The 231,722-nt window shown below is 40.0% G+C and overlaps 24 protein-coding genes, 1 long non-coding RNA gene and 1 other non-coding gene across 45 annotated transcripts in view; 14 read left to right on the top strand and 12 right to left on the bottom strand.

Annotated features, from left to right (window-relative positions):
• The window catches only part of paox (polyamine oxidase), a 4,145-nt gene extending 2,809 nt beyond the window's left edge, over positions 1 to 1,336 (top strand). The window contains exons 8-10 of the mRNA XM_086045077.1: positions 347 to 459; positions 534 to 688; positions 767 to 1,336. Of these exons, the coding sequence (XP_085901203.1) occupies positions 347 to 459; positions 534 to 688; positions 767 to 925 (427 nt within the window). The 3' untranslated portion in view covers positions 926 to 1,336. The remainder of the gene's footprint in view (positions 1 to 346; positions 460 to 533; positions 689 to 766) is intronic.
• Positions 1,337 to 1,948: 612 nt separating this feature from the next.
• mtg1 (mitochondrial ribosome-associated GTPase 1) lies at positions 1,949 to 4,731 on the top strand. Its single transcript, XM_086045951.1, has 11 exons — positions 1,949 to 2,166; positions 2,260 to 2,326; positions 2,401 to 2,503; positions 2,777 to 2,863; positions 2,954 to 3,010; positions 3,187 to 3,277; positions 3,346 to 3,407; positions 3,491 to 3,587; positions 3,890 to 3,971; positions 4,060 to 4,172; positions 4,568 to 4,731. The coding sequence occupies exons 1-11, from the start codon at positions 2,064 to 2,066 to the stop codon at positions 4,663 to 4,665; spliced, it is 960 nt and encodes a 319-aa protein (XP_085902077.1). The 5' UTR covers positions 1,949 to 2,063; the 3' UTR covers positions 4,666 to 4,731.
• Positions 4,732 to 4,779: 48 nt separating this feature from the next.
• sprn (shadow of prion protein) lies at positions 4,780 to 7,641 on the bottom strand. Its single transcript, XM_086045952.1, has 2 exons — positions 7,474 to 7,641; positions 4,780 to 6,505 (listed from the first exon to the last, which is right to left on the bottom strand). Exon 2 carries the CDS (start codon positions 6,503 to 6,505, stop codon positions 6,041 to 6,043), a length of 465 nt encoding a protein of 154 aa, XP_085902078.1. The 5' UTR covers positions 7,474 to 7,641; the 3' UTR covers positions 4,780 to 6,040.
• Positions 7,642 to 8,563: 922 nt separating this feature from the next.
• On the top strand, positions 8,564 to 12,601 carry echs1 (enoyl CoA hydratase, short chain, 1, mitochondrial). The gene is made up of 8 exons (XM_086044970.1): positions 8,564 to 8,770; positions 9,515 to 9,712; positions 9,800 to 9,927; positions 10,104 to 10,203; positions 11,586 to 11,690; positions 11,767 to 11,886; positions 11,975 to 12,042; positions 12,133 to 12,601. Exons 1-8 carry the CDS (start codon positions 8,677 to 8,679, stop codon positions 12,196 to 12,198), a joined length of 879 nt encoding a protein of 292 aa, XP_085901096.1. The 5' UTR covers positions 8,564 to 8,676; the 3' UTR covers positions 12,199 to 12,601.
• Positions 12,602 to 15,793: 3,192 nt separating this feature from the next.
• On the bottom strand, positions 15,794 to 17,382 carry LOC147139840 (uncharacterized). The gene is made up of 4 exons (XM_086045964.1): positions 17,358 to 17,382; positions 17,198 to 17,255; positions 17,031 to 17,068; positions 15,794 to 16,316 (listed from the first exon to the last, which is right to left on the bottom strand). The coding sequence occupies exons 1-4, from the start codon at positions 17,363 to 17,365 to the stop codon at positions 15,794 to 15,796; spliced, it is 627 nt and encodes a 208-aa protein (XP_085902090.1). The 5' UTR covers positions 17,366 to 17,382.
• Positions 17,383 to 40,833: 23,451 nt separating this feature from the next.
• On the top strand, positions 40,834 to 43,194 carry msx3 (muscle segment homeobox 3). Its single transcript, XM_086045151.1, has 2 exons — positions 40,834 to 41,316; positions 41,959 to 43,194. Exons 1-2 carry the CDS (start codon positions 40,962 to 40,964, stop codon positions 42,363 to 42,365), a joined length of 762 nt encoding a protein of 253 aa, XP_085901277.1. The 5' UTR covers positions 40,834 to 40,961; the 3' UTR covers positions 42,366 to 43,194.
• A 93-nt stretch (positions 43,195 to 43,287) lies between these two features.
• znf511 (zinc finger protein 511) lies at positions 43,288 to 46,928 on the bottom strand. Its single transcript, XM_086045683.1, has 6 exons — positions 46,667 to 46,928; positions 46,523 to 46,592; positions 45,199 to 45,400; positions 44,934 to 45,058; positions 43,559 to 43,786; positions 43,288 to 43,430 (listed from the first exon to the last, which is right to left on the bottom strand). The coding sequence occupies exons 1-6, from the start codon at positions 46,809 to 46,811 to the stop codon at positions 43,358 to 43,360; spliced, it is 843 nt and encodes a 280-aa protein (XP_085901809.1). The 5' UTR covers positions 46,812 to 46,928; the 3' UTR covers positions 43,288 to 43,357.
• Positions 46,929 to 47,523: 595 nt separating this feature from the next.
• Positions 47,524 to 60,771, top strand: adam8a (ADAM metallopeptidase domain 8a). Its single transcript, XM_086045682.1, has 25 exons — positions 47,524 to 47,623; positions 47,740 to 47,837; positions 47,949 to 48,022; positions 48,121 to 48,199; positions 50,042 to 50,118; positions 50,469 to 50,673; positions 51,281 to 51,358; positions 51,460 to 51,528; positions 52,020 to 52,189; positions 52,273 to 52,354; positions 53,321 to 53,463; positions 53,554 to 53,731; positions 53,813 to 53,902; positions 54,016 to 54,211; positions 55,102 to 55,183; positions 55,269 to 55,446; positions 55,524 to 55,610; positions 55,697 to 55,781; positions 57,391 to 57,499; positions 57,579 to 57,777; positions 58,621 to 58,668; positions 58,771 to 58,827; positions 59,357 to 59,407; positions 59,481 to 59,561; positions 60,243 to 60,771. The coding sequence occupies exons 1-25, from the start codon at positions 47,578 to 47,580 to the stop codon at positions 60,285 to 60,287; spliced, it is 2,607 nt and encodes an 868-aa protein (XP_085901808.1). The 5' UTR covers positions 47,524 to 47,577; the 3' UTR covers positions 60,288 to 60,771.
• A 1,730-nt stretch (positions 60,772 to 62,501) lies between these two features.
• spef1 (sperm flagellar and cilia associated 1) lies at positions 62,502 to 66,756 on the top strand. Of its 2 annotated transcripts, none has more exons than XM_086045299.1 (7): positions 62,502 to 62,692; positions 63,133 to 63,244; positions 63,819 to 63,966; positions 64,039 to 64,084; positions 65,265 to 65,349; positions 65,940 to 66,045; positions 66,446 to 66,756. In XM_086045299.1, the coding sequence occupies exons 1-7, from the start codon at positions 62,584 to 62,586 to the stop codon at positions 66,581 to 66,583; spliced, it is 744 nt and encodes a 247-aa protein (XP_085901425.1). In that variant the 5' UTR covers positions 62,502 to 62,583; the 3' UTR covers positions 66,584 to 66,756. The 2 variants fall into 2 exon arrangements, with proteins under 2 accessions (XP_085901425.1, XP_085901424.1); XM_086045298.1 differs by having other exon boundaries at positions 63,819 to 63,975.
• A 4,872-nt stretch (positions 66,757 to 71,628) lies between these two features.
• erlin1 (ER lipid raft associated 1) lies at positions 71,629 to 79,226 on the bottom strand. The gene is made up of 12 exons (XM_086045870.1): positions 79,075 to 79,226; positions 77,693 to 77,818; positions 76,903 to 76,984; positions 76,633 to 76,679; positions 76,206 to 76,267; positions 75,967 to 76,092; positions 75,812 to 75,885; positions 75,090 to 75,148; positions 74,871 to 74,962; positions 74,687 to 74,776; positions 74,506 to 74,585; positions 71,629 to 73,107 (listed from the first exon to the last, which is right to left on the bottom strand). Exons 2-12 carry the CDS (start codon positions 77,800 to 77,802, stop codon positions 72,955 to 72,957), a joined length of 975 nt encoding a protein of 324 aa, XP_085901996.1. The 5' UTR covers positions 77,803 to 77,818; positions 79,075 to 79,226; the 3' UTR covers positions 71,629 to 72,954.
• Positions 79,227 to 80,106: 880 nt separating this feature from the next.
• LOC147139834 (inhibitor of nuclear factor kappa-B kinase subunit alpha-like) lies at positions 80,107 to 88,365 on the bottom strand. 2 transcript variants are annotated; one of them, XM_086045126.1, is made up of 22 exons: positions 88,098 to 88,365; positions 87,642 to 87,755; positions 87,040 to 87,134; positions 86,850 to 86,967; positions 86,701 to 86,770; positions 86,543 to 86,631; positions 86,368 to 86,457; positions 86,128 to 86,252; positions 85,800 to 85,907; positions 85,595 to 85,730; positions 85,199 to 85,399; positions 84,964 to 85,066; positions 84,678 to 84,801; positions 83,134 to 83,285; positions 82,778 to 82,839; positions 82,585 to 82,694; positions 82,454 to 82,503; positions 82,179 to 82,287; positions 81,949 to 82,096; positions 81,781 to 81,824; positions 81,563 to 81,662; positions 80,107 to 80,639 (listed from the first exon to the last, which is right to left on the bottom strand). In XM_086045126.1, exons 2-22 carry the CDS (start codon positions 87,744 to 87,746, stop codon positions 80,559 to 80,561), a joined length of 2,220 nt encoding a protein of 739 aa, XP_085901252.1. In that variant the 5' UTR covers positions 87,747 to 87,755; positions 88,098 to 88,365; the 3' UTR covers positions 80,107 to 80,558. The 2 variants fall into 2 exon arrangements, with proteins under 2 accessions (XP_085901252.1, XP_085901254.1); XM_086045128.1 differs by having other exon boundaries at positions 87,642 to 87,752.
• A 2,310-nt stretch (positions 88,366 to 90,675) lies between these two features.
• On the top strand, positions 90,676 to 96,432 carry LOC147139832 (urokinase-type plasminogen activator-like). The gene is made up of 11 exons (XM_086045129.1): positions 90,676 to 90,803; positions 91,162 to 91,252; positions 91,365 to 91,419; positions 91,499 to 91,649; positions 92,125 to 92,207; positions 92,281 to 92,319; positions 92,400 to 92,580; positions 92,697 to 92,842; positions 92,917 to 93,057; positions 94,154 to 94,302; positions 95,397 to 96,432. Exons 2-11 carry the CDS (start codon positions 91,202 to 91,204, stop codon positions 95,589 to 95,591), a joined length of 1,191 nt encoding a protein of 396 aa, XP_085901255.1. The 5' UTR covers positions 90,676 to 90,803; positions 91,162 to 91,201; the 3' UTR covers positions 95,592 to 96,432.
• On the top strand, positions 95,113 to 95,184 carry trnaa-ugc (transfer RNA alanine (anticodon UGC)). Its single transcript has one exon. It is a non-coding gene; the product is annotated as a tRNA-Ala (tRNA).
• Positions 96,433 to 99,425: 2,993 nt separating the features above from the next.
• On the top strand, positions 99,426 to 126,734 carry LOC147139830 (vinculin-like). Of its 7 annotated transcripts, none has more exons than XM_086045008.1 (24): positions 99,429 to 100,042; positions 104,496 to 104,566; positions 105,875 to 106,025; positions 106,464 to 106,572; positions 107,691 to 107,813; positions 109,261 to 109,421; positions 112,064 to 112,154; positions 112,235 to 112,382; positions 113,374 to 113,527; positions 113,602 to 113,777; positions 113,863 to 113,961; positions 115,059 to 115,249; positions 115,496 to 115,522; positions 116,264 to 116,463; positions 116,907 to 117,035; positions 117,116 to 117,265; positions 117,550 to 117,658; positions 118,561 to 118,863; positions 118,933 to 119,057; positions 119,437 to 119,622; positions 122,416 to 122,571; positions 123,460 to 123,663; positions 124,253 to 124,357; positions 125,298 to 126,734. In XM_086045008.1, exons 1-24 carry the CDS (start codon positions 99,875 to 99,877, stop codon positions 125,442 to 125,444), a joined length of 3,483 nt encoding a protein of 1,160 aa, XP_085901134.1. In that variant the 5' UTR covers positions 99,429 to 99,874; the 3' UTR covers positions 125,445 to 126,734. The 7 variants fall into 7 exon arrangements, with proteins under 7 accessions (XP_085901139.1, XP_085901134.1, XP_085901135.1 ...); XM_086045014.1 differs by having other exon boundaries at positions 99,925 to 100,052; XM_086045013.1 differs by lacking the exon at positions 122,416 to 122,571 and having other exon boundaries at positions 99,426 to 100,042.
• Positions 104,346 to 106,046, bottom strand: LOC147139831 (uncharacterized). Its single transcript, XR_015088625.1, has 3 exons — positions 105,957 to 106,046; positions 105,569 to 105,714; positions 104,346 to 104,899 (listed from the first exon to the last, which is right to left on the bottom strand). It is a non-coding gene; the product is annotated as an uncharacterized LOC147139831 (long non-coding RNA).
• A 972-nt stretch (positions 126,735 to 127,706) lies between the features above and the next one.
• Positions 127,707 to 135,444, bottom strand: ap3m1 (adaptor related protein complex 3 subunit mu 1). Of its 7 annotated transcripts, none has more exons than XM_086044870.1 (10): positions 135,232 to 135,349; positions 134,026 to 134,094; positions 133,444 to 133,721; positions 132,405 to 132,576; positions 132,188 to 132,325; positions 131,134 to 131,219; positions 130,585 to 130,718; positions 130,126 to 130,333; positions 128,571 to 128,715; positions 127,707 to 128,505 (listed from the first exon to the last, which is right to left on the bottom strand). In XM_086044870.1, the coding sequence occupies exons 3-10, from the start codon at positions 133,714 to 133,716 to the stop codon at positions 128,405 to 128,407; spliced, it is 1,257 nt and encodes a 418-aa protein (XP_085900996.1). In that variant the 5' UTR covers positions 133,717 to 133,721; positions 134,026 to 134,094; positions 135,232 to 135,349; the 3' UTR covers positions 127,707 to 128,404. The 7 variants fall into 7 exon arrangements, with proteins under 7 accessions (XP_085900996.1, XP_085900997.1, XP_085900995.1 ...); XM_086044871.1 differs by lacking the exon at positions 135,232 to 135,349 and adding an exon at positions 135,000 to 135,018; XM_086044869.1 differs by lacking the exon at positions 135,232 to 135,349 and adding an exon at positions 134,707 to 134,952.
• LOC147139828 (adenosine kinase-like) lies at positions 134,691 to 143,201 on the top strand. 2 transcript variants are annotated; one of them, XM_086044875.1, is made up of 11 exons: positions 134,691 to 134,857; positions 137,219 to 137,293; positions 137,854 to 137,907; positions 139,355 to 139,433; positions 139,525 to 139,697; positions 139,774 to 139,882; positions 140,065 to 140,235; positions 141,583 to 141,618; positions 141,704 to 141,818; positions 141,906 to 141,992; positions 142,072 to 143,201. In XM_086044875.1, exons 1-11 carry the CDS (start codon positions 134,763 to 134,765, stop codon positions 142,194 to 142,196), a joined length of 1,119 nt encoding a protein of 372 aa, XP_085901001.1. In that variant the 5' UTR covers positions 134,691 to 134,762; the 3' UTR covers positions 142,197 to 143,201. The 2 variants fall into 2 exon arrangements, with proteins under 2 accessions (XP_085901001.1, XP_085901002.1); XM_086044876.1 differs by lacking the exon at positions 134,691 to 134,857 and adding an exon at positions 135,527 to 135,675.
• Positions 143,202 to 144,479: 1,278 nt separating this feature from the next.
• LOC147139827 (dual specificity phosphatase 29-like) lies at positions 144,480 to 146,042 on the bottom strand. The gene is made up of 3 exons (XM_086045753.1): positions 145,864 to 146,042; positions 145,524 to 145,747; positions 144,480 to 144,712 (listed from the first exon to the last, which is right to left on the bottom strand). The coding sequence occupies exons 1-3, from the start codon at positions 146,040 to 146,042 to the stop codon at positions 144,480 to 144,482; spliced, it is 636 nt and encodes a 211-aa protein (XP_085901879.1).
• A 2,392-nt stretch (positions 146,043 to 148,434) lies between these two features.
• LOC147139826 (dual specificity protein phosphatase 13A) lies at positions 148,435 to 152,397 on the bottom strand. Its single transcript, XM_086045737.1, has 3 exons — positions 152,258 to 152,397; positions 150,563 to 150,780; positions 148,435 to 150,488 (listed from the first exon to the last, which is right to left on the bottom strand). Exons 1-3 carry the CDS (start codon positions 152,380 to 152,382, stop codon positions 150,277 to 150,279), a joined length of 555 nt encoding a protein of 184 aa, XP_085901863.1. The 5' UTR covers positions 152,383 to 152,397; the 3' UTR covers positions 148,435 to 150,276.
• A 1,253-nt stretch (positions 152,398 to 153,650) lies between these two features.
• Positions 153,651 to 154,527, bottom strand: LOC147139825 (dual specificity protein phosphatase 13A-like). The gene is made up of 3 exons (XM_086045736.1): positions 154,337 to 154,527; positions 153,964 to 154,178; positions 153,651 to 153,891 (listed from the first exon to the last, which is right to left on the bottom strand). Exons 1-3 carry the CDS (start codon positions 154,525 to 154,527, stop codon positions 153,683 to 153,685), a joined length of 615 nt encoding a protein of 204 aa, XP_085901862.1. The 3' UTR covers positions 153,651 to 153,682.
• A 956-nt stretch (positions 154,528 to 155,483) lies between these two features.
• On the top strand, positions 155,484 to 166,862 carry LOC147139824 (sphingomyelin synthase-related protein 1-like). The gene is made up of 6 exons (XM_086045735.1): positions 155,484 to 155,622; positions 158,562 to 159,179; positions 159,298 to 159,393; positions 162,386 to 162,503; positions 162,612 to 162,762; positions 165,742 to 166,862. Exons 2-6 carry the CDS (start codon positions 158,566 to 158,568, stop codon positions 166,044 to 166,046), a joined length of 1,284 nt encoding a protein of 427 aa, XP_085901861.1. The 5' UTR covers positions 155,484 to 155,622; positions 158,562 to 158,565; the 3' UTR covers positions 166,047 to 166,862.
• Positions 166,863 to 171,696: 4,834 nt separating this feature from the next.
• Positions 171,697 to 182,687, top strand: npy4r (neuropeptide Y receptor Y4). Its single transcript, XM_086044980.1, has 2 exons — positions 171,697 to 171,786; positions 176,369 to 182,687. Exon 2 carries the CDS (start codon positions 176,442 to 176,444, stop codon positions 177,711 to 177,713), a length of 1,272 nt encoding a protein of 423 aa, XP_085901106.1. The 5' UTR covers positions 171,697 to 171,786; positions 176,369 to 176,441; the 3' UTR covers positions 177,714 to 182,687.
• Positions 182,688 to 183,467: 780 nt separating this feature from the next.
• On the top strand, positions 183,468 to 211,251 carry mcph1 (microcephalin 1). Its single transcript, XM_086044977.1, has 15 exons — positions 183,468 to 183,597; positions 184,019 to 184,080; positions 184,176 to 184,267; positions 185,349 to 185,467; positions 185,577 to 185,661; positions 186,147 to 186,258; positions 187,886 to 188,017; positions 188,108 to 188,179; positions 188,458 to 189,576; positions 190,296 to 190,408; positions 191,954 to 191,991; positions 192,110 to 192,272; positions 192,363 to 192,440; positions 209,494 to 209,734; positions 209,836 to 211,251. The coding sequence occupies exons 2-15, from the start codon at positions 184,038 to 184,040 to the stop codon at positions 209,886 to 209,888; spliced, it is 2,460 nt and encodes an 819-aa protein (XP_085901103.1). The 5' UTR covers positions 183,468 to 183,597; positions 184,019 to 184,037; the 3' UTR covers positions 209,889 to 211,251.
• angpt2a (angiopoietin 2a) lies at positions 193,496 to 204,265 on the bottom strand. 2 transcript variants are annotated; one of them, XM_086044979.1, is made up of 10 exons: positions 204,148 to 204,265; positions 203,820 to 204,064; positions 201,057 to 201,212; positions 199,773 to 199,894; positions 199,431 to 199,669; positions 198,446 to 198,573; positions 197,719 to 197,820; positions 197,446 to 197,612; positions 196,587 to 196,717; positions 193,496 to 195,502 (listed from the first exon to the last, which is right to left on the bottom strand). In XM_086044979.1, exons 1-10 carry the CDS (start codon positions 204,212 to 204,214, stop codon positions 195,342 to 195,344), a joined length of 1,518 nt encoding a protein of 505 aa, XP_085901105.1. In that variant the 5' UTR covers positions 204,215 to 204,265; the 3' UTR covers positions 193,496 to 195,341. The 2 variants fall into 2 exon arrangements, with proteins under 2 accessions (XP_085901105.1, XP_085901104.1); XM_086044978.1 differs by having other exon boundaries at positions 203,820 to 204,259.
• Positions 211,252 to 212,404: 1,153 nt separating the features above from the next.
• agpat5 (1-acylglycerol-3-phosphate O-acyltransferase 5 (lysophosphatidic acid acyltransferase, epsilon)) lies at positions 212,405 to 227,825 on the top strand. 4 transcript variants are annotated; one of them, XM_086044534.1, is made up of 11 exons: positions 212,405 to 212,659; positions 213,861 to 213,930; positions 214,017 to 214,132; positions 214,206 to 214,295; positions 215,933 to 216,023; positions 217,046 to 217,207; positions 219,630 to 219,753; positions 226,853 to 226,935; positions 227,030 to 227,131; positions 227,421 to 227,508; positions 227,608 to 227,825. In XM_086044534.1, the coding sequence occupies exons 1-11, from the start codon at positions 212,441 to 212,443 to the stop codon at positions 227,648 to 227,650; spliced, it is 1,188 nt and encodes a 395-aa protein (XP_085900660.1). In that variant the 5' UTR covers positions 212,405 to 212,440; the 3' UTR covers positions 227,651 to 227,825. The 4 variants fall into 4 exon arrangements, with proteins under 4 accessions (XP_085900660.1, XP_085900656.1, XP_085900657.1 ...); XM_086044530.1 differs by lacking the exons at positions 226,853 to 226,935; positions 227,030 to 227,131; positions 227,421 to 227,508; positions 227,608 to 227,825 and adding an exon at positions 221,018 to 223,686; XM_086044531.1 differs by lacking the exons at positions 212,405 to 212,659; positions 213,861 to 213,930; positions 214,017 to 214,132; ... (2 more) ...; positions 217,046 to 217,207; positions 219,630 to 219,753 and adding an exon at positions 225,950 to 226,061.
• Positions 227,813 to 231,266, bottom strand: LOC147139819 (glutathione S-transferase A4-like). The gene is made up of 7 exons (XM_086044535.1): positions 231,130 to 231,266; positions 230,946 to 231,042; positions 230,261 to 230,312; positions 229,895 to 230,027; positions 228,341 to 228,476; positions 228,143 to 228,268; positions 227,813 to 228,038 (listed from the first exon to the last, which is right to left on the bottom strand). Exons 2-7 carry the CDS (start codon positions 231,030 to 231,032, stop codon positions 227,901 to 227,903), a joined length of 672 nt encoding a protein of 223 aa, XP_085900661.1. The 5' UTR covers positions 231,033 to 231,042; positions 231,130 to 231,266; the 3' UTR covers positions 227,813 to 227,900.
• Between the last annotated feature and the right edge of the window lie 456 nt (positions 231,267 to 231,722).

Here is a 231,722-nt window from a genome sequence, read left to right as displayed (position 1 = left end):
GACACAAACACACATACTGCATATATTTTTACCACAGCTGCAGTTACTGAGTAAGTTGTACGTTTGCTCTCAAATGAAACCCATGAATTAAAAAAGAAGACAAAATGCTGTACTCCAGCTTCCTTCCCCATTCCAAAAACCTGCATGTTGGGTTCACTGAAATTATACATTGGTGTGAATGCGCCACCTGATTTGCTGGTTTAGCCTCCACTTCACCCGTGCCCCGGAAGAGAAAAAACAACACAGAAAATGAATGGAGGATGTCATTCATTTGACGATGACAACATAGAAGGTGCTATTGCATGTTTTGTTTGGTGGATTAAAAAAAAAGTCTTTAAACCTTCAGGTACGGCCATATTTTGTGTGGCTGGATCGCTGGGAATGAGTCAATTTATATGGAGACTTTGTCTGAGCACGAGGTCTTGCACGCCATCACACAACTCGTCCGCAGGTTTACAGGTGAATGAGTAACAGTCTTTTATGGCTTTACTACACAAGCCTGATTAAAAAAAAAAATCTGTGTGTGTGCATAGGTAATCCCATAATCACTCCACGGAAAGTCCTGAGGTCTCAATGGTTTCACAACCATTGGACATGCGGATCGTACAGCTACCCTTCAAGGGGCTGCTCATTGCAGGATTTGGAGAATTTGATGGAGCCTCTGCCATCCAAGCGAGTCCTCTCACAAGTAATGACATTTTAAACCTTAAAAAAAATTGTTATATCAAACTCACAAATCACAAACTGTCTGGTGTGTCCTTTCCAGCCGCTGCAGGTGTTGTTTGCTGGAGAGGCGACTCATCCCTGCTACTTCTCCACTGTCCATGGAGCTCTTCTCAGTGGCTGGAGGGAAGCCAACAGGATCCTCGCTCACTACTCCTCCTCCTCCTCTCATCCTGCACAGCCAACCAAGTCAAAGCTTTAAATGAATGATGCAAGAAGAAGTGATTTCAGTGTAACTTGGACTTAATAAAAGATGAATCTATTTTTGTTAAGAAGGACCATAACATTAAAAACAGCTAATTATTTGTCTAAATTAGGGGATATTGGTTTTGCTTTTTTTGGAGCGCAACAAGTGTTACCTTTTAAAGGAATGGGAAATGTAAAAAAAGTTTACTTTATACCTGCCAACTTCACTCGACTCATCATATTAACTCTAAACATTGGTATGCATTACATAGAGCTACAAGTCTCATTATAAGATGTTTAAATAGTATTTGAAGTCTTGTTTTCATGATGTGCAATAACATCATATGTTATTTCAGACTACTGTAATTTAGTAATTTAGTATAATACAATAAAAAAATATAATGCTCTCTTTTGAGCGTTGAACTTTTTCACGTGTAATTCTGCCAGTTTCCCATTTGAATAATTTGCCAAGTGGTTTCTGCATATCTGCTTCAAAACACAGCCTCAACAGGCTGCAGCACAGCCATTAATGACAAGAGCTATAGAAAATGGATGGATTTTCTTTTACTTCAGAGCTACAACAGTGAGGCCCTGCTTTAAATACACAGGTATAAGCAAGAAAATACTGTAAACCAAAAAAATGAAACTCGTATTTGCTCCCATTTTTCATTGTCTTAAAATCAAAGATCCAAGACTTTTCTACTTACACAAAAGGCCCATTATATATTCTTGTATACATACAGTATATTTCTATTTCTCTCTAATTTGGTTCACAAATCTGTCAAAGTCTTTTGACCCCCGCCCAAACAAACTCTAAAACCTACATTTGTATTGTATTCTATTCATGAAAAATGGGAGCAAAAACAAATGTGTTAGGCGTATATTTGTATTAGACTCCAGCAAATGCTACAATAAAATACCGTTGCCACATTTTATTCGTGGTACACTAATCATAGGTAAACACACGACTCGGTTCAAACGAGAAGGAAAGCGGAACAATTTCAAGTTTATAGTTCTGAGTCGGCAGGTAAATAGTGGTGCACAGGATGTCTATTTGGAATTTTTTTTTTTTTTTTTTTGAATCGTGACTGGGAGAAACACTGACTGAGGTACAGATGTGACCTTTAAAAGTCACCTGCATATTTATCAAGGCCATGAAATTGTATAGGTCACTTTGCGATGTCGCTAAGTTTCGAAGCACATTTGACTTTGGAGGACGGGACGTAGCTCACTGGTTCCCTGGACACATGGCTAAAGGTAGGTACAGTGAATGCTACTAAATGACATATCAAAGAATTATTCCCTAAACACGGATTTGTGTTGCGCTGATTCGTTTGTGATTGTGGGTAGGACTGAAGAAGATGAGAGCCAGTCTGAAGAGTGTGGACTGCATCATAGAAATACACGACGCTAGAATATCCTTACTGATGAAGTTGCGTGTTTGTTCGTGCTCAAACTATTCAGATAAAACATATTTAACTTGAAGTACATCCCCTTCTCTGGAAGAAACCCCGTGTTTCAGGAGACTCTGCTCATCAAACCACATCTGCTTGTTCTTAACAAGATGGACCTGGCTGACCTGTCACACAAACAGGTGCTGTTTGCATTCATTGAGCTGACATACCTGTTATATTCTTACATTTATTTATAGCTCACAGATGAACCCCAAAATTCACCAATTCAATAAATTCAAGTATGACATTAAAATAAACATATTTTTAATAGGCTTTAGAAAATAGGTAGGATATTTGTCAATATTATTATTATTTTTTTTTCATTAAACTTGTGAAATGAATGAACTTTTCTACTTCGGATGCCCTTTTGTGTGGTTTCATTTATATGTCATTTGTCCTGTTTTTCCCTGCAGAGGCTCCTGAAGGAGCTTGATAGAAGTGGCATAAGGAATGTTCTGTTCACTAACTGTTTAAAGCAAAGAGACGACAACGTTACCAAGGCATGCGCCGTTGTCCCTGAATGGCCAATAAATTTGATTACCGGCCTTCATTAATGATTAAAACTCATTGTGCTCTTTCTTTTTGTGCAGTTGGTGCCGACAGTGCTGGAGATGATGACAAAGTCGCACCGCTTTCACAGAGAAGAGGTACACACCGAGTGAAACAGGCAAAGATGCTAAAAACCTCATACACAGTGAGGATGCTGAATTGAAATTGTCACATTTTTGTGATGCACATTGAATGTTATAACACTAGTTAACCATGCTGTCTTGATGCTTTAGTACACACCTTATTTTGATAATCACATGTACATTTTTCCCAGAATCATAATTATTGCCTGATGGTAATTGGAGTACCCAATGTGGGAAAATCGTCACTTATCAACTCCCTAAGGAGAACACATTTGAAAAAAGGTACAGTTAAATAGATACTTTAACCTTTTTTTTTATTATGCGTAACACCAATGAAATGTCTCGTTCAGGCCGTGCGTCTCGAGTAGGTGGAGAGCCTGGTATAACTCGAGCTGTCCTCACTAGGATTCAGGTCAGTGATGTGTGTATTATTTTTTAGTTTTTTTGTTGTTGTTGTTGTTGTTTATTATATATAGTGTTATGTATCATTCTCAGGTGTCTGAACGCCCTATGATGCACCTGTTGGACACCCCAGGCGTCTTGCCCCCGAAGATAGAAAGTGTCGAGACAGGCATGAAGCTGGCGTTATGCGGTCAGCAGGCTAAACAAACTGATTTAGTGATTCCCAGCGGGAAAGATCTAGTCGCTTTTTGTCCCTTTTCATTTTCACAAAAATGCATATGTATTTACTGCAAATAATGTTAATCTTTGTTCATCTGTATCCATGCCAGCGACGTATAGTGATAGGCAGAACGATTAAAATCTTCCATTTACATGTGCTCAGATTTATCCAATGTAAAAAAATCTGTGGTTCAATACAAGTTGGGAAACTGTGCTAAATCAGTGCTTTAATTGAACTGTGCTGGAAAATCTGCTTCTGTCGTCTCTCTCCAGGAACTATCCTGGACCATTTAGTGGGTGAGGATATCATCGCTGACTACTTGCTGTATTCTCTGAACCGGCTTGAAAAGTTCAGGTAGCAATTGTATGTGTGAACCGATTTTATGTTATCAATGTTGCCATTTTACATCTCTATCGGTCCATTGCGTTGCATTTGTGTGCAGTTACGTTGAAAAATACGACCTGCAAGAGCCCAGCGACGACATCCAACATGTCCTCAAGCGCATCGCTGTGAAGCTCAGGAAGACTCAGCGGGTCAAAGCCATCACTGGTGTGGGTGAGAGAGACCACTACTTATAAGCACAACCAGTCTTCTCTTATCGTTTTATTAGGGATCGTGTATACATATGTGTTTTGACAAAAGACTTAGTTTAACATTATCTGCAAAGAAAAGAACTATTATTTCTGTGATGCAAGTTAATGCTGGGGAAAACCATGCCGGATAAAAATGTTTGCTATCAAGAGAAATAAAGCAAATACCAGAAAGAGGACAAGAAAACAAAAAGCTTATCTTGTTTTAATTTGCTTTATTTTTCTTTTTGGTTGCATCCTGCTCATATATGGTACGCTAAGCGGTATACTCAAATTGCAGGCTATTTACAGTCCAGACGTGTGTCATTAACATATTAAGATGAGCCACTGGATTTTAACAGTCCTTTCTCTCTCCTTTAGGCAATGTTAACATCATCGTTCCAAACTACCCAGCAGCAGCGTACGATTTCATCCGAGCTTTTAGGAAAGGAGATTTGGGCCAAGTCATTCTGGACTAGAAGGAGACATCTTAATGGATGCACCTGTATATTTATATATTGTAAGTAAAATAATTCATGATGTGATTTGAATGTGTCTTGCTTTTAGAATGAAAAGGCAGATGTCTTTAAGAGTTGCTTTAAACTTGTGTTTATTTGCATCGAGACAGATAACAAAGGTTTTCTGTACAGTACACAAGTGCTCTATAGATAAGATAAACAAGAGGATGACGCTTTGGGGATACATCACAACCTGTTTGAGCAGCACCACATTTTTTTTACACCTGACTCACATATATATGGAATTTCCTCAAATAGTGTCCGTCCCTCTAATATGACACCTTGTCCCAACTGGTCGTCCACAAAACACAAAGCCTCTAGCTTCCTCACATTAATATGGGTCGTAATTGTCATGATCTCAGCTCAAAGACTTTGAAATTTGAACTCAGTTGTTAACAGCAGCACCTGCCGAGTCACGTGAACAGTCACTCAGCTGAATTCGAGTGTGGAAGAGGGCTGCACAACATATCGGGAAAAATATCGATATCGCGATAACGGCCTATGCAATATGCATATCGCAAAGACATGCAATAATTTTCTTATGGAATTGTATTCTTTTATCTGAATTTGACCAATCAGATTCAAACTTATAAGCACATCGCCACCCAATAATTAGACATTACCTAGGGGAATTACAGTTAATTAACTAAGAACACACACTGAGCTTACTTTTTTTACCACATGAAAAAAAAATACTTCTTTCATTAGATAATTAAAATATCATTTCTTTAAGTACCGGGACATGTTAAATATCACAATAATATCCATATCGCTTTTTTCCCCCAATATTGTGCAGCGATAGTGTGGAGTCTTGGCACGTGATGTAAATGACTTCCCTGGCCATTATATTAAAATATCTTAGACCCATAGACTCTTAGTGCCATCTGTAGTTGAGTAAATAAACCCGTGTCCAATAATTACACACACAAATACTAAAACAACATTTCTGAATGACAATATAGATTATCCTGTGTCGAGATAACTTCTTTTGAACTCATTACCTAATAGCCTAATTGTCATCACCTTGTCAATAAGAAAATACCAAGGAGCTTGTTTTCTGAAAATGTTCAAAAATGACTGAGGCAATTATGCTTTTAGGCTAAGGAAATCATTTTGTAATGTACATTTTGGCTTTGTTTATTCTTCAGTCTTGATCTTTTTGACCCGATGCTCCACAACACTCAAGCTGGCGCACAGCAGTTAGTGCGTTTTAAGTTGACGTAAACAGTGCAGTGTTTGCTTTGTGATCATGAATATATCTTCCCACCAGTCTTTCAAGTTACTTTCAGCCTGTCCTGCAATAGACAGGTCCAGCGCATTTCTCCTTAAAAGTTCATTACAACATGGAGTCCCACAAGAGTATATATTTGGAGGACAGTGTTGCCATGGTGATAGAGAACATTTGGCAGAAAGATGCTCCCGCTGTGCAGCCAGACATATGAGCATCAAAGTAACCGGTCCTGTTGTAATAATCCAGCTCCTCGTCGGAGTCGACGTTGCTGCGGCGGAAAGCAGACGCGTACCATTTATCTGCCGTCAAAGCCACCGCAGCCCCCGCGGCCGCAGCGGCGGCCACCCGCACCGGGGACGTCCGGCCCGCCGCCCTGAAGCGAGAGCGTGGGCCGCCGTAGCCGCCCGCACCGCGGTACGAGCCCGCCGTGGAGCTGCGGGCGGGGGAGCCTCTGGAAGAGCCTCTGGAAGAGCCCCGGGACCCCCCGCGGCCCCCTTTGCACAGGGCAGGCTCGCACAGGAAGGCGGAGAGCAGGAGGAACATCCAGCAGGTTGCGAGCACCTGGTTCATCTGTGCAGGAGGGCAACCATAGAGGAACATTTTATTATGATATAATGCAGGAGTCACTTAAATATTTTAAATGTCGGCTACCAATTTGATGTATAATTTTCAAATAAATGTACTCATATTACCTACGGTATTATTAATAATCTGTGATATTCATATTTGGAGCTCTTGAAGAGATAATCTATTTTTGTTTCAAATTGGCCTAACGTAATGGTTTCATGTGACCACAAATCAAAGACAAATTAATAAAAGCTACTTAATACATCACGACAGATGATTAAAAAAAACAAAAAAAAACATATCACCAGAACCGCTATGATAATCAATGAAATTTCACTGGATGCTTGGTAAGCGCCATGATCCTCATTATTGCCACATCACTGCTTTTCTGGCCTTTGTCTCACATGTAAACAAAACAAGTCCATTATTTTGGAAATGACAGTTGTTTGGACATGGAAAAATCTATTTATCAAGGTAAAATATTTTGCATTTTAGTTATAGAAGACATTTTGTGCCTCATTCTGTCTCAGCATTCTCCAAAAAAAAAAAAAATGTAGTGATGCATCGAGAGCTGATGCACTGTGCACATTGCATGTCGGTTAAATCAAAACATTAAAATGTATTTGGCTTTTTCCCTTCAAATAAACATGATTTAGAAATGATTATAAATTTGCCAGTGTTTAGGTCAAGCCACGTACTGTATACAAAGAAATAGATGTTTGGAAGTACTGAACATGATTGACTGGGACATAGCAATGGCAATCAATATAAATTTGGTGAATTGGACAATATGTACACTCTGCATGCCATATTTTCCAATGAACCATTTTATAATGCATCTTATTCTCACTGTGCTAATTAATTAGCCTATACTCGCGGTCATTGTAGCCTTCGTGTAATGGATTGAAACAACAATAATTACGCTGTTCCCATCCCATAATAACCAGAACATCCCTATGGTTGGTGCGTACCTTGATCCTTGTTTATCTTCAACACAAAGAAGAAGAAAGGTGGTCAAGATGGTCACGGAGGATGCTGGTGCGCATTCACGAGGAAGGGACGCGGGAGCGAGCAAGCGCACTCAAGCGTTTCCATCGTTTTGGTACCACTGAACATAAAGTAGATCCTGCATTGAGCGGATTAGGCGGTTTCTGAGACACGTAGGCGCGTTCGTCATATTGGATGTGTCATATCTGCACAGTAAACCTTACTATACAACTCAATGGCCTGTACTTAAAGCGACAACCTTCATGGTGTGCAAACCTCATGATTACACTGATTTATTTGTCTAGTGATCATTACAGTAACAGTGTTACATATATTGGTAGCTGTAAACATTCACGCAAAATTAGGAAAATGCACTTTATTGTGCGTACCTTCTATACTATCTGAAATAGCTTTTGTAATATCCGAAACACATTAAGTAAATATTTATGAATATTACATTACATATACTGTTCAGGTACTCACTCATACATTTGTTGTTTTTTTTGTGCATGTTTCCCAAACGCACGGACACACGCGTGTGCACACAAACACACGCGCTCATACACATTCAGAAACTACGTCATTAATTAAATTGATGACAAAAGATGTTTGCTCCTAATGTTCACATAGTAGCGCACCAAACCAACCCATGTATTTTGCTGTTTCCACAAGTATGCATATGAAATATTTCTACATAGTTCTTATAACCAGGACCTGTAATATGCACAACACTCAGAATACGTCTTGTAGTTGCTTCCGGGCAATGACTGAAATTGGAAAGACGTCTTAGTTTGAAGTTTGAACCACTACGCCACATACAAGATGGCGACGAGGTTGACGTACGATTCCAAGCCAAAGTAGGGTTAGGTTATAGTTGATATATGTGGTACCCTCGAGCCAGTTCATCCAAATTGCAATGAATATTTACACATCATACACTATCTGTCGACGTGTATTTGTCTATCTAGCTGACAATATGGAAAGCTGTTTGGCTAACTATCACGCTAATTATCTAGCTCGCTGTGTAGTTAATAATAGTAATAACACCTACGTACGCTAGCTGGCAGTAAAGCTAAACTACATTTGAACGCGAACCGCTGTTGGGCGACGAATAAGAAACGTACCAGGAAACACTGCAGCTTTGGTTGTAAATCGCAAATTGACAGCCAAGCAGTCCTGTTGTGGTCATGGCGTTTGTCTGCAGAAATGCTGCCGCACTGCTAAAATCGAGCCGCGCAGCACCCGCCTTGGTCTCGGCCGCCGCCCGCCTGTGCAGCTCAGGTGAGTCTTTTGAAAGACACGTCTGCTCTTCATTCTTCAATGTCAAGTACAGCTACGTCACAAGCCCTGCAAACTCCTCTTCGTTGCACTCAGCTATGAAGTAGAAAGTTATTATTAGTGCACAAGTTGCAACGCGTCCTTGTAACTGATGATAATTTAGCAACGTATGTGTTATGCTATATTAGTACTTGAAGATAGTGGTTGTTTACGTGTCATCACTTACAGTCCGAAACATGTGAGGCATTTGCATAATCTAATGCACTGAACCTTTATTGATCCAAGGTACACGACACCAACTAAAATATGACCTAGAATACTTTATATTATGTAATGAAATAATGATGTCTCATTCACTCGCAAATGTACTTATTAATTGTTAAATCTGGAAATGTTTAGTTAACACAAAGATATTCTGTATGAAATGCAATAGGCGGATACACAGGTTAGACTGTAGTACATTTTACAATATTTCATTGGCGTGGATAATTTGTAGTATTTAGTGAAATTGGATAATTTCCCGCAGCACACCTGTTGAGCTCTCACAGCAGAATAATGTGTGATGTATGTAATGTGTAATGATTAAAAGTATAATATTTTCAAAGCTGTTTTTAAGAAGAATTTTCTTGATTGTTCTTAACGTCTATACAAGTGGGTCACGACTTGGCGCCAATAGGAAACTATATGTCCTAGGGTCAAAACAGTTGAGAACCGCTCAATTAGATAATCTGTTTGCCCTCCCTGCAGGTGTCCAATATGATTATATTGTGGTGGAGAAGCGAGGGGAGAAGAAGAATGTGGGTTTCATCCAGTTGAATCGACCTAAAGCTCTCAACGCACTGTGCGACGGCCTGATGAAGGAGGTGGGCCAGGCCTTGGACGCCTTCGAGGTCGACGGAGACGTGGGGGCCATCGTCATCACCGGCAGCGACAGAGCATTTGCAGGTGAGGGGAATATTAAGAATATGCAGTGTTGTTGCCAAACTCTTATTATTAAGACGCAACATGGCTCGTCTTTTCTGTCTTGTCTAGCTGGAGCAGACATAAAAGAAATGCAGAATCGAACTTTCCAGGAGTGTTACGGTGGGAACTTTCTGGCTCACTGGAACAGAGTGTCCACTGTGAAGAAGCCTGTGATTGCTGCTGTCAATGGATTTGCTGTGAGTGTCTCTGTTTTGCAAGATCAACATTGCAGCAATATATAGCCTAATGTGGCGCAAATCTCATGATCAGAGATGTTACTCGTTAGATCTGTGTCCTTAGAGGATGACGGTAACGCATGTTTAGGCCTTGACAGAGGTTTGCAGTCCCTCCTACCTTTTGTTCACGGTTTCAGTTGGGAGGAGGCTGCGAGTTGGCGATGATGTGTGACATCATCTACGCTGGAGAGAAGGCGCAGTTTGGCCAACCAGAGATCCTGCTGGGGACCATCCCTGGTATGACTGTGGAGAACCTTATACCATTTCTCAAGTTCAGTTTTTATAAAGTCCTCCAACGTTCATACTACATTCATATATATATATATAAAACTATATATACAGTGAGGTTAATATGTATTTGACAACCCTGCGATTTTGCAAGTTCTCCCACTTAGAAAATTATGGAGGAGTCTTAAATTTTCCTCATAGCTGCATATGCACTGTGAGACACAGAATCCAGAGGACAAAAAACAGAAATCACACTGTATGATTTGTAAAGAATTTATTTGGATGTTAGTGCTGAAAATAACTATTTGAACACATGAGAAAATATATGTCAATATCTGTTTTGTTTACAATTACAGAGGTCAAACGTTTTATGTAGTTCTTTACCAGGTTTTCACACACTTTTTTTTTTTTTTTTGGCTCACTCCGCCACATAGATCTTCTCTACATCTTTTAAGAATCAAGGTTGTCGTTCAGCAACATTGAGTTTCAGCTCCGTCCTAAGATTTTCTGTTTGATTTAGGTCCGGAAACTGGCTAGATCAGTCCAGAACATTGATATGCTTACAGAGCCACTACTTGGTTATCCTGGCTGTGTGCTTCGGGATCATGTTGGAAGACCCAGCCACGGCATCTTCAATGTTCTGGCTGAGGGAAGGAGGTTGTTGGCCAAAATCTCGCTATACATGACCCCGTTCATCCTCTACTTAGTATAGTGCAGTCGTCCTGGTGTCTTTTACAAGCTCTTCGGTCTTGCCCATGGTAGTAGTTGGATATTGACTGCATTTGTGTTTTTATGGAGCTAACAACTTCAAACAAGCGCTTCTAATTTAGATTAATAAGTGGATCGGAAGTGGACTTTTTAAAGGCAGAGTAACAGGTCTTTGAGGGACAGAATTCTCGCTGATTGACGTGTGCAAATGCTTATTTTTACCACTCATGCACAAATAACTTCTTGACACAAAAAAAATCATACAATATGATTTCCGTATTTTTATTTTTTTAAAGATTGTTCTCTCATAGTGGACATGCATCTAAGGAAAATTTCAGACCCCTCCATAATTTCTAAATGGCAGAACTTGGACGATCACAGTGTGGTTAAATACGTATTAACCAACTGTATGCCGCAGTGATTTATTAATTATGAACGTTTGCGGGTTGAGAGTTTTTATCTGTTATAGTAGTTCCTATTAAGTTTTATAGTATTAGAACGGCATGCCAGACAGCTCTTGCGGTCTTATTAAGTGTCACAGGTCCCCAGGGCCTGATCTAATCAGGGTATTGATTATGCTCGAATTTGGCTCAATTGTTGATATGTGTGTACTCTACGTTAGACTTCTGAGTCTCTAAAATCCATTGGAGCCACATTTACCATGATGTTTTATCTCCCTGCAGGGGCGGGGGGCACCCAGCGTCTGACCCGTGCGGTGGGCAAGTCCCTTGCCATGGAGATGGTGCTGACAGGAGATAAAATTAATGCCCAAGAAGCCAAGCAGTCAGGTATGAGAACAGTGTGCTACTTCAAACCAATAATCCATTGTCATTAAGCATCAGACTTTTATGTTGCCGTGTGCAGGTTTGGTGAGTAAAATTTGCCCCGTGGACCAGCTGGTGTCTGAAGCGGTGAAATGCGGCGAGAAAATTGCTGCCAATTCCAAACTGGTGTCCGCCATGGCCAAAGAGTCAGTTAATGCAGGTCAGGCCGCATTAAGTGAAACTCGTAGCACACAATGTAATCAAATCATATTGAAATTTATGTCATTTTCCTCCTTGTGCGCTTTTAGCTTTCGAGCTGACTTTGGCCGAGGGGAATCGTTTGGAAAAGCGCTTGTTCCACGCAACGTTTGCTACGGTAATATGGCACACCTGCATGGTCCGCTCTCATATGCGTGGAGACTTGCTTTACTTTACATTACATTACATTAGTGCTGTTGATTTCTAGGATGATCGCAAGGAGGGCATGACTGCATTTGTGGAGAAGAGAAAGGCCAGTTTTCAGGACAAGTGATCTGCTAATAAAACACCAAACAGATCACGTGCAGCAAGTTGAATGACGTCAGGAGAGCGTGGAAGATTTTTTTTATCTCACTGTTCATTTAGCATTAACACAGTGGAATTTTCTCCCAGCAAATCAGTGAATAAATATGATATTCCAGTTATATATCATCATGGACATGAAGTAACAAAGCAAACCAATCTTGCACATACTGCAAAAAGTGGACCTTTGCAATTTCAATGAGTGCCTTATTATTAAGGCGAACATTTGGATTTGATTTTTTTTCACTTGAGGTATTTACAAGACACGGTAATCAGCTGAATCACTTCAAGCATTTTGTTCACTCTCAATGAGTCTGCCTTTTGTCTAAAGTTTCTTGTGTGTGTACATTTTGCAAATAAACCTGATGAATTGATGTCTGTTTTGTTTGAAAAAAAAAAAAAGAGAATGCTGTCTACTGTTGAATCCCAAAGATGTCCACATCAGTCCTTTCTCGATAGTGCTAGACTTCGAATGTCTTTCCCAACTGACTTTGGGCAAGAGGTGGGTTATATTTTTACTTGTTTGGATGGATGTTTTCACATAATTATAATGGTATTCTGAGCTCTTTCAAAATGCTTTTTTTTGTACTTGTGTTGGAAAAGTGCCATAGAAATGTTTTCTTTTAAAGGACTCGTAGCAACTGTTGAGTTACGCCACTAGAGGGAAGTCACATGCAGTTAAAAGGCGCCAAGTGTCAAAGAAAATGCAAAGAAATTGGCGCTATATATACATACACATATATACATACATACATAGACATATATGTATATACATACATATATATATATATATACACAGTATATAATTTGTTTCTCAGTCATGGTAGTGGCAAAGGTTTAACTGAGGCAACTGAACTGCTGAACTTGCTTTTTCTTGTATTTTGAAATATAAAAAGTGCTACGTGACTGTCTGCACTTTAACAGTTAAAACATGTTTTGAATGTTTATTTCGAGCATGAAAACAAATGGAAAACAAAACAATTAAAACTTGTTTTCCATGTTCAAAAAGGAGTCCAAGGCAGACTTGACATCCTTTCATATATGCAAAAAAGTCGTGTAACTCTGACATAAGGTTAAAAATAAAACCAACCACGAGAATGTATCCCCCACTTCCGCATTTTTTTAACGCACTCTCTGATGTTCACAAGTATCTCGCCCTCAAGGCCATGGCCTAATTGATTTTTATTTTTCATTCAATATTCCCCCACAGAGCTGGCTTTCTTGTCATTCACGTGGGACAAAACTTTTGAATGCGAAAGAAACTTGTCTCCTCGCTTGGCGGGACGTACAAAACGTCCGCAGCACCCGAAGGTTCAGAAAAGAAGCGTCCCCCTTTGAGGGCTGGAGAGAGGTCAAAATAATAAATGTCGACTCAATTGAGCTTCTCCAAGCACACAATGAGGACCAAAACGTTACACTGAAGCAGCGCGGACCCTCGTGGCGTGATAAACTCATTTAAAGAAGTCCTAAAGAAAAAGGGAGCAGCATGGGTCCGGACTGGGAGAATTGGGAGGGGCTCCTGGGGGTGGGATCTTTGCTCTCCTGCAAGTCAACCACACTCCCTCTTCTTTTCCCTCTGACTTTCACCCTATTTATTGTACTCTAGTGTCTACTAATGCCTTCTGTCTTTTAACAGCCATGCTCTGCTGTCAGAAATGATTTAATTTGCTCACAACATCACATGGGCCTCCACTATTAGAACTCAAGTACAGCACAGGGATACAGTAGCTTGGGAACATACAGAAAAAGGTTCAAACAGTTACCCAGGAGTCTAATCATGAGTCCTCAAAATAAAGGACTTCTACAGTAACTGTACCCATGCATATTCCTGACAGGCTGACACTATGGATACCCCAGCTCTCGCTGAATAGTACAAATTGCTATCAGTAAAAAGGGACATACTGTATCATGTAAATGTGATTTTAATGGCTTGTCTAAATACTGTAGTTGGTTGCTCTGGAGGACCTGCTCATGTGTCAACTAAACAAGAAAGCACATCTTTTTGTTTCTGAAAATGTATGAGCGAGCCTTTCTGCTTCCCACTTACATTGTCAATGGTTATACATGAAACATTGTAAAAAAAATTTTTTTTAAATTGCACTTCTATAATTCAGTTTAACCAATAAACACAATGGAAAAAGTCTGCTCTAGCATAATGGTACAAAGTATCCTCTCTTTTTTTTTTAACTTTTCAAAGATTTGCAGCACTGCTTTGACCCATCACGTTTGTCTTTTAAAGATCTGGTACATGTTTTGGGCCTGGAATAGGTGAAAACAGTCAACTTTTACATGAGAAGACCTAGATGAATAAAGTGGCCAGAAGATACTTTTTTTGTGGGAGGCATTCATTTACATAGGCATTCATTACATATTATTTAAATAGATTTACATAATGCTGTTTATTGTTATTTTATAATTACTCATCAGGTACGTTGTCCAATTGCCATTTCTGGGCTCTGCGGCAGAAGCTGGGCCTCAGCATGAATGCACATTAAATCATGAATGAAATGAATGGATTTCTACCAACCGTAACCCATATGTGGACGATTCATATCAGACATTAGATTGCATCAGTTGAATAAATGAATTATATTCCATCCTTTTGGGACATTGTTTTTGTTATTGTTGTTTTTTTCAACAGTGGACATAACTGGCAGGCAGTTAATTCAATTGTCTGAATTTGTTTGCTTGTTATGTTATGATTTGGGGAGAGGGGGGCATTTTCATGTGTACTTGGGGATTTTTACAGAAGCAAGATCATGCAGTCACTGAGAGATCTCCGAAACATTTTTGCCATCCAGCTGAGAGTGTCAGATGAAACAAGAAGTGTTTGGCAGGGTGGGGATGGGAATGTGGGGGCTCATCTGACAAATATTTTCATTATCTCACATTCTTGGCTGCAGAGACTGTCAGAATATCGCCACTCATCTCTGCTTTGAATTATGCCCTGGGGGCCAGCAACAACAGGCAGAAGATGAATTGTGGTCAGTGGAATTAATAATATTCATAAGCCTTACATTAAAAAAAAAAAAAAAAAAAAAAACACACTTCAAAAAAATATGTTGCTTACAGGGGAAACGACTCTTGCTGTATTTGGGCAAATGTGTTGCTTTTCATACAAATGCCTCATTAACATTTCATTTTCAGTCGAAAGAAGTGACAAAATGGCCGCTCCCTGAAATGGCTAAAAATGGGTGAATGTTGCTACTTAACTCATATTCCACAACCGCAATATTAATCCGAATGAAGGCGCATAGAACATATTATTGTAAAGAAAGTTGTTGCGTTGACTTCCCCTTATTTGATTGATATTTAAAAAAAATAATTAAAAAAAAGACTATCAGCAATATTAATTACAACTTCTTCTTGGAATACTACAACCTTATTGCAGCCTTACGGATAAGTATTTTCTCATCATTTAAGTAGCAACATTAAAACTTACAATAATTCCTTTAAGAAATAAAGAAAAAGGCATTTGGCATGGAAACGGTTAAAAAACTATTACTGCAACTTTATTGCTTTGTCGAACAATTTACATGATGCATCTTATCAACAACTGCGAATGATCAGCGGTGGTAGAGATGATCCAGATCTTCCTCTGGTTCGTCATAATTTATGTCCAACTGCCAATCAATATGCGCAGCAGCGATGTCGTCTTGGTAACTTGGCATCCAGCTTTGGAGGTCTGGATGGTACAAGTCATCCATGTCGGCCTCAGCCTTCAGGTGACGTCCCAGCTGTTCTTCAGTCTTCTCTGGTTGGGGTTGTACAAGTCGGGCCATTTTGTATTCAGCAGTGAGCGGGGCAAGATATTCATCCAGTTGCGCTCTAGCTTCGTGGTAGACGGCCTCCAAGTCCTGCTCAGGCTCCTCACCAAAAACAACTTCTTCATATTCAGCCCAAAACTTCTCCATAGAAGGATGGTGAACATCATCTGAGTCTATTTCTGCCGCCGAGGCCTGTTTTTCCTTCCCTGCGGCGGCTACATGCTCCCAGATCTTCATTTCGGGATCAATGTCATCGTCAGTTTGATCCATGTCCTGCGGAGGCTCAATTTCCGCACTTAAAGTCATCTTTCCAACTTCTGACCTGCAATAAGCATCACAACATGTCAGAAGGAGAGTTCATAAGATGTGGAAAAATTCCATCAAAGCGGAAGTCAACGCAAACATTTTTTTTTTCAAGAATAGGTTCTATGCAAGCCCACTAGTTGAAACAGGGCAATCTGCTAAATATTGCGTTTGTGGAATAAGTGTTAATACACTCATTTTTAGCCATCTCAGGGGGCGGCTATTTTGTCTTCTGTCCACTGAAAATGACATCACAACCGCTCAAAGCAACCAATCACAGCTGATCTGTTTTCTGAATCTGACCCGTGACTGGTCGTTGTGAGCAGTTGTGATGTCATTTTCAGTCGACAGAAGCCAAAATGGCCACCCCCGGAGATGGCTAAAAACAAGTGCATTTTGCTGCTTAACTTACATCCCACAAACGCAAAATTTCTCAGAATGTTTCAACTAGTGGGCCTGCTGGGAACATATTCTTGAAAAAAATATGTTTGGGTTGACTTCCGCTTTAAATATGCAGAAAGTTCCCAGTAAATCATCTATACTTTGAGTGTTTATTTTTTCTGTATTTTTTTTAACTTTCACTCTCAACCTTAAGATCATTAGTACTTGCTTGTTACCTTTTTCAACCTCCATGGATGACAACACAACCCGAGCCAAGGTTTGAACTCTTAACTTCAGAAGTGTAAGGTGCTAACCATGGAAAAAATATTTAATGGGGGAAAAAATGACTTACATGACTGTGTCCTGCAAGGCATTATCGCTAAGTTTATCCTAAGAAAAGACATCAACATCAATATCAATCAGACATCAAAGATATCAATATTCTATCCATTGCATTTACCGGTATGTGCACATTTGAAGCTGTTTTTAGTGTAATCTTAAAACATTTGGTGTACATACCCATGGCTTATGCGGCTTGGCGGCAATGCAAAATATCAGCGTGACCAAAAGAGTAAACCTACAAGTGGAAAGACTCGAGATCAACAATGCATGTTTCTTTTTTTTTTTTCTCAAGTAAGCACTTTCTAAGATGCATCAAGAATCACTATTAGGTGCTTACCTGAACATGGTGTCCTCTTGTTTGTGGGGAGTCTTGAAATGGTGAGAGAAAATGTGTCTTCACGTCAGCCCCAGTACAAAAAGACAGTCCAAAGTTCTAACAATAAATACACTGACTTGACCTTTGAATCTTTTTCACTACTGCAACATCAAATCTTTATCTAGCCCATGTCATACTTGATACAATGCCAATGTTTATGAAGTCAAGACATTCTCATTTAACATACAATATAAGGCCAGATTAAACCATTAAGATGAAATGCAGATGATACAATTTATTTAAATTAGCCTGTTTAATGCCACAGAATGATTTTGTAATGCCTGCTAATGAAAAAGCTGTCATCTAGATTGAATAGCTGCAATGTTGCAATGAGCTACCTTACCGACAGCGGGCGATTATAAGTTAATAATTCCCAGTGAGATATGTTTGTAATGATCACTTAATCAACTCTATATTACAGTTATCATCATCACTGTGTTAGTTGTGGTTAAAATAACAGCCTCAACGTAATTTTGGTGGCACGCTCACTGGATATGAGGAGAAAATGGTCTTCGTTGTTGCCATGGTGACACTGGGTCATCTACTTTAGTAGTCCATAATACTGATGAACTAGCCAGAACATTTCTCATGTTGTGTGAGTGGTATCATCAGTAGTAACTAACTAACTAACTAAAAAAAAAAAAAACCCTATAATTTTGAGCTTTATAAAAACACAACATTTTGCCACAGTTCTTGCTTCAATTAATGGATATTGTGCTGCTCCGTCTGATGTGTGTGCCTTGACCACCTGGGGAGTATAACACAGACAGCGTTATACAAACTGAATCAGTAAGTTACAATATTCGTCTTTTTTTTTACTCATTTTACTCATCTTTTACTCAAATTACTCATTTCCTCGAATTTCCTCGTTTGAAATGATAAAGCATTTTTTTGCTATTATGTTAATCAGCAAAAGAATGCAGAAGAATGCATCAATCTAAACTAATTTCATTTAACACATGCACTCTTCGGGGATGTAATTTACTTCCGTAAATCTACTGCCGTCGCAAGTGTTGGCAACTATCCCGCCTGACTAGTCCATACAACAGCAGGAGCATCATTAAGTCAACATAGGCTTTATTAATGTCAGCAAGCAAGCGCAGACTTGGATTTTTTTTTTTCTTAAAAGAGCAACAGGAGTCACTTCCTGTCTCGACCAGGGATGGCTCCAGTGCGTCTGCCGGGTTATCTGCCCTCACTATGGGATCCATATGTTTCAGCCCAATGTTTCATCGCCGCGGGTCACACTGTGATCTACTGTCCTCCACTCCCTGTGCAAATGCCAAACATCTTCAACATCATGTGCGATATGTTAACAAGGAAAAGGTTTCTTGATGGTTTGAGACTGAGGCCACAATTTGGCGGCATTGGAGAAGGAGATCCAATACAATTGACTACCATTGATAGCTATTAATTTAACTTTTATAACGCTGTTGCCATACTCATATCAGAAATAGCTCTCAGTAGGATGGATTCACAATAATAAACATAACCAAAAGTAAACATGTGCATAAAAAATAACTAATAAAAGAGTGTATTTTTTGGAAATAGAGTGTACTTAATAAAGTAGCCGGTGAGTGCTTATTTGTTTTTCAACATTTTGGCAAATGAATATTCTCTCATTGAACTTTTAATGAAGGTCAACTTTAAACATATATTCAGGAGCTAATTAGCGTATCTTATCAAGAATAGCAAGGAATAGAAGCAATATCGTGAAATCTGGGTAAAACAATTAACATCAAACCACAACAACTAAACGTGATACAAATTACTATATTTTATAATAATATTAATATATGTATTCATATATTAGTCATTGATCATTCTTTGCGTTACTTATTTTCTATTGTACACAGATACAGTTGGGACCAGTACAAATAAAGTTGAGAGCATTGTCAAGACCTTTAATATTGTTTTGTGGTATTTGTGTTTTGAAAACAAGGTGAGTTGGTCTCACCACATTTCATCCAAATCTTGTTAACCCTTTTAGAGCACTAATCTATATTACTATTAGTAGTACATGTATTTATTTTGATTTCATAATGTGAGCATTCCTTTAAAATGTAATTCACAAACCCATATAGTACACTTTCCTTAATTATTTTCAATGTAATTAATTTTATGACATTTATTTAAACACAAACGGGAAAACCCCCTAGTTTCCATTGCATGAGGCGTGTGGCTCACAGTTATCAAATATGGTTCCTTGCCCTCTAAGTGGCCAAACTGTAAACAACACCTAATTATGTACAAGAAACAAATAATGATTGATGTTTGTATTCAGACATGAACAGAGCTTATGCGGCTTTTCTGTCTTCGCCACACAACCATAACAACAATATCAAACACAACTTCCCCTGAGCTGATCAAACGACTTAAATGAGGCCGCCGCCTTCGACATACTCGAAACAGCCCTCCAGTTACTGTGTCCTCGAGACAAACAGGCTGTCAAAGAGACGTTGAGGCCAGGAGATGTGGCCCATTACGGGAAAGTTCTGTCAGTCTCTGGGAAACCGCAACCTTGAGTGCAAACCCTCAGGTCTGATGGATAAAGTGTGCTGCAGATAGGACCGATGCGGCCTGCCCCCCTACCCGACCCGCCCTCGTGTGTCTCGCACACATCGGGGGAGCGACTTTCATGTGCATGCGGGCCCTCAGCATCTACAAGCACGGCGCAACGGCACGAGCGCCGGGCACCCCCCTCGACTGCTCGGGGTCCCGAATGGCCCGTGTGGAGAAACATGGCAGCTCTAATTCAGTTTAGAAGGGCCCAGCTTAGTAGAGCCTTGAGGCTATAAGAGAGGGTTCGCTTTGTATGGATATGAAGGATTTCTGGTTTATAGAAAAATATGCCATCCAAGTGAAATACAAAAATGTTTAAGGGCAACAGGTAGTCTAAGTGTCAAGACATGAATTTTTCAATGACCGTATTTTTGTTTACATTTTGAGTCACAGTAAAATTGATTTATTTAATAGTGCTCATGGTATTATAGTATCTATTTATCCGTCCATCCATCTATCCTTACTGACTGGGTATAGAAAAATGATTCAACTAGTGGTATGTGGGCTACCTCTAGTGGTATGCTAAAGAATACAATGCCAAAGTGCAATTCAGTTGTATTTATCTTATAAATTTTTTTTCTCTATTTTTTTTTCTTTTTTTTAGACTAAGTTCAATATACATTACTTACAAACATTTATTTGGGCACAAATTGTATTTAAACTTTATGTTCCATATTCTTTATTTGTATCATTAAGTAGCCTACTTTTGTCTAGTTTTATTTTCCTTTCCTATTTAAGCAGAGTGTTAATGTTCAAGCTGTGCATAATGTTACAGCGACTTGTGATTATATGAAGTATACTTTTTACTTGGGATGGGCGACTACAGGTATGGGTATCGTGTACTCGTGGTGTTATCAGTCACCGAATCTTAAGACAAATAAAATCCGACATCAAGTAAGTCCCCCTGCGGCAGACTGACAACCCGGTGAACATCGTCTGCATCAGAAAGAAAGGACTTTGTTCACATTTTTTTGTTATTATGTATATGTTATATATCAAAAGTACCAGAGGTATCGGTACTCTGTATCAGTGAGTACTCAAAGAATACAAGTACTGGTATCAGTTTGCAAAAAAGTAGTATCGAACATCCCTACTTTTTAGGAAACCTTTGTATCATTTCTGATTAACACTTTGGTCTACTGTGCTACTGTGTTTTCATGATGGTCGTGATGGTGGTACTTTGAGAACTACCGTAAGTACTTTTGAGGTGGTACTTGGAGTAAACGGTTTGAGAACCACTTGTATGGTGAAAATGTCCAATAGATATGACCGATTGAGTCCCAGTGGAACTTAAATGTCTTATTTTATGTCATATTGTCAGCGGGCAATAATATGACAATAATAATCTACAATTAAAGTTATAATTCATCACATACCTATATAGATATTTGTCTTGCTAAAAGCCACCAGATACAAATAACTGATTCATAAATTAAACTTAAAGAGCTGTATGAAAAAGTCAGACCTATAAAAATGCACATTTTTATTGTATTTATTTAATAATATGTGAATATTGTGGCTAATATTTGCAGGGGGGTAGACCTGCAATACCTTATAACGGTAGATGTTTCTAATATTTTGACCCTTCAAATTCAGTTGCACTCCAAATGATTCAACCCTACGTATATTTATTTGCAATAGCAACAAACTTACAGTAGATGGGCATGTGAGTGTAAGGACGGAAGCCCTTTAAAAGGACGAGGACGGAATTGGTCGGAGAACACTTATTTTTATGAATAAGGACGGAGGGACGACAACGGAAGATTGCCCGTGGACGGAGGACGGAGCGGCAAAATAGGGTAAAGTGCCCATATCTGAGTTTAACAAAACAAAATAGGTCAACGCAACTAATATTAAAAGTGGTCACTCATCTATTGAAAGTGTCCATCCATATAATGTAAATTCAAAATATTAAAATAAAGGTATTACTATGCATATGGGACTTGAATAATTTTGCGTGCAACTGTAAATAACGATAACAGTCTACCATAACCGACAGAGAAATTAATACGTGCAGCTATTTTTCCGCTTTGTTGCCACAGTGCAATTCTGACATTCCGTTTTTTTTGGTGTGACTGACAAACCTCTTGAAAAACGTGGGGGCAACAACGAAGACCACAGCCACTGAGAGTTGTCGGGGCAAGACTGTGTGCGTTGTGAAAGAAACACTCACACGTTCACACAGTGCTATTGCGCTGAATACCAGCGGGAGCCAAGAATAAATTGCCTGTCTGTAACTATTTAAATGTAGCATTAAGTCTTGATTTACGCCTGTAATTCGAGGATAGGAAAACACGCAGCGAATGTTACAGCTCACAGCGATTTATGGCTGAACCCAACACCAAAATGAATATTTGTCTTAATTGCCGTTTGAGGAAGAATGATTCTGGCTTGACTTTGCATAATGTTTCTGTTGCGCAGATGTTGCGTGTGAGTGTGTGGGCTCGAATGCAAGCAGAGCTGCAAGCAGAGTTTGCAGTTGCGCTGCGATTTCTTTACAAAAGACATTATAGGCAATTATGTGCTTTCTAAACAATACAAATCATTACAGCGATCAATGTCAATGAATTACATTTTATAAAAGCAGTTCATACATTCTCTTTAATTATATATTTTTATACAATAGAGTGCATTTTTTTCCTGATTGAAAACACATCACCCAAAAAATTGCGGTGTTTTTTTTTTTTTTACGCCGGAATGGTTATTTGGCATTTCAAAACATTTTAATGAGGAAAATGTATTTAATATACCATTGAATAAAGTTAAAATCTTGGTCACAACATATTAAACTCGCAAGTCAAGTACCACTACTTCTGACCTTGCACTTAAAGACACTGAAGAGGGAATTCAGAATTTGGTTTCTAAGTACAGATTGTGTGTTTAAAGATAATTGCTGAATGTGAAAAGACTGAGAACCAAGCAGTGTTTATGACCTTTAAAGTTTTATTTATTTATTTGTTTATTTGGACTAAGAAGGTGCCCAGTGACGCACTTGGGCATCTGGCATAAGTCGCCTCTTGCCCAACATACAAGAACTTGAGCGGTTTCATCAGCATCAGTGGCTATCTGCTGCAATTGCGGGTTACACATCTACTCATAGCCTGGCATCCCAATCCTTTTGGTGCTTTGCTCGAGGGCAATTTTCAAGAAGCAAGGCAGTAACTCTCCAGTAACTGGTCCCAAGCTCAACTGGTTCGTAAAAAAAATTCCTCTCCAGTTTTTAAAGCCAAGTCCTGGGCCACTGTCGCCCCAACTGACTTGAAGTGGCAAACCACCGACAAACAATAGTCAAGAGGAGACGAGTAGCTGCCGACACCGCGCGAAACCTCCAAACACGCCGTTTGAAATGTAATCATCTACACATTGTTTGCACCGCATGAAAACACGAACCCTCCCACTTCTAAAACAATCATCAGCTCCGGGCCACCATCATTACTTGCAATAAATCACATGAAGGTTGTCTCAGCATTTGAGGCAAACCGCCGCTCAGTCTCTCCTCGCGTTCTTCCGTCATCTCCCCGCACACTCACAACATTTAGGAAAGCTGGGGTTTTCTAAATGACTAAAATTAACACAATGATCTACAATTAACTTAATTGATGCTTTCACCAATGCCCATTAAGCGCTCATTAGACATCTCTCGGTGGAGTTTGACCGCACAAATTACAGGGCTGAGAGGAAGACCTCCACGGTGGAGAGTACGCAAACACGAACGCAGTGACGAGGGAGAAGCCTGACTTATGGATGCGCCACACAGGGAATCATCTGCTGAACAGTTGTGTGTACTGAACAAAGTTTCAGCCTTGACATGATGTGGGGCTTTGAGTCATGTGAATAGTGAACTCGTTCCTGGGCAGGTGAGTCCAAGGAGCGGGACAGAATGAGGCCAGCGATGAGACAGTCAGTCTGGGCCCTCACCATGTGATCATCACACTTATCCAGCTACAATGGAGCTGGTGACAGCCGAAAAAGAGAGAAGATGAAATACACTCACAACCTTTGTCGGTCATGTATCTGTTCGCCACAGGAATAAATAACCATCCCACAGTGTATGAACTGTTCCCCCACAATAGACTCACTTCACAATAAGCAGCACTTTGGCAAATAATGAACAAGATGTAACCCTAACCCTTAGCCTTTCAGCCCCCTAGCTTAATGCTACTGCTAATTAGCACCTATGTTACAGTGCTAATAACCCTTTAAGCAATGGATTGAACACAAGCGGTGCAGCAACACGTGTATAAAGACATATAACTAACAGTCATATATTCTTTATTCCCCGCGAAGAATGACTAATATTAGTGCCGTAGTGATGAGCTGAGTTGAGATGTCTCAATAAGCAATATATTCATCAGTTTGTTTTATACTGCCCCGAGGTGTGGAGACCAGAAAAAGCGGCACAACGGCCATTCAACAAATTCAGTGTGACAAGAATGGTTAAATTATTTTTTTTGTATTTAATTCAAATAAACGCCATTTTCCTCTTACCCAGTGCTCGGGCGCCATCTTGTGGCATCTTAGATTGCTATAGAAAGAGCACAGAGACAGTAAATAGCTTAGGGTGTTTCTTCCATTTCATCAATTATTGCACCATATTGTGATACCATTGTTATTGTTGGAAAAATATGGCAATATTTTTGCTTCATGAGTAATTTGTGATTTCCAACCCTAATAGAGACTGTGATGCGTCACAGCTATCTTTCTTACATCGGTTATCACAGAATAATTTACTATGGCAACCCACAAGAGGCACGGACATTCACCGTGTGTGTGTTTGAGGGTCAGGGTATTTTCAGTTATGTTATGTGGAGATAAAACTGTTGACTAAACTCAAATTCTATTCCTAAGTCACTGTGCGATTCCCACCGTTAATATCTGGTACAATATCTGCAACGAGGAGGTCTCTTTGAAGGGAAAGATTTGACATGTTCATCCACATCTTGCTATTCCTGTCGCGAAAACTGTCCATTTCTAACGCTAGATGCTCGATTTGTCGAGATGTTCTGTGCCTCTTTGCTTATTACAGGCATAATAATTAGAGGGAAATCAAAAGTGGTCCGCTCAATCCCAACACAAACACGCATCATTATCCACCCTTCATCACGCTCCTCGTAAACTCAGTAAACATGTGGAAGTGGTTAAAGCAAGTTAAATAGCAATTAAATGTGTTTTGCTATGTACTGATTAGCCATATTTTCCACCGTGTGTTTGGGCTTTTAAATGACAGACAATAATGCGCAGGTGGGTCTTTGACAGCGAAACGGCCCCTTTTGGAGAAATCGAGTGACGTGACGAGCAACGCAAGCACGAAACCCCATTAGAATATCATAAAGAAGCTGAAAACTGCACCGACCCACAAGACAAAATTAATTATGGCGTCTTGGATTGATGTCACTAATTCTGTCTGCTACAGTTTAGTCTCATAAATTCTTTTGTCTTATGAGATTTTTAGTCACACAACACAACCATCACTGAGGTCGCCTTTCTTAAGATAATATCACCATAAGACGTCTTTGAGACTTCCTTCTCTCACTCCAAAAAGTTGAGATTTTCTGAAGAACTCCAAATTCATCGTATTAATTAAATGTTATGCTGTTAGAAATGCATTGGTCAAGCTCACTGCCTTTTTTTTGTTATTTTGATAAATGAAGTAAGATGGCAATACCGCAAAATATGTGAGCTTGCTAACAGGACCTTTTTAGCTCATGTTGGCATTTAATTAGCACATGATGGTACACTCACAACACGATTGTGTTGATTAACAACTATATAGTACCGGTAATTAACATTTCTGCATTTTTTAAAATTAATACTTCACTATTACAGAGTGGGTATGTTAATTTAGGAATATCCAAACACACACACACAATGTGATGCATATCCCAGCTGACTTGAGGGGAAATATGGTTCTACACATCACCGGGCACAGTTAAACAACGATTCACACTGAAAATGACATCTATATGTAATTTAGTCTTCTTGGAATCCAACATGCATGTTTTTTTGAGTGTAGGAGGAAGCCAGAGTACCTGGAGGAAACCCCTCGCAACTATGGGGAGAATATGCACACCATAAAGCTGAGTTTTTATCCCAGCACAGCTAACAAATCGGGCACCATGCCGCATTCAATGAAAACCATGTCCAACAATTTGGGGTTCTACCAAAATGTGTCTCCCAAGTCTTGAGTTCAAACCATTATCATGTGTGACATGAGAGAGCAGAGACTTCAGTTTATCTAAAGGATTAACTGCATACATTCATTTTTGTCTTTGGCTTTTGTCAAGTTCTGAACCCATGACGTCTCTCTGTGAGGCAAACATGCGAGTCCCAAATGGAAAACTTATTTTCAGATACAAATGAATCAAAGATAAACCAACAATTTGTGTTCAACCTTGGAGGTTACACTGTACGGTAGTTTATATGCCCCCCTATTTTGTTTCATTTCGGTGTACTATATTACTACTACTACTGTTCTCCCTATGTTCTTGTTTCCCTATTTTTGTTATACGACTCATGACAATGAAGCAGATTCCACGCTCCGTCTTGTGGTTAAGTAGGACTTAATGATGCTTGGTGTCCCAGCTCGAACCAAAACTGTTCATTTGCAAGCTGGGAAAGCAGCGACTTCAAAGTTGCCCAAAAGCTCTGTAAAAGCTGAGAGTGCGACTGCAGAGTCATGCGATAATCGTTTTTCGGGGTCATCACAACAAATGACACCTTTCGCGTAGAAGAAAGAGAGAGAAATGCCTCCAGGATGAGCACATCAAACACTGTGCCCCCTCCTGCTTCCCTCAATGAATGCCTCCTCGCTGGAGTCCATGGCAGCCCTGGTTGCCAGCTGGAGTACCCTCTAACCTTTAACCCGTGACCCCCAGCGGCACAGAATTCATCACAGGGCTGTCAGTTCAACGCACACGGCGGGGAGTACTTCCTGCGTAATGCCGCCAAGACAACGGAGAGGTAGGATGTGCACAGGTGTTGAAAATTCATACAGGTGCCACTGATTGACTATTACACATCATAAAAGTGACCTCCGCGGCATCACAAGGTTCCACTCTGTGTGCACTCGTGAGTGTGTGCATCCATGTGGCTTTGCGTGTCATGCTCCCATCTGTCCTGATGCTTCTGGGCTAAAAAGGGAGGATCCTGCTGTTCCTTGATGGAAAGCTGCCTGCTACAGAAAGATCTGGTTACAAGAACCCAGCGCTTTCATCCTTATTAAAGAAACATGTGCCTGCTCTGTGCAGCTACGTTGGCAAATTTGACTTCCTTATTATCTCCGTCAATGGAGATGCTATCTTGTCTGTGTCAAAACTACCAGGGCGATGAAATTATGGTGGACGAGCAGTGTACTGGCAAAGGAAGTGAAGTCAGTGTCTTGGATCAGGGAGGGGAACCTATGGTCCATGAGCCATAAACGGCCTACAACATCATTTTATGAAGCCTAAAAGCAAATCGTCACTCTCCTGTGGAAAACACAATTATGTCAGGTTTTTTTTTTTTTTCCATTTTTTTAATGTCTGCGTTAATGGGGTTTCCGCGTTACAGACATTCCATTAACGTGCACATTTTTTTTTTTTTAATGACAAAATTGGACATGTGTGTTTTTCATTGGACAGTGACAAAATACAACCTGGAACTGTTATGAAAAGCCAGAAATCATAGAGCCTAAAAACTCTGATATTGTACAGAGAGCCCCCAAAAATGTAATTATTTTAAATGCGATACGAGTTATCCAACTTGGGATTTTTTTTTAAATGAAAGAGTTGTTTTGCTGATTTTTTTGTGTTTTTTTTTTGCTTAGATTGCTGAACTAACTTCACAATAAGCAGCAGTTTGATAGTGACTAATTCTTCAAAAAAGAGGATTCAAGCTCTATATTGCGCCTCCCAGTTGAAGTTTAATGTCAAATTACACATAAAACACATTGTGTAATCAAAACAAACAACTTTGCCTTCCGTTGGGTTAATGCTAACACATAATTGAAAACACCAATAATATGCTAACAAATAGCATCAACTGTATGAAGCAGTGCTATAATTCTTTAAGCAGCACATATTTTAAAACAGAGCATCAACACATGTAGACAGACAATATATCAATACTCACAGCCATAGATTCTTTATCCTCTGTGAAGAATAATTAATATAATTATATGTTTACTGAGTCACCTACAGTAGTTGTGAAAGTCTTCTTCATGTGTGTTTCATGTATTATACTGCCTTCTGGTGGCCAAGTCACGCACACCAGAGGGAGTTGCGATGAATTGGTCACGATGCACACTGTTTAATTCTTTAGATTGTATTTAATTATAATGGTTGATAAAGTACAATATTACAGAGTGGTATTTTCCTTATTAAAAAAAAACATTACAAAAAACTTTGTTGGATTTTGGGAGGAGGCTGGATAAGATTAATGGCATTTCTATCAATTTGAGTGGAGAGAGATAATTTTAGACGCGAGTGTTTTGAGTAGCACACCAGTATATCTGCATAACTACATGTACAAGTGCAAACGGGGCAAATTAAATCAAATGACCTTTATGTTGAAAAATATAATGTTTATCTATCAAAATTAAAACAACATATTCAAACGGATATTGATTTTAAAAAACAATTTCACCAAGCTAAATTTCTTGATCCTTTGTCATAGAATTGGGAACATTTTTAAATGTTTTAAATTTAAAATTTTTTACATATCCCCTTGAGATCATTTGAGTGCGAAGTGACTTATGTTATATATAGTATATTATTAGACTATGAAATTACATTAACTTTTCTGGGGACATACCTCATTTTGATCATTACATTAATATATGGCCCTTTATAAAAACAGAAATGCTCCTAGATAGGAAAAAAGCTTTCTATGCTAGTGTTTGACCTCAGGTCCAATTGACATGTGAATGAATGAAATTGTACAATACAATTTTATAGAAGAACTTGAATCAATTTGAAAACTGGTACGTACATTACCCTACGTACTTGCTCAAGAAGATCTTACACTTCTTACGCACTTACAGTATTGGCCCAGAGCAGGTCTGCCGCCACCGCGAGCCCCTACGCATAACTAATGATAACTTATCTGTAGCAATCGCGCTGAAATGGTTCCATTAACTCTGCTAAAACACTGAATTGAAATTGTGTTTTATTTTTTTATTTTTTTTTAGCACTAACTCACCATTGAGTGATTCATCTCAACAGGAGAGAGAAAAAAATGTGTAACAGCACTATAAGTTGGGTCTTCGGTGATAAGACCTCGGTGGTCGGACGTATTTATATAATGTTACAGATAATGAGCAGTCAAACAGGGCAGGAATGAGAAAAAGAGCAGAAGCACAAAGCTGATGATAAGGAGTAGCGATGTTTACGCTGTATTTCAAAGTGATGTGGAGGTTTGGGAAAGGAGCCTTGTGGAGGACACAAAAGGCAGTGATGATGTATTTTTCTCTATCTTTTCCATTAATAGTTAAGCTGACTCATTCTTATTGTGTTTGTAAATAATCATTCATTTATTTTATTTACAGTGAGGTTTAACAGAATTGTCTGACAAAAATGATGATAGTAAAAGTACTTCAATGTTCTGGAAATCTGGGGTGCAAGCAGTATGTTTTTATAGAAAGACCAAAAAAATGAGTTAAAAGCATTTGAAGCGGATGGCCGCAGTGTTCTTTTCTAATTAGCTTAACCCAATAAGGATACGCGCTGCGTCTTCTTCAGACAAGCCAGCCAACACAAGATGAAACCCCGCTAAAAGGGGTTATTATTACATTATTGCTTTACATAGGCCTATGAACTTATCCCTGCGGAAAGACGCTCGCCAAAATGGGATTTTACTCAAGTCCGAAAATCACTCCCAGCTGGCTCGAATGCAGGAAATGCTGCTTTCGTCTCAAAACCTCAGAGCAAATAGTACATGAAGTGTGGCGCGTTCACGAGCATGTCTGTCCTCGCAACTAATGTCTCTCCTGGATCTTATAGCATTTTTATGTCCTTCAGGGATGCGGCCAGCCATGTGGTGCCTTTGGGGGCCTCCACTTGGCCTAAGCTCGCTGTTCAAACGTGCTCAGTGTACTTGAGAAGAAAATGTCAGACTTAGGAAGGCGTGAGGGATGTAGTACTGCTGCCATAATGATGTCAACAATTGCTGTGGGGTCAGCCACACCGTGACCAGGGGTCCTCGTGGATATTTAAAGGGGCTAGTGGACATCTGAGCAGACTTTGGTCTCATGCTTATGAAAGCAGTTTAGCAATGGCCCGGGGCCAGCAACAACAGAGTGGAACTCATTAAGGGAGGGAAAGAAAAGAGGAAAAAAGGAGATAACGACTGATAACATCTCACCCTGCGCGACGAGAACAGACAGCTTAAGATGCTAAAACGGGGTTTGAAACCTCGTGCCAAACGTAAACAATAACATTAAGGAATATGAGAGAGAACTGTTTTCGGAAATTGGAGTGGAAAATAATAAATCAAAGTCAAAGAATTTCATTTGACTTTTGACACACTATGTGCGTGCAGTGTACAGGGAAGTTACTTCCAAAATGTAACCTATCATATTATACATTACTAGTTGATATTATTTGAAGGTAATTACAAAATGAGGTCTTTTGAATTATAATCTGTTACAAATATAGATAGATTTATCAAGAGATTAAAATGTATATATTCATATTGAAAGATATATATATATATATATATATATATTTTTTTTTTTTTTTTTAACAGACCATTCAACCTCTTCATAAGCATTTCCAGGATATGCACTCACATTTACTGATGCATTACAATGGAAAAAACTGTGACCCTGTATCAGGTTTTGATGCTCAATACACAATGAATTGTATGAATTGATTTTTTTTTTTCAACCACAAAAACATGGCGTGATTGTCAAGGCAGAAGCTGACTGCCACATAGAGAGGAAACGGATAGCAATAAAGACGAGAGGGTGGATTTTTTGAGAGGCTGCTGGCAATGATCAATCACCCCATTCAGTGACTGCACCCGTGCATTTCTGGGGCAAAGACTCTCCACACTTTGCTTTGTAGTCACACGTTAATATGAACTTCCGAATATAGTTGAGTATTTCTGTAAAACATTCATTCGGCACACTCATCTATTGCAGAAAGCGTCTCTTCCTCCTCCTCAAGCTAAACATGATTAGCGACTAGTCAATGCCAAGCTCTCAATGTCACTATGCGGTCGACAAGTCGACAAGACCTCTGGCCAGAATGTGTCTGATATCTTTCTATTCAACTTTTGGTGCTCAGAAAAAGCAACAACTATAAATGAAGAAATCAACAATGAAAAATGTGTACTTGCCAGGCAATATGTGCTACTTATCATGCTGGTCTTGATCATAAAAACTTACACAGTGCTGTTGTCCAATGACTGAAAAGTCAGTCACAACCAGATTCAAAAGCACATGAATATGTTTCGTTGAAATTGCAATGAGCATGATGTTAGTGTTATTGAAATGTTATTGGTACTGCCATACATTACAGCAAAAAGTGAGTACTGTACTGCTCCTCCAACATGGTTGATATGGCAGATATGAGCTGCTGTCACAATTCTTTTGAGGAAGTTTAAATATGAAAGTTGCATTACTTGTACAGTATTATGATGTTATTAGTATGTGATTTGAGATACTTTTAACTATGCAAATGACTTAAAATGGGAACTTAAAAAAAAATGTCTAAAATGTGTGATTCCAGATCTAAGGCTAAACTTACGGCATGAAATGGAACAAGAAATTACAAAGATAGACATGAATTATCACTCTGACTCATTCTCTTAATATTATCATCATAATAAACAGTAATCATTAGAATGAAATTACCATGTAACCACATCGTAATTCACTACTTACAATATTTACTCCCTTTTCCTTCCCTCTCTGCTCCCCCCCCTTTTTATTTCCCCCCACATTCCCTCTCCGTTGCCAGCTCTTCTTGTGTCAGTGAAGGCTGTTGCTAATAAAAGTTAAAAAGCAAATGAAAAGGAGGTGAGAGGGAATGGAGGGAGGTGCATTCTTTCCTACAGGCATGGGAAGAGTGTGGCTAAAGGGAGGACCGGCAATGGATTTGAAGGGAGTAAACGAAGGGAGGTGCCGATCTGAGTGGATCGGAGCAGAGTGTCGCCACACAAAAACGGTGCGGTCAACTTTTTAAAAACACGGCGATTATTTAGGAGACGGGAGAGAGCCAAACAAACTGGAGGGGCGAGAACCACGCCTTCCCAAACTTGACTGAGGGAAGTCATCCTCTCCTCTCTCCTCGACATGGTTATAAGCGACACTATAGCGGCACCCAAAAAGCTCATCTCCATCTTCTCTGTCTCGGAGGAGAAGGCGCCCATTGTGTGCCCGCTCCTCTCTCCCCAAGTCAGTTTCCTATTGAGGCGGTGAAAGGCCCTTTTGAGGGGCCCCCGTTTTGGCTTTGCAGCTCACCTGCAGAGGGGAAACTATGGGTCTATTCTGAAGCCCAGCAGCTGCCAGGGCACAGAGGCTGGCACCCAGTGGGAGAGAGAATAGCGGCCGCCGACTCTTTCAATATGAAGCCACTTAGTAACAGAAGGCATGTGCCAAGCCTGCAAAGGCAGGATGAGGAGTCACCCTTTGAAAATATCAGCAAAGACCCGCCGTCGCCCCTTTCTTCCCATCCTATCTCTGCCTCTGCATCGCTTACGAGGATGATGGAAAAGGGACAGCACGTCGGATCGGAGTCTTAAAGCCGTCACAACAGGCAGGATGGCAGAACCCGAAGCGCTGGAGAGAATTGAGCAACTTCAGAGGCGGCAGGCCGGCAACACAAAAGCCCCTTTTCTGTCTGCCGCCTAGCTCCCACACTGGCGCTAATTTATGATGCCCTCACAGCGATTTCCACAGTCAGAAAAGTTCAATTGTGTTTTCCAGCTCATTAACCATCAACCCAACAAAGCTTTCATCTTCTCCTTCATCCCGCCGCTCTTTCTCTACCTCCACCCATCATTCGCTCTTTATCCCGCTGTCTACTAATCTGCTTCTTGTTTCAAACATCCAATCTAAAAAGATGAAGTGGAGGAGGTAAAAACGGCCATTCTTATTAAAACAATCGTAATCAACATTTGAAGTCTTTTTTTTTTTTTTTTGTCATCGCCAAGTTTGATTGTTCGCCTCCTAAGCGAGAATTTAGTGGTTGTTTATTCAGGGGCCTCTGCTGTGCCCTCCCATCTCTTTCACAGCCCCTTGAGACAACGTGGCATCTATTGTCACCAACCAAGAATCAGCCCAACGTATTTGTTCAGGTTGTCACTGTTCCGAGATCACAGGAACAACCTCGCATTCTTACGCAGACACATGTAGAAGCGCCAAACATTTAAACAATGCTTTGTACGCGGACTCCCACGTCACATCTCGACATTTAAAAGTACAGCAGCGACATGAATGTCCCTGAAGTGGTAGGGTGACAGACTGCCACGCTGCGTCTCAGATCCACTAACAGCCTAATTGAAAGGAAGTGAACACAAAGTGAATCTATTCCCACCATCGAAAGCTAGCACATAAGTGCCCTTGACTAAAGCATGTAACCCCAATTTGTTCCAGTTTTGACTCCTCCAACGCCAACCCTATCACAGCCTCTAAGAGACGCGATACCGTCTTTTTTTTTTTTCACATAAAAGATGGCACCCCAAAGAACGATAAAAATGAATCCAACACAGGAATGTATTTCATCAAAATTTCATCTGTAAGCCCACACAAGCTATTTAAATCTTCAATTAAAATCAGCTTTAGCATTACCCACATTGGAACTTACCTTGCATTTTTAAGAAATGTATTTAGTGAATTCCTTTGTTCTGGCCGACAACGTTGTTGTAGTATAGTTTAGTAATGAGAAATAAAGAAAAAACTACTGGAGATAATCTTCAAAGAAAAATTTAGAGAGAATAAAAGCTGGCAAGGACGTCTGAACTGGTCTGCCTGAGCTAAATGTGAGTGAAATAAAATGTACGCAGGATAAGCGGTTTGGATAACGGTTGGATAAAATGTACACACCTTGCAAAATCCTCCAGCACACACTCCAAAGAATGGGTCAAATGATATGAAGTGCCAATGCAAAAAAAATAAAAATAAAAAATCAATAAATACTACAGGTTGAATAAATACATAAATAAATGCAAGTATTGTTGTTATTATTATTATTATTATTATTATTATTATTATTATTATTATTGTTATCGTTATTTTTGTCATCACTGTTATTAATTATCACATGCAATGAAATGTGAATTGTGATGCCTCTCTCTTTCTACAAGCATGGCAATCAGCTGATGTGCCATGGACATGATGTTTCTCAGTACTTTTTATTTTCAGATGGTTTGGAATTTCATGCTTTAAATACATATCATATATTTTTAGGTTGCGTTGTTTACACATTTAAGCTTTTGTCCAAGTAACCGGTAACACATAAGTAATATACTACATTTTCTGCTGTTTGCTGTATAACATGAAACTATTATTATAATTCCAGCGTCGATAACTTCCTCTATGTTCTTCATACACACAATAAATATCATCACTGCCATGTGGAAACCTCCTATGTCCAAATTTGGTCAATTTCACATTTCATTCACAAATCTATACTATTGGTTAATCATCATGTGCGTATCCTTTTTTCCCACAAATCATGTATCACTCTAAAGTGACTTAGTAACTGCACAATCATGTAATTCCACATCACAGGTCCCATCAGCATCTTATCATGCTTGCTAAAAGCATCTCCGAGACCCTAACTTTTTGCTCATCGCCGCTTACTGTAAGTAGCGGCAATTCCAAAGAATATACTATCCATTTATTTAAATTTAGTCGATTAGAACAGCCGTTTGAGGCGGATCAGCATCACATTCCCTCATCTCCACCTGGGCACGGCCAATTCAAAATTGCTGTGCTGGAATGCGGACTACACTCATCTAGCAACACACCGCCATGCACGCACAATGTTGGTGTCATATATTTAAGACAAATGGGCCTACACACGAGGAACCGAATGAGACTCCATCCATTTGCACAAAAAAAAAAACAGTAACATCTAGTGTCTGTTTATTCCTTGTTGTAATCCATTGTGCATTGGCTATCATTATTAAGAGGTTTTCATTAAAAATGAATTTTAGGACTAAGACCTATGTGCGTCTCCGATTTCTTGCTGCATTAGGTCCAACTGTGCTGTCATCACCCTCAAGCGAACGACGCCAACTTCAACTATCATGGCCAGACAAAAAAGGCCCTGTGATAGTTGGCCATCTCCAACCTTTTCTATTGGCTCATGCTCTAAAGCCTTCATCAATGCCATTATCATCGCTTGGAGTCGAAGTCCCCTGCCCTGCTGTCAGCACCGATCCTGAGCTCAAGCCAGCACCGGGTCCACGCGGGGGTGTCTGGTTCCATTCGTTCTCCTCCTCTCCAGCCGGATCCCAACACTATACAGTATCCGTGTTCACCTGTTCGCACCCGTCGCCACGGAGTCGCCGTCAGTCTAACACTCGGCCCGACGCCATGTGGACCGCGCCTCCCCCACAAAACGCACGGAAGAATAACAAGCCGCTCGCCCCTCACCTGTCAGCACTTTCCGTGGCATCTGAGTCATGCTAACATACAGAGGCTACATGAAAAGCACTTAACCAATCAACAATCCATCAGGTAATTACAAAGCGTATCAGAGTATCACCTGTCACCTTTGTCCCACTAAGTCCTCCTAAAAAAAAAAAGTCCCTAAATTCATGCTACTGCAGCAATTTTTCAAAACTTTAGCCCCAACATCAGGCTTATTGTTGGCTGACAAAAATCAGGAAGTGATCATGAAGAATCTGTCAGAATGTATTATCGTGTAGCCCTTTGCAATTCCACCTGGCAGTTTTACCTGAATGAAAGGTGCACCAAAGTAAATTTGATGCTGTACTTGAAACATTTGGAGTATCGGCATAGTTTTGGTCCCTTTTTGAAGATAACACTTTGAATTTTTCTCCTCAACTGTTAGAATCTTTTTACGTTATACTGGCACTGAATTATGGAAGTTTGAAAACATAAAAGAAGGTCGTGGGTCGGCCTTCTTTTATTTGATCAATTTTGTTTGGTCCAAAAGGAACTTACTTATATTATTTGTCTTTATATTTTTTACGTTTAAATATGTTCTTGTTTTGTACCGAAGTTAATAGTTTTCATTCACATATCACATACAAGCCTATCGGGCATACAATCGATTTTCAGGACAATCAATTGGTGTACTGTGTACTGGTTTGGAGTGCTCCTCTCCCAAGTGACATTGTCAACTAGTGGCCTTCCACGCATACTAACTCATCCTCAGTTGTTGTTTTTTGCAGGTCTTAGTAAAAAAGGATTGTTTTTACAACTTTGTAATTGGTACGTGAACATTTTAGAAAACGAAAAGATGAAAGAAATTCTTTCCTACTGTTTTGTGAACGTACCATCAGTAAACCGACTGAAAGGAAAACACTTTTACTTGCTTTTTATTTTCTTACCATTTTCTTTCTTTTCTCTAATCCTCGTAGGTGTTGGCGAGAAAATATTGGAAAATGTAAAATGTTGGAAACGGACACACTGGGGTCAACAGGTTAGAGGAGACAGTGAACAAGCTAAGATAGAATAGAAGCTCGAATGACTGACAGCAGAACATGAAACAACTCATCAAGGCTGACATGCTGCAGCAGTTCATTTCACAACCCTGATCAGATAAGAAGGACCTCGGGCCCTCAACATCAGTTTACCAGGACTGGCATGACTGAGCAAGTACAGTGCGCTTGACTTTATTATTTTAGTAATTACTATAGTGAGTAACTGCTTAAATAAACAGCTTTTATGGCTTCAGTATGAATGTGACGGTTTGACAGCCGGGGAGGGAATTAGAACAATTTAAAACGAGTTCAGCCAATTTGCAAATGTTTCTGTAGACACTAACTAACTATTGTATTTGCCTAAGAACCTTACCCCTGATCCTTCTAATGTTAGCAGAGGAGTAGTTAGCTTTAGCCACTAGCTGATGGCTTGACACTAAACAATAGCTGATGGAAAATTCCAGTAAAGTTCAACAGGTAGGTGAGGGTCACTGTGGTATTCGGGAGTGCTAAACTAAAGGTCAATATTTATAAGCTATGTTTTGTATGTCGTGAAAAATCGAGAGTATCTAAGGGACGATGCTACCCCCACCATGCTTCACTGTAGGTATGGACATGGCCAGGTGATGAGTGCTGCCTAGTTTCCTCCAAACGTGACATCTGGCATTCACGCCATGCTTTGTCTCATCAGACAACTTTGTCTCTCGTGGTCTGATTTCAGTGGCATGTGAGCTATTATAAATCGCAAGTAATGTATGTAATCCAACATCCTTTCCGACAAGTCAGTGTTGGCACTCACATACAAATGAGATAATGTTCTGCTATGCTTACTTTTAAAGACCTTACACTCTCACCACAAAAACTCCCCTGCCGTGTGTTTTATAAATGTTTATGCCAGATGACTCTGCACCCTCCCAATGTTTGCTCAGGACAAAAGTCTCATGTAAGGGGAAGACTTTTTTTTTTTTAAATGAAATAAAGCCTGCTCTAACATGTTTTGTTTGAAAGGAAAACCAGACTTATCTCATTAAACAATTCTTGCCTCTGGCAAGAAGCAGTACTTGCAGAAATGAGCGCAACTTTGTCAACTCCAAATTGACAGTGTATTACTAATGCTTTAGCTTGAATATTTACAAGCCAAGATGACAGATGTGGAGATGAAATAAGGTCAAAAGGGTGTCTTGCATTTTATTGAGCCAACAACAAATCATTGCATATAGAATAGCACTGAGATATGTTTAGTTCCTACTATTTTTTTTTCCACAAATTGTTTCTCAAAGCAAAATATTCAATGATGACTTTTCAGGAATGTGCGTGCTGCTGTGCGAGAGATAAGAATAACTACAAATACGTTTAAAATAAACAAAACAAGCCCACACAGCCAACCCAGATTCGTTTTCAAAGAGTGAGAATCAAAGCCCAAAGTTGCTACATTCACATTAAGTAGGGAGAATGTAATGTTGAACACTAAATTACAGGCACTGAAATGTTGTCTGGTTACTCAGCAATCTATCAGTCACACACACACACACACACACACACACACACACACACACACACAGAAAAAGCGAGTGTGGGAGGGACGAGGGGGGCGGCGGGTAGCTACAAGGGGGGGCGGGGGGGTTAGACATGGAGCAGACAGGCGCCAGTCACAGCAGGATCAAAGCAAGAAAAGTACCTCAGGGAAAGAAACGGTTAACTCTATTTAACCAATTGTCCCACAGACCGTCAGTGTGCTTGTTGTGCCGCATCCCCCCCCAACACACACAAAAAGTTTCCCATAGGGGGGAAAAAAAGCATATTAGGTTTCTCAGAAAATGATTTGACTTGATTTGAAGTGCAGAGACCCAATTGGACGGGCCTCTTTAATGGGGCCTCTTCAACTTGATTTGGGGTTTTTCACTGTGTCTGTCCAGGGGAAAGCTGACAAAGAACACAATAGGCTGAAATACGGCCAATACGCAGCCATAGATAATTTGATTACCACTAGGCCTGGAGACAGAAACTTTACAGTGATTCCAGTGTATTAAAGTACTGTAAATAACCCAGATTTTTAAAAATTCCTTCCTTAAAGTGGAAACCAACCCTAACATATTGTTTTCAAAAATGATCCCTGAGCATGTGATGTCATTTTTAGTTGACAGAAGTGACAAAATGGCCGCCCGCTGAGATGGCTAAAAACGGGTGGATCTTGCTGCTTAACTCATATTCAACAAACGCAATATTAATCAGAATGCCTTGTTTCAACTAGTGGGCCTACATAGAACATATTCTTGAAAAAAAATATGTTTAGGTTGACTTCCACTTTATTAAAACATACTGATGAAAATGTCTGCATACTTTCAAACATAACTGCTCAGATAAGTAGCCTTTATCAATTTTCTTGAACATATCGCTGCTCGCTAGTCAGTGGGCCTCTATAACACCAGTGACACCAGTTTATCCAGTGTTTAGATGGGAATGATAGCATCGATTTGTTCCTCCGGGAACATTATTTTTATTTAATAACAATTGTGTGTAAAATGCCCCAACGACAAAATACCATATACAAATTAAAGCAACTCTTTGATACTGTACATACAGAATGTGGTTATAAATTCTGTGTCGTTTTTTTTGCTGCAAATAAATAAGCATTTTTGGAGACTTCCGGGTCAAAAATGCAAGTAAACAGTTGTCTATTCCACTGACTCCCAAGCAGTGTGCTGTGTCCAAAAATTAATTACCTATCCCGGCTGACTTCGGTCGAGAGACAGACTACACCCTAGAATGGTCGCCAGTCAATCACAAGACACTAAACGAGTCAACTGAACCAAAAATATAAAACTAAAACTGTAAAGCTGCAATTTTGCAATCACCAAGAGACGACCCTGTGTGGTGTCGTCCCCTCTCAGTTATATTTTGGTTTTGAAACAAAACCTTTCTATTTTGAGTGACCGACCAATCGTTTCCTGTAGGCATCCGTCAATTTTTTTTTCAACGTGTTTAGTAGAAAACCACAACCCGGGTGTGACGTCATTCTGGAATTTTTTCGGAAAAGACTCATATTTTATCTGAAAACCGAGGTATCTGGATTGGAAGGCAGCCCATTAAGGCTGCACATTAACTAGCGGTCACATTCAAGCCACCGCTCTACACTGCTATTTGAAACGGTTGTGCTGCCATGAAGATAACGTGTAAGATCACTCGAAAGCGATATGTTGTAATAGTGGTTAGCACACCTGCCTCACAGTCAAGAAGTTCTGTGTTAAAATGTGCCACTTTGTGGGGAGTTTGCATTGTTTGGGTTTTCTTTATGTTAGTTGATGACTCTTAGTATTAAGTTAGCTCTTAAGCATGGTTGGAGAAGTCACTTTGAAAAAACAAAAAAAAAAGCAATTCAGACCGCAAAGGCCTTTCAGCAAGATGTTAACCTTGAGCCTCTGAACTGTGAGGCAAGCATGAAAACCAGTAATCAGAGAAAGTAATGCTGCTTTTTTCAAAAAATATATTTTATTCTTATTTTTTACTGTAGTCCGCCTTTTGTCTGAAGCCAGCTGGTACAGGCTTCAGCTTCCAGCAACCCTGAACAGGATTAGCAGCAATGAAAACGGATGGATCAATTTATTCAAAGCTCACATATAGTTTTGCATTGCCAACTTTGTCATGTGTGTCCGAATGTATTTTGTATGGGTGTTGTGCCTTCAAACAGTTTTTAACAGCTAAGATTGAAAATGCCCCCAAAAAATGCTAATTTGAGCTCGGTGCATACAATGTATCAAAAGCTCAAGTGGGGGTGTTCAAACTATAGCGCTGGGGCTATTTGTGGCCTGAAGGCTATTTTGGGGCTGACAGAAGACAGCTCTTGTTTGCTTCCATTGTACACTGGCTTGGTTTGCATTTCTTCAATTGTACTGATGAATTGAGTTTCGACTGTTGAACAAATTAAGACTGACGAATGTTGACATTTCAAAGTGGCCCTTGCATCAGTCAACTTTTTTTCTGCAGTCCTTGGAAGAATTTGACGCCACTGACTAAGAGTCATCAGCACAACAGAGTAAAATACTGAATGTAAAATGGCTAAGATACAGTAAGGAATGCCAAATAACAGGGGGGAAACCCTGCTGGAATGTTCAAGGGGGCGAGAGCAAGCAATATAACATTTTTAGGGTCTCAAATTAAGCCCTTGGTTGGGAATTGTGCATCACAGCTTCGTCATGAGGATGGCTGCCCTATCAGAGAAAGCCTGGGTGGAGTCATGGAGGTAAGCGACAGAAGAAGAAAGCGTGTGGTACGGTGAGTAAGGAAAGCACTTAACTGCGTGAGGAGCAAGTTGGTGCGTGGTCCTAGCATTAAAAAAAAACATATTTACTAGGGTAAATAGGGCAAGGAAACAGCGACGGAGAGCGCGGAAGGACATATGGTTGTATGGCACCTCAGCTGTGCGTCATGAATCCTGCGCAGGGATCGCCACCTTCGGCCGCACCGGGGGACACTTCCGCGGAGGAGCGCGCCTCGGGGGGCTCCGCATCCGAGCAGCTCGACTCGTCACCTGTTTCCAGGTGTAAAGGCAAAAGTGTGGATCTGCCTTTCAGCGTGGAGTCGCTCATGTCGGATTGGAAACAGGGTAGAAGTCAACAATCTACGGAGCCCAGCGCGCGGATGGAAGAGGACACGGGGCGCACTTCGCCAGTGGAACTTAATCGGTTCAAAACAGAGAACGTGGATGTCAACGACAAGGAGAGCAGCCCCTGGTTACAGTCTTCCTGCGTATCACCTCCCAGTGAGTGGAAACACTTAATTATTTGTCAACCATGTTAAAGAATTACAAATACATCTATCGGTATTTATTTATTCAGAATAGCGGAGTAGATCAGGGGGCCAAGAAGTAAAATAAGTAGTTTTCCGTACCAGACTTTAGGTACATATGGTAATACTGTATATAAAATAAACAAGTCCGATTTAAAAATAATGATAACAATAAATAAAATAATGTATATATAAATTATACATATTTTATAGATTCTAAAGAGACTTCATGTAGTGAGTGGTTTATAAAACGAATGTATTAGTATTTTAAATAGCTGTATATATTTTTTGTTATAAGCATAAAGCTTGAGTTTGGACCAGTAGAAATGCACTGCCGTGACGTTTCTAATATTTTTGGCCTATCATGTGGCAGAACAGATATCAAAATACTATAGAAACGCATTTTAGTATTATCCAAGACGTCTGCAAACTACAAGACACGAAGTGAGCATATATCTCTATGTCAATTCTAATGATTAGCCAATTAAATAAGTTTCAGGTGTTGCTGTAATGAAGTGTTGACTGAATGCAAATATCTCATTTTCCCATACTGTGCAATTAAAATTGGCTTTCTGGTGAAATTATGAGATATTTAATGATTTTTGTGTCCTGGCAGGACTCCCCAGCCCGAGTCACTGCAACCTGCGCAAACACAAAAACAACAGGAAACCCCGAACTCCGTTCACGAGCACTCAGCTGCTGTCCTTGGAGAGAAAGTTCCGCCAGAAACAGTACCTGTCCATCGCCGAGAGAGCCGAGTTTTCCAGCTCCCTCAACCTCACAGAGACACAAGTGAAGATCTGGTTTCAGAACCGCAGAGCTAAGGCCAAGAGACTGCAGGAGGCCGAGCTGGAGAAACTCAAGCTGGCCGCCAAACCGATGCTGCCGGCCTTCGCCTTCCCCTTCCCCCTGAGCGCACCCTTGGGCGCACCGGCCCTATACGGGGCTGTGAACGGCCCGCGACCCGCCTTACCGGTACCGAGGCTATTCGGTGGACCCTATGGGATGTACTACTTGTCTTAACAACGCATTGACTGGACACTTTGTGTATGAGTGTGTGTGTGCCCTTTGCCTTTAAAATGATCTCCATGACACAAAGCAACAAAAGTCAAGTGTAATGAAGAAATGTATGAGAATATTCATTTAGTTGAAAAAAAACCCAACAACCTTCATATAAAATTTAACAACGAATAAAAACTAGAGCGAATATATGAGCTGTTAAATAGTTGTTATGGTAGGCCTTAATCATTTTACGCTTGACTGGTTAATCAAAAATTTACATTTTTGCAGTGTAAAAAGCTGTGGAAAAAAAGAACAAAATGCATAATTCCAATAAGGTGTTTTCTATCAAACTTCTATTTCTTAAACATGAAAAACAATTGTAATTTTAAGACTGAAAGTAAAAAGCAGAAATTTAGACAATTCTCTAATGCTGGTCATCTGTTTCAGACTTTCTATGCGTATTTATGTACAGAATTTGAACAGGATTTTTAAGCCAAAAACGTATCATGTGACCTTCAAAATTGTAATCCAAAGACATAGGTAGCCAATCCAATAACATTGCACCTAAGACCTATATAATTGTATTCAAATTTAAAATGGACCCTGACCTTTCCATGTGCATGTAGGCTACTCCACATTATTATTAATAATCTTTAAACCGTTGACCTTTAAATTAAAATGTACTTTTTTTTGCAGATGCTTGAAATGATCTTACAAGACAACAGCAGGCACCATTTGTATCTGTAAATAAAAATTGATGACTTATTTTATACTGAAGAGTGATTAAGTGTATTTTATACTTGTTGGCTGAAAAAAACATTTTGGGAAATTAAAGTCTATTACAAATATACTGGAGTGAGTTTCTTTTTTCGTTTTACCACGTCAGTTTTAAAGCCGTAAAATATATGTGTATGTCACACAAACGACTGTCGAGCAAATGATATGCAAGAAAACCATTTTATTTACTGTAATATGAAATAATTGAGCACATATTTGTGATTTCTGAAGATGTTTCATTTCCTCCTCCCTCTGTGACCTTTGAAGCCTCGAATGGAGCCGTGACCAAAGCACACATTCGAGGGAACCCTAGAAGAAAAAAATGATGAAGTGGGATTGTTCAACTTAGAATTGAGTATTTAAGTGAGATTTGAATGCCATGTCGCAAAGCCGAAGTTACAAAATGACTGAAATTTTATTAAAGCGTCCCCACTAACCTGTAGGAGTATCGTGGTTTCAGATGCTCATCGTTTGTGTTGTGACCTGCTGCCAGCTCCTCACGTGAGGCGCCTTTTTCAGACAAGTGGCTCCCTGCCGTGGACACGGGCATCTCCATGGATTCCTCTTGATCTGCCTGTTTGGACTGCTCCTCACAAAGAACCTCAACCGCATTATCCACAACCTCCATTGCTATGTCCATCTGCTGCTGCTTTGTCTCCCGTGGTCTCGGGGAAAAAAGGAAGGAATTTTAGCAGAATAATCTATATAAGGGAATTTACAAAAAAAATAAAAAATAAATAAAGATTGACATAAGTGAAGCAAAAAGTTACAATGGGTTACATTTACTTAAGTAACTTTTCATCAGAGTAGCTTTAAGGCAACATACTTTACTTTTAATTAAGTATTCTCAGGTAGAAGGAATAGTGCTTTTACTCCGTTACATTGACCTATCTTCTGCTCACAACTATTTTGATCTATCTTTATTTCTGGCAAGAAACCCGTGCCTCAGGTGATGTCCCATGACTGATTCGCCAATCCAACTAACAATGTTTGACTCTATTTTATGAAGCAAACGCAGCTAGGCATTCACATGACAACACACAAAGTCTCAGTTGCCACACAGAAAAGTTTTCAAAGTAGACTCATTTACATGAAGCATACTATCAACAGAGAAAAAATGGCTGGGTTAATATCACAGCAGAGCACCTTTTGTGTCTTCATCAGAGTCACTCGGTCATCATGACAATGTAGCAAAATAATGAAACTTGGAGGTCTTCTTATAAGCGGACAAACATTTTCATTAGAAGCCCTCTGATTTTTTCTGTGGCATTGCAACCAACCTTAGGCAAACATTGGTGGGCAATGTCTGAATTTGCACATCCTTATTTTATATTTTTGTCTATTTGGTGCATGTGCTTTAATTAGAAAGAAAGAAAGAAAGAAAGAAAGAAAGAAAGAAAGAAAGAAAGAAAGAAAGAAAGAAAGAAAGAAAGAAAGAAAGAAAGAAAGAAAGAAAGAAAGAAAACAAAAGAAATCTCCTATTCCTCACCAGCTACTCAGTTTTTTCATTCATTACTTATCAGCACTCTTACTCAAATAATTATTTGGAGGACTACTTCAAACTTTTACTTGGGTCATGTTGTTCTATGAAGTAAAAGTACTTGAACACAACTTGATGGCCTACCCACCTCTGAATACGAGTAAGAATGATTTGAAATAAAATAGCAAAGCAGGCCAAAATTTAAAAAAAGCATTTAGCTATCACTAGTATGCTTAAAGACATCTGTAGAACACTATACAATCAAGATAACAAAAAGTACATAGAGAACGTTGCTGCCATCTGTCGAGCAAATTAAGTAAATGCAGTCTCACCCTTTCTCTCGTTTGGGTTTGTCAAATCTGAAGTCTGGAGGGTACTTGTGAATTTGTAGCAGGTGGTCTTTCCTGAGTGTGCTCGTCCTGAATTTGTGTTCACAGCCTTCCACCAAACACTGGTACTGTAAATCATGCATGCCATGTAAAGCCGCTCTATGCAGATTTTTTTTTTTTGGTTGACATGGTGAGGTGTTAAAAGTTTACAAGAATGATGGGATTCCTTCCTTAGAGATTTCAGAGTTTTAATTCTTGTGTTCCATACCATGTCTTGACGCTGTGCCAGGACCATGAAGACAGAGTCGTGCCACTCCTGAATATGAATGTCCAGGAGGTGAGCGGTGGGTAGTGAGCGTCGGCAGATGGAGCATACATGTCTGTGTAAGGAGTTGTAGTGGTGCTCATACTCCTCTAAAGTGCCGTGGACTGTGTTGCAGCCAGAGATGTGACAGGCAAACTCTGAAACGCTGGACAAGACAAAAATGTCATAAACTTTGGAGCCCCTGGAAATGAAGGGACTCTATAAATTACAGTAAAATCTATATGGTAAACGTTCTACATATTGTCGCTGTCCGGTGAAAAACACTTATGTCCAATTTTGGAAAACTGTTCACGTTAACGCGATGTCTGTAACGCGGAAACACCATTCTGTTAACATACAAAAATTGAAAAAAAATGGACATAAGTCTTTTTCACAGGACAGCGATGATATGTGAAACTGCTTGAATAAAGCTGAAAGTACATTGTGTTGGGTTATGGAAGTACATTGTGAGTTATGGCCTACATTAGATAACACAGATATCCTCAATAAGGTTGCGGTTGAGCTGAGGCCTATCCGAACAGACTTTGTGCGAGAGGCCAGGTCTACCCTGGACTGGTCTTCAGCCAATTGCAAGATCTTTTGGACTTTAAATGCGGAAAAATCAGGGACAGCAATGGCATGGAAGAACTGGAACCAGCTAGTAACAGATTTGGAGAAACTAAATATTTCCCATTCATGGCACTATTTAGGAGAGCTGATGTTCTTAATTCCAAGACTGATTCATGGAGAATACGTTGTGTCGTGTGCCCTACAGTAAAAACAAAAAGCTAATAGTGTCAAAGAAAGACTATCTATAATTTAGGGGGAAAAAACATGCAAGGTGTATTCTTTCAGTTACTACCATTACATTCTTTATTGGGAAGTCAGTTAACAAATTTAGCAAAGAAATGGGAACAAAATATTGTTTTGTCCAGTGCCCCCTTGCCCTTTTTAGTATTAAGTTAAATGAGAGTTGGCAACAGAGGGACATTGGGACCCTATGTGCAAATAAAAAATGTTTTCACTGTGCCAACTTATCAAAAGATGGTTTCTACATAGGCCTAATTGACCGTTTTGTTTTGTTTTTAAACTTTTGTTCTTAAGTACATTTCAGTCTGTATTTTCTGTGCAATTAGGGAGTAGAATCATTACAAGACTTATATTTGACCAGTCTTTTTTTTTGTTTGTTTTAACACATGTATCTGTCCTTCTATGTAAAATCCGTTGTTGCCACCTCAAATTAAAGGCTACTGTCAGTAGGAGATGCATGTGTGTAAAACTGTCAAACCTGAGGGTTTGTTTGTCGTCTGAAATATAAAGGTCTTGAAGATACATGTGTCTTTCAACGTCTCCATCCTGAAAATAGAATGTCCACTGTATCAAATAAGAGTACGGTACATTAATTCAAAAGTAGTTGATGTTGTCATTATCTCAAACAGCTCATGGTCCTTATGAAGGTAGATGAGCTGAGGGCTGAAGTTAAACGGGTTTTCCTCCTCCCGCGAAATGTCGTCAGTCGTGCAGCTTTCATTATAGCGGTTCTCTATCGTAGTCGGAAACGATCCTGGTCGTAACATTCCTGTTTCTTAACATCCACGTAGTCTAAAATGATTTATTTTTTACTGTTTTGGTTGCCATTGCTCGTGTCGCCGAGTGATGACGTTAAAGACTAAAGACGGAAAATGGCGCCATCCTGCGACCATCCCAAATCAAGATGATGGTGACGGATTTCGTTTCTTTTTCTGTTATTGCCATAAAAGTAATCATTTAATGTTTACAAGTGTAAGATATAGATTTTTTTTATTTTATTTTTGGTTTTACAAGTGATAGAGCGATAACTAACTAAGCACCAGAAGTGTGTTTTCTAGTTTTACTTCTGGTGTATGCAGTACAAAAGGATGGCCAGCAGGTGGTAAAAAACATGCTGCTCAAAAACTTTGGCCATTCATTCGTTGCTTAAATTTGATTTGACATTACGCCCCATTAATGTGTCAGAATGCAGTCCTATATATATATTGTATTTCTTATTTCATTAGATGACCACTCATTTTAAATAATTTGTGTTTGTATTTCTAATGTTTTGGTTTTATAGATAGTTTGTGAATTTTTACCGAAAACAATCATACGAAAACAAACCTATCCGTCTTAATTTTAACCTACAAAATACTTAATGGGTTTCTCAAATGCACTGTTGGAGATCTTTTTTTTTATTAATTCTCTTGTGATTTCTGCGCGTCAGTGTCAGTTTGAGGAAATTACAACATAGAGGGGCGGAGATACGCATAGTCTTCGGCATTTTCTCAGACCATTTCAGCTCACAATGACTGAGTCCGTCCTAGCAACATGACCCACTTTGGATATTTGATATGGATTTTCTTTTCCGCATGGGGTATTTCTTTCTTTCTTTCTTTCTTTCTTTTCCCCTCCTTTTCTCTCGCTTTCTATATTCTTTCTTTGTTTCTGCTTTCTTTCTTTGTTGGCTCATTGGGATATTCCTATTTGCAGGGAGTGTGTGGACTCTACCTCATGTGATGAAGTATCAAACAGTGACACCTCAGAAGCTGAAGAATTCATCTCACATCACTAATGGTGCCTCCCATCAGGTAAGTCACCTTCCCACACACACAGTCACACACGCCCAACAGCATAACCCCACATACTAACCTCTGAAACCACTTACAGTATGTACATGTAATATTGTGTGTGTTGTGTAGAAGTATCCTGATGTACTGCAGTACTCTGTGATGATTGCAGGACAAAATTGCACACTGCATCTGGAGAGAAACAAGTAAGAGGGGCTTACTGTATATGTGTCCATTTGAGTGCATGTTCATGTACATACTGTATTTACATTTGCTGAACTTTCAACCAACCTCATGATTTCAGGGATCTTATTGGAAAAACCTTCTCTGTGACACATTATTCCGAGCAAGGCACCCAACTAACAGCAACGCCTGCTCTTGAGGTATGTGTTGTTTAATGAAGATTGTGTACAATTTGGAGCGTATATACGATATATATATATAAACTGTATGTATGTATATATATATATATATATATATATATATATATATATATATATATATATATATATATATATATTGTATGTATATATAATCTGTTCGTATATAAATATATGTATGTATATATATATATATATATATATATATATATATATATATATATATATATATATGAGGTTGAATTAATCCAAGAATGCCTCTATGAGCCTTCTTTTGTATAAAACGGGCATCTCCAAACAATTCCCAAAGTTGGAACCTCACTTTGGTCTGACATGTCTGGATAAGATAAGGAATTTAGATGACTAAGGGGTCTATAATCCGGAGGTTCTCAATTGGTCACCCTTTGGGACCCACATTTTCCCATGGTCTTTAAGTTGTGACCCACTTTTGTAGAAGTCAGACAAGGCAAATAATTGTTTTTCAAAAATAGTGGTCATAAACACGTGATTGCAAGTAATTACAAGTGCAATCTTTATTTTAGACAAAATGATATTTACATGTGTAAAGATTAGTAAATAAAAGTCAGTTCCAATGTTGGGGGTTCAAATTCAGGCTTCCTGTGCGGCATTCACATGTTCTCACTGTGCTTGTGTATTTTTTCCCCGCTTCCTTCCACATTCCAAAAACATGCATGTTAGATTAATTGAAGACTCTAAATGTGGCGCCGAATGTTTTTTTCGTCTGTATGTGCTCTGTGATCGGAAAGTCATCTGGGATAGCCTCCAGTTCACCGGCGACCCCAACGAGGACAAGCGCTATAAAAAAGGGATGGTTGGCTGTGACCCACCAGTTGACGATGACTAGTGTAGTCTAACCCTGGATTGATTAAAGTGGAAGTCAACCCAAACATATTTTTTTCAAGAATATGTTCTAAGGAAGCCCACTAGTTGAAACAAGGCATTCTGATAAATATTGCATTTGTGGAATAAGAGTTAAGAGTCATTAAAATGATATGACCACAAAGTATTTGGACACACTCTCAAATTAATATTTAAAGCGGAAATCAACCCAAACACAATTTTTCCAGAATATGTTCCCAGCAGGCCCACTAGTTGAAACACAGCATTCTGATTAATATTGCTGTCATTTTGTCACTTTTGTCGACTGAAAATGACATCACAAATGCTCATGGCTCAGGTAACGACCAATCACGGCTGACCTGGTTTCTGAAGCTGAGCCATGATTGGTCGTTACCTGAGCCCTGAGCATTTGTGATGTCATTTTCAGTCGACAGAAGTGACAAAATGACCGTCCCACGGGATGGCTAAAAAGGGGTGGATTTTTCTGCTTAGCTCATATTCCACAAACGCAATATTAATCAGAATGCTGTGTTTCAACTAGTGGGCCTGCTGGGAACATATTCTGGAAAAAATGTGTTTGGGTTGATTTCCGCTTTAAATATTAATTTGAGAGTGTGTCCAAATACTTTATGGTCATATCGTTTCAAGTGTAGTGGTTTCAACACAGGAAAGTGTTGCAGGTTTTCATCAAGTACAGGATATCCTGTGGCATCATACCCATACACATTGTACTTTGCTCAAATTTGCTTCATATCCACCCAAGTGGTCCACGTTTTCACATGTGAGCTGCCTTTGATTACTCAATGACACAGTTCCTTCATCTAATGCTCATACAGGAACTTGATTAGTAATGCCAATGTATGTTCTTGATTCATCATTTCCCTCTGACCATGACTCATAAAGTGCAACACATCAAGCTTGGGCTCGTGTTATGCTGTCATTGGGATATCTGTGTTCAAATCTGTCTTTTCCTGACATGTTCAGAATCACTGCTACTACCATGGACATGTCGTGGGAGTGGACGACTCCTCCGCCAGCATGGAGCTGTGCTCGGGATTAAAGTAAGTCCCCCCCCCCCCACTCCCCATTCTGTAAAAGTGATTCCAAACAGGTTATTGTTGCCACAGCACGGCATGCCAAATTCACTTAAAGCCATTATGGCTTGAGATTACTCACCATGACTCATGTCCAGCATGTTACTTACATACAGACTCCACCGCAGCCGGTTCCTCCATTAGAATGAGTATTGAGTATGACTGTGTCTGAGATCCAGATGTCTCAGTCTTAACCTTTTGTTATATATTGCATGCAAGTATTTTCTATTAACAAGACTTGCAAAAGGGATTTCAGTTTGACATTAGGACCATGCTGGTCTCTGCCCCCTCTCTGAAGTTCCTGTTTTTCCCTGCAGGGGGTTTGTGCACCTCCAGGATCAGACGTACCTGATAGAACCCCTGGCCTCACAGCAGGCTAACGTTCACAGCGATGAGGGTCTTCATGCAGTTTACAACTACAAACACCTGAGAAGGAAGAGGAGCTCCTGTTCCCATGGAAACACAACCATGTACTATGATCATGGCGCTCGTCCGTCTGGACTGTTCCAGCTCAGCAGTCTGGTAAAGACCCACACAGCATGGACACATACATACACTCTATCTATCTATCTATCTATCTATCTATCTATCTATCTATCTATCTATCTATCTATCTATCTATCTATCTATCTATCTATCTATCTATCTATCTATCTATCTATCTAGCTATAGAGATATCTATCTCGATAGATAGATCTATATCTATCTACCTATAGAGATATCTATCTAGATAGATAGATCTATATCTATATATCTATCTATCTATCTATCTATCTATCTATCTATCTATCTATCTATTTATCTATCTATCTATCTATCTATCTATTTATCTATCTATCTATCTATCTATCTTTCTATCTAGATAGATCAACTTCCCATTACTGGCATCATGTTGGTCTTCTGAGACAGCAAAGTAGCTAAGAGTCAACAGTGCCTCTGCTGATTGCAGCCTAGTAGCACACTCAATTTTACATTAAGACAGACACAATTACTCAGTTCTGTCAAAATTCTCTTAATTTATATATAATCCCCATACCTGGAAGACAACCATTACAAGCATCCTACTGTACATTTCGAATGAAATTACAGGTAATGTTTTCTCCCCTTGTAAAATGTCTAACTTCCTCAGAGAAGCAGAGGCCAGACTAAAGACAGAGAAAGAAAACCCAGAACCGTGGAGCTCGCCGTAGTGGTCGACAACACAGAGGTTTGATTCCTCTTTCTCATATTAGTTATACATTTGATTTTAATCAACAATATGTATTCCTATGTAAGGAAATTGTACTAATGTAAATCGTTTCCTTCTAGTACAAGAGATTTGGCAATAAAAGGACAGTGGAGGCCAGAGTGCTTGAAATAGCAAACAACGTTGACAGGGTACGTTTCTCTCACACATACAGAAATAGTCATTCCTGTGAAATAGGTTCATTTTAAAATTCACACAACTCTCTATTTACTTGATGTGGTCTGGGAATATTTCCTGCGCACGCACGACATTTCCTTTGCGTCTGGATAGCAGAAATTGAGGAAAAAGTGTGCTGATACAGTCTGTTCTCGACAAGCGATTAAAAGGAGAAGTTCTCTCGCTTTAACTGTGAATCTTAACACCTAAGCAGAGGAGTTTCACACATATCACACTTTGCAAGTTTGCATATTCTCTAAGAATTGGGCCAACGCTTGTGACTCATCAGACAGTAGACCCAACAGTGGTGGTCTGTGACAGTATTATAGCCCCGGTACTCATGTGGTTTGTAGCGTCACGTCTGACTCGCTTTCGCCCTTTTCTCCACATACTGCATTAAGTTATCCGACTTATTTGCTCTCCCTTTGAATGTGCATCTAAAGTTAACTCCGCTATTGTGTTGCAGCTGTATCGTCCTGTGGGTGTCCGCGTGATGTTGGTGGGACTTGATATCTGGTCGTACAGAGATCAAATAGAGGTCAGCTCCAATCCCGAGGAAACGCTCAAGCGCTTTCTCGAGTGGCGCCAGCGGAACCTCCTGCCGAGGATGAAGCACGACAATGCACAATTCATCACGTAAGACTATTTCTTGGCTCACGTGAAGAGGCTTTCATCTGCTCTGACTAGTATGTGAAAAATGTTCTCTTTTTATTGTTTAGAGGCTTGGATTTCGAAGGCACCACGGTTGGTCTCGCCAACACAAATGCAATGTGCACCTCAAGCTCGGGAGCGGTCAATGAGGTGGGTGCTTTCTTTTCTTTCATGCAATTATTCATAATCATCGGAAGACCTTTAGAAACTGTCAGCTGTGAATAGTTGGGCCTTGGACAAAATGTCCTTGAGCTATAAGTTGGACAAATTTACAATCAATTCATTGATTAATTATTGATTATGGTTAGATTGACTGTTTATATTTATATTGATTGATATGAGACCACGATGGAGTAGTGGTTAGGACTCACATGAATCTCGGCTGCATTGTACTATGGGGTTTAAATTTTCTCCCTGAATGGGTTTTCTCCAGCAACTCCGGCTTCCTCCCACATTCCAAAAACATGCATGTTTGGTTTATTGAAAAATAGCTGTCCACGGGTGTGAATCCGAGTAGAATGGTTGTGTCTATTTGTGCCCCGTGATTGGCTGGTGGCCAGTCCAAGGCGGACCCTGTCTTTCACACAAAGTTGGCTCGGTAGACTCCAACTCACACTATATATATAATTTATAAACAATACAGTATATTGATCAGAATAATGTTGTGCAGAGGAGTTGTGCCATAATGGAGGTATGGATTTCCCATAGCTGACGCCATGTTGTACTTCTATAGACAGCAACTTGCTAGTTAGGACTGACTCATCAGTTCATTTTGTCTATACTGTATTGCTTCAAGATCAGATTAATCAAGAACAATCAGTTTCACTCAATTGAGCAATTAATAGCAAAACAAAAGGCAAAACAAAAAAAAACCTCCACTTTCGAACATATTGTATTTCTTTGTTACACGAGTGTTAAAGGTAGGTAAACAAAAAAACACGCCCATGTTGAAAATCAAGTCTGCTAAGTGTCCACAAGGCAAAAATAAGAAAAAGAGTAACCGTAAATACACTTGACAGCAGTTTAAGCCCTCCAGAGGTGTATTTTCTGTATTTTTCAAGGCTTCCACTGTGTTTCTGTTTCACTTGTCTTGACACACCTTTTCTGTGCACACAGGATCATAACAATAACGCAATAGGAGTGTCCTCCACAATTGCCCACGAGATGGGTCACAACTTGGGCTTGTCTCATGATACGGAAAATTGTATCTGTGGGTCTTTCGCATCGAAAAAAGGCTGCATTATGGCAGAGAGCGTTGGGTAAGCGAATTAATCTCCGACTAAGCCTGATTTGACGACGGTATTCTCGACCACAAAGCAAACGTCAGGGCATCTTGAATGCTCCTCTAGTGCCGTGCCTCCAAAGATGTTCAGCAGCTGCAGTCAGCAACAGCTCAACAGGTTCCTGGAGGAGATCAACCCAGCCTGTCTGTTGGATACCCCCTCCACTGGCCGCATTTACGGTGGGCCAGTTTGCGGCAATGCCTTCCTGGAGCCTGGAGAGGAGTGCGACTGCGGAACTGTAGAGGTATTCCACGCTCACACAAACATTTACATAACCAAAGCTCAACAAGCAAGGCCGGATTGTAATGTAATGCTCACTTCCAAGGAATGCACGAATCCCTGTTGCAACGCTACTAACTGCAGACTTAGCGCAGGAGCCCAGTGTGCTGAGGGTGAATGCTGCCACAACTGTCAAGTGCGTATACACTCCCCGCGTGAGACTCAGTGCGCGACTACGCGGCTGTGATAATTTGCAGGCTCGTCGCTTGTGTGTGATTAGTTGCGTTTGTGGTCCTTCACCATTTGCAGCTGAAAGCGTCAGGCAGCGTCTGTCGGCCAAAGACAGGAAACTGTGACTTGGCAGAGCACTGCACTGGACTGTCCACCTCCTGTCCTCCCGACGCCTACGCTCAGAACGGCCTGCCGTGCAATCGTGGGAAAGGGTACTGCTACAACGGACAGTGTCCGTCGCGGCAGCAACACTGCAAGAGACTTTGGGGACCAGGTAGAACACTCAAATGATTTTTTGGGTCTAAATCCCATAAATTCAAATATATCACCCTTGCACTGGGTTGCTGTGCCTAACCTCAAAACTTAAAGTGGAAGTCAACCCAAACATCTTTTTTTCAAGATTATGTTCTATGCAAGCCCACTAGTTGAAACAACCCAATCTGATAAATATTGCGTTTGTGGAATTTGAGTTAATCCACCTGTTTTTAGCAGTCTCAGGGGGAGGCCATTTTGTCACTTCTATTGACTGAAAATGAGATCACAACTACTCAGGGGCTCAGGTAACGACCAATCACGGCTCGCCTGTTTTCTGAAGCTGAGCCGTGATTGGTCGTTCCCTGAGCCTTGAGCGTTTGTGATGTCATTTTCAGTCGACAGAAGTGACAAAATGGCCGCCCCCTAAGATGGCTAAAAAGGGGTGGATTTTGCTGCTTAACTCATATTCCACAAACGCAATATTAATCAGAATGCCGTGTTTCAACTAGTGGGCCTGCTGGGAACATATTCTTGAAAAAAATATGTCTGGGTTGATTTCCACTTTAAAGACGGATCCGCACCATCCTTGCAGTCTGTTAGCTCCAAATTGTGGAATGTACTGCCATTAGAGTCTGTAGACATTTTTAAAAAGCAGTTAAAACACATCGTGTAGGCAGTCATTCCAAACAGACTTGATTGTTTAGTTTAATTAGATTTATTATATTTATTTGTGTTTTTCTTTTATTAACGGTGAATGTAAAATGTTTGTGTTTCTATATTTCAACCCAATGAAACGTTCTGTGACACATGCTATATAAATAACATGTCCTTACATACTTACTAAAGAACGACAGAATTACCTTTGATTCTGTATCAGAACTTGTCAATAAACTTCGGCTTTGTTTTTAGATGCTGAAGTCGCCGCAGATGCTTGTTTCTTCCAGTATGGAGGTTGCAGAAAGAGCCTGTTTATGCGTAGATGTTTTGGCCAGTAGGTTTTGACACAATGACATATTAGTATATCAGCGTTGCATTCTTGACTTTGTGATTTATCGCTTTGTGTTGTTTGGTTGCAGAGAGCAATCATGCGGTACACTTTTCTGCTCGGGCGGATGGGAGTTCCCAGTGACATACAAGAAGTTGTCATACAAAGTAGGAAATGAGCAATGTAACGAGGCGACCATGAACCTTGAAGACAACTACCCTGCAGACCTGGGCATGGTGCCCACTGGCACCAAGTGTGGCAACAATATGGTAAAACTAAGTGTTGCTTGTGATTGTAGCCTCCCTAGACTACATGCACTAAAATTTGTATTGGATCCATCTTTAAGGTATGCTACAACCAAAAGTGTCATGACGTCAGAAACATAAGAGCATATGGAAGCAGTGATTGCTCCGCCAAATGCAACAACCACGGGGTGAAAATCTTAACCGCTCACTCACTCAATCACTCACTCACTAAATATTTCAAACATCCCAAACTGACCGAATTGATCTCCAACAGGTTTGTAACCATCAGAGCAATTGTCACTGCGATCCTGGCTGGGCTCCACCTTTCTGTGATGTGCTGCAATCGGAAGTGTCTGAAGGTATTGTACATAATCATTTTTGTGTGCTTGCATACAGTTGTAGGATCAACCACAGGAAGCTTTAACTTTACATTCTAATCATACTCTTTGTCCACATAATCCATTTACCGTAATTTAATTTGATTCGACTTTTATTTATTTTCATGATATTTTTATTGTACACAACAGAAACAAATATAATATTTTGGTTCCTATCCCTCATTTTCCATTGTTTATTTCAAAGAAAGAGAAATGTGTTTAAATTGGAATTAGTAATGTAAGAATACAATAATTGTCCATCACCTAAATGTATGCAGGGCCAATTAAAAAGTATAGCATATGCCACAGTAAAAGCAATGAGAACATTCAAGATGCCCTGGTGTTTGCTTTGTGTCTGAGAATACAGTAGTCAATTCAGTCTTAGTCAAAGCTTGAAATAACTTACCCAACATTCTAAGTGCAGTTTATTATGAGGAAACATCTTCATTAAGAACTGAAGTGAAGATACCTGTATGCTCTAATGTGTGATTTCTCAAATAGTGGCCATTTTAAACACCAGGTTCATCGTGCGTCATCCATTTAGAAATACAAAACTCTCCCTCAAATAGATTCGTAAAAATCACAGGTAGTAACTTTATTGATCTCGAATGTAACAGTATTTTTCAGACAGACGTTAAAGTGGAAGTCAACCCAAGCATATTTTTTTCAAGAATATGTTCTATGCAAGCCCACGAGTTGAAACGGGGCATTCTAATAATTATTGCGTTTGTGGAATAAGAGTTAATCCACTTGTTTCTAGACATCTCTGGGGGCGGCCATTTTGTCACTTCTGTCCACTGAAAATGACATCATAACTACTCAGGGCTCAGGCAGCGACCAATCACGGCTGACCTGTTTTCTGAAGCTGAGCCATGATTGGTTGTTACCTGAGCAGTTGTAATGTCAGTTTCAGTCGACAGAAATGACAAAATGGCCGCCCCCTGACATGGCTAAAAAGGGGTGGATTTTGCTGCTTAACTCATATTCCACAACGCAATATAAATCAGAATGCCGTGTTTCAACTAGTTGGCCTGCTGGGAACATATTCTTGAAAAAAATATATGTTTGGGTTGATTTATCCTTTAAATATTTCAATGGAAATTATTTTTGCAATAATCATGGTCGTAATAGAAAATGGAAGCACAAAGGTGCTGGGTGTAAGATTTTACAAATAAAACCACAAAGATGATGCATTTTTCTCTTTGTATAAAAGATACAGAAAGAAAAAAAAGAGGAGTAGAAGTACAAAAAAAGAGATGAGGACAAATACAGTGTGGCTCCACATGTATAATCATGCATGACCTTGATATGATAGTCAGTGTACTGTACATAGAGTACATGCCAGTGGGTGAACTTGTTGAGAATGTGCTTTACATGATGTGATTTTGCCTTGTTTTCTTCTACACTTATTACTTGGAATGTATTCCACGTGGAGTCGGACAATTGTGCTCTTGTGATCAAATAGAGGCACCAGTATTGATGATTTCATGGAATTCCCCTTCGCAGATACAGTAATGATGTTAACTGGGATTTACTGTTGCTTCCCTCAAGCAATGAATGGAGATGGATAATGCGATGTGTGTGTTTACAGGCGGGGGACTGGGGCTTTTTGTGTCACTGGCTGTGAGCTCGCTCATAGTCGTGGCCCTTCTCATTGGAGGTTTCATGTGCTGCAGTCAGAAATTACATCCTTCAAAGAGGTTTGACATTCGACTTTCTTGACCTTGACGGATAATCGTGTCTTTTTATCTTAGTTGCTGTGTGTATTTTATTTTACAGATGCCTCCAATCTACCTCAGGACAGACAAATCCTTTATTTCGATCAGGCAATGCACGGGGCAGCCCTCATCTTCGCTCCACAGCCATCAGCCAGCCAACCTTTGTGGAGTCTTCAGCCACTCAAGTGTGTAAACCGCTTTCCTTCACTGTGGTTGGACCATCGAGTGCGGCGTTCAAACCCTGCAGAACAGCTCCTGAGGTTCGTCACGTAGATCGCGCAGTCCCTTCGAAATGTTTTAAAAGCCACTGAGTTTTGCCCAGTTCATATTATGAGAAAATCCACTGAGGGAAATGGTCCCGTCAGTACTGAAATGGTGTAGTAGTCAAAAATGGTCAGTAAATGAAGCATTTCGCATTGGCTGCAGTGTAACTGAGAAAGGTTCAAAAGGAACTCATCTATTCCCACAACATCACGTGAAGTGAATGAATTTGTTCCAGCTGTCACCATCATAAAAACATAATTGTATGTGCAGGTAATGTTGTACTGTAAGCAACATTTTCACTTTTCGCATTTACTAAAGGTCACGCAATTATAAAGACAAGTTAAAACTGTAGAAAACTAAAATACAGTAAAAACACTTTCTTTGGAAGACACCTAATGTTGGAATTGAAGTGAGGGTTAGTTGTATTGCTCATAATGGATCCAAAACACACGCATGGAGTGTATCCTTTTCCCACCGAATTGAAGTCTGACAACACACGAGGGTGGTTTTAATTTCCAAGCGCTGTTAGACTTTGAACTTTCTACTGTGCTTGGATTAGCATCCCATGCCAAACCCAACTGTAGCTTCCAATTGATCCCAGTGACAGGCAACTGGCAGGAATGTAACGCAGTCATATAGCGTGTGTATTCTGGGGAAATTATACATATTTTGGGGGTCCCAGACACAATCCTTCAAATTGTCTCGGCAGCATTGCCCCCAAAGACCCATAATGTGTCTGGAACTTTTTACTTTCCAGTCACTAAGCCAAGTCTTTACGAAGTCAACTTCCTAAGGAAACACTCATCATGCTTTTCTTTCCGCTTTGTTGTGTCTTACAGCCCCCCAGAAAGGAACCAACTGTACCTCTGTCATCAAAGATCCAACAGGTAACGTGATCCAGACATTAGTACAGAATCCCCACAAGAGCCGCTCTTATCATCCTCAATGTTTACATTTCTACTTAAGTCTCAACTGTGTTTTTTTTTAAGGGTCTAAGACCACTCTTGCAACCACCAGCAGTGCCGAGCAAGCCAGTCTACTCTGAGGTAATATATAAAATGCTATGGAATCAAATCTTAGCAAAATGGCTAATCGTTTTAATAATACTCTCAGTTCATGAGGAATATATGGATCAACAGCAATGCGAGTCAAAGTTACTCCAAAAAAATTTAACCTTTTTGGGCATGATTTTAGAGTGTGTGTGTTTGTTGATAACAGAGAGGTCCAAACAGTGGCAAAAACGTGGATGTTGAACACTATTATAAGGAAAAAGGGTGGGCGTTGAACCCCCCCACATCCCCCACGGGTGCTACACCCCTGCTTAATAACTCTGCTTTGTTTTTGTATAACACAAAGTAAAGTCTGGAAAATAATTCCTCAATGTTTTATTTGTATCAAATCTGCAAAAGTCAGATAGCTTGGTAAGGCTGGAACAAAAAAGGGACTTCCCCACACTGTTCCTGCACTATGAGTCAGGCGAAACGTCAGGATCTATCAGCCCTAGGTTATCATTAAGAGGTGTGTCCCAAAACGTGTAATATGAGTTGTCACATATTGATTTGTGATTACTTTCAGGCTAGGCCACTACCTCCATCCAGACCTCTACCGCCACTTACGTCCAAACCAGTAAGTCAGCATTTAATCATACACTTCAGTCAATGTATTTGTTGTTTTGATGTAATCATTTGCATTCTCACAGGTCACAAAGTCAAAACCCGTCACGCCTCCGGTAAAGCCAAAGCCCGCCGCCGTCCCACTGCAGCTGCCTCACACTCAGCTGGTACGTATTGATACCATAGCGGTGCTTCCCTAACGCCGCTATGCCTCACAGTGTCAGACTCTCATTGTTATCCTGAGGAATCCACAAGTAATATACAGTATCTAAAAAAGAGATGGGACATCTACACAATGTGGCCAACTACTTTGTTCACAGTCAGCTGGGATAGGCTCAAGTTTACCCGTGACCCTCTCATTAGCGAAAATGGACGTATAAATGGATATTATACTTAGTTGGATTTGACTGTGATTGTTGAACTATTTAAAGTTATAAAGAAAAGAAAATATTTTTTGTCATTTGAAAGGGAATTCATGCATGTTTTGAATCGCGTATCAAAAGCTGCTAAAGTTTTCCTAACAAATTCTAACAGTAGCTAAATTTGTTGCCAGGTGCTTCTGGGGGTAAGTTGCTACGGTTGTCTGAAAAGTTACTAAATCTAGCATAAGTGCTAAGTGCATCACTGTCTACACAATATGAGGAGATTGTACTGAAAGATACTTATCGTCGCTGTCCTGTGAAAAACACGTACGTCCATTGTTTTCATTTTTTCTATTTTTACGTGAATTTTATTTCTGCGTTACAGACAACCCAATAACGTGAAAATTATTGAAAATTGGACATCTGTGTTTTTCACAGGACAGCAACGTTATGATGCGTGCTTGCTGATTGTTTTTATTTCTATAGCTTACAGGGAGAGCTGCCCTGACTCGACCCATTCGACCCAGATGACCGTGGGGAATCATTCCACTTCTGAAATTCTCAGACATTGATGCTCTTATCTCACCTACAAGGACTTAAAAAGAAAAAAAAAAAGCTCTCAGGAGACGTTGGTGTTGGTTCATGCAGGGACGAGATCCATCTTGAAGGATCAACAACAAAAATAAGCGAAAGTGCTTCTTTTTTTTTTCGCCGTGAGGATTACCGCCGTCTGCCTTGCTTCTTTTTAAAACTGTAATTGACAGCTCTTATGACTGCGCCACCATGATGATGACGATGATCTGTTTGAAGGGAAACGTCTCTCCTCCTCCTCGATCCTGAGATATGTGAACACTTTATGATTGCACTTCTGATGCTGTAACTCTTTTCTTATTGTTTTGGTACTAAGAGAAGTTTAGGGATTTTCAAATATGGCACCAACAGAGATGGAAAATTCAGGTCCGGAAAGTAAAAACCCTGCCACAGTTTGTCTTGAGCCACAGGTGCTTCTAATCAACTGAGCTCGTTTACCTGCCGGTTGAGTAGAAGCACCTGTGGCTAAAGCCAAACTGTGGCAGTGTTTTTACTTTCTGGACCTGAATTTCCCATCTCTGGGCACCAACGTGGGCACTTTAAAGATTTTTGTGGACACAATGTAGACCAGGGGTCTGCAAGTCCGGTCCCTGGGAGACCCAAACCAGCCTATTTGAGATGTTTCCCTAGCTCCAACATACCTGATGCCAGCAAGCTTTTGCACATTAGCCTGTTAACGATCGCTCCTTTGAATCAGGTGTGTTGGAACTAGGGCAACATCTAAAACAGGCTGGACAGATGTTCCAGAGGACCAGATTTGGACACCCCTGACATAGATAATATGAATTTGCCTTGAATCATTTTGTGGGACTGTATGAATGTATGTATTTGTGCTTGGCAATTGTCTTTTTCTCATTGCAGCACACATCGATTTTAACTTCTCAAGGGATTTTTTAGGATTGTATGTTCTATGCAGTAGTCATCGTCACGTTGCTTATGAAAGTAATAATAATAACTCATTCAACGAGGACTCAAATTTCAATTTGAGTTTCATTTCTATTTATAAAAAACATTATGTGTGCATGCTTGTGTTTAAATAAAATTACAGACAACCTGATGATTCTTTTCCTCCTGTGGAATTATTTGAGGACATTAATAGTATATCACTATACATCACTGCATACCATAGAAGATACCACTTGGTGGCTGTGAGCAGGCTAGTCAATGAAATCAGTGCAATGCCATTAGATGTTAACTAATTGATTTCAAGCCATGCGCTAGCGTTCACTTTTTTTTTCCTTTTATAAAATATGCTATGTATTAGATGCAGAATTTATCTGTCTGAAATTGTCAGATTTTTTTTTTACAGTAAGCATGAAAAAAAATCCTTTTTAGTCAATACACTAGGCTATGCAGTTTTATTTATATAGCACATGTCATACACAAGGCAACTCTATGTGCTTTACACAAGCAAAGACACAACTAGCTACAAGCATTTACAAACACAACAGTTAACATTCAAAAGCAAAGCAGAGAAAACGTGACCCAAGACTGCAGATCTCAGAGCCCTACAGGGTTTATATTCAATCAGCATTTCATTAATGTATTCAGGACGCACACAAGTCAGTGATTTATAGACCAGTAGAAAATGTTTTAAATATATTGTACAGTTAATTGGGAGACAGTGTGAAGCCTTTAGGACTGGAGTAATATATTCCGATCTCTTTGTTCTGGTAAGAACCTGTGCTGCAGCGTTCTGAATGAGCTGCAGCTGTTTGATGCTCTTTTGAGGGAGACCAGTTAGAAGACTGTGAAAATAATCAAGTCTACAGTAGATGAAAGCATGGATGTTTCTGCTGGTCTGCTTGGAGCATGCAACCCTTCAGTCTCGAGATGTTTTTCAGCTGGTAAAATGATTCTTTAGTGGTTGATTTTATATAATTGCTGAAAGTCAGGTCTGAGTCTATCAGAAATTACCGTTCAAAAGTTTGGGAGTCACTTAGAAATGTCTTTATTGTTCAAAATAAATAGTACACATATTTAAGTCACAGTGAAGTGTGTTACTTCGTTGCCACATTAATGTGGTGTGTATTTAATTATAAACGTCGGTAAACCATGCATGACACACTGAATTAGTACACAACGTAATACGTACGTATGCTCACGTAATGGCCCTTCCGCTGGGGCCCTTTACGCTGCGTTGCTTAGCAACCGTTTAAAACAAACCAGCGAAATCGCCTGTTGCTTGAAACGGTCAAAATTGAATTCATAAAGTATACAGAAAAGCGAATAGCGAATGGAGCGAGAGTTAGACGAGGACGAGTTGCAGGATTTGTACGCGTGGATAGATAAAATTCGTCTTTCAAGACCTAAAAGAAACATCGCTAATGACTTCAGCGACGGAGGTATTTAAAGCTAGGCTAAAGCTAAAACTAGGACATCAATGATCCACATTATGGATACCTGCGCAGTCTAATGAAAATCATGTTAGAGCGGTCTCGAACATTCTGCTTTTACAGAGATAATAATTCTTGATTTTGATTGACAAGAGACAGACATAAGAGTGTTCAGGTGTGCATAAATAATGATGTGGTCAGTTCCTACTCGCTATGTATTCTGTGTTTATTGTACGTTTTTATTGTTAATTTTATTTTCTGAAAATATCTAAATATTAATAAATGTTAGATACAAACATGTAAAATAATCTAATGAAAAAGAGTACGTACAGTGGTACCCTGCGCATGTGCCCAATGTACACTGCTGTGCATTGTGTGCAAATAAGTTAATTGTCTGCCATTCGTATGAGTTGTAATATTTCATGCATGTATTGGCTTTCTGTCTGTAGTGATGGTGGCTGAGGTCGTCAAACATTTCTTCCCAAAGATTATTGACTTGCACAACTACACTCCTGCCAGCTCCACTCAGCAGAAGCTCAGCAACTGGAACCTCCTTAACAGGCGAGACGCAACACATCGTCCATGCATTCATCCATCAAATAAAAAAAAATTAAAAAAATGCTTTCGCAGGGTGTACACAGCCCTCAGGATGTAGGTTTCTCACCCATGCGCAAGTTGTGCAAGGGTAACTAATGAAGTGAGTGCCCAGTGAGTGTGTATCCTAAACACACTTGACTTGAGGGCTCCTGTGCTGTCTTTGTTTAGCTACGACTGAGGAACAAATTCACACAGCGTAAATATTTTTTACAGTATACCTCATAAACTGTACTGATGGAAAATAAGCACAATGGGAATTCAGCGTGTATAGTATTAGTGCCACCCTACCACCACTCCCAGAGGACACGTCAACATATTCAGTGGCTGAACTTAGCTTAACTCTCTTCATTTGGCCGTGAGAACCAGTCCAAACACTGTCCCGGACCATTTAAATGGCACATAGCCAGCCCTGAGGATCCCTGTAGTGTTTATCATCACAACAAGCAACATCAGTATAAAACGCCTTCCATCTGCTGCTCGTTTCCTAATTGCAAACAGATGTGTGTCTGCGTTGTTGAGCGTCGTCTTGCATACACAGGAAGGTGTTTTCCAAGCTGAACTTCCACGTGCCTGAGAAGTCGGTGAAGAAGATCATACTGCGATCCGCGGGGGTAATCGAAAGTGTGCTGAGCGGCCTCAGGGAGAAGATAGAACAAAAGTTGGACCACAAGGCACACACCATATCAGTATGTGATGTAAGCCTACCAAGACATGTATTGCGTGCTATGTGTGTTGCTTAATGTCTATTTTCAATGCAGGATTTGGAATACTATGACACCAGGAACCCAGAGAAAACTCTCACAGGTAACTACAGCCTTGGTTATTTTCCCACAGTAGAATTCCTGGAATCTAGGACCCACCCATTTTCTATAGTGCTTATCCTCATTAGGGTCGCGGGTGAGCTGGAGCCTACCCCATCTAACTTGGGGCGAGAGGAAGCGTACGCTCTGATGGGTGCAGATCACCTGTTTTCTGAAGCTGATCCATGATTGGTCGTTATCTGAGCCCTGAGCGTCTGTGATGTCATTTTCAGTTGACAGAAGTGACAAAATGGCCGCCCCCTGAGATGGCTAAAAACGGGTGGATTTTGCTGCTTAACTCATATTCCACAAAAGCGATATTAATCAGAATTCCTTGTTTCAACTGCATAGAACATATTCTTGAAAAAAAAAATATTTGGGTTGACTAACACAGCGACTATTGATGCTAACCGTTAGCATGTCAAAGGCCATTTTCATAATTCGTTAGCATTAAGTTAGTTGTTGTTTTAAATAGAAAACATGCCATTCTCTTAGTTTGATGAGAGGGGCATTAAACAGCCTGAAGCCTCTTTTTTTCACGAATTGTTCATTGTTTGCCAATCTGCTGCTGTTTTTCAAAATTGCAGCCGTTGCGATTTGAAAATTGCATTTTTCTACATTGCGATGTCGATTTGAATTTGATTCATTGTTCACCTCTAAATATGATACACTTTTACATGCTGATTCTAGAGGATTTTCCCCTGCTCCTCTCAGCTACCCGCCCTGGAAGAGCATGTCTTCTTATCGACATCATAGTGACCACACGCACACACACGATAAGCAATGTCGCAACCTTTTGGGCGTCAGTCGCTGACGCGGCTCCCTTCCAATTCTCACACCTCATCCGTCCACGCCAAATAACCTTGTAAGATGACCTCAGACCAGCCCCTCTTTCCTCTCCTCCCCTCCACCTCGCGTGCTATCACAGAGACACAGAGCACACATCCTTATATCAGCAGATGGCCTTATCACTGACCAAAAATCAACATGGCAGAACTTCAAGGCCTTCCCTCCCTTGTTCTGCTTCTCCTCATCACGCTCATACTCCGTTCTGCCCCCATTGTTTGTGCTCTGCAGATTTACTGGACTACTTGGAGTGTCCAACAACAGCAAACTATTCATCTCTTTAAAAGAGTCGACGTGATTGTGGAGGGAGTGTCACGTTTTTCTTCTCTTTGCTTCAGAGCTTAGCCAGAGTGAGGCCCGATATCTGTCCGAGATGGTACGTGAGGAGGTGAAACGGGATGACAAGTTAAAAATGGAGACGAGGTAACAAAATAAAGCTTAGGAAATAGGAATGCGGTGCCCCCTCACCACCGCTTGACAGAAAATACTGTTTTATACTGTTAAATTACAGTTGTTTATTCATAAAGCATGAACTGTTCATTTATACGTCGGGGATGAATATTTAACAGTATTTCACAAAGTAAGATACTTTTCTAACATCAGAAATATACAGCAATCCATATTTTTATGTTGTTAAATTACAGTTATCTACTGTTCTTGTTAACTGACTGATTTAATTGTAAATGTATGAATTATGTAAATGTGATTATGAATGAATATTTAACAGAATTTACAATTATTAAAAAAACAAACAAACAGTAAGATACTGTTGTAAATTCACCGTAAATATACAGAATTTCATTACAGTGTAACTGATGAAGTGTGTACTAGTCACCCCTGAATGATTTCATTTTGCGATTGAATTGTTTAGTTACAGTTCACATTGTAGGTGGAAAAATGTCTGACATGATTCAGCTTTCTCTCTATTTTTCCATTTCATCATTTCAACTGGGTGTGTAAACTTTTTGTATATCCACTTTGAATAAACTTTCTTTCGGTCTTTAATGTTGCAGCAAACTACAACACACAGCTCAGTTTTACTCCAACTTGGACCCAGCTGTACGCCAAATTCTAAAGGAAAAAGAGCATGCGGCAATGGCTTTGCAGGAGACAGTGGAGGTACTCGCACGCACGCACGCACGCACGCACGCACACACACTCACACACTCACACGCACACACACCAATCTGGGAAACACATCGCTTGACTTGTCTTCCTATTTTCATTCTCTGCTGGGAAAAAGCAGGTCATATAGACATTTTGCAGGTGTGTGTGTATGTGTGTGTGTGCACGCATATATGGCACAAGCTGTGTCAGCAGTGGTCAGTGAGTCAGTTTCACCTCAGCGGATATAACTCTCAATGTGTGACAACATCTGCATGTGAGGCAAGAGGCTACACAAGGACACAAATGTGCAACACTTCCTCTCTTTTTTCATCACGCATCGCTGACTTTGTGTCAATACACTGCCTGTTGTTTTCCCATCTGTGTGTTGGCGTGTGTATGTGTGTGTGCGTAGATCCTGCAAATGAAGGTGAGCAAGTTGGAGCGCCTGGTTCAGCTGAAGGACATGCGGATAGATGACCTGAGGCACGATCTGGAGATGTGTACCTGTCTGAAAGCAAAACACACAGATTCTAAACCCAGCAGCATTTAACCACTTAAAGAGAAAATCAACCCAAACATATTTTTTTCAAGAATTTTTCCCAGCAGGCCCACTAGTTGAAACACGGCATTCTGATTAATATTGCCTTTGTGGAATATGAGTTAACCTGCAAAATCCACTCGTTTTTAGCCATCTCAGGGGGCGGCCATTTTGTCATTTCTGTCGACTGAAAATGACATCAGATGCTCAGGGCTCAGATAACGACCAATCACGGCTCAGCATCAGAAAACAGGTCAGCCGTGATTGGTCGTTACCTGAGCCCTGAGAAACTGTGATGTCATTTTCAGTTGACAGAAGTGACAAAATGGCCGCCCCCAGAGATGGCTAAAAACGAGTGGATTAACTCTTATCGCACAAACGCAGTATTTATCAGAATACAACTCGTGGGCTTCCATAGATCGCATTCTTTAAAAAAATATGTTTGGGTTGACTTCCTCTTTAAACAAATCCTTGGTTGTTAATCGCGATACACACTTTGAATTATTTGCTTGGATTCTATTAATCCCTTACAAAAAAAAGAAGTAAGGTTCGTGTATATTTCAAGGTGAAATCAAGATTTTTTTTCCTATTGGAAATAATGGAAATCAAAATAATTTCTTCCCCTCACACAAGTGTAAAAAGCAGTTACTTTCAAATAGCATAATTCGCCAAGTGACTGCCCGTGTAGTAGCAAGTCAGTCAGCAGCTAGCAGGTGGTAGTAGCTAGCTAACATTCAACAGCTGACTTTTAACCTCCACTCAGCCTTATAATCTTTTCTTGTTGAGTTTGGTTGAGGATTTTTGGAATATATATTTTTAAAAAGCCTCAAAAACAACAACAACAAAAAGGAACATCATTTAATGCTAGCTGAACTGAACAGAAGTGAAATTTGCCAGAATCTTGGCCAATATGAATTTAATGCACTGCAATTCATATGTGCCATAGCATTGTCTCCTTGAAAATTATGAGAAAATGTACCCATGAGAACACTGAGAATTTTGAAGGATTTAGTCCAAAAGTATAATGCAGTTAGTGGAAAATTGACTTCCTTTTTTTTTTTTTTAAATCAATTTTACAAAAAATATTTGATATATTCAAGTTATATGTTTAAAAATGAATGGGAAAAAACCTAAAATATACTGTTACTGACTAGATTGTCACGAGAACACTTGTTCGATAATTCTTAGGTCTAAATTGGCCTAGCTTGTTTGTAATTAAGTCTAAATTTAAGTATCCCATAACTATATAACAATAATAGACTTACCGTTAGTTTAAATTTTGGGGGAATTGCACTGTAAAATATAGCAAGCTATCCTGCTTTATAGTCACTTAAAGTATTTCTAAGATATTGTAGTTAAGATCCAACAATAAAAAAAAAATATATATAGTCAAATTCTAGATCTATATACTTAGATAATTTCTTTCAAATACATGCCTTATTCATCCATAAAATGGTGAAAATAATTTTTAAGTTAAAATTAATAGTGAATTCTAATAAACATCTTTTTTTGTAAGGGAAGGCTATGAAATACACGAACAAGTTTATACATTGTGTATGCTTATCTATGTTTAAGTGTCAAACGAGGGGGGGTTTCTGTACATTATGTATATTTATATGCCTTTATTGTGATTTACTATGTGCATTTTTTAAAATAATGAGGTTCTGTTCTGTGTAAAGTGTTAATGTGCTTGTTTTTATTAAACATATCTGCAATCCTTTGTACAGCTTGTAACGTCTGACCACCCCGTGCTCAATAAATTGTCTAGCCACTTTATGTGACTTGGTGAATAACGAATAGGACACTTAAGAAATAAGCTGCGAACACAATGACATGCAGTGTTAGGTTTAGACACAAGCACTGTTAGTTCCTAGCACACATCTAAGAACGCAACAACTTATTTTTAAAGCAATTCCTGTTTCCGTCTAAGTGTGACTTTTGCTTAAAGATAGCACATTTTTCACCACCACCGTTAACAGTTAAGATGAGGCTGACGGGAATCAGAATAAGTAATTGCTGATTCAGCATCACGGCCTGTCCTAGTCTAATGATAAAGCATTAGCTCATGTTAGAAAGCTGACATAAGTAGGTCAGTTTTGGAACAGGACAGCTTGAACACAGAAATGTACTCAAGACTGAACCATAAAAACGGTCTCGATTATTTAACATTTTACAAGCAAAACAACATCTTAGCTATCTCAAAGACATAAACAACATAACTCAGATACTCGCTGTGCCCCACATTTGCACAAGATTGTGTTGCCAGGCAGAATTTGTGCTGCCCATTGCCAAAGAACACAGACATACTGTATTTCACAAGTCAACCTACTACGCTGTTTTTTTGGCAAGTGGAAGTGCTGCCTCCATGAGTGAAAATACAAACAATGCTGCCTTATTAGAGGCTTACTTGTACTTTACAGTTCACATTTGCTTCTTTAAATGAATGTTTCATTCGATTTCACCATCAAATCACAACTATGAGAGAAAAAAACCGAGTAATTTCCCAACTGACATGAATGGAAATGCCATAAATCATTTCCAACCCCCAAAAAGAGAACGATAGCACAGTATAGTTTTTCGAAATACGAACCATCGCTCAGTCGTTTTTTTTTTGTCTTGATTTGCAAGCAAACACAAACTGCAGTAACACATGGAGATAGACATTATAACAATACTCATGGGTATATATTCTTTATCCTCTATGAAAAATGACTCATTATGTAGCTTACTGTGCCACATCTTCAAGTATTTATTTGGTCTGTATTATACTGCCCCCTCATGGCCAAGGCATGCACACTACAAGGAGCCACATACCACATTGTTTTGCATTACTGTAGTGCTATTCTTTATGAAGAAAAAAATCTTACAGAAGTTTTTGTTGGTGTTTTGGAGGTGCTGGAATTGATTAATGGCCTTTTGCATTCATTTCAATGAGAAAGATGATTTGCTACACAAGTGCTTTGGAGAGTGGTCAGGAACTAATTAATCCTGTAAAATAAGGCACCAGTGTTCTAAAACAAAATGCTCTGTAACAAGTACGAGTTGATCTTTACAGAATGAAGCAAAAGTAAGAAGTTTAAAGTAATGAGTAGTTATACCGTAGGTTGAATGTGGCTTGTGAGAAGTCTATTGTTGAATGACAAAGAGCTGAGTAAAGGGCAGAAAACAGTGTGAAAGCTCAGTAAAAAAGAATATATATTCGGAAAGGTCATGTTTTTAGCATGAGTGTGAAGCTCCAGCACACAGGATTGGAATGTAAGGGAAAACAAGCGGAGCACAGAGCTGCACTGATGATTGAGTGAATCACCCTATCACTCTTCTATTTAATATAAGCATCATTCCAGATCTCTACACCAGAAGCCACACCCTAACGCTTGTGGGCTTCAGCAGACAGGGACTTGACCTCTTGACCTGACTTCCTGACAGCACCAGACCACCCATTTGCATTTTCATTTGCAAGGTTTATTTATCTTGCTCATATGTTGGAAAAAAAGTAATGGAAACGGGGTCAGACCCTCGCTATTTTTGAAAATATAATACACAATAACAAGAGTGCCAAGCAGAAGGGGGCCAAGTGAGATATTGGTCCATGTCAGTGACACAACTGGAACTCCATCGACGTTCTCCCCCCGTAGGGGCCCCTTCTAACAGGTTTGTTTCTTTTAAGCAGCCTTTGCTTGTGACAGGTATTTAATAAAATATATCTTTGCTTCTCCATCGTAGAGTTTTGTAGGGGGGCGGGGCGGGCGGCAGTGACCTTTTGGCTAGCTGGTAGCGGCCTTCACAATGATTAAGAGGAAGCCGTGCCTCACATGCTCACACATGTTGAGACCTTCCTGAGTGAGCAGCTGACCCTCCTCAGGACTATGGAGCCGTGTTGATGCGTTTACATGGTGCTCAATGCTCATGACACACGAGACGTGAGTGTCACCAACTTGTACGTTGGTCCACTCATCCACACGTGGACACAGACAACGGTCACGTGTCAGAATCCCAAAATTTGTATTGTTGCTGAAATAAGTATTTGTCATTTGAGATCTTTTTAACATAGCTGAGTATAAATGATGTCAGTGCTCCCCTTGTTGGAAGCTATTGGAACTACACTTCCGCGGCTCTTCATTGCGAAGTAAATAATGTGTACCACTAAGAAACATATGTTCATGAATGTTGCATGTCGAAAATTATGGTAACTATCATATTAGCACTTCTGCCTTACAGCTGAGAAGTTTTGGGTTCAAACCTTGATCACATTTCAGGGTACTCAATGGTGCTTTTACAGGGGTTAAAAACAGAACTGGGCACTTTACCCTTTTTTTAGCCGGTCCGTCCTCCGTCCGCGACCAGGGTACCCTTCCGTCCTTGGCACTTAACCCGGTTATAGATGGTTAGAGGGACGTACGAAAACCAACCTCTGCCCTTGCTTTGTCCGTCCTTTTAAAAAGAGTTCTCGTCCTCCGTCCAATCGTCCAAAAGTGGGTGTCCGTCCATCCTGTTACATCCCAGGGATGGAATGCCCACCTCTGGTTAAAAACTTGAATCAATGCGTCCCAACCTTTATTGAACTAATTGTCCCAAGGAGAACACTTGGTCTTTTTCCCCCTCTACATTCAGACTATATTTAAATACTTTAAAATCTGCGTTCTAGTGGTACTCTTATTATACCGTGGTATCAGAATCTCCCCATCCTTCACTTGCTTAAACACACAACAGCAAATCTGATTTCAACTTATGAGTTCTATTGTAAAAATAGAAATTTGAAAATACATTATGTAAAGGCTCAGACTGTTTCACATTTTGTTTTCGGCATCTGTAGAAATGTTCACTTTTATAGATAAGATACAAATAAACTAAAACAGTTTACATATCTGCTGATGTATTAAAAATACGTTTTAAAAGCATCATTAGCAGAACTAGATTTACAGTACGTGTACTGGGAGACTGTAGCCAACAAAGAGTTTTCAGTTAACAATCAAAACAAACTTGATTTGATTGACCAGTTAATAATAATAAGAATAAAGAAGATGAATAATTGTCAATCAATGCATGGAGAAGAGAGGTACCAAAATAGGCTTTATTTAAGAACATTGTCAAAACATTTTTTGCATATAAACCCTTTAAAAACAAGGAGAAACAATTTTGGAGAATTTCACAGATTGTACAAAATCTCAACGAGAAGAAACAAATAAATCATGTTGAGTGATTTATACCCCTCATTTGCATGGTCATTTGCAGCCGCTGCCACAGCAAGCGGAGGAAGAGTGCAGCCATTCGGCGGTCACGTAAACATCAGCGCATGTCTCTCTGAACACAAGTAGTGTCTTTCTCTCGGCTCACGTCGACGCTGATGCACCACAGCGTGACTGGCCACCATTATGAAGCCTGGCTAACTCGCGTTTTCCTTAAACAAAGCCAAGAAGAAAAAGTCAAACTAGCCCCTGCCACAAGCACTATTAATTAACTGCATTTTACAAAAAACAAAAGATGATAGTGTTATTACAAGCTTTATTTTGTTTGGCAAAAACCGAGACACTGTGCAGTTTGTACGCAACATCACAATCTGCTAACTGTTGAGCGGTTGTGTTGCTTATTTTCTCATATCACAGTCCCACAACTTTCTTCTGATCCTAGAACAGTAAACTTGAGCACAACCCCAAGTGAACGTGAAAGGGATTTGCATTCAGATCCAGTATCAACATAAGGAAAAAGTCCTTGCGAGTATCTGACAAATTGTAATTTTCCTGAGATATCTCAATAAGCTCTAAACAGAAAGTGTTTTGGCAGATATGAGCAGGCACTACTTTCATCATCAGCACCAGGCCACAACAAGACAAACCAGCAGACCAAATAAGAACAGGAAGCTCTTCCGCTGGAGCGTGGTTTGAGTTCTCTTTAGAAATTTCAAGTCCATTCTCTTCTAGCAGCTGGCGAACGCCACAGTGCACTGTTTGACCCACAACCAAGAAAGACCCAACCAGACATTAAAGAAATAAAGAAGTGACTCATCTGCCATTGACTGAACATCCCTCACACAAAAAACAAATCCCCTCTTGTTTCTAATTAGTGTCACCCGCTGCATTCCAGTCCAGATAGCCCGTGTCAACAATCATCTTTCCATACAAGGAGGTTAGCAAAAAGCATTAAAAAAAAAAAAAAGTTAAACAAGCAAATTAGAGCGACTCCTTGCTGTTGCCTTACAGGCAGATAAGCTTTTAGCAGGCTTTTCATTCTTCCCCTTAACCCCCCCCCACCCTGTAAAGAAAAAAACATTATTCCCTTTCATTACCTTCTTCCTTCTGCTTTTTAATCACCTCAAAAATCCTCCCAATCTCCCTTTGCTGTTTTAAGACTCAATGCAAACGGCACTTTTAAGATTTCAGCAAGTCCTACTCTGGTGCCTTGTGACTGCGTTCGGCTTTGAGGGGGCCGAAGTTTCCCTCCACGAACATGTTGGGGATGTCCTGGCCGAAGTAGATCTTGCTATTGGTCGCTATGGCCTGGTACTTCATCAGCTCCAGGTACTTAGGGGTTAACTTCAGCTGCAAAACAGAGCACATGTGATTGTCAAGCCAATAATCTGAATTTCACAACTCTATTTAGTTCACCTTGACACTATAAGCGAGTGAATTTGAGTGTGAATGGGTGAATGTCAGTCAGTTTGGATAATTTCAAGCTCATCGACTAGCCTAATAAGGACATGTGAGAAAATGGCTGGGTGAATAATGTGAAGACTGGTTATCTTCTGCTTATACTTGAATGATAATTAACAAGGTTCCTTACATCATTTCCTTTACAGATAAAAAAGGTTTTCGGAATAGCTTGTGGTCGACATTGAAGGTTCCCCTTTCTGATGACATTGTTGCTAAAAAATGAGTGGTCTGTACACCGAACTCAACTGTGCTTAGTCTTGAATGTGAAAAGACTCCCCTCTCAGGCACATGCCTGATGGCAATGCTCCCTCTGCACGCTTGTCACTGCATCATCACAGGTAGTTGACGAGCCCACAACGGTTTCTTTTCGTACTTCTGCTTACACTTGATAATGGTTACGAATTATAAGTGTGACGTGCGAAGTTGACTGCATTCAGCAAGACTCGTTCCACATTTCTTTGAAGGCGACACCTCAATGCCTTCGAATAATCGCTCATCATCACTCACTCATTCCGGTCATTGTATTTCAGGGTAACAAAATGATCACAATTGGGCTCTTCTGGTTGTCCAACAATAGTCGTTTGGGTGGAATAACTCTTGTTTGGATTCCATAACAATGGTTGTGAAGGCATCTGAAGTTCTAACGTGGCTGTGTTATTTGTTAAAGACTAAAATACATCTCAAATCGTACCCTATTGAAGAGTGAGCTTTTTTTAATTATACAGTGGGTAGTGATAAAATGCATTTTATAATAATTTCGTTACATATGTCAAAGGATTATCAAAGGTTTTATGATAGCCAGAGTTTGATTTTGGGATGGATTAGTCCTTATTTCAACTGTTTCCTATGGGGGGAAAAATGATTGACAACTATTTTCTGTTTAAGCAATCAAGAGACTGCAGTGACTCCACCCTTTAACGGGAAGTCAACCTAAACATATTTTTTTCAAGAAAATATTCTATGCGGGCCCACTAGTTGAAACAAGGCATTCTGATAAATACTGCATTTGTGGAATAAGCGTTAATCCACTCGTTTTTAGCCATCTCTAAGGGCGGCCATTTTGTCACTTCTGTCTACTGAAAATGACATCACAACTACGCAGAGCTCAGGTAACGACCAATCACGGCTGGCCTGCTGGGAACATATTCTTGAAAAAAATATGTTTGGGTTGATTTCCGCTTTAAGAACATTACTACTGAGGTTGTTACTAGAAAAGAGGGGTGCCAAAAAGTTTACAATACTACCATGTGTGTGTGTGTGTGGGGGGGGGTGTACAATGTCTTATACCTGGTTTGCTTCAGCAAACTTGGCAGCAGTGTAGTATTCTGCATCTGCCTTGGCCTTCTCCCTGGCCAGAAAGGCGGCATCTGAATGAGACACATGACATGACAAGACACAGAAATAGAATAACTATCGGTCTCAAGAGGTGAACAGGAAGTACAATACGTGATGAAGCAAAGCAGCTGACCCTCAATTTCTGAGATCCTCTTCTCTGTCTCTTTCTCCATCACTTTCTGCTGGAACTGGATCTCGGCTACCTGGGCCACCTTTTGAGCCTCTACACACAAAAAAGAAAAAACACAGCAGGTGGGCTTTGTGGTGAGCGGAATAGAAGAGTGTGCAAGTGAAACCGGCAGCAAAAAGGCAGTTACCGATAATGGCTTTCTTCCTCTCAGTCTCCGCCTCCTTTTCCACCACCTTCTGAGTCTGAGCAGTAATTAGGAGACGGGTCTTCTCTGCTTCCCTACGCACACACATACATGCGCACACAATTTTACGCATACTACACGTTTGTCTTCATGCTGTTGAATTCACTTGCAGGGTCATTGGCAAGAAATGAATGATACAGAGCAACTCGAAGTCAAACTCACATGAGTTCAAAGTTCCTCCTGATAGACTCTGGAATCTTTGGCTTGGTTACACGGACAGCCTGCATCCGGTTGAGTTAGAGCGGGGAGAAAGAAAAAGGCCTTTGAAACCACCACAAATTAATTTCATGCATCACGCGATGACCTATGATTGTCATGTTAAACGTTTAAGGCCAGTGTGAGGGACGCATACAGATCACGGACAAGTTTGATGGCACCTAACGCCACGAATGACTATAATGTTAAGAGGAAGGAAAACATTTTACGTCACAGATACACAGAATAGACATATTGATGAAAGTGGAAACATTGGTTCATTTCTGTATGCAAAAAAACAGAAGTTATTGAAGCAATTTATAATCCTTGACTTGAACTGTATTATTCTCGATAAGGCAAACATGATTCTTGAGATTCTTGATTCTACAGAGAGATTGTGTATGTTTCTAGCCAACGGGCAAACTTGTTTACATTCAAACATCAGCGCAAGTGACATCGTGCACTCTGTTCTGTGTTGGCAGTGACTTCAACGATGTCCCTCTCTCTCCTCAACACACCACTTCACTTCTGCGTGTTATGTTTGACTATGTACACCAATTAGTTGCAGCTGCGGTTGTTTTTTTTTAAAGCGCTCCATGAATAAAGTTGAGCATGACTAACAAACATGCATTCAAATTGTATTGAACTGTAGTAACCAACTGGCCAAGTGACATTTGTTCAAAAGGTACCTGTATGGTAAGTCCAGGGGCCATCACATTAAGATCTTTCTGCAAGGCAGTCTTCAGGTTTTCATCAATTATATCTATGCAATAAAAACACCATTATTTTATTGCACATTACATGACACCTCCCCATTTATTTCAACATTTACGCAGAGACGGACCAAAGAGCTCTATGTAGACCTCCTGTAGTGTGTGCACACTGCAGAACTGGTTTAATTCGTGGTGAATCTTGTTGAAAATGAGAGTTTTGTCGTAGTCGGCCGTGTAATTCCTCACTATGTCCACCACTAGAAACACATCGGGAAGACAAATAGTGAGAGTATTGTGACGCCAGGCAGCTGACAACAGTTCGATGCGAAAACAAAAGGAACTATTCAAATTGATTCTGAACATTTTGTACCTGCTGAGGAGACCAGCATGTTGACGACCTCGATTCGGTCAAAATAGATCATCACCCCGCCACTGTCAAGGAGATACAAAATGTGTTAATATCTCTCTGAAAAACAAAATCAGTATTGAGGCCACTTTGAAAAGTAAACACGGCAAAATTATGAGGAAATATATAAGAATCGGAATCTATTTTGTGACCAGCAAAAGTCTGGCGCAAGAAACGGGCTAAATCTACCGCAGGGTGGGCTCAAATTTGTTTTTCTATATTCGCAGATACCCGCAACTTGCCGCTATTTAAAACGGGCATTTTACTTGAAATACTTTTAATTTTATTCTCATAGTCCTTTGACAACACTCTAAAGCTATTCCTTTTTTCAGTTGCATAAACGTTTAGGAGAAAGAAGCAAAAAAAAAAAAAAAATAGTGTCCTTTTGTACCTTGTTCCACAAGGCACATTCTTGATCTCATCAGTCTGAAGTGTAGTCTGAAATCCAAAGAATACAACAACAAAAAAATGACCACAATTGTTCAGATATACAATGATTAAAACTATCTTTTTTTCCACTTTATGTTAAATGTAACAGTGAGATGAGGAGACAATTCTTTGTATGAGCATTTTATAGGTTCCTGTTTTGTTTGTGTGGATGATGAAACACACTGTTGACTAACTTCCTCATTCTTGTGAGAAAGATGCCAAAAGAGATTACCTGGACTGATCTGTAGGTGGTAATGAAAGGCAGCATGATATGATATCCAGGACCATTGGGACCCGTCAACAAAGCCCCACCCCTAAAAAGAGATTTAAAAAACAAAAAACAAGTAAAAAAAGATGAAGAAGCTTGTGGAATGATTTCGTAATAGCTGATTATATGCTGATTACAGTGTAGGAGGGTGGAGAAAGGCAAATCGCCTGGAGGGCACAAAGTTAAGAAATGGGTTCACAATGAAGGTTGTACAATAGAAACTCCTAAACTGAGCATAACTGTGACACCAGTTACCGGTTTCCAAACACATTTTCTGATTGGAAAAAATGTAAAAGTCAACCTGAAACTTAAACTACCATCACAAAATCGTTTTTAATAACTGTCAAGGACAGTGTTAGGTAACATTGTATTTACCATTCAATTGTTATACAAGTATTAAGAGAGACATGAACCACTGCATAATAAAACTAAAACAAAGTAAAAGCATTCACCATCTAAAGCATAGTGTTTAAACAGCAGACAGTATTATTAAATGGTATTTTTAGGAATAAAAACGCTGTCTGTTCTTTAATAAACACAACCTACTGCTACGGGCTTACTACACTACTGTATCTTTCGTCATTAAGGTGGTACTTGGAGAGCCAAGTATTTTCTGAGGTGGTACTTGGTGTAAAAAGTTTGAGAATGACTGCTTTAGTGGTTCCACTGTATGCAGACAATGTAATGATGAGGCATTCATGGGCTTTAATCACACGGTAAGGAACTTAATCTTAAGGCTCAGTGTTAACAATACCTGTAGTAGACAGCAAGGTGGCCTTCCTCTATTTTGTGAATGGAGGAGTGCAGCAGGACAGCCGTCACCCCTGCTATTGCTGCAAACACAGCCCCGACATGCGGCATCATCCTCACTGGCTCTCACCTGCGGACAGACGACCATTATTCACAAATTATTCACACATCTATAATGTTTAAACAAATATATTAAATGGCATGGAGCCGCTTTTCTGTCTTTTTGTTGCAAGCAATTAAAACTACTAGTGCAGCCAACAGGATCGCTGTTAAAAAGGTTCCTGTGAACAACTCACCAACCAACATGAGCAAAATAAAATAGACCATGTTTTCATTATGTCTGTTGTTGTGTCAACATACTTTTATTTCATGCATATTGTGTTTGACGGTTCTGCTCAAAACGTATTTGGTGATCCACTTCGCCTTATGATGTATTTTCCAATGACCATTTAGGTTTTGATGACTGTCTATGTTAACTGTCTACTGCAGTTATTCCCCACCACATTAGGTGTACTGCAGGAAATAATCCTATTCACTTAATTGGTCCAAAATGTATCATTTTAGATCTCTCTGTGTGTCTTTCCGCAATTCCTGAGAGCGTTTCAGTTTTTAGTGTTCAGCTAAACTGTCTCAGATTTCATACTGAGCAAGTAAATTTGTGTTGGTGTGTCATGAGATTTTTCTAATGTAAACTATGTGGATCGGCTCAATAAATGTTGTGAAATACTGCTGTTATGTCATTGTTTTTTGTTGGAATGTATTTTAAGTACCGCTGTCTCTTGTCTTGTTTTGCCTTTGGGGCATTTACTACGACGTTTCTCACGTATGCAAAGAGATACTCAAGGGGTTTATCCTCATTAAAAAATAAGATGACACTATATGTGAAGTGCTTTGTTACAGCTGTAGCTGTTGTGAAATGCGCTTTATGAATAAAGTTGTATTGTATAGTATAGCATAGTCATGACCACAGGCACAGAATACGTTCACTTTAAATGCGTTAAACGCAACAGAACCAATCAACATTATAACGTCCACAACTGTCTCGATGGTTCATTTTACAGTGACAGGTGACAATTACTACACAGCTAATAAGCATTAGCACACGGTCTGGCTTTATGACGCAATGCGTTCCGTAGAACGAACATCAACAAAAAGCATTTTTTGTGATCCAACATTTAGAACGCAAGAAAGACGCGTTGCTGGCAGGCACACGACGTTCGTTAGCCACAGTTAGCCGTGTAGCTATGCTGCACTACCGGGGGCGGATTGATAACGTCCGCTAGCCACCTAGCGAGGCGTAACTTGCTCAGGAATAAAGCCCCACCAAAACGCGTTACAAAGTGCGAATGCCGAGTTGAATAATTAGTTGTAGTAAAATGAAATTACCACTATCTCGAACAGTCACCTCTCCTGGTGTTCATTCAACGATTTAGCCCCCCTCAACCGCCTCCCACAGCTTTGGATTTTGACTCGTTACAGTGCTGCATTCACGGGCTGTGGGGATTATTTTATGCTTCTAGAGGTGGATGGTAGCTCTGAAACTTTTTATACCAAAGTACCACCAAAAAATACAAATAAAATAAAGTGGCTACACAACTATCACATTCACGGTCAACTTTAAAAAGCAGTAGTTCAGAAGGCCCAAGTGTTAATCGAAAGTGGCGCAGAAGTTTTATAAATACCGATTCAACTGACATGTATTTTACATAACATCTGAATAAAAAAATGCACATAATAAACAAATATACGCTCAACGAGAGACCTTATGTAGTCAGTGTACAAACATCACCCTACCCTTCTTCTACGGGTTTGGTTTGGTCTCTTCGTGTGCTGCTCTTAGGGACCGTGTGAATTATTTTAACTTTTGAATTTACCATTTTCAAATCTAGAGATATGCTCACTGGCCACAAAAAAAAAAAACACAACCAGCCTGAAGGTATGTTTACTAATAACTAAAAATACCTGTAATCAATACACCAATGCAAGAGCTGTAAAAAAAATCCTACCATTACAAAGATCCTACCATTCTGATAGTGACAATCAAAAAGTGGATTCATTTACAGTCACATTGTTTATTATTGTAGAATTTTACTGGCTGGCTGTTAGGGGTGTCTACATTGCCAATGACAGTTTCAATTAAAGTTTATCACACTGTGAACCACTGACAGATTAAATTCTGGTTAGCATTCAGATAATGTTTGTAAGTTTTGCTGAAAATTATACTTTAACTACAGTTATTGTTTAATTCACAGAATTATTTAACTAGCACAGTGAAATAGTGGAAAGCATGACTGTTTCATACTTCTGTGGTTCTGGGTTTGAATTTCAGTTAAGTCCCTCCTGTGTGGGGTTTGCATATTCGCTCCATATTCCAAACACATGCATGCTAGGGTCAGTGAAGACTCTAAATTGTCCATATAGGTATTCAATGTGATTGATGTATTTTATTCCAATGACATTAAGTCGTGAAGTGCAAAAAATACCTTTGTGTCATATTAAAAAAGCAAAATATTTAGAATACAAACATATCAAAGTGGTGTCCTTGTTAACCGTAAATTGTGTCTAGATTATGCTGTGAAGGTGGATTTGGCACACACACATAGCCCTTGAAGACACTGTTATATCACTTTCTTGTCAATACTTCACTCTGCTCAGTTTCACTAGTAAAATAAATACATGTTATCTTACAGGCTGTAACACACTTAAAAACAAACCTAAAAACATATATCTTATATCATTGCTTACAGGCTTTAACATAAAGTCTGTCTAATACATCATTCTGTGTAAGGCGAAGATACAAAAAAAAAAGCAACCAACAACGCGTTCCAGGCAGCGTACATATTCTAAGGCACCAATAATAAATCTTTGACTCATTGAGTTGTTGGTTGGCTGCTCAAAGCCTTTTGGTTAGGTTTCGCTGCACCATTAGGGATCCAACTCCAGTCTTGATCCTGAAGAGAGAACAACGAGATGAAACATGTCATTACAAGACAGGAAATTAATTGCTACAATCTTGTTTGGAGAGCAAATTGCTCTTCTCTTCTCAAAAGTTCTTCTTTATAAATGATACATGATTAAAATCTCTTCACTAACATTTGATATCAATATGTAGCTGCAGGATTTTGTAAATGGAGGACTTTAAACGTTTTACTTTTCTCAAAACTGCTAAAATGCAGTGAACCGTCGGCTAAATGACACTTGAGTTTACTGAACTTCAATGAGAGAATCACAGGGGAAAACATGCCACCATGTGGCAGAAATGCACAAAAGCCATTATTCATGAATTTTCATCAGGTCCGTGCAGTGATTCCCAACCTGGGTGCTGTGGCAGCCTTGCGTGAGATCGACTAAATTTGTCCAATTGGCTCTTGCTGAAGGCGAATGGGTGGTGAAGTGCTGGGAAAATGTAAAGTCTAAAGAGAGCACCAGTGTTATCACATTTGATTGTAATTTTATTATCTTGAAAAATGTGTGTTGTGATTGAAATAATTCAGACATGGACACGATTGATTTGTGACGTGTCAATGACGTGACGTCTTTAATTGACGTGTCCATATGATGACATAGACGAGCAGATGTCTCATTTTACCCAAAATTTGTCCCTCCTCCCTCCTCTTTTGTTCTCCTCGACGGGATTTCTGGTAGGAGGAGCTGCTTTAAATAGCGAGGATCACAAGACAAAGGAGATTGCACTAAAGAAATAAGATTTAGACACACACTTGCTCGACTTGTAAAACTACTCTGAATAAATGATTTGATGGGGTGCGTGGGGGCACGTGGGAGGTGTTGCAATGCACGCAATTGGTCGATGTGGTTCTTGTGTTTGTACGTTTTCAACCATAATGACCAGAAAAAAATGCTCTGTAAAACATACCATCACACTTTGCTCCCTCTCATGGCTGGCATCCTGCAGCAAAGAAGTGAGCTTACTTAGATAGCGCCAGTTGTCATCCAATAACTGGGAAACTGTCTCACTGCAAGAGACAAAAAAATATTAGTTTAACTTGTCTCTGTCTTTTGCTGCAAAGACAATGAAACAAAATATACACAAGAGTTTGTACAAATCATGTATTTCTAATTCAAACACATTACCTATCACTGGATGGCTGAACACAAATCTGTGTATCGTTCTGCGCCTTAAGACACAAACACACAAGGTTTCAACTACAGCATTACTGTTTTTAAGTTTTTCCTTGACCTCCTAAATATCATGGCTAGTGAATATTATTTTTATACTCTTTACTTATTACTATTACTCACACAGGCAATCTTAAGAAGGTACCAGAACTCTTTCTGCCGCTTTGTTTGCATCTGCATTACAGCCGCCTCTGCCGTCTTTATGCTGTCAACTGCCTTTTCCAGCTTTGGGAACAAATCGACTATGCGTTGCTTAAACACCAGAATTGTACTGCAGAGTGAGACAGATATGGATAAGTTGAATGAGACAACAGTCGTGCTGCATTTTCCTCGGTTGTTCCTGAATGAATTACCTAAGGTGAGTGTACAAGTCTTTCAGCACTCGGTCTTGGTTCTGAACCATTTGTAGTATGGCCTTCACCATGCTCGAGCTGTCACTGTAACCATGCGGCGGGTCGGTGTCTGTGCAATCAAACAAAAATATGTTATTTTCACAAAAAATGGCTGGCATTTATTCATTCGCCTTTCTAAAACAATTACGGGGAAATGAGTGAAACACATCTCCTTAATTACAGTATATTCATAAATATAGACATTTATAATAACAAATGTTAAGATCGTCACTAACTTTTGCATTTAGCTTTTAGTTGCTTGTAGAGTTCAATAGCTTTTCCCTCACTGTGGAAAAAGCACATGAAGTTACTTATTGTGCACGACACAGCACTGATATGATCGTTACGCCATTCCAAGTATACTGACAGCTGTTCCATTAAGTCGCCTTGTCGCCTCAAAAATGGACTCCGCTGCAATTCCACAATTTCAGAATGAAGCGCAACTATCTCTTCATCGAGATATCCCACCTCAGCGACCTGCAGCAGAAAATATTTGTTGAATATTTCGATTCTCAAATGGAAGTATGTCTGCGATAATGACTTTGTATATTTTGTCCTACCTCTGTAAAGCCATCAGCCTTTGCTTCATTTTCATGCCACGTCCTAAGCATCTTCTCTGAAGCTTCGCATCAATACACAAAAGCGGATCATTTGCATTGGTAATCATTTTAAGTACAGTGAATATAAAAAGTCTATTTTTATTTCCACTCTCTATAACTTTATTGTTTTGAATTGAGTAGTACACGTTTTTAGGTCACATGAATGGCGAAAAGAGCTTTCAAAAGATTTATCTTGGACCCATTTTCTTCAAACACAAAAATCAGGCATTTGATCAGGGGTGTGTAGACTTTCTCTATCGACCGTATGTACATGGATAGATGCGTAAATAGAATAGGACCAAAGGAAAGACACTCACAGATGCCTGTGTGTGTCTGCTTGGTGTATTGTTCTAAGTCATGCTGGATGCTGGTTTTGAAGAAAGCCAGCTTGGCTTGCAGCTGCTGTGACTGGGAGAAGAGCACGTTCTTGTGGCGTGTTAAGTTGGTGTTGTAACGCAGCAGACTCAGCCTACGCACAAACAAACAAAGGAAAGGAATGCTTTTTAGGAGCAGGTGCAGCTCCTAGCTTGCCCTTCCTTAAGCTAAATGCAATAAAGTATATACGGTGGAACCATTGTTTGTTTCACAAAACATTTCACGTATGATATCACACAAGAACACAGAAAACCTTGGGGAGTATCATTGGATTAGGTCTGGGCTTATGTTTTGCTTTTCCTGTGGCTTTTTTGTAACACTTTTCCTAAAAGGGCACTCAAGGTCATTCAAAGCAGTAACACTGCCAATGGTAACAATGGTTAAGTTATTTTTATACTTGTACAGTATGTTAATAAAACATGGAAGTAAAAAAAACAACTTTGCCTTCCCTCGCAAAAACGTTGCGTTCCCTCGCAAAGAATGCGTTACCTCGCAAAGATTTGCGTTCCCTCGCGAAGATTTGCGTTCCCTCGCAAAAATTTGCGAGATAACGCAAAGTTCTTTGCGAGGGAACGCATTTTTTAACATGCGTGTTTGTGTACTTACGAATCATTTTCCGGGAAAAAGAAAGCAACAAAGGGAGCGTTTTCAGCCGTGGGTGGGTTTAATGGAATTGCTTTGAAATTCGCTTGTAATACAAAGACCTAAAATCAGTTTTTGATATTAAGCACGGTTTCTCTCTGACGTACTGTCGTCTCTCAAACAGCCGCGCATTAGAGGCTAGGCTAGGCGCTAAACTGACCCGGAAGTACGTAAACACGCATTTAAGACAAAATGCGTTCCCTCGCAAAAAACTTTGCGTTATCTCACAATTTTTGAGAGGGAACGCAAATCTTTGCGAGGGAACGCAATGTTTTTTTTTTTTTTACTTCCATGTCACCTTAGGAGCTCCGTAGCATTTGCATTGTCAAAGTAACAGTATCAAAACTACAAAGTTTCCCGACCGGACCATGTCAGCTCTCCACATTTATGCCACCAGTGAAGATGTTTTACATTGAAAGTTTCCCCGCCCCATCAACTGTTATTAGAAATGTCACACCAAGAAGCTGCGACAGCTCTGACGAAGGCTGAAACATCAGTTGTGAGCTAGGTAAGAGAACTTCTCTTTCCCTCAAAAATACGTCCGGACACAAAAAAATGAAAAACCTTTCAGAAGAGAAGACATGATGAATGCCATAGATGTAAGACTTATGGTAAGCGTTTTTTTGTTTGTTTTTTTATTTTGTTTTTACACAACCCTTTACAGCAACTTAAAAATTACCCATGAAGTCAATCAAGGTTTTATGATGGTGACAGTTTGACCATGGAACAAATTACTGCTCTTCCTATTATTTCCTTTGGGGAAGGTTTATGTGGATATGGATTCATTCATTAATATTCTTGTTTCCAAAGAGCAATAAAATTGCAATAACATAAATGCACTTACATAGCAGCCCTTTGTCCCTGGTACAGGCGGGTGTAGTCCTCTTTCAGTCCACAAATGTAGCTGACTGCTTCTCCCCATACCTTCCTCAATGCAGCTAGCGGGAGCTGTGTCTTCGTCTCTCTGACTACGAAAACAAACATTTGTTCCCAACCCTTCGAAAATGACTTTTTTTTCGATTGGAGCCAAGTCCTACAAGACCATCTTCGAAAAGTTCAACAGTTTAATTTAAAATGAAGAAAGAGGCAAGAGGAACATTTGAATCCTATTTCAAAAGGAATATTCTTACCGATAAAGTTGACACTCTCAGGCAAGGGTCTGGCAGTTAGGGGTCCTGAGTACTTGGATAGGCTCTTATCAAACAGAAATACGATGCAGGTGTCCCAGCCTCTCTGACAGAATAGCACAACAAATATTAAGGCACAAAGTGCGTACGTATTGCAACAGTTTTGTCACCAGTTAGGACAGAGTGCCTGCAAGAAGATCAATTCATACAAATGTACTTCTGCGTAGGCATTACATACCAAACCATCGGGCAGACAGTGCGCAGGAGGTCTGCGTGGGTCCAGGGAGATTCCCGTCTCTAACAGCAGTTCCTGATTCAGAGGGGAGATGTGTGTTTGTGTGTGTGTCTCCAGACGAAGCTGCAGGGAGTGCAAGCTCTCTTCGGCCTCCAGGATCAAAGAGTGCAGCTGGGCTGACGTCATGTCCAAAACATGGATCACCTGAGCACCAAATCTGGGAATTATTATCTTGATAGAGGCGCATTTATGACACAGCGAGCTTCTGTATGACATCTAGATTGAGCAAGTGTACTTAATGGTAGTTGTCGATGAATGTATAGATAGTGCAAGACTTGATGCATGACTAAAAACCTAAAAGTGTGTCGTAAATAGTGTAAGGCTGTTGTTATTATTGACCTTCATGTTGAGAATATTCTGGAGCGTTCTGTAACAGTTTGCCTTATTCGTAACAGGATCCAACCCTCCGCCACGTGCTGCGGGGTCCCACAGTAGCAACATCTGCAGCAAATTCTCTACTGGCGCCAGCAATGGCCTTAACACAAACACATGCAAAGATTTTAAATTAGCATAAAATTAGATACTCGATTTATTGTGTAATCACCTGCTGAGGTTATTGGGATATGGAAGATGTGTTGAAAATCGAACTTCTCCATTCATGTCCTCCACTGCCATGATGTCTTTGGCACCTTTATTCTTAACTTGGCTTGTCCTATTAAAAAGGCACAAATATTACACTTACAACAAACAATGTAAACATTCATCAATAGGTGTTCTAAGTTGAGGTCTTACACCATTTACGAAGTCACCATTTATTTGCATTTATAAAGGTTAGAATTTTACAAAAAGGACGTTTTTGGCCTTTTAATTTTTTCCAAACTGTACGTTTATATATACTGCAAATACAATTACGAAGCATTTGTCAAACTCACCACTGTACGGGCTGCATGTGGTGTAGAAATGGGCGAAAGCCACACGTGCATTCAAAGATCACTGTTCCGAAACTCCAATAGTCCACAGTTACCGTGTACGGTTTACTTTCAAACAGCTCTGGAGCCTGGAACATATAATATAGGGCATGGTTCAAAACATAGCAAAAAAGTACGGTAGTGGTTTATAATCCAGAAAATACGGCACTGCACTGCATAGTAACATATAATTTGTGCACTTACGAGATACTGGAGAGTTCCGACGAATGACGTACAGACACTGCCCTGGTCAAGATCTTTCGCATAACCAAGATCTATAATTTTATGGACAAGCTAGAGGCAAACAGTATAATAATAATCACCGGCAAGTAGAACATTACAGATGGCGCTTTTGTATACATGCAAGATTGTGGTTTACCTTGCCATTGATCTCTTGCAGAACTATATTCTCTGGCTTTAGGTCTCTGTGTATTATCTTATTTTCATGAAGGTACTCGATACCGCGTCCTGTCAAGAAATTAAAATGTCTTAAAACTGCGTCATCACATGAGGGCTTTTAACAGCGAAAAATCTTACCGATGTCACGGAGCAGGGTGAGCACTTCACTCTCCTTCAAGCCACAACAATTTTCTGGTTTACTGAGAACCTAAACAGGGTTTAATGAAATATATGTAATGAGAATTGAATGTTTAAAGCATTGATAAAACACTTAAGTTCACAACTACTTTGCGTAGGTCTCCTCCAGAGCAGTACTCCATAGCTAGCAGCGGTAGGTCATTCAGAGCAATCAAGCTCAATTCTTCTGGAACTTCGCTGGCCTGAACAACATTCACGTGGTTCAACCTGAAACGGATAAACACCACGGTAAAAATCTAGGATTTTCGTGCTGTACCACGGCTGATTATCCATATTCACTTCTTCATGATCTGGATCTCTCTGCCCCAGCGTTCCTTGTTCTTGGAGCTCAGTTCGAGACGGCAGATTTTCACAGCTAACTTCTTCCCCGACTTCTGCTCAACACATAAACATAATAACATGTCACTTAAGAGCAAAAATAATGATGCACTCTAATCTCTTTGTTCTAAGTAATTTTTTTTCATCTATTTTTTTTTACCAGCCAACACAGTTATGAAAGAATCTGGCAGAAAGTTGTCACAGCAATATCACTTGTGTTGCATTTTAATATTGATTTTTTTTAAATTCATTGTTTAAAAAGTGAAGGTTAAGTCACTTGTATCTCAAGGCACCACTTTATTATTAAAGGTTAGGTAATCTTAGATCTTCTTTTTTTTTTTTTAGAAGTGTACATTAAACTGGTAACCTTTGCATCAGTATCCAAAAAGTAGCTTCCAGTTTCCAAAGTGTATCTACAGCTCAGGAATCTATGAGAATGATGGCTGGAATTCTGGCCAACTTGTCATCTCCGACAGCGACTGTACACCATCTCAGTTCAGGGTGGTCGTAATGTTCATGATCGTATTCTCCTGTGTAGTGACAATGTGGATGGGAGCACTTACATGATTCTGGTACAGGTAGACGTGCCCAAAGCCTCCCATCCCAAGCCTCTCCTTCATCTCCCATGGTCCACACAGCTGGTTTTGTTTTATGGAAGCCCGCTCCATTGTCACCTGCTGAAGACACAGCAAGTACGTCGCAGGTAACGTAAGTCCTTTACACTTTTGACATGAGACAAACAATCATTACAACAGATACAATAACAAACAATTTGTTCCCACACTGTTACTTTTAGCACCCTAACATCGTTGCACATTCTTTCAACAGTCCTGCCACTAACATGTTGGTGTTTAACGTGTTTTGGGTGAGAATAAATTTTTTACATGACGTATTTTCTGCACACAAACACATACACTTATAAGCCAGTAGTAACTACAGAACTAACTGTCAGTAGTCAAGAGATAGGATCATCTGTAGAAAGAGTCCTGTACTCGCAAATACGGTGTAATTCGTCTTACCTATTTAAGACGCCAGTTTTGCTATGCCATGGCGTAATCACGTCACAACATTTTAATCGTACACAAGTAATTAGCCTTCCTAGTTAGCTATCAATGACGGTCCTTTTTTTGTCACTGTTTACGGCCAAATCTTAATGTAACAAAACCGTAACCGTCCCTGCTCTTTCGCGCTTGTCACTGGAGATATTTATGATCTAGTTATGCTGTCGGTGAGGGTATATTGATCCTCTTGAAGGGAGTTACAAACAAAGTGAAAGTAATGTCAACGCTAAAGACCAGCTGCGCATGCGTGAGAGGATCGCCTCGGAAGAAGGGAACATGGAGGGGAGTTGTTGTAGGCTGCTTGCACTACTAGTAACTTTCTTTGCCTGCATTAACATTTTTGGGGAGGCAAGAATGTATTGCAGCCAATTTCTTTTAATTGATGTTACCGACCCTGCTCCATGAAAAGTCTCATTCAACATGGCAGGGTTTTACTTTTATATTTGGTCTGCAGATGGCGTCATATACGCAGCTTTAGTTACAGTATGTTGGTTTCATTTCTTTTTGCAATTTGTAATTCTTCCGCTTACCTTTGCGGTAAATCATTTGTCTGACTTCAAACGCTTATTTTAAAGGTTCCATCCATCCACCCACCCATCCATCTATCCATATCCATCCACCCATCCAAGTATAATGGCACACTTTACACACCCTATTCTTGTCTTGCTCAAATCAGCAGTTTGTGAGGGTATTGTGGTCTTTCAGAAAAACCCTGCAAGATAGTGCCAAAGGCCTGTCTGAAAAGTAAAGTAGTACAGAGGATCTAAGTAAGTATTGTATGTAGAAGTGATATGCTTTGATGGAAAGACAAGCCTTGTTTGTCGACAGTAGCTTTAGCCTGGGTTGTTATGGCAACAGGTCTGCAACAAATGCCGTGCACACAGAAATTGTTGCTGCGTATACGACGCCGCATTCACTTTTTTTGATTGGTCCGTTACGTCACATGTAGCAATGATGTACACTTTTCCCCGGCTCGGTTCTTTGAGGGTAATTTATTTGTCACCACGGAGGAGAAGATCTACACGAGCACGTACCCCCTTCGCCGCCACCTTCCTGATTGACTTCACAATACAATTAAGCTCATCGTCTAGTCATCTAGGTCCCTAAGGCACGATATCCATTGTTGTCGCTGTCGTTGCTCTGCAGTAAAAACCGGAATTGGCCATAAAAGGAAGAGACATTTGTCTTTTTATTCATTGTTTAATCGGTATTACCGCTCTACTGGCCGCTCTAAGCTATCTTCCATAAATAAGTACATTTTCCATAATATGTCCCTTTAAATGTTCGTTTTAATAAGTATTGAATCTCACAGCATTTCTTTTTTATTTCCAAAACATATCTGCCATCTCTGGAAAGGTCAACTGTATCAAAACCAGTGACCAACAAGGTAGACTCTGTTAATTTGATCAGATGAATAACATTTGAATACATGTCTGAGTTGTTCATACTGACAATTAACAGTGCCCAGAGTCTGAGGCCTCCAGGATGAATAACTTCATTTGTGATCATGCCAAGGAGGGAATCAGCTTGCATTGTAAAACAAACAAAACACAAGGTTGAGTGCATGCAACCTTGAAGTGACTGTCCCTTATGGAACAACTGCAAACAATAAGTAAATGAATGTTTTCATTATTGTTCCTGTTTGTGTTTCACGCTTCCTGCCTTGGTCATGATTTAACTGTAGCATGTACCGTAGTCATCCCTAATACACTGATCATCAGGAAAGCGGAAATGTGACTAACAAAGTCGTCACCTATGAGGTAGTGTTTTGGAAGGGAATTTCAAAGACAAAATCCCCTGTACTGTATATGCCACCGCGATACTACAAACAATTGCATTATTACATAAAATGTGGTCAATTTATTTATACAGCACTGTAAGATTTGCCTTATACATGTATTCTTGTGCAAACCGAGGAGTGTTTTTGTCAGTTTGGATGTGTCCAAACCATTTTTGGGGTGTGCCAATGACAAATAATTTCATCAAAACTTGTTTCTGTGCATAATGTAACTATCTAACCACTACAATTCAAACAATTAATTGTTGGTGCACACCTTTAAATTAGCATTCAGTCTTTAAGTTGTGTCGGCCTCAGTATTCATATAGATACAGATCCTTCAGTTGGAATCTATCAGCGTTCATTTTGCACTACCGGTATATTGTACTTATTGTATTGTATGCACTACAGTATACTAATGCATTTGATATACAAACCTAAACTATGAGAAGCAATTGTCAACAACCAGCCCATTAAAACCAATGTCCACATTGTAAGATTAATGTCAGCCATGTAGACTTGTTTTTGCTTCCTATTGTACAATAAATTGTCAATGTGGGGTTGCACTCGTCTTGGCAAAAGCGTGGGTGCCTGTTTTATTACCAATTTTGGATATACTTCTTCTGTTCGACAGTGCTGATGTCACACATCATGAGCAATTCTTTGGTGATGTCAATCGTGATGGTCAGCTGTTTTGTGTGACTGACGTTTCGTGGGCCTCGCATTAAACTCCTCCTCCCAGCTTCTACATTTATAAATGGGAGGGATGCAGGGGAGCTCAGGACTCAAAACACAGCAAGAAACAAGACACGTGGAGGGGAAAAAAAACAACAACTTCAGAAAAAATCTCTTCATCAGGATTGTTTACACTGTCTTGCAACAGAAAGGTATGCATCTCCAATCAAGCAGTTTTTATTCTATGTTTAAGTTTGTATTTTGTGTTGTAAGAAAGTGAAGAGAAAGTGCAGTTCTGAGCATGCAATCGTGTATTTTCATTGCAATCACATTGATACTGTGTTGTGTTATGAGAAAATATTTAGATATTCTAAGTTCGTCTGATACTGTAATAAATAAAGACATGCAATTGACACAAATGTGTCTACAGTAGACTGATGTACTTGATCACCTTGTCTTCACCGTCTTTCCTAGTAATCACATGTGCGTCTGTCCTCTTGTATCTCTTCAGATAATCTCCCTATAAGGGCATTCTGTATTGATATCTTCTATTCCCCTTTTTTTTTCTAGTTCTTGCCCAGACCAAAATATCACGAAAGCAGAAGTAAAGATGAACTTGTTAGTCATCCTGTCTATCATTGCAGTTGTCAGTATTGAAGTTGTAAGTACATTTCAAATGCAAGATTTCATTTCATTCTCGGCCACTGAGCCACATTATTATTTTTTGTGTGTTTTGTTTTTAAAATACATTAGTAAATCTTTTTCTTTATCAGGCAATTTCAAAGAAGTGGATTAAGCGGTCACCAAGCCATACACGCTCGCATCAAGGTGAGCTTACTGTTCTTCACTTGTGTATTTTGATTTTCTTTTGTGTGGATTCATTCACAATTTTTCACTGTTTTCAAAGATGATGCTTCAGAAGGGTGTTGGTCAGGGGATGGGAGCAGTTACAGAGGAATTATTTCCAAAACAACAAATGGGCGACGGTGTCTTAACTGGAACAGGTTCAAAAACCCCTGGGGCGCCTCATCTGGAATCGGGAATCATAGATACTGCAGGTAGGCATGAATTGACTTTGCTGAATTGATACTTAATTTGAGCTTCGACACGATTTTAATTTCAAACACAATGCATTCAAAGCAAATTCCCATTTGAAAACTGCTGTAAACGTGTTCCGAATGCACACGATAAGCATCATAAAACCTTTATTACATGTACAGGCAATGCTTAAACTAACATTTAAACATTTTAACTTGCATAAAAGCAAATAAATGCAAAATAGGAACATTGGTATTTCTTACATTTTTTTGTTATAATGAGTTTAAAGTTTGAGTAGTGAGTGACTTGTCTTACTGACTTAACTTATTTAGTACATTACAGTGCTGTTGCAAAATTTTGTGTTGATGTTTTTTGGGGCATTGGAACAAATTATTGGCATTTCCATTCATTTCAATAGGGAAAAGTTACGAATGTGGTCACAGAACGAATTAAACTTGTACGTTAAAGGCACCACTGTAAATGTTTCACTTGTAGGAATCCTGACCAGCGCCTGAAGCCCTGGTGCCGCGTCAAAAGAGGGAAGAGAGTCGTGAGAGAATTCTGCGACGTTCCCAAATGTAAGACATTGAAATCAAAAAACATATTCTCAGTTTGATTTGCACTTTCTAAGGTTGTCATGTTGCCCTCCAGGTTCCACAACAGTAAAGCCTCCTGTTGCTGTGGATACAGGTAGTCCCACCAACTTGTCACAATAACATCCCCTGACGACGCACCGGCACTGATGATTCCCTTCCTTACCGTTCTTGCAGAACTGACATGTGGCAAGACATCTAAGCGAAGGATGCTCAGAATTGTTGGCGGTTCGTTCATAGGCGTGCGGTCGCAGCCGTGGGTCGCCGCCATTTTTCATCAGCGCCACAAGTTCTTTTGCGGCGGCTCCCTCATAGCTCCGTGCTGGGTTCTCACGGCTGCGCATTGCTTCCCTGACGGGTGCGGCCAAACACGCATCAATTCTGCGTGTTATCATTTCCTCTGCTGCAATTCTCACTTGATAAAAGCTCTGACTCATTTTGATCAATGTGTGTGTGTGTGTGTGTTGGGTTCAGTGACGAGACCAACATCCAGCGTTTGTCTGTGTTCCTGGGGAAGAGTGCCATCAACGAAACGGATGAGGTCAACGAGCAGAAATTCACTGTGGAAAAAATGATCCTCCACCAAGCATACAATGAGACCAACTACAACAATGACATAGGTGAGCCCAAGCAAGGCTTTGTGTAAAAAGCTATCTCCGTGCACTCTGTGAAGAGCTTTTGTCTGTCCTTTCAGCCTTATTGAAGATCAAAAGCAGTGATGGGCGATGTGCTGTGCGATCAGAATCTGTTCGCACGGTTTGTCTTCCTCCACCTCACACTCAACTTCCTGTTGGCTTTCAGTGCGTCATCGCAGGATTTGGCAGGGAGAGATCTGGTAGGTACAACGTAATGACCAACAGTTTGGTATGTTTTTCCTCTACAGTCATGGTAAAACAATATACTGTTGCTACAGTATCCCCTATGTAGCTATAACAGCAACAAAGTGCCTTTGTCAGTGGGAAAAGAGGCGTGGCCTAACAATTTCATTGACACGATTACTTTATGTGTAGATGTATGTTGTTGTGTGTATATATATATACACGTGTATATACACATGGTTACTGCGTATATTTAGATTGTTTTTTTGATAACGGCTACATTATGCCGCTGTCTCTGTGTGACCTATATCTTTCCTGCTGTAATGAGGAAAATCTCCCCACTGTGGGATCAATAAAGGCCTTCTTATTCTTATTCTTAAATATAGGGAAAACCCATTTTTTGTACTTATCCTCATTAGGGGCATAGGTGAGCTGGAAACTATCCTCGCTGAATTTGGGGGAGAGGCAGGGCACATACAGATAGACAACCATTCACACACACATTCATACTCATGGACAATTTACAATAGTCTTCATTGAAGCTAACATGCATGTTTTTGGAATGTGGGAAGAAGCCAGAGAGAACATGCAAACTCCCTACAGGAAGGCCGCACCCCGAATTCGAACCCCTCAGCCGCTGAACTGTGTGGCAGATGTGCTAACCACTAGGTCACTGCGCTGCTCGGCTAGAAAGACCATAGAAGAATGTTTTTAAAACAGTTTTACCCTTCCCATACGATGTAAACACATTTATAACTTTTTCAACACATTGTCAATTTGAACAAAAAAATAATTAACTTTAGAAATTAAAAAAAATGAAAAGAAAATACTGTACAGTGCTGATAAGTGCTGTGTGCTGTGAATCACCCCCAGATGGCAGTAATGCCTCAGGCCAGCTGCACACATGAGGCCATACCTGACTAGACTGTTATATTTACGTAAAAACTGTCAACAAAACCATAAAAATGTTTGCGATGTAGGAGGGATTTCCGTGACAGATGGAATTCCACACCAAAATCTGTGACACAGTGAGTCCACAGTGGATAAACTGTGAAATAGTTGTGGACACTACAGATAAAAATCTAGCATTTCTAACAGAAGTCTTATCTGCAGGAGCAATGCAGTACTCTCAGTACTTGAAGGAGGCCCGTGTGAATCTTCTCTCCCAGTCTCACTGTAAGAAAAATTCCATGTATGCAAATCTGCTCACTGACAACATGTTCTGTGCTGCGGGACCCAATTGGAGTATGGACGCCTGCAAGGTGAGTAAGCCCGTCCATTCCAAGAACTTAAGCACATTGCATCCAAAATTTAGCCGTGTGAACAAAAGCAACTATAGGAAATACAGTACAGTATTTCCCAACTGCAAAGGGAATGTATTTGTTCCAGACTCAAACCGTCACCTTCATAAAAACTGTTAAATGTTAAGATCATGTTTTAACCTGTTAATAGTTTAACATTGTGAACTGCCATACAAGAAAGGCAAGTTAATCACTGAAAAATTAAACAAAACAAAAACAGCAAAAGTAATCACCATAGTAGGTTTCTCAAATCATTTGCATGTTAGTCAATAGCCATTATTCTTTCAGCTAAATGCTATTTACATTAGCATTTACTTGGTAAAAATGAATTTGTGCATGCAATTGGTTTTTAATTGGTTATAAAGTATTGATTGTTGTCTACCTTACCTTTTTATTACATGTTCACATTACAGTAGATTCTTTTCTATGTTGCAGTAAAATTATTTTCCTGTTGTATTCTGTCATGACACTTTAACTCATTGCTATCACTTGTACAATTCTGTGGTGACGTCACACACAAAGAACTAAGAAAAAGAAAAAGACAATAGTGAAATGAATCCTTGAGCCACTTAGTGAACTGAAGTCTCGTGAAATTTGCTGGAGCCTCACATGACGATTATTTTGTAGAACCTCTGAGTCTTCTCGAGATGTCTTTTGTTGAACTTCAATGTTTAGGACTTTAGACTCTGCACTGCTGTAAAACTGTCATTGCTGCTGCTTCCCCTAGAGGGCATAAGTTTGTTGCCTGAATATAGACTGCGGGTCTTGTATGGGGATGTAGCTCAGTGGTAGAGCGCATGCTTTGCATGTATGAGGCCCCGGGTTCAATCCCCGGCATCTCCATGTTTTGTCCTCCTAAATGGTGAAAGTATAACTCAAGTTCACCCGTTATCTATATTGCTTATGCTCATCATGAATTTAGGTGAGCTTGGAATGAATGTAACTTTGTTCATGTGTAATGTTTGATACAACTCTTGTGTTGGACCATGGATGGATGGACATGACTTCTCACATTGCGCATGAGGCACTGATTGACGTGTGTCTTCTCCTTACAGGGTGACTCAGGTGGTCCACTAGTGTGTGAAGCCTCCGGTCGGCTGTTTCAGTTTGGGATTGTGAGCTGGGGCATTGGCTGCGCTACGGAGAACAATCCGGGGGTTTACACTCAGCTCACCCAATACAACAAATGGATTGCAGACAAAACAAAACTACCGCAGTATACAGAAGGTGTCATGTACCCCCAAAAATGAAGGTGGGCTACAGAGAGACCCTTGTCGTAAAAATTAAATTCGAAAAGGAATATTTAGCAGCAGAGGGGAAGGCTCTGGGTGCATTTTGTTGTTTGCACTGTGCACGGAGCAGTGGCGGAGCTATGGGTGGGCCTGGGTGTGCACAGGCCCACCCAGATTGACAGACTGCCCACCCGTGGAGATTCATGAAAAAAATATGCTTTTAAATGTTTTGTAAATTATTATGAAATTGTTTTTGAATTTGTGTTTTTTCGTTGTTTTTTTTATTGTATTGAATGTTAAGAATGGCATAATTGTGGTTGTCTAAGGAAGATCTGAACTTCATATTATTCAGTCTGTCATTTTATTTGAATATATGATGTGTCGGGACAGGAGGATTGTGCTCAGTGAGGGAAATATTCAGGCCCAGCCTGATTTTTCCAGGCCCACCCATTAGCCATGTTTTGGCTCCGCCCCTGGCACGGAGAGGCAGCTAACGGGCATTTACTGCACATGGACAGAGACAGTCATTCTAGGATTTACTGTCATCTTTCTAGAGGAATGTTTTTTTCATTTTATTTATTGTATTGGATGTACAATAGCTTTATATACCTATCTTTTTTTTTTTTTTTTTTTTTACATATGTAACAGTCCTGTTTTGTATAATTTAATGTACTGAATGCATTTTCTGCTAAGCATATTCTGGAGGAGGGTTGTCCCTCGATATTTTAAATAGATTGAAATGTAAATACTTTACTACTGCTATTTTCATACTGTGCAAAAGAGAATGTGTTAATAAGTGGAATGATCCACCCTACTGTATAAATTCACTGCAAAAAATAAATAACAACACTGTACCATACATTGGACTAAAATTCACACAGAGCACTGGAGGGTGCTATTATGGGATGTAGGGAATCCTGATGTGACTCACAAAAATAGTATGCACCAAGTCATCTGAGAACAAGAAGTACTTTTGTATTTTTGTTACTTCTCAAAACACTTTTAGAGTGATGTGCATCCTGTTAGATATTGATGCAAGCAAATAATCGCTATCATCAATTATGTCACTTGGTTTTATGAAGTTATTTTGATATCACATGCACAAACATATTTACACAGACCTTAATACTGTATTGTGAATCATAATCCTTCATCTTACCTAATGTCATTACATATACGTACAGTAAATAGGTAACAGATGGTATATTGGGTAGCATGCCTGCCTCACAATTCTGAAATCAAAACCACTAGAAAAATTAATTCATTAAAGACTACATTATCCTTATATCTGAATGAGAGTGTGAATGGCTGTTTGCCTATATGTGCCCTGTGATTGGTTGGCGACTAGTCCAGGGTTTTCCCCACCTCTGGCCAAAAGTCAGCTGTGATAGGTTCCATCTCTCATATGAGCCTAATGAGGACAAGCAGTCTACAAAACAAATGGGTGGGTGTAGATACAATCAATTAAAAATGCAGTTTTTGTGCACTTGTTTTTAGTTGAGCTCAAAACATTGCGTGAGTTTCCGGAGATCCTTTAATTGAGCCAAATATACAATATGAGCAATACGCTCAAATAATCAAACCCTGTAAACATAAACATGCTTTGTATATCGCAGAGGGACTTTTTTTTATGTGCAGGATAAGCATGGTCATGTTCTTATTATTATTATTTTTAAGCTTCAAAACATTTCCAATCAGCTGTTCTGACAAAAGTCTTTTTTTGTTTAATAACAAATACCAAGCCAAAATAGTTTACAACAGCACCGCTGTGGCCAATCACAACTGTAGCTTGTCCACCTACACACAGCTAGTCACACAAATCTGTTTACTTTATTACTGTGCCTCAAACCATACATGGCTTTGAGATGCAGCAAGAGTACGAGTCTCACTCCCCTGAAAGGACATTTCCGAGGAGAAGGTTGGGATAGATCATGGTCAAAGATTGGTTGCCTCGCAGCTGGAAGCGTTCAGGTTAGATCCCCCGCTTCCCACCCAAGTTACTCCTGGTGCTTCATCATCAGAGTGGGGATGAGACGGTTACTTCCCTTTCATGGAAGTTTACACAGGGTACAGAAACTGAAAAAGCACATTTTTCTTATGTGAAAAAAAAACGAGACCAGAATAAATAATTTTGAAACTTTTCAGTTGTATAAGTCAATTGAGAGAAAGTTATCATAATGTCAAGAAGCATATGTACAGCTATACAACGTATAGCTATTTTTGGTACCATAGTACCACTGCACGCAGGCTCCCTATAGTGGTACTGTATATGAAAAAGTTGTATTTAACTTTTTAAAGCATTTTATCTTTAATAACTGTTTTCTCTTTGAGCTTTTATTCAGGTACAATTTAATGTTTATTAAACTTTTATATGGAACACATTTTAATTGGATAGGTACTGTTTTTTTCATACAGTTACATGCAGTGATGTTCAAGCTGGGCATAATGTTCCAGTGTCTTACAGTAGTATTAGATATATTTTTAGGAATGAAACCTCAGTCTTGTGTTTGATGAACACGTGGGTCTACTACGCTACTGTTTTGTAATGTCGGTGATACTTGAAAAGCGTAGTATTTTTTTAAGTGGTTCATGTGCAAAAACTTCAAGAACCACTGGCGTTTTATAAAGAACAAAATAACCAATCCCATTTCAAAAACCCTCAATATAATAATGTTCAGTCAGTGAGACCAGTGACAATATTAATGGTCACTTAATTTGACGCTCTTTATGTGTCATTGTTGCTCTGAATCACACAAGAAGATGCACTACTTAAGTGACCTTCCAGTTAGATGAGAAGAGCCCCTTGAAACCTCTCAGTGTGATTTCATTTAAGGCACCTTTTATCTTCGCAGTGGCAGCCATTTTAAGAGCTCTTGTAATAAATGTGATTGGATTGAGTATCTAAATGCTGTCCATTCAAGAATAGTAGATGAGAGCCTCTTCAACCAGGTGGACCAGAGTGTCTAGTCTCTCCAGTCCGGATGACAACAGCCTCTTGTTCACACACCCACACATTCACATATAATCACACACGCACACCCACGCACACACGCACACACACGCACACACACAGCTTCAGGCACTGTGGTAGTGAATGTCTCCAGGGTATAAATACTGCTGTTTTTGCCTCCGACGTCTCTAGTTTCCTCGGCACACATTGAGAGTGTCCCCATTCCAGCAGCACTTGCAGGGAGTCGCTCACCTAATACCGGCAATATGAATGCACCATTACACCCTTCTGTAATAAATTTATTTATGCACGGAATTCAATGTGAGGTTATAAAGATGTTTGTGCCCCACGGAGGGACTCTCTTCTTCTTTGGTTTACAACAAAATGAATTCCTGGTCTTAATATAGACTTGAACGGCTTGGCGATGTGAACTCCTGACCCAGCATTTGATGAACGTGGATCATGTGTCAAATGTAAGTTTGTAGCTTCATAAAAAAGAAACCGCTGTTTCTTTCACATGGGTGCATTTCATCTACGGTGTCCTCGACACTGGAGGCTCGGGACCTAAAATTGGTGGCCACGGGCCACTTTCATTGGGTCGGTGAGTGAAACGTTATTAGCTAGAAGAGCAGTGATTCTCAAACTTGCTACAACAAGAATCACCACCTGTATCTTTCTGAGTACCAGCATAATGACCAACACAAAGATACAGTATCAAATAAGGTTTGTGTTCATCAAAAAAAGGAGACAGCGGTTTTATTTCTTTAAAAAAATCAGTTGTGTTGGAGGAGGAAGACATCGAAAGCAGACTGGAGCGGTGCTCCCGAGAACCGGACTTGGGTACCCCTGGTCTAAAACTGACTTGTGGAGAAGAGACTACAACTCATTGTGGTGCCAAATTCTTCCTGTTGGCGGCACTACGCTCAACGTCCTCATCCAATCGAGGAATCCCCACCTCTTCTCATTAATTTTGCCCTTTCCTTTTTCGGGGGGCGCACACTGGCATGCGTGCATGACGTAACTTGGAAAGAGCTGTCACTTGCACGGTGCTGTGCTCGTGCATGTTGCCTGCAGCGTGAGCGCGCACCATTACCGAGTCTCCTCCATAGCACAGGCACGGAGCAAGCTGCGTCTTCGCCGTGATTGGGCGGAGGGCGGTGATTCCTTCCGGCACGACTAGGGTAGACCCACCGGAGGGACCCGGGTCCAGAGCGGACGAGGTTGTTGCTCCTCCCGCGAGTGAGGAGAGAATAAAAAGCAAGAAAGGAGGGCTTCTTTGCAAGGAAGCCAGCGGCCACCTTTTTGTGTGTGTCTGTGTGTGTGTTGGGGGCTGCGGTAAAAGTCGTTGACCATGCCGGTGTTTCACACCAAGACCATCGAGAGTATCCTGGAGCCGGTGGCCCAGCAGATCTCTCACCTGGTCATCATGCACGAAGAGGGCGAGGTGGACGGGAAAGCCATCCCGGACCTGTCCGTACCGGTGCAGGCGGTGCAGGCTGCAGTCAGCAACCTTGTGCGGGTGAGTCGATGTGAGTTTATTCGACCAGTTTGATTTCTTGACATTCATCATGTCAACGTCAGTTCGTGTGGCACAGTCAATGCCAGACAAGACATTCACATTTTGACCAAAGAGACTTTTTTTTTTATGGTGTTTGATCTTTGCACATCATTAAAATGGTGTAAAAGTGACGCACACAAACGCAACATAAAATGTTCAACTTTGCCCTTCCCGCTAATCAGATGGACACTCAGCGCTCAATGGAGTTTGTGGGGCGGAAGATTGATTTGACACACACACATACACACACACACAAACTGGTCATCTTTAATTTAAACTGAGATTACACAGTGGGTCACTTTGTCTGTGTGCACTGACTGGCAAAATCAATACGAGCCCTGCAGTCAAGAGACAACACTCGAGACACTCACGGACATCAGTCATTTGCTTTCGCTTTGACCTGCTATGGGACATATTGGATCACAATCAAATTGTGCAACTCATAAAGAGTCACCCACAGCGTGAATTTTGTTACTTGAATACTGCACTCACAGTTAAAATGGAAGAAAATGTCAAATAATGCACTGTAAAAAAAAAGTGGCAAAAGCATCCTGGATACCCTTCATCTTTATCCTGATCTGCACCAAAATTTCATAGCAATGTTAAAAAAAAAACTTGGTTGATGTTTTATTGAAGATCGAAAGAAAAATATAAACACATTGGCAAATTGTTCCTCCTACTACAGACAGAAGTACTGCAGTACTCCTTCCAATTAATTGGCCATATACAGCCCAGAAGCTCATTTGATCCGACCATCTCTCTATTTTCTATAGCACTTGTCCTCATTTGGTTCACAGATGAGCTGGAGCCGATACTGCTTACTTTTTTGTCGAGATGAGTTACCCTGGACTCGTCGCCAGTCAATTTCATGGCACAAATAGACAAACAATCGATCACACCTATTTTTCAGAATCCTTAATAAACCGAACATGCTTGCTTTTGAAACTTGGGAGTAAGACAGGTTTCCCAAAAGGAATTGTTGAAGAGAGGCCAAATGTAAAATACAAACATCTTTTCAGCTGTTACATTTAATTTTTTCATGTCCTTCAGATGACTTTATAAAAACAGAAATGTGCATTGATAGGAACATGTTTCCCCACCCTTGATGTAATAAATAATGTGTAGTTGTAAAGTACAGTCCATGATGTCCGATTATTGCATCTCTGTCTCTCTGCTTGTCCTGATCATTTCAGTAGATTCATCCAGACGGCGAGCAGAGGGAGGCTAATAGCACCCCCGGGCACGCCTTTGTGTCCCTGATGCGTTTGTTGAGAAGACAAGAATGGGGAAGCTTTTTCGGATGTAATTAAGGATTTAAGATTTGGGGGCTCATTTTCATCTCCTGATGATGCCTGTTCATTCTGCAGCAATGCAACTGAATAAGAGACAAGTGGTGGTTAATGGATGAGAAAGATGGAGGGAAGAGTTGAACGAGCGCACACAGCTTGCTGGTTGCCGGGTAGAAAAACTTAATTGGGCATGATGGAGCCCCTCATGTTTTGTGGACTTTATTTTAGCAAGCAGAGTCAGTTGATGCAAAAAATGTAAAAGAGTCCCTCTGCACACTGATACGGTTACACCGTTAACTCCCATCATGGTGGGCCATGTATATAAAAAGTAGGTCACTGAGATTCTTCCAGACGCAAACAAGATGGTGTCAATCTGTCAGAGACGCTTGCGCGTGTGTGATGACGATTCAACTAAACATTTAGCTGGTGCATTTGTTTGGAAAAAAACGTGAGCTCACTGGAGTTGTGCTTATGACGGAGCCGCTCTTGGAAGTTTGAGCTCCCTAAGGAGGCGATGTCGATCTCATTCCTGAGTATGTTTGGGGGGGCAGGAGGATGGAGGAATAAATAGATTTACTGTTGAGAAGTGAGCAGAAGAGTCACCTGCTTCTGTTTGGGATGTAATTCATTGGATGACCCTGGATTACCTTTCCCACTGTGTCTTCCTTACTCCTTCCGTGTCCTATTCTGTAAACCCACTCAACAGTCGTGAATTGATTAGAGCCAGGACCCCAACTTGGTATTTTCACTTACTCACACGCAGACAGAGAAAATATTGTGAAAACCTTTTTTTTTTTTTAAACCACCGTTTGGTGGAAGACAATCAAGACTCTATCACTGAAGCCCTTCAAGTTTAAACTACCGAATCACCGAAATGCAAAACATGATGAAGCGTTAACATTAGCATCAACCATGATAGTACTGTTTAGCTAGTTTGTATTAGCAGCTTGCTAAAAGAAAAGAATTATGTGTTGTCCTGACAGTGGTTTTGTATAGTTGAAGCAGAGTCGAGACAACTAAACCCATGATACCAATAGTAAAAATAGTATCCATCTGTGAAAAAGAAGATAATTCCACTTGACAGCGACGATATGTGTATTCTTCGTCCATTTGAATTGAAAAACATCATCTTATTGTGCCAAATCTTTTTGATTAAATTGTTATTGTGTTTAATTACTAAACCTCAAAATAATTGTCATTGCTTTAATGCCAAATACGGGCAGCACTTTTGCCAAGTGGTTAACATGTCTGCCTTATAGTCTGATATTCCTGATATTCAGCATTTTAATCTTCCTGTATGGAATTTGTATGTTCTCCCCTTGTATGTAAAAAGGAAAGGCAAAAACATTTTGAAATGTAATGGCTCTGATTCAGCGGTTTTGTCGGATCTCTGTGTAAGAGACCGATCGTGGTTTGGGCTTCCTCACTTATGTTGCCCTGGATGAATAGACAAAAAAATCCTACAGGCACACTCCAGAGTCTTGTGGAATGTCTTCCCAGATGAGTGCAACCTGTTGTAAAGAAGCGCCATGCTTTATTCAATTTTCACTAAGTTACAGGCGGTGTAACTGCCATTTGTCCCAAAACTTTTGTTTGTCCATGTAGTGGAGCAAACCTCTGCTCAGTAGGTTTGCTTTTTCTAAAAAAAAAAAAAAAAAATTGTCAGACTGCTTTTAGAGAAATTCAAACAACCATCATTCTAAGTGATTATAAACCTGCTCGGGGGAGATTTTCCAGTTTCAATTTGTCTTAATTTGTCCTGCTGAACACCTTTCCAACAATGTTCCTGTGTGGACAATACAGACAGGGGGCCACTTAACCGCACATTAACCATGCAGCGATTGTACATTGAATAATCGATGCTAAGTGATGCCAATTACAAGAAGCGCTTGCACTCAAGCAGGTTCTTTGTCTAAAGTTTCATCACGACTCGCTTGCTATACTCGCAGAGCTCCATTCCTGCAAGTTTCAAGGAACCTTTTGCAGTATGATTGGATGCCAGACAGTGTTCATGGTTGCTTCTCGCTAAGAATGCATCTTCCCGTGACACTCTGGGGGCCACAATGTCTATTAACTGAAGTCCACCAATGCGGCACTGAGAGTCTGATGTCATCATCTTCCTGAAATTGCATCTCCACTGTGTGTGCGTGGCCACGTTTGCATTTTCGTGTTTGTGTGGAGGGCATGCGCATGTGTGGCTTCTCTGCCAGCCGTCTGCATCTCTGTTGATGAGAACATCAGCAAGAGAAGTTAGCATTCTCCCTGCAGTTTTATTATATGTATACTCCCAGTTTGAAATGTACTGTCAAACTAAACATAAAATAAAGAGAATTGCACATTGTGTATTTAAAGCAACCAAACAACATAGCCTTAAGAATGCCCCCGCTTGCTTGATGCTAACACATAATGGAAAATGCCAGTGAGAGACCAACAGGTTATGGTTGTGTTGTTATAACCGTTTTAGCATCGGAAATTTGAACACAAATGGAGGAGAAACACATGTAGGCAGACAACATCACAACACCAGCAAGCATATATATTTCTTTATCCTTTTCAAAAAAACGACTCTTTTCAGTCGCTTACTGAGTCACAGTACCGTAGTTGTGAAACTATTCTTAATTTGTGTCGGCATGACTGTATTATTATACTGCCCCTTGGTGGCCAAGGCAGGCACACTCGTAGGAGCAACGCAATGTATTGAATCAAATCATGAAATCTTGATGCACAAACTGTTTGATTCTTTACATTCCATTTTTTTTTATAAATCACAATATTTTACAGTGCCACTTCTTCTATTAAAAAAAAAAACGTTTCACATTTTATTTAGAGGGGGCAGAAACTGGAAGTGTCGGCATTTCTATTCTTTCAATTGGTAAAGATGCTTTTAGATGTGAGTGTTTTGAGTTAAGAGCATCATCACAGAACAGATTATGCTCCTATCTTAAAGAGGACAAGTGGTAAAGAAGATGGAAAGATAGATTCAAAGAGCTTTATTCAACTCTGCACCAAAATGTTCTTCACTCAAATAGTTTGTGTGAAAGCTTTATATCATCCAAACCTAAAATAGTTTCTCTTTCGATGGAGTGAATTACACAAACATTTAATCGTCCATTTATGTTTTGCAGGTTGGGAAGGAAACGGTTCAAACCACCGAGGACCAGGTGCTGAAGAGAGACATGCCGCCTGCATTCATCAAGTAAGCTTGTTTATCATTGACTATCTGCGATGGAATTCATCCACTTCATCACTCAGCCGCCAGAGAACTTGTTTTGAAAAATACGGAAGAGGATTCCGAGCAGTTTAATGTTAGGAAATATGGCAGCGTGCCCAGCTGCAACAAAGAGCCACTTCTGAACTGAGTGCTCATTCAGAAGCGACCCACGGGTGACTTGCCCGCCATCAAGCATTCATCTGGCCGAGAGGCTGTTTGTTGTGTTCCAGCATGCTTCCAAAGGTCTGTTAGGGTGGCTGAAGGCGCCGACTCAGCAATGCTGCACCTCTGACATCAGGCTGCATTGACTTGAGTGTCCTGTAGAGACCAAATTATAGAGATCGATGCCCTAAGTGCAGCAACATAACATTGGTTTTGGATCATGAATTATCAGCAGCCTTTGTCTGTCTTCAGTTTAAAAGCGGAAGTCAACCCAAACACATTTTTTTTCAAGAATATCTTCCCGGCAGGCCCACTAGTTGAAACGGGGCATTCTGATTGATTTTGCGTTTGTGGAATATAAGTTAAGCAGCAAAATGCACTTGTTTTTAGCCATCTCTGGGGGCGGCCATTTTGTCTTCTGTCGACTGAAAATGACATCACAACTGCTCACAACGACCTATCACGGCTGACCTGTTTTCTGAATCCGAGCCGTGATTGGTCGTTGTGAGCAGTTGTGATGTCATTTTCAGTCGTCAGAAGACAAAATGGAGATGGCCAAAAATGAGTGGATTAACAATTATTCCACAAACGCAATATTTATCAGAACGCCCTGTTTCAACTAGTGGGCTTGCATAGAACATATTCTTGAAAAAATATATGTTTGCGTTGACTTCCGCTTTAAGTGCAGAGTCCAGATCTTAAATGGATATAGATCTGCAAAGTGCTCCCCAACGCCCCCCCCCCCCCCAAAAAAAAACACCTCCCCCACACACACACAAACGCATTCGTGTATACGCATACATACACATCGTAAATCTCACCCACCAGGCAAAGGAGAGGGACATGTGTAACGTGAAGCTGACTAAATATAGATGAACTAGCAGCCATCGATACCCTGACCGGCGGGGCTCAGAAGAAGGAGGAGGTGCCTTGGCTTCTTTCAAGCACTTAACTTCATCACCTTATGCAACCTAAGAAAACATGTAATATCTAAGCATTGGGGTACACAAAAACAAAACATCCAATGTTGTCGTGCCTTATGTGTAGATGTTCGCTCAACAAGGCGTGTTTTTTTTTTTTTTGTTTAAAATATAACCGAAAACAAGAAAAACATGTTCCGGGTGTGTGCAGGGTGGAGAACTCGTCTTCTAAACTGGTCCAAGCGGCTCAGATGCTGAAGACGGACCCCTACTCAGTCCCCGCTCGGGATTACCTCATCGACGGATCCAGAGGGATTTTGTCGGGCACGTCTGACCTGCTGCTTACGTTCGACGAGGCCGAGGTGTGTTCGTGTTCGTCTGCCTGAGGATATCTTTCAGGGGAATCAAGCTTTTTATAGCGGCGCACGAGAAGGAAGTGAGCTCAGAGCTTCAAGCAGCTCAGCAACGGGAGTCTCAGTTAGATTTAATCAGTCCGATCAAATGACTTTCCTCTATCATAATGCATAATCAGTGCGTGTGGGTGTGTGTGTGTGCGTGTCGGATATATTTGAGGCTTCTCCTTCTCCCTAAGTGGGATCACATTGAGCATGTTATTATGGTCACCGCGCTTTATCACTAGTTTTCAAGGAGCAAACCTCTTCTAGTCACAAGCCAGACATCACAAGACGGCACACACACATACACACACAAACACAAACAGGGGCCACTTGAGGAAGAGCAATAAAAGGCTTCGTATGTTCGTCTGTGACGCCACTCTCTGCATCTGTATTGTGTTCCAGGTGCGTAAGATTATCCGCGTGTGCAAAGGTATTCTGGAGTATCTGACAGTATCTGAAGTGGTGGAGACTATGGAGGACCTTGTCACGTACACTAAAAACCTGGGACCAGGTCAGCAAGAGTGGTTTCTGAGCACTTTGCAATGAAAAAACTTTGAATCACAACATTCATAAAGATTTAGCTCAGTTGAGCGATAATGGCCGTCAAGGTATCAAAGTATCATCATTTGCATAAGCAACAAATTGTACACATTCATGCTTAGTTCTTACTTGGTACCTGCCCAGGTTTTGTGGAAATACAGTAAATGGCCCCTTTTAAAGGACACATCTGCATTTTTTTAAAAGCAGTTTGCAAGTGTCTTAATAAAAGGTCTCTGATATTTTCTCATCAGAATACACAAACGATAAAATAATTACAGCACTCTAAAAGAAAAGCACTCCTTGCCAGTTAAGATAAAACGATATAAGCTTTATTAGTATCACAACGGGGACATTTGCATTGATTTATGAGCAATAGTGTATGCGAGAATACAAAAATACGAAACACAAAAAATGTAACCGCTGTAATGTGCTCTAACCATACTAACATATGAAGTGATGGCAGAAAATATTTAAACTTTGATTCAAAGTGTAATCTCATTTGTTAGTCTCTTGTTAGAAGACATTTTCGTTTTCTTTTATTAGACGTCGAAACTCCTATTTGCTATTACGCTACATTAAGAAATGATTGTATAAACGTGCAAGAAATGTAAAGAAGGGCATCATAAAGTTGAGTACGGCAAGATCCATGTTTGAAGGTTTTGTGTTAATATATGAAAATACTGCTGATGTAAATGAGCAGAAAATGAATTCAGCACGCAAACAAATTTAGACACGCCGTAAGCCGATCGTCACTATTGGTTTTACATAATGACCCGAAACGTACACAAATGTGTGACAGAGTCAGTTAAACGGTAAAGCGCAAACAGTCTCCAGGGTTAAAGGTTCCGATAAGAACGTTTTCACCTCTCTGATTCCTCGAAGATTATTTTGAATCCTATCATCCTCACCTGTTAAATTCATCTTGTCAACACAGATAAAAATGTTAAGCTGTGCACATTAGTCTGAAATATGATAGTGAGGCTATTCAAACGTCTGGTGTTTACTCTGTATGAGATCAGTGGTTTGCGAACCCCCTATTTGCTGTGACTAAATTCCTCAGTTGTTTAATAATTGTTTGCCTTGGCTCAGGGATGACCAAGATGTCAAAGATGATAGAGGAGAGGCAACAGGAGCTGACACACCAGGAGCACCGACAGATGCTCATCAACTCCATGAGCACGGTCAAAGAGCTGCTGCCTGTCCTGATATCAGGTGAGTGCGCGTGGACCGACTGCGCCACAAAAAAGCCAAAGCGAGCAGGTCACTGAGCATTCCGCACGGTTGTTATAGCAACCCTGATCATTACAGTCATCATTAGTTGCGTTGTACTGTAAGATTGGCTGCAAGTACACGCGCAAGCTGCTGCCTGTTGTCCTGGATCGACTAAAAGAGCTGGGCAACGCTCTATATGATAGAGACAAAAGTATTGGGACGCCAAGGCCATTACGGGGAAGTGAAAATAAGGGACAGTGGATTTAAAGCGGAAGTCAGCCCAAACACAAGCAGGCCAGCAGGCCCACTAGTTGAAACACGGCATTCTGATTAATTTTGCGTTTGTGGAATATAAATTAAGCAGCAAAATGCATTCGTTTTTAGCCATCTCTGGGGGCGGCCATTTTGTCTTCTGTCGACTGAAAATGACATCACAACTGCTCACAACGACCTATCGCGGCTCAGATTCAGAAAACAGGAATGCCGTGTTTCAACTAGTGGGCCTGCTGGGAACATATTCTTGAAAAAAATATGTTTGGGTTGACTTCCACATTAACAGTAAAAACAGTTTCTATACTGTTCATTAAGAATCTCCTTTGGTTGTTCTTGTGATTATCTTAATCCTTTTTATTTATTTTGTTACATTTTAAATTTTCACCTACGGCATGCTTCACACATGCATGGTTCTATTTTGATTTTGTGAGTATTTGTAAGCTCATTCAGTTATATCAATATTTGTATCGTATCATGATACAGTACATGGGGTTTCCCCAAAATTTTAACATCATTTTGTAGTCTAAAAACAGTCAATTCTTAATCTCAAATATTCATGAGATAGGTGAAAAGGTTAGCTAAAAAAAATGTATTTTTCAAGGTGGAGAATCAGGCACGGCTCCAGGATTTTTTTCTCTGCCGGGTCTAAAGGGGGGCTTGACCGAGAAATAGGGGTCTGAGGAAACTAATTTGTAAATATATTTTAAAATGTCAAATAAAATGCTGGACGGGGCTTTAGCACCCACTAGCCCCGGTGTACCGCCATCCCAGTTAAGAATGCCATTCAGTAGTGATGAAAAGATTTTTTGTGTGTTGTGCTTGAATACAGTCAAACACGAGAGTGCACAAGGAAATTGAATGAAAATACACTACACGAAGCGAAGGCAAAAAAGAAAACGTGTCATGTCACAGGGGCTGCGCATATCAAACATTTGTGAAGCTTTATGAAACGGGGGAGGGGTCTGTGGATGCCCCTCGCCCCTTTGTGGTTGCTCATGGCTATCTCCATCTCAGCCACGCTACCTGCATGCCACTTTTTATATATTATTCTTTTTTTTAATTCAGAATGAATTTAAATGAACCTCGATACACATAAGTGGGTCGTTGTAAGTGAAAATATTCACTCATTTTTGATGACGATCCCGGTCATTATAGCTCGTCTTTCCATCCTCAGCGATAAAAATTTTCGTGGCAACCAAGAGCGGGCGCGGCGCTGGCGTGGAGGAGGCCGAGAGGAACCGCCGCTTTACCTTTGAGAAGATGAGCGGCGAGATCACAGAGATCATCAGAGTCTTACAGCTCACCACGTGGGACGAAGACGCCTGGGCCAACAAGGTATCCCTCAGCTGACTATGCGGATTCTCATTTTAAACCCTCTCACGTTAATCCCCACACACTTATTTCATTTGCAGTTTTGGTGTGGAAGGCCTGTTCACACACACACGCACACACTCCTCCACACGTAGTCAAACAATGTTAGCCACGCAAGCCTCTTTGCTGCCGAGGGCATCTTTTTACCTTCTGTGATTCACTTTTTCTTTTTGCTTGCTGGTGTAACCCCCTTCTCCTTTTTCTTTCCGTACCTTCCTCCTCCATTATTTTCCCTCCTTATAGAAGGTAAGCCTGCTTCTCTCCCCATCTGCAGCCACCAGTGCACGTGTGTGTGCCACTTGGTTGAACACATTTTAGTGTAAATGCCGTGCTGACACTGAACAGCCTGTATGTCCCGTGGTTCAGTCAGCTGATGTGATGATGTTCTGTTTATATGTAACTCATCACTATGTGTATTGTTTTTATGTGCATCTGTTTGTGTGATTTGAGCAGAGGTGACAAAAATACCTGCGCTCTGTCTTCAATTAAAAGTACCGATTCAACTCATTTAAGTAGACTTTTGGAAAAAAAAAAAGCCATTTTTGACAAAGTAAGGAATCGAAGGTACTGACATTTGATTTCAAATGTAGTGAATAGAAGTAGAAAGTTGTCAAAAATAAATACTTGGGTAAGGTAAAGACATCCTACTTATAGGGAAAATCAACCCCAAAATTTTTTTTCCAAGAATATGTTCCCAGCAGGCCCACTAGTTGAAACACGGCATTCTGATTAATATTGCGTTTATTGAATATGAGTTAAAGCAGCAAAATCCACCTGTTTTTAGCCAGTTCTGCGGGTGGCCATATTGTCACTTCTGTCGACTGAAAATGACATCACAAGTGCTCAGGGCTCAGGTAACGACCAATCACGGCTCAGCTTCAGAAAAGAGATGAGGTGGATTAACTCTTATTCCACAAACGCAATATTTATGAGAATGCCTTGTTTCAACAAGTGGGCTTGCATAGAACTTGAAAAAAACATGTTTGGGGTGACTTCCTCTTTAAGTATAGTAACAACATATTAGTTGACACTACTTTATGATGTATTCTTATAATGGAATGTAACCTCATTTAATGTATTTTTCTCTACAGCTCATACGCTTGTGTGTTACACAAGATGTTGTTTTAAGTCAAAATGACTTCACTCAGAAATGATTCTCATGTTTTTTTTCCATGTATTTATTTATTTTTTACAGCGTCAGGGATGATAAGATAAATTTCCCTTGTCCAACTTGTCGCTCTGCATGTTTCAACACACATAACCGGTCCACACAATGATTTGTCTTTGTGTGTCTGAGTGGTTGCTGTGCACATATTGTGGCCAGTCCCAGTCATCATGAGGGGCAAGTGCTGCCCTCCTCTCGGGGTCATGAATTATATAAAATAAGCTGGTCCAGACACATCCGTAATACATGACCTATTGAACGGTTCCACTCAAGCGTTTTATCGTCCTCTGAGCTGGAAGTTAAATGTTTTTCTCTATCATTTGGAAAAAAACGAGGAGGTTCTTGAAACAGTTTTGAGTTCATTTTGACCTAGCTAGAGTTTTGTGATAACATAATCGCATGTTTAATGGCATGTAATGTTTTAATGACTGCTGTGACTATGTGCTGTATAGTAATCATATATTACAACAGTTAATGTGACCTATAAATGAATTGATGTTTTAACAATTGTATAGATTTTGTGGAATTAATTTGTATATATATATATATATATATATATATATATATATATATATATATATATATATATATATATATATACATATATATACATATATATATATATATATATATATATATATATATATTGGAAACTTTTTCAATTTTCACTTTATTGCGATTTCTGTAACGTGGAAACATGATTCAGGTAAAAATAAGAAAATGAACATGAATATACATATATATATATATATATATATATATATATATATATATACATATATATATATATATATATATACATATATATACATTATATATTATATATTTGAGTTGAGCCAACTATATTAAAAAATACCAGCAAAATCCTTCGTCCAAAATTGCGTCATTCAGTGAGGCATTGTTTTGATGAACGTCATGCTCTATTTTTATAGGTAACTATGACTTCTGGGTACCAAAGTGGTTGAAGTCGTTCATAAAAATGATTCACTAACAACTAAAAATAGTCTTGTATGTAAAAGAATAGTTGTGTAAGGTTTGCTTTAAAAAGAAAAAAAGACTCAGCTATTTCATAAAATTGCTGTTACCTACACATGTATTTTTAAAAATGAGAAGAACATTGCAGTTTAATAAAAAGCATGCACAGTTTGTCAACACTTTGATTTTTTTTCCTTTTAATCAGAAAGCAGAGCTAATAACATTGTTTGTTTCTATCAAAGTCATTGATTATAATTATACATTAGGCATTTTATTTATTCATTTAATTGACTTGATTCTAAACCCCGGGGTTTGTCACAATCACATTTTAATGATTTAGTAGCAATCCAAAAAGCTTTTGGAGACGATTGCAAAAAAAAAAAACAAACAAAAAAACTGTTTTTCCTCATTATTACCATATTTCAATTTAATAATGAATATTTCTTCCATTTTAATAATTTATTAGGATATGGAAGCACTGAAGAGATCTTTGGCCTTGATTGAATCGAAGATGATCCAAGCGAAATGTTGGCTGAAAGACCCGTACGGACAACCAGGTTTGTAGCTGAGGGGTCTATGTTGCCGTGCGCTTTTATTGATATGATAGAACAATGTTGTGGCATGTCACCCCCACCAGGAGAACCGGGTGAGGTCGCATTGCGTGTGATTCTGGACGAGGCGGGAAAGGTGGGAGAGCTTTGTGCTGGCAAGGAGAGGAAGGATATCTTGGCGACACACAAAGCTTTGGGACAAATGGCCGACCAGATTGCAGATCTTCGAGTCAGGTATTGCACACTTGTTAGGAAAATGCAGTGATAGGATGTAACGCAGTACCCAGACCTTGTTACTGTACTTTACTGAATTATTCACCGTTTTTTATGACAACTTTTTACTTTCACTACCTACATTTGAAAACACATATCTGTACATCATACCCCTTACTTTTTTCAAAATCCTTTGTAGATTTTGACACAATGTAGAATAGGTATAAATCAACAAATTATAAAGAAAAAAAAGGAGGTGGATTGCGTCAGAAAGGGCATCCGGTGTAAAAACTGTGCCAAACAAAATTATGTGAGTGAGCCACTGTAGGGTTCCCCAAGTGGGACAAGCCGAAAGTCGCAACAACAACTTGGGAAACCAACCCAAACATATTTTTTTCAAGAATATGTTCCCAGCATGCCCACTAGTTGAAACAAGGCATTCTGATCAATAGTGTTTTGGTGCAATATGAGTTAAGCAGCAAGTTTTTAGCCATCTCAGGGGGCGGCCATTTTGTCACTTCTGTCGCCTGAAAATGACATCACAAATGCTCAGGGCTCAGGTAACGACCAATCATCGTTCAGCTTCAGCAAACAGGTCAGCCGTGATTGGTCGTTACCTGAGCCCTGAGCAGTTGTGATGTCATTTTCAGTCGACAGAATTGACAAAATGGCCGCCCCCGGAGATGGCTAAAAATGAGTGGATTAACTCTTATTCCACAAACGCAATATTTATCAGAATGCCTTGTTTCAACTAGTGGACTTGCATAGAACATATTCTTGAAAAAAATATGTTTGGGTTGATTTCTACTTTAAGTACATGTTCGAGTACATACTTTTCTACTTTAACTTACTGTAGTTACAAGAGTTATATCAGAAGTTCTACTTCAACCAAAGCCATTTTTTTACACAAGTACTTCAACTTTTATGTGTGGAGTGTGAGTACTTTTGCCACCACTGGACAAAATATGCATGTATTTACATATACAAATTCATTCGTGTTTATTTTTGGCAGAGGCCAGGGTACGAGCCAGGCGTGTGTGCAGCGTGCAAGCCAATGCTCTCAGGGCTTAGACTTGTTATTTGGCAAAGTGGACACCGCTGCCCGCAAACTGGAGGCTCTTATCAATGCCAAGCAAGCCATCGCTAGGAGACTGGATGCTGCACAGGTCTCGTAAAGCAACAACACTTTTAGCACTCTTTTAACACAAGCTGGCATTTATCATCATGTTATTTTATTCAGGCATGGCTGGCTGACCCCAACGGCGGTCTGGAGGGTGAGGAGAACATCAGGGTGTTACTCGCAGAGGCCAAACGCATTGCCGACCTGTGTGAGGACCCCAAAGACAGGGACGACATCCTGCGTTCCATCAGTGAGATTGCAGGCCTCACCTCCAGACTTGTTGAGCTACGCAAACAGTATGTTTATTTTGTTTCTTTCCCCTCCTCCGACATTAATAACTACACTGTATTTTTATCTAATTCCAAGACCCTTCATTCCCAGGATCAGAGTGCAGCCTTGTGTCACCAATACCTGGCACATTGTACCTGCATGGAGGTTATGTTGTTGCTTGTCAACTTTAGGCAGCCGTCCTACAATAAGGTTGCTAAAATGTTTGAATATGTTGAAGAGCTAATGGGGCTATTTATTTAGGTGGTTTAACAAAAAAAAGAAAATGAGTGCAGAAATTAAAGGGAAGTAGCACATTGAAGTTTGAGAGCCCAGTGAGTCATAACAACATGAATCATTATTTCTCTAGATTCTGAATTCAATGACCATAAAAGGAAACGCAACATAAACATGTTGAGTAACTCTTTTGTCCAATGACATGATTTGACACATGAGCGCATAAATTGCCCAATACATTTTTTTGATTGGCTGCACTGCTAGAAAGTCTGTACTGACGCTCTGTTTATTTTATATATTGGTCATATTGTGTTTGTGTTTTATTAATTCAAAATATGGATTCTATCATTGGCTGTGTTAATAATATTAAAAAACAAAAAAAAGTGCAAGAAGACTTATTTACCTAAAATTCTGTCATAAAATATATAATATTTGGTAACAGGCCAATCAAAAATCTCAATCTCATCTATAATCTATAAAATAACCCTAAAATCACAAATGATTCTAAAAAGCTCATGTTAATCATAAACATTTTCAACACTATTGTCATATATTAAGATATAGATATCTTCAATTATAATTTTAGTGTAATGTACTGTTGCCTCACACTATACATGGCTTATAGTGATATGTATAAACCATCAGTATCTACTGTACATGCCAGAAGAAACCCATAAGTAATCATAACTCATAATTTCTAATATTTAACCAATGCATCACGTTACGCACGGGTTCCAAATACTAGTCACAAAAAACCTGGCATTTGAACAGGGGTGTGTAGACTTTTTATATCGACTGTATGTTCGGAATTCTATGGTATAGTAAATATTGACTAAACAAAACAAAAAAAGTGGCATCAACATCAATGGTATTTCCCTTTAACGATGATTGTCTAACCACGGGTTAATGAGATGTCGGGCTTCTAACAAAATAACAAAAAAACTCATTTTTTCCGCTTTAAAGGTGGAGAAGACTTTGGATAACTGAGCACCTTATTTCCCTTCTTATTCGATGCTCCTTTTTGTGCACATCATTAAACAACATTTTCTCTCCGTGTTGCATTGTTGTTTCAGAGGTAAAGGTGATAGTCCGGAAGCCCGTGCATTGGCAAAACAAATTGGGGCGGCCCTGCTGACCTTGCAGGCCAAGACCAACCGAGCTGTGGCCAACATGAGGCCCGCCAAGCCCGCAGTCACTCTGGAGGGCAAAATGGAGCAAGCGCTGCGCTGGGTCGCCAACCCCGGAGTGGATGACAGAGGTGTAGGTGAGTGGGTTTGGAAATAAGGAAGTGAGGGCTTCTGAAAAGGCTGACAGACACATATTGAGGAAATAACAGCAGTAGTTGCCATTCAGAGAGGTCGAGAAGAAAGTTCATCCACCTATTTGAGCTAACACTATGTAACAAGCTGAAGACATTAAGAAAGAAAAAAACATGTTTTGTATTCTTAGTTTTGTGTGTCTGTTTTTTTAATTGCCGCCTGTTCCCTCCCACGCTGCCTCTCGGGGACAGAGTGTGAGAGACTGGAGTGGAACACAGGTACTGTCTTCCACTTTTTTACTTCCACTGAAGATGCACCCAGACTCTTTAAATATTCATGACTTCAGGACAATGACTTTCAAATAGTGGTACTGCTACAACTCGGGGTACGCCGGCTCTCCCTAATGGTCCGTGAAAGAATCGCTGCTTGAATACAGTTTAGTCATATGTAACTATTAAATAATGTTTGTTTTTAAACCTTTGATTATTATTTTAAGGGTAAGTCAACCCAAACATATATTTTTTGAATAATATGTTCTATTCAGGCCCGCTAGTTGGAACAAGGCATTCTGATAAATATTGCGTTTGTGGAATAGGAGCTAATCTACCCATTTTTAACCATCTCAGGGGCCGGCCATTTGTCACTTCTGTCGATTGAAAATGACATCACAGTTGTTCAGGGCTCAGCTCACCTGTTTGCTGAAGCTGAACTATGATTGGTCGTTACCTGAGCCCTGAGTAGTTGTGATATCATTTTCAGTTGACAGAAGTGACAAAATGGCCGCCCCCTGAGATGGCTAAAAAGGGGTGGATTTTGCTGCTTAACTCATATTCCACAAAATTTTAACATTTATGTCCAATACGTTTTAATTGAATCATTGTTTAAGTATATATATTTTTTTTAATGTTCCCTCCCTCCATCACCTCCATAGATGTGTTTGTTTTTATCCAAGAGCAAGCTGATAGCCGGTATTTCAATGTGATACATGGGACGACCTGTGACCATTTTCGTGTCCTTAGGTCAGGCGGCTATCAGAGGGATGGTTGGAGAAGGCAGGAGGCTGGCAGGAGGCCTCTTGGGGCCGTACCGCCAGGACATGATGGGACGCTGCGACAGAGCAGAGGCTCTCATGACATCCTTGGCAGACATGGCTGGCAGGGGGGAAGCTGAGGCCCCTCACGCTCGAGCGACTGCAGCACAGCTACATGACAGCCTTAAGGTTGCTCATATAAGCATATAAGGTTTTATTTCACTGAACTATTTTTGATTTCGTTGTTAGTCTGGCCTCCGGGTGGCTGAAAAACAGGGATTGATGAAGAATGGGCCGCGGGCCACATAATGCCCACAACTTACTATAAAAATAAGTGAAATAATATGGTTACCCTCTTATAACTGGAATTCGACTTGCTTCAGAATTAACTAATCTGACTCAAACTCTTGTTAAATGGGAGACAGCGCATATGTGTGGATGTGAATAAGGAAAATATTTTGGGTGTTTCTCATTTGTCTGTTTTAAAAATCAAAAGCACAAAAGTGTTCCAACTCCCAAGTGTAAACTACACTATTGCAGCCTACTGTGTGAGGCATGCTTGTCATTGGATTGAATGCGCTGGTGGAGTGCGCCACCCAGTGGACTGACAATGGAGTATGTGTCCACACCAGGACCTGAGGCAGAAAATGCAGGAGGTGATGACCCAGGAAGTATCTGATGTCTTCAGTGACACCACAACACCCATCAAATTGCTGGCCGTGTCCGCGACCGCACCCCCCGATGCCCCCAACAGAGAGGAGGTTGGTCGTGGTGTGCACAGATTTACAGGAGAAGAATTGTGTTGAGTAAGATGTTTGAGTCCTCCATGTCCTCGCTGTAGGTTTTTGAGGAGCGTGCTGGGAATTTTGAGGCCCACGCAGGTCGTCTGGGGGCAACAGCTGAGAAGGCGGCTGCCGTGGGAACAGCCAATAAGAGCACGGTGGAGGGGATTCACGCTGCTGTCAAACATGCACGTGAACTCACACCACAGGTGCTTGTTTCTTTTTTACTCACCACATTTTAAATTCAAAATAAAACAGTAAAATACTTTTGGGAGGATTATTATGTGTCAAGTGAATCATCCCCACACTTTTACTGTAATCAATAAGAACAGTAATAGTAGTAGTAACATTTTGGGGTGAAACTCATAATCACTTTAAATGAAAGAAAACTCTATTAATCAACTTCTATGAGACCTTTGGAGCCCCCCTGGAAATCCAGGTGCCCCAGGAATTTGACTGTGTTTGCCTAATAGTAAATCCGCCCCTGGTCCAGGTAACTTCTGCTGCTCGGATCTTGTTGAAGAATCCTGGGAACAAAGCAGCGTATGAGCACTTTGACACCATGAAAAACCAGTGGATCGACAATGTAGAGAAACTCACAGGTGAGATGCCTTTAAAAATTTTCCCCCCAAAACTGAGTATTTTTTCATTATTATTATCCGTGTACAGTATATAGGTATGATGCAACGAATGATACTGAATGAGAATTTATTGATTTATATTTTGGTTTTTTTAGTTTAAAAAAAATGTTGTAATTTTTAGCTTTTAGTGATGACCAAACTGTTTCATCTTTATTTTTTAAAGTTATCATTTTATAAGGCTTAAATGTCTAAGGTAAATCACTATTATAGATATTTGTGGTGGGTTCGAGATTCATATACAGGTGTTTCAAATTTGCAGATGTTATGAATGCATTTGCTTAGCTGTACTGAGTAATGTTGGCTATACATATATATGCAATGATTATTTCATTTTATTAAAAATGAATGATTATAGTACACTATATAGTATAACAGTAGAGTAATTAATTTAGATTTTTTCCCCGTTATGATAGGTCAGATATTATTTTATGTTTTTTATATATTAGATGAGACTAGATTAAATGTATGTACAGTATTAGTTATACTATAATGTCAGAGAGTCATGTCATTGCATATTATTTTACTGTACAGCATTGTATACTAGTACAGAAGAACAGAAAATACATTTTTAGCCTATGAGTTAAGTATTACTATGATCTGATTAAATTTAATTCATAGCAAGATTAACAAATACAAATATTAGAATTCAATTTATGTTTTTTAATTAGAATAATAGCTCAGTTTTATATAGGGCAAGAGTCAAGGGACCCGAGGATGTTTAACAATAACTCATGAGTGTAATAAATATATGATTTACATCAATAGAATTTTCAACTTGGATAGAGTTCATTGCTCATGACTCTTGTCAACTTTCTTATATTGTGTATGTTTGTACGTCTATGCGTGTGTGTGTCCGGGTCCAGGTCTGGTTGATGAGGCAATAGACACCAAGTCACTGCTCGACGCCTCCGAGGAAGCCATCAAGAAAGACATCGACAAGTGCCGAGTTGCCATGGCGAATGTTCAGCCCCAAATGCTTGTTGCCGGGGCAACGAGCATCGCGCGGCGAGCCAATCGGGTTCTGCTGGTGGCCAAAAGGGAAGTGGAGAACTCGGAAGACCCGCGCTTCAGGGACTTGGTGAAACACGCGTCAGACGTCCTATCGCACACCATCTCCCCTATGGTCATGGACGCCAAGGCGGTGGCTGGTAACATACAAGATAAAGGTACACACACTCAGTTCAAGACATAAACAATCTCCATATTCTACAGGATGACCTCTGACCCTTCCACAGGATTGCAGAAGGCCTATTTGGACTCCTGTCTGAGGATCCTGGCTGCTGTGGGAAAAGTTAGAGAGGCCTTCCAACCTCAGGAGCTCGATTTCCCCCCTCCACCACCTGACCTAGATCAGCTCCAAGTGAGTCTTATTTGTAGTTTGGATATGTCATCTTTTTAGGGCAAAAAAAACTTTAAAAAAATTATCAATAAGTAATACGTAGTTCTTATCTGCACTGTTCGCATATTTATTGTCATAAAAGAACTTTTGAGTTTATTGAGAATCACATTTAAATAACATCTGTAAACAAATGAAGAAAATATAAACATATTTATGTAAATAAATATCTTATTAAACAATACATTTGAAATATATATTTTTAAATGTCTTTTCATGTACAGTACCACAATAATTAATTTTAATACAAGTTAGTGCCTCTTAAGTCAATAGTAATATTCCACATTTTTTAAACTGAAGCACTGGGAATGGAATTTGCACCTATTTTATGTTTTCCATCCAGGTAAGTGACGAGCAGGCTCCACCCAAGCCGCCCCTGCCAGAAGGCGAGGTGCCGCCCCCTCGTCCTCCTCCTCCCGAGGAAAAGGATGAAGAGTTCCCAGAGCAGAAGGCTGGAGAGGTCGTGAGTGAGCCCATGATGGTGGCTGCCAAACAGCTGCACGACGAGGCTCGCAAGTGGTCCAGCAAGGTCGGTCCACATATGCGTATTGGCCTCAATTTATAATTTGTGGTTATGGAATATGTTCTCCCTGTTTACTGTGAATTCATATGTTATGAGTCATGTTGATGCTGAAATATGGAGATCAGGGACTTGATTCCAATTTCAGAAGGAAACTGGAAACTGTCATCTGGTACACTAAAAAGAACCAAAAAGTGGTGCGCGTGCAAACATACACTTACCGGGCAAATCATTATGTACACTTGCACAATCCAAAAAGCCTGAAGATTGATAATGGATAATTAAGTTAAGTTGTGTTTTCTTTTTTTTCAAGAATATGTTCCCAGCAGGCCCACTGGTTGAAACACGGCATTCTGATTAATATTGCGTTTATGGAATATGAGCAGCAAAATTCACCCCTTTTTAACGATCTCGGGGCCATTTTGTCACTTCTGTCGACTGAAAATGACATTACAACTGCTCAGAGCTCAGCTCACCAATCACCAATCACGGCTCAGCATCAGAAAACAGGTCAGCCGTGATTGGTTGTTACCTACGCCCTGAGCAACTGTGATGTCATTTTCAGTCGACAGAATGCAATATTTATCAGAATCCCTTGTTTCAACTAGTGGGCTTGCATAGAACATATTCTTGAAAAAAAATATGTTTGGGTTGACTTCCCCCTTTAACATTACGTTTATTTTTGCAGTTTTCAATATTATCGAATTGCACGACATCACACTGTGAGCTGTTTTTAACATATTGCCTTCTGTATGTAACTAAATGAGGTAACCGGGTTTGGTACGGTGCAGTTTTTAACTAGTGCGAATTACAACCGTGATAATATACATATTGTTAAGTCATAACTGTCAATCAAAACTGGCTCTGACTAGATTGTGTAAGTGTACCTAATGTAATGACCCTTCATGCATCTAGCATCCATTATTCAGTTGCAAAGCTGATCTAGTAGTTGTATAGATTGTATGCCTCACAGTCAGGAGATTTGAGTTTCAAAGTCCATTTCTGTGTACTTCGGTTTTCTCCCACATACTTTATTAATTGAAGACTTCCAATTGCCCATATGTAAGACTGTAAGTGTGAATTTTTGTTTTTCTAGATTTGGCCTGCGATTGACCAGTCAAGAGGTTTGCTTGGCTTTTCATTCATGTTACATACAAAGATATTGACGTCCAGTTTTTATTAACACTTTCACAGCGGTGTGCATATGATAATATAGTAGTCGTCCCTTTAGGTACGAGTGACCCGACTTGTTCGTTGTTCGAGATTCGAGCCATCATTCAGACAATTATTTTGCTTTGACTTGACTGTGTAGTGGCAACTAGGTGAATTAAGCCTTGCACATTTCCTCATGATTAATCTGTGCCCTACCATGTCTCTTTTTAAGGTTATATGTGTATGCGTTTGTGTATATGTGTGTGAGTGAGTGAGTGAGTGAGTGAGTGCAGGTGTGCTTGTGGATGTCTTTCTTTTGTATACTGCGAAGGGAGGAAGGGAAGGTGGGAGCGGGTTCTCTTTTTATGCTTTATTTTGATGTTTTTAAATGTACAACACTTTGAGTTGCATCTTGTGTGTGAAAAGTGCTATATAAATAACATTTGATTTGATTTGATATTTAAAACAACCAAACAATGTTACCTTAAGAATAGCCCGATAGCTTAATCCAACATAAAATGTAAAATGCTATTGACATACTAATGGTAGCACCGAAATTTGCGGTTTTAGAACTCTTTAAGCAACTGACATTTGAACAGAAACAGTGTAGCAACAAATGTAGACAGCTAAAATAACTACTCACAGGCATATATTCTTTATCCTCTATGAAAATGACCAATATCAGAGTATCTTACTGAATCACTTAAAATAATAGTAGAAGTATAATGTATTTGTGTCTGCATGACTGTAATAAGGCGGGCACACCAGAAGGAGTAGCGCAATATGAAATTAATTGCAGCTTTAAATCCTGATAATTTGTAATTCTTTACGTTCTATTTAATTACGTTGCTATCCTTTGTTTTATGATGTACAATATTATAGATTGTTATATTCTCTTATTAAAAAGCAAATACAAACATTACATTTGTATCTCAAGGCACCGCTGTAAATATTATTGAGATGGTTCGCGGTTCTAACTCAAAGTAAAGAGGGTCTGGGTTCAAATCACGTGCACGTTAGGCTCCTTAAAGTTTCCATATTGTCCGTTATTGTGAACGTGAGTGTGAATGGTTGTCTGTCAATATGTGCCTCGTGATTAGTTGGCGGTCTCTCACCCCAAATCAATACAGATACTCCAACTCACCTGCTAACCGAGAAGAGGTCTCAAAAATAGAACTATCTTCCTTTGGAGTTTAAGTGTTGTTTTCACATTTTTGTTTTTTCATGTAGAGGGGGAAAAAAATCCTTCCAATTTCGTTTGTGATATTAGATTGAAGAAGTTGTTGTTAGTTCTTGTCTATGCACATCTGCCTTGGAAAACCATGATGAAAACGTCACTTTAGTTGCATCCCAGTTGTGGAGTGAGGCCTCATTCCTGTTAGATCACAACCTCGGGATCACGGCTGCAGTCCAATTTTTTTTTTTCCCCCACCTCACCTGCACTGCGCAGTCCCGCCTTCCCTCCCTGCTCCCCCATGATGCCTGTACTCCTCCTCCTCAATTCCTCTGTTCTTACACCCCACTGCTTCTCGTAGTGTACTAAACGCCTCCTGGCTCTCTCCCCCCTTCCCCCCCCCCGTTTCCCCTCCTCCCCAATCAATCCTCCGCCAAACGCCGCCAATACACTCCTTCCCCTCCTTGCCCTGCCAGGAGGCAGTAGAGGTAGACGATGAAGATGAGTTTACTGATGGTGAGGATGACTATGAGCCCGAGCTGCTGCTGATGCCCTCCAACCAGCCTGTCAATCAACCCATGCTGGCGGCTGCCCAGGCTCTCCACCAGGAGGCGCGCAAGTGGTCCAGCAAGGTCTGACATGATGTCACAAGCGCATTTTTGGCGCTGGATTATTTGCCTCCACCACTTCTCTCTACGCACGCATGCAAAAACAAATAAAGTGTCACTCAAACAAATTGCATCAGCTGCTACCATGACAACCTCCAACCAGCTGTGGCTGCTCAGATGGTGCTAAAGTTGTACTAAAGGTTGACACTTGATGGAATGGCTTTTTTTATTTTTTTTTATTTAATTGATTCACAAACTAGCTTCAGGATTTCCCGCCCTTATGTTGGCGATTTAAAGAAGGAGTCTCGCTGTTGTCAATCACTCGTTGTCAGGGCAACCTGTGATGCCAAGGATGACAGTTTCCCAAAGACGTCTGGGTGATGTAGTGTAGTTGCAACCTCATGGTTGCTTACTAACCTTAAAGCACTGAGAAACGGGTCAGCATGCGTGTAAATTCCATAATGATATTCTGTGTGTGTACACTGCATGCCATTTATTGAATGGATGCTTGTCATTAGCATTCACTGCCATTTTCATGATTTTAACCCTCCATTAAAATGAACAGAACTATGCTTGGAAACCTCATGGACAAAAGTATCGGGACAAAAGGCCATTATTGACAATGGAGACTTGAAAATTATATTTCTGGAGTGGCTGCTGACTAACTCTGTTGTAGTTCTTCCTAGGTTTTCTAATGAGATCAAAATGATCAAACCGTGCCTACTAAAAAAGAAAAAGGCTACTACTAACTACTCTCACAAATTTGGAAGCAGCAGTGAAGCCGTGCCAACATTTAGTAGATTTGTCCCAGTACTTTTCTCTATTACAGTTTCTCCACCCCGTTCCCTCAATCATGAAAATTCCATCCTCCTTCTCCTCATGTCTCTTATTCCCCTCACGTCCTCGTCTCAGGGCAACGATATCATCGCGGCCGCCAAGCGCATGGCTCTGCTGATGGCTGAGATGTCCCGGCTGGTGCGCGGCGGCAGCGGCAACAAGCGAGCGTTGATCCAGTGTGCCAAGGACATCGCCAAGGCGTCAGACGAGGTGACGAGACTCGCCAAGGAAGTGGCCAAGCAGTGCACGGACAGACGCATCCGGACGAACCTGCTGCAGGTTTGTTTTTTATGAGAAATTCTATCGAGCACCACAGAAAACTATGAGAATCTTTCTCATTGTATGATGTGTTTTCATAAGCTGCACAGACAACAAAATGACATTTTTTTAAAAATGTGTTTGCTGGAAGTATTTGCAAACGTGGGCATTCCGTCAGACAGACGGACGGGTCTGTCAGTCCGTCACTGACGGACACCCGTTTTGCTGATGATTGACGAATGACGGAAGTGGGTTTTCATCCGTCAGTATAATCGTCACTAACCGCATCCGTCAGTGATGGTCTGTCGGCAGACACCCGTTTTTCTGACTTTTTTTGAGGGATCGACCGACGGACCAATGGACTTCTGACAGACTGACAATGACAATTCGTTTTGTGACGAGAAATGACGGACTGACGAATGATGAATGGGTGCTCTGGCCGCTGATGGATGACAAATGACGGACCAGCAAAATTTTGTAAAATGCCCACTCTCTCAATCACTCTCTCATGAGAAACCATGACGTCCATTTGAAAATGAAAAATCACCGTTGGATGATATTCCATCCACTGAATTCCAAAATAATATGTCTCTTCTTTTTCTTGTTGAAGGTTTGTGAGCGGATCCCCACCATCAGCACCCAGTTGAAAATCCTCTCCACTGTGAAAGCAACCATGTTAGGTAGAACAAACATTAGTGAAGAAGAGTCCGAGCAGGTAAAATTATCATGTTGTCGTTTGTCTATATGGGACCGATATATCATATTTCCTGAAAAACAGCCTCAATTATGTCCGCCATGCTTCAATGAACTAAACACCTCTCCGCAAATATACAGTAGGCTACATAGTTTGGATTTTATTTTTGTATACAATGGTACCTCGACCTACTAGGTTTTTGACATCTGACATCTGCTGAGTTTTTGTCTGGAGTTGCTAGCAAAAATTTGAGGTACAAGCGCTAGCTATGGTGGCAGCAGTTTGGCAGATAGTAAGCAATTCTTCAAAAAACAACGGCAAATACTTGCTTCCAGATTTTTATTGACACTTTTAGTTGAGGTTTACTATAAAATGAAGCATAAAACAAAGATAATTATGTTCTGTGTGTTTAACCAAACCACATTTGGCATTGCCTTCCGACTGTCCGCTAGCCTAATGCTAACACACAATATCAAACACCTGAAACCAATTAACAAAACTAGCATCTCTGTCTTAGTGTAGTCTGTTTGTATTTATTACACTGCCCCGACACACACCCCAGTTAATCTTTTATGAACTTTTAGTTTGAAAAAAAAAAAACAACAACATTATTTTTATGCCACACTAAATGGGTGGACAGGCACTAGAGAAGGGGTCACCAAGTCCGGTCCTCAAGAGCACCTATCCTGCATGTTTTCCATCTCTCCCCGCTGCAACACACCTGATTGAAATGATCAGCTCATCAGCAAGATTTTCAGAAGCCTGAAAACATGCAGGATAGGTGCCCTTGAGGACCAGACTTGGTGACCCCTGCACTAGAGACTTTACTATTTCCATACAAACATAAAAAAATAAAAAGATTTTCCATAACATGTCCCCGTAACAACATTAAAGAAAAAATTCAATTTGTGCCTTCTCTGTTCGTATTTCTTGCTTCCCAATGTCTGGTTGCTTTGTGCAGGCCACAGAGATGCTGGTCCACAACGCCCAGAACCTGATGCAGTCCGTGAAGGAGACGGTCAGGGAAGCTGAGGCAGCCTCCATCAAGATCCGCACGGATGCAGGATTCACCCTCCGCTGGGTGCGCAAGACCCCTTGGTACCAGTGAACGCAGCAATGACTTTGTGAACAGTGGGACACACTACAGGGAAGGGGATAAAATGAAGTAGCAACACAGACAGATGGTTTTCCATCATCCACTGTTCATTTAAAGCTCTTCATGTCCCTTTTTAAGTGGACACGAAGGAAGCGTTTTTATTATTAATATATATTTTTGGTATGTTGATTGCAGGTAGCTATATATTTTTTGCATGAAGATGTTTTCTATTTTCTAAAAGGCAACTTGAGACATTGTGATAGGACTTTTGTGTTTAACAGAGATTTGTTTCTTAATAATGACGTGTTGTGTGCGCGTGATGTGAGTGTATCCACTCAGCTGTGAGAGACTCTCACCAACCTTAAAACGCTTAAGGACGGCACACTCCTCCGCTCATGTTTACTTTGATGATTAACGCTGCTGATTGAAGACCTGTGTGTCAATTCGAAGGGTGTGATGTCATCGCCTACATTTCGCTTATACTTGAACTATAAAGTCTTCTGGATTGGAAGTCCTTGGCGATGAAATGTGTAATTATATAAATGAGTGACTGCCGAAGTAACGGAGTATTTGCTTAGCATTGCCTGCGTGTGTGACAACTCATGATTATTTGTAGGGATGGGCATAGTGATTGATTTTAATTGTGTGATGTAATTAGCCATTTTAATTGATGCAAAATGGAGTGCACTACTTGTTGGCTCAGTGTCAACCAGTTTGCAGTCTAAAGATGTTTTTATGGCTGCTTATTTTTTTTTCATTTAATTTTGAAGCCAAAAGTTGCATTTGACATTACAGTACATTTTAAAACTATAATAACTCAAATAGCCCACCACCACCATACATTTTATTTTGTCTTATTTCACATATTTCTAGCAGTGTATAAAATTCATTTTCCGTAACAGTTGAACTGTTTAGGGGTCATCATTTATTTGGAGTGGTGGCGTCACAAGTTAAAATTACATGCAACCAGCGCCGCTCTCAAGAAATTTTAAGCTCTTGTTTCGCTTTCACTTTATGGTTTATACAATGTTTTGTATGATTGCTGGGCAAATGTAACTTTTAGATGGAAAATCAGTGTGTGTGCGTATACGAGAATATAAACAAGCACGCCATTTAAAGGGACAGAATGTTGTGAGCATGTAGCAGCCGCTTTTTGAGAGCGACAGCGTGTATGTGCATTACAGTATATGTACACGCGTGATGTGTCCCATGCACCCTGAATGTATCCTGAGAGCTCATGGCCATGCAAACACATGCGCTGTTTGTGCCTGGGAAGAATAAAAAGACTGATTATGAATGACATTCTACCTGCAAGTTTGCCTTTTACTGCTTTTGGTATGGCCTCCTGAAACTGGACCTCAGCTCTTAGCTGCAATAAGTGTACACACCCCTGTTCAAATGCCATGTTTTTAAAAAAAATATAAAACAAGATCAAGATAAATCTTTTTTTTTTAACCCACTGTAATCTGTACAACTCAATTGAATTAGAAAGGGTAATGTCATTCAATATCATTCCCATGCATGCCATCATTTTAATTGCCTCTGATTATACCTAAAATGAAGTTCCGTTTTTCTAGTAGGCTTTTTCTGACATTAAAGTCATATCATGGCACACTGTGGTCAGCAGTGAGCTACCGCAGCATCAGAGGTTAAAGGTATCAGTCAGAAAGGTACAATAGAATTTCCAAGGCATTTAATACAGTATATTTCTCACAATCACACCTGTGGATCATTTAGTGTTCATTGAGTGTGAGTAGGACTGAGTACCCATGTAAATGAATAGTGTATTAATTGTCATATATAGTACTTGGATTAATTAAACATGTAAAATTATCTTCAAACTTTACTGCAGTCATCACATTTCACACTATTGGATTTGGAAATGACTTCAGTTGTTCTGGAGTTAAAAAAAATAAGAAACATCTTAAAAAGGTGTAATGTTCTTTTTTTCCCCACTTATCCCCAACAGTAGCTTAAGAAAGGAAGCCCAGACTTGTAATATTGTGAGGTCATAGTCACTGAATCACATCAAGTCATAATTACCCTATGGCAGAATTTCACAATTTTATTGAATTTAATTTGATATACTGTAGAGAATATCAGAATGATCTAATAGGCATCACTTCCAGATTTCTGCTAAAAACATCCTGGTACTTAAATTGGTTAATTCACTCTATTTTATTCTGTAATTTTGACTTCTGTTACTGATTTTCAGGTGCATTCTTAATATCGTTTCATGCACATTAACGTAAAAGAAGAACACACACACACACACACAAGTAGAGTACATTTTATTCTTGCAAAAGTTTTTATGAGAACTCTTGTGCACTGAAGTTCAGACTGATAGAGGAGTACTTTCTTTCCACATAGAGAAAGGGTTGTGCATATGCTAGGCTAAGACAGGAAGTTGTGTTCCAGGCACACATCAAGGTTGTGCATATTTCTAAGTAGGTGTTCCCCACAGCCAATCACAGCCTGACATAATAGGGAGCAGATAATTACACGGGGGCACTTATCTTACTGCTCCACACTCTGTCTATAAAGCATCCATCCATTATCCAGAGTGCTTTAAAGTCCTGAAGGAAGCACCTTACAAGGCCACATTACAGAGTCAAGGTGTGCAAAGACATTGAGCAGTTTGTCACAATATAAGTAGAAAAAAATGAGACGCAAAAAGGCAACAAGCAAGCGATATTTCAAGAATGATTGTGTGGGCTCAGTGCCCATTTACAAAGCAACATATTCCCTTCAGCAAAACGACATTTGGAGGAATTGGTCACATTGGAGAATTATATTATTATTGTTATTATTAAGGCTTCCCTTCAGAGGACGCTTGATATATACAGAGTCTGTAATGCCATAAAGTGTATTTCATAAATAACTGTTAGAATTCAAAATTATTTGTTAATAATGCTGAGGTTTGGGTAGATTCAGCGCTGTGTCTGGAGCATGATTGTCGAGCGGTGATTGAGTCAGGTCCTCACTTGGAACTTCCCAGCTTTGGTGAGGTATTTCACTCCTTTAAAGGGTTTGTACTTCTCCCCGTACATGTCCAGACGGTTCACCTTCAGGCCTGCAGAGAACAAGTGTTCATTGTTAGAACAACATATTGTGACATTCACTAGTTGTTTGTATTACCTGATATGGCCAGCTGCTGAATTTTCATGTCAATGTTGAGCGAGGGGTTCTCCTCGGGTTTCGGAGCACCCGACTGCACGATGAGGCTGCCTCGCAGGTTCGGAAGCTTCTGGGGGTTCAGCTTCCCCACATCCCAAACCAAAACCTCCACAAAACATACATGGATGCTGTCAGTGACACAACTCAAACCACGTGGTAGCAAATATACGACATTTTTAGATAAGCAGGGTGAAAAATATAACGTTCATTTTTGTTTTCTGATTTCTGACGTATTTCCGATGTGGGGTGCACAAATCTTCACCCGGTGGCTGCCGTTGTCAGTTTGTAGCTCCTGTTCAATGCAAGAAATAGGGCCGTGGTGGGGCGCAACATTCAAACGGCCCAAGCTGACTGTAACATCTTTAACCCATTAAGGCCTAAAGGGCCTGGCTCGACAGCTCCCCAAAACCTAAGGTCGTCTTTGGAATTACCCTTGAGAACCTGAAGTTTTCCCATAAATTCAACACCAACAAAATAATTAATATCTCAGCCCCTGTAGCAGAAAAAAACATAATTCCAAAAGATTACAGTATGAGACCTTGTATGAGGCCCGAGTTAACTTTACTGTTTCAATCGAAGATGTAAAAATAAAGTGTCATTGTGAGAGAAGCACTATTTTTAATTTTGAAAATCGAGTGGTAATTACCATCCTCTATTTTGTTACAAAGACGTCGATATTGTCATTGTCTACAAACATATATCTTAACTATATATCACGTTCGACCGGTTCTACTGGTTCAAAGCGCATCGTCTATATCAGTGCCGTTACTCATTTCAAAGCTGCTGCGATCGATGGCGTCCGCCATTATGACTCGAAAGACCGTCACCTATATATTCTGATGCATTTCATTGGTTAAGAGAACAAAAATTGGATAAAAACAAAAAATGGGGTATACGCTCTCCAGGCTTTAAGGTTAGAAAGACGGTTATGCACTAACATCCTTAATGGGTTAATCATGTTTATTTGCCTGTAGAGATGGTTTCTATATTTCAAGTTCTTTTTGTAAATATGATCATATTTTAAAAGAAATGTAGCATCGCACTCTGCATCCCACAAGACATTCTCCAGAGTACGGAGTAAACCGAGTAATGAAAATTTCCCCACTGTGGGATCAATAAAGGCATTCTAAATTTCCAACAATAGGGTTATTATCAGTTCGCGCACCTACTGCTTCATCATAACTGGTCTAAAATTACTCATTAACTGGCCACATTTTGAGTCAAAATTCTTATTTTCATTCATCTTTTTAGCTGAAAGTGATGCATGAAAATAGTAAAAGACAAAAAGCTCCCTCTACTGGCATTTCATGTTAAATGCTGAGTTGAGACTACAAGCTAAAAGCTAATGTGAGCTTTTCCAAAGTAAAACTATAAACTGTGTTAAATCAAAATGTGACGATGTCAGCCAAACAACTGCATCCAGTGTACCTTTCTAAGTGGAATACAATGACTCCTCACCCTGATTCGCTGGCAAAACCCAAAAGTATGGCATCTTGTGAGACGAGTGGTCACTCACCTTGGTGGCGAAGTCGTACGTGTAGTTCCCCTGCGTGGCACTGAGGTTGGCACTGAGCACAACTTTGGGCATGTGGATGGTGACCAGCAAGGCCTCCACCGTCTTCCCCATCGTCTGCTTGGGCCCGATTGTGATGTCCAGACGGCCGCAAGAGCCTGTTTCCATGAAGCTGATGTTCTGCTTGACGTACACCGGAATGGCCACCAGACTGAGGGGTTGATTTTGATCATCAAAAAAAGGACACGGAAGGACTTTTGGAATACAGAAACAGACAGCGATTGTGACACATCTTTTTTTTTTTTACTGGAAATAACACAAGAAAGTGACAAAGAATAAAAGCTACGCGACCCTTCACACTCACATTCACACCTACTGACAATTTAGAGTCCCCGCGGAAAAGTGACCTCAACTGTTTTGCATCACCAACAATACTGTACACTCAGTATTGTCTGCGCTTACTTTTGTGAGCTGACGTGATAAGTCATGAGGGTGAAGTTGCCATCGGGCGGGATGAAAGAGAGGACGCGCTCCGACTCCCAGCGCTTGAACCGCACACACGGGTGAAAGCTGACGTCGTCCAGGAGACGGGGATTCTTCGATGCACAAAACAACACGGGACCAATTGCACACAAACAAACCGCAAAGTCATTAGAAGCGCAGGTGTACCTCGACTTACAAGTGACAAAACACCATAGACAGGCTAACAAAACTAGCACTGATATTGGTATACTTTTAACAATGGGGAGGAAACAACTTATATTTGAACACAATGAAAGTACAAATAGTAACAAGACAGGCAGACAGACAAATACATTAGAATACATTCTTTATCATCTGCAAAAAAAAAAAACTTAGTATGACTGCAGCTCAGTTGGAACAATATTCAGGGTTTCATGATAAAATTTGCATGTAGTATGTCTCTCTGTATTATACTTCCCCAATGTCCATTGAATTAACGCACGAAATCATGCAATCACTGCAGTCTATCTATCAAAGTTAAGCACTCACCATGAAGGACAGCGTGAGGTCAGGCATCCCCGTGAGTCTGACGCAGGCTTCAATCACACCTTGAATCTCTGCAAACACTGTGGAACCTGAACAACAAGCAGTTTACACATCATTAAGCAAGACCTCTTAGGTACCGCCAACATCAAACACCTTAAAGCTGGTCAAATTTGGATTTTCAATGTTTGAATGTGTTTTCTTTGTTGTTGTTTTTTTTTTTTTAAGAGGAAGTCAACCCAACATTTTTTTTCCACACTATGTTCTATGCAGGCTCACTTGTTGAAACACAGAATTCAGATTAATATTGCGTTTGTGGAATATGAGTTCAGCAGCAAAATCCACCTGTTTTTCGCCATCTGTGGGGGCGGCCATTTTGTCACTTCTGTAGGGTAACGACCAATCATGGCTGACCTGTTTTCTGAAGCTGAGCCGTGATTGGTCGTTACCTGAGCCCTGAGTAGTTGTGATGTCATTTTCAGTCGACAGAAGTGACAAAATGGCCACCCCCTGTGATGGCTAAAAAGGGGCCGATTTTGCTGCTTAACTCATATTCCACAACGCAATATTAATCAGAATGCCGTGTTTCGACTAGTGGGCCTGCTGGGAACATACTCTTGATAAAAAAAAGGTTTTGGTTGATTTCCACTTTAAGAATGGGTAACTTCAGTTTATACTTGAAAGACAATTATTATTCAAATGTTTCTTAAAACATTGACAGCACGTTAGTAAAGGTTTCTTGACGGCGACAGTGTGGACTCTGAAACACCCCATTTATCCATTTTGGTTAGAGCCTATCCCAGCTGACTAAACTGGGCAAGCACTGCGTAAATTTTTGTATTGCAATACAGATTATGTCTTCTGTTTGTCCAAAAGTACATAGGAAAAGGACTTAAAAAAAAAAATCGCATAATAAACCATAATCGCAATATTGGGGATTTTTGTTGTTGTTATATTTTTCAATATCATTCAACCCTACTCTGAAATAGATTTTATGTAATATAATTGAGCTCAGCGGAAAAAAAGATGGTTGATATCTCAGTAGAGAGCATCTTCAAACCTGATTTGTCCAAAATGGCATCTATTTCCTCAATGACATCGAAGTATGCTTCATTGTTGGTGTATTTCACACCAGCGCGCCTCCAAGGGATATTGGACAACTGACCCGTGGGGAGCGTGTCGCCAACATTGCTCCCCCCTGAGGAGAAACGCAACTCACGTGTTGGATTATGCTCCCACACATTTCGAGATCAAGTCAACATCCTCCGTCTGTTTACCCGTGAGAGTATTGACGACCGATCGGAGGATTGTGGGAGGCCTGATCATCTCCTTCAGGACGTTGGACTCGGTTGCCAGTGGAAAGCCGTTGTCGAGCATCTCTTCGAGGATTTCGTACACCGTTACCAGGTTGTCTTTGATCACGCCTTCGGAGCATTCTCCAAAGTAGTCCTGTTGTACGTAAAGCCGTTTGAGCATTTGGTCGATATACTTATATGCTGCTCATGTACTAGTATGCTCTTTGTATTCATTAGCAAGACTATTCAGTGCAATAGTAGAATTACTGTGTCTTACTAATAATACTTTTAGGAAGCAATCAAACTTTAAACCTACTGTGATGTCAATGTTGTCGTACTAGTAAGGACAAAGAGCATACTCTACATGGATCTTAAGATGGACATCAAGGATAGCGAAAAAAAAAAAACGTTCAGCTTTCTTCAGTCAACTTTATAAAAACTGAAATGGCCCCTGCAAGGACTATACAGTGGATATAGTTGATATAAAAGGTCTGCACACCCCTACTCAAAAGCCAAGCGACCAAGTTAAATAATTTCAAAACATTGCATTCATTTGAAACCATAAGACATTTTCTCACAAATGTTGAGTTGATTTTGGTACAGTCTGTTGTTGGTGTTGAAGTTTTTCTCTATAATTAAAAAAGGTATGCTTGATTCAAGGTATGCCTGATGCAAATATAACACTGCTCATCTGGGGCCTTAGACAGTGGGGGAATTATGAAGAGTTTGAAATAGAAGTCAGTGTTAGCACAAAATCCTCAGGCTGTTTACACAAAAAAAAAGCAGTAAGATGTGTGCTGACTGACTCCCATGTAACATCAGTTTGAATGTGATTTAGGTGCTTATTTTTGATTCGTCTCTTGAAAATATATATTTTTTAATAAACTGAGGTGTACATATAAGTCACACTAATGAGAGAAAATGTTTTGAAATGATTTATCTTGGTCTCATTTGGTACTTGAAGAAGGGGTGTGTAGACTTTGATATGCAATGTAGTTTCCCCTCCTATGTTGTGTCTTACCTGAAGTGTGTCTGCAACCCTGTGCAGAAATTCAATGACAAACAGAGGAGGCACTTCAGTCTGAATGACGGCGAGGAAGAAGAGTTTCCCTCTGTATATATTAATGAGATAGTGGTGCGGGGTCTGCAGGATGGGAGGCACATTTTCGGGTTCTAGCGCTTTCTCCCTGGCTTCGAAGAAGTAGTCGCACACGCTCCGGTTGATGACGCTCTTCCAATGTTTCTCCAGGAAGATGTCTCCCGTGTAATTAATGAGGAACACACTGTGAATCATCTCAGCTGAAACAATACGGTGATTGTTGTTGATGATGTCAACAAAGCAGAGCATAAAGCATCATACTGACTTATCATTCTATTTTCTGTATTGATTCAAAATTGATGGTGTCAGAAAAGAAGTGTCACATGATGGTACCAAATCTGAAGAATTCACTCAATAAACGGAGCAGTTACTTCAAGCAGTTCCTGAACTTGTAGTTTATGGATTCGTGAAAACGGCAAACAACAACGATGCCACGAATAGCTGAATTGCGTATAGAGAAAATCTTATGAGTAGAAAAGTTCGGTGTAAGATTTCAACTTTTACCTGCTGACAGTAGTTTGGTGGACAAGCTGTGATGATGTTGCCACTATGCAGGAAAGATCGAGAGGATGCCTGCTCCAGCGAAACGTAAAACCAACTTGAGTTATTATTTTATGCCAAGAGATTGAAGAAATTAGAAGCAAAATAAAACGTATGTTTTTAATTCCCTAAAATAGTAATCTAATGATCTATGGGTTGGACGGGCTACAAGGCAACTGTTCAAACTTTTTTCAGGCACATGTGAAGGCAGCTAACCTTTCGTTGCTAATAAGATTTGTATTACCTCATTGCCGTCTTTCAGGATTTTTGTTCCATAAAACATAGACGGAAGCGACCAGAAAAGAGTAAAATGCACTGATTTCAATATTTGTGCAATTCCCCCTTTCCCTTGTTATGCATTACTGCTACTTTATTAACTGTCACGCTTTAAGTGTGTTGAGAAGCAGTGTTTTTTTCTTTCTTTTTTTTCTTCCAGAAACTTGCATTGAGATACATTTAAAACTTCGTTTAAGAAGAGTGTAACTATAAAAGTGGGTTGACTATTGTTATTATTTCTAATAACCCTCAATTCAATATAATAAGCATGTGACTGATGGAGCAGCTCCATCAATCACATGCCCTTCTTTAGCAGCCTGCGAGTCCTCAGTCAGGGTGAATTTAGTAATTTCATTATTTGCGGGATACCTGCACGCTATCTCGCCGGTAAGACGTTGAACGGAACGTTCCTCGCTTGACCAACAATGGCCACCTCCGAAGAACCCAAAGCTAAGAAACTGAAAATTTCCGCACAAGAGAAGACGGACTCTGGAGCTAAAACATCTCCTGTGAAACTAAGGTGACCACAGTCCTGCGGTGGTGAAATGCGTGGTACTGCTAAATTGTTATAACAAAATGTGAGCTTCAATTGCAGTCGGATTTTTGTCTTCAAATTTATGAATGAGGAGAAATGAGGGAAACGATTGTGTGTAACCACTAACCTTAATAGTTAACCTAGTTAGTTAACCTGAAAGTTTGATTAAAATCTGTACTAAAATTTAAATACAATCCTCCTCAAGTAGTGCTATTACAACGTGTTCCCTTGTCATTGTCCACTGAGTTGCCATTGCCGGTGCAAGGTGACCCTCGGTATATAGAAAAAAAATAGTTCACTCTCCGTCAGTGAATTGCTGTCCCGGTGCCAGGTTTGTTGGAGGTGACACCTGAACTCACCGCCGGCGGCCCGCAACAACGAGTGGCACGGCAGTCACGTGGCCTCGACAAGACACTGTTTTGGTAGCCAGTTTCCCACTGATTGCACTTGAACGCACCGCAATGCGATTCTTCACGCTTAATCCAGCTCATTTGAAGTGCTTATCAGTACGCCTCTCACGAACTTCTAAGTATCTTTCACAAGAAATGTGTTGAGGGGAACCGAGCCAATAGCCAGGCGGAGAGCGACTATCCTGGCCCTTCCTCCTTTAGATGCCCACCAGTCATCCAGTTAGGAGGAGGAGGAGGAGGAGGAGGAGGAGTTTGCAGGGGGAGCATCGATATGCCACACATTTGTGCTGAAATTGAGCAGTTTGGGGATTCTTTGCTCCTTTCTCATTTAGCTCGCTCAACAGGTCCGTAGCACCTACACAGACATACATACAGAGAGATGTCTGCATTGAGGTAAGTCTCCAGTGGCAAAGAGGATTAATGTAATGCTTTAGTAATTGGCTGCACAGATATCATCTGACTTGCATAGAAGGAAGATGTATGTGGTGTAGGACAAGATAGTGAGGGTGTGGCGTCCACTGGGGTCCATGCATTACCTTTTGAATAAACCTGCGTGATTTATTCTTAGATGTTTTGGCAAATGGCTCGAGTTACCAAAGGGAAGGAAGCATGTGAATTGAGGCCATCTATTTTGTACCGCAAGATTTTGTGGATTAGAAAAGCAAAAAGTTAAGAGGACAGCCGTTCGTTCGCCCATGCTGCATCTGTGGATGTTTTTCACTGACACAAGGCCTAGGGGTCTGGAAACAAATCATGTGCGGGTCATATCAGTGTGCTTTTGCAAGTGGAATCACATGACTTCCTTTTAATGCAAGGGTTTTCCTAACCAAGACCAAGGGCTGCTCGATTATGAAAAAAATATGAATCACGATTATTTTGGTAGTGATTGAAATCACGATTATTCCAACGATCATTTATTTTTTGGTACAAAACAAGCAAATGTTTAAACGTCCAAAATATACAGACAAATAATTTTTGAGGAAATGCTATAATTGTGTAAATTCTAACCAAAATTTATAAAATTTGTTATTGTAAAATAAAAAAAGCTCCAAATGTATGCATTTCAGTATGTTTTCCTTGTGTGTAAACAAATATATATATTGGATATAAATGCATATTAATAATCGGTTGTTTTTTTCCGAGTATGCTAATTTAGTAATCGTGATTGTAATTGAATTTCGATTAATTGCACAGCCCTGGTCCAGACAACAACATTTATTGGGGGGGGGTGTTAGACACATGTTATCTTTAAAGTCTGGAATCACACAGAGGCAATTGAAAGCAATGTGGAGTCAGTGCATTAAATTGATGTGAATCTTCCAACGATCATTACAGTTTCATAAATGTTGTAACTCATATTGAAGATATTATATGTTAATATTCCAATTAAGTAGAATCATTGCTCATGTGTCCGCGTATGACCATCTGTGGGTTAAATGTTGTTAACAACAGTTCCTCTACAGTGTGTTTGTCTGTAGAATTTCACGGCGGGCCAAAATAAGTCAGACGTTTATGGCCCGAGGTCTGTCAATTTTGCACACCTGCCTTTTATAAAATATTCAAGTGCAGTGTTGCCCTGGAGAAAGAACCGACAAGCCATCTTGTGCCATCTTAATACAATGACACACATGACTGGGCTCTCTTAACACAATTACAACACAATGTCACAGGCGTGCACTTTTTCCTCCATGCAGATTTTTCATAGTCATGTGATTGTGGTCACAAGAAGCTACCTTTTTGCAAATGAATTATAAATACAAAACACATTCAAGTTACAGTCCCCAGTGAGATTTCTGACCCACTTGCTGACTTACCTAAAGCAGAATCAGAGGAAAGTAAACAAGCAGCATACCACAACATTTAATCTCAAGATGTGCTCCTTATTGACGTAAAAGAAAGCAATGGCTAAATCCTTTTTTTTACGCTTATGTTGCAGCCCTAATTCACTGTTTGGGATGGGCAATCCCTTGCTGGACATTTGTGCCGTGGTGGACAAAGACTTCCTGGATAAGTAAGTTCAACAACAGTCAAAATAGTTTGTGTCTGTTGGTCTAAGATTCACCACATGAAATACAAACTGGCATATAGAACACTTAGTAATTTCTGTATTATTTTCTGTTTAACCTCTATAATGGGCAAAAAACCCCGATTTGAGTTCCTAATACCAGTTGGCACCAGTCCGACATTTTATATACTTATTTCATTGACTTTGTATCCGCTGCAATAATCGGCAGTTTTTTCCCTCAGCAGTGTCCAAGCTGCACTGAAGTGACCAGAACAAAGGGCTCATGTGGCTTCCAGTTCAGAGTCCACCCTGCAAGGAAGGCCTTGCGTAAAATGCTGGGATTAGATTTAAGACAGCCAAACATCTAATTCAGCCTCTCCTCCAATGAAGCAGAAATGAAACTGTGACTCAGGCATCAAAATGTTTTAAAGAACAAACAGTTGTAGAGCCACTATTGTGTCTGCAGTCCATGTAAAGATAAACCAGGTCTTGTATGAGGAGTGTGGAGTATTTTTTTTTCTGAATTAATGTTAATAACACATTTTTCTGTGCTCTTTAATTTGTAGATACACACTGAAGCCAAATGACCAGATCCTGGCTGAGGACAAGCACAAAGCCCTGTGCGTATCTCCCCCTTAACAGCCCCTCTTGTAGAATATTGACTATTTGATGTCACGCGCTCGTCGGTTCACTGTTCGCCATCCGCGCTCGGACGGCTCCTCTCAAGGCTGGAGCGGGCCAGTCACAACAGCCCTGTGAATCGCTTGCGTTGAACTCTGTTTGGTTATAGAACAGCAATAGTAGGGCAGCAGATGGAGCACAGCAAGTGTGTGTGAGCCAATGGCAAAGCAGGACTTTTCACCTCCCAGTTCCTGTGAGACAAGAGCCACAAAGCAAACAGCGGGAGATAAAGTTGTGCACTCAATCTCGCTGTAGTTATTCATAAAGGAGGTGTGCAGTCACACAATGCACTTGTTCTTCCGTTAGGCAGACTTCAAGTAAATTGTCAATATCCACGGGGGGGGGGGGGGTAAAAATGCAAAGTGAAAACCATGACCTATGAGACAGTGCTTATGCAAGATGACTCAGAAAAAGAGGTCAGGAAGTCATTGCAGTGCAGACACATTTGGGGGAGGAAAAAAAGTATTTTACGCAGAGATCCCACACAAACACTGCATCAGAGCATTAAGCTGTCTTTTTCGGCAGAACACAGTGAAGGTGGGATATTACTGTCACGACAACTCACAATCTGATGGGCTATCTTCAGTAAAAGTGGCCATTGCAATTTTGTGTTTGTTGCATTTTGCTGGTCCGCTAGCACCGATTTTTTTGATTTTGTGATTGATTGATGCACATCCAGCTCAGCCTTCTGAAAATGTGTTTTCAAGAGATGGCAAATGACTTGGGAATTCATTGAATCGGAGCAGTCCACCATGAACTGATTTTCTGACTTAAACGCTCCCATCCAACACGTGCATCGAGATAAGTTTTTCCCCTTGAATTGATCAGCTCTAGTCAGATAGCCGTTTGCTTCTTTCCCCATATTAAGCAAGCAAATATATACAAAGATCCCCATGCTGCAGCAGCTGGCTCTTTCTCGGAACGTTTAACAGCAGTTGTCCTGCCCACAGTCCCGACCAGAACAACTGTGCATCAAAAAAGGATAATTTGGTGGTTTTATGTTATAATATGTAACATATTATATTGCTCTGTTGTCTATTGCAAAGCTCCCCACACTTTACTATGGCATATTAGGTAATAGTCAAAGGTCTAGGTTTCTCAGCTCATGCAGAGTAGGCAATACATGTTAGCTGTGTTGTAATGCATATCTGCTGCCACTAGAGGTCATTGCCTACTCTGGAACAGACGGTTGCTTTGACGCCAAAGTACTATTGCATATTGCCATGAATGTTTTAGGAGAGAACACTCATCAGAGTGCATGCCCAGACATTGTGGGGAGTGCATACAACACATGTTGAGGCTCTACACACGACTATTATTAATCAATTGTGATATAGGTCTTGCTTTATTATTTTTTTTGTAATTTGTTATTTTGTCCCCGTGCAGGTTTGACGAACTGGTGAGCAAATTCAAAGCGGAATACCACGCTGGGGGAGCCACGCAGAACTCCATAAAGATCGCTCAGGTTAGTCATGTGCGTCGTCCTGTGACATCAGCGCAGTGATTGGGTCTGTCATTTAATGCGGGGTCGTAATCCGTGCCGTCGCTGCGTGCAGTGGTTGATCCAGGAGCCCCACAACGTGGGCACCTTCTTCGGATGCATCGGCAAAGACAAATTTGGGGACATCCTGAAGAAGAAGGCGGAGGAGGCCCACATTGATGCCCACTACTACGAGCAAGACCAGGAGCCCACGGGCTCGTGTGCAGCGTGCATCACCGGAGCAAACCGGTACAATTGAAACATGTTTACTTGAAAAATGCAGAACACGTTTTTTTGATCTCTGGTGTTTCGTCCTTACTGTAAGGTCACTGGTGGCTAACCTAGCTGCTGCTAATTGTTATAAGAAGGAGAAACATCTGGACCTTGAAGGAAATTGGAAGTTGGTGGAAAGCGCAAAAGTTTATTATATTGCCGTGAGTACCGATCTGCGAATGTCACTCGGCTGTCTTGGTCGTGAGACACATAGTGTAGTATCTACATTTCTTTTTGCGTGTAGTATCTACATTTCTTTTTGCGTTTGGATTTGTGTATGTTACCACTGCTGTACTATGTGTTTCCACATGTGTTGATGCAGATGTTAATTGTTTCCTTCCAGGGCTTCTTTGTCACAGTGTCTTTGGAGTCCATGCTGAAAGTGGCCAAGCACGCATCAGAAAATAACAAACTGTTCTGCCTCAACCTTTCGGCGCCATTCATCTGTCAGTTCTTCAAGGACCACCTCATGCAGCTCTTGCCCTACGTGGACGTGCTCTTTGGCAATGAGACGGTAAGGCGGCTTTTCGGCTAATACGTACTTGTATGCGCGCTTGTGTTCAGAATAATTTACATACACGTAAAATGAAAAAAAAAAAAAAAGCAAATTAGTTATTCCTTGTTGTAAGGTAAGTGACATGTTGCATGGAATTGACTTCCAACTTCTGGTAGCTGTGTACTGCTGTTTCAGTACAATTGGACTACATTCTGCTTTTCTTAGCTTGACCTTTTTGACCCCAAACATTCCCTGTTGGTTTAAGGTCAGGGAATTGGGATTGCATATTCATCTTCGGCATGAGGAAACATTACCTCTTCAAATATTCTAATGCATTCAAACTGATTCATGGCTGCTGCTAAGCCAAAAATAGTTGAATCACTACAGAATGAGAAACGTCCCCATATTATTATTATCACAGTGTAGTTTTCTTTTGACAAACTGTCTGCAGCCCCTCTTAAAGTCCCCAAAGAGCAATCTTGCTTTCATCAGTCCACAAAATTGCTCCATTTCTCTTTTTAGAGCAGTCAGTGTGCCCTTTGACAAATTGTCACCTCTTCAGTATGTATTTTTTTTCCCCAGACTACCAGGCTTTGCAGGGGCTTCTTACAAAAAACTTGGATTCACATACTTAAAATCTTGAAGATTTCCAGAGTATTTGTGGAATATCGTCTAAACATCTTTGGCTGGAATAGCAGTTCTTAAGTGCCCGAATGTTCACTCATATGCAAAGCAGTGCTCAGAAACAGTGGTTAGAGAACTAAATGTTGATGAAGTGATTTGTACAAAAAGATCATTCTTTTTTTCTTCTGTTTAGAAACTTTGGCCAAAAGGTTAAAACTTTCTTTATTGAACCGTAATACATTGTCCCACGTTTTGGGGATATGTAGTTATGATCTGAGGAAACCAGGTGGAATTTAGACAAGGTGAAGGGAATTGTGAACTGTTCAAAGTAACAGTCGACGTTACTAATAAATAAGTGAATAAATAAATGTCACCAAAAGCCTACAAGAACAGTTGAACTTTATTTAGAATAAATCAGAGGCATTTTAAATGGTTACAGGTGTGTGCTGATTCCCACAGAAAATGAGTTTGAATCTCACATCCCTCGATATCAAAGGGTGTGCACACTTGTGCAACTACATAATTTCAGTTGTTTATTTTTGCTTTCCCTCTCAACATGACTAAAATGTATTAATTGAATTAAAAATTTGAGGGGAGATAATGGCTACATGAATAGAAAAAAAACATTCCAGCACTTTTCATAATGGAAATGTTAAAAACATAACTTTGCCCAACCCCTGGTATATGAGGACCAACAAACATTCACTAAACAATGATTTTTCTGTTGATTCCTTCCTACAGGAGGCAGCCGCATTTGCGAAAGAGCACGCTTTTGAGGTGATTCGATGTCCCTCCTGTTATCTCTGCTGCACTTTCATGCATTTTTATTCAAAACATACGTCATGCGGTCACGTTTCTGCAGACTAAAGACGTTAAAGAGATTGCCAGGAAAGTGCAGGCTCTGCCCAAAGTCAACACCAAGAGACAAAGGATTGTTGTCTTGACTCAAGGGAAGGATGAAACTGTGATGGCTCTCAGTAAGATTTCCATTCCCCCCCCCCACCCCCCTTCAAATAAAATGATCCTGTGTTTGAGGTGTAATTCTTTCCCCTCTTTGTGTTCAGGTGACAAAATTGAGACCTTCCCAGTGATGGCAATTGATCCCAAAGACCTAGTGGACACAAACGGTGCTGGTGACGCCTTTGTAGGAGGTGAGATCTTGCAAAATTGTCTTCTCTGTCTTGTTAGTGTGTTTCGCCAGTTTTGAAACAATTTCCATCCGTTGCACAGGTTTCCTGTCTGGGCTGGTCCGAGAAAAAACGCTGGACCAATGCGTGAGAGCAGCTCACTACGCTGCCAATGTCATCATTAGAAGATCGGGTTGTACGTTCCCTGAAAAGCCGGATTTTGTTTGATGTAATTTTTATTGTTGTTATGTTTCCACACAAAAAATCATTTGACCCAAAATGTCACCCAGAATTATTTTGTCCCAGTTCTCCCTCGCAGTCAGATGTGTATTTTTTTTTAACCTGCCATCTGATTTATTTTTAATTGTCGCCTTTGTGCCACGCGCGTCACACGTTTTCTTTTTTTTTTCCACTTGGTGGCGCTGCAGTAACTATTAATAGGGATTTGTCAGGCATTAAAATGCAAGCTCAGTAAATCTAATAATGGTCATTTTAATTGTGGCCAAAATCAGGTACGACCACCTTTTGTCATAAGAACTGTCATACATCAGTGTCAACTTTAGGACTCTGCACTCAACTGATTAGTTGTTTTAATACGTTCTACTTGTCTTTAAGGGATTTATTTGTGTGTGATTTTCAATTAGGCCGGTTAACGATGACGTTTTTTTTTCAAATGCATACATTAATAAGTGTCAAAGGCACTGGCCACGGGAAACACAATTGTGACATTCAACATTGTGCAAATCATGAGTGCCTTTTATTCTTTGTTACAAAGACTTGAAACTGCTTTTGTCATCAGTATGCAAAGTACAAAGTAATAGTGCATAAATGCGAGTACTGTTGGAACCTTAGACCAACAATCAAAGAATAATTGAGGGCATTGTGTGAGTAGCCATTGTAATGGTGTATTTCTTTTCACATTTTCAGTACAGTACCTCAATACTCAGCTTTGTTAAATTCGACAAATGCACGTTTATCACATTGTGATAAGATTTAGTTTTTACCTCTTTGGTGTTTGATTGGGATTAATCAATACTTGAATACTTCTCACAATTTTTGATGATGCACAATGGTGTGTTCTTCCTTTTATTACTTAGTGTTTTTAAATCTTGGATGTACAATCCTATTCCTGAATATGTACTCAAACAACAAGAGGCCTCAAGTGACCCTTTTGTCTGGGTGTTGCCAGACCTTGTCTAACTTAGACAAATAAAATGAAAACCAAAAACATCACCAGTGTTGGATTTTTTTTCCCCCCGCCATTTTATTAACATTTTTAATAATGCAGTCTCAAACTCATATATGCTGGTCCTTTTAATATCAGCTTGTATTAAAAAGTTTTTTTTAATTTCTTCTGTTTTCTTCTTGCCCACAGACTACACTCTCACCACTAAAACTACAAATCAATCTGTTTTGCTTTTTGGAATAGCTGAAATTAAATTAAATGGATACTGTATTGAAGTTCATCTCATCATTCCAATCGAAACCATACATTGCCACGTTTTTTTTTCTGTTGGGGGTATTTATACCAACAATGAAATAAAAGTTTAAAAAAGCCTTTGCTTGTGTCACATTTATGAATCATAAATGGATGTATGACACCAGCATGGGACAATTCCTCTAAATCATAGTAGATATCAATTGGACAAATTAAAATCATCATTAATTTTTTTTCAATAGCATCCACCTGGGAGTAACCTCCACAGCAATTTGGGTGGTTTTTGCTTTCCGCAATGTCACTCGGGTGTGCACTCGACCGCCCTGAATCTGATGCAAATGAGGGATCCTGCAAGGATTGGCCTGGAAAAGTGAAGTCTACTTCCATCCCACGATGGCACACAAAGGCGCAAACTCCTGTTATGCCCAATTCTATCAGCGCAAAAAAGAGCGAAACGCCAAGAGAAAGAGAACTCCACCCATGAGTTGGACTATGCTTTGCGCTACACTTGTGCCCGGCACAAAATTGGGCCCCAAATGTCAAAATGGAATGTTTTTTTTCCTGGTATTTATCCAAGAACAACAAAAATTACATTGTTATAACCAATTTTTGTTGCACCACAAATATATTTCTTTATTTTTCTCAAGCTGCCTGAAGTCTTTTGGTGCCCAGATCATCACATTTTAAAAACTGATGTAATTTCTATAATTTAGCAAGTAATGCAAAAAAATAATAACAGATTCAAACAAAATACAATTAGATTGCACAGCAATGTTTTTTTTTCTTGTTTGTTTCTTTCTCAAACTGATGTGCCATTATGATAATCTTCCAATTTTAATTATAAAATTACAAGATCTGGAGATAAGTCTGTAAATCATTCTTCCTTTTTCCTAAGTTGCTGTTTTTTCTCTCCTGATGTCTGCTATTACAACATCCTTACATTACCAATTAACATACACTCGTCACTTGCACATTTGCTCAATATGTTCACTGCTACGAGAAGGTTGATTGTTGGGACAAAAATGAGATATTCAACCCAGTGGCCCCCAAGCCCCTTTTAAATGGGATCCCAATCACAATTGCTGATCTTGCGTCTTTTGTCGTTTTAGTCTCAGCTTCTCCTCTTGCAGTGTGATGTCCAGAGCTCTGAGTTGCTTGAGGAAACCGTGGTTGGGCAGGACGCATCGGCGTTGTCGCACATGCTCGATGGCGTCCACCACGGTTAAGCTTTGCTCCATCATCAGGTAGGCCAAGACCAGTGACGCTGACCTGCTGCGACCCATCACGCAGTGTACCAACACCTTATCTGGAACAAGTCAAAAGATGACAATAATTGGAGAATGTTTGTGGCAGATGGCTAAGTCTTGGTTTCGTTTGGGCTCGATCCTTAATGGTCTGTTTTTTTTTTTGTGCTTGCTGTATGTCATGCTTCTTTAACTTTTAACAACAAGTACCACATAAAAAAAATGTAGATATATTGCACACAGTTCAGTTGTATTTTTCATGGAAGTTAAATACAACTGAACTGTACTTTGTTTTACTCCACTGTCTGCAGCCAGGTCAGCATTGCAAATGAGAATCTGTTCTCAATTGCCTTACCTGGATAGGTAAAGGACAAATGCAATATATTAACTCGCTTAAAGGAGTAGACAACCCCAAAAATTTATTTTCAAGAATATGTTCTATGCAGGCCAACTAGTCGAAACATGGCATTCTGATTAATATTGCGTTTGTGGAATATGAGTTAAGCAGTAAAACCCACGTGTTTTTAGCCATCTCAGAGGTCGGCCGTTTTGCTGCTGTCCACAAAAAATGACATCACAGTTGCTCAGGGCTTAGATAACGACCAATCATCGCTCAGCTTCAGAAAACAGGTGAGCTACGATTGGTCATTACATTAGCCTTGAGCAACTGTGATGTCATTTTCAGTCGAGTGAAGTGACAAAATGGCCGTCCCCTGAGATGGCTAAAAATGGGTGGATTTTGCTGCTTAACTCATATTCCACTAACACAATATTAATCAGAATGCCATATTTAGACTAGTGAAGGCGCATAGAACATATTTTTGCAAATATTTTGGGGTGGTTAAGTGCAGTAATGAAGTACTATAATGGTACTTTGTGGTTTTCTCAGTGCCTCGCTGATGAACTGTGTTGCCGGGTAGAAGAACTGGGAGATGTCGAACGTGGGTTTGTCATCGGCCTCCACCCCAAAATACTGGATGTCCATGTCTGTGTAGTAATCTGCACCAGTCAGCACGTTGTTGTACTTCCCCTCTGCAGCATTCAGCACATGCGTGATACCCAGTTCCTTCAGACCAGGTCGCTCCAATGCAGTCTTCCTGTTCCCAAACAACACATACTGCTTTATTCATTTTTAAGATCAATTCTAGTTCCATTGTTTTTCATGTTTCATTTCTTTCGGAATAATTCCAGCAGTTTGTGCATGTTGACTTACTCATCCCCGATGAAGACATTGGGCCAGACTTGGTTAAAGTGTGCATATTGAACACCGCTGCCAGTCCAGAAAAGCTTCTCCAAGTCGAGAGTACCTGGTGTGATGTAATCACTGTCTGGATCCACTTGAACAGCTGTGTAGGGATTCTTTCCTCTTGATTTTACAGCGCAGGCGGACATGGTTGACCTGTAAGCACAGAGGAAAATAATGTGTAATATGTATGATAGTAAAATATAATCCCTCAGTTTTTGTAGTACAAAAATGGCACAGTATGATTTAAACTTCAACTACATTTATAAAGTTTTGTGTTTTTGTGTTTACATTAAGTGTAACTTACATCTCCCAGCATTCCACAAGACTATACCTGCATGTCTCCTACGGAAGGCGAGTTCACGAGGGAGTGCAAAGTCCCCATGTGATTAACATGTCATGCCATTACAAACCATTTCAAGTAACATATATTTTTTCTTTTTTTGGGGTAATGCTACCCTGTGCGGCCACACGTAATGCTCACACCAGAAACCGCCACTGAATGCATTGTAAAAAACAGATAGCTAAACCTCTGTAACCTATTACTACAAATGTCCCTACACATATCAATAAATTAAACAAGTATCTGAGGATGTCATTCAAGCTTGTGCATTATAATCGTTCTCATAGGGAACCTATGGCCTCTTAGCCATTTACAGGAAGATTTCATTCTATGCAATTCTAAAAACAAGTAAAACCAGGAACTGTTTCCAAAGCCCCAAAATATTCAATCCATTAATACCTTTAATACTATATGTGTGTGAAGCCGAGTATAAAGCAGAAAAAAAAGATCACCTACCTGTCGTATACGCTACTTTTGTGAAATTTGTCATTTGTTTCCAAGCAGGGACTTGTTCATTCACAGTCAGCATGAGGACACATGCTAACTGCTCTCTCTGTGTTTCACATGATATTTTTAGGCCGTTGCCTGCCATGACACCACATCGGCGTGACACGCAAACATTTGCGTGTACCTTGTGACACCTCATGTACAGAATAACAGATGTCGCTGTTACGCTGCACGGGAAACATTTAAAGTCTAATACGAGGCATGCAAAATGTTTAAAGGGAACGGTGTGTTACATCACAGTCGTGTTAAGAATCTCACATGTGTCCGTACAAGTGTGGGTGAGGTCAAATAACAACATATTGAGCCTACTTGTAGAAATAAGACACCATTGTCCCATGTTTTGGTTTGTGACTTTTCCATTTTCCCATTAATGATTCAACACTTTTAATCCTTCATTTGTTCCTGTTTATTTTGTACTCAATTCAGCCCCCAAAGCACATTGGATGACAGACATAACAGACAAAATGTTTCTTTGTTCAAAACTTATCTCAGAGTACAGGTATCAGTTAATGAGTGATTGATTGTGTCAATGTATTTGTTTGAATTGGTACAGAGACAGCTTAATTAAAAATAAAGTGATTGTGTGCAAACTGGCAGGATACGTTCTGGTTCATGGAGAATAACATACGACCATCATTATTATATGACAGGGTGGTACACATATTTCAATTCAAATTGGGAAAAAAATAGTGGTGGTTCTCTTGTCTGGTTGCTAGCTAGCAGGCTACTTCCTGGTACATGGAATGTGATGTTAGATGATGGGACTGTACTCATCTGATTTTGATGCAAGGTCTTACAGTTTTATTTTAATTCAGACAACAAAAACAGAAAATATATTCCGGAAACAATAGTGGAACAGAACTTTGTCGTGGTTGTTCATCTGTTAGTTAGCTGGCCGTTTACAGAGTATTAGTAAAGCGGCAAAAGCATAAAAAAATTTATCCTGGCGTGAGGGGCAGATGTAATTTAAACGACTGTGTATTTGCAATGGGACTATTTCTTTAACCATTCAGAATTCAAATTCATTCATTCAGAGCAAGCCAAGTTCGACTAGAAATACACATCTGAATGCTATCTGCTCATAATAGTACATTTAGTAATCAGCATTTCTGGTAAATACAATGTATTTTACTTAAATGCTTTGTTGTTTTGTCATCTTATTAGATCACTCCATTCTGAACTGCTCCAGATGACGTAAATGGCATGATGATGATGGTTTCTAATTCTATATTTGAGAACCGGTGCTATTATATGTGGATTAATAAATCGGGTGTCCACTGAAGGCCCAGATACCTAATGCACAGCCCATCACTGAACCAATGCTCATATGTGTGTGACTGTGTGTGTGTATGTAGGTGTGTGCGTGTAGGTGTGTGTGCGTGTATGTGTGGCAGTGCAGATATATTAATTGCAAATGCAAAGGTTGGGCCACACTTGATTGGCAAGCCCTGTGGGTTGTTTGTCTTTTAGCAGCAACTCCTGGAGCTAGGTCGCAGAGGGGGGGCGGGGGCTCATGCGGCGCATCCCTCAGAGATATCCTAGTCGAGTACACACACATGCACAACAAATAAGACTACAATGAATTATATGTGGGCTGAGGGCTGGATTTTCTATGACTGTGGGGTATAGATCTGCACGTCGGTGGGTTAGGCCCAATGGTGGTAATTTCGAAGATAAGCACAAACCGTCGGCGCTACGAGAGAGAGGGCTGTGCCGCTGTGGGTGTGATCACAGCTGACTTCAGTCATGGCATATCCAAGCAGCTCCTTTCACTCCCTTTGAACGTGCAGTGCTATAGTCGTGTGCTAGAGTCTCGATATGGCAGAAGCACATCTGCACGGAAGTGGGCACTTCCGCTTTGCGTTGATACAAAAATCCCGATCAAGGTGCAGATGCGCTCGCTATAAATATAGAGCAGTTAGTGTCAATGGCTTCCTTTGATAGCACTGCGGCGTTAAACTCATCGCAAAATAAAGACAACTTTTCACAACAGATTCAAGTAGACCTGTTTAATCCCTTGTGACAACCCGCCGCAGGTCCTCTCAACGGAATAACAATATGGCATTATCCATTGAACTTTAACATTTGCTGGCTCACTTAGTTCCACAAGTGTGCATTGTCGTTACGTAACATGTCTCTCTATGGGGAACACTGCTGCTCTCCTTGGAGAAGAACTGACATTTACCAGTACTGTATTTGCTCTATTTTTAGGATCAAATAACATGTATTGATAGCATGTTTTTTATTAATTTGTGGTATTTTGTATTATTTCATTATTTATCACATTGCTTTATATGAGTATGACAGCAACTGACATTTTCCTGTATCATATGACCTACATTTGGCCTTGTGAAGAAAATCTGTAAATGATTTGGCACTATTGAAAACATAATGTAATTAATCAAATGTAATGGTATTTGAACTAATTATTAATTTGAAATAATAATAATAATAGTAATATCATTATTGAAATTGGACACTGTGGTACATAATAATATTCATATGCAGTAAGAAAAATAAATTTTAAAATAATATTATCACATATTGTGATTATTAAACAATTGATCACTTATTTAAATGCTGCTATTGCTATGTGATGTGATATTTAATAATCATATCCAAATGGATCATTCATTGTCATTGATTTTATTGTTTCTCTATGATTGTATTGTTTAGCTTATTTTTATGATAATGTTTTAAGTTCTGCATAACATTTAGATAGCAAAAAGCAGTTGCATGGTTTGGGGCGAGATGATTTCAAGATGAATGATGCAATGCAATTTGTAGTTTTTTGTTGAATTCAATTTACATAATTTTTATTACAATTACTGTGCTCATCAATGACATAAACTATAGTTAAGGTTATTATGTGCAATTAAAAACAACCAAACACCGTGTGCATTCTTAATATATTCATTGATAAATAAATTTGAGTGTTTCATGAAGATGAAGAAGTCAATCCCCCAAATTTTCTTGTCAAGAATATGTTCTATGAGCCTCCACTAGTGAAAACACGGCATTCTGATTAATATTGTGTTTGGGGAATATGAGTTAAGCAGCAAAATCCACCCGTTTTTAGCCATCTCAGGGGGTGGCCATTTTGTTACTTGCTGTCAACTGAAAATGACATCACCGTTGCTCGGGGCTCAGGTCGCAACCAATCAGGGCTCACATGTTTTCTGAAGCAGAGCCGTGATTGGTTGTTGCATGAGTACTAAGCAACTGTGATGTCATTTTCAGTTGACAGCAAGTGGCAAAATGGCCACCGCCTGACGGATGGATTTTACTGCTTAACTCATACTACACAAAATATTAATCAGATTCCCGTGTTTTGACTAGTAGACCATTTTTGGGTTGACTCCCCCTTTAAATGGTTATAAAATAGTATTGTATGTACAAAGTTGTTGATATTTTGATGTGTGACAAGAATGGAGAAATATGGAAATTCAAAACACCTCCTGTAGTGTTGTCCATACAAGATGTTTGTCGGGGAGTCGTAGCAGAAAGTAGGTGAAAACAAAGTAGGTGTCACTTCAAAGGAGGGGACACAAACTCCTTTTGAATGCCAAATGTTCACTCAGCTTGTGGAGGAGCATCAGGAAGTTCCGATTGGGGTAAATGGCTCGCTTTTGCACTAAGTGCCTCAGAGCATCGTGGAGGGTGAGACGCTGACGCAGCATCAGGTAGGACAGCACCAGTGTGGCTGAGCGGCTCACACCCATAATGCAATGCACCAGAACTTTTCCTGAAAAGTTGCAGGAAGAAAATCAAAGGCCAGATTACAAATACAGAGAGTGAATGACACATGCTTATGCTTACCTTTGTCGTTCTTTAGGCCTTTATGGATGAAGTCTGCTGCAGGTTTGAAATACTGGCTGAGGTCAAAGCGGTCCGAGTCTTCTGCTGGTATGCCGCAGTAAATGCAAGCGTCGCCATAGAAACGTTGGTCCCCGATGCTTCCCTGCTTGGAGTGAGCCGCGTTCAGGATGTGAGTGATGCCCAGCTTGGCTAAAGTCTTTTTATTCTGTGCTACAGCTCTAAAAAAACAAACAAGCGCAAGCATTGATCTATCTAACTAAATATTTGATCAAGCAAATGCATCTAGTCGGATGATGACATCCTGTTCTTGATCCAGCATCTGAATATTTCTACGTAAAGTAATTAGTGATTTATGCTACACCACTGTAGCATAATACAACGTTTGAACAGCAAAAGAAAACTACCAAAATAAAGGGAATGGTTCTTAAAATACTACATCAAAAAGTATTGTACTATAAACTTAAATACATTGCTTCCACCTGTGCCTCTATTAAAGCGCTTGTCCTGGTAGTACAGAAATAAGTAAGCCTTCAAGTTGAAAAAAAGTCATAACAAAAAAAAAAGATCTGCCAAGGGGAAAAGGCCAAATGATGAACCAAAAGAAGAGTCTACAACTTCCAGGAAAAAGAAAGTTTCATTTAAGAGACAGTTTCACCAGTCTGTGTTTTTATCGCTAACGGTGATTGATTGTCACTCACCAAAACCACTCTGTGAAATATGTGGTGACAGACTCTGAAATTGGGCAATGAAGCTGTCCAAAATTGCACCCCCGCCCCCAAAAAAACAATATTTCTTGCTTCCATTTCTAACACCCTATCTTTCTCTACAACGATGGCGACAAAAAACTAACCAACTCCCTAAAATGGATGCCTCTGATGTCCTATTATAGGAAGAAAATATACAAAACAGTTACTGTAATCATCTCAGATCTTATTGGTCACACACTGACATTAAATAGTTAAATGCAGAGCCTGACTGAGTTCTGATGCTCACCAAAACAGTAGCACCTACAGAGGCAAATAAAACGGTCTTTCAGGCGAATTAAGTTTTCTTTACATTGTAAACAAGAGTATTAATTAAAGATGATCTTACGTTAGTTAGACAACATCCTTAAAGCTGAAGTCTACCCAAAATTGTTCTTTACAATAATATATTCTATGCAGACCCACTAGCCAAAATAGGGCATTCTAATTAATATTGTGTTTGTGGAATATGAGTTAAGCAGTAAAGTCCCCCCTTTTTTGTCCATCTCCCGGGTCGGCCATTTTGCCGCTTGCTGTCGACTGAAAATGACATCACAGTTGCGCAGGGCTTAGATAATGGCCAATCTTGGCTCAGCTTCAGAAACCAGGTGAGCCGTGATTGGTCGTTACCCGAGCAACTGTGATGTCATTTTCAGTCGACAAAAGTGACAAAATGGCCTACCCATGAGATGTGAAAAAATGGGTGGATTTTGCCGCTTATTTCATATTCCACAAACGCATTATTAATCAGAATGATACGATTAGGTTGTGAAGGCGCATAGAACATTTTTGGGGGGTTGACAATTAGTGTTCCAGAGCAGTAGACTCTGACACATGATCGCTGGTGTCTTAGACATTGTTTGAATGAGTCCCATTTTCTCAATTATTAAGATTATCTCTATTAGAATGACTCTCAAGTGCCCTCCTTGCCCTAGACTGAGGCGTGACTCACATGTTTCCTATGTAGAGGTTTGGCCAGACTTCATCCACTGCAGTGAGTTCCAGTGTGCAGGAATCCAGAATGAGTTCCAGTTGTTTAATGAGCACCAGGTCCTGTTGCTCCTTGCGCCCTGACATTATCTCCTCGCAGGCACAAGGACCACAACCCCATGTGTGTGTGTGTGTGTGTGTGTGCGTGTGTGTGTGTATGTGAGTGAGAGAAAGAGAAGTGTCTCGTCACTGCCAAAGGCTGCTCACTGCTCCTTTGAAGGACACCAGCAGCTGCTTGTATGGACGTTGCCGGCCTCCAAAATTAGCTCGTTGCTCTTCGGTTGGCTACGTGTCACTATTTGACGTTGCACGATCGCCAAAAGTCAAAGAAAGAGAGGTCACTCCAGCAGTGCGACTTCCTGTCTACTGATTTTCAACACCAATAGTATGTTGACTAAAAGCAGCTGAGCTTGGAAGTTATTCTTCCAAGCATGAGAATTGGCATGACATCATGACACAGGTGCCTAACATGGGTCACGGGTCAATTATGATAAAATTCTGCAAAACATTTTTGTTTGATTTTTTTTCAAGAAGCAACTCATTTTATATAGCCAAGGATGTTTTAATCAATGCTTGGTCAAAACATTCATGTCTTCTGTTTTCTTTATTGTTAGTTTATGGATAGTATATCTCCATGTTATGGCGATACGTTTGATATTTTAGTGAGTTTGGGACATTTGATATTTTTGTGAGTTTGGGATAGGAAATATGAATATATATCATAAATCCTACATATCAAATAAAATGAAATACATATTCATTAAAATATACAGTAAAATATTATTTACACCGGTGGAGTTAGGGACAAGCCCGCAAATAGCGAAAATCTGCGTTTAACTGAGGCCCATTAAAATGCATTGGTAAAATGTTTTTTTAAAATGTCCGGGCAAAAAAAAAAAACATTTGAAAAAAAAAAAAAAGCGTAAATACGTAAATCCGTCAGTGCTAAACAGTGTGTAGTTCAGTAAATTTAAAATTTCTCCATTAATTTTGGGATTCTCTTTCCATCCATCCATCCATTATCTGTACCGCTTCTCCTAACAAGGGTCGCGGGGCGTGCTGGAGCCTATCCCAGCTGTCTTTGGGCAGTAGGCGGGGGACACCCTGAACTGGTTGCCAGCCAATCGCAGGGCACACAGAGACAAACATCCGCACTCACAATCACACCTAGGGCCAATTTAGAGTGTGATTCTCTTTCCCTGTTTTAAAATTCAAATAATTTTAGTTCACAATTTGATAATTTTTTGTACTACTGTTTGTATACTTTAAAACACCATTTCATTTCCTTTCACAAGTATATTACTGTACCATTACATGAATGCTTATTTTTCTTCACTGTTTGTCTTTAGAAGAACTGATCAGCAATAAAGCTGCATCTGATGAATTTTTATTTTGGCACGGTCTCTTCTTTGCTCTGCAGGTTTTGTTGGAGGCGCATCAGCTGCCGCAGGAAGCCTCTATTTGGAAAGATCCAGCGCTTCTGCTGCACACACTTGATGGCGGACAGGAGATCGAGGTGATGGCGAATCATCAGGTAGGCAAGGACCAACGTGGCCGAGCGACTCACACCAACAGCACAGTGCACCAGTATCCTTCCTGGTGATAAAAACGATTTATTGGAGGGTGTTCAACACCTTGGCAGGCTTTCCCAGCAGCATCACACATTACCTCCTGACGTCAGAGCCCGATCGATGAAAGCAGCAGCGGGGTAGAAGAAAGGTGAAAGGTCAAATGTGGGCAGGTCATTGGCTGGCACTCCGTAGTATTTCACCGTGGTTCCGTAAAAGTCGTCGCTGCCTTTGCAGCATAGTTTACCATGTGAGGCATTCAGCACGTGAGTGATGCCCAGTGTCCACAGTGCGAATTTATCATGAGACATGAACCTATAGAAAAAAAAAAAGACAGCCTATAAAATTTATATGCAGGGCATGCCAAAAGTCACATGTACACTTCTTTCTTTGTGTTTTGTTTCAAGCATTACTCTGACAGACATGAGACCCTCAGCATTTGACAGTTTAGGCTTGCTATACAGCATACTCACATGTCCCCCAGGTACAGGTTGGGCCACACCTCGTCTCCATGGCGACAGGAGCGCGGCGCTGCATGTAAAATCTCCAACAACTCCTCGAGAGAGATCTCTGTTGTCGAATGCTCACCCTCCGTGCCATCTTCTCTCACATTGTCATTCCTGGAGTCTTCAGTGTCACGTCTCACTGCTGACACACCACTCATGACAAAGCTAAAGAGATGTTTTTTTAAACCTAACACTAAAACACTCACATACTGTGTTGCCCTCTATGCACTTTTGCGCTATTTGACTGCTAAAGACAGGTGGGGATGTTTGGCAGAGGGAAGACTTTCATGGGACTGTTTTCAGTCAACACTTTAACTGTTCGTTAAGTTTCAAAACAAGATCACTTTGAAAAGGGAAGTTAAATTGAATCCAGATGGACAATTTTGATTAAGGGAGACAAATTTGTGAAGCGTCATATTTTTTTGTTTGTCCATCTGTGTGTTAGTTAGCAGGTTGCTTTCTTTTTTCATGAATGATGGCAAACAGATGGTTGGTGTTATTATAATTCCGCGTGGGTGCATAATTCCATTGATGCCATAGTTACTCACATTGTGGGAATGAATTCCTGTACAAGCCCCATTGAAGACTTTCATAATGTTTAGATTCTCCCTTTGTATCACACCTCTACAAAGTTTTATTTTTTTTAACCTTATGATGCAACCATATTTGGTGATGATTTTTTTCAGTCAACATGGCTACCACATGATTCAATATAAAAGAATACAACCACATTATAAGCAAGGAAAACTGATCAAAGTGTTTTTTTTAATGTAGCGTGCTGCTAAATTCGGGACTCAGACAAAATGCATATTTTCAAGAGATGCCATTTTCATCTGCGTTTAATTTGTTCAATTGGAAGGCGACTAGAGGGATATTTATTTATTTATTCGTTTATAGTTTATAACTTTACGTCATAATAATAGGGATTATATGATACAGCGTATTTGTGAAGATGACATTACAGCATCCATTACAATTTTCATTATTTTATTTTTTTAATGTTGAGACGCACTTTCAACACATTGAAATCCTCTTCCTGCATTTGGCCAGAAGGTGGCAATGCGCCTGAGATGTAGCCTTCAAGAGGCGCTTGTTGTTACTCTTGTCTGTCTGTTGTTGGTTATTGCCACTTCCTGTTTGCCGTTGCCTAGTTGTGAAAGCCGAAAGCATGATACGTTCTTGCAATGCGAGAGGAAGACGGTTCACCTCCTCCTTCTCCCCCCTCTGACACAAGTACTAACACTGGTTCTTTGGTAAGAAAACAATTATTCTACATCTTACCAAATGTCTGTAGTTTACGCCTGCACAGGTTTGACCCTACGTCTTTATTTGGTTTCATTTTGCCGCGTAGTTTCACACAGCTGTTTATTTATGTTACTCTAGTAACAAATAGAAAGCACGTTACTGTACTGTACTGAGTTTCCCTCAGGGTGCGGTTGCAGTTGTTTTTCCGATTTTCGGTATTTGCCATAATATTCCGAGTTACTTTACAGGCTGAAAGGCCCATATTGTGCAATTGAGTCTCATCACGTCTCGTGTGTCAGTGTGTGACTCAAAAAGCACAACAAGCTGACTTGACACCGCAGCCCATCCCAGAGGGCTGCTCGCGTTGCCACAGAGGTTTTCGAGGGTGTGCAATGGTTACGCTATAATGGGGACAGGAGTTAAATCATACTGTATTGGCTGAAAGCATTCTTTCCCAGGCAAACATTATTGTTTGTTTTTATTTATATGAAATCTCAATCCATCCAAGGGAATACAATATAATCTTTAACATCAGCACAACTAATGATCTGATAAGTGACGAGACGTCTTAAATGGGATTTGCAGTGGTAGGTTATTCTTTGCAAGGAACTGACAATGTAAACGGACCATTCTTTAAGTGTCTGTATCTTATTTATGTCTAATCTGCCCAGCCTGTTGGGAGTTCCTGTTGATGTTGTTGATGTTGTTTTTCTGCTTGCTTCATGTGACATCCTTTGGGGTTTAAGACTGGAATTTAAGACAGAGAAGACTTGGAAAGCCCAGTTTTCATTTTTGTCTGTAAAATAATTTTATGGTTTGTAATACTTACCTGTATACTTCAGTTACACTGCACCCAAAGATAATATTGCCTCTTTACATGATTCCTGCCATACGAAACCAGATGTCACTGTAATGTATCTCAAACACCTAATGGAGCATGACAAAGGTATACTGACACATGTGTTGACTTTGTGTACACTACTGCAGGTCAACATGAAAAGCCATGCATTTTGTAATTCATCTGTCCATGTTGTTTGGGTCTGGGTGACCTTTGAGCCAATGGGTGGAGCGCAGCAGGCTGCGCTGTGGTCATCTTATCTGCAGGTCAAAGGGCAAGGACAGTTTATTTAATCTGTATGCATGTCAATTGCAGTAATCTGACTGGAGTATTGATGCCAACTTTTTAAAAAAAAAATACATATGAAAAACAAGAGTTTCCCCATAGTCAGTATGCAGTCATCAGAATGCAGAGGATGTGTCTAACCTTTAGTAGTGCAAAAATTGGCTAGTCATCACTTTAGACATCTTGACTAAAGTGCCACTTATATCACCTCTACAAAATAAAAAAAATATAATGTAAATATTCATCCATTGATAAGCATTTTTACTATATCTCAAATTGATATATGTGGGGATTTGTCTTCAAAATTAATGGCACTGAAGACTTTTTGCAAGGCATTCTACAGGTCTGTGAGGTAACCGCAAAACAACAACAAAACACACATGTGAACACCATCTAACAGGGCTGAAGCACAAAGACTGCTCAAATATTGCCATTCTGATAGACTATTACTCAAACATTGTGCCTGCTGTAATAAAATCAAAATATGCTTTGAGATAATATTGCTAGGGCAACCACCTTTTTAGTTCCTATTTTAATTCCACTCGTGTGCACTGAATGATTGAACAGCGCTGCCTTATTAGCTTTTCGTTCCGTGACCAGAGTCAACTCAAATCGCTTGTACCTTAAATCATCTTTCCCGACTGAAAAAATTTACCGGTAAATGTTGGTCATCAGTTCCAGCCCCGCGTTGTGCTCCTTCTGATCTGGTGTGTGTGACTTGGCTACCAAGTGGCAGTATTGGTGGGTGCCACCAAATTAGAATATCGAGGAAATGTCCATTTATTTCAATCATTTGTTTCAAAAAGTGAAAAATTTATTGTTATATTAGTTCGCCGGTCACCACACACAAAGTGAAATAATTCAAGCCTTTATTTGTTTCAATATTGATGATTATGTCAGACAGACACAAAAAAATTGTGTTTCGCAAAATTAGAATGTTTCATGTGACCAACAAAAAAAAAAAGATCTTAAACCCAGAAATGTTGGCCTTGTTAAAAGTATATTGAAGTAATATGCCCTCAGTACTATGTTGGGCCTCCTTTTGCATTAATGACAGCATCAAGGCCAGCCTTTGGCACAGTTGAGTTCATTGCCTTGATATTGGCCTTCAGTTTGTCTGCATAACAAGGTTTCTGTTCACTCGTCTTCCTCTTGACAATACCCCATACATTTTTAATGGGGTTCAGGTCAGGCGAGTTTTCTGGCCATTCAAGTACAATTATTAAATGACTATTAAACCAGGTATTGGTAGTTTTGGCTTTCCCAAGAGTTTCCCCAGGTGACTCTGTTAGCCGCATTCTCGCAGAGGATCAAGAAAATAGACCGCTGTGAGTATTGTAGTGTCTGTCTGCATATGTGGCTGCACCATTTGTAGTCAAATATCTGTCGCTTACAGGGTTATTTCCACATTGATGCTATCCTTTAGCCCGTCTATGGCGTTTTTGCATTGTGTGTTAGCATGAAGCCAGTCTCTGAGATTCCCCCCCCCCCCTATCTATTTTACACTAAGCACTGGTTGAAAGATAAATGATCAAAACAGTGCTTTCGCCCTTTTATGTAATAATGTACAATTTAATCCTGGTTACATCTTAAATAACAGGCTTATTCATCCAGTTGCACTGAGTAGGTGACAAAAAGAAAAGAAACGTCAATGCAGCTCATTCAAGCGATGTAATGAACTTGTCGTTTCTTTCAAGTGGCGATGACGCTGGAAGGTTTTGATCAGTCGGCGTAGCCTCCTGCATGCTCTGAATGGTCCCTTTCAAAGCATCTGTTGCGTCATGGAGTCATCTGTAGCGTCGGGTGGTGTGTGTCTGTCTGCAGTGGCATGGCATCAGAGAGCGGTGTGAGTGCATGGAGCTGCAAGCAGGTGGCCCAATGGCTGCAGGCGGAAGGATTCGCCGACTATGTGGATCTGCTATGCGCTGACCACCGCCTGGATGGGCCCAGTCTTCTGGCTCTGACTGAGGCCGACCTACGCGGGCCTCCTCTGAGCCTCACCGTGCTGGGGGACATCAAGAGGTTGGCCATATCCCTCCGCCAGCTCCAGAGAAAGAACCAAGCCCAGCTGGAGGAGCTGGGTCTCAAGACTCACGACAGCCCGGCGCGTGGGCCTCCCGCGGCGGCCGAGTGGGGCTCGTGCGACAGAGGCGACAGTCGCTGCAACGGAGCCGACTTCTCCGGGAATGGCGTTGAGCTCCGACAGAGGAACGGCGCTCGAGCTGAATACGGCTCCGGAGCGACGCTGTGTCACACGCACTCCAATGGAAGATGTCGGCAGCACCTGGCTGGAAGGCTTGACCCGGAGGTGTGGAAGACCATCTTGAGTGTCATTTATGTCTTTTTAGTGTTTGGCTTTACTTCCTTCGTTATGGTCATCGTACACGAGCGTGTGCCAGATATGAGGACGTATCCACCGCTTCCTGACATCTTCTTGGACAGGTATCAGCTTTACATGCACCGAGATAAACAACATATAGATTGTCCACTATAGTTCATTTGCACCTTGACCTCATATCTAATCTACATGCTGACACGGGTGTATTTTAACCCCTGACAGTGTTCCGAGAATCCCTTGGGCTTTTGCAATGGCTGAAGCCTGTGGCCTCATCCTGTGCTACATGCTTATTTTGATCCTGCTGCTACATAAACACAGGTAACCCTAAGCTCCGCCCATCATAATGTTACACAGACCTATACAGTCGCCACACATTTAATTCAGTGTGCAGACCTGAGCTCCATGAAAACATGAGTTTCACCTAATAAAATACTGCAAATACTAGGGGTGTAACAATTAATCGAAAATCGATTAGAAATCGATTCAAACCAATTAATTGAATAATCGATTTGAATTGAACTCTGACATTTCAGCACTCACAAGCCGTATACAGCAACACCTAACAAAAAACAGACCATACCTAGGCTATTTGAAGATACTAATTTAGAGTGCTAAAAAATGATGTCTTTACATTTTTTTCCATTCCAGATGCATACCACATTTGGAATATGTAGATCAAATTATGCGCTTGCGCCAAACATCATTGCGTATTGCGTGTGTGGATGGCTGCAGCACCACACTAGCTCACAGAGACGAGCATGGTAACAATTTTTTAAAAATCGAATTGAAAATCGTCAACTGAAAAATCAAACCACTCAGGAAAGCGTAGTGCCATGCCAAAAATGACAGCGTGCTGTCCTTGTGTTTGTGTGCCGAGTGGCAATTTCTCTACTCAGCAGCATGCACAATCAGGAGAATAAGGCAGTAGGTGAGGAGAACTTCTTTCCCACAGATACCACTACAATAAACAATTCCAAATCATAACCACAAGATCTGTTTGAAGAAAGGTCGTAACATCAACAGACACGCAATAATTGACGATCTTTAGATTCTGAATTACCTTGTGAAAATGCAGAAGATGCTGATCTCTGTGCTGCTAACGGCAAGTTAACTCCCGGTGCATCGTAAAACATCAAACCTAACTTAACACAACTCACACCACAAAATGTGACAGGACTGGACCAATTTCAAAATCAGACTAATTCTGCTCACAAAAGCGAGTGCCGTATATTTGTTTTTTGGTCGGGGCACATTGCAGTGGGAGCATGCGCTCCAATAGTCCCTGATGCAACCAAAAATTGTACCAATAAAATGTAATAAAAGTCAACATAAACAATGCAACAACACAAATTATCACATGTGGTGGGATTATGTAACGTGACGGCGGATCAAAGGAAATTGAATCAAATGCATTCTGCTAACAGAAAATATTCGGGATCTGCATTTTTGTTTGACAGTTTATTTGCTAGCAATCTACTTTCTGTCTTCTAGAGAATGACAATACACGTTAGGATTAGACTGATGGGACTCACGGGATGTGGGGTGGAATGCTTCCACTGAGAGGATAACGTCCTCAATCCGGATTTGGAAAATAAATGCCGCCTTGCTCATCACAAAAGCTTCTTTCCGGCATCGAAGAATCCACAAAGTGGGCACATTGAAGCCGTAAAGAAGCATTTATCCGCCTGCGCCTTTTACACAGAAACTAGCCAAGAGGAATGTTGCGCGACGGGGCATCCTACGTTCAGCTAATTAGATGAAGCCAGGATCGTGTCTCTTGGATGGCCACGGTTGCTTGAAACCCAACAGGGCGGAAGAAGTGAGGGTCAAACTTTACACCCCTGTCACAGCATTGGAGAAAAGAAGGGTCTGTCAAAGACAAAGAACAAAAGTTTGGGATCATTGTCCACTTCACAAAGAAGATAAAGTCCAACAGTGCGGCATTAACATTGCCTAATTGGTCTGAACAATTCAGTAAAATAATCAAATTGTGTTCTTCCCCCCGTCCCTCCCGTGAAACAATACGTAAAAATATGGACTACACTTATTAAGCACTGAACTTATATTATACGATATAAATGAAATAAACATATAAAAATAAAGCAAGCAGGGTTTTTTCTATTTCAAAATATCAGCCTTTGCGATTTGAAAATTGCATTCTGCGACGTTAACGATGTCGATTTGAATTTGATTTCTTGTTCAGCCCTATTGCCTACCATCTCTCGTGAGAAGTGGTCAAAGATAGACACAGCTGCCCACGCACTTTCAATTTCTTTATTGAACAAACGGTATGAAAACAAACACAAAAAAAGCACATTCATTTGAGCTGCAAAGACCATAAAGCACTCAACCCCCAGAACAGCTAGCCAGTTCCACACTCTCATCCACTGACACCCACATCACTCACCAGTCCAGGGCCCACTATTTAAAGCCATAAACACTCAAAAGTCTCAGATACTACAGTAAATCAGGAGGAGGACAAAAATAATACCTACACCCCACGTGCACATTGTTGTTTATTAATGCAAAATCAATTTCGAATCAAATCAAATGCTCAAATTCTTAAAAAAAAAAAAAAAAGGAAAACCCACAAGAGTAAAACCCATTAAAACAATATCTTAAAAATTTGCAATGTAGCAACGCTGTGAGAACGCTGTGCCCCACATCAGGTGGAAAATTTTTCCTGCCATTCTGTGTTTGTACAATTAAAGCGGAAGTCAACCTAAACATATTTTTTTCAAGAATATGTTCCCAGCAGCCCCGCTAGTTGAAACACGGCATTCTGATTCATTTTGTGTTTGTGGAATATAAGTTAAGCAGCAAAATTCACTCGTTTTTAGCCATCTAAGGGGGCGGCCATTTTGTCTTCTGTCGGCTGAAAATGACAACTGCTCACAACGACCAATCACGGCTCAGATTCAGAGAGCAGGTCAGCCGTGATTGGTCATTGTGAGCAGTTGTGATGTCATTTTCAGTCGACAGAAGACAAAATGGCCGCCCCCAGAGATGGCTAAAAACGAGTGAATTTTGCTATATTCCACAAACGCAAAATGAATCAGAATGCCGTGTTTCAACTAGTGGGCCTGCTGGGAACATATTCTTGAAAAAAATAACACAGATTCAACACCATATCTGTTGGTTTGACCTGAGTAGTGCATTCCATTTCAGCCATAGTTGCTGCAAGGCTCAATTACTCAGCATACAATTCCACGCTATCAACAATCAATCAATTAGCACGCCGTTGTGCTTGGCAGAGGTAATAATCAATCAACATTTCCCCCTCCCAACCCTACTTTTCTTTTGTATTTAGGTCCATTCTCATTAGGCGGTTGTGTTCTCTGATGGGAACTGTGTTTTTACTTCGCTGCTGCACCATGTTTGTCACCTCGCTGTCCGTGCCTGGCCATCACCTCAAGTGCGCCAGCAAGGTGAGAAGCTACCACGCGCGTTCCGGCCGCTCGGATTCCAGATCCTGCCAGCTGTTGCCGAGGAGCTGCGAGTCGCCGCATGACTGCCGCTAACTCTCGTTCTCTCAGACGTACGGCGATTCGATGGAAAAGATACAGAGGGCACTGACAATCTGGGTCGGATTCGGGATGACTCTGACGGGCGTCCAAACGTGCGGGGACTACATGTTCAGCGGACACACGGTCGTCATTACCCTGCTCAACTTTTTTGTGACAGAATGTGAGTGGTGAAGCATCTTTGGCGTATTTGCCTTGTTTATGCAAATAGTGGCCGTGGGCTTTTATTTACTCAGCTGTAGATGGGGAGGCTTACAGTGTGATGTGTGTGGGAGAGGTGTGCTTTTATTATCATATGAAACAATGCAAAGTATACATTAGAATTTATGAACAGAACAGAGGCAAATTGAGAGAAATGAATGAAATCATATGGAAGCAAATACCATGGTGGAGCGATGACTTGCTGGAAAAATCGGATTTAAAAAAAATGTAAATAGTCTTTTACATCGGTTTTAATACATTTAGATTAGGTGTCTTATTCTGATTAGTTTAATTTTCATTACAATTTTAAAATGGACATCTCATCTAGGGCCCAACCGGCCGGCCTGTTAAATGATGACAAATGGGCAAATTCAAACATCGGTCAAATATTTGCAGATTCTTTTTACTATTCTTTGCTCTAATCGTTCATAGCGGTATGATGAAATTTGTTGATAAGGTCATTCGATGGACCTGTCATTCAAAACGAAAGAAATCTTTTACAAACAATGCTTAGGTGAGCAATGCAAGTCGTGCAAGGAATTGACCTGGATGTCACTGTTTTACACAGTTTGTTTGAAAAAAAACAAAAAAAAACAAATTAGAATACAAACATAATGCAGCATAAATCCAACATAAATGTGTTAAACATGACACAATGTTATTTTATGCATTGTAAATGTTTTAATGAATCATCTGATTCATCGGTAATCAGCATTACCAGTCAGGAGGAGGACAAAAATAATAATAAGCAGTCAGTTATAATACAATCATAATCATGAAAATCCCAATTTATTGGAGACTAATCTTTTTTTTTTTTTTATACAGCAGACCCCAGCATATTCGATAGAGCTCTGTTTCTCTTTGAGGTGCACGTAGACAGCTGAGCCAAAGAGTTCGTCCGTCTATGATGCAACCTGGGCCTGCTCAATGGTTGCTTGGTTTCGCCAAGGCACGCACACACATCAGCGCATCCCTCACTGGACTTGACCGCATACACCAAGTGCACTGAGGAATGCACTGTTTTATAAATTGGGGAAACCAAGCAACCATTACGCAGGAGCACGGTACAACATTTTTCATGGACGTTTTTCGTCGCCAGACAATAAGATAAAATCCCAGAAGACTTTGTAATACTATCATTCTAATTACAGAATGTTGATTCATCTCTGTACTTTGATCATTTTCAAAAATGCTTAACCTGGCCAATGTCTGTTACAGGCCAGGCTAGTACTAATAGATAAATATTACTTTTGTGATTTGTCTAAATTTAGAATTTTTGAGTGGTTAAAATATTTTGATTGGGCTTGATTTCAATCATGGGTTTATTATTTGGTTTGATTTGAAATCACTGGAACGCTATTGGGCCTTAAAGACCCCGTCTTCACATAACGCAATTAGCTTTAATACTTAACAGGGAACTCGCTTACAGTATAGTCTTCATAGGTCTTTACATGCCGCAGTAGGTGTTGCTGTTTTGGTTAGCCAAGGAGTTGAATGATAGTGTACAGTTACTACTCTCTGGGTTTTTTTTCCATCCAAGTGTAGTCAGTTTCCATATATTCTAGAGAAAATGTATTTTTCTTAATATATTTGGGTGTCTAGATTCCAGACTATGTAACAGATTAATTGGATTTCATTATTTCCAAAGGGAAATACGGCTATGGAATCCGTATTATTTGGTTTTAGTCAGACTTTCTGCAACGGATTAAGAGCAAAAACTGAGTTTCCACTGTAGCTGATGCACTGCATCCATTTGAGGAGCAATGGTTATGATCTGTTGATAAGAAAGAATAAACAAGTTATTTTAATGAATAAAAACCAACGTGCACATATATGACTTCCTTGTGCCAATCCATCTGGAAACCATTTGTTCTCAAGACATAAATCTTTAATAACCAACTACTTGAATTTTTAAAGAGGGCTGGATAATTAGCAATTAACGGCCAGCCAGCCACTTGTGAAAACATATTCCACTGCCTTAATGGATGTCCAAGTGGGCTCACTGTCTCTGAGCTTGTTATTCTTAGCCTCCGTATTTACATTTAAATAGAGACTTTAGTAGCATTTATTACATTTTCAGTAACATTTAAAGAAGGAAAACAACCCACACATATTTTTTTCAAGAATATGTCCCAAGCAAGCCCACTAGTTGAAACACGGCATTCTGATAGATATTGCGTTTGTGGAATAAGATTTAATCCACTCGTTTTTAGCCATCTCGGGGGGCGGCCATTTTGTCACTTCTGTCAACTGAAAATAACATCGCAACTGCTCAGGGGCCCAGGTAACGACCAATCACGGATCAGCTTCAGAAAACAGGTCAGCCGTGATTGGTCGTTATCTGAGCACTGGACAGTTGTGATGTCATTTTCAGTCGACAGAAGTGATAAAATGGCCGCCCCCGGAGATAGCAAAAAACAGCTGGATAAACTTATTTTCCACAAATGCAATATTAATCAGAATGCCGTGTTTCAACTAGTGGGCTTGCTTGGGACATATTCTTGAAAAAAAATATTTGGGTTGACTTTAACCATTTATAAGGATCATTTTGGTGTAATTTAACAGTTTATCGGTTGAATCAACACACAGAAAGAACACCATACGGCCTAGATTGAAACATTTACTCAATAGTGGTTGTGGAGGGGGAGTGCTATGTTTAGTGATGCAATAACACATATTTGGTGTGATAATGAGTGTTTACATTCAGCCAGATGGTGTATGTGAGACTGACTCAAAGCACAGTGCTAAAAGTTTGACTCATGGCTCTGTTATTAATCAAATTAGTTTTGGCACCGGCAATATTGACTTGAACGAAATTAGGCTTTGAATACACAAATGAAAGTAAGTTGGTTTGCTCTGGTATTGTGAATAAGCTACAATGATAAAATCCTTCCAAAAAAAAACACAAAAAAAAAATCTCCTTGACTTCCGCTTTTGGCAGACACTCCAAGAACGTGGAATTTGATTCACACCATCTCCTGGGTGTTGAACCTCTTTGGGATCTTCTTCATCCTGGCGGCGCATGAGCACTACTCAATCGACGTCTTCATCGCCTTCTACATCACCACGCGCCTGTTCCTCTATTACCACACCTTGGCCAACACCCGCGCCTACCAGCAGAGCCGCAGGGCTCGCATCTGGTTCCCCATGTTCTCCTTCTTCGAATGCAATGTGAACGGACCCGTCCCCAACCAGTACCACTGGCCTTTCAGTAAACCTGCCTTCATGAAGACGCTCATTGGCTAGACTGTAATACCGGCTCTTGATTCCCCCCCCCCCCCCCCCCAACCCCCTCGTTCATCTGGAGTTTGTGTCCCAGCTCTCGTGTTTGTTTAGGATGACGAGGTGGGCGCAGAGAGACTGCAAATAGGATGAAAGTTGTTCATCAAAGGAAGCCAAAGATATTTGTTCATTTAAAATGATAGCCTCTCTAACCAAATAACTTCTTTTTTTTTTGGCACATGATATAATTTGGGCTGGGGTGGGATGCAGAGGTGGATTTATGGTCTGCATGCACTAAAACACATCCTGGATGGGGTGCACAAGTACAGGTTTGCCTTATGTATTATTACCACTGCGGTGTTCCACTTTAAGCCACTCAGAATTTATCTGGAAACGGTTGTAAGGGGTTTCACACACTTACGTCATGTTTTATTTAATTTATTTGTGGAATGCCACGCTATGATTTTTGGAGAACAGAAGCTTTTATGTATCACGTGAGACTGCGCTCCGACTGCTCACGTCAGCGGCTTGTGAGCAAATAATTGTTTACTTTGTCAGGGTTAAAAAAAAAAAAAACAACAACAACTATGCAATAGCGCATATGCATTTAATGTGATTGTTTACAATTTGTGTTTTATTTGCAATGTAAGTGATAATCCGAATGCCTTTTTGATAATCCGAATGCCTTTTGGCTCACCGACCCAATGTTTACAACAGCAGCAAGTTTTTATATTTTATACAGACTGCGTTTTCACTAACAGTAGTTTTTGCTTTTGTTTTATAAAGTTGATTTTAAATAATTTGTGGATTATTTTTAATTAAAAAAACATATTTAAGTCATTTTATGTGTGAAAGATCTCAAACAGCCGTCTATCTACTTGTGCTGGGTTTCTGCAATATCTGCTGATGAAAGAATACTGCGCTTTCCATTTATTCTTGTGCACTAAGCTCCCAGGTGTATGTTTTCTCTATAAAGGAGAAAGCAAACTAATAATGGCTTTCTGGGTGAACCCAAACAGAATAGATTGAATTTGAACGATCAATCACAGAAAAATAAATGACCTTTTAGGGGGCATGCTCCAAGATTTACTGCTTGCGAGGCTTTAAGTGGTGTAATCAACCCAAACATATATATTTTTTCAAGAATATGTTCGATTTAACAACAGGACCTGATCAGGACGTTCTGATTAATGTTGTGTTTATGGAATATAGCAAAATCCATCCCTTTTTAGCCATCTCAGGGGGCGGCCATTTTGTCACTTCTCTCGACTGAAAATGTCGACCAAATTCTTAGTTAGCTTATTTTTCCTTCCCTTCTTGAAAGTTTTTTTTCCCCAACTGAGTTGTACAGGTAAGGGTGGAAAAGGCTTTGAAGTGATTTATGTTGGTCTTACTGTGTAAACATTTTTTTCTCCACTGCAGACAATCATTTACGCTCACATTCACACAATTTTGAGGCAGAGCTAAGATTCGAACACAGAACTTCAGAAATGTGAAGCAGACATGCTAACTAGTGACTATAAATCACCATGATTGTGTATTCTCATATAAAAGTTAAGTGTGCAGGAAAGTTTGCGCATGGGCTGGACATCTCAAAATATAAATTTGATGCATTGATGCTAGTGTTAAAACCACTCTGGAGGTGCCCTATGGACCGCCGAAATGTAAGTGCAGGGGATGCCTTGTTGCCATGGCAATGACAGAGAGTTGATTCCAGTTTCTAAACCAAAGCAGGCATACATCAATGGATATCAATGTTTTACAGCGCAGTTGTTACATACTTTTGCTTAAAACTTGCATGGACAACTTCACGGGTTTCAGTTTCTTCAATTTTATTTTAAAGTTGCAGTCATGCGTAGCGGGAGCAATGTACAGTTTGGAGAAAAAAATCAGATGAAGTGAGGACGGCAGAGAGAGTGAGAGAGAGAGTGAAGCGTTACATGCTTGGTTGAATTTTACTGACATTTGTGTGTGCGCATCCCTTCACCAACTGATGAATAAAACATCCCAATCTCTGCCAATGGCGAGAAGCTCTAAAAAAGGCTGTGTTGAGACAGGTGCGTGAACGAAGTGTGGAAATGTGCCCACAGATTCCAATGTCTATTGCATGGATGGGCAACATTGCAGCTGGCGACCACACTATGGAGGAAAAAAAAAAGATGAATATTCATTCAAAGTGTTCTATCAAGAAAGGGGGTGAATGGGTGGAGGGGGGGGATCCTGGAGAAACGGTTAAAAGTCCAAAATCTGAAAAAATATTGAAGAAAAAAAATATGCAGGGGGTTGACTGTAGTTTGAAGTTGTAATATCGCCAGTCACCACTAGATGGTATGTCTTGCGCTGATACTGCCCTATGCTACAGTGTGAGTAAGCCTAATATTTTTATTATGGATTTGGAATGATATGCAGGACAATCAGTGCATCAATAATATTACAATTTATAGTGAGTTGATTTTTGGAAGAAAGAAAATTAGTTTTTGCACTTAATGTTGGTTTATTGTTCAGCAGTTTTGTGCCGTCCTTGAGTATTGATTTTTATGCTAGAGCCCTTTGTACTGGAAAAAAAATACAGTATGTGTTTTTTTTTTGCTTCAAACACTTTATTGTTGGGTTAGGATAGCGGGTTTTTTTTCTATTTATGTTTTTATTATCAAAAATAAAATATATTAAGAGCATTTTACACACATACATGTATTTTTGTCCATATTTAGAATAGCATTTTTGTCAAACATCTAGTTAGGAAGTTTAAGTGCCCATGTGCGCCCCAACCTCACCCCACCCACCGGCACCCAGTAACAGCGGTGTCGAACTCCGGTCCTCGAGGGCCGCTGTCCTGCCTGTTTTCCATCTCTCTCTCCTGCAACACACCTGTTTCAAAAGATCAGCTCATCAGCAAATTCTGCAGGAGCCTGATCCTGATCCCGATCGTTTGAATCAGGTGTGTTGGACGAGGAAACCTCTAAGGCATGCAAGAGGGCGGCCCCCGAGGACTGGAGTTTGACACCCCTGCGAGTAGCACTAATAAAAAATTGTAACCCCCCCACACCAGGACCCCCCCCCCCCCCCCCCCCCGGGTCTCCATTATTTATCCCTGGTCTATTCTCCCGACCGTTTAAATGCCTGCTTTATTTGGTTATGCCTGCTTTATTTGGTTATACCTGCGTCAAACACACTCATTTTTCCTCCTTCTACTCGCTGCTGATGTTGATCAAAGATTTTTTTTTTGAAAACCCCTCCAAAAGGTGGGTTGCCATGACAACCACCATTACGCCTGTGATATGGCAGCAGTGTAGCTATTTGTGTCCTGTGATTGAAAGCTCGATTCCTCCCTCATGTAGAACACAGTGGATGAATTAGCTTTCAATTTGTGTTTATCCCATTACATGTACTGTATTCATTACACACACACACGCACACATGCACACCCACTCACCATATTCCCCTGCATAATTAGCCTTAACTACAAGTGCGTCACAGTCTAGGCTTCAAAGATAGATGTGTGACTTATTTGCATACTGTATGACAATTATGAACGCAAACCATAGTCTTTAAGACCATTGTTTGCATTATATGAATGTTATACCTATTCCTATCCATGTAACTGCCAAATTTCACAATATTACTAAGTTAATCTATACTTTATATACCTCTTAACATCCCTGCACTTATATTATAATATACTGTATCACTAAAGGTATATACTAGTGCTATGAATATAGTGGTATAGTGTATATATTTCTATGATTCAAATTACAGTTGTCCTAAGTCAAAACATTTGTATCTGAAATAATATTGTACTTTATTACAACAGGCATTAATGGTATAATTATACAGAAGTTAAAATGACTGTTTTTGTCATCACACTGTTTTCTTCAACTCAATGGTCATTATGTTGCTCCTTCTGTTCTGCACGCCTTGGCCACATGGGGGCAGTAGAATCCAGACCGAGCATTATAATGTACACTCCACAGAGACAGGAGATGCCACAACTTCTCAAATGTAATATGACACTGTAAAGTAAACACTGTTGGGTCAAAAAAAAAGTGTTGGGTCAAAAATAACCCAATTTGGGTCAAAAAGGGAACAACTTTCTGGTTTATGTAGTTGTTCTTTGCAGAGGATAAATGGGGTCCTTATTCATATAAGATATGCTATCAGGAGAATATTTAAGATTCAGTAATAACGCAATACTATTGCGTTTTATTGCAAAACTTTTGTGTTTTAACGCAATACATTTTCATTTTTTATAAGATAATTATTGCAAAATAACGCAAGGTTAGTTTTAGGAAACAAAGACTTCCACTTCCGGGTCGTTTAAATGTATACGCTGGTTGAGATTTTTTACCATCTAAAGATGTCCCACACAAGGACATACTTCGCATGCAAAGGGACAAAATGTTAACAGTTAGTTAGCAGAAAAAAATGCTATCCTGGATTACACGTACAAGACAGGCTGGGTGTGTTTCTGTCAGTCAGTGAAATGCCGTCCTTGACTCCTGTGGTATTACATGTGTTGAACCACTAGAGGGCAGAATATGCATGTGCAATGTGACTACTGGGAAGCACATGAACAGCGTTGTGCAGGCAATTCATGAAGGTGGCTCCGTTACTTTTTAAAAGAAGCCAACACAACACGTTCAGTCTGTACTTGATCCAGTTAGGGACGAATAGAGGGACGAATAGAGGGACGAATAGAGGGACGAATAGAGGGACGGACGAAAATCCACTTCCGTCCATGTTTAGTCCGTCTATTTTAAAAAACTTCTCGTCTGCCATCCCTCCATCCACAATGGCCGTCCGTCTGGGACAGATGGACGGACCGTTCCGTCCCTCGGACTGAATGCCCAGCTCTGGTCATTACTGTCGTATTCATTTTTCTTAAGAAAAACATGTTCAAAAACAAATGTTGGGCGTATTTGGGAATGGTTGAAACGAATTGCTTTTCATTTCACCGTGGAAAGGTGATTTGCAATACAAGCATGGTCACGGTATGGATTAGACTGCATGGCACCACTGTGTATGCCTGTGAAAATTGTTATATTGCCTGGCTACATGTGTTGCCCCACTGTTTGAGAACAAATACCCGCAGCGTAAAGGGTTCAGAAATGCGGCGATTGATGCCATTCATTAGCCCATCTCTCTACGACATTTTCCATTGCGTGTTAGCATTGGCATTAAGTTTGCCAATAAACTGCTTGAAGACTCTTTTTTGAAGAATTGTCCCCTCATTCAGTCTTCCCAAATTGCTTCTTGTTGTGAAGTGAGTTAGTGCTATTACTGAAATTTGAGCTCGCAAGTCATAGCAAGAAAAAGCCTTTTGAAGCCTAGGTAGATTTAAAGTGTGATGAGTGAGGTAGCTGTCATCCATGAGGTTTAGTGCAGAACGAGAAATATATTCCGATAGTATCAACAATCCAACCCTTGCCAGAGTAACTCCTCAGTGTTCGGTAAACTTAAAAATTCATGATTTCTGGGTGCCTCCCGTGCACATACAATCTGCTTGCTGCTTTTTTGTAACATCCAATGCTGTCCAATTTTGCGGCATGTCATTTCCAGGATGCAATTGAATACAATCACCACAGTGTGACAGCAGAGCTCGGCGCACCGAGGGTCTCGGCAACCCAGAGGGCTCCATCAGCCCAATAATAGCCAAACTCCTCTCAGCTCTGCCTCTCACTAAGGCATTACGCTCTTCAGGATGCTCTGCTCCTTCTCCAACTCTCGTTTGTGGATTCGGAGCTGCTTGGAGCGTCAAATCCAAAACGTGAGTGCTTGTTTTTTCACACAAAATGTGGTAATGCTTATCTTTCATGTAGATTATTTGTATACATACATTTTTTTTTTTTATAATTGAAGCAGTTACAGAGTTAAAAAAAAAAAATAATAAGTAGGTGCATGTGCAAATGTTAGATGTTTCTTTCCAACAACAAGGCAGCATTTGTATGTATGCTTTCTAAGAATATGCATCCACTTTGTGCTTAGATAAATGTATTTCCAACAAGTTACGCATACTGTGATGAAAAGATATCATTGAAATGTGTGGTGGAGCAATTGCAGGGACGGTAACACGCACACACACACACACACACACACACACAGTAAACCCCAGCCGTGAATAATGAGGCTGGGATCATTATCTTGGGTCAAGCACTTGGTCGACTGCTGTTATCCCACATCTGCATTCGGAAAGGTAGGAGGGACTGACAGTTTGTGAATAGCATCAGTGGCCGAGCATGCATGTGGAAATGCTGAGAGGAAGAGTTGGACACGTGTGTGCACATGAATTCACAGATAAGCCATGCAGCCGTGCAGTGAAGGAGGGGGAGATATGTGCTGATGGTGAGCACAATTTACAGTACATGACAAAATACTGACAAATGACAGATTTATTTTACCGCTGCGACATATTGAACGAGAATTGACCTTGTCATTTTTAATGGCCTGTCACCCAGGCCGCCAACATTTTTGGAAGTGCGAAGCTACTTCGTAAGTACTGATTAAGATGAAGGGCTACCAGTTGCATACACACTTCTGAATGAACTCATTTACTTGTATTATTTGGGGGTAAATTATGATTGCTGCACCTGCTTGTTTTCATGAACGCTTCAGTGGTCATGGATTATGATGCTGACCTTTGAACTATTACTTTGAATTGTCATTTCCAAATTGAAGCAAGTGGGATATAAGAAAGAATATCAGCAAAAAAAAAAAAGTTTAATACAGAACACTAGTAGGTAGTGGTATTTTTTTATTTAATTTTTTTAGACTAGCAACACAACAAAAAAAAGGAGCTCACAGGTGAGCTATTTTTAGAACCGGCCCGCGAGCTACTCGTGGTCCTTGGGGGCTACCTATATTGGTGACGCCCGGTCTATTGCAAGACTGTAATCACAAAAATAGATTAGGATTGGAAAGGCGCAGTCAATAAAAAAAAAAATCAATTCACTTCAATCAATTTTTAACAGTTGGTCGTTTTATTTTATTGAAATACGGTACATTTGTTAACTGATGGTCGTATTTCATTTTAATGATATTTTTATGGTCTTATTTTGAGCTGAGCTAACATATATGTATTTCTTCAATATCATTTTAGCAGTTTAGGTATTTTATGTTAATATTTGATTCATTTTTATCCCTGGGTTCTGTCTTATTCTGAGCTGTTTTTATTTAATTATGGTAATATTCTGTCTTATTATGAGCTAAGATGAAAACCGCCCGCCCCCCCCCCCCCCTCTTATTCCTCTAACTAATGCATGACTGTAAGTCACAAAAAGCGCTGCAGTCCTACAAAACTAACCTGTCTTTATAAATAACGTCTGATATGACGGCCGTTGGTGTGAAGTAATCAGAGACATCAAGGGACCCGCACTGGTGCCAGTGCCAATTAAAATGTAAATTGATTAAAAATGTATGCCGCTCAACACATGGGTACTACAAGCAATGCAACAAAGTGGGTGTGCGTGGGCTGTGCGGATGGGTGTGGGGGTAATTTCTCCCTATCTGAAATACATCATCATTTATCTTCATTCGATTTTCAGTCGTTGTGGACTGATTTGTCGGTGATTAATGCCCGTGCTTTAAATGAGAAAGGAAGAATATGGTGGACACTGTGGTGCCAGGTCACATTGCGCTCAAATACTACAGTAGAGACTTAGCTATGCTCCCAAGAGTGTCACATTGTTAGAGCAGTGAGGGGTTTTTTTTCTCTCTAGGACTTACGCCGTCTGCTCTATAATGGCTGTTTTTTTTTTTTTTTTCTAGTGTAGCCACATCAATGTTCTGCCACCTCGCCTGCAGCTCGCTCAACACGCTGACACAGTGCGTTAGTAATGATGCACTGTGAAGTGACTGATAGCAACTAGTATGCGCCTTTAACGCAAAATGACAGGCTCATTGTATGTGCCACGTCGGATTTACACGGCAAAGGTTTCGGGGGGGGGGGGGGGGGGGGGGGACGTAGACAATCCATTTTTAGGATTCTGACAATGTCATGCCCTTTTGTTTTGACGTACACATATTGTGCTACGCGGAAGGCAGAAGTCTCTGCCGGCGCTGTGGACACGGTCCGTTGACTGTCATCATGCTCTTCACGTTCAGCCTGACTGAGGGATTACACATGTCACATACAATCCAGATGGATTAGCAAGTGTAGTGTACATGATGACATACGTATAGTCGTGTGAAATCTTCTTTTAGAGCAGGGGTGCGAAACCTTTGTTCCATCATTGGCCATCAATCCCTCTGTTGGAAATGTGTTATTGTCGTATTTTATGTTTCTTTTTTTTTAATGCGTTGAGTTTCAAAGTGTCGTACGGGGGCTCTCTCTATAGTGTTACTCGAGAAGAATCATTGCCAATGTACAGTTCAGTTGTATTTAACCTTTTAGATCGATATGTTTGCACCAGGGTTAAAAATAGTTTTAGATTTTTCATGATAGTTTTTATTTCATTGTGACTTTTGAATTTCAAATTCAGTTAGTGTAAATTAGTTTTGAGAGCAAGTTTGATAGTTTTTATTACTTCTTATTTTTTCAAAATGCTTCATTTTAGTTTTGATTTTATGAGTTTTAGTATTAATTTTAGGGATTTTAAAAACAATATATGAGCACAGAATTTCTTGAGTGCAAGACAAAAAAAAAGGCCACTGTGTAAAAAAAGTCAACTGCAATTATCAAACAACTGTTTGACCTTCCTTTTTTTGAACAGACGTACAGTCTGCAATAGGCATTTTTGCTATAAATTCCTTTTAGTTTGTTTTACATACTTAAGATATTGTTTCAGTTAGTTTTTTAAAATTTTATTTAATCAATATTTAAGTACAGGTTATTTGTTGCAGTGGCTTACAATATTATTAAACATATTTTAGGGATAAAACCTATTTCCTGTTTTTGATAAACACGTAGGCCTACTGGGCGGCACAGTGGACGACTGGTTAGCACGTCCGCCTCACAGTGCAGAGGTCACGGGTTCGACCCTGGCCCCGGCCTCCCTGTGAGGAGCTTGCATGTTCTCCCCGTGCCTGCGTGGGTTTTCTCCGGGTACTCCGGTTTCCTCCCACATTCCAAAAATCATGCTTGGTAAGTTGATTGGACACTCTAAATTGCCCCTAGGTGTGATTGTAAGTGCGGATGTTTGTTTGTCTCTGTGTGCCCTGGCAACCAATTCATGGTCCCCCGCCTACTGCCCGAAGACAGCTGGGATAGGCTCCAGCACGCCCGCGACCCTTGTGAGGATAAGCGGTATCGATAATGGATGGATGGACGTAGGCCTACTATGCTGCAGTATTTGAATGTTGGTCAAGATGGTCCTCAGAGAGCCAAGTACTTTTTTAGGTAGTATCCATCCATCCATTCATTATCTATACCGCTCATCCTCACAAGGGTCGCGGGGAGTGCGCGATCCCAGCTGTCATCGGGTAGTAGGCGGGGTACACCCTGAACTGGTCACCAGTCAATCTTTTATGTAGTACTTGTTACTGAATGTATTACCAAAACACTTGGCCAATAAGGTGGGAATTTGAAGCTTTACAGCATTTTTTTTTCTTAAATATTCCACTCAAGGTATCGAAACACTTATGAATTTGTCATATGGCAGAACATTTTGGACTCTACAATGATTTCACACAAGCATCCAAAGTAATGTTAGCACCGGTGCTATTAATGGTGTCTTGGCTGGTCCACTCCATTTTATAGACACAATAGAAGGCACTCTCAGGTCGCCACGGTGATGAAAGAGACAGTCTTTTTCTTTTAATGAGCCAGTGGACTATTCAAATGTAGCTGCTGTTTGAAGGTCAAATTACATGAATCTGCTTTGTGGTAGCGTTATCGTTAAATACAATCGACTGCAATAAAGCTTTAGGTATGCACCCAAAAAAACGGTAATTGTATAATATCGCAACTTCTATGATTGGTCATCAATGTTAAAAGTGATTTTATTTTATTTTTATTTTTTTTTCTGGTCCTATTTCATTTTATTATGAGCTACATTGACAGACACATAAGGCTTATGTTTATTTTAAGAGAAACGATTGTCTTTTTTTTTTTCATTATTTTTTCAAGAATTTATTATTACTGTATTATTATGGTCATTATTATTGTTATTCTAAATAAAACCCTCTCCAGAACCAAAGTGGAATTTTTCTCAAAATATTAATTGAGCTGTTATGTCCACCGAATCCATACAATTGCATTTATGAACAAAGCAATTACGGTATGTTCGATTTTTTTTTTTTTTTTTTTTCGGTGACAAACGCAAAAGCATGGATAGCATGTTTTTCCATGCAACCTGAGTCAGATCTCTCAACCTGTGAATGATTGTTGTTGTGTTCTTCCTCCTCCATCACAGATGCCGATAACATGCTAAGGGTTAAGATGGATGTCCTCATCCTGGGGCTTGGTGACCCTTAAGTGCTGGCGAGATGTCCTTCAGTGGCGACGCTAGCCAGCCCCCCCCTTCCGCGCCGTCTCTCAACCACACGTCCTCTTCACGGCCGCCGCCGTGGGAGGAAGCCGGCTCGAACGAGACTCTGCTCCCAGACCTGTCAGGTCTGGGCCCCGACGAGCAATGTCACACGTCTCCCGTCCTCACGGCGTTTCTGGTGGCGTGGTACAGCGTCACAATGGTGCTGGGCCTGGTGGGCAATGTCGGCCTTATCTGCATAATTACTCGGCGCCGGGAGAAAGCCAACGTCACCAGCATTTTCATCTGCAATCTGTCATTCTCTGACATTCTGGTGTGTGTCTTCTGCCTCCCTTTCACACTCATATACACGCTCATGGACCACTGGGTGTTTGGGTCACTGCTGTGCCGGCTGGTGCCCTTCATTCAATGCATGTCCGTGACCGTCTCCATCCTTTCCCTGGTTTTTATCGCCCTGGAGAGACACCAGCTCATCATTAACCCGGCTGGCTGGAAACCCAGTATTCCGCAAGCCTACACGGCAGTCGTCGTCATCTGGATTCTGGCCTGCTTCACCTCCTCGCCTTTCCTGGCCTTTCAGCTGCTCACGAACGAGCCCTACGCCAACGTGATCCTGCCGCAGTCTGCTCCATATCACGAAACGTCAGCCCCTCATCACATCCGGGTTGCTAACTCATCCGTGCTTCCGAATTCCCTCCATTTTCACAACCTTTACGCGTCCTTGCACATGGAGGCCTGTCTGGAGCACTGGCCCTCTCAGCGTCACCGGCTGACCTACACCACGTGGCTGCTGCTTTTCCAGTACTGCGGCCCTCTCGTTCTCGTTCTGCTGTGCTACGTCCGAGTGTTCGTGCGCCTGCGTCACCGCAAAGACATGCTGGACCGCGCCAGGACGCCCGAGAGCCAGCGCATGACCCACAGCCGTCGCATCAACATCATGCTGGTGGCCCTGATCACGGCCTTCGCCCTGTGCTGGCTGCCGCTCACCATCTTCAACGCCGTGTCCGACTGGAACCAGGAGGCGCTGCCTGTGTGCCACCACAACCTGCTCTTCTCGCTCTGCCACCTCCTAGCCATGTCGTCCACCTGCATCAACCCCGTCATCTACGGCTTCCTCAACTCCAACTTTCGGCAGGAGGTGAAGGAGATGCTCCAGTACTGCAGCTGCTGCCCTCTGGAGGAGGAGTGTGAGCGCTGCCCCATGTCCACCGTGCACATGGAGATGTCTCGCACATCTGTGCCACTCAACTGCAGGAGTAACTCCGTTTAATCGTCGAGATGGACACAAATCTCCTTTCACTACTTTTAATGGAGCTTCAAGTCTTTTCATAACAACAGATTACGAGACTTTTTTTTTCTCCAGGATTTTAGTGCTAAGTATGTAGTGCAGTGTGCTGTTTGATGCTCTAATACAGCGGTGGGCAATCTATGCCCCACGGACCGCAAACAGCCCAATGACCATTGACATCATTGAGAGTCACATGATATTTGTTCCATCGATCAGGCTGATTGATCTATGTGGTGGCCAGGGGTGGGAAAATCTTGATACCTGTGACTTTCCTGTCATTTTCACATGGCATGATAAACAATGACCTCTCAGTTACAGAGGGGACTACGAGCATGTGAGTGTTTACATGTGCGCGCAAATGTGTTTCTGGCCTCCAAATATCTTGCCGCGCCTATGTCATCAACCTCTTTGAAACTGAGAGCTACTTCTGGGTACTGTGAAATGTGAAGGGCTCCTAATACCAGTTTGACACACACTTCTCAAATAACAAATTTGATCAAATTACTTTCAATAATTTGTTGTTATTTGCAATGCGGTTTCCTCCCACATTCCAAAAACATGCATGGTAGGTTAATTGAACACTCTAAATTGTCCCTAGGATGGGTGGATCTTATTGTTAATAATTAATGATAACCATTTACTTGAAGACAGAAATTATAATGAGGAAAACATTAGGAAACAGATAACAACACTTGCAACGCTTGCAACACTTTATTTCTATAAATTTCTTTCAATGTTTACATTTTCAAATGATCACTTCTACATCATTCCCAGAAAATCACATTGTTCCATCACTGGTGAGCTATTTTTGGAACATGACGGCAGGCTACTTATGTGGTCCTAGGTGGCTACTTGGGGTCCACCGGCACCACGTTGGTGACCTCGGATTCCAGACACTTTTGTCCCTAAAATTGGTCGATTAAAATATTTATTCTTTTTGTTTTTATTCGTACTGTACATCATTTAAGAATGTGTTAATGTTGAATAATGAATTTGGAAACAATAAAACAACACAATAGTGATATTGTTTTTTTACAGTTTACATGGGGAATAGTGACCAGGCCGATCCACGAATAGCAATTGATGTCCATTTTAAATGCACTGAAAAAACATATTTATTATCGTTATTCATTTCAATCACCAAAAATTCTTGAAAAAAACAGGGACGAATCTCCATTAAGGAGTTTTCCACAAAAATTAGGGTTGCAACACCCCCCCCCCAAAAAAAAAACAAAAAAAAACAAAACACAACAAAATAAAAAATATATATTCCAAAATCTTTTTTTATAAAAGGCCTCAGATGAATCTCAGTGAATCCGCAAGTGCCGAACCACAAATTTGCGGTTGTCCTCTATAATGGACATTTAGCTATTTTAAATGTAATAATTGGGGGTTCAAATCTGAGCTGCGGCCTTCCTGTGTAGCATTTGCATGTTTTCCTCATGCTTGTAGGTACACAGGTTCCCTCTCACTTTCCAAATTCATGAATGTTTATTGAAGACTAAATTATCCATAGATGGGAATGTAAGTGTTAAAGCTTGTTTGTCATGCCTTGAGATTGGCTGGCAAATGGAATGGAATGCATAGTTGGGTGATAAATTATACATTTTAAACGATAAAGGAAAAATGTAGCATAAATGATTATATTATTTTGAAAATAAACAATTTTATATACATTATACTGTACATTTAACATTTTGACTGTGTAGTAAATTATCATGAAAATAATTATAAATAAAGATGAGCATGGATTATATTTTATTAGTAAAATTAGCTATTTTATCTATTTTACATATTTATTTTAACTTTATTTATTTATCTAACTTAATTTAAAAGAAATGCCGCAACTGTGCAAGTGAAAGATCAAATGTGCCCTTAGGCAAATAATTAAATAAATAAATACATAAATAAAATTGCCCATAATTGCCGTAATACAAAATAGCATGTTAATATGATTGAATCTTACATTGCCATGGCCTGGACTGTGAGCAGTTTTAAATTAAATGAGCCTTCATGCAGTGCTCCACTGCATCATTACATCTAACTTTCTAAAACAGGGTGTACACAAACAGACAATCGGGCCAAATTAAGCATTTTCTTTACCTTTAAATAAATTTGATCAAAGGCTCAATTGTCAGATGTCCCTGAAATATTATCTTGAGTAAATCATAAATCCTGTATTTGTATTTGTATCCTGTAAAACCCTCAACCAACTGCTCAAAAATGGCTGTGTTCACAGTAGTAAATGTTAATTATGGACCAATGAATAGACCTATACAACCAAAGACAAAAGAGGGGTTGGGAGGAGATATCTGGAAACTCTGATTGGGATGATGACCTTTGTCATACACAGGCGTGCACAAGTCAGTCGTAAAATAATTGTGTCGAAGCAAAATGGATGCACTGCTCATGCAAAAAAAACATCAATCTCCCCTAGTTTGCCATTTTAACCCTTGTGTGGTGTTCGTATTTTTCTTACTCAGCCAGTGTTTATGGGTCTGGTGGACCCGCTAGAGTTTGGGATTTTCAAAACAACACAATCGAATAATTTTCTGTTAAAATACTCAACAGATGTTTTCTACATCCCAATTGCAAGTCATATGAAGAGCAAACATTGTTAATATTTGTTGGATCACATTTATGAATTAAATGTGCTACTCATTAAATGTAAAAAAAAGAAAGAAAATACCCTAACAGTGTGTTATCACCATGAGGAGAAGGTTTCAGATATTTCTTATGTCATTTTTCTTTTGATTAAAAACTGAAAACGGGTCCCTGAGACCGGAACACCATACAAGGATTAAGATAACATATTTCTATTAAACGTCAGCCATTTCCCGCTGTCTGTAGAAGGCAACATTTTTTCCTATGTTGCTGTTCTGTATGAATTGCACCAACACAGAATGGCAGGAATAAAGTCAAGCTGGCATTTTGCTACCTAAAGCGACGTAAACCAACGCATCCTGATAATCGGGCTGAATTTGTGCACCTTCCCATGCAGTCAAAGTCACTAATTCAGATTCTTGGCTATCTCTGAAATATTATTGTGAGTGATTATCCTGTGATGTGGGGTGAGGTATGTTGAGAATGGATTTTTTTCTCTCCGATCTGCTCGAAAAACAGTCGGGCTGATAATCTGCAATGTTAAACCTGTTCAATAAATAGGACACAGATTTCGGCTCAGCCATGGACTTGTGACGTAAAAAAGGTGAAGATAGCGAATTAGGATGTGACCCTGACACAAATAGCAACTGGTTGTGCTGAATGTGTGTATAAAATGTCTCCTGAGTCATTAAGCGCAATACAAATGACAAGGATAAGAGTTTGCAGCGAAAAATTTAGTTTCCGGACAAGCTAACAGTTACCCTAGCTTCTTCTATTTCTTCTACTATTCTACTATTCTTTCTTCTTCTTTGTATTTTACAGCAGTCTGGTTGCCCTGTGACATGCTGCCTCTAACAGGTCAGTATTAGTAATACGATGGACATTTTTGGGAGGAGACTTTGGATTGTCAGTAGCGGTATTGTATTGTATGCGGTGTGCTGTCTTGGTCATCATAAGTACTCTATAGCAGTTGGAAGAACGCATGTGGTGATTTTTTTTTCCTTGTCATGTTGGTCTCACATTTTTAAAATCAGTTAAGATGTTAAACGTTTCTTTGAGTGTACCTGCTTAAATGGGACGTCAAGTCAAAATGTGTCTTTCCAATATTAAGTTCTTTGTGACTCACTTATCTAAATCAACATCCTGATAAATATTGCCTCTGTGGAGTCTGAATTTAGCAGGAAAATCTTCCCGTTTTTATCCATCTGAAGGGGCGGTCATTTTTGCCACTTGCTGTCTACTGAAAATGACATCATAGTGCCTAAGGGCTCATATAAGGGCAATTTAGGGCTCACCTGTGATGTCATCTTCTGTTAGCAGCAAGTGGCAAAATGGCGCTGCCTGAGATGGATAAAAACGGGTGGATTTTGCTGCTGAATTCATATCCCACAAACACAATACTAATCAGAATACTGTGTTTAAACTAGTAAGGTCACATGAAACATATTATTGTACACAAAAAAATTGGTTTGACTTTCTTTTTAAAACAGAGGTGGGGAACCTTTGGCTTACAGGCCACACAGCCCACAAGAGCATTCCAACCCCACACCTTGCATTTCTAAAAACATCATAAAACCTAAGAGTACAGTTTGCAGTCTCCCAAAGTGGTTCATCAACCTGACGCAAGCTGCACTGTGAACCTTATATAAGAGTGTATAGGTTTTCGGCTTAATAGTAGTCGTGGTAGTCAGAATGATCCGTTTCACACATGCATGACATTATTTTATGACATCAATATGAAATGAAACCGAGATTTTGTCTTAGAATGCATGTTATAACATAATTTGTTTCACTAAAGAAGGGGTGGGGAACCTAGCCTGTACGCCATGTACGAGCATTTGATTTGGCCCTCCATACAATTAGAAAAACTTTCAAAACATTGGAGAAACTGTTATAAAAAGCCAAACACTGAATCACAAATGCTCATTGCAATTTCTTTTGAATGTTGCATTATATTTTTCCTTTTAAGGACTTTGTAACTCAAATGATCACTAATCCGAAAAAGGATCTGTAACCCTTGTTTTAAATGTTGCTTGTTTGTGCAGATATTGCTGCATGAAGTGCTCCAAAGGCATATGCTCTACTATTAAGTATCTGTCTGTACAAGGTTAACACAAGTGCATTTATGTGATCAAAAAGGACAGAGGAGTTTTATTATGTAAATATTTCCTGTATTTTAATTTTTTTTTTTTTATGTATCACATCTGTGCTGAGAAATGTGCATTAACAGGCAAAAGCGAAGCATATGTTGTTTTGTGATAATGTGGGAAAAAAATGTGTTTTCCATGTGGAATTCAAAGCTTGCATTCAAAGATTTCTCGTTAAATTAATAAATGTCAGTATGATTTAGAAGTGACTTGCCCACCATTCTTTGTACATGTGCATCACACACACACACACACACACACACCCACACACTGATCCACATACACAACATTCTTTTCTCCATATTAACTATCCATCCATCCATTATCGATACCGCTCCTCCTCACAAGGGTCGCGGGGCGTGCTGGAGCCTATCCCAGCTGTCTTTGGGCAGTAGGCGGGGGACACCCTGAATTGGTTGCCAGGCCAGCCAATCGCAGGGCACACAGAGACAAACATCCGCACTCACAATCACACCAAGGGGCAATTTAGAGAGTCCAATCAACTTACCATGCATGTTTTTGGAATGTGGGAGGAAACCGGAGTACCCTGAGAAAACCCACGCAGGCACGAGGAGAACATGCAAACTCCACACAGGGAGGCCGGGGCCATTATGTAAAATATGTATGCTTTTCCTTTGGATGAAGAATTTTAGACTGGTTTGTGTTTACTCGGATTATATTAATATATATATATATATATATATATATATATATATATATATATACATATATATATATATTAATATAATCGACCAATACAAAAGAAGTTGACTATGAACATTTTACGATGGTCATTTTGAAATCACCTCAATAAAAAAATCTAGACCTCCTTGATATAACTTGTCCCATTTTACTTTAAATGTTGTATTTAGAGAGGAAAAATATAAAACATTAAGGCCAACAGAGAGCAAGGTATTTATGGACTTCGTTCACGTTTTTCTTAACTGAATGGACTTACATTCAATTTCCCTTCCTTGCTTTATAGAGGTGACGCACCCACTCTCCGCCAATCAGCAGATCGTATCCCACAATGCATTGTCCCTCAAACCTCGGGCGCGAATTGACCCTGTGTACTTGGTTGAGAGTGGGCGATTTAAAGCCCATTGCCGCTGAAAGTAAGTATACGACACGCGTTTGAGTAGATACAAACATTTATGTTGTGTGGTCTATAATTAACACGCTTCAAAACACCCATGTTGGGATTGTGCGGAAGCCATTAGCTGAAGAGTTAGCCCGTGCTAACTCTGGTGAAAGTTAGCCCATGGCTAAAATAGTGATGATTATTACGTTAGTTATGACGATTGCGTGTTGAACCAGAAATATCTGTAAAGTTTAGACATAATCTATACTCTTCTTGGTTGTCGTTGGTGCCTCTTATCTACGATTAGAAGTGTAACATTGCGACATCGACACGAAAAAGAACGAGCAACCTCCTGGATTACAAACTTTATAGCCCCATTTTTCAAGTCGAAAACAACCGGTATAGACTGCAGTTTAAAAAAAAAGTCAGCATGCTTATTAATTGTTTTTGTCAAGGGGAATCTTGAAGCTGAAGATGCCAGTAATAACGACAAGCAACAGCGGCGCAGTTCTTAAAGGTAATGCATCCTTAGCATTACGGCGACCTAAAAAATGAAAACAAAAACAAAAACCACGCAGTGCTACAGCTAATGGCTTAACATGTCTTTTCCAGACGTCGTTGCTTATGTGGATGTGTGGTCATCTGACAAGAGAGCAAACTATTCGAAACCTTTCATTCAGCAGCTACAGGAAATGGGCGCTCAGGTAATATAATGTCAGATTCACTTAAGTACAAATGTAGAAAGTGGTAATTTCCTAAGAAGTACAGAGTGAATGGTGTGAGAGAGAGATGCTGTTGCTGAAGAAAGTCTTATTTCTTAACGAATTAACTTTGGTCCGTGTACTTCACTGCATATCAAAGAGATAATCAATCAGTAGCTGGCATTGATTTTCTTTCCATGATTCTGCTCGCAGAAAACCTCCAACATCTCAAATTTGGGCTAACAAAATGTGTAGCTTAGTTTTCCAAACAAGCAACTTATTTTGTTCTTTCAGTGAGTTTGCAATGGCAGTTTTTGTTTAGCAATGGCATTGCTGTAAATTTGAGTTTGAAACGGAAGAAGCAAATGTAAAATGTTTTGATGCAGTGGAACTTTTGAAATTGAATAAATGCCGCTGAAGTGGCTAAAATTTGAATTCAACCTATTCTCAGGAAAAATTCACTTTGAAAGTCACAGAGTTTAAAATGTAACAATTGCATGAGACCTCAGATCAGAAAGCAACAAATGATTTTATGTCTGGACAATTTTTTTAGGTTTTTTTGTGGATTTTTATGCATCGAAAGATGGACTGCCTCACAAGGACTCATTTCAGTCGACACTAAAGGATTATCTTTGTGTGTCGTTATAGCAGTAAGGACTACAGCAGCACAGCTGTCCCAAAAATTTCATTCAGTGGCCGTTCGTGTTGTCACTTATCTAAATGAATTAAGGGACAGTGTTTTGAAGTTAAATAAATAAAATACACCTCACTCCAATTATCCCTTTCCATAAATATGTTAGCAGCTGTAAAATGTATTTTGTACACTTGAATGAAAAAAAAAAGAATCTCATGTTACTTGGGATGTTACATAAAATTACTTGTACAGTTCATAACTGAAATATGGTGGTGACACTTGACCATGGAACAGAATTCTTCAATTTCGTATAATAAATGTTTTAAAAAATATAAACAAATAGGTCGATCAGTGTAAATGTTTTGTCTCTCAGCATTCACAGGGTTATGTTGTAAGATGCACAGTGAGTCTACACTACACACAAGTAATTGATGACTTTATTCATTACAGGTATCAAAAACATTCAATAAAAAAGTAACTCATGTAGTCTTTCACAATGGTCATGCTGCCACATGGAAGAAAGCCAAAAAGAGTCATGTGAAGCTCATCTCTGTTTTGTGGATAGGAAGGTATGTATGCACAACTCTATTGGCACTAAACTAGTGCAATTTCTTTATTGTATCTATGTATTGATTGTTTGGAGGCATACAGTAATATTGTTGCCGAAATGATGTCCAGATGTCATGACGACGGTGTGCTGGTAGATGAAGAGTTGTATCCTGCCTTAAATGATGAAAGCAATCTGGTACTAAGGAACAAGAAAGTAAGTAGATTCTTTCTCTCTTTGTAAAGTCATTTCATGTGCTATTGTACAATTCCCAACTGTTGGCTGGCAGGAGTCATTTTTCTCTCCATCGATGAAAGCAAAATCAGGTTTTTAGATCCTATTCTGGAAATGTTTTTGCTTTCACTGTCTGCCACTTGACTTGTTTTACATACAGAAGCTTAGTTTGCTGACCTTTAGGCTATGTCCGTCAAAAAGGGTTTTAGCTTTTGAGATATTCCTGTCGGTAGTAGAACTAAACCTAACAATGTTTTTCCTCATCTATAAAGTCTCCTGTACAATATGTATAATTGATTCTTGGGTTCAAATATTTTACTTTAAACATTGTTAAATTGATAGATATTGTAAATAAACAAAACAAAAAACCCCACTTCATGTCAATTGCAACATTTCAGCAGACCAGTGCTTAAACAGTTAAGGTGTTGAATACCTGTTGATATCATGTTGGTGTTGGAATGGTGCAGCATCGTTGCATGCAGCCTAGAGACTATCCAGAGAGGACGCCAGAAAATGACAGACGCATGAAGAAGAAGTTCGATAAACTGATCAAAGACATCGCTCCCAAGCAAGCAATGGGTAAAAAACAAAAACAATCGTCTGCTTTTTTGTTTTTATGTTAAAGGTACACTTGGATGAGCTTAACATTGGCACTTATATAAAAGGATTGCATGTAAAAATGACATCAGTACTAAAATGCTCCGCCCAAAAGACTCTGTTGTGATTTAAGGGCTTATTTTTGTAATTGGATTTACGGCAAATTGCCCCCCCCCCCCCACACACACACACACACGCACACACTTTTGGGGCTCGGCTTGTTATTTTTTCGGTTTCAGCGGTCTACGTCACGGGAGGGAGACAAGCTGGTAATATTGCTCGCTTGCCAGTTTTGTTGTCTAAAACGGCGACCGATCGCCACCAAAATGCAAATGCACATTACTACTCTTGTCCGCTTCAACCTGTCAAAGTATAAAAGTGTTCTGCACAATAGTTTGGATCTATTGACAGCAAACGTGAGCTCATCATGATCACCTCCACAAAATCAAAAGTACCGTGGCGATCGCTTCTCCACCTACACAGGCTGAAGCGGACAAGAGCATGAATGAGCATGAATACGAACCCTGACTGCTTATATTTCGGACATTTGGCTAGGCTAAACTCGTGTCAACTCTCGGGAGGCAGACGGCGACTGGCAGTGGGCAAGCAATGAGCATGGCTCTTTATCTCCACCTAAGAGTAGGATAACGGCACGTCTAATAGCAACAACTAGCTTCAGGCCGTTAAAACAAAAGGCGTTAGCACATCAACATTAGGTGCTTACTGTCTGCCCAGCCTGAGTCTTCATGTCGCGAGGTTGCCTCCCAAGCAGTCGCATGCGTTGTCCGACACCGCTAACCCAGCTTCGGCGTGAGTGAAGCGGCGTGAAAGTGAGGCAAGACCTCATCGAACAAGTGTCAATGTTCAGCGAACAAAAAGTTCTAGCGAGGGAGCTGACTGCACAGCCGAGTGTGGCCGCATTGGGACGTACCGTTTCGGCTGTTACGTTCCATTGGATGGCGTGTTGTCGGTTGAAAAACTGGCCATTCCTCATCCAAATAAATGTGCACGCCTACTCATTCCCACTTCAGTCTCTGTAAATATCCTGACTGGTGTTTAACCGTCTAACAGTGATCAGCAAAGAAGCAGTGTTTTGTTTTTTTTTTTTTGCAAAGAAGCAGTGTGCGCTCGTCCCAGCATAAATCTATGTAACTCTGCTCACTTCCACATTTCCTCTTTCTCATATAAATCAGGCACGGAGAGGTTAATCCTTTTGATATGTTGAAGTGGGCATTGGTAGGGATGTCCACATAAATTTTGGTACCAATTGATCACTGTTTTTGGACGTTACAAGCAATGAAAATACAATAATTTCCAATGGAGAGTTTGCAATCGGTCCCCCCCCCCAGTGACTCCGACCGAACAAGGATAGAACGGTAGGGGGCGCGGCCATTTGCCTCATTAACAAGAGGCATTCTTCATGGTGTCACTTATTTCCTAATTTCTCCCAAATTTATTGATAAAATAGAAAATGACAATTATTTTCATTTTCCTGATCAAAAAATATATAAAGTGAACTTGTTAGTGAAAACATGGCCAACATGGCCATCCCGGCTCAACCATCGCTTTAAACTAAAGTTTGCTATTTTACTAATTTTCTCCTCCACAGTCACAGATTATTCGCCAATTATTATTGATGAAGAAAGTGGAACTGTGTATAGCCCAACATATAGAAGGGCTGATTATATGGCAGAGCGCCTGAAACACATGAAAGAGAAACATGAAAAGATCTCGCCCACAGGTAAATCTTGTCACATATTTGAACTGATCATTTTGAGACATTTAATATATGCCATTAAAAAAAAAAATCACATCTATTTTGATTTTTCAGTCTCACAAATGTCTTCGTCATCGGGAGTGAAGCCCTCACCGGGGAACTCACCGACCGTCTTCAGGTTTTTTTGTAAGCCAACCAGAAAGAAAATTGTCACGTGCAGTATTTGTGTTGCATCCTTATTTTCACTGATGGCTTCTAAGAAATAATTCACAGTGGCTGAATGTATCATTGTTGTCTAATCTTTATTTGTGTTTTCACAATGTCTCAGTGAGTGGGTGACATACTGTACAATCTGGTAATGTGCGAAGTGCTGAAAGATGTCTACAGTCATATTTCACTTGAGTACATGTAGAAACTAAACTTTCAACATTTTAAGATCAGATTTTTTCCCCCCCTTCCTATAGCTGAAAATTCTGATGAGGACTCCAGTGCTACTGTTGTTGAGCTCGGTCACTCCCCTGACAAGGAAAAAGATCGTCAAGAGAGTGACGGTACAACGCAGAACAAACTTGACAAACCCTTCAGCATGGACTTGGAGAAGCCGTGGCTCTCACCCTGCCGTGATGTTTCAGAACGCCCATCTTTTAGTCCTTTGAAATGTCCTGACTTTACAATAAATGAAGAGGAAGGGAAGATGCCAGAAAAGCAGCAGATGTCTTCAGTAACAAAATCACTAATGGAGAAATTTGTGGATGAAGCACAAAGCCTGGGGGAGGACGTAACATCTGCTGATGGCGAGAATGCTCGCAAAAGAAAGCAGAGGTCACTGATGCATTCCTGCAGTTCTCTTAATAACATGCTGGAGCAGACAATTGACAAATCTGATAAGGGAAGGCAAAATATTCACTTGGCAGAAGTAAAGAACAATACGATTCCTGATGCTGTGAACTCCTTTGGTCACATGTTGGGCAACACGCTATTAAATGACCATTCAAAACTACAGAACAAGAGAACGCAAGGCAGACATTCTTGCTCTGCACTTGCACGCTCTTTTAGTTCACCCAGCAAATCTCACAACGTTGCTTCGAGTTCCCCTGATGGAGATGACGACAATGATGTGTTTGATGACTTCTTCTCTTCAACCAGGCACCACAAGAATCCCAGGAGACTTCTCTTGCCTGTTCTGCCGGACCTGACAGACACCGATATCCCCTCTGAGTTGGTCTATGTCCCAAAGAAAGGAAAACAAAGGAGATGTAAAAGTGCTGCGATGGAAACTAACAGCTCAAAGAAGAGGAGGAAAGTAGAGAATAGTGAACACAGTTGCAGGCCGCAGTCTGTTTTGAATGCCTGTCCACAAAATGTCAACCAAAATCCGCCTGCTTTTGATCGTCCAAATGGTACCCGTACACTGGCTGCTAAATGCAGAAAGCAAAGCACTTTGCCATTTGTAGGCATCAGTGACGCTGCATCAAGGCAAAAAACATCCGCCTCTGTTCATCCAACAAAGCTAGCAGAGAAGACGACAACCTTGGAGATGGAAACTCACTCTGGTTTTTGTCAATTATCTCACAATTTTCAAAGTGAGTAGCAAGGGTACTAAACCTTACAAATTACACTGCATGAATAACAAATCTTCATTGTAATGAACTAACATTCTCATGATACATGTTGGTGCTTTATCATCCCTTGGTCATTTCGGTGATTGTCGCTTCTTTGCACTGCAACTGGATAGGAATAAGCTATTTTATGGCATTATCTAATAAAGATTAAAGTCTGCCCGTGACTGTTCCCTAAAGTTTTGGGTTCTCTTCTCACAAACGTGTTCTCAGGTTTAAGTTGCATGTTGATAAATTGTAAAAAAAAAAAAAAAAAGTTCTCATTTTCATTCAAATTTATTGTCAAACTACAACCCACTTTCACTGTCGACACAAATTTAAAAATATCTCCCAGAATCTGTTACCTCATGAGTAGTGTTTGCTACCAGTTGTTAATAATTTAGTTGTGCATAAACAGTTTCATCATGCACTTACTTAGGTCATACATTTTCATTTTGGATCAGCTGCTTATCTGATTGGTATATACAGTACAGTATAGTAATTTATTGAATGTGGCAGCTCCTATTTGATACGGTGTAAGACCGTTTGCAAAAAGTAATATTGAACATTGTATCTGAATTTCACTTAATATTCTGAAATCTGGTGGCTCTTTTATGCAGTAATGCTGTTGCAGTTTAAAGTCAGACAACAGCCGCAATAGCTGCTTCAATGTTTTCAGTGTTTTGCCTTTGTTGCCAATGTAGGCAGAGGAAATAAAAGTATGGCGCCAGCTACTTCGACAGAAATCCCAGATGAAAACCAGGAGAAGCCCAATAAGCGCCCCTGCTCCTTTTTTCAGAAAATCGGCAAAGCAAAGGTAATAACTGAATTCTGTCTTTTTAAATCAACTGTATCTGCTATTCACAATAACTTACAATTCCCATAAAATAAAGCAGAGCCGATTTTAATGCTCCCAGTTCTGCCTGGTTCACATAAAAATGACCTGTTAAAAATGGACCGATTGCCAATTTTTCGTATGATCTTTGAGGGTCATTTGTTGAATCTTATGCATTTATCTTGCAGCCCCAGAGTATGATATAATCATGTCATCCATTGTATTCCTTGATACAGGCAGCTTAGGATGCACACCAGCCGTGATTCGATCGAGTATTTCCTCTGAAGGGCTGCGATTCGCCAATGGGGCTTGTGTCTGTCTGGTCTTTGGGTCTTCCTGTGTTTTTGCTTTTGTGATGATGGAATATAACTTCCTCCTTTGTGAAATGCACCTGGCCTTTGTTTTCTTTATGTTGTAAACCTTAACATGCCACAGCTGAAAAAAAGCTAAACATTACATCCTATACCCCCAAGGGAGAAATGTTAGGTTTAAAATGCAAGCTTATCATAGCTAGGAAGCTTTTCTGTCTGCCCTGTAAAGATCGTGAGGTAACAATACAGGGGTCCTTTAGATCTCAATTGTTAAATAGTGCAGCCTTTTCTCAGTCTCAAAATGATCTACTCGCGCTGTAAATGCAGCCAGCGATGTTGGTGGTCACAAACTAGCTTCATTGTCCCTCTGTGATTTACTTAAATAGCATCATTTTCAAGACATCAATATGACGTCTTGTCATTCTTAGCTTGTGCTGAGGAGCACTTTGTTGTAGGCTCATTATTTGCAACACTGTCCTCTTATGCACGAGATGAGCCAGCGATCTCTTTGTGCAATCGTTAGTTTGAAAGGGCCTAAAATGAACTATTATCAATGGCCCCGTTGTGGATCGACATTACACTTCACAGTAGTGGGAAAGCGTGAAGTAGCAATTGTGGTGTGTTGGTGATTATTTCTCCCGCGCTTCTTATCAGTATTAATGGGATGTTGGAGCATGGGTGAGGTCAAGAGGGGAGGCTTACCACACTTTGATTGACAGGCCGCTCTCGGCCCTTCCAGCTGGGGGACCAGATAGCAGAGAACTGTTTGTAACTGCTTCTGATTATTGTATGACGTGAAAAGATGCCCTCGGGTGACAAATTCACACTTCAGTGCCTATTATTGGTGTTTGATGCCTTTTTGTCCACCGTGTTCAAATGTATGTGACAAAGTTATTAGATTTGCTCACTCCGGTCTTGTTAGATATTAATGATACTTGTCAATGCAAATTAATGGACTTCCACAGCAAATATTTGAAGCGCTGTAGGTGCTGGATTTTCTTGCCAACTTTACTACTTTGTTTTTTTTGTTGTTTTTTTTTCCACCCCACACATTTAACACTTTTATCTGGTTCATGCTGGCATACAGTCAGTCACACATACAATATGTGATTATTGAACACTGGGTGTGAAATGTTTCACATTTTCAGTGGCTAAATGCCTGCAGTGCAAATAGACACATGACCAATTACGTACATTTATCCCTCGTTTCTTGCAGTCGGTGAGAACATTGGTCATGACAAGCATGCCTACTGAGTAAGTAGCACTTGAGAATATATTCAAACGTGCTAAAAACAAATGTCAATCGCCATTTAAAGCAACGTGTAGAAATGAGTGTCTATCCTACTCTCCTACCATTGCCCGTGTCTTCCAGGAAACAAAACACACTCGTTCAGGTTGTGAAGGCACTGGGTGGCTTTTCTATCGCTGATCGAGTTTGCGAGAGTACAACTCATGTGGTTTCTGGGGAGCCTCGGAGGACTCTGAATGTTTTGCTGGGCATCGCTCGTGGCTGCTGGATCCTCTCATTTGAATGGGTATGTTGTTCGTCAAGGCATCAATCACAACACCATATTCAAATCACAGACATGATTGTTTTGAAATGAATTTTCAACATTCCTCAATAGATTGTGAGGTGCTTGGAGCAAAGGCAGTGGATTCCAGAGGAACCGTATGAACTCTCAGAGCAGTTTCCGGCAGCACAGGTGCGTACCAGTGCCAGTTTTGTTTGAGCGTTTCAGTCCTGGCTGCGAACTAGAGAACAAATATACACATGCAGAAAATTGTTGATATGCTTCTGTTCAAAAATAACCCAGCAGCCACTGAAATGACTTTTTCTCTTTTTTATTTCTATTTTTTTAATATTTGATTTTCTAAACTATTGTGTTGATTTGTTTTGTATAGCCCAGTAAAAAAATCTAATTGGTGTTACTAGACTCGAGTACCAAAATGTATATTGGCAAAGCAGAAAGCTTCAGGGGTCTTTGTTCTTTGGACAAATGAGACAAAACTGTCGCTGTCACTGTCAGCTCTGTTTACTCATTCAAAAATAAAATGTGCAAGGAAACGGCCACTGCCTTGGCTTAATTATGATGACAAAAATCATGTGATGCCTGATTTTTATCAGTTAAAGCTGCGTGTGTTGCTTCTGTCGCCCCCTAGGCTGAAATTCTCCATTACAACAACAGAATTTGTTGTATCAACATGGATGATGGGGGTGGGGGATGTTGGATTCTTCGAAAGAGGCAATTATTGTATGATTATTTTCTGCTACAAAAATGTACAGTATGTTATGCTCTGTAAAATGTGCCTTTTTTGGCACGCTAGTGCGGGAGAGTCACCGATTGATGTGAAATATAAAAGATAAAATACTGGAAAAAATGCACCAAGATGTTGAATAACCCGATAGCTTAATCAGCATTGCCATTTCCTCCAATAACAGCTTGTGCGAAAAATAAAGTTTACAGTAGTAAAATTTGCATTTGTTAAACGCCTTACTGGTACCACTAGTTCCCGCTTAAAAACAATGCATGCGGGATTGCCGTGAGCAAAATTTCCCGACCTTTTTTTTTTTTTTTCCCTAACATTTCCACAACTTACTCTAAAGGCGCTTGTATATATACATTATGACTTGAATTTTAGAATTGAATTACGTTTTTTATTCATCCTCCACATAAATAAGCACCCTCTGCGGACAATATGAACTCTAAAAACAAACTTACAGAGCATAAAAATAAAATAAAAAAACATCCAAACAGAATTCAGAAATTCATCGACTTTATAATACAATATTTACCCTGTGCACATACTTATGGTATGGTTAGTGAATTAATGAATGGCCCCTGGTATATTGGATCAAAAACATTCAACTGGTTAAATGGACAAGTATAAAATATTAAAACAATGAAAAATAGCTATGCGTGTGCTTCTGCTGGTTCCCCCAATTCACATTTTCTGTTATTATAGCTTCAGGCATTTGTGATGCTAACTTCTATTCAACTTGCACTCTAAATGAAACATTTATATTCTTTACTTTCTGACAAATACAGTTGTGAATTATTTTTGCGTTGTGCAGTGCCTGCTGTTATTAATCATGTTCACAATACAAAGCATTTGTGATGCTCCCGTCGCTGTCACTCAATCCAATAATTGCTCATAAATGCAAGGCGGAGGAAGTCGGTTGGCCGCCTGTTAGTTTTTTTTATTGCCAGCCATCCATTTTCAGTCAACTTGTTTTTCCTGAAATATCCTGTGAGAAATGTGGACGTTGCCTCTTCCTGAACTCATGAGTCACTGTCCTCTGCTGCCACAGCGAGCCACGACAGCCTCTTGACGTAGACAAATGTCAGCACATTTCTGCCGCGGTACACTGTATGTTTGTGTTGTTCGCAGAACCTCATGCATGTCTTCTTTTTAGCCGTTTTTTTCAATGTGATGTAGTTCCAAGAAATCCATTTTTAACAATATTGTTTTACTTACAATTCATGCAACTCGTTGTTCCTGCTTGAAAAAGTATGCAATCTCACCACCACGAAAAAAGTAGTTCACATTTATGCTGTGATAAGTACTGTATATGTCCACGAGCTACACCCACGCCAAACCTCAGGAGTTGTCTCCGTAATGTTTGAAATACCAAAGGGGATAAGTGACCTTGAAAACATCATTATATACAAACTAATCTTTAAACAGGTACATTGCCCTAAACACTCAGTTTTGAGGGGGATTCAAATGAACCATTACATAAATAAATATGTGTTTTCCCAAAAGCACTGCTTATGTGCAATATGAATGCTAGTTGTCTAACAATTCACATTCCGGTGACGTGAAGAACAAGTAAAATAAACCCTCAAAATTTCCGCACATAAATAAAACACAAAATATACTGCAGTGAAAACATTCACCACGAGAAATGTTATTTTAACTGACTGAGATTCTCAGTGTCATTCATAATGAACTTTTTAAACATCAACAACAGAAACCATTGTAGAGCAATTAATAATAAATATGAATAGCCAATTGTTTTCCACCCAATGTTAATGTTGTACCAGAGCCTCTATTTCTGGGAAGTGTCATTGGCAACCATGGTTGAAACATTGAACACTGATAAATTTGCTGTCTATCAACATATATATTGCTAAGTAACTGTACACCTTTTCCACACATTAGATTTACAGTGTAATTTCTAACTGCGAAAATTGTGAACACATCCCATTTTCGTTCATTTTCTCTCATGTTAGGCCCGCCGCACACCGAGCGTTGCCACCGGATGCGACAGAACTGAGCAATTGCGAACAATTACAGACTGTGACTCACACCCAATTGTTGCCCCCCTGTTATATCAGCAACAATATGTCCCTCTGTTCATCTGCATTATAATTTCAAAAAGCAGATAAACAAGTGGCCCGTGGTTCAGAACCCCGCACACTGCAACAGTTAAGTTGGATTTAGCCCCTTCTCGGTGTGCAGCCTGCCTTAGTTTGACTATTTTTGGTTCAGATCATTAAGAGTTAATATAACCAATTAGTACTTCCCCTGTTAGTCCTTTTAGGAATGTCATGAGGTCCTTGGGGCTCCATCTTGTTCAGTGCCCGTTCGAATGGTTCAACTTAGAAGTCTGCTGGCCTAATCATCAGAGACGTGGCCTTCAGTGAATATCCTGAGCCCTTCCAGTAGTACCATTTAATGCCATTGAAGCGATTGGAGTTTTGGCCTTGCTGGTAATACATGCCATTTAAATTGGACGGTCCACAAGCATCAAACCACCAGCCTAAAACACAAAATGTAGAGTACATTCAGGGATGATTGTGATTTTAAAGAGGAATGGGTTTCTCATATTGCTAGGTCCAGATGTATTCGGGCATTGACAAAGTGTGGACATTCAGTTTTATTTTCGGAGGTTTAACAAAATAGGGCATTGGCTAATTAGAGCATTTTTTGCAGTGTCCCTCCATTTTCAAGTGTCCAAATGTATTTGGACAAAGTAACTTAATCCTAACTAAAGGGAACCCCCCCGACACTTTTAATACTTGGAGGAAAACCTTTAGTTACGTAGTCCTAGGACAGCACTAAATGCATCCCATCAGATACTTACAAGTTGCAAATTCTCATGTCACTTTATTACAGTCATGATAAATGCGCTTTAACTAGCCACCGTTTATGACTGCATCTTTAAATCAAATGCCGTTTTGAAATCTTTGAAGTGACCCTCATTGAGGCTTGTGAGTATTCTTTGCAGACTGAGAAAATGTCTGTTTGCACTCTGGAATCCTGCTTTTAAAACTTGTCATTTACTTAAGGATTACGTTTGTTTATAGAAAGATTTGGTCTTTCGTGATGGACAGCTTCATATTGCCAGACCCTGTTCTCTCGTGTGTCTTTCTGTCTGTGGAGTTGTGAATGATATGCATTTAGAGCGTCCCCTGTGTGACAGATCCCACATGGGAAAAGGGACAGGGTTAGGATTTTCTTGCTTTTATGCTCACTTGACAGAGCTCTAATGCAGAGGCAGGCAAAGATTCTGGCAGCAGAGTCACTTACAAGGCAATGGAGGGAGGACCTAAGATACAAAAGGAGAAAGAGAAAGCTCTGTTCCCAGGCTCTTTAATGTCAGTGCTCGTAGTGGCTAAATTCCCTCAAGAGTTGATCAGTGATTAACTCTGTCTAATTGTGCTCTTTGGCCTGGCCAGAAGGAACAGGAGTCCTTATAATGTCTTTCGAAAGATTTTAGGAAAGTGCCAAGATGCATCGAGGATAGTGGGGAATTTGAAATTCTTGCATCCAGCACGGTGTGCTTTAATTATTGCGTTTTATCAAATTTATACAATTGTATATTGCACGTTCTAGTTCCTTACCCCCTGTTGTCAGTTGTGAGCATTTGCAAACACATTTGTCATTGTCTGCGTCCTTTGTACTGAAATCACTTCCTGGCTGACCGATGCTGCTTATTTTGCCTGCTGTTCCACTGTAGCCTTTAAGGTGTATCCTGTAGAGTGGAAAAGGAAAAATTAAGGAAGTAGAAGAAGGAAGTCAATAACGCTTGTTCCTCAAAATACAACGGACATACCTTCTTTTAACAAACACCCGCTCTGACTGGCATACAGGTTTATGGAATTGATAGAAGTTGATCCTTTAATTATCTTGTATTTTTTTCCCTCTGGTTTAAAAGACAAACTTGTGTAATGTTGCAAACTTGCATGTGCAGCGCCCTCCATACAGTTAGTACAAAGTAGACCAACCTGACAACAGCTGAGTAGATTTGAGACGCAAATAAAACTTTAGCATCAGGCAGTGCAAATGCTAAACATCTAAAATGTGTAAAAAAAAGTGCCAATACACCAGTGGACTTATGGCACGGAGCCATACTTGTAACTTGTCAATATAGTATGTTTATGAAGCAAAAACTAACTAGGCACTTTCTTGTGAACGTCAGAGATTTAATTTTTGATTAGGAACAATATCCAGTATGAGTCAATTAAGGTTGTAAAGAACTGTGTGTGCAATTTCTGTTTGTCCAAAAACCTGAGGCTGTAATCCTATTTAAATGACCCAATGAAACAATTTGCGTTTAAGTTAGCAGATTTCAGAAGCCAAGTTTTATTCCTAGTTACTTGCCTGAAGCGTAAACAACGTACGACATAAATGCCACCTAGTATTTGTTGAATTTCTCAGTCAGACTAGTTACCGTAATTGGTTCTCGTGAAATCCACGTACCTGTAGTTTTGTCCTTCACCATCAAGTGAGAACTGGTCATACTGGGAGAATGCAGAGTTCCCTTCCCAGTCACTCAATTGAACCCTTAGGCTGTAGGAGTGTTGACTTGTCAGCCTGGATACAAATTCATTTCCTAACCAAAATTCGCCTGAAGGATCTCCAAAACCCTGCACAAAAAGCACACAAGCAACTTCAGAGGAACTACTTTGAGAAGTTGGAATCAAACCCGTAGCCTAGGCAATATTTTTTTCTCAAGGAGAGTATTTCCTCTACCTTTTTATACTCTTGCCACGTACGGTGAAAGTCAACACTGCCATCAAAGCGTTTTTGTAGTATTGTCCAGCCACCTGCCTCTGTCTCCATGTCACAGAAAGCCTGCCAACAAAAAGAAAAGTTGGTTGATCAATAATTCCAAATAATTCAATTTCCATTTCCTGCAAATGTCCATTTGCAACTGAACAGTGACACCATTTGATTTGACTTTGTTAGACACTCACAGTCAACTTCATTGAGTGTTAAAAGGTTCAAGTCCAGTATTAAATCCTGAAAAGTAGCAGGTATCTAAGGAGATCACAGTTTTAGCTCAAGCATGCACATCATCATGGGGGTTGTCCGGACGTTTTAGTTTCTCTGCCGTTTGAACAGTTAATCCAAGGCCGCCATGTGTGCTACTTATGTAAGGGTGGGCAAGTCAAGGCAACTTGTTGCTGAGAACAAGAGAACGTGTTCCTTTGCAAAACTGACTCCTCACATACATTTTTTTTACACACCACAAACAACTGTTATTAGATCGTGCATATCTATTTAGCAGCCGACATTACTGTTAGTTTTGTCATTGGTGTGTGATGATTGATTTTAGATTTAATCAGCGTAGATTATGATTTAATGAAAAAATTCAAAAGTTGAATCCGCTTGTCTTCTTTTACTCGATTGTAATTCTTTAACATTACATATGGTGTTTTCATTTGACAGAGACAATACGTAACGGCATGTACTTCACCTTAACCTCCACTGTAGTATTAGGTAAAGTGAGAGTATAGACCCCGCTCATTGTGTTTCCGGACTTGAAGACAGCAGCACAGTCCATGAATGTGGATGGAGTATCCTGCATCATGGCAGTTTTTGTCTCTGCAATGTAGGAAAAAAGTGTGGGTTGTTTGACGGCACAAACCTGTTAAATGTCTATTTCACAACATTGCCCAGTAAAGAAGAACTCATAACTTCACTTTTGTATAATGTAGCTTATCGGTATATCACAAAATGTGAGTGTACCCCTCACATTTTTGTATATATTGTATTACAGTGTATATATATATATATATATATATATATATATATATATATATTATCAAAGGCATGAGATGCTTCCACCATATTTAGCAGGAAGCTCATTTCCATTTGTAGTCCAACCAAGTGTAAATTTTCTTTCCTCCAGACACAGCCATTAATGTCTAAACCATTGGCAACAAAACTGAATAAACCCCTCAATGAAAAGATCCAAATTAGGCCCAATGAGCCATTTCCCTCCCTGGTGTCGTGTAACACATTTGTGACACAAGAAAGGTCTCTGTTGTGAATGGATAGCAGGTTTGTTAAATTTAGTGTTATCGCTTTCTCACACTCTCATACTGCTCACTGGAAGTTCATTATGGCATCTCATTGCCAAAAACCCTCTGAAGGTCAATTTTGCTCACCGTAAAGATGGCCTAAGATGGAACATTACCTATACCCTAAAACAGAGCTTCGGCACAGTGGCCAAGACCATCCAGCGTTTTAACAGGACAGGTTTCACTAATTTTCAGTCGACAGAAGTGACATAATGGCCGCCCCCAGAGATGTTTAAAAGCGGGCGGATTAACTCGTATTCCACAAAACGCAGTATAATTATCAGAATGCCTTCTTTCAACTAGTGGGCCTGCATAGAACATATTCTTGAAAAAAATATGTTTGGGTTGACTTCCTTCTTTAAAATCAGGGTGACCAACCTTGGACTGTGCCAGTGGAGAGGGTGTGAACTAGGTGGTTGACAGTCTCCAAAAGCTCCTGTTGCTGGTGCTGCAGGACACTGTTATTGGATGACACCCTGAGCAGCTGTTGCTCCAGCTCGCCAATGATGGCCGTCTGCCTCTGTATTAGGATCTGAAGCTGGTCTTTTTCAATTCGAAGCATCTTTTGCTCTACCTGCCTCTGCTCCTCCAACTCCTTTACTTTCTTCTCCAACAAGCTGAAGTGGTAGATAAATTTAGGTTACTAGTTTAGAATTTTTTTTTTTTTTTTTGGTCTCATGCTTTCATTTTCGAATGTCAAGTATTCTGTCGTGTCCTCACCTGTTTTTGTCGTTCAACTTATTTATTTCATTTGTCTGGACAATAACTTGTTTTTCGAGTTTATTTGTCGACAAAGAATTCTCAAGAAGTTGCCGCTCAAGTCGGGTTGTGTGATTAATAACCTAGAAGTACAAGAGAATATCAAACATTAAGTCCATTAAACAACTTGCGTTTTTCAAACAATCCACAGTCCATTTTTTAATGATGAGAAAACGGGTGTAAGCGTGTGTGTGCACGCATTAATCTAAGTAGATTCTCAAGCTCTCAAAAAACACAGACGATCTCACAGAAGCATTGTTGCTAATGGTGATGTGCAGATCAAAGTAACTCACTAGTCCCGAGTGTTAAGAGCCATGCGAGCCACTGGGGAAAGGGTGTGTTATTAACGACGCCATAGTGAAATACTTGTTGCAAAAATAGGAAATTGGCTCTCTAAAGCGCATATGATGCAAAAGAATGCTTTTGAAGCTGCTGTACTGGAATGCAGTTAAGGTGACTGCTTTTCCAACTGGATTTTCAATGCAAAGCTCTCTCTTTCCCTGAAGTGAGAAACGCTTCCCCGGCTTGATGTTCAGTGTGTTATACCCAGTCGATACTGTGATGACCTGTGTGCTTTGTTTGGTAGGATTCTTTCAATTTGAGCTTACTTTGCACCTCTACAAAGAGGCATTTGCGAAATGGAAAAATGTGACAGGAAAGCAACTAAATTCCAACGGAGCCACATGTACCTTAACTTTGGGGAACTTTCAAAATCCATGTATCGCCACAGACAGTATTGAACAAAATTCTCAGGTTGAGCACCTTGCCTCTAATTTCCCAGTTTGGAGAAAGTGAACTCAGCAAAAAGCAGGTTGTTTACGTGGAATCTACTCGTACTTCTCCAATGGATCTGTTGATGTGTTTGAACAGACGGATGTCTGATTGTGAAAAACTGATAGACTCTTTCTGTGGGAATACAAGTGTGCTAATAACAGGAAATGCTGTACTGTGGGCTCACATAAGGTCGGTGATGTTAAGCGACAATAATAAACTGACACGTCCATTCTTGTTTTCGAACAATATCTTTATCCATTTATACAATGTAATATAGTAAATGCAGCGAATCTTTTATTGGAATCAAAATGTAGTCAACATTGGTTTTATAAATCAACATGTGAAATTGAAACATGCAAAAAACGGATATAGTATTGCTGTTTTAGTTTGTGTGAAAGCAGTACAATCCAACATTTGTGGGTTTTTTTTTTTTTTTTTTTTAATTTACAAGCAGTGTTAGTAGTCTCTCACCTGAGCCTCCACGTTGGCCAGTTTCCTCGTTTGCTCTGCAGTTTGACTGAGCAAATTTGTCCCTATTTCAATCATTGTAGCTGTGTGATTTTGGACTGCGCTCTGTTGGAGTTGGACCATATCCTGCTTCATGCTCTCTTGGATGTAATTCTGGAGCTGTGGCACAAATTAAAGATGCTGTTGAACAGGTTTTGAGAGTCACTGATCGAAGCATTTGGGAAAACAAATGAATGAATTGCAATCCAAACAAACAAGAGCGAGCATGCGGTGTAGCGTAACCTCTCATGCCTTGCTCAATGGCACACAGGTAGTGCTCAAGAAGGGAAGGAGCATCAACCAAGCAACAAATCCCAATTTCCATAATCCGACTTTTCCTTCACCTTCCTGTCGATCCCTCGAACTACAGCCGTGTCAACTTATTCAATATCAATTTTTCAAAACGGGATAATTAATATATAATGTATGCTGCAATATAAAGGTCACAAATCGGTATATTATCACGACACGATCAGTCTCTTCCTTTCCATGTCCATTTGAAACACTTCAACCAAATGCTTATTACAATAGTCTTTGGCCTCAAGAAGGGAAAAGGTCACTGTTTTAAATTTAACTCGTTATGTTCTTATCTACCTTACGGTATTCCAGATTTAGACCAAGACCAATCATTAAGTTATTTCCTGCATGGGGTTCCTGAGTGCCAATCAGGTCACACGACTCGTAAACAGGATGGAAGTGTTGAGTGAGGAGTTACATCCTTCATGACACCATGACGTGTTGGTGTTGGAAGCTCACCTCAGTTGAATATACATTTTCCTTATCTGCATGCAGTTTGAAAAACATTTTTACAAATCTCTTGAAGCTCCAGTTAGCGTGTGTTTAGTTTGTCATCATCTCCCGGCGGTCGTTTCTTGTGACACATCCACAGTTGATGAGCGGCCTTTTGAATTGTTGTCAGGATGTCTTGTTTACAGCTAATGATCTAATCAGTTGTTTATTCCGCTTGCCTCCGAGTCATCCAGTAAAAAATGGCTGTGTTCCTCCAGTCGCACAAAAAAAACCTGACATCACATTTCCCTAACTGCTCAAATGCAAAAGCAGCTTTTAAGAAATGAATTGGAAATATTCTTACTCGTGATTCGCTGCACCGGTAATTACTTACTACATTGACACTTACACTAAAACATTTTATAGCTTTTTTAAGTGTTAATTTGAGAGAGGCGTTGTTCTTTCTTGAGAGGCACTGATTCTTGAGTGAAAAGTCAAATTCACACTATGAATTTGACTGTCTTCAGCAAGCCCTTCTGTGGAAGGGGCAGCCATAGCAAAGTAGTTATGATTCAAGTTTGAGTTCCTCAACTAGCTCAGGTACGCTTGATAAATCACACCGGCGTTCCACCAATGGTGTCTGCTTCCACTAAGCTGTATGGTTCAGTTCAGCTTGGTATCGTACGTATCTGTATTTGATTGCATTTTCATGGTATAGAGTCTTGGAGTATCCTACCCGTATAGTTCCACTTTTTAGTACCCCTTCTTAAATAAAGAGCATCAAAAGAATTCCCTGCTGAGTTTGTTAGGAGAATGTATTTGTGCACTCAAACTGTGAAGGGCTCTTGTCTGGTTGAAATACCAAAGGGGACACTCTCTGAAGAGGGAGCGCAAAAAAGGAGGACTTCTCTTTTATACCTCATAGAATGGCTCAGCGAACTGCAACGGACATGCGCACCTGTCAATCAGACACCTGTTAAGAATTTTTTCGTCACTTTTGAAACCATCGGGACCGTTTGCAAAAAAAAAAAAAATGTTTTATTTTCAAATTTGTTTTATACTCAATCCAACTCATTTAAAAACTCAAAGTCCTTACTTGCCATAATTTAATTTGTACATGTCATTGAACAGAATATTGTATACATATTTTACTTCTAATGCTTTGTAATTTATAATACAGTATTTCTTTTGTTCAAAAAAAAAGTTATATGGGACATGATTGTATTGCTTATATACAGGGATAATTATCGATTGCTCTAAGGTCATTACCATGTACATCCATTAACTCTTTTAGATTTTATAAACCAGAAATCATTGTAGATTACCACAATTATTGCACCACAAGAAATCTGTGAATGTTTGTAATACTTTATACAGTTATGTACTGTCCCGGGAAAAGTTTAGATACGTAGCTCAAGCGATTTTAAATTATGTCCAAACTCATGGCTAGTACTGTCAATGAACCATAAAAGCTGTTTCGCAAAACGATCACGTTTCAACTTCATCAAAGCTGAAGAAACAGATGCCGTCTTGTTCCAAGTAGTGATCTCAAGTACTGTCGAAACCACGCAAGATTTGAACGTGATCCAAATAAAATCAGAGCCTTTTTGGTGTGCAAGAAAAATCGCTGCAGTGCAGATGGACTACTATCCTAAGTATCCCTCAGGTTACCTTGGTTCGGAATATTCTACTGCAATTCCATGATTATTAAAGGTAATACGAACTAAATCATTAAATTACAAAATAGCTGCTATACCTTCATGTCCGGTTTTGACCTGGATGTGTGCATTTCTTAAAAGGTTTATATAAATCAGCTTAACTTTTCAAGCATGTTATCTATAAATTCTGTAGTAGAACTTGAAATTGTTTGTCTCACAGTATGCTCATTTCGTCCCGTTAAGAACTAAAGTCTCTTGAATTGTTGTAGTGCTACACACGGTGTATTGACAAAGGTATGTTTCTCATGCCACGTGACATAATGAGCAGAAAGAAATTTACCTTAAGTAGCCACTGTGTGTTGTTCTCCATGACCATCTCCAGCTGTTCCAGCCTGTGAGCTGACTCGTCATTGTCTACGGGCCCGTCCTTTTGAACTGGATAATTGTTGCGGCTGCTCGGGCTTTGGCAGTTCTCTTGCTCAGGCAGCAGAAAGGTGTAGCTGCATGGGCCGTTTTGGATCTGATATTGTCTCTTGCCCACAGTGCTGTCCGAACTCGTCCGATAACCCCTCCCCGCACTGAGAAAGGCGCTTAAAGCGATCAAGATAACGTGCAACATTTTCCTCTTCAAAGTTTGTTGTGGGGCTCAACAAGTTTTTCTTTCAAATGTAAATTTTCCCAATGGCATCCAAGTGTAAATCCCCTTGAGGTTCTGCAGAGTCCTTGTACAACCATTCAGTAGGAATAAAAAAAAAAATGGAGGAATCAGAAGATCATTCCCGAAGCTTACCGGTGCCAGACTGCATGTGTGCGTTTTTCATCAAGGCTCCAACCACTTGTTTGAGCTGCCCTCGACACCCCCCGATTCGCTAACTGTGACTTTAACCACTCCCCCTTCCAAGTGACCACCCAGTGAAGCTCAGCATCTATTATAATGCACACCAACAACACCGAGGCAGATGCACAAACTACACATTCTCTACTATATCCGACACAATGCCCACGTGTTTTTCCCTGCACTGGTTAAACAGCTATGCAGGATGCAGCTGTCCACCTCCGGCACTGTGTTATAGTCAGTGTTAGCCAAGAGTCCATTGAAAAATATTTGCGAGTCCTTCAGAAAACACCTTTTTTTTTGTGTGTGTGTGTGTTTTCTTTTGGGGGTGGTGGGGGCTGATTTATTTGGTTTGTTTCTAAATGATGGATTGAAAAAACCCACACTTTAGATTATAACAACATCGCTCATTACTTTTATATGCCGTTACATATTCTTATTTAGATACCAGTGAAGTGTTTCAAATTCTTTATGTATATAAAATTGAAATAATGATTTTGTTGTACACATTCTAATCTTAGCAAAAAAATAAAGGTTTGCAGCATTAAAAATATTTTGAAGAAATATAATTCAAGACACAAACCATGAGTGCTAAATAAAGATGTAATGTTTTCTTTTTACCCTTTGAAGGGCAGTCGATCTAGTCGTGCTTTGAGGTACAAGTGACCCGCTTATGTGTTTTTAGATTTTAGTTTTTAATTTATTGCTGAGCTGTATGTTGGCTCTGAACACAACTCAATTCACAACAAGCAGCGGTTTGGCAGAACAATTCTTAGTCAAAATCAAAAGACATTGTGTATTTAAAACAATTTCATAACTTTTCCTTAAAGTCCTCTATCTTAATGCTAACGCATACTGGGAAATGCCAGAGACAAGCTAACAAATAGCATTGGGGTTGCTGTGTTAAAACCCTTTAAGTGACGGAAATCTGAATAAAAACAGTGGAGCAGCACATGTAGACAGGTAACATAACAGTACTCATAGGCATATTCTTTATCCTCTGTGAAAATTAACTATTACTGTGGCTAATTGAGGACCTGCTACCAGCTCTATGCATAATATATCCATATGTCTGTTATACTGCTCCCAGGTGGCCAAGGTGTGCAATAATTTTCACACATTAATTAATTGACACAATTTATTATAATAATATGAACAATAATAATAATGGGATGCTACTTGCCTCATTGGGCTAGTGTGTAACTGGAGCCTATCCCAGCTGACAAAGTACACCTTGGTCCGGTTGCCAGTCAATCACAGTAGAGGTAAGATCGGGCCTAAAAAATCCATCCCGACCCGACCCAGGCCCGCGGGTATTAAAGCCTGACCCAGCCTGATCCCGGCCAATTAACTTGATTTGCAGGCCCGAGCCGGAAGCAAACCCGAAATTTCATATTTTATTTGGGAGGAGGATTTATGATAACAAATTACAGCCTGTCTTTTTTAACAAAATCTAAGTTAAACGAGACTGTATAAACATTTACATCTTTTATATTTCTGTGTCTGCAGAGGTTACATTAACCAACAATTTTCCATCATTGGCGGATTTTTTTTTAAGAGTTGACGGAAAAAATTTAAGGCCGCCCGTCATTTTGACGGGTTGAAAATTGGGCCATAAACCACAGCAGCAGTACGTCCTTAAGAATCTAGCGCGGCACTTTGAGAGAGAGAGAGAGAGGCAGACGCATCGTTTTAGTATACATTTTTATAAACATATATGTATGTATATATTTTTTTTTAAGTCAGCCCCCGACCTGACCTGAACGTAATGATTGACATTTTTTAGGCCCGGACTCGGGCTTGGGCTTAAGATCTTACCTCTAAATCACAGGTCATAGGGAAGAATATCAAGTGAGTTATTTTTGGTTCAGGGCCAAATTTTCTGACTGATATGAAAATGAAAATTATTATTATTTTTTTTTTTTTCAAACACAGCTGTGTAGAGATCGGATACCAGATATTTACTGAATGTGCTGATGTTGTGAAAGAAAATATTTTCAGAAATCCTTGTCACCAGTGTTTTTCCTTTATGTTTTTGAAAATGAATCACACTATTTACTTTTTGCCAGGTGAATCCTCCCAAAAACAAAATCTTTGTTTTACCTCAGTTGCACTTTTCACGCTACCATTTCTTGTGTGAAGTCATTTGCCTGTGGGAGCTTATGTCTCCGTGGGAGATATAGTACACAAAATGGATGGATGTTTTCTCCTAAACGGCAAGAATGTGCCTTCTGTATGCGTTTGTTTCAGGAGATTCACCCTTAAGCTCCCCTGTTTGAAAAGTCGCTTATTTTCGTTAATCTCTCACACTTGAGTTTCACATTTTCCTCCACATTTCTTTCTTGGAGCAGTAAGCTTCACAAATACATTGAAATGATGAAACAGAATTGCAGGAAGTCAGCTGATGTAATATTCTACAGTGAAGTGAACTGCTAAATATTGAAGGCGCATTACAACACAGGAAGAGCATGTCGTCATTCCCCCAAAAAGTGACGTTGCAGGTGTTCATGCTGTTGTTGTGACTTTCGGCTTGTCCCATCAGCAGTTGCCACTGTGAGTCTAAATCACTCCAACAAAGACTACTGGTATTTCACTCTTGTTTCCAATGTTTCTTGTAAGTCTTGATGTTTGCTAACTGTCTTTATGTAAAGACCAAACCAAAAAAAACGAAAATTGTATTTAGAGTATATAGATTTCTATGGACATTAACTAACTATTATTGAAAATATTGTGGGTTTTTCTTAAAACAGACTCGGTTCATTCAAACTGCCACTCGACTTTAATTGTAAGCTGTAAATGTGCTGTGTATACAGTACAGTCCATTTTGCAAATGTGTTACAGTGGTCATCTTGTAGCTGGAAGCTTTTAGGTTCGATTCACGGTCAATGAACCGATTATTTTCCATGGCAACGTTGCCTGCATGAATGAGGCAATATTGCGGAGGCCATTGGCGTACCAACCTATTTATCTGACAATCCATTGTGCCTCGCATAAACTAAACTGCAAAATTACATTGCATTCACAAAAAACAGCTTTTTTGTAATGAGCAGACAACGACGTACATACAAGACATCAGCAACAGCAAGCTTGAAAACAGGCAGCTTCATGCCTGCAATTCATGAATGTTTTCATAAAGTAGTTTTTTTTTTTTTTTTTTTTTTAACCTTGCAGATGTTGGAAGTTCCACATTTTGTCGCGAGCAACGGATCATTGCTGCTTTCAATGCTTGTCAGTCTTGAGCACAAACAACACTATTTGCAAGTGCCAAGTTTCTGCACAAAACATGTTATTCTGGCTCTAACGGTAACACTAGTGATGTGTTTGTGTGTTTTGTTAGAACAAAGTTTTATTATGTTCCATGCCTTCCTATTATGAGCCCGAGTGCTTTTTTCAAGCCCGTTTAGTCACACAATAGGACCCACATTAAGTGTTGAGTCGCTCCCCTGAAAGTACACAATATGGGTTCATGCTAACTTGACCCTGTCCCTGAACTCCTCGGGTCTATCCGTGATTACTTGGTGTAAAATAAAACTGGTGTGAACATTTTACAAAAGGATAAAAGCCTTAACGCTTGTTTCCTGGAATTCAACTGGCAATAGTGCAGATTGTCCTATTCAGTTTAGTAAGTGACCCCTGCTGGATACCAAACAAGCCTGTGGTGAGTGCTCAGAGCTTCATTCACTAGTCCCAGGAACACTTTCTCAAATCATTTCTCAATTTGTCTTGTTATACAGTCTCAACTCAAAATACAAACTATTTATTCATAGGCTTTTATTTGTTTTTGGAATTGAATGATGGCCTATGTTTGCCCCAGAGGCTGTAGGTTTCCCATCCCTGACAAAAATCTAATACTGAAAATAGACTCGGAATGCCTTTGTCATAGCACAGTGTAGAACAAATATGCAGAAAGCTTACGAAGGATTAATAGGACTCAAGTAAAAGTAAAAAGTATTCCTCCAAGTAATTGGTGAGTAACTTCTCAGGTGGGGTTTTTTTTCCCATCAGGAAAAAAAGATCAGAGCAAAAAAAAAAGTCCAAATTGTTCAACAATGTAAACTAACTAAAACAATAAATACAATCTTTATGGCGCCAGAAATAAAAACTGAAATGAAATTTATTTTTGCTTTCATGATTTTAGGTTCATCCGAGGAGAACTTCTGACTTTTGTGTATGTGTTAAATTAATGTACTACATCAGCTTGTAGGGCTGCATCCTCTCTTGACAGAACAAAACCAGGGGCTACAGGGAGTACATTAGATATTTAACCTAGACCTAGATATTTAACAACAACGTGTGCATTGTGCCTAACAGATAAAACAATTGCTTTATTCACCAAAATGACTGAATGAAGCAGCTTCCTGTTGACTGAGTTTATGGATAAAGTATAGTAGCCATGTTTTGTAATACTTAAGTTGCACTACAACTATAGTGTGTGTGCGTGTGTGTACACGTGTAGCCTACAGCATGTACAGTAGGCACTCCAAAAGATGTAAATTTGACAGTTTGGCCATAGGACCATAAAACTGTTACACTCATACACTCTTAAGTTATAAGTAAAACCAACATGGTTGCTTTGTTGCGCCACCTAACAGCCATAAATGTCAGTAATTCAGATTTTAAAGTTTTTGCAACTTAAATGACTGCTTTAGGCCAAGCACTGTATATTGTGTGTTTTTACAGTGTACGTGCAGCCAAAACTACTAAACAACAATACACATATCTTCATCTTACCGCAACATGCTTTTTCTCAAGTTAGATGTTGGTCTTGTAGGTTGAAATAAATTCCCACTTTTGGGTACAGACCTTCACTATGAAACAGATTATTAAAAACATTTTTGTTACACTTAAATGTTAAACATGGGCCAGGGATGATCTTGAAACTGAGACTCGCAAGCTGGTTTATGTTCCATTTCTTCGGCCATTCTTCACGTAAATGAGCCACTGATGAGCCCAAAAAGACTGCATGTGGTCATGTGACTGCCAGGCTCTGTTTGATTGGTGAAACAGTCAAACATCACTACACTACTACTACTTATACAGATAATGGAAGGCAATGTAGGGCCTTTATCATATATAATGTAATATGAATATGTGCTTCAGTCCATTCACCCGTTTTATTTTATGATTTATTATTAATACAGGTAATTTCATATTTGGAACTGTGGCTATCTGTTCCCAGATCTGCCGTCTTCAGAGACATCTATCTTCCGGGGACCACCACCAGCAGGACTTGTTCCAGGACCAGCCGCCCATGTTTGTGTCCCAGCATTCGCAGCCGCCTGCTCCCAGTTTGGTAGAGCTGATCCAGCTTTGCGGGGGGACAGTGTGCAAAACTGTACGTCGGGCGGGAATTTGCATAGGGAGTTACAGCGGCAGGAGACCGGTGGGAAGTCGGAACCTGTCCGAGCAGTGGGTGCTTGGTAAGATGCATTCTGTGTAGCTCTTTATTCAAATTACACCTGATGATCCCACATGGGAATTTGTGGTTTAATTGTATTTTTCTTCTGTGCTTCCATTTCAGACAGCATCACTCATTTGAAGTCGCTTTCATATGATAATTATGACTTGACATAACTGTTCTATATGCTGCATGCGCATCTTCAGTTTCTGCTTCTCATCTTTCTTTAAAAATGTTAGCTGAAGCTGAAAACACCATATTTCCTCAAATAGTTATCCCTCTAGTAGAGGCGTAGTGCATCATCCTATAAGGACAGATCATCACCTCCCTGACATAGACATCTAGCCCGCCCCGCCCCCACTGTGCAAAAAACGAGAAAAAAAACAGGTAATATTAGAGTATATTTTTTCCGTAGTTTTTTGTTGCTAGACATTGGCATTAGTTAACTACTGAGCCCATTTAAATCCCATGCTTGGATTGGGTGAGGTTGACAATGTAATTGCTGCAGAAAGAAATTCAAAGATGTTTTCCTAACCAAGACAGCTGCACTTACTGATGCTTATAAACTGCCTCAGAGTGAAATCAAAGTGTGGTGTCTTAACGCATGTTGTAATTGAGTTTCTTGCACAGTTTTAACAATTGTATTAGATTATGTAGAGATGATTTCTTCAATAATAATTAGTGTAGGCTCTGGCCTGATGGGTCTACATTGTTGTGTACATCCCTTTTTGTTCCGGGGACCTCACACGACTTAATTATTCCACGCTGCTTCAGATCTTGGTGTTTTGCTGCATTCCTCCATAGTACTCATTTGGTTTTGTATTGAATTTTTGTTTCACTCGACATAACTTTCAATAGACAATTAACATTAAAAAAATTAAAAAAATCTTCCTCTTAATAGAGAGCTCATCTGCACTTGAGAAAATAACAGCCTCGTCACTATTTGTGTTAATGATAAAGTCTCTGAAATATAAAATGACTTTGTCTGTAGTTACGCATCAGTGTTTCAATACATTTTACCTTTGGGTTGTGTACGTGGCACCATATACAAATACTGTTTTAGAAACATGGTGCTATTTCACTTCTTTTTAATGTCAATATATTTTTATAATGACCTTTTCCCACATCCAATTTTTTTTTTAACCATTTCAGCCCCAAGCCTAAACTGTTGTACAGTACTATAAGATGAATGTGCTTTTTTGGTTTTGTGTATTCTTTTTGTTTTGTTTTTGTTCAGTTTCATAATCTGTGAATGAGCCAGATTCTCTGATCCAAACCCATGTTGGTTCAACATACCTACTGAGTCCTCTGTCAATGTTAATATTCCAATTATATGGTGCTGTTTTCTAAATGAAAACAAGTTAATCAAAATGTCTGTTTTGTTGTGATTAAAAAAACAAAACAAAAAACACCATCTGAAAATGCAATCTCTGAATGATGAATGAATAATTATGCCACATTGTGAAATATACCAAGATGTCAGATTGAAAAATTATCTTGGTGTAAAGTGAATTAAAAGCACTGTTGGTGCAACATGTAGGTGAAGGTAGTCATTCATTCGAATTTGAAGTAAACCTTGACTTTCACTTTGATATGAGTATACACTACTTAAATAGCATTGTAGTTGTTTATACATAATACAGTACACCATATGAAATAAACATTTGAAAATAACACTGAAGAGATAGTTTTTTTCACTCTCAGCCAGCCCCACCATTTGATAGTGCAGGACAACACTCACCTGTAAATTAGGTGAATCATTTGATTTTATCGCACAGATTACCTATTGTTTTTATTGAACAATTTAATAATTGATAAAATGTAGTGAACACAAAATACAGTAGTGTAATATCAAATTCCATCACTATTACATTTTAAATTGTGCAGATTGAAGCTCAGTCATTCCTTAATTTAATTGTAACAAAGACTAATGTTAATTACACTATTTAATGCATTAATTTTTTTGTAAAAAAAAAAAAAAAATGTATAAATGATCAAAAAGGAGAATTTATAAAATAACCTAATATTGCCGTATTGCAAGCACAGTACGAAATGCTCTGTATGTTAAAATAAAATAGAGTACAGCTGTTGTAACCGCCTAGTCGCTTACACTAGTGTGGTTCTTTAAGATTAAGAACGCCCATTATTGGATTAGACCAATCATATTCATCCTTGTTACGTAGTGTGGTGTGTAATGTGTATGACATTTGCTGCCAGTACTAGAAGCTAGGTCTTAACAGCTAACCGATAAGAGGGAACAACTTATTTTTATTCAATTTGTTTTGCCCCTTCCTAGCCGCTAAACTAACACTCGGATTAGTTTCCCTATCCGCTTACGTTATAACACGTTTTAATGCTGCATTTTATTTGAAAACTAGTTTTCTTACGAGACACTTTGTAGAGTAGGCTAGCGGTTAGGACTAACTTGTACAGTAGAGTCGTTTTGTAACGTAAAGCAATTATCTTAAGATAATGTATTCTGTTTTGTATGGCAGCATGGATGACTAATTGAAGCCAGCTCGGCTAAGTGAGTCATGTACACAAGGTTAAAGTTAGCTTTAGCCTACTCCTCACTTGATTTACTTTGTAATGCTGATTGATGCGGAAAGGTGCGTTTTGATAAGTAGTCCAGGGGCGGGTGGGAGAAATAATTGTGGTGAAGCAGATAGGGACTTTTTTTTTCTTTTTTGGGGGGGTGGGGGGGTTAAGTGAGTTTTGAAGTGGCAACATGCTTCTGTCCTTTGTCGTCCATACGTACTCGCTCCGGTACTGGTTTCCGGCCACCGTCATGCTGGGCACGGCTCCGGCTTACGTGCTCTCGTGGGGGGCCTGGCGCTTCCTCTCCACTGTTTTACCGGCCAGACTGTACCACACGTTAGATGACAGGCTGTACTGCATCTACCAGAGCATGGTCCTCTTCTTCTTCGAGAACTACACAGGAGTGGAGGCGAGTATGAGTTATGCCTGTCCACAAAATGACATGAATATACATGATTGTTGTATGCTTGATCGAAATGTCTTGAGACTGTCAGTCTTCAAACAGAACCGGATAAGCCAGTCAAGAAAGATTGCAATCCTTTAGATTGTGGCCACACCTTTTGACAGAACACCTGTAGTGTGCAAAAAAACATCAAGCATTCTTGTAGAAGCAAAACACTTTACACTCTAAAATTTAAAGTTATGAAAGTTGATTATACAGCTCAAGCACTGACACAAGCAAAAAATGAAATCAACCATCAATGTAATACAAATTATAAATAACACTACCTGTTGTTACATAATGTGACAAGTATCTGGCAGCTAACCAGTCAACTGTTAGGGAAGTTATTGTATCAATGTACATTCTAAGTTCTTGTCAAACAGCGCAAATGGATGGACTCAAGTGTAGGCCAGTCATAGAATGTCCAAATAAAAGTCTGTTGTTCACAAAAAGGCGGATTAAATAATGGCTCCTGCAAAGAGTCCTGCGGCGCCAATGAGAAGGGGTTAAAGTAATCATATATATTTGCTGAAAATTATCTATCGAAAATCAGACATTGCTTTTTAATTGTCATTCAACAGAAACAGAACTCTTTTAAACTCTTAACTTTCTGATGATTAAAGCGGAGGCTGTTAGAAATGTGATGGATCTTGCACATTTAAAAAAAAATGTCACAAGTAAAAAAAAAAAAGGCCATTGCTATTGTGATGCACACAACCGTACCTATTGATCATGTGACAAATATGCGGTAGCTCACCAGTCAGCAGCTTGAGAAGTTATTGTATCATTGTGTTTCCACTTGGTGCTCCTTTTTGTCAAATGGCTAAAACAGATGCACTAAAATGCATACTCGACATACATACAATATGCAAATCAAAGTTGATAAACACTGGCTCCATCTGACAGTCCTGTAAAGCCAGTGAGAATGGTGTAAAACAAACCTATGAGCAAAAACACACAAAAAAAGGTAATAACACTAAATATTTAGTTTTCCAGATGGCTAATGGTGATCATCTCCAACTATTTTGATTCTGAAACACTCAGAAAACTGGACTAAAATCCTCTAGCGGCGTAGTCTTTGTGTGTGTGTTATTGTGACCCAGCAATCCATACAATGTGGTTATTTTTCAAAACAAAGGCTTATCTGCTCTCTTGTTTTCCACTCTAGATCATCATATATGGAGATATACCAAAAAACAAAGAGAATGTGATCTATCTGTCCAATCATCAATGTACAGGTAAACCATGTGTGCATGTATGTGCCTTAAACATAATCTAATGTGGCACACAGTTGGAATTAAGTCTCTGGATCTCCCTCTTGTAGCGGACTGGATCATTGCTGACATGTTGGCAATCAGGCAGAATGCCCTCGGTCATGTCAGATATGTTCTTAAAGACGGACTTAAGTGGCTTCCACTCTACGGATGGTATTTCTCTCAGGTAATACCCCCGTGTAAGTGCTTTAATGTCAGGTTTGTACACAGTTGTCATAATGTTTCTCTTTTCGTCCCAGCATGGGGGGATCTATGTGAAACGAAGTGCCAAGTTTAATGAAGAGGCTATGAAGAAGAAGCTTGTCTCTCAGAATCAGTCGGGAGCACCAGTAAGAGGATTCATAATGTCTGAAATCGGATTTCAATCTAAATTGTCAATACATTGTTGTATTATGCGTTCTTTATTATCCAGGCCTAATTATTTAGTCAACTAAAATGAACCTGTAAACTGTACAATTTGAAATTGGGGGGCAGGGTTGAAACCATGTCCAAACATAATCCGATTGGAAAAGAAGTATAAAGAGATGGTTTTCAATATACAGTACACAGAAATGGGGGTGTTTGACATTCACTAGGTGTTTACTGGTTATGAATGAATTTATGTATTCAATTACTTAGTTTGTTTGTTACTATTTTTTATGTGTAGCTGTTTGTAGCTTGCACATACTGTTTTGATTATAGTAAATGAAGTTAGATAATGAAATTATGAATAAGTGATGGGTATAAGTAAGTTTTACTTCTATCCCCACCTTTTAGGATATTGTCACCTTCCTAAAATAATGGCCTAAGTCATTTTGGTTTTTAAATTTAGAAACTACCAAAACCTGAACCAAAACTGACTGTATTTATTAATAATTTTATTCCCGATGTAGAATTGATCTGCTTAAAGAGGAAGTCAACCCCCAAAATTCTAAACAAAAATACGTGCCTCCACTAGTCCAAACACGGCATTCTGATTAATATTGCGTTTGTGGAATATGAGTTAAGCAGCGCGGCACAGTGGTCGACTGGTCTGCACGTCTGCCTCACAGTTCAGAGGTCGTGGGTTTGATCCCGGCCCCGGCCTCCCTGTGTGGAGTTTGCATGTTCTCCCCATGCCTGCGTGGCAAAAAAAACAGGCTTGGTAGGTTAATTGGACACTCTAAATTGCCCCTAGGTGTGATTGTGAGTGCGGATGTTTGTTTGTCTCTGTGTGCCCTGCGATTGGCTGGCAACCAATTCAGGGTGTCCCCCGCCCACTGCCCGAAGACTGCTGGGATAGGCTCCAGCACTCCCCGCGACCCTTGTGAGGATAAGCGGTATTGATAATGGATGGATGGAGTTAAGCAGCAAAGTCCACTACTTTTAAGAGCCATCTCAGGGGGTGGCCATTTTGTCACTTGCTGTCGACTGAAAATGACATCACAGTTGCACAGGGCTCAGGTAACGACCACTCACGGCTCACCTGTTGTCTGAAGCTGAGCCATGATTGGTTGTTACCTGATTTTACCAGATTTCTGGTTGTCCATTATTGTTTTTGTTTTCTTTGTTTTAATACGTGTTCCAATTAATAACCAATTAACTAACAGTATGACAACGTTATTTTTTTGTTGATTTTCACACTGGTATAAAGGACGAATTAAAGTCAACTAAAGGAATGAACCATTTTGTGCTGGTCAAGCTATCAGCGTTTGTATGGAAAGACTTCTGGATCCCGATCAATATCTGCCTATTAAGGTCCCCTGGACTAAGGGGTTTTCATTCTAGTGTTATTGCATAGAACTTTGTGATTGCTTTCTACCCACGTACATGTGTGTGCGTGCACGTCAGTAGTGTATTCTACACAAATTGCCCCGGAGACCATGATGGACATTGAGAGCCCTTGCACTAGTTAATGGATCAGCTTTATGTTTTTCCTCCTCGACCGCCTTTTTGCCCCCAGAGTCAAAAGTTAAAGTGTTTCATTTAACATGTTCTCTTCCCACAGATGTACCTCGTCATCTTTCCGGAAGGAACACGCTATAATCCCGAGCTCAAGAATGTTATCGCCGACAGTCAGGCCTTTGCTACTAAAGAAGGTACTGACTTGACAGCAAGCCGCGACGCCTGCACTGCGGCATGCTGATGACACACACATGGTGTATAAACAGCTGACTAAGAGCTTTGGTCACTGGTGCAAGCAACTGTTTGACCACTGACATACTGTAAACGTTTATCATGTAAGTGCATAAGGTCTTAACCTTAAAGGTTCAACACAATCCATTATAGAGCGTTCGACTTCCAATTTGTTAGAATTTTGATATCGTTTATCCAGTCAGTCAATACTGATATAAAAATGTTTCCCATTTTATATCATAAAAACTGGTACTTTGGTTAAAGGTATAATTAAATGAAGCACATCTATTAGGAGGAAAATATTACCTTTTGGAACCTTGAACGAACCATGATGACAAAACCGCGTTCACTGCGTGCGCCCACGCTCGCAAACATTTGCCGCTCAGTGAGATACGGGCTTTACGCTACTGACAATAAATCTAATAAAGTGGAAAGTTGTTTAATCAAATTAATTTACTTTGTTTACGCGCCTTCCAACATTTTCAGCTTTCCTGGATTTTCTGCATTCATGTGTTTCAGTTGATGTTGTTAGATGAGGCATCAAGGGTCATGCTCACCCGCTCTGCAGAAATAAGTGAATCTCTGAGCTCCAGCTTTAATGTTACCTCCCCCATTAATCCAACTCACTCAGTGGAGCTGACATGCACATGACATTATCTGCTGTTATGTGAGGTATTAGTGAGCAGATGAGCATACTGCACAGTCTAAGTGACCTCTCAGCCCAAGCGTTTTCGTTGACTTAGTCTGTTCTCGAGCCACTCCGCTAAATAAACTGGTACTTGGTAGACTGCAGAACCCCTGAGCCTCAACAACCTGTCATAAAATGCAGTCATCACGATTCATGTCAGTAATTAGAAATTTAGAAAAATGCCCGGAAAGAAGAAGAAAAAAAAAAAAACATGAGTATGAAATGTAATGGGTTCTTCCTCAGCCACACAGCTCCACAACGTTGATTAACACTGAAGTAAGAGCCTGTGTTGTGTAGGCCTGGCTCTTCTGCGACACACACTAACGCCTCGAATGAAAGCGTCACACGTCGCCCTCGAGACCATGAGGGGCCACTTGGATGCAGTGTATGACATCACGGTGGCCTACGAGGGAACGCTTGGTGCCGACCGCCAAAGAAAACCAGCGCCTTCAATGCCAGGTACAGTACGTTGCTTCAATCATCACTCGATCTTATTTGATCTAATCGTTTTGTGGACTCTACAGATGATTGTGTCCTTTCTTGTACCTTTAATTAGTGCTGTTTTCCTACATGGTCTACATCCATAATTGCTATTCAAAATTGTTCCTAGAGACCTCAGAGTGCCTGCACATACTGATTATTAAACGATACACATGCATTTTCACAGCCACCTTTAAAGCTGTTTGGAAGGGCGGCTGCCAAGAATTCTTTGTTAATCAGTGTTTCCACAGTCACACAGGTTGTCGCACGATCGATTCGGCAATGTTCAGTATTCTAACAAGGCCCTCAGGAATTAATCACAAAGCCAAAATTACCTACTGCCGTTGGGTGGCTTCCTGTAAACAGCATGACTCCCTGTTTTGGATTTTGTCATTATTGCGATTCACTGTGATTCATCGAGCACTCCGGCAGTGTTTAGAAAAAACATCCCCTTACTGTCAGGAATAAACAGCGCCAAAAAGATCAAAGAGGCTGAAACTTTTTTTTATCCTCACGCACTTCCTGATGTCATGGGGAGAAGGTGACTTTGGTCGAGTGAGTGCGTGCGCGCTCACGACCCAGGAGGTGTAATCAAAGGATAATAAACAAGAATGTTGGTTTTTACTTCCAAATGTTTTTATCATTTAAAACTAATTACAATCACATTTACAATGAATAAATTCCATTCTCGTCCTCAGTCTCTGCAGGCTTTAAGAAGTCAGACTAAAATGTCAAGTATGCGCTGCTTTTATTAGGGTGTGGCATGTGTGTCAGCAGCGCAAGCCAGCAAGAGCAGCAATCATCCGCATGAGAGAAAAGTCAACCTGGCCACCGAAATGGTTGTTCACTCTATACACTGCGCCACAATGCCAACTTCAAAATAAAAGCCTCACAAGTAATACGGTATCGACATCAATGCTTTAGAAATCTTTTATTCTGAAGTTAAGGCATAGTCGGCGGCCCTAACGATTAAAAAACACCTGATGCCGCCCCCCCCCCATGAAAGCAAGGAAGAAGGAAGTCCTAGTCCTTTTTTTTTCCATTCTCACTGAGCTGCCAGTGTTTATTCATAGTCCATATTTCATGTCAGGCTCAAAGTAAAACGGCGTTCTGCTGTTGACTTCGACTAGGTTTCCCCTCTTGGCCGCCGCACCAAGTTTTGCGGATATGATTGGATGTTGTGGAAACAGGAAGTTGAAATTCTCAGGGGATTCATGTGTAGCCTTGAGCGTTCACACTTTCCCGGTCACTTCTGGTGCTTTGTGTTGTTTTGAATTATATTATTTGACTTGGGACTGAAAACGTTCATGATTTACTTAGTATGGCCTCATTGTTTATCTGTATGTGGGTCCACCTATATTTTTGTTGTTGTTGTTTAAAAAAAAAAACAACAACAATCTTCCCATCTCTTATATTAAGAAATATCTCATATTTGATTTGAATGAGGGGCAGCACAGTGGCCGCCAGTGCACACATTGATTCTATATTTTATGCATGATGGAATTTTAGCTGTGTGAAACACTTCTTGAGTCCTTTCTGTGAATAAAATGCTACATGTAAAAAAAAAAATTAATGCTCACACATACTTACCAAATCCGCTTCACAATTCCGAAGTTTGGCATTCGAGTCTGAGCTCCAGCTTCTCTGTGTGGCATTTCGTGCATCTGTATGTTCTAATTATTGGTTTTGCCTTTTTTTTTTTTTTTTTTTTTTCTAGCTTCCTCCCACATTCCAAAAACATGTATGTCGGATTTATTGAAAACTCTGCATTGTTGATCTTGAATGTGAATATGAGTGATATTCTTTTTGTTTTGTTGATGTACTGTACCCTCCGACCAGTCCAGTGCACAGCCCACCTTTTGTCCAAATCCAGACATGACCCGAATGAGAACAAGCTTTCTAGAAAATGGATGAATAGATGATTTGAATGAAGTGCATTATGAATATACGGTTTTAGGAGCTTTAATATTTGAAATCTGCATCTGATTCTGAATTCAAAGAATTTCCATTTAACATGCTCAGACTCTTGTATCACCTCATTGCATCAGCGAGTCATAGTGTGTGATTTTGTCTTACTCTATCGCATTTGTTCCCATTGGATGCAGAGGGAGTTCTGAATCGAGATGAAACTCCCCCCGCCCCCCTCTTTTAAGGTGTTAAGAGCCACGGCTCTTTGTCGTTCCATCCTTGATTTTCCAGGTGACTTCTTCAGTTAGGCTAACCCAACTTTGATTGTTCTCCCTTTACGGCTGGCAGCACCGCATGGTGCACAACCATACTTCATGCAAACGCATACTGACTCACTCTTTACGTGCTGCTGTGCTGAAAGCGTCTTCCTGTTTTTGTTTAGTCTCTCCTTATTATTGTTTTGATTTGTTTTTCTTGTTTTTTTGCTCTGCAGAATTCCTGTGCAAAGAATGTCCGAGAGTCCACATCCACTTTGAGCGTGTGGATGTCAAGGAAATTCCTGCCGAGCCGCTCTTCTTCCGCAGGTGGCTGCACGAGCGCTTTGAAATCAAGGACCGGTGAGTGTACGCGCGGCGAATTCAGTCAATAAGCAAACCAGTAGTCATGTTTTGCTCGCACGCTGCCTCTGTGAAGAATCCCGTCCTGCTTAGCTGACGTCACTGTCAACCCAAACGAAACATCAGGGAAAAAGCACAAACGCAAGACAAACACAACACGGCAATAACGTAAAACCCTAAAATTGTTCAATGATTGGTTAATGTGTTTATAGTAAATAATAAAAACCCTAAAAAAAAAATGTACACTTGCATTTTTTAATCGATTAATGCCATCTGATTGCACGATGCCGTGTCATGGGTAAAAGTGCACAGTTGCAACATTATCCCACCGTGTGTGTTTATTAAGCGCAAAGATGAATAAATGTTGAGTCTTTCAATGCGGGGTCTGTTTGGAGTTGCAAAATGTCTGCCTTCTCTTCGTCTTCATGCCTCGCAGGATCCATTTGACCTATGCTAAAATAATGTTGACATATATGCGGTAAGAGAAGACTCTGTTGATCCCACACACACATCTCGATTCCGGCCTTTGAAGACACCATATTGTACATTATTGTTAATGGTTGTCCATCTCCAATTGACTGCCAACCATTACAGGAAGTAAGACCTCTAATGTGCATAAATGTGGTAACCATGGTCAATTTGCATCCCAATAAGAATGATACCATTCATGGTGGTGTGGCGTGCCTCCAACCTGGAGCATAAATAGTTGGGTTTTCCACACCAACTCAGGCTGCTCACTCCTAACCAAGCCTTGTTGCATGAAATGATGAAGCCTTCTCGGATGAGAGGGCAAACGTCTTCTAACAACAACCAGAGCAGCCCACCTGCGATTAATTCAATGCCTGAGAAAGAAATGACCTGGATGAATGAAACTATCCACAATATAAATGCTGTTTGAAATGGATGAACTGGTGAGAAAAGCAAAAAGTGTAAGAGGTTTAAAAGGCGTATAATACCATATAATGAAAAGGAAAACAATCAAACAAACCAGATATGAGGCAACAAAAGTTATTACTCAGTGAAGAGTTGGCTGCACAGTAACAAGCTATTCAATCCTTTGTGCAGATCAGATAGATTAGTGCATCCCGGAATGTTTTACCAACTGTTTCCTTGATTTCCCCGTGAATAATGCAGGCAACATAATCACAACATGTGCAAATGGTGCTGGTTCAATATGATTAGAAGGCATTTTCAAGTGTTAAATTGCAGCTGCTTTTGTCTGCGGGGATGAACTCCTCAGAGATGTGTGTCTCTCCTTTCAAAGGCTGCTGGCGGATTTCTACGAGCATGGCGACGGAGTCAAACTATGCAGCTTCCCCGGGGAGGGCAGACGTTCCCCCCTGGGACTCTCCAAAACCCTCCCGGCCGTGCTTGTCTTGGGGGGTCTGACGCTGCCTCTGCTGCTGACTGACACCGGTAGGAAGGTGTACTGGAGGACCTGGGTGTACGGGACTCTTCTAGGTTGGCTGTGGGTCAATTTGCTTCCTTAACGCATGGCCGTGAAACGCGCAGAAGCGATGCCATGTTTCCGTATTCCCACGCAGGTTGTGCTGCGGAATGCTGCGGTACGTATGGTACAAACACGCAGCCGGCGCACGCGCCCGCACCACACGCGACTCACTGTGCAGAACCCATGCAAAGTATTATTCGTCTTGCGCTACTGGTTGTTTCCCGGATTGATCAGGCTTTGGGGAAACAACAGTGGATTTGTACAAAAACGACATGAAATTCCTCAGAAGAGCTCAAAATAATCACATAATCAACCCAACACCCCCCATCCCCTCCCAATTCGCTCTCATCAGCCAAACGCGTCTCCTCGCACTCATTGTTCCAGCAGACGTTGGCCAATTTCTACCCATGAAAACTGAAGTTATTCTTCAGACAGACAACTTTCATGTTGTTCACATAATTTAGGATTTGGTATTCGGTATGCAAAGTGCCACGTTCCTAATTTGCACTGAGTTTGTTCTGCTCTTCTTTTTGTTGAACCTTCTTTTTGGAACCTCCAAAGTCTAACACCATATGTTCTGTGACTTAAAAGTTGTTCTCATTTCCGAACAACAATTCCTCATGTCTGAAATAATGCTAGGTGAATTTATTGCTTTAAGACCATCATCAAACATTTAGGAACTAACACTTTGGCAATGTTTAAAGTAACATTTTGCACTCCCAATATTGTCGTACAAATATAAAGAGTTAAACACCTTCTAATGAAAGTTTAAAAAAACAAAAACAAAGTGGAAATGCATGCTTTGAAAAATGGAGTGCATAGACAGCTGTATAATAAGTGGTTATATAATCTGTTCTGTCAGTGTAATTAGTTGGTGTAATTGAAATTCTTTTCTCCAGGTAGTCTGGCTTCCTATGCTTTCCATAAACATGATTGTTAGCCTGATTGAAAACGTTTGCCTTTAGGTGTATCAAATGGATGGATTGATAACGGACAAGGTAGCTACACGTTTTCCTATTAGGCAACAGGTTTCTCATAACGTCCGATGGTGATCATCGCCAGTCTGCATCGATATCACAAGAAATACTTACAGAGCACTGAGATCAAGCTGCGCCAAAAATTGTACACTGCTTACATTTTCCAGAACATTTTAGTTGAACTCCAAATTGTTTGTCGTTTGGGGTGTTCTACTTTGGGGGTTCCACTGTGAACTTTCAAATAAGTTGATGTGTGATGAATGCAACATAATTCGGGTTTGCAGTACTCAGAAGGGTTATCAGCCTGACACCTGCGGCACTTTTTACAATATACACTATAAATATTTGGCTTGAATAGTCAAAATGAATGTTGAATAATGGCCCTTGAAAAATATATGCATTATGGTGTTTATCAATTTGAAGGTGGCGAGTAAAGGCATCATAAGTAATCTTATGAATGCATGTCAGCACATAAATTGTTCCATTATAGCAGGGCTGCCGAATCTGAGGCAAGCGAGATATATACAAACTTCCAGCATATGTTCTGGCCCGCAATGCAAAAAATAAATAAATAAAACCTCAGAGGAACTGTTTAAAACGCTCATAATATATACGGTCATAATAATGTTTGATTGGTGCGTCATGTATTTGCATAAATTTAATAACCCTCAGAGAGATTTATAAACGGTAGGAAAAAGTGTTCCCCTCTGCTGAACTGAAATAAAATATGGCTTTAAAAAAAAGTCAATTGCCAAACCTGATGATCTTTAACAACAATGTTCTGTTTTATGTTGAGCAATAAGTTACCAATGCAAGCCCTGTTGCAACACCATTTGTCTTGAATCTGTATTGCTTTTGTACTCTTAAATGTTTGTTTCTCATCACATGAAAAGATCTACCTTGCTTAAAGCAAAAAAAAAAAAAAAAAAAAAAAAAGCTTACAAAGCCATGCAAACTCAAAGCCATTTGTATTATACTCAATAGTATACACATCTCTGTATTGTGAAAAGCACGGTCTGTGAGTTGTTGTCGTTATGTTCTATTGTATCTCCTTTTTCTGCAATTTACTTTGCACATCGGCAGTCCCGGAGTTAGTCAGAGGTCTATTTTAAGGTAAATGTTTTTACACTGTGCTACAATACCTCACTCAGTTCAGTCATCTTCCTTGTTTCTATATGACCTCTTTCCGATATTTTGTAAGAACTATGATCCTGTCAGGAATTGTTTTCTGTAGGCAGCATTTAAAAAATGCCAACTCTTTGCGCAAACGTGTGCCTTCCCTTTGGAGGAGCGGGTTCTCGTCCCTCCCCCAGCTGGAGGATCTCTGCGGCTCTTTGCAGTGTTGACGTCACAGAGGCGTTCAGCGGCCCTGTGCGCTCACACAGGTGGCTTGTTTTGCTCGGAAATGCGATATGATTTACAGGTTTTGACTAAATGTCGATTTAATGTGTTACGGGTATGGGTATACAGTCTGAGTGAAATAAAGCTATTTTTTCCCCCTTGGAAGGAGTCACGTTGTGTGTGTGTGTGTGTGCATGTGCATATTGTTGTGAACAAAGATGCAAAAGTGCCAGATGGTCACTTTTTTCTGCCCATTTCTGCTTTGTCTGTCTCAGCTGGCTGAACTGATGAGTTAGTTTGTGTTTCTGCCCTCTGAAGACACTCCGTTAAATGCACCATTTCACCATGCTCCATTAACTTTCTTAGTGTGTTTTGTTGGCTTTTTTTGTTTTAAATGCTGAAATTATTCTGGGGCCAGCACGGCATCCAAGTGGGTAAGAGCGTCTGCCTCAAAGTTCTGAGGATCTGGGTTTGAATCTCAGCTGCAGCCTTCCTGTGTGAAGTTTGCATGTTCCTTACTCTGGGTACTTTGGCTTCCTCACAGGTTCACACGTTCAAAAACATGCACTGATTGAAGACTGAATAGTCCATAGGTGTGACTGAATGTGAATGGTTGTTTGTATGTGCCCTGTGGTATAGTAAATGGATGGATTTGTTCAAGGGCTGCGCTACACCGGGTCTTATAGGGGCTCTTTAGCCCCATCAGGAATCTGTGTAGCCCCAGTTAAGCCCCTTCAGCATTTGATTTGACATTCTAAAATAAATGTATTAATTATTTTCTCATCCCCACTCTATGTATCGGGGAGAGGGGGGAAAAAATCCTGGTGCCCTCTCCGTATTTGTACTTTTCGGGAATGCAAGTATAGTGATTATCAAACACATTGCAGAGATATTCTACTTCTATTATGAGCCATAACACGATTTCTATTGTTCTCTAAGGTGTTATTTTACACTGTCGCCTAAAGCGAGGTGGCTAAAATATGGCCTGCGCTCAACTCCATTATTTTACCTAACTCACTGATCATTTACCCCAGTGTTTTTCAAACTTTTTTGAGTCAAGGCACATTTATTTCATTGAAAAAATCCTGCGGCACGCCACCATCTGAAATTGTGGGCAAAAAAAAAAGAGATGATTTTAACAATGTGTTATATTGTTTATATAAGCATTTTTAACATTGATTAATGACGTTGTATTATAACGTCAAGAATAGGAATCAAACACAAAGAAAAAAGTATTATACTGTATAATGTATCCTATTGATACTTAGTGTGAAACATGGGCCTGTTTGGATAAACATGCGTCACTAATTGGCTTGTCTCTAAAGACAATTAGCTACCTACTGCTGCTGCCTACTGGTATGGAAGATTACTACAATGTAGTAACTACATGATTATTCTGCCAGGCGCTAGACCGCACAGGCACGCAAATTAGATAATTTCCCACGGCACACCTGACAATATCTCGCGGCACTGGCACAGAGTTTGAAAAACACTGATTTACACAATCACGAGTCCTGTAATATCCATTTTGTAAACCGTTTATCCTGTTCAGGATCAAGTGTAGCTGGCGCCTATATCATAGCCGACCAGGCGCTGTCGGCAGCCTACGTCCTGGACTGGTTGTGTGGACTCACATTCACATCGTCACTGAGTGGGAATTCGCCCGATCCACTATACGTGGCGTTAGAAAGGAATACTGTTGAAATGGTTGTAACAGAAAGGTGCCAATTAGAGGGCGCTAGGTGTCCATATTGATATAAAGACGGGAGAACGAGAACTGCCGAGAGAGAGAGAGAGAAGAGTGGCTTCAGTGTGTTCACGGAGCGAGAATAAAACAACGAAGCGCAAACGCTATACTTCCCTTTTTCACCGTGGCATTCTTGAATTAATTGATCTGGACACAACAGATTCCATCAGTGACTCCTGTAACATGTAGAAATAGAAGTCCCTCCGCCGCACCCACAAAAATTGCTTGGTTATATCGTGTTTTATACTTCTAAATTATTGCTGATAAAGTTTCTATGACATTTGATTTACAGTATTTGAAATGATGGAAAAATAGTGAAACGAAAAGGAAATGTGATTAGTTTCGCATATATATTTAGAAAATGACAATATTATACAGTATGTAAAAAGTCTAGATACATCACATTTTCCACATGCGATTTGGGAAATTTTGTTATGAACATCAAAATTGAACTTTTTCTCCATCGTTCCAAAAAGTATGTTTGGCGCAATAGACCAAACCTATAGTGAATAATGGTGGTGATAGCATCATGCTTTGGGGATGTTTTTCTTCAGCTGGAACTGGGTCCTTTGACAAGATTGAAGTAATTTTAAACTTTTTAAATCAGTTGACGAGTGAATATGCATTTAGGATGATTTATGTAGAACTGTGTAAATTGCAGATTTTCTACTTTATTGCTGCATTTGAACGTAGCAAGACTGCACGGCGCATGCGTGCAATTTTGTTCTGATGAACAAGGAAGTGTAGTCAAGCAGGAGCTTTTTCCTGAACTTTTACTACGTTCAAACGCAAGGTATGTGCTCATTAAGTCTGAAAAACGCATCTTGAAGTACAAGACATTCATCTCGCCAATATTCGGTTTGTAAAGATGGTCGCCGTACAATTAATACCGTGATTGTGCGTCGCGTTATAATGTTCTACAAACAGCAACATCTAGCGGCAAATTGTGGAAACTGACACCGCAATTACAAGAAAAACAACTATGTGTGTATAGATATATATGTATATATATATAATATAACGTATTTATATGTACACATACATGGTATATGTATCAATGTATACATTATGTGTGTACTTTATCTACACTGTAATGACGAAATCTGCTTGGGGCCCCTGCGACTCTTAGGCGGCCCCCAAGAGCAACACAGCCTGCAGTGTTGAAGTAAAACATTAACATAAAAAGGTTATTTGTTTGGATTAAGGGTAGTTTATTTTGAATTTTTAAGTAAAGCTTTTGGACATTGTTTTACATAGTTTTAATACATAATCATTCAATTTTATAATTTTTTTTTTTAATCCTAACCCTATTGTTCAGCTACCTCAGTTCAGTGACAGTCACATCATTTATGTATTTGCTTCACCTTGTTTCCTGTTTTTTGAAACCAAAATAATTAACCAAATGACTCCATTATTGTAAACAGATATTATACTGGTTTATTACTTGAACAATAAATATACTCTACTGGATTTGAAAAAATGTAAATAGGCTGTATGCATAACTACAAGCTTCATTCTAATATGTTTGATTGCGTTTCATGTTTTAAATGTTACACCGATATTAAACCTATTCAGTGTGCGCAGCTCTTCAATGGCCATCGACTGGATTGGATATAGCTATGCTGCGGCCATCTTGCTGGGCGGATATATGGGATACAAAAGAAAAGGTTGAAAGTAGTAAGCTCCATCAGTGTCATCTCAAGTGAAAATAAAAACAAAGAACAAGTCGTGATCATCTTCGTCATCGTGTGTCTTTTGAAGGCAGTGTCATGTCTCTAATGGCCGGCTTGGTCTTCGGTGGACTGTCTGCTTACGGCGCCTACAACATTTCCAACAAGCCCACTGACATCAAGGTGTCACTGTGTACGTATCAGGTGGTAAAGTACTCACACTCTAGCACAAGTACAGATAGTTGTGTGTGTGTGTGTGGGGGGGGGGAATCTGGTAAAAGCAGAAGTACTGATTCAAGTAAGTCTAATACGCATAATAGGGGAGTAATACAGTTTAGGCCAACGTAGACACCGACTGCGTAGGTTTAATTGCTACAAATAATACAAAATAATTAAGACCCCTCCATGGTGTGAAGCAACAGAACTATTAAACTGGTTATTATAGTATAGTGTTCAATTTTGCCTCAATTGTGTTCTTGCAGTCGCCTCCGGGATCCTGGCGGTGGTGATGGGGACCAGATACAAGAAGTCAGGCAAACTGGTGCCAGCTGGAATTATGACGGGTCTAAGGTCAGAAGTTTGAACGCTGTTGTGATCCATGAAACACATCGTAAACTCTTGTCTGACTGGCTCCAAAGTTGTGTAATGGTGGCCTCTTTATTCCTGCAGTTTGTTGATGGTGTTCCGACTTTTGTTCCTGATGGTGGCCTGACTGAAAAGGGGACGCGGAAAAGCAGTCTGACATGATACACGAGTTCCATAAATTACAGAGGAAACTGCGTTATTGATTTCCTAATGGGCCAACAGACTTGACTGGACAAAGTACCGCAGCAATTTGTTTGGTCAAACCTTGAAATCAATAAACGCTGCAATGTTTGATGAGAGAATAGACCTTTAATGGGCAATGCATTGTGATTCATCGGTGATCTTTCAACATCATCATATTGAACGTTGAGAGCATTTTATGTAAATGATATGTTTAAGTTGAAGACCTCCTTGACAGTTTTGACGTAAACGTCATCGGGCTGAGGCTTCCTCTTGCTTCCCGGCTGCAGGAACCCGGAGATGGCCTGATTCCTCGACATGCGGCCCTGAAAAGCCTGCGTGGAGACACCACTGGGACTGTCACGCATGCACTTACAATTGATTTCAAAACTCTACACACCCACTGTATTTAGGATTGCCTCTTTTGCCGCTTACACACCTTGACGTTAGGGAAGTCTCCAAGGATCCCCACAAACTTCTCCTCCAACATGAGCGTGCATTCCATCAGGAGCACGTCCGCAACGCTCAGCCGACCTCCCACCAGGTAAATGTGTTCCAACAGTTGCTGCACACAACTTTCGTTTTTTAAAACAGCAGCCTAGAAAGGGTCAACTTCTTATGACTTATGTGATGCTACCTTTTCAAAAACGGGCAGGTAGCGCTCTTTTGCTTTGGTTTCGATCATGCCCAGTTTGGCCTTCGGGTCTTGAGAGAAGGGCAGAATCATGATCATTTCCATGAGGTCCATCAGTCCTTCTGAGTACATGTTGATGCTGAGGACAAGGGTCAATGTTAAACTGGCTGTAATGAAGCATGCAATAGCGATAACACAGTGGAACCTGCCAAATCTACGTTACGAATTCATCGGGAATTTGTGCAATTTTATTCCTACAGATCACACTGGACACAGGGGTCACCATTTTTATGGAAAGTGATCTACTCCTTGGCTACTGGTTTGTGTTAAAGAGCTGCCAGTTTGATACAAACATGCACATTTAGTCATATTATCTTTAATTACATGTTTTAAATATATATTTTTGTATATTAATACACGTACTAATCACGTTCCTTATTTTCTGCCACAGTCCTCGAAGATTTAACAATGTAGGAAACATAAATATTACTATACAACAGTTCCGAGCAAGCGATTTGATTGGACAAGAGTTACTCCGAGAGGGACGATACAGTTAGACGTACGTATCACTCCACCTAACAGGTGTTCGGCCGTTATTTTGGCCTATGCCAACCATCAGTTGTTTAGTTTGTTTAAAGCTTGGCGTTGCCCAAATTAACTTATTTCCAGAAAAAAACCATGTGAAATTAAAGTATAAATAGTCGTCAGATGCTCGAGGAGAAGAAAGGTAATATGAAGATGTCTCCGCAAACCTCGAATTGTGCTCAATTGATTAATGACACATTTAAGTGTACGAGCAGCTGCGGACACCTGTTCCATGTGTAAAATTTGCCCGGATCAAAGCTCCCATAACGTAAATAGCGTGGCGCGACTCAAACGTGAAAGCAGTAAAGGAAGGTTCATTTGTTTAATTTTTTTCAAATTGATTTGATGCTGATGCTTTGGCTAGTTCGTCTTGCTAAGAGCTAACTTTGCGGCTAACGCCACTGTTTGCGGAACTATTTGTGGTGGCAGATCCGCAAAACGGATTTATTAAATCAATATTTGGTTTCAGTTTTAAATTAATCGTAATAAATGGCGCCTTAACTGTTCTGTAAAATATATTGTGTTCCCACTGATGTATCACTCCATCTCATTAACTCATTCCATATTAGACTTTTTCAGACCCTCCGTGAAATGACAAAAATATGTCATTGGGATAGAACGAGTTAAATCTGCCACACTATTTCTATGAATCTCTGCAAGTGTTTCTATTTTCAAACAAGAACGACAACATTCTTAGGAAGTTACAATGTCCCATAGTGAGCTAGACCGGTATTGGGATAAACCACGAGAGCTGCAACTAATGATTATTTCAATAATCCATTAATCTGTCAAATATTTTGGCAATTAATTGACGAATCTGAGAAAACAAAAACGTTTTAATTCCATCCCCATGTCAACAAAAGTTGAGTAGGTTTGTTCTTTTCGCTTGTCTTAAAGTCATGAATACTAAGTCATGAATACTAAGGTTGCCTTTACAACTAATTTCAACATTATTAGATTTGTGGTTCATACTTAACACGATCTTTGATATCTTTTCCATGCAGATTGTACTTTTCCGCGATGTAATTCAAGATGGCCTTTGTCTGAATGAGCTTCATTCCGTCGATTTCCACCATAGGGACCTGTTGAAACATGAGGTCTCCATCTGCAGATAGAGCGTTCATGGGCCACTCCCAGTAAAACAAGCTGAATCATTGTGAATTGACCCGAGCAAAGGTCATTTGTGCCATTTCATGGTTATGGCTAATCTCAGGTGAGTGATTCTTGAGTAGAGGTTCACCAAGTGATAAAACAACATGACTAAATAACACATTAATTTGACGAAATCCGACCAAATCCACACTCATATGAAGTCACTTTTGGGGAACTAAAACTCACCATTCAGCATTTTGAGGTACTGCTCCCGGGTCGTCAGATGGAACTCATCAAACTGTGGACGTCAAGTGACATAAGAGTTAAATAATGTTATACAGTCTCTGTATCTGTGTAGACATATTCAGAGTAAAAAAAGGACAAAAGTTTTAGATTTCTCCAATGATTTATTGAAATTCAACAAGTTCTAGTCCAATGAATAGTTTGAAATAATACACAGTATACTAATAAGTGGAAAACGACCCAATTTCAGAATTGTACAAAAAAATGCATTTTTCAGGTTACAAGACATGAGTTGATAACTACAGAAAAATCAACAGACTTAACCCCCATCAAGATGGTTTGGGATGAGCTGGACAGAAGTGTGAATGCAAAGCAAACCATTATGTCCTACACATTTACGGAAATGTATGCAATAGAGTTGTGAAAAACTTTATAAATATTTGATTTGAAAGAGTAGCACTAATGTGCTCAGATGCTCTGTCTGTATTTGGCATTTGTAGATTGAGTAATCGTAACTTGAATTAATTTATCTGTAGATTCATTTCAGAGGACAATGAGACAATGAACTGCATGAATTTTAAATAATTACCTGCCCAAAAGGAAGAAAAAACAATGCTCATAGACATTGTTCACAGACATACAGAAGTATAAAGTGATTTAATGGTGCAACCAGGACGGATTAACTTACCTCCACACCTGCAACAGCGAGCAGCCAGCGAATTGACTCCATTTTCCCTCTCCCATTGAAGTAGTGCAGCTTTACCCTTTCAGTCATGGTTGTTGGTCTGAAAAGTTGAAAAGAAATATGAGGGTGGAAAATCACACTTTTCACAACTAAAAATACAGCGTTTAACATTAATTCCCAAACTTACATGAGTCACCTTCTCAATGTTGTGGATGAAGAGTGGACGGGTTGTGCAACTTGAAGTTCCATATAAACGGGAAGACGTGAGGAGTGTTTAAACAAGTCGAATTTGATTGGCAGAGGCTATCCAATAGAAAGGCTTGAGATTTGCATTTTTGCCTCCAAGCATGCTGGGAAATTATTTTCTTTGGCTAACTATTCATTATTATTTTAAGTCCTGCGCGGTCGATTGGCACATATTAGGAATAAAACATGTCTATTACGTGTTGTTGTGTGGTAATTACGACCGAACACAAGAACTAGTCCAAACCGTAACCGTAGAACCTTCACTTCAAGTCGGCTATAAATACTTACGGCAACATTTTGATTGCTGGATGTGAGGGCGATCTGGCTGCGACATCTGTCACCCCATTGATCGCTAGGGTTGATTCGGCTGATCTGGCTGGCTAGGCGGGTGTCCCCTTCCTCCCTCACCGTTCCATGTGTGTCCCTCCCGAAGCTCAGCGCTCGGTGGCAGCGGACGACGTCCCCCCGACGGACGACTTCTCATCGGTATACCAGTAGCTGCGCTCCCCTGCTAGAACCTCCAAACAAGCTCAA

This window comes from Filicampus tigris, chromosome 11 (assembly GCF_054856515.1).
Source record: "Filicampus tigris isolate MCC_2025a chromosome 11, RoL_Ftig_1.0, whole genome shotgun sequence".
NCBI lineage: Eukaryota > Metazoa > Chordata > Actinopteri > Syngnathiformes > Syngnathidae > Filicampus > Filicampus tigris.
This window is presented reverse-complemented; position numbering and strand designations above follow the sequence as displayed.

What these genes read in the sequence shown, in the direction of transcription:
- mtg1 (XM_086045951.1), top strand. Translation starts at nt 2,064, where the DNA reads ATGAAATTGTATAGGTCACTTTGCGATGTCGCTAAGTTTCGAAGCACA. An exon ending in CTGACCTGTCACACAAACAG is followed by an intron (nt 2,504 to 2,776) that starts GTGCTGTTTGCA and finishes TTTTCCCTGCAG; the next exon opens with AGGCTCCTGAAGGAGCTTGA. An exon ending in GAGACGACAACGTTACCAAG is followed by an intron (nt 2,864 to 2,953) that starts GCATGCGCCGTT and finishes CTTTTTGTGCAG; the next exon opens with TTGGTGCCGACAGTGCTGGA.
- echs1 (XM_086044970.1), top strand. Translation starts at nt 8,677, where the DNA reads ATGGCGTTTGTCTGCAGAAATGCTGCCGCACTGCTAAAATCGAGCCGC. An exon ending in CGCCCGCCTGTGCAGCTCAG is followed by an intron (nt 8,771 to 9,514) that starts GTGAGTCTTTTG and finishes CCCTCCCTGCAG; the next exon opens with GTGTCCAATATGATTATATT. An exon ending in TCCACGCAACGTTTGCTACG is followed by an intron (nt 12,043 to 12,132) that starts GTAATATGGCAC and finishes GTTGATTTCTAG; the next exon opens with GATGATCGCAAGGAGGGCAT.
- ap3m1 (XM_086044867.1), bottom strand. Translation starts at nt 135,363, where the DNA reads ATGAGCTGGATTAAGCGTGAAGAATCGCATTGCGGTGCGTTCAAGTGC. An exon ending in GGGTTGCAGACACACTTCAG is followed by an intron (nt 132,577 to 133,443) that starts GTAAGACACAAC and finishes TACGTACAACAG; the next exon opens with GACTACTTTGGAGAATGCTC. An exon ending in GGTCGTCAATACTCTCACGG is followed by an intron (nt 132,326 to 132,404) that starts GTAAACAGACGG and finishes GTTTCTCCTCAG; the next exon opens with GGGGGAGCAATGTTGGCGAC.
- LOC147139840 (XM_086045964.1), bottom strand. An exon ending in CCAAGCCGCATAAGCCATGG is followed by an intron (nt 17,069 to 17,197) that starts GTATGTACACCA and finishes GTCTTTTCTTAG; the next exon opens with GATAAACTTAGCGATAATGC. An exon ending in GCCTTGCAGGACACAGTCAT is followed by an intron (nt 16,317 to 17,030) that starts GTAAGTCATTTT and finishes TGCTTATTGCAG; the next exon opens with GTCAGAAGTTGGAAAGATGA.
- LOC147139830 (XM_086045008.1), top strand. Translation starts at nt 99,875, where the DNA reads ATGCCGGTGTTTCACACCAAGACCATCGAGAGTATCCTGGAGCCGGTG. An exon ending in CAGTCAGCAACCTTGTGCGG is followed by an intron (nt 100,043 to 104,495) that starts GTGAGTCGATGT and finishes TATGTTTTGCAG; the next exon opens with GTTGGGAAGGAAACGGTTCA. An exon ending in AAGACGCCTGGGCCAACAAG is followed by an intron (nt 109,422 to 112,063) that starts GTATCCCTCAGC and finishes ATAATTTATTAG; the next exon opens with GATATGGAAGCACTGAAGAG.
- LOC147139834 (XM_086045126.1), bottom strand. Translation starts at nt 87,746, where the DNA reads ATGGAGCGGGCTTCCATAAAACAAAACCAGCTGTGTGGACCATGGGAG. An exon ending in ACTGTCTGCCCGATGGTTTG is followed by an intron (nt 85,067 to 85,198) that starts GTATGTAATGCC and finishes CTATTCTGTCAG; the next exon opens with AGAGGCTGGGACACCTGCAT. An exon ending in AGAGGGAGCAAAGTGTGATG is followed by an intron (nt 80,640 to 81,562) that starts GTATGTTTTACA and finishes TTCTCTCTTCAG; the next exon opens with GATCAAGACTGGAGTTGGAT.
- LOC147139832 (XM_086045129.1), top strand. Translation starts at nt 91,202, where the DNA reads ATGAACTTGTTAGTCATCCTGTCTATCATTGCAGTTGTCAGTATTGAA. An exon ending in CCATACACGCTCGCATCAAG is followed by an intron (nt 91,420 to 91,498) that starts GTGAGCTTACTG and finishes CTGTTTTCAAAG; the next exon opens with ATGATGCTTCAGAAGGGTGT. An exon ending in ATTCTGCGACGTTCCCAAAT is followed by an intron (nt 92,208 to 92,280) that starts GTAAGACATTGA and finishes GTTGCCCTCCAG; the next exon opens with GTTCCACAACAGTAAAGCCT.
- LOC147139828 (XM_086044875.1), top strand. Translation starts at nt 134,763, where the DNA reads ATGGCCACCTCCGAAGAACCCAAAGCTAAGAAACTGAAAATTTCCGCA. An exon ending in TGCTCTTTGGCAATGAGACG is followed by an intron (nt 140,236 to 141,582) that starts GTAAGGCGGCTT and finishes TCCTTCCTACAG; the next exon opens with GAGGCAGCCGCATTTGCGAA. An exon ending in CGAAAGAGCACGCTTTTGAG is followed by an intron (nt 141,619 to 141,703) that starts GTGATTCGATGT and finishes ACGTTTCTGCAG; the next exon opens with ACTAAAGACGTTAAAGAGAT.
- LOC147139819 (XM_086044535.1), bottom strand. Translation starts at nt 231,032, where the DNA reads ATGACTGAAAGGGTAAAGCTGCACTACTTCAATGGGAGAGGGAAAATG. An exon ending in TCGCTGTTGCAGGTGTGGAG is followed by an intron (nt 230,313 to 230,945) that starts GTAAGTTAATCC and finishes TGACGTCCACAG; the next exon opens with TTTGATGAGTTCCATCTGAC. An exon ending in GAGACTTCCCTAACGTCAAG is followed by an intron (nt 228,039 to 228,142) that starts GTGTGTAAGCGG and finishes GTCTCCACGCAG; the next exon opens with GCTTTTCAGGGCCGCATGTC.
- npy4r (XM_086044980.1), top strand. Translation starts at nt 176,442, where the DNA reads ATGTCCTTCAGTGGCGACGCTAGCCAGCCCCCCCCTTCCGCGCCGTCT.
- LOC147139825 (XM_086045736.1), bottom strand. Translation starts at nt 154,527, where the DNA reads ATGAGTGGTGTGTCAGCAGTGAGACGTGACACTGAAGACTCCAGGAAT. An exon ending in AACCTGTACCTGGGGGACAT is followed by an intron (nt 154,179 to 154,336) that starts GTGAGTATGCTG and finishes TTTTTTCTATAG; the next exon opens with GTTCATGTCTCATGATAAAT. An exon ending in TCGGGCTCTGACGTCAGGAG is followed by an intron (nt 153,892 to 153,963) that starts GTAATGTGTGAT and finishes TTTTATCACCAG; the next exon opens with GAAGGATACTGGTGCACTGT.
- znf511 (XM_086045683.1), bottom strand. Translation starts at nt 46,811, where the DNA reads ATGTTACGACCAGGATCGTTTCCGACTACGATAGAGAACCGCTATAAT. An exon ending in AAACCCAAACGAGAGAAAGG is followed by an intron (nt 43,787 to 44,933) that starts GTGAGACTGCAT and finishes TTTTTCCCCGAG; the next exon opens with ACCACGGGAGACAAAGCAGC. An exon ending in AAACCACGATACTCCTACAG is followed by an intron (nt 43,431 to 43,558) that starts GTTAGTGGGGAC and finishes TTTTTCTTCTAG; the next exon opens with GGTTCCCTCGAATGTGTGCT.
- LOC147139826 (XM_086045737.1), bottom strand. Translation starts at nt 152,382, where the DNA reads ATGTCAGGGCGCAAGGAGCAACAGGACCTGGTGCTCATTAAACAACTG. An exon ending in AACCTCTACATAGGAAACAT is followed by an intron (nt 150,781 to 152,257) that starts GTGAGTCACGCC and finishes TTGTTTTTTTAG; the next exon opens with AGCTGTAGCACAGAATAAAA. An exon ending in AGGCCTAAAGAACGACAAAG is followed by an intron (nt 150,489 to 150,562) that starts GTAAGCATAAGC and finishes GCAACTTTTCAG; the next exon opens with GAAAAGTTCTGGTGCATTGC.
- spef1 (XM_086045298.1), top strand. Translation starts at nt 62,584, where the DNA reads ATGGAGCGAGAGTTAGACGAGGACGAGTTGCAGGATTTGTACGCGTGG. An exon ending in CCCAGAGAAAACTCTCACAG is followed by an intron (nt 64,085 to 65,264) that starts GTAACTACAGCC and finishes TCTTTGCTTCAG; the next exon opens with AGCTTAGCCAGAGTGAGGCC. An exon ending in AAGTTAAAAATGGAGACGAG is followed by an intron (nt 65,350 to 65,939) that starts GTAACAAAATAA and finishes TTAATGTTGCAG; the next exon opens with CAAACTACAACACACAGCTC.
- adam8a (XM_086045682.1), top strand. Translation starts at nt 47,578, where the DNA reads ATGACCCACTTTGGATATTTGATATGGATTTTCTTTTCCGCATGGG. An exon ending in GATTTTCTTTTCCGCATGGG is followed by an intron (nt 47,624 to 47,739) that starts GTATTTCTTTCT and finishes TCCTATTTGCAG; the next exon opens with GGAGTGTGTGGACTCTACCT. An exon ending in CCAAGTGTGGCAACAATATG is followed by an intron (nt 55,447 to 55,523) that starts GTAAAACTAAGT and finishes TCCATCTTTAAG; the next exon opens with GTATGCTACAACCAAAAGTG.
- msx3 (XM_086045151.1), top strand. Translation starts at nt 40,962, where the DNA reads ATGGCACCTCAGCTGTGCGTCATGAATCCTGCGCAGGGATCGCCACCT. An exon ending in TTCCTGCGTATCACCTCCCA is followed by an intron (nt 41,317 to 41,958) that starts GTGAGTGGAAAC and finishes GTGTCCTGGCAG; the next exon opens with GACTCCCCAGCCCGAGTCAC.
- mcph1 (XM_086044977.1), top strand. Translation starts at nt 184,038, where the DNA reads ATGCCAGTAATAACGACAAGCAACAGCGGCGCAGTTCTTAAAG. An exon ending in TGGTACTAAGGAACAAGAAA is followed by an intron (nt 185,662 to 186,146) that starts GTAAGTAGATTC and finishes GGAATGGTGCAG; the next exon opens with CATCGTTGCATGCAGCCTAG. An exon ending in AGAAAATCGGCAAAGCAAAG is followed by an intron (nt 190,409 to 191,953) that starts GTAATAACTGAA and finishes CGTTTCTTGCAG; the next exon opens with TCGGTGAGAACATTGGTCAT.
- sprn (XM_086045952.1), bottom strand. Translation starts at nt 6,505, where the DNA reads ATGAACCAGGTGCTCGCAACCTGCTGGATGTTCCTCCTGCTCTCCGCC.
- erlin1 (XM_086045870.1), bottom strand. Translation starts at nt 77,802, where the DNA reads ATGATGCCGCATGTCGGGGCTGTGTTTGCAGCAATAGCAGGGGTGACG. An exon ending in CATGCTGGTCTCCTCAGCAG is followed by an intron (nt 76,093 to 76,205) that starts GTACAAAATGTT and finishes ATGTGTTTCTAG; the next exon opens with TGGTGGACATAGTGAGGAAT. An exon ending in CCCCTGGACTTACCATACAG is followed by an intron (nt 75,149 to 75,811) that starts GTACCTTTTGAA and finishes AACCGGATGCAG; the next exon opens with GCTGTCCGTGTAACCAAGCC.
- LOC147139824 (XM_086045735.1), top strand. Translation starts at nt 158,566, where the DNA reads ATGGCATCAGAGAGCGGTGTGAGTGCATGGAGCTGCAAGCAGGTGGCC. An exon ending in ACCTCAAGTGCGCCAGCAAG is followed by an intron (nt 162,504 to 162,611) that starts GTGAGAAGCTAC and finishes TCGTTCTCTCAG; the next exon opens with ACGTACGGCGATTCGATGGA. An exon ending in CAACTTTTTTGTGACAGAAT is followed by an intron (nt 162,763 to 165,741) that starts GTGAGTGGTGAA and finishes CGCTTTTGGCAG; the next exon opens with ACACTCCAAGAACGTGGAAT.
- agpat5 (XM_086044534.1), top strand. Translation starts at nt 212,441, where the DNA reads ATGCTTCTGTCCTTTGTCGTCCATACGTACTCGCTCCGGTACTGGTTT. An exon ending in ACGGATGGTATTTCTCTCAG is followed by an intron (nt 214,133 to 214,205) that starts GTAATACCCCCG and finishes TTTTCGTCCCAG; the next exon opens with CATGGGGGGATCTATGTGAA. An exon ending in CGCTTTGAAATCAAGGACCG is followed by an intron (nt 219,754 to 226,852) that starts GTGAGTGTACGC and finishes CAGTGTGCGCAG; the next exon opens with CTCTTCAATGGCCATCGACT.
- LOC147139827 (XM_086045753.1), bottom strand. Translation starts at nt 146,042, where the DNA reads ATGTCCGCCTGCGCTGTAAAATCAAGAGGAAAGAATCCCTACACAGCT. An exon ending in AATGTCTTCATCGGGGATGA is followed by an intron (nt 145,748 to 145,863) that starts GTAAGTCAACAT and finishes GTTTGGGAACAG; the next exon opens with GAAGACTGCATTGGAGCGAC. An exon ending in GGCACTGAGAAAACCACAAA is followed by an intron (nt 144,713 to 145,523) that starts GTACCATTATAG and finishes GACTTGTTCCAG; the next exon opens with ATAAGGTGTTGGTACACTGC.
- angpt2a (XM_086044979.1), bottom strand. Translation starts at nt 204,214, where the DNA reads ATGGTTGTACAAGGACTCTGCAGAACCTCAAGGGGATTTACACTTGGA. An exon ending in ACACACAGTGGCTACTTAAG is followed by an intron (nt 201,213 to 203,819) that starts GTAAATTTCTTT and finishes TTTGTGCCACAG; the next exon opens with CTCCAGAATTACATCCAAGA. An exon ending in GGTGAAGGACAAAACTACAG is followed by an intron (nt 196,718 to 197,445) that starts GTACGTGGATTT and finishes TCCACTCTACAG; the next exon opens with GATACACCTTAAAGGCTACA.